General features: G+C 41.7%; 3 protein-coding genes, 1 long non-coding RNA gene and 1 pseudogene across 17 annotated transcripts; 3 read left to right on the top strand and 2 right to left on the bottom strand.

Moving 5' to 3' along the window:
* Positions 1-12,811: 12,811 nt before the first annotated feature.
* Positions 12,812-14,303, bottom strand: LOC309877339 (ciliary-associated calcium-binding coiled-coil protein 1-like; annotated as a pseudogene). Its single transcript has 2 exons — positions 14,179-14,303; positions 12,812-13,679 (listed from the first exon to the last, which is right to left on the bottom strand). The product of its transcript is annotated as a ciliary-associated calcium-binding coiled-coil protein 1-like (transcript).
* Positions 14,304-24,309: 10,006 nt separating this feature from the next.
* Positions 24,310-218,418, top strand: WDFY3 (WD repeat and FYVE domain containing 3). Of its 11 annotated transcripts, none has more exons than XM_082759314.1 (68): positions 24,310-24,609; positions 65,423-65,514; positions 80,644-80,854; positions 86,735-86,858; positions 97,889-97,998; positions 99,039-99,200; positions 100,818-101,010; positions 103,733-103,919; positions 106,882-107,048; positions 108,180-108,197; positions 112,912-113,379; positions 114,834-114,932; positions 121,335-121,528; positions 123,692-124,149; positions 125,805-125,888; positions 133,407-133,584; positions 134,622-134,836; positions 136,391-136,503; positions 138,827-139,058; positions 141,417-141,517; positions 147,417-147,635; positions 150,502-150,683; positions 152,152-152,383; positions 156,295-156,455; positions 157,038-157,149; positions 157,573-157,763; positions 159,196-159,348; positions 161,572-161,645; positions 161,751-161,912; positions 163,260-163,354; positions 165,342-165,462; positions 165,619-165,824; positions 167,888-168,123; positions 169,318-169,452; positions 171,223-171,414; positions 173,332-173,565; positions 175,098-175,197; positions 177,406-177,566; positions 178,204-178,433; positions 179,237-179,346; positions 180,195-180,377; positions 185,462-185,619; positions 187,013-187,090; positions 188,075-188,302; positions 189,151-189,204; positions 193,356-193,524; positions 193,724-193,887; positions 194,686-194,834; positions 195,099-195,219; positions 195,566-195,651; positions 196,045-196,125; positions 196,678-196,732; positions 197,050-197,169; positions 197,584-197,701; positions 198,914-199,020; positions 199,867-200,020; positions 202,512-202,603; positions 202,943-203,155; positions 204,491-204,638; positions 206,109-206,263; positions 206,716-206,874; positions 208,296-208,475; positions 209,569-209,751; positions 210,073-210,169; positions 211,222-211,551; positions 212,615-212,726; positions 212,953-213,150; positions 213,981-218,418. In XM_082759314.1, exons 3-68 carry the CDS (start codon positions 80,675-80,677, stop codon positions 214,099-214,101), a joined length of 10,602 nt encoding a protein of 3,533 aa, XP_082615440.1. In that variant the 5' UTR covers positions 24,310-24,609; positions 65,423-65,514; positions 80,644-80,674; the 3' UTR covers positions 214,102-218,418. The 11 variants fall into 11 exon arrangements, with proteins under 11 accessions (XP_082615440.1, XP_082615443.1, XP_082615439.1 ...); XM_082759317.1 differs by having other exon boundaries at positions 165,619-165,836; positions 167,888-168,078; XM_082759313.1 differs by having other exon boundaries at positions 165,619-165,836; positions 171,223-171,402.
* Positions 218,419-224,402: 5,984 nt separating this feature from the next.
* On the bottom strand, positions 224,403-243,713 carry PPM1K (protein phosphatase, Mg2+/Mn2+ dependent 1K). Of its 3 annotated transcripts, XR_014317365.1 has the most exons (9): positions 243,484-243,713; positions 240,596-241,100; positions 239,924-240,024; positions 234,573-234,611; positions 232,522-232,687; positions 231,860-232,004; positions 230,753-230,887; positions 229,846-230,119; positions 224,403-228,002 (listed from the first exon to the last, which is right to left on the bottom strand). XR_014317365.1 is itself a non-coding variant. In XM_082758802.1 (8 exons), the coding sequence occupies exons 2-8, from the start codon at positions 241,030-241,032 to the stop codon at positions 229,988-229,990; spliced, it is 1,155 nt and encodes a 384-aa protein (XP_082614928.1). In that variant the 5' UTR covers positions 241,033-241,100; positions 243,484-243,713; the 3' UTR covers positions 224,403-229,987. The 3 variants fall into 3 exon arrangements, 2 of the variants coding, with proteins under 2 accessions (XP_082614928.1, XP_082614929.1); XM_082758802.1 differs by having other exon boundaries at positions 224,403-230,119; XM_082758803.1 differs by lacking the exon at positions 234,573-234,611 and having other exon boundaries at positions 224,403-230,119; positions 243,484-243,704.
* On the top strand, positions 242,701-247,794 carry LOC309877472. The gene is made up of 3 exons (XR_014317366.1): positions 242,701-243,441; positions 243,957-244,033; positions 244,917-247,794. It is a non-coding gene; the product is annotated as an uncharacterized lncRNA (long non-coding RNA).
* A 9,970-nt stretch (positions 247,795-257,764) lies between these two features.
* LOC309877325 (very low-density lipoprotein receptor-like) lies at positions 257,765-260,157 on the top strand. Its single transcript, XM_082758596.1, has one exon. It carries the CDS (start codon positions 257,827-257,829, stop codon positions 259,825-259,827), a length of 2,001 nt encoding a protein of 666 aa, XP_082614722.1. The 5' UTR covers positions 257,765-257,826; the 3' UTR covers positions 259,828-260,157.
* Positions 260,158-261,127: the final 970 nt, after the last annotated feature.

Here is a 261,127-nt window from a genome sequence, read left to right as displayed (position 1 = left end):
ACCTTTCAAGAAAGTGGGTGTGTTCACAGAACAAAGCTGACTTGGCTCACAATGATGGCCAAGGTGGTTAGTACAGTTTTTTGAGTCATAGAATACCCTAAATTAGAAGGGCCCCACAAGGATTATCCATGTCCTGGAATCAATGAACTGAAATCAGTTCTGCCTGAGGCACTAGGTGTGTTCCACCAAAACAGTACTCAGTGCTGGTCTGCTCCTCGAGAGGACAAGGTTCAAGATGCTAAATGGACACTTGAAATTGTGCTACATGGAGGCAGATGAGAGGAGCTGCTTGCAGGGACAGCAGCACAGCAAAGCAGCCTGACAGAACAGGTAATCCTTTTTTGTGCATTTCTGGCAGAAGGAATTGTTTTTTTGTTTGTTTGTTTTCATTTTGACCTGTGTTGTCCTAACACAACAATAAGCCTTATTTCACACAGTCTCTTTACCCGGATTAAACAAGAACCTGCAAAAAGCATAATAAAGCATAATATACCTGCAAAAGGTATAATTGCTTTTTCTCAGTTATAAAATGGAAATTCAATTCCATGTTTTAGCCATTTCAAACTGTAAAAACTTAGATATAGTCCTGTAGCCAACAGGATTCCAGAAGCAGGCTGCAATGTTGGTGACACCCACAGAGGCGTGCTGCTGAACACCACAGGAACTACGATCTGTTTGCCACCCAGATTGCACCATGCATTCTGAACACTGATGCTTGTTAGGAAAAGTTCTGCAACACATCTTGTTCTCTACAGGAACAGGTGAGAAAATCTCCTAATATTAGAGTTTATTTAGGACTTTGAGAAGAACAGACATAGCCCTTGCGAGGGAATATGAAAAGGCAACATATTCTCATAGAGAAATAAAGCTGTGAAACATCAGCCCAGTTTAAGTACCAGCAATTTGCTTACATGTAATATTCTGCAGTCATCTGAAGGGAGAAAAAACAACAATAACGACCCTCGTGACTTGGTTTTATCTTGCCAACTTGCAGCTCTTTGCTGTGCAGTTCTCATAGCACCAAGACCCAAGCAGCCCAGAACTCCTGCGGGAGCCTGGCCACCCTCACTCCAACCACGAGACTCAGAGGATGCCCCTGCCAGCACAGGGACAGCTGCTCCCACACCCTTCTCCTCCACCCTGGTTCTCAAAGCAGGCAAGGCAGCCTGAAGCTGGGTACCCAGCTCCTCAGGGGCAAGAGCAGGGGGCCCAGACCTCACTGTCAAGGTCCACAGCTGCCACCACCATCTCTCATGTTTGTCCACTTGTTTGCTTTTCCCCTCCTAAGGCACACAAGGGAGAGATGTGGATCTGCTGCAGCAGTTCGCTGACTTCAATGGTCAATGCTGTCAGGGAAAGTGGCCAGGCCACCACTCAGAAGTGACCTTGTTTTGAACTAATCCCACCTGCAGCTCTTAGAATAAGAGGGCACATTTTTCTTTTCTGCTGTTAGGACTCTACTCTTTGATCACAGGAAACTGTGATATGTGGCAAGTGTTGAGCACACCTTTAAAGAAAACACAGTGAGAGCTCTAGTTGCCCAATCATGGCTTTTATTAACCACCTAACTATGGCTAATGACTGGGCCTTGTTTGTATTTGAAGGGTGTGTGTGACTTCATGCACTTTAACCTCATTCCTGGTGTGACAAACTGTCATACCGAGCAAATATATGATAGCACAACATACAGAGAAGCAATTGCCATCAGACTCTGTACCATGCGGTGTCCAGCTTCACTGAAACATGTTTCAGAGCCGGACTACAAAGTCAGAAAGAAACTGTAAAAAAAAAATAAAAAAAACGTAGTTGAGGTCCTCTCTTACTGCCAGTGACTAAGATGAAGGCAAGGCTCTGCTCAGTTGTCTCATATTTGTTTTGAAGACGAAAATCAAGATGAAATGCAGCGCATCTGCATTTAATCAGTGCCTAATTGTGCACTACCTGTTCTTTATGCAGCATCATTCAGGCTATCACACCCCTGCACAGCTTGAACTAACTTTAGTTTACCCCACCTACCAAGTTGCAATCTGAGTTACACCTGAGCCACATAGACAATTTGTCACATCCACATGGCTGAGGATGAGCTGAAAGCTATGGAAGGCTAGAAGAGCGCTCAGTGTTCCTTACGTACCTGCTCTGGTCATATGCTTTTGTTGCTGTTTGGCTACAATCACTTTTGGGCACATGACAGCTGAATCCTTGGTCAGCTTAAGTACAGCCACCTTTATAGCTTACTTTCCTTCCCCTGCCTAACTGTTCCTCATTTTTAGGCTCAGTTCATAACACTCAAACATCCACAGCAGGGGCAGATTAAATAAATGTCTGTCACTTCCAAGTGACTCTGCCTTGTGGACCTATCTGCACAACTTTGTGGTCACCACTCTGCAATATATGTACAGCTCTTTCATTAACTCTTGCTTATTTGTTTGTCTGTTTTAACAAAACAAACCATCCCATTGAAAAAAAAATATATTTTTTTTTTCTTTTTCTGTAAGCATTTTAGGCAGTATCTATGCAGAGCAGCTGGACCCAGAATCATGTTTGGGTTCTGTACAGCATTCTCAGTGGGACCATGTGTGTCAATAGCAATCCCTTGTTATTTGTAAGGCAACGTGCTGCTGGGTAGCCCACTGAGCTGCTCCCAGACCTCACCTGTGTAATGCCCCAGCAGATCATTTGCAGATCTTGCTTCAGTTTTCCAAGTAAAGAAGTTTCCAGTGAGGAAAATATCTGTGGTCAGGTACACTTACCAGGGACTTGGAGAGACCACACAGTTGAGTGTGCTAGTTTACAATGTGATGGCGAAGATGAGCAGATCACCGACCGTGCACATGCACAGTAGAGGGGAGCAACCTAAAAAGATGGAAAAGTTATTTAGGACAGGGAGCTGCACTGAAGCAGGGTGTAGGTGGCCTATAACTGTGTCTCTTGCTCTTTTCCTGAGGTACAGTGAGACTGCAAGTTAGCTGGGGGTAGTATTTGTAGTGGTACTGCTTTTTGCTTTGTTTCTTGTTTGCTTTAAAAAAATGACAGCTGTAGCAGAATGTCTGGTTTCTAGCTGCAGGAGTAGAATATACAGGGTGCACAAAATAATTCTTCTGCTTTACTCAACTTGCTAGTGGTGTCCAGTCTGCTTTGAAGCACAGTACTACAAGAGACATGCAGACTGTGTTCTTTATAGGGAATTAGAATGATGCGAGGAAGGTTTAAACCTGAAGTCTAGAGAAGCTTGTCAGAGAGCCTGGTAAGGTCTTAAGAGCCTGCCTGGAGAAGACAGGGCTTGACAGTGGGAACTGAAATAAGAGTTTTGTAAAGGGCTATTAAGAGGAGGGTATGAGATGAGCAGGGTTGTAATTAGTTACGACAGGAATGCCATGTCAGTTCAACAGTAAGTCACAGCTTGAGCAAACCCTCAGCTAGCCTAGAACATGATAGCAGCTGCAGCGTGGCAGCTGCAGGTGGGCAGGCAGTATGAGAGAGGCGCCTTGTGCTCCCAGCAGTTCCCTCGCAAATGGCACAGCAGGAGAGACCCGCCTCTTGTGTGGCACACCTCACCGCCAAGCCAGCAGCCTCCTTGTCACAGATATGGCATGAGTCATGCTGCTAGCAGGAAAGGTAGTGCAAACAGAGCAGCCAAAAAGATGCTTTATTGCACTGAGGCCACCTGTAGTGTCAGTAGCCAAGAACAAGAAGCTGTTCAGTGTCAGAGCATAGCATGGAAAATCCATGTTGAGGACTGGGAGCTCCAACGACTGAGACTCTGTGCCCCAGGGTGGCCTTAGCAAGATGGTGAAGCTGCCTGCTGATCTGTGCTGAAGACAGTTACAGCCTCTTCCCTCAGGCTGTCTTAGATTATGATAGTCCCAATGTATGTGAGGGGTGGGCTCTTAAAAATAGAGAGGCGGTAAGATTGAACCAGTCTGCAACAGAACTTCATGTCATCATTTTCTTTCTCTGAATTTGGGCTCTCATTTTCTTTGGGGCTTCAGGAGAAACATGAGAAAACAAGCTACGAGGAAACCATGCAGATTTCTAGAAACCCTTACTCGGTGACAGAAATTAATCCAGTAAAAGCCACTCAGCGGTTTTGAGCATTATGATCTTCTGCCCTGATCTGAAAAGAGGTGACACTGACAATCTGTGCATTAGCAGGTATCACAAGACTGACATTTCTGTCACTCTCTCTTCCTCGCCCCCTTCTCCATGGTATGTGCCTGAAACATTGACTGGCACAAGGACCCCAGCCCAATGTCTGCTATCAGTGCTGTGCCTGACCTGCTCATTGTGTGGCATGCTTTTGATCCAAAGGGGCTGGGGAGCCCAGGACTGTGAAGGGAGAGCAGTAAGGGCACACAGTTACAGTTCCTAGCTTTTTTTTTTTTTTTTTTTGACAGGAAAATATCATCTATTTCCTCCAAAAAAAAGCCCTTCAGAATGTTGGGTTTGTGCTTGTGACACTTGAAGCACATTGCTCCTTGTGGGCAAGCCTAATTAGGTTGCTCTGTGTGCTTGTGGTGGTTTATTTACAAGTCCTGTAGCATTGCAAAGCTTTACTGAGCATTGCTCTTGGTCATTTATATTTGAGTGAAGATGTTTTCAAAATTGGATTTGAATTGGATTTGAAATTGGATTTGAACAGTTGTTTCCTGGAGAGAAGACATACAAATGAAGTCAAGTAAGCAGCTAGGGCAGAGCATCTGGCAGGGAGGTGCTCCACCTCAGGCCTGTTGGTGTTTGTGAGGTCAGCAGGCACTTCTGCTCCACCCATGTGGGCAGCAGCAGGGGCCTGGGCTGGGCTGTGTTGCAGTGGAGGACCTCACCTGTGAGCAACAGCTGCTATGGAGGGGAAGAGCTTTGGGAGCTGCCAGATTGTCAAAACACTGGGGATGGTGGCATTTGGAGCTTTAAAACAAAAACAAAAGTCTCAGATTAATTTAGTGTACTTCCAGGAATGTGTTCAACATTCTCCCTTCAAAAGAAATGCTTTATAAACTTGCTGCTGGATCAAATACATGCTGTTACTTTTATTTCAAGACCTCATGTGGAAAATCTGCAAACATTATGTAAATTACATAATTATATACATTTCTTTTGTAACAATCAATGTCTTGAAAACAGATGCTAGAGCAGAGATAGAGGGGAAAAGAAGTCAAATTGATGGTGTAGGGTGTGTGCCTTTTTAACACTGGATCTTCTCTTCTTTGAACTACTGTTTATGCAGTTTCCCTATAAACTTTTTTTTACTTTTTTTTTTTTTTTTTCCAAACAAGAAGCACCTGGAAAGCTATTGCATTGCAATCAAGCTCAGGAAATCAGAGCAGATAAAATGAGGCTTCTCTAGGACACTGACTGGAGCAGAGCTGCAGGCCTCACAGGCATGGCAGTGGGCCTTCTAGCACAGGTGGCCTGCAGCACAGCACCTCTGTAGGAGCTATTGTGGGAGTGTGGCTCCTCCGCTGCTTGCTTCCTAAGAACAACCTTCCTATGCAAGGGTGGCTGAATGGTGGTGGGATACCTTGTTGAGGACCATCCAGCAGTGACGTGGATGATAGCCAGAAAGGACAGCTTCTCTCAGATGAAGTTGTGCTTTAGTGGGCTCTAACTTCCACTGGGGAGAAGCCCCTTGAGAGCAGAAATATCTTCAGGAATGCCAGGATTACCATCAGGTAAGTTCCAAAATACATGTAGGAACTAGTTGCTTGAGAAAGGGGAGCTGGCTAAGGCAGTTCCAGATAACTGTTCTCATTTTAGAGAAACCCTCCGTTTCTAGGCTCCTTACCTCAGGACAGAATGCAGTGGTTTTTGCCGCTCCAACTTACAAATCTGTTGTGGCACCTGCTGATGATGAGAGAGAAGACTCCTGTCTTTTTTGAGCCAAGCAGGGATCATTATTTTCTCAAGTCATGGGAGAGGGGCAGCAATGCAGCTATCACTTCCTTTTCACTCTGGCACACAGGGGTTAGAGCAGCAGGTCTCCTTACTGTTGGACAGGCTGCTTCTGTACTGTGTTGGGAGTGAGGCCCTCATCATTTTCCACAGGGGCTGTTTGTAATAGAAATCAGAGATGCAGGGAAAAGGAAATTGGACATCTAATTAGTCCACAAGCCAAGGCATTCAACTCCAAAGGTCTGGGTGTCGGTCTCAGCTCCCAGTGCCATTTCTGTGTAGGGAGTCCCTCCCAAAGAAAACAGGTTTTCCTCCTCACTTCTGGGAAAAGCTGGTATCAGCAGAGTGTGCGGCAGAACCTGTGCACCCAGGACCTCCAGAGGAGAGGATGTGCAGGGCCTGGTAGGCATGTTCGATGTGTTTGGGATGAGGGCAGAGCTGAAGGCTGATCCTCAGGCTGCTGGAGGACCCAGGTGTTGAGTGTTCCCAGACACAGAAGTTGATGATGCTGGGGAGCTTTAATGTGAAGGTCTGTAGGGATTTACCTACAAAAACCTTTGGGGTTAGTTTGAGGCCAAGTGGGAATCCTGGAGAACACAGATCTGAATTTATGCATTTAAAGCCCTGTCAACTTTTCTGCTTATCTGAGAAAAAGCAACTGGGAAGATACTTTGAGAACCTAGCTTTTCAAACATGCAACAGAGATTGCTAACTTGAGTTTGTATGTTAACTTAATCAGGCTTAATCTAAAACATCAAAACATCTAAAACACCAAGCCTTCAGCTGATCTTGATCGTGGTCAACCTGTCATCCACCAGGACCCCCAGGTCCTTCTCCTCAGAGCTCCTCTCCAGCCTGTACTGATACATGCGGTTGCTCCTTCCCAGGTGCAGGACTCTACACTTCCTTTTGCTGTTTACATACTTAAGAAGTTTTTTTTTTTATCTTTTATCTCTTTTGCAAGCCTCACCTCTAGTTGGGCTTTAGCCTTCCTTGTCGCATCCCTGCAGGCCCTGACAACACTTCTATACTCCTCCCAAGAGGATAGGCCCTTTTTCCACATTTCATAAACTTTCATCTTCCTTTCGATCTTATCAATGAGCTCTTTGCTCATCCACACAGGTTAAATACGGTACGTTTACAAACATTTTGTATCCCAAGACAAACGCGATTGAATTGTATAAAAGAAGCCAGGAATCTGACACTTGTAGGAGCTCTCAAGCCTAAGAATGTTGCTGGCTGGGACACAAGTCGCTGTTCCAGTCATAAAACCAGAAGATCATTGCTAGCACAAAAAAGTAGTGGTAGATAATCCTACCTCTGCTAGGGTGGCACTGACACCAGCACTAGGCTGTAGGTGTCAGCATATTTGACCTCACTTTAAAATGAGGATGATTCCCTCCAATGCTTTGGCTGGAAATGAACCTGTTATTGGTCTCCTATGTTCTTGTAAACAACTTGTCAGTGTCAAGGCTATCATGCTAAACTCATCTAATGTAGAGTGAATATAATCCTGCCCCCTTATGGCTTTTAAATAGAGACAGAAAGAGAACAGACAAAAAATATCTTGTAGTCCTATGCTGCTGCTTATGAGCGTTTTTCAGCGGAAACTTGCATATAGCTGTCCATCACAAGTGCCTGTTGATGCAGATGTAATTGCCTATAGCCACCAAATTAAAAACTGTAAATCTCTAGGATAAAGTTTTAAATGCTTTTTTATTTACAGTCTGTAGCAACTCACATGCTGCAGAAGTTCAGAGTAAAGCATTTGTCAGAATCAGACAAGTTCCTTTTGTGTACCTCATGTCTGCTTTTGAATTAGTATAGGTATTTGGCATGTTTCTAACACAAGGATGATTTATTCACAGTGGCACAATAACACTAACTTTGGACAAATTCTTCCAGTTTGTGCTTGTTTGGTTGGGTTTTGTGGCTGGAGCATCTGTATACCTCTAGTATGTGGAAGAGGTCCCGGCTGCCTGATAATTTGAATTCTCCTAGGCTAAAACTTTTGAAAGCTTCCTTTTATGAGAGATTTAATTGAGAGGGATCTTCTCCACACTTTGCCACTCCTGCCCCTTCTCCCTTTGGAAGGTCCAATTACAACTGAAAAATAAAAAAAGAATATTGGCCAAGAAATGCTTTTTCTAATTGTCTCACTTAAGAATTAGCTGTTTTTAACTGTGCTGTAGCCAGAAATTACTTTGAATGTATACACTTACTCCTATGCTTGAAGCCTTCACCAGGCAAGAGATGACGCTCTGTTGTAGCTCTGGTGCCCAAGTGCAACTGTTGACTGTAGACCCAGTCTGCACTAAGTTCCATTGTGACAGCGAAGAGAAAAAAAAAAAAAAAATTGCTACTGCCATTAACTTGTCGCTGTTACACTAGTAGCGTGCTCCAGCAAACAGTGATCATGAATCACCAGCATTGGGGTGAAAAACAGCAAAACTAAGTTGTTGCTACGTTCTCAGGTTTGAGGACTTGCAGTCACTGGGGATGTAAGTGTGACTAGCCATGAGCAAAACCAGAGGGAAGCTGCAGTGATTTTGTTTCTTCCATTGCCAGATGAAGGTATCTGGAATGTGCAAGTGTTAAAAGCCTAAGGAAAGCAAGTTTTAAGAGGTAGGAAGTCAGTGTAATTGAGCTGTATTTCTTTAACCATATAGTCCTTAACACACGCAGGCTAAGTCCATTACAGTGCAATGGTGTGGCAGCTTCACTGTAAGCAGCATCAAGTTGTGATTTGCTCTTGTTCTTTGGTGTCTGATGCACATCATCTCATCAGTACACCAAAAGAGAAATAGTTTAAACATAATTAACTTGAGCTAACACTGAAACTCCTGAGAACAGGATGCTATTAAATGTTCAGAGATTTTTAACTTGCATTTATCAGGGATATGATAGTACTGTTTGAGTTAAGGCTTCTTAACTAAACTTGACCTAGGTGATAGTACAGTTGGGTTATTAATACTGTTCACTTAAACTGTGGTTCTAATATACTTTGAGTGGAGACTGCCTAAACTATTGCTTTTCTAAGAGTTAATATAGCCACTTATTTTTGTAAATGCTGTGCAACTTTTCTATTGCTTGATCCTGATTCTCACATTCCTGTTCCAGTAATTCTTTTCTCTTTTTTAGAAAAATGCATTATAAATCAGGTATATTGGTATCTTTCATGTCTATCTAACAATTAGTATAAGGGTTATTTTATACTTGCATGCCTTTTACATATTGTTTGTGAGGATAGCTTTTTTTTTTTTTTTTTTTTTAATTAAATTTAAAAACACATAATGATGCAAAAATCCCTAAGATTCTCAGCAAGGTAAAGAAAACTGAGAAATGACACTTTAACCTGGATCATGAGACAGTAACAGATGTATAAAATATTTGAAGTGAGAATTCTTGCCTGGGTTAGCAAATTGGATACATTTTGATAGTTGAAATTAAACCTATTTTTGTTTGTGTGCCTGTTCTTCCTGCTCCTGCTGCCTTCAGAATAGGGCCTTTCCTTCAGAGACAAGAAGGGAGGAATGGATGGAGTTCGGTTGTGCAGCTACTTGCTGATTCAGAGCAGACATCCATGACCTCCTCTTATTTGTGGCCAGGTCCCCTCTAGAAAACTGTCTGTAACCTGCAGCCCTAACGCAGGATCTGCCTGTTCAGTTGTGAAACAGTGAAGAAATACTCATTGTGGTTCAAAGGGCATTTTAAAAAAGCCTCAAAATGGGAGCCTGTAGCAAGATGGTTTTATCTTACAATTTCTTTCTGGATGTTAGTTTCTGGAGGTGGTGCTCAGGGGTTGGAGCTGCTCTGAAGCAGCCCAGGACCCAGGGATAGTTTTGCAGAGTGCATGCACCTGGTGGCCCCCAAAAGATGTGCACCTGATCCAACACTCTGAGCCCTGCAGCAGCCTTTCCTGGCACCAGGACTGTTCTCTTTTGGGGTGGGGCGGGGCTAAGGGCAGGTGCTTGCAAGAAGGGAGACCCTTCAGAGCCACCAGAGGACTGCAGCCTCCCTGCATGTGTAATTGGAGATTACAGAAGACCAGGTGGAAAGGGGGAAAATCCATGTGCACTTGTCTGAGCTTCTCAGAAGCCTATTTGGGAAAGGATGCTTTTCCTATATTACAACCAGTGGAAGAAAAAAAGTTAAGTCCCAGAAAGAAAGCAGCAAGCTGGACAGCGTGCTTGGCCCTAGTTTGCTGTGCTGTCTTAAAAGATTAAGCCCTAAACTTGAAGCAACTCTGTGGTGCCTTGGTGGCATATAAGGTCCACAGAGTCTGTTCTCAGAAAAACGCTTAAGTATTAGGGGATGAAACAACACCCAAGTCCTTCTGAAGAAGCCAGCTAAGACTATTCAAGACATGAGAGTACAATATTTAAATTAGCTAGATTCACTACCTCATTACAAAATTCTAGAGGAGACCAGGATTTTACCATGCAGATGCTAAAAAGCATCAATATTATACCTTACACAGGAAAAACTATACTGTTTCTTCTATCCCTTTTCCCCTGGAACATCCTTGCCTATTTGGGAGAGAAGGCAGAATGTAACATCTTTCTTCTTTTCTACATCTGCCTGATTTAAATTGAGAGCTTTGTAGGGTGGAACTTGTTAAGAACTCGTTAAGTTAAGAACTGTGTTAAGTATGTATACTTTAAAGAACTCTGTCACATCAGTAGTGAAACAAAAAATCAAAAACCTTAACTGTAGGTCCCAGAAATGACAGTATAATTATTTGTAGAGAGAACTACAGCAGTAACTCAACATGACACGTGAGACTTTAAAAACAGCAAACCTGATTTAAACCAATGGAAAAGCCAGGAATACAGGCTGGAGACTGTTCTTAATGCACCATATTGCATCGGAACATTTTGTACCTACTCATCCATCCAAAACATGACGTTTTGCATTTCATATTAACATTCTGAAGACATTAAAGGATTCTTCAATTTGATGTTCACATGCTGTGTCAGAGCATGTACTCTGACTGCTTGAAGAGATGTCATGTTCACCTTTTGCTCATTTTCCTGCCTTCACTTTAGTCTCAACTATCCCTCATCCCATTTCCAAAAAAAAATATTTTTTATATATATATATAAATCCCTGAGGCTGTTTTTATTGGTAGTGTTATTTCAGCAGGAAGATAGCTACAAATATTATTAGTCAGCAGGAAGAGAGCTACAAGTACGGTTTGTAGGATTTGAACTCCATGTTGGATTTCTGCAGTACCTCAGCTGTTATGCGTATGTACTAAGAGCAACTGCTAACAAATTATTGCAGTAATACTTGATGTTCATATACAGCTTCTCATCTTCAAAGCACTTCAAAATTTCCCAGAAGTTCTACAAAATATGGGGGAGAGAGGAAGAGATATGGGCAAAAGCCTTTGTTTAGCATTGGTCCTAACATAAATCATCATGTTCCTTTTCTGCTTTGTCATGTAGCAAGAATGTTGTAGTCATCAGATTTGACTGAAGTGCTAAATTGACAGTAATGTTTTCAGCAAAAATTTTAAGAAATACTCTTCCCCTTCCATACAGACAGTTCTCTTCAGAAGTTATGTTCACGCCTTTGAGTTCAAAACCAGGGAAACTTGTGACATTAGCATAATGCTCTGGGAAATTAATTTATGTATCAAAATAAAGGTCCTTTTGACTTTAGAAAGTTATCATGACAAAAAAAAAGTCATATTTCAAAGCAATAAAACATTGCAGAACATAACCATGAATCTTAGAAATTTTAAAGGATTTTTTTTTTTTTTTTTTTTTTTTTAGGATAAACCAATAATTCCTCATGAGTTACCTCACAATTCAAATTGGAATAGTTAGCTTTTATAGAGGAAAGGAAGCTCTTATTAACTTGCTGGCACATGATGGATAGAAAAATGGAGAAAACTTTTAGTGACTTGCTATAGAGCTTACTTCTGATCATGTAACGGGAAGAATTTTTCTCAACACCTGAGACCAACTAAAATATTCTGCCTGCTTAACAGGGGTCCAGTGCCCACACATCTGACATGCACTTTAAAGAGTACTTCCAGGTTATTGGCACTCAAATGCAGCTACTGAATATTGTCTTTTAATTCTGGGAGCTCTTTCTGATGAACAACACGCAGCCAATGTCCCCTTCTGCCTGTACTCTCAGCTCTGAGCACAACCAGGGAGCACACCCATGCAAGGCCTTTTAGGCAAATTATTTCAGGTTACTGTCATTTTTGCCTGGATGAGTCAGGCTTGCGAATGTTTTCCATTATCACCATAAATATGTGGGTGAAGTGAAACAAAGCCTAACATTTTACTTAATGAGAAACAAATACAAAATTGTAATGAATAAAATATTCTGTTTCTTAAATATTCCCTTAAATATGCAATCCAGCCCTTGTACTTGAAAGCATGACTTGTTTTTAACATGCTTTCTATAGCAAAGAGTTCTGTAACATAGCAATTAGTATAGTTTACTATTTTGAAATACAGACATTAAACCAGTTCTTCTGCTGTCAATTATTATGTAGTTAGATTCCTCTTGTGTTTACAACATTTCTATAATGTCTGAAAAAAATATGGAACGATGTTAGCATACAGAGGAATAGGGAATACATTTTCAGATGAAACATTACATGTATTCCAGAAAAAAAATCCATGGAAATCAAAAAGAATTCTTTCTGGGAAGACTGTAAAAGTACATACTCTTCTTTTATGCAATTCTAGTATGGTGGAAATAAAGAAGTATAACATATGAAGCTAGTTTAAAAGCTTAGCAAAAAATGAAATTAAATAACATACATGTTATTAATGAATAACTATAGGAAAAAAGTGTATAATTACATGTTAATTAAATTCTCTCCTGTGTCTGCAATGCCTCAAAATTACATTTTCTTTCTATGTATTCTCCTTCCAGCAAAATATCCTTTCTTATCTGGTTATTTACGACTTTTTAATTTTTCTGTTCTCAAAGTATAAGTTTCTTCTTGCATTTACAGCTTTTCATTTATCTCTGCCTTAAGGTTGGCAATAATTTCACTTGGGATTCCATCCACTGCAGACTTCTGATCTTCAACAGTGAAAGCAGCCACAGCACCTGCCTCAAGGGACTCTGCCTCTGGACGGGGTTCTTCCAGGTGACCTTCTTGATCAGGTCCCTTGGGTTCCATCTCTGCAGCTATTGGCAATAGTATCAATGATGCACAGCTTTCTGAAGGCACACCTTCTTCCAGTAAAGGAGGGAAGGGGGTAACTGCAGGTGGGGCAAGTTCCATCACATACTTATTACTTATCACAAGTTCTTCTCTAGGACTGTGGAAGAGATATTCATACAATTTATAGGGTTTAAATTTGCTGATATTCAAGTAATCAATGATTGCTTTGGCTTGCTCAATGCTGAAGACATCCATGTCACCATGGATGTCGTCACTTCTTTCTGAATAGTTTCTCCTGTTCCAGCCATTGCTTTTCCAAGTTCTTTTATGTTATCTCCTAAGGTCATATGTTTGTCATGGAGGCTCTCCAACAGGAAGTTTAATAGATCCATGAATCCTGAGAGCTACACAAGACTGAAGTTCTCTTCTTTAGCCCACCAAAATCTGGCAATATAATAGTCTAGCAAAATAGCTTCCTTCAGAGATGTCTTTAACTGTTTAAAATTCAGAAATTCTTCCAGCTTTTTTTTTTTTTTTTTAATCTCCCTCTACATTTTGTCCTGACAAAGCAGTAATTGGGGAAAGAGAAAGAAATGTCTGATTAATAATCTTCTGTCCACCTACTACACCCTGATCCTGGTCTTCTCCTGCCCTGGTGGGTGGGGGCAGCCTCTGAATCTCCTACCGCATGGCCCCGGTGCCCATTCTTGCCCTGCCGGGCGTCCTGTAGTCATAACCTCAGCGGTGGTCACATCCCCGCTTGATGCTGCCTTCCACACTTTCTCCCCCGGGTTGTTCCCAAGTCTTTACATCGAATACAGCTGAGGCCGTCGAGGGTACCCCTTGTTTTTGCAAAAACTTCAATAGTAGCTTTACCTTAAATGGGTCATATTTTACACCCCTTTTTATTAATAGTTGCATTATTAATGCAACTATTTACTACATAATATATATAATAATGCAACTATTTACTATAGCCTCTTCTTCTGCAGAAAGATTTGCTCCCACTGTTAATGCCCAGCCGCTCACCTGTCCTTCAGGTGATGTCCCGGGATTGAAGCTGAAGTCCAGCTGCAAGCTTGATTCGTTCAGTTGGGTTCCCTTCAGATGCTCGTGCAGCGTTGCTGTAGTCCTAATCACACCGGGGTCACCATTTGAAGGGAATGACAACACAGACTCCAGGATAGTCAAGAACTGGAGACCCTTTATTTTTCCAGTGCAAGACATTATACAGCTTCAGAGCCATCTGCACATGCTGCAGGAGGCTAGCGGGCATAGTTACAGACTCTGATCGGTGTGTTCCTTTTGATCACGCACAGCTCTCTATAGGCCCGTCTGAGCCTAACAGCTCCTCCTTACTGGTTCCCACTTCCTCTTGCTCTAGCCAGGCTTCACTTTCTCATTTCTCTCCCCCATCCCAGAGAGGGAGGGGGGAGGATGAGCAAACAGCTGTGTGGTGTTTAGCTGCTGGCTGGGTTAAACCACAACACCTGGTTACCTTTAGTGCACCACCATATCAATCAGCTCTAGTTTATCACCAAATGGGTCACACATATTTTTCTAGTAGCATCTGGTTCAAGGTACTGGACCAATGCTTAAACCTGCTATCAGGTATGTTTGAGAAGGAGCTGTGATGCCCAGGTGAGAGGAAATTAGAAGATAAGCATCTATAACTAGCTAGTTTGGACAGCAGAGACCAACACATGTTACCCCGTGGTCCTTATTGCTGAGTGAAAATGATTCTTGAAAATGCTGGATAATTACTGCAACAGCTGTATCTGCACATGTTACTTATCTCTTCTGCTTTGATGAGAAGAGCTGAGTGGGTCAGACCTCTTTGCCTAAAGGGATGTTTTTTAGCGGGGGAAAAAATAATTTTGTTGCAGAACCTTTCTTTATCTGACATGGCAATAGCACAGCAAAAGCATTGTCCTTACAGGTCCACATCAGTAACCTTTAGAAGCAATTGGATATGATGTTAATTACTTTCCTTATAGATAACACTCCTTTACCTCCTGTGCCTCCTCAAAACTGTAACCTTTTTGACATGTGTTCTGAATACTTCCATTAGGCACCCAAGAGAGATTCGTTTTTAAGCTCTGTTGGCCACTTTGCTTCCCAGTTATCAAAACATAGAGCTTAGAGGAATTGCTCTTAGCTTGGTTTTGACAGTCAGCAATTTTTCCTGTTGATGACTTGACAAGAGTACGTTGCCATGCCTTTCTACTTGGTGCCTGAAAATGGAAATTAAGTTGCAGGGCTTGTGGTTTCCTCTCTTTGGAGAAAATAAGAGGAAATGATGAAGAAAGATCATTTGTTGAGAGTCAAGATTTACCCTTCAAAGGAGGCAACACCAGCAGGAGGAGCTTGTGGGAAGAAACTGTTTTTCAGGTTTAATTTGATCTTTTGAGAGAAAAAGGTTGGTTCATGCAGTAACAAGGAACATCTAATAAAACTCAGGACTATTTTCCTGTCAGAGGTCCCTCAAATTCTAAAGAGTTTTACAGTTGGTTTCTTGCTACTGATAATATACAAAATTATATGGTCTTTTGAGGAAGAAAGGATTAGAAGAGGAAAGGTAAACAGATGTGGTGATTGACATGGGAACCACTGTGTGCTTTTTGATCATTTGATGTAAAAAAAAGAGCATGGAAAATGTTGTCTTTCTAGATGAGTCTTATTATCAGAAATGTTATGAATTAGCAATAAATAAAGCTATGTGTTAGCTACAGAATAAAATCAGCAGTGCATGTACATCTGGCCAGGCAGCATTCAAACCCCACTCACTCATCAGAGTTGCATGGCTGTTCTGATCAGCCAAATGCATCAAGCCTTTTTTTTTTTTTTCTCTGCTTCTGAGTGTAGTATTGTAAACTTTGTGATTGAGATCATGTGTTTATTTTCAAATCCCTACATTTTACATAGGACTTTTGTGATCAGGTGTCTAGAAAAGAACTTATTGTTTTAGGTGGTATTTTTGTATAGAAAATACAAAGAATAAGCATTAGGAAGCTGAGACCCAAGCACTGATCTGGGGACAGTTATGCATGACACTAAGACATGCAATTGTGTGTGGTTTCTTCAAGAAGTGCTGGGTAAATATTGATTTCACTTACTAAAAAGCGTTTTACCCAAAAGCAAGTTGACCTGTTTGTCAGAATGGTGAAACTGTATCAAGCCAAGAGTGACTTGCTTTCTCTTGCAACTGAAGATAACATTTTTTGCATATTTAAAGGAATATATCCATCAACAATATCTGTCTTTATGTTAACATAATTATCAGTCTGCATAACTTAAATTATATGTGGAAACTGCAACATAAATTATCATTAAATCTGTTAGCCCTGCAATGGAGGCTGTGCGAGTATTCTGAGAGATGACTGCATACTGGTAGCTAGAATGTTCAGGGAAACTAATTGGGGTCGTAATGAAATCCCATGGAATTTTGGAAGCAGGGACCAGAGGATATCAAATAGAGCCATCTGAAAGGTACCAAGAAACCTGCGATTACAAATAGGACAGTGTTTTGTTGTTCATGAGACCACACAAATATACTGGTGACTGTAGCTTATATGTATTAAAATTTTGCCTTTCTAGACACTGGATGCTATCTACATTTAAACTTGGTATTTTTAGGAGTCTATAAAAGTGTTGAGAAAGTGGGAAGAGTATTTAAGTAGAGATGTGGATCTCTACAGTGGACTTAAGCCTTCTCATGAATTCTGTATGCACTCTACTCACTTTTCACATGGATTCCCTTAGCCACGTAGCCATCTACTACATAAAATGATCATCAACTGGTGCAATAATCAAAAGCTCAGATACTGAGGCAACCCTCTGGATCCCCTATCAAAGGTGATAACTTTTTTTCTACTTGGAGACTGAAAACATGTAGAAAATAACTTCTGTTTGAAAGGAAATGCTCTTTCAAGACTGCAACTTGAAGGGAGATTGACAATGCAGTTTGCAGTCAACGAGGCTGCCACAGGCATTGACAAGATTTTTCATTGTTGTCTAAAACTATCTTTATATGACACAGCTAATAATATTAGAAAAGCTTCAAGTTCTGTGATTTGTTCACGGACAGGGGACTGTCAAAGAAATTACTGCTTCTCTACAGGAAGCTATGTATGCATCTAAAAGATGCAGACTTTGTCTATGTATTCACAAGCAATTCTGATGGTGTTGACAGAAAGCAACCCCAAGTTCTTCCAATGCTGAGTTAGTAATATGAGGACCTAGCTCCATTTTTAATAAAAACTTAATTTTATAGGAACAAATGTCTATACAATGGCTGTAAATAACCTGTGGCTAGAAATTAAATTGGAAGTTTTGAAGCATGGAAAAAGTTTTGAAACAGCCTTAAGTAGTGACATCAACCTTCGCGTAGCTCCCCAAGAATCCTTTTATTTTGCATAGAATTTTGGTAATTCAGCTAAAGGGTTAACTTGGCTTGTTGTTTCCAAATGTTATAGTAAATAATATTGAGTAAAAAGTATTTTTTTCAAATAACATATTGTGGGAGTGTGGCCATAGGGATCGACAAGCCCCATGGTTGGTAATAACATCGGACTCTTAATGATGAGACCATGAAGAATGTAAAGAGTTTAGAAGGAACGAAGAAGGATGATTCAGGAATGCCTTGCTGTCTCAGACTGCTTGTTCTCCAGCCATTAAGGCATGGAAGTTGCTGGGTGTTTGCTGTTGCTGGGCAAAGTTGTTGACCAATGAATAGTTAGTGGAAAAGTACTGCTGTAGAGTGAATGGTATAAGAAGGGAGCCTATCTTCAACAGAAGAGTTGAAGTTACGTCATCAATAAAGGAGTAGCGGTTACTGATCCTAAGGAACCCTGGTCTCCATGTGGTCTTTTTGCATCAACATATTCCTGGTCACTTAGCTATCCACTCTTTACAAGCTTTAAAAGCAGTCACCGTGTGAGGTAGGAAATGAGCATGTTCTAAAAGTGTTCTGTCTCAGGATTTTCTGCACACTTAGCAAAATTCTGCTGAGTAGAACAGCCAGTGAGAAACAGCCTGAGATGGTCACACTGCAAACAATCAATTGCCCATAATAACAGGTAGGAGTCTGTATGGACTTCAACTAGTGGTCTGCAGTTAGGCATAACAAAAACTGTTGATGTCAGAAGTTGTTTGATTGCACCAATCCCTCACTTTAAGAGAAATGGTGTCCTGGTTTCAGTTAGAACAGAATTAATTTTCTTCCTAGTAGCTGGTGGAATGCTGTGTTTTGGCTTAGGATGAGAAGAGTGCTGATAACACCCCGATGTTTTAATTGTTGCAGAGCAGTGCTTATACCAAGCCAAGGACACCTCAGACTTTTGCTCTGTCCTGCCAACAGGCAGGCTGGGGGTGCAGTAAGAGCTGGGAGGGGACAGACCCAGGACAGGTGACCCAAACTAGCCAAAGGGGTATTCCATACCATCTGACGTCATGCTAAACAATATATAGGGGTGGCTAGCCGGGGGGAGGGGGCCGGACTGCTCGGGGTTAAGCTGGGCATCGGTCAGCGGGTGGTGAGCAATTGCATTGTGCATCACTTGTTTGTACATATTATTATTAGTAGTACTATTATCATCATTGTATTATTATTATTATTATTATTATTATTTTCCTGTCTTATTAAACTGTCTTTATCTCAACTCACGGGCTTCACTTTCCATTTCTCTCCCCCGTCCCAGAGAGGGAGGGGGGAGGGTGAGCGAATGGCTGCGTGGTGTTTAGCTGCCAGCCGGGTTAAACCACGACAAATGGTAAGCACTGAGTTCTGATAAACTGGATGCTTTAGCTGAAGTAGCAGAGCACATTTTAAGGCAGGCGTTACAAGAAAGACCCTTTAGATATAGTTTTAGAAATAGCTTTTCTTAGTTTGTAAATATTCCTTCTCTTTGTTATGCAAAGGTATATACTAAATGCTTTGGAAGACTCTTTGTCAGGCTGCAGGGCCTGTAGATTACTCAGTGCACTTGAAGTCATTCTAGCAGTAGAGCATCTTCCTGGGAAATAGATGATGGTGTGGGAGCTTGTTTATGGGGAAGAATGGATAGCATGCCTGTGGTTTTGTGACTGCTTTGTTCCAAAAATGACACATTTTTAAGAAATAAATTATGTAACTTACCTCACTTGGTTGTCTTCCAGTGGGAAGCTGACTTGCAGGCTTTGGAATTTTCCTGAGCCCTGTCAAGGGAGAAAAAAAAATCTAAGTTCACAGAAAGAGCATCTTTATCTCTGCTACTTCTAGAATTGAAAAGTGTATTTTGTATTTGATCAGTCACTTCAGTCTCCCTGAGCTGCCATTATGGCTTTCTGCGAAAGCCTACAAAACCAAAAATATCACAGATGAAAATAACACTCCCTCATCCTAAGTGTGGAATGTCTCAGCATGTATTTGGCACATCCTTTGAGGCTGTATAAACAACAGTCAGAAACAGGCTGGTGTAAGAGCCAAACCATAAAAATGAACAGTTTAGGTGCCTTGTCCTGTGTCTTCCAGGACCTCTGACATGTACTGACTGAAAGAGATTCCACAATGCTCATAAGGTAAAACAATTATTGCACAGCTTCTAGTACCTACTATCAAGGTCAAAGTCAGTTCTGCAAAACAAGCAAACTAAAACAAAAAAAAAAACACAAGAAATCATTGTTCTGTTGAAATTTGTCACAAAACCTGATAGTGAAGAGCAGATTTTTGGTTCTTTTTCAAATTTAATGTACTGGTTCTAAGTCTCTTCTCATGCACAGCAGTAAAAGATGTACAAAAGGCATTTGTGATATAAAAGAGCATCATACAATCTTTTGGTGAGAAAATGAATATCTAGCTGAAAACTGTGTATGTTCTTGGGCCCAAGGGATGTTGCCTCTGATTATTCTTGCTAAAATCTCCTGCCTTAAAGGCTACATTAATAAATAATGATATTTCTTTTTTGGTCAGACCATCATACAGTATACTTTTCAACCTCTATATTATGACATTTGGTGTATGGCTTCACAAGAAAGTCTATGCTATGCTGCACAGAATGGTAACATCTTTTAATAACAAAAAGAAAACCTGAGATCTGTAGGACCCACACAGCAGCATTTACAGGATTGCAAGTGATGCATACCATGAAGACAAACTTCATTTTTCCCCGAGGCACCAGATGGCAGCATTTTCCTTCATACAGTGTGATCTCATCCTCTCAGATTTCTCTCTGGGATCATCATGCTTTGAGGTTCTTGAAGCCACAAAGACCTCCACGGAACCAGACATTGTCTGTAATCACCTGCTTTCATTGTAGCTATGGGGTCCCATTGATGTGGCCTGAAAACAATACAGGCCTTTTGGCTGTACAGGCCTGACAGTCAATAGCAATCGGTAGCATACATGCACTTTAAAAATAACATACAGTAAATCTGTTTCCAAGCTCTACACTTTGCATATTCTCAGAATATTAAGTAGCTTTCATTTTGATTTCATTTTAGCTACCAGGTCTTTCCCATACGCATGCATGTACAATGTAACTCTTATGTTCTTTTCTATCAATGCTGTATTTTTCACATTTTCCAATAACGTTTTTATTGTACACTAGTTATGCATCACTAGGCTTGTAAATTCTGTAGCACGCTCTCCCCCCTCCCCCCCTCCCAGTAATCTGAGGCAGGAGTTGAGGAGGAATTGCTGTAGTTGAGAACTTTGCAACTTATGCTTGCTTCTACAGTTACAGACATGGAGTGAAGTTTTGTGGGCTGGGAATTCTTTAGTCACACAGTCCTTGGTTCTCCTTTTTCCCTTCATCCCCATGTTTTTGCTTATAAATCTAATGCTGCCTTTGCAGTGTGTTTTTGTCAGAGAAGAAAAATAATTAAGGTCAACTGTAACAAGTTGTATTCGTAAGTCACCACCCTTGAACTATGAACCTGCAGCACCATGGTACAAATGTGTATTCACTTAAGCTGTATGACTCTAAGCCTTCAACAGACAATAGAAAAGAAAGGCTCTTTATCCAAGAAGGGGATGGATTGTAGAGCCCCAGAGGTTAAGGGAGGAGTAGCCCTGTTTTTTTCATTAGTATGCTGTCACTCCTTGGGGTTGCTGGTGTATCTGCTGTGGTTAGTAAGTCTGCTAGTGCTTTACAAATGCTATGAGCTCATTGGTAGACTATTTGCAGATTATTTAATTTATGGACTTCTGACAAGCAGCCAATCATTTTTCTAAAAAAACATATGCAACAAGGGATTTTTTACTTTTCCAAATTTCAGCCAAATTCAGTATGAGTGTCATAGGACAGGGCCTGGATGGTAGACCATCTGCAACTCCACCCTTTCTCTTCTTATTTAATACTAAAATTATCTATAAACAGGAAGGAGGGAGGCAGGGAGAAGCATTTCTCAAAGCTAGTCATGAGAACCCTGTATGATGAACACATTAAGCCATGTAACCTGGAAATCAGTCCTAGTTTCTTCTGTTAAAATATTCTAACAAAAGGGCAAAATTCCCTCAATATTCGTGTATTTTTTTCATGCCAATTTCTTTCCAGTTCTGGATTTGCCTGTCCATTGGTTTCAGCTATTATATGCCAACAAGACAGATTTAACTTGGCTGCCCAAGATGTACAAAATAAATGCAATACAACTATGTTGGAATCTCACTTGAAAGCTGAGCAGAACTTCATCACTTAAAGACAGCTGTAGGTGTACACATATGACCTCTAATAAATATGAAAATGACCTTCTAATAAAGGAGAAAAATACCTCTCTACAGTTTATAATGATGAATGGAAACCCTTGCACACAGTTGCATTGCAAAATGGAAAAATAAATACTTTTTGTCTAATTATACCACTGTGATTACTAGCACCTTCTCAGAGAAGAGAAAGCAGTCAGCCAAGATGAGCTTTGTGAAAGGAGAGGAGATACTGAGAAGGTTTACAAAAAAAAAAGTCTGATATCACTCAGTATGGATTATTACAGTTTGCCATTATTTATTTTGGAACTGTGACAACTGACCAAAACATAAGGACAATAAATAGAAATGCAAGTAGCATTAAGTACACGAGAAGAAAAAAGCAATATAATTTGGCACGCAGCAAATCTTTTATCTGGCATACAGCTGTCTTTGCAATTCCCATTGCTCTTTTGGAATATTTTTTGTGACTTCCTACTAAGGTACCTCTGCTGGTAGAGACTTAGGAACAGCACCATCTTTGTGAGCTTTGTTTCTTACTCAGTGGAGCTGGCTAAGATAAATGGTGTTAATCCTTTACATACGAAAGATGCAAGTATCCTCCTACACATGCATTAGAGAGATGTGTTTATTTTGTGATGGGTAAGTGCTATATATTGTTCGTAGGCTCTATCTTGCATAGTAAATGAAATTACTGTCGAAACAAGCTGATTAAATCTGTGATTTCCCCTTGCTGCAGTGCAGAATGAAGATATACCCAAGGGGGGGGAAATTGTCTGGTGGTATGCATAGCATATTAGCTTAAAGATTTTCATGGCACACTAATGAAGGAGATCTCTTTTTTTAAGGCTTGTAAATGAAACATCCATGTTGCTTCCATGCACTGAGATACTGTCCTTGGAAGCATTGTAGTAGCAACACTGCCAACTTTCAGCTTGGCCTTCCCTCAAGGCAGTGAAAATGTTAAGTGGAATTGTATTTTTTATGTTACTTGTTAGAAAAGGAAGATAGGGTAAATGGTGTTTACTCAATCAGACCTCAGGTATAACAGAGTACCCAGTTCCACTTAAGTCATGATAGTGGAGTTAAGAGGCAATTTTCCTGCTTCCTTGTGATTGTTTACCCATAAACTACAAAGGTCTGTGGTAGTTGGCGTGTTATTTCTTACTGCTTTTAACCCTGGAGCCAGATTCACCAAGTACCTACTTAATCCCTTCTGTGAAGACTCCAAGATGAGGCCACTAAGATGATCAGAGGGCTGGAGCACCTCTCCTATGAAGAAAGGTTGAGGGAACTGGGCTTGTTTAGCTTGGAGAAGGCTCTGGGGAGACCTCATTGTGGCCTTCCAGTACTTGAAGGGAGTGTATAAATAGGAGGGGGAATGCCTGTTTACATGTGTTGATAGTGATAGGACAAGGGGGAATGGTTTTAAACTATGATGGGGAGATTTAGGTTAGAAATTAGGAGAAAGTTTTTCACTCAGAGGGTGGCGAGGCACTGGAACAGGTTGCCCAGAGAGGTGGATGCCCCATCCCTGGAGGCATTCAAAGCCAGGCTGGATGTGGCTCTGGGCAGCCTGCTCTAGTGGTTGGCAACCCTGCCCAGAGCAGGGGGTTTGAAACTAGATGATCTTTGAGGTCCTTTTCAACCCAGGTGATTCTGTGATTTTGTAAATGAAAAAAGTAAACGGCTAGGAGGTGAATGGCTGTTAATATCTGACATCTTGAAGGAAGTGAGGAGTTACTGGAACAAGGTAGAATGCTAAGTGGTCACACGTGGACATGTCTTTACCTTTCCCCATGAGGAATCTGAGTAGATTCTGGGTCCCAGGTGACACTGTAGTTGGTGTGTCTAGTTAAACTTTAAACGGACAATTTGTCTAGCTGGCACAAAGGAGTCCTTCAGCTCTAGGGATTTAACCAAACTTCTGGCTTAATTAAGAACAGATTAACATCTATGTTTAAACATCTGAGTCATATGGATAAAATATTTCCTCTCTTGCACAGCTCAAATGCACAATCCCCTTTGTGTACCACAGCAGGGACACTCGGTGCACGTACGACCAGACTAAGGGAAAGCGCCTCAGCCCCAAATAGAAGTGGACTTCTTTCTGTCTTATGTTTACCTGTTTACTTCTTTTCAGGTGACGTGCAGGCGCCTTTCCTCTGTACCTCAGGCTGCTGGGCGCCGGGGGTAGCGCTGAGGAGAGGGGCACAAGGGGCGGCGGGTGTCTGAGGAGGAGGGGGAGGCACGTAACTCGCCGCTTGACTCCACGGGCCCCCGAAGCTGCTAAAAATCGAGCTAATAGTCCGCAAATACACTGAAAAACAGCTACAGCCCAGAGAGAGTGGGGACAGCGCCGGGGCGGTGCGGTGCCGCCCGGCCGAGGTGGGCGCGGGCAGCCCCGTGGGGCGCCGCTCCCTCCGCCCGCCATTACCGAGCCCCTCTGCTGGGCCGGCCGGGCCAAACCAAACCCAAGCACGGGAGCGGCAGCGGCCGCAGCCAGCCAGGAGGAGGAGGAGGAGCGGAGGGCGGGAGGGAGGAGGCAGCGCTGGCAGCCGGGCGGGGAGGGGGCACTCGGTACCGCGGAGAAGGAGGAGGACTAAGATGGCCACCGGCCGCCACGGGGAGCGGCCCCGCTCCCTCCGCCCCGCCCCGCCTCGCCCGGCGCGGCCTTGATGGGGCCGCGACGACCCCGGCCGCAGCGCGCTGCAGCGGTGCCTCCCGCCGGAGCCCGCCCGGGCCTCAGCGGGGGAGCCGCCCTCTGGGCCCGGTCCGCGGCCCCCCGTGCCGCGCCGTGAGTGAGAGCAGCTGCGGAGACGAGAGGAGGGGCCGCCCGCCGTTCCCCCCCCCCGCCCCGGCGGGCAGGGCCGGGCCCCTCGGAGCTCCGTGCCGCCGCCCGGTGAGTGCCCGCCGCTGCCCGGGCCCCGCCGCTTTGTTGCTCCGCCGCCGGCCCCTACGTGGGCCCCCCGCCGCCTGCCGGCTCCTTCGGCCCGGCCGCAGGCCGTGGTGGCCGCCCGCTCCCCGGGGATGCCGGGGCGCAGGTGGCCTCGGCCCCCGATGGCTGCCGCTGCGCCCCCCGCTCCCAGCCCCCGGCCCCTTTCCCTTCGTTTTTGTCGCCGTGTTCCCTGCCCGCGGGGGTCTCCGGCCTGCGGGGCCCTGAAGGGAGCTCGGCGGCGGCGCCGGACCGCTCCGGCGGCCTTTGTTGTGCCGGGGGGCGGCGGGCCTTCCCCTCGCTTTATTCTGATTTATTGATCTGGAGGCCGTCTCCGAGCCCTGCGCCCCGCCGTGCGACAGTCGCAGTCCCCAGCGGCCGGCTGTGGGTGCCGGGGGGCCGAGCGGCCGTGGGGGGCCGGCTGCCCCCCGAGCGTGGCGTTTGTTCGCCCCTCGGGGAGAGCCGCGTCGCTGGCGATGTTTGCTCGGTAGCTGTGGGTGCCGAGTCCCCGCGTGGTGTTCACCTTGAAAGATTAGGGACGTGGTTTCCTGCTGTGGTTGTGGGTGACAGTGTAGAGAGAGGCAGGTGTAGATAAGAAACAGCGCAGAGAGCCAAATGTGTTTCTTTTGACCTGTAGTTTCATGAATGGCCCAAACGCAATGTTTTGGTTAATGAGAGCGACTCCCAAGGATTCTCTGAAGGATTCTGTTTGTTCTGGGCTTTTTTTTTTTTTTTTATTATTATTAATTGAGTTTTGGTTATTTGTCATTGTAAGATTCTGACAAGGTTTCTGCATACTAGAAGATTAATTTTCACATGGAAAATGGTAGGTTTCCTCTTAGGAGAAGTCAGTTTTGCACACTGCATTAAGTAGGAATGATTGGTTAACCTGTGAACTCTGCCAGAGCTGTTTCACTACATGCCCATGCATGTCCCTGTGCCCATCACAAGTGTGTGACAGGCCTCCCTAACGACAGTTTCCAAAAAGTGGTGGTTGGAGAGGGTTCATCACCTACACTGCCCGTGAGCAGCTGTACAGCTATGTGAGGTTTCTGCATTCATGGCCTCTTATGAATCTAGGCTGGTTCTACAGAAAGCCAACATGATGGCATCTGTGGCACTTCTTGGTGATGTGCCAGATAATGCAAGCAGTGGTACCTTGAGGTTGACTATGTGCGGAGACTACAGTTTGCATGAACTGGTGTTTCTGTAGTATTTCTCACATCCTATGTAATTCTGGTAGACTCGTAGCACTAGAAAATATGAAACGGGTTTATTGCTACCTGCATTGACAAATTGCCATAAGACGAGTAACTCCTTACTTATGTTTTTAGGCTACAGACAGGTATCTTTATAAAAGCAAATACTTCGTGGAATTCCTGGCTTTCATACTAGAAACGTACAACTGTGTTAATACAAAGTTTTGCTCGGTGTTCTTGATAAAGAAGTGCTGGTAATCTAATTTTGGGTGCAGATTTGGATCAGGAGCGGGAATCTGCACTCCTGTGCTGTGGGTCTGTTTAGTTCCGTTAGAGCCAGCTCTGCAGTGCTGAATAATGTTGATAGTAAAATATTTGGGGTAGAAGAATGCCAGAAATACCTAAGGTGCTAGAGCAGACTATCTGTCAGTGAATGGTGTTCCATAGTTTGGTATGTCTTGGCCAGAAGCTGGACCTGTTTGTTTGCTTTTCCCGTTCGCAACTTTTAGCTGATAAGCCTGGAGTAAAAGTGTTGTGTGGTTTGGGTTATATGGCTACAGTTAGTGCAGTTCTTAGCAAGCTGGTGATATACTCAACTCAAATTGAAGCAAGGTCAGCATAGTGGTGTGGTGATACTTAATATCTTCAGCAAGCGTTTAGAAATGTATTACAGTATTTCTAGCTCAAGGTTTAAGTGAGAGTTCATCTTTCTAGTAGACTGTTTACTCTTTCAAGATCAGCCACTCTATAGTATTGCGTTGTATCACTACTGTGGAGAGGAAGCACTCTTATCTCTTGCTTTGAGAACAGCAATGAGAAGGTACTAAGAAAAAAATCTTAATATTTTCAACCTGGAAATAACAAATGTAATTTAGGAAGCTGCATTGTGTTGTTTCATCTTGCTGCCTGTATCAGCTGAGAAAGTACCCTAACATCCTTCTGGGTAGGTATGAAAGCCTGTCTGTTTAGCTCTGGGTTACTGGAGGGCAACTGTCAGAAATAGCATACATGGCAAACTTGTCTTCAGGATGCACAGATGCGTGTTGTTATTAGAAGACTTTAGCAACTTATTTCACATCTGCAAGCCTTCCTTTAACTATTTCCTAGTTTTCTTCAAGGGTAAAAATTCTGGGATGCTTACTGTGCAGAGAACATGATGAGCGTGGGTTAGATGGTCTGCTTACTGTTTGAAATGCTTAGGACTGTCATGAGACTTAAGTAATTTTGGAGATCCAGCTGTGTTTCACCTCCCAAACATCAATGTTAAGTGTTTTGTAGGGTTGGGTTACGGGGTTTTACGTGGGTTTCTGAAGGTATGCTAAGCAGAGTTATGCAAGGAAAAGCCAGTAGTGTGTCCCTTGTAAAATTCCTGCAGGACTAATGTGCAGATGCTGATCAGCAGTTCTGTTCCTGTTCGTAAGTGATTTGAAGTTCCTATTGCAAAATACTGGAAATAATGGCTCAGGAGTGGCCTCTGACTTACAGGACATCCTGCTCTAAGGAAGTCTTAGATCATTTGTTCAAAATAAAAATATTTTCAAGAGGAGGAGGGGGGATTGCTGTTCGCTGTGAGAAACTGTCTATCTTGTTCTTAATGTACCTCCCAGTGCTCATCTTCCTGACAGTTAGAATTGTGGAAACCTCTTTTTATAATATTACCATAACAAAATTTGCATTTTGAAATGGTAAATTGAATGTGTTATTGGTCCATAGTACAGCTTCCATGTATGTGTGTAGGGAAGAAAATTGATTTCTGCATAGTTTTATAATAAAGCTTTTAATTTCACTAGTTTGCTCATTTTTTATTTATTTTCTTTCTTTTTTATTTTTTGGTGTTGTTGCTAACGGCAGTAATAAAGCATTTGAAATGTCCGGCTTGTGACAAATACTTACAGTGTTCATTGCTTCAAATTGTTGGCAATGCTGATTGTTTACAGAAAATACTTGCTTTCAGAAAATATATTCTGAAGGAGCTACAACGTTAGTCATAACTAAACCTTTGTACATCACACTCGTGTAGGCCTGGCACATCTTCTTGAAGAGGCTTCATTAACTTTGTGCTCTGTTTTGCAGTTTTCATCTTGAAATAAACATTTGCACTCTTGTATCGCTACTGTTGACTTCTTTTTGACATTTTATGTCCTGTTGCTTGGCCATTCACACCTTGTTCACTTGGATAATACGTGACATAATTATAAGGCTCCTATAAATACTTGTTTTAATCAGCTGCCCCACAGACAACATAGACGGTGTTGCTGTTTTCTGCATTCCTGTGTGACTGTGCAAAAGCATCCGGTGCTATACATGAAATCCTGCTAGCCACTTGTCTCTCTTTACCTGTAGTCATCGGTGTGGGCTTGAGAGCAGCATCTTGGCTCAGGTGGTAGTGCAGGGATGACCCCACAAACTTTGTGAGACTGAATACATTTTGTGTGGCCAGGTCTTCCAAGCATGTGTCTGGCAAAGACCCTATGTTTTGCTTTGCAGTACGTCACGCTTTTGCTTGTTGGCTGTATCCCCTGTTCTCCTGAGGTGTTACAGCTCAGTGTGTACACCACCTTTCTTGACGCTTGCAGATGATGGAGTACCTGCAGGCTGTCTGCGGTTGGGTCACCCATCAGATGAGGGGGACGATGATTTAAGCGAAGCTAGAAGATCTGTGGTGTAGTTGTTGCATATACATGTATTTCTTGATCTATAATCTAAATTATACTGTATCAGAGCTTTAGAGGTGAAGAATTGTTGTGTTTTAGAGGTGAAGAAGGTTGTGTTTCAGAGCCATGTAATAAAAAATAATTTTTGACGAGTGTTGAAGGGGAATGACCTTCATGTGCACATGGACTACGATTGGATTATCTAAAGCGTTAAACCATAGAACCATGAGCTGCAGGAGCTGGGCTTTTCTGCTTGGTCTTTGACTTAGCCAAGGGGTACTGGAGGGCTGTTGGACATTGCCCTCTCCCAGCTCAGTGTGCCTCCTATTCCTGAGGGCTCTGGTTAATCAGAAGCTTCCCTCTAGAAGTTGCTAGAAAAGTGGACTCAAAGACAGCAGCTGGTGGGGAGGCTGCACCTTCGCTCAGGTGTTGCTCTCCATCAGGGAAGGGGCTCACGCTGATGGGGCTCGTGGCCCGCACCATGGCTTGCAGAAGAGGGGCAAAGCTCAGCTTTGTCCGGTGCCTGCCAAGAAGGAAGAACAGGTCTCACTTCTTTTTCTATGGAATTTGCTCAATATTGTCTGGGAGATGTGGTTTAGTGTTTGTTGTTTTTCCTCAAGTCTTTTGTGACCGATGGTTTCATACACGTCTTGTTTTCTGCCACAAACTGCATTGGGGCAAAATTTCTTGATTTCTGTTCCGAGCAGGAATGTGCAATAGCTTTTTGTTTGTTTGTTTTAAGTTGTGCTGGCGTTCTTGGAGTCTTGATAACAGCAGGAACCTTTTTTAATTATTTTTTTCCCCAACATGTTGAGCAACACTGAGTGTGGAAGTAGGACTGTCCATATTGAGATTTGGAGGAGGAAAAAAAGCTTGGCATTTAGGTGAAAGTGGATTGCTCCTGTGCAAGCTAGACATCATCTTTTAGGTTCTTTTAAGGGAAATTAGCTTTGGTTGTTTTTTTTAGTTTTGGTGTTTCATTGGTGTCCTGTGCAGGATTTCTGCCTGTCTTAGGCATGTGACTACAAATGTTCTTGTCATATTGCAGAGTAGGAACAAATTGCAGAACTTACTGTCACGTGTAAAAAGGATCTTCCCGATGTTTTGAAAGCAATGGTGTGCTGTTGTGCTTGGAAAGAATAAATGCATACAGGAAATGAATGATGAGTTAATTCTGAGTGGTATGAAAGCACATTGCTTTAAATTTTGGGGTAAACATTAAGGAATATAGGAGCAAGGTATGACATGAATGCATCTCAGTTATAGCAACGAGACATGCATGTATAGTTCTTGTACTTCTGCAAATATTGTTATTTAAATGTCATGCATCTTACTACAACACAAGGAAAAAGCTCTGAGCAGAGTGGCTAACTTAGTGTGTAGACAATAATAAATTCAAAGACAAGTCAAAGAAGTGGATTTTCCAGATATTTTTATTTCATCTCTTTCTCACCTGCTCTAGAGAAACTACATACGACGCTAGAAGTATCTAAGAGTCCAACTCTTTCAGATTGGATGGGTATATAGCAGTTGTATGCCTAACTTAAAGTTCTTATTTCAATTGTTATACTAATTTAGAGAAGTCAGACCCTTTAGACCTTGCTTTTGCCTATTTTTTTCCAGCAACTTACTAGAATAATTCCGTAGCTGATGGGAAAAGTTGTTCCCTTTCTTGAATCATCCATTTCCTCTCAAATGGACATTGCAGCTTCTGTTTTGCATCTGTCTGAAGCTTTGTGTTGAAGGGTTTCATAGCAGGGGGAGAATTACCAACATCAGTGCTTAACTCAAAGCTGCTGTGACAAATTAGCCAATGCATAAAGGCAAAACCTTCAGCACTGATAATTTTGTAGGAAAGTCTTAGGTACATGTCTAGCAGTGGAATATATTTCTGCATTATTCTCTGATGTTTTTTTAGGGTTCTTCACTTTTGGGAAAGTGACTGGAGTAAGAAGGTGGATGAGGAGCTCTTGAGCAAAAGGTTTTTCTGGCTTCATCTTGCACTACAGGCAGTGGTATCACAATACATTGAGTATCAGAGGGTACAACTTATTTTTTATCCCTGGGTAGTTCTACCTGGATTGTCTTGCTGTTATATCTCTTCCAATATCGCTTTGCCAGATGGACTGTGGGTGCAAATGAATCACGATTTATGTTCTTAATTTTCCAGATGTATTATTTTTCCAGTGAAGCCGTTACAGATCTTTTTATAATTCAAAGCAGGTTGATTTGGTTTGTGTAAAGCAGTAGCTGGCGGTGTGTTTCTGCAGAAGGTGGGCTGAATTTGAATGCCACTGTGAGACATAGATGTTGCTTGCTGGCCATAACTCTTCCCAAGAACCAAAACGTAAGCTAACAGATGAACTGTATTAGAAAGGGAGGGAGTTGGTACAGCAGAAGCTTTCTGAAGTTCTGCTTGGTTACTTGGCACTGTAAGTGTATCCTTTACTCAAATAAGTTGACATTGTGGAAAGAGGAAGAGAATTTGCAGGGCTAAGAGAATGCTCAGGGTGCAGAAAGCACATGGTATTAAAAATTATAAAAAAAAAAAAAAAAAAAGTAAAAAACAAACAACAACAACAGAAAGCAAAACACATACCTAGAGACTGCACGTGCTTTTCAATCAAAAAGAAGACAAAATATCCATTTGTCTTAGTAGGAGAACTTTATAAGAAGAGATTTCAAGTGCTTGGATGATGGAAAATATCAAAAGGGAGAGGGACTGTTTAGAATACCTGAAGCGGGTACACCTAAGATAAATCAGGTAGAATCCATCTCTGTTCCGGTCTGAGATCTCATCCAAGATACATCAATGTGTATAAATACCTGAGGTGTGGGAGGCAGAGGGATTTGGCCAACCTCTTTTCAGTGGTTTGCAGGGACAGGACAAGGGGTAATGGCCACAAGATAGAGCACAGGAAGTTCCGCACCGACATGCGAAAGAACTTCACAGTGAGGGTGATGGAGCACTGGGACAGGCTGCCCAGGAAGGTTGTGGAGTCTCCTTCTCTGGAGGTATTCAAGGCCCGTCTGGATGCCTACCTGGGCAGCCTGCTCTGAGGAACCTGTGTTGGCAGGGGGGTTGGACCCGATGATCTTTGAGGTCCCTTCCAACCCCTTTGATTCTGTGATTTTAGACTGGTTTGCAGTACTACTGTTTGGGTTGTTCATAGCAGGTCTTCTGTACTGCACTGGTGGAAGCTCTTTTGGCTTTATTCAGAGAGTCTTTCAGTGGCCGTGCTGGTTTACACTGCTTCTGCACCCTGAGTGCAGAAAACTGGTGGGGGTGATTGTTACTGTGTCATGCTTAGAAGTTATCCTTATTTTTTGCAGAAATGAAACAAAGCAGATGTCTGAGGATAGCCAGGAGAGCAATGGGAATAAGGAGCTGGGAATTTTCAGTTCCCTCAGTCTGCATGCTGTAAGCCTGTTTATCTGTTCAAGTTGTCTTACTGTTGAACCAGGGCCTCACTGTTCTGACAGTAGAATAATCCTATAAGACCTTTCTTCTTCCCCTGTTTGTTTGTTTTAGTTCCAAAAGCTGTTGAAACTTGATGGAATGGGAGAGGGTGGGCTTTGATGTTCTGACTTGGGAACAGGAAAGAAGACGGCTTTCACTGCAGGCTGATAATAACAGAACAGCTGCTCTCTACTGTTTCTGCACCAAGACTCACCTCTGTACCATTCAGAGTGCCACTTGTGGTCTTAGGCCTCCTCTCTGCAACTGTGTTCTTGACAGGAGTTATTTATTTCTAATGGCATGTTATGGAGGTTCTCAGGTCTTCATTAGAGAGCCATGGATGAGATCAAGGCCCTGCTTTGTATTTGCATGAGTGCACGCAGTAAAGAATGTACCATGTGTTAGAATGACAAAGTAAGTGGAGTGAATTTCTTACTGTAAAAGTTTAGCCTTTTGATGTTCTCTGGATTGCTAACCTAAGAGTTGGTACGTCACAGTGCAGACCCTAAGTTGTGAGATTTGCCTAAGCAGTGGCTTTTAAAGCATCACAAACATGGAATAAGTTACTTTCCTTTTTGTCTTTTGAGTCTTCGCAAGTTTTCCCCACAACTCTGAGAGCTAGAACAGATTTGGTATATTCTCATGGCAAAATGCTAGGAGTTGGGCTGTGGCACTTATGAGATTTAGAAGGATATGGTCAGAGCTGGCAATGGTTTTGTTACCATTGGTTTCCCATCTGAGAAAGTAATGGAGAAGTGAAATTCATTTTATTGGGGAGTTTCTTTGGGTTTGCAGAAGAAAGGATGCATCTTTGAACAGACAAAAGTAAACAGTCTTTATAAGCAGTGACATGGAATAGGCATATAAATAATTTAAGTGATGTATCACAGTTCAAATGCTTGTACTTAAGTCAGTAGTTCTGTAGTGAGCAACAATAGAAATGTAAAAACCAAGTGGACATGATCTAAGAGGATGCTAATTTGCTTGTTAATTAGGTTTGCAAAAGGTTCTTTTCACAGCTCTGAGTGGTGAAGGAGGATAAGCTAGTGAAGAATGTTTAATTTAGGCTTTCAGTGGGTCATGAGGTAACCAGGGAGTCTCTTTTCTAGCTTTTCAGTGTTAGAGTTGAAAAGTAGAGCGGCAACGCTTGTTACTCTGACCATAGTAACTTTTGGAGACAGAAATATTTTGCTTTCAGTTTCTTACCAGGAATGTAACCGTGTTTCTAGCAGTGTTGGATCAGAGTTAAAAAAAATAAAAAAAATAAAAAAAAAAATTTCCTTGCTGTCTGTTAGAAATCTTTGCAATTTAACTGGGGGTATCTCCACACTTAAGGAGAAAGAAGTTTGGATATGCTTGTATTAGAACTGGCTTTCCTTGTTCTTTTGCCTAGGCCCTTGGTGTGAATTGGCAGAACCTAGTGGTCAGTTAAACCACCGGCAGCTATAACCCAATTTTACTTCAGTGAAACACGTGTATATGTATGTGCGTAAAATGCACACAATGATCTGATTTTTTTTTTTTTTATGAAAGCAGGGGAGGTGTATGTATTTACGAGTCACATCCTTGGAAGAACATTTTCAATCAAACTGTGTGTGTCTTTAAATTGTTTTTCTTTTTAAAATGAGATCTGGACAGCATCTCATCACAGTAGTTGATGTTTCTCTTTTGGCTTGGATTTGGCATACAACATACCAAGATGAGGCCTTACCTTCCTCTGGCACAGGCAGAACCAATTTGAAAGATGAAAGCTGTCCTCGTCTTTCCAGCCCATGCTTTCTTACATCAGCCTCATTCCTCCACTTTCCTAGGCAATGAACTTGCAGCCTGTGGGTTTCTATAAGGACAGACATTTCAAATTAAAAAGATGAAAGCCAGTAACAGCACAACACACAAGAATGAGCTTGTCTCAATTGTTTAAAAAAAAAAAAAAGTGTTGAAATCTTTAGTAGCTGTTCATGTTGAGAGGATTTCAGGTCAGGTCTGTCCCCTTGCTTCATGCTGAGGGTTGTGGTGGAGAAGTGGAAATCCTTAAGTGATTATCTGCTTGTGGTCTGCCTTTTGCAGCGGTCTGCTCTGAATGCTGCCTTTGAGTAGGAAGGAGGGGAAACTCCCGTGCCTCAGACAGTTCAGGGTCCCTGTTGATGGATGTGTTTTTTTGCTTTGGGTTCGTTTTCCCAGTAGCTCCATGTTAGGTTACCACAGAAGTTAACCTGCCTTTGAAACTGTTACGATAAAGGGCCCAAGGGTGTGTCCAAAACCAGAAAGTATCCCTTGTTCTTTAGTTCCCTGTAGTCTATGAGAGAAGGGACGTTGATTTTAGGAGCTTTATTGAAATAGTGTCTGCACAACTGTTTCTGTGCAAAGTAGTACTAAGTGGTATCAGATTCTGCTCCAGTTTGACACTGTTTCTTTGTGTGTGAAGAGAGAGAGAGGGATGTAGGCAGTATTGTTATTTCTCTTTCACAGGTGGCCTTTATAAAGGTGTCCTTACAAGTGTGTTTGCCTTTGTGAATTTAAGCAAATTAACTATAAACCAGGTGTCCTCTGAACCTTTTACTTTACTCAGGGTTCACACTCAAAGGGATGAGCATGTAGTTAATCAGTAAGGGGGTGGAGGCTCAATCAGGAACATCAGTCAGAATTAATACTTGCTTGTTGAAGCATTTGATTGCATTTGGCAAAATCAGTCTCTGAATAACCCAGGTTTCTAGAAGAGACGTATTGCTCAAGATTTATGGGTCTTGGTAGCTCAGAAGATAAAAAAGCACCATTGGTGCGCAGCAGCATTTCCATGTTCATATATGAAAAGTATTCTCCAGCAATTTCTGTAGCTTTATTTTCCTGGTCTACATGAATAGAAAATGGAGGCCTGAGAAAGACCTTTATTCTTTGTCTGTTATTTTCCCATTAATACAAGTATTGCTACCACTTACATATACTGGGGAAGAGGTGTTTGTGTGCAGATACACTGAAGAATTTTGTAAAATTGTTCTTTTTTGTCTTTCTCTTGTGTTAACGACTATTGACATGGCCACGACCAGTTTGCTGGTTAACAAGTAAAATCTGGCAATCAAAAGTAAAAATGGTAGAATAAACTCCTTCTCATGATGCCTCCCTCCCCCCCCTTCTATTTCTTTGGTTATTTACAATTAAGTATTTTTGTAGGAACTGAACAAAAATGCAGAGTGGCAAGCAAATGCTAGGGCTGTAGGATTCTCTTTTCATGTATGTCAGTTGACTGTAACTCTGAGCACTTGGTTAAAAATGCAGTTTACTGTTTCCCTCCAGCTTTTTCATCAAGTACTGTCAGAATAAAGCTTAGACAGACTGAACAGTGTCAATAGAGCTTTAGTGCTTAGAAGTACACTTTTCCAGGCTTTGCACATCAAGGAAATAATATAGTATGGTATGCTATTAGTCTGGCAGTGGCCACTAGCAAGTAGTTCACAGGATCAAGGAAGGACAGCTTTTGTGGCTGATAAGTGAAATTGTCCGCAGAAGAAGCTGCTGCCTAAGCAACCTGTCTCCTCAACATGTGAGGATTTATGGTTGTTTTTAAAGCTGTTGATTGGAGGTATGGCAGCATTCGTTGTGTCCAGTAAAAGAGTAATGCTTTTCCCTAATGATAGTAAACCCTGCAAAAGCAGTAGTGAGTTTCATTACATATGTTTATTCTGATTTATCCTTCCTGCATTCCATTTTCAGTGTCTCCCTCTTCTATTTATGAACTGGCAGTCTGTGGCAGGATACATCGGTACATGATTTTCTGTGTTGCGTTAATGCCACTTCATTCTGTCTCTTACAGAGACATCCTGGGTAGTCTCACCTTCCCTTGCCTTTTTTTTATTTCTATGCTCAAGTATTCTGATGTCAGTAAGATTCTCATTCTTCTCTATACTGTTCATAATGAATCTTCCTGAGACAGGATTCCCAAAATGTAACAGTATTTTAAACAGGGCTGGGAAGAAGATGGCTAAATTTCAGGGTTGGCTGCTGGCTCATGCTAAAAATGAAATGCTGTCTCAAAATATATCCCACTTACAACAGAGAATAAGAATAAGCTATTTTGTTGTGCAAGGCCTCAATCTACATGTCGAAGTCTTAGGTCTGCGTCTTGAAGAATAATTAGCTCAGCGTAAGTTACATGGTTTTCAATAAAATGACATGGAAAAGGGAGATGGGAAGGGACCAAGAACATGTTAAGTTCCAGAGAAGGAGGAAAAATGTGTATTGGAGCAGTATCATCGAAATATATGACATCTTTTCCTTCTGTGTATTGTCGTTTCCTAGTTAAAAACAACTGTCTTATGAAGGATCTGGCACTTCAGTGGGTTTGGGATCATTGTAATAGTTTTCATAGCAAGAAATCTTTCCACACAAACAGTAAGACATCGCTGCACTGCTTCCAACACCTTTCAGTGGAATCCAAGTGTCTTTTTTAAGATGTAATGCACTTATGAAAGTGCTAGGGAGAAGCCTTGAATGGCAAGTGATATGTGCCATGGCTGATCATCACTGTCCTAAGCTTCTTATTCCCAGGCTGACAGTGAGTTTGCTTACCATCCAGGTAAGTCAGCGTACTGCATGAGTTACTGTCTTCTGCTGGTTTATTGTTTGCATTAGCTTATTGACCTGGTGTGCCTTTCATGTGATTGAAGGGAAGCTGCTGAGCTGAAGATGGCAGTTTAATGATGCTGAGCAGGGCATACCAGCTTGAGTAGTCAATGAACACATCCGTGTTAGGAAACCAAGTTTGTCTCAAGCCAAACAATTTAATGATGTGGATGAAATAGCAAACAAAAATGTCTTCAAGAAAGAAGTCTGTAAAATGTAAGTTAAAACAGCTTGTCTAAGCAGTAATATTGTAGTCACCTACAACTTTGTCTCAACAAGGTTGATGTTTCCTAAGTTGCTACATGGCAGGCAAGTACTCCAGGTATTTGTTGGTGTTTGGAAATTTAAGCACGACAGGCAGTTGTGGAATATGAGGTCCCCTTAGTACTGAAACAAAGCATTTCTCTTACACTCTGCCTGTTGTGTTGTCACCAAGGCAGGGAGCTGGCAGTGGAAAAAGAGTGGTGCTATTTGTGCAGGAGCAGCTCTTGGAAGGCTGTTTACAGAGACTGTGCCAGTGCCCTGAGAGCCAAAGAAAATGGCGTTGCGATTTCATGCAATATTCTTTTTTATTTTCCCCACCCCATTTTACTCTAGAAAATAGTAGTAGTTGGCCTCATTTGGACTTGCACAGAGCTTTTGCCCCCTGACATTTCATCAGAGGAAAATGCTGTGGAATTGGGGAAGGGGATGTTTGTGTTACACCTCTGATGCTCCTCTGTTAACCCAAGTTATTGCTCCTGCTCTTGTTTCCTTTGTCCATCTCACTGGTCAGTGGTGTCCTGCCCCTTGTTCCCTTCTTCCCAGTCCTTCTTGGGCACATCTTGCTGTTTTGTAGAGTAACTGTTTTTTCTGATAGAGGTGCAGGTGCTGTCTAAACACACACTCTACTACATCAACGTTATTTTAAGCTGTTCAGCTGCTTCCAAGTGGTGTGCTGGCATGTCTGGACAGGAAGGGCAAAAGGGACTGTCTTAGCTTGCCAAGAGGAAGAGAACTCAACCTCTGCCTGTTAGTGTTTTTCTTGTGGCATGTGCCCCTCAAGTCTGCCATGTGTGGTACTGTTGGTCCTGGGAGTGCTTGAAATAAAACAAGTGTTTTTTTTTTTTTTTTACCTCCTTTTTTTGTTTTGTTCAGATATTCTGCTCATTCAAAAAGCTTAGGTCATGATAGAGGGATGAGGCAAGGGAGAGAATGTGTTTGTGTGCTTGTGTCTTGGTTTGTCAGGGAGTTCATTTGCCTTTCCTGCTGTTTTTGTTTGTTTGTTTGTTTTTGTCTTTGTCATAATCTCAATTATATGGCCTTCCTGATCTGCCCTTAAAAGAAATATTTTTTTCAAAACTTCTGTGGACTTTCTAGATGTCTGTTGGTGATACAGTACATTGGGCTTCAGTTTTAAAGCAAATGGACTACAGTAATGCCAAAATATTGGTTGGAACAAGATTGCTGTGGAGGTATTTCTTTGGTCTCCTCCTGGAAATGCTTCAGAGGAGGGGAGAAACTATGGACAACAGCATGGAGGTGACGGGCTGAGCCCCTGCTTAATGCTCTTTACCACTCCCGACCCCACCTTTTTAATATGGACATTTTGTTAATTATCACTATGCAGCAAAGTGAAAATACAGTGAGCGTTAGGTTCTTTTTGTTCTGAATTGTTTCTGATGGATTTGTGTTTATCCAACTGTGGGGTAGCATTGACATTACAAATAACGTATTTTTTTTTCTAAAACGGAACTCTTTTTGCCCTTAGATTTATTTCAGAGTATATACATGGACAAGTAAATTGTCATCAGTATAATAGTTACAGACAAAAAGAATTTGGATCGATTTCCTTTTGCCCATAGGTTGGATGATCAGTAAGTTCAAGAAGTTCACTTTTCTATATAGATAAGTAACCCAAGGAAACAAAATCAGGACTTGCTTAAATCATTGTCATGGGGATGATGTAAGAAAGACATCAAGGCCTTGAAGCATGCCCAGAGAAGGGCAACAAAACTGGTGAGGGGTCTGGAGCACAAGTTCTGTTAGGAGCGGCTGAGGGAGCTGGGGGTGTTTGGGCTGGAGGAGAGGAGGCTCAGGAAGGCCTCATTGCTCTCTGCAACTTCCAAAAGGGAGGTTGTGATGAGGAGGGGATCGGCCTCTTCTCCCAGATAACTAATGATAGGACTCAAGGAAGTGGCCACAAGTTGCACCTGTGAAGATTTAGATTAGGTATCAGGAAAAACTTTTTCTCTCAAAGAGTGGTCAGGTACTGGAATGGCCTGCCCAGGGAGGTGATGGTGCCATCGTCCCTCATAGTGTTCAGGAAGTGCCTGGACAAGGTGCTACAAGATATGATTTGGTAGCTTAGTGGGTCCTGTTGGTGACAGGAGGACGGTTGGACTACATGATTTTGTCGGTCCTTTCCAACCTCATGTTTCTATGATTCTATGAAAGTTTTAGGTTTGTTTATTTTGCTGGGCAGGGGAGTAATGGTTGAGCTTTGACAAGTTTAGTGGAAATAGTACATTCATGTTTGTGGTGTTCTTAGGCTAAAACAGAGTAAGCTTTGGGATTTCCTAGAGTATGCTACTGAGAAAGCTGGCAAAAGCCTTTCAGTGGTTTAAAGGGGAAAAAAAAAATCTTTATCTCTCCTTTATTGCTGTGTGCTAGTGCTGCTTTATTTTGGGGGACCTCTTTCTATGCTAAACTTCATGGTTATAAAGCAAGAATAATTGGAATTTAACAAGTGTATTTGAGCTTCTAGTGATTTAAGTAGATGAGTTTTCTGGACCTGTGCGTCCTCAAACTTGCAGTCTGTCTTCCAGATGTTTCTTCTTTTATTCTTCTGGATACATAACTTGCCATCTTAATCTTATCTTCCTTCCACATGATTGATAATGGCTGTGCTCACAATTACTCTACAATTTTTTCTCTCCTCTCTGGTTTGCTCCTTTCTATCCCCTTCACAGAAGGAGATTTTTAATTGACTTGGGAACCTTTCTAGGACACAGAACAGGTTTTGACTATATTTGTAAAGTCTAAAGACAAATTAACCTTATATTTAAAAAGCAATAACACCAGTGGCTTAGGAGGGGCTTTGTGATGAGTTTAAGTTAATCTTCTGCCCATTATTCATTTAAAAATGGTAGTTGAAGAGTTGTGGGATTTAATAGCTGATAGTAAGCTACTGAGTTTAAATAAACAGCTCATAAACTAAACCAGACAGGGCGCGCATCATCTCATCTAGCCTAGAGTACCTAGCTGTCCAAAATCAAAACAGATGTTGAGGATGGCCCTACAGTGCTGGGAAAGAAGTAATGGCATTCTGCACATACTCAAAACCAGCATCTAAGGGAATGGCAACCAAGATCGTACTTGCATAAAGCTGTTGAGATGGAAATTATCAACTACAGAACAACCCTTGACAGCTAAAAAGTGAGTCATTTAAGTTAATGGTCTTTCAGATGTGTACACTTATTAGTAAGCTGCGCATTTTCATGTAAACTATTTTCCTGTGGTTTAGGAAGTGGGTAACTCAACAATACTGAAAGCTTAGCTGTGAGATTTTTGACTGACTTGTTTTTTCATGTTCGGGTATCTGTCTCGTAAGTGAGTTTATGAAGTGTGTCAGCTTTTGAATGCTGGAGTCCTAGAGTACTACTGCTCTGGGCTTTTCTCCTTCCTTAGCAGCCAAAAAAAAAAAAAAAAAGAAAGAAAGGAAGAGGAGCAATAGAGGACAGAGCTTATCAGATCTTCCTGTTTTTGTCCATGTTTTATCATGCTTCAGATGTCACTAGCTGTTCCAGTGGCGCTAGTGTTAGTGCACAGAACTGTTTTAAGAGTGGGCTTGAGCTGCTTTGCTCCACATGTGTGGAACGGCTGCCCTGGCTGCTGCCTAAGTCCTGGAAGTGGGAAGTGTCTGAGGTGTTTGCCAGGAGGGGAGTGAGGGGGCTGCGGATCGTTGTTGGTGCAAGGGGCACTGGGTGCAGAACAGGTCTTTAACTGAAATTCCAAGTTGTTGGGGAAGCATTAGGGAAGATAAGTGGCTTATTTAATTCACAGTCAAGATATTGCAGGCAAACCTATGCTGCTTCGTAGTGTATTCATGATAAGGGGGTTTAAGGATTGGATTGTTACCAGCTGCAGCAATCCATTATATGAAGAAAAAGCCAAGTTCTAAGTGAGCTACTCCTTGCTATGGTGCTAGTTGCTGCTGAAATGTCACCAAGGCATGGTTACTGCCTCTGAAACTGTAGCTGGTCAGGACAGTCTGCACCAGGTGTAGCAGCAACAAGAGAGTTGTGTGGCAGAGAGGTGGCTTGCTTTTTACTGCTGTGTCCATTACATGCAGTTAGGAGACACTTTGGGAGGGAAGAGAACTTGCAGACTACTAGTTACCTTGTAATGGAATTATTTTGGTAGACACACTCAGCTTTGGTGTGCAGGCTATTGGGTTAGAGAAGGAGCTGCTGAGCTACCTCCTGTAAGCACAAATCCCCGTCTTCTCCAGCTCCTATTCGGAGCTGTTGCACAAGGTCAGGTTCCAAGCATGAGCGCCTTGCAGAGCACTCCCAGGAATGGAACCGAGCCCTTGCTGTGCTGTGAGCAGTGCAGTGAGACACTGGGAGAGCGGGGTGGAGGGAAGTGAGGGAGAACCTTTCCCTGAGGACTCGCTGAAGCAAAACAAGGGCAGTCCAGCCAAACAGACCATCGTACTACACCACTGTGACTCACCTCGAGCAAACAAGTTTAAGTTGATTTGTGTTCTGGAAGTGCAGAGAGGAAGATTTACAGGCATGGCTTGTAGTCGACAGCCATATGTTTAGAGAGGCCTTAGCTTAACTTCCATTTCTCCTTACTCGGTGATGAAGTGAAAGTGGAGTGAATGTGGAGATGGTTTGGCTGGAAGCAGGGTGTTCGCTGTAGTCAGCATAGTCTCTGGGCAGTTGGTGTGCTGGCAGTCCTTCCTTTCACGTGTCATCCTGTGTCTCCCACAGAGCCTGTCTGTGTCTGCTCTTCTGAGAGGAGCTTGAATAGCTTCTCTACCATTTTTCTGATGCCTGTGATTCTTGCTGGTAGTCATCCTTGCTGAACAGAGGCTGTTGCCTGGGGTAGTAGAGATGAGCAGGCTAGCAAATGATTGTCTCTTTGCACAATCAGAGAATTCTGCGATATTAGGGCATGAAGTAGAAAATAACAACAGGACATGAAATGGCAGAGACAACCTCCTCAGCATCTTTGTTGTGGGTTTTTACTTTTTCTGAAGTGCCGTGGGGTCTCTGAGTTGTGTCTGGATGGCTCTCAGGGTTTGGCAGCAATGACAGCTATTCTCATATCCAAAGAAGTTCAAAAATATCACTGCATCATGTCTTTGCTGACTCTGCAATGCAGCAGTGTTGGGCTGTGAGCCCATATCACAGCGGTAAGATGTAAACCTTCTGACCCAGAAGTAGGAAGAACCAAATGGACAAGACTGAGAGGAGAAGAGAGATGATCATAGAGAAATGCAGATTTTGGGAGATAAAACTTGTATTCTTTTGGTTCCAGTCCTTAACTAGAGAACAGTAATTAGGCCAGAATTATCTTAATTGATTCAGTGCTGCCAAGCTAAAAGTCTACTGCCTTTTAATCAGCATGCAGCATATTCAGGGTCTTTCACACTTGAGGCAAACCTCTCTTTCATTCTGTGTGCAGTGCCACAGTGTACAGGTCTGTACAACACACAATCACTTAGGAAAACCTCTGCACTGGTCATTTTTTGTCTGTGTGTGCTTCCTCTTAAACTGCTTCATCTCTGTTACAAATGTTTTGCTACATATTCAGGGTCTTTCACACTTGAGGCAAACCTCTCTTTCATTCTGTGTGCAGTGCCACAGTGTACAGGTCTGTACAACACACAATCACTTAGGAAAACCTCTGCACTGGTCATTTTTTGTCTGTGTGTGCTTCCTCTTAAACTGCTTCATCTCTGTTACAAATGTTTTGCTACTTGTGCTCTAAGTGTCTGCACAATATCCACCCATGGTGCAACAGGTGTGTTAATGTTTGGGATTTTTCAGTGCAAATGTCACAACAGGCACAGAATTCACAGAGTTCTGTGGTGACAGGACAGGTCTTGTTCCATGCAGCCTAGCCTTGTGTACAGCTTTCTGCAGCATGAACGTGTCTTGCAAGAGTAGGGCTTGAAAAGCCGGTGGTAAATTCTTGTGGCTTGGCAGTGGCATTAGGACATGTTTTTAGGGAAAAGAAGGTATTTTTAGTAAGGAGTAACATGGAATTTAATGGTTTATGCTCAACTAAGCTAAAAAGTAGCATTTGAAACTACAGAGGCCCCTGTCTTGAGTAGTATTTAACATGTGGTAATTGATTTATTTGGCACTGTGCACTGAAAGGATGTATTGGTTGCTTATTTGTTTCTGTGATGAGAAGAGGGGTGGACATTGTGTAACTTCTCAGGCTGCAGGGATTATGCAACTGATCCTGTTATTGTGGAGCCCAAGTCCTTCCTACTCCCTGGGCACCAGCTGCTTGTGTTCTGGCTGTGCCTTGTTGTTTTTTCTTTGCTTTAATCATCTTCTCCCCCCATAGCCTAGTGCTTTGGTGAACTCGTTATTTTCTTGCTTGTGTTGCTGTTTCCAGTTCTCCCCAGTGTCAGTGTCTCATTTGGGTTTATTCTTGAGTTCAGTATGCTGCAAAATGCAACTGCCCTTTTGTATTATTCAAACTACAAAATGTATAGAGAAATTTATTTTTTCATGAGACAGAATCACTTGATACTTTATAGAAATATTTAAATAAATAAAGGCATTTGCTTTGATCCAAGTCAAGTTTTACTGCAAACAGCCTTTGCCTAAGCAAAGGTCAAAAGTTACGACTTCCTGTCTTCATGAAATTAAAATGAAGTAAGTAGATGTGTTTTTTGTTGTTGTTTTTTAATCCTTCAGAGGATGGGTCTGGGAGATATTTTGATTTTCAACATCTCTCTCCTGCCCTGCTTCAGAGCACCAGACAATGTACAGTAGTACTGTGCATAAGATGTGGTAGTTGTAAATCTCATGCTTTTACAGATGGGTGATCTTCTTGCGGTGTAATAAAGGCAATGCAACCACTGCAGTACAATAACATGCTAAGTGAATTGGAAAAGTGCTGTAAATCTCACCCTATTTGCACTTGATTTTCAGCTCACAGTTTTATGTCATACTGCTTCTGTTTTGGGGTTACACAGAGTTGGAGTGCCCATGAGTGGGTCGTGTTGGGACATGTGGCCGTATGGTGTGGGCTGATGGGACTAGGGGCCCTTGTAACCCATCACACCAGACTCCACTTACAGACCAACAGAGCATGTGTGGTCCTGATAGGGGAGGAAAAATGGTGCATTTGTACAGCACTTGACTTGCTATATTTCTTATATTTCTATAGCAAATGTGATCCATATCAGTCATAAATCAGCTATAGCACTTAGTGCCCTATACCAGGGAGTAATTTGGGCATAAAGGCTTTAAAGACGTTTTTGAGATGGCAAGTGTTTTGCTAAGGAGTTGCATGGACTGCTCAGGGTGTGTTTTATTGCTCAGTGTCTGTACCATGGATGAGCATTTGAGTAGATGACAAGTTGTCTTAGGATTTGCACAAGTGCTACCACTCAGGAAATGGTGGTCCTCTTGGCTTGAGCTGTCTTGTTGGAATTACTGAAAGTATGATTCAGTTTGCTTTACAGAGACCCTATGTACAGAAGACATTCTCTTTTGAGACTACAAGACTCGGTGTGTGACGTCTGTTCAATCCTTTCCACTTGTACTTCCACCCCCAAATCTCTCATGGCAGAAACATCAGTTTTGGCTTTCTATCTTTTGCTTCTCGAGAAGGGTCTTGTTCTCAAGAAGTTATCAAGCTAAGTGAGTTCAATCAATTTTTTATGGCCACGTGTCACTTGAATATTCCATTATTTCTGCAGTTGGTGAAGACTGTGTTAGAACTCACACCTCAACCCCACAATTCTAGCACCGTAAGTCCAGTTGTATTATTGTTACAAAATTTATTTGATGCAGTAATTGAAGGAATTTTAAAATCAGTCTTTAACTTACTTGATGGCTCATAAAGACCTGCCACAAAGTGTGGTCTTATGGTCCTGTACAAAGCTTCTTTGTGGCAAATTTGTTCATACGGTGTTTACAGCTACCAAAACAAACTCCTGAAGGACAGTGAAATGGAATTTGGTATGTATGGTTTCATTTGGACTTGTGATGCATGTCAGATATACTTTGAAATAAAATTGCTGGTTCAGAAACTTGCATAAGAACTTCACTGAAAGAAAAAGTAATAGTTTTTCTTTCAAAATTTCAAGTTGAGTGACTTAAAAGGAGTCTCTGTCTACCTTGTCTGTGGCAAGAGAAAAAGATGATTATTTGAAAAAAGATGTTGTGATACGGTTTGTTTTGTGCTTCCATATGTCTGCTTTTACCTATGGTTCTTGGTAATGCTCCCCAGTAAGGATTTAACCACTATACAGCAGTTTTAATGAATACAACAAAGCATGCGTAATTTTGAGAGCAAAACTGTTTGATCATGGTGATCTACTTCATGAGGTCTGATATGGAATAGTAACTTATTTTTTTTGCTTTTTATACTGAGTCCAAAATAGTCAGCAGTTGAGGCAGAAATCTTAGAAGTTGAGCAATTCAGGAGGAAGTGGCTTCTTGGCTGCCTTGGAGAACGGATGTTTTAATTTTTGTTCTTCAAATCTGATGATTTATTTTCCAAGCTGTAATTGTCACAATCTTTGCTTTTTCTTGACCCTTAGTGTGCTGTTGAGTTTGGTTAGTAGAAATTTTATTTTCTGCTGAAGACAATTAAAGGGGTATTTGTATACAGCCTTCTGACAAGTTGCAGGTAAGGATTAGCACTGATTTTAGGGTGAAAGGGACATTGGAAATGAAGAACAGGGTATTCATACTCAATAGTCTTCATTGATCAGTCTGTTATGGAGCGTGGTTCAAATTTGTTACATAACTAACTACAAAGAACATATCCATAATGTTAATTATCTTAAAAGAGGGACTGAACAAATGTATTAGTCCATTGCATCTTCTCTCTTGTAAATCTCACTCATATTACCAGTTAAATAGATGTTAGAATAATTGTTTATCAGAGTAGTACTTGATCGTGCTACTTAAAGCTGGTTTCCACTTAATTATTTGATCAGGAACAAAACCAAAGTGGTGATTTTTCATTGTAGAAGAGACAGAGGATTTTTTTTTTTTTCATTTGTTAAATACTGCAGATGGGTAGTAGAGAAGGAAATTGTTAAAGAAGAGAAAGGATTGGGGTTCACAGATTAAGGAGGAACAGATTCTCCAAAATACATTTCATGGAAGTTGAGTAAGAATACATTCAGGGGAAGGAACTGTATCACCAAGTCAGCTGCTGCATTCCTCTGCTGAAGAATTAGTTGTCCCCTCTCCTTCCATCAGCAAAAAAAAAAAAAATAAAATAAAAAAAAATGCAGAGGGGAGCCCCCCAGCCAACCAAAGCAAAACTTCAGGCCCAAACTTGAAGTTCACACATACACAAACCCTATAACTGCAAATCCTTTAATGACTGATTAAGATGTGATTCTGTGTCTGTGTTAACAGGGAGAACTGTATAACAATGGAAATCTTGAGCTGTTGTTGAACAGTGGAAAGCTGAACTGTTCATCTGCTGGTACATTTCCCTTAACATTTCTCTTGGTGATGACCATGCAGACCTCTCAAGTAGTGAGGTTAGTGGATGTCAGAAGACAGATCGTAATTCCAGGTTGGAAGGTGATGTTTTCTTGACTTGGGTCATTCAGTGATGTTTTTTTTTTCTTTGTGTCAAAATGTACCCATTTGAAACCATTTGTGTCTGAAACGTACTTCTTGCTGAATCTCTTTTTAGAGATCTTGTGTTTTGAAGCAAAGATTTTAATTCACCCATATTTTGTTATGCCATACATGTCTGGAATCTTGGCAGAACATGTTTTCTTGGTATGGAATATATGCTTTAACAGAAATAAATATTGGAAACTAAATGTTATCTGCATTATCGTGCTTTGCACTTTTTAGGATTGCTGGGCAGTATATATTGAGTTACACAGAGAACAGGGGAATAAAAATGGATATTTTTTTTTTACTGGTCTGAGTCTGATCCAAGGTAATAATGATCAAAAATGTGCATTAGAACTTGGGCCAGGAATCTGTCTTTTATAACAGCTCAGAGGAAAGGGGAGGAGGCCGCTGGTGAATGAAATGAGGAACAAATGAGGCTTGTCAAGGGGAGGCAGTAAGGAAAGTAGGTTTGAAATTTGAATATGAATTTAACATCATGAGATCCACTGTGTGGAGACTCTTTTATAAACGCACATGGTTAAAAGTTAGTTGCAGTACCTGAACAAATCAAAGCCCAGCATCTCAGCTTTCTTTTGGTATGTCCCAATTGGGAAGTGAAGTACTTTTCAGAAAGTTAGACTACCACTTTCAAACTGCTGACTGCTACTTTGCATAAAAGAAGGAAGAAACACATTGTGCAGAAATTCTATAGAATCCTATAGAGTTTCTGTAGATGACTTTCAGAGCAACTCCACATAGGTTCTTACTTGGCTTTAGGCCTTGATAGGTGGCACCTTAGTTTCCTTCGGTTGAAGGAAAAGGCAAAATAAATACAAAATAAAGTGAGTGCCAGTAATGAGTAGCATGGTTAGATCTGACCCTCCCCAAAAGGCAGTAGGAGTCTTCAACTTGGGGGTTGCTAAATGAAAAGACAACCTTCTCCCTTGGACACTCCTCTGATTTTACACTTCAGGCTTAGGTGGTCATTGGAGTATTAGGTATTGCTTTAGTCTGGCGATGCTTGTTGGGAAACTGAAGCCTTGTGTAGCTGCACAAGTGCTTTTGAAATCAAAGCTGATGATTTCTGGTGTAGCACGTGGTAGAACAAGTAAGGAAACTTTTATTTTTAGGATTTGTGTGTATCATCACCCTCGGCTTGCTCAGTTGCAGCCATTTCTGCAGCCATTTCTACACCCAGTGCTGTGAAGCAACGTTGAACAGCAGCATATGCATGAACATTTACATACGTGATGATCAGTGGTCAGGCTGTTCATTGCCTTGACTCTGAGCTGGCAAAACTAGCAAAACAAGGTGTGACCTTCCAAGAAGAGTAGCATTTTATTTAGCAGCGAGGAAACAACTTCTTGGAATATATGCCCTTAAAAGCTTCTAGTCAAAAGTCACTGACCAGAAGGGCCTGTCTCGCAGACCAGCAACCCAGCTTCCTCTGCAAAGCTATTAATTCCCCCCAGCATCACCTGGGTAAGGGCTGTGTAGTACTGAACCAACTGCTCCATACTGTGACTGATGTGAAGCCTTGTTCTGGACTTTTGCGTGAGGGTGCTGATCACAGGATGCCTGTAGGTTAGTGCTGCTGGCCTGGAAGCACAGCTGCCTTTCCATTATCTATCGGGCAGTTGATCCCCATTGCAGATGGAATGCCTACTGGTAGAAAGATTGATTACCATTCCTCCTAAAATCTGACAGAATGCGTAGGAAGCTGAAGGATATTGATCACAGCTGGAATCACAGAATTTCTAGGTTGGAAGAGACCTCAAGATCATCGGGTCCAACCTCTGACCTAACACTAACAGTCCCCACTAAACCATATCGCTAAGCTCTACATCTGAATGTCTTTTAAAGACTTCCAGGGATGGTGACTCCACCACTTCCCTGGGCAGCCTGTTCCAATGCCTAACAACCCTTTCGGTAAAGAAGTTCTTCCTAACATCCAACCTAAAACTCCCCTAGCACAACTTAACCCCATTCCCCCTCATCCTGTCACCAGGCATGTGGGAGAACAGACTAACCCCCACCTCACTACAGCCTCCTTTGAAGTACCTGTAGAGAGCAATAAGGTCACCCCTGAGCCTCCTTTTTTTCCAGGCTGAACAAGCCCAGCTCCCTCAGCCGCTCCTCATAGGACTTGTTCTCCAGGCCCCTCACCAGCTTCGTTGCCCTTCTCTGGACTCGCTCAAGCACCTCCATGTCCTTCTTGTAGCGTTGGGCCCAAAACTGAACACAGTACTTGAGGTGAGGCCTCACCAGAGCCGAATACAGGGGGACGATCACTTCCCTAGCCCTGCTGGCTGCACTGCTTCTGATACAAGCCAAGATGCTGTTGGCCTTCCTGGCCACCTGAGCACACTGCTGGCTCATATTCAGCCGACTATCAGCCATCACTCCCAGGTCCTTCTCTGCCAGGCAGCTCTCCAACCACTCATCTCCCAGCCTGTAGCTCTGCTTGGGGTTATTGCATCCCAGGTGGAGGACCCGGCACTTGGCCTTGTTAAACTTCATGCAGTTGACCTCAGCCCATCGGTGCAGCCTATCCAGATCCTCCTGCAGAGCCTTCCTACCCTTGAGCAGATGCACCTCTCTCAGAGAGGGGTAAGGATCTTTGGTCAGGAGTTGGCAGGGCTGATAGATAGGGCTTTAAACTAGAGTCGAAGGGGGAAGGGGCTAAAACCAGGCATGCTGGTGAAGACCTAAGGGATGGTACGGTAGAATCAGAGGGGCTGTGTGCCAGTGAGGTCCTTTGGTCAGATCCACAAGGTGCTGAGTGTAAGGAGACGCACCTGAAGTGCTTCTACACGAACGCACGCAGTATGAGGAATAAAATGGATGAGCTAGAAGTCCTGGCTCAGTCCCGCAACTACGACATCATCGGCATAAGCGAAACCTGGTGGGATGAGTCCTGTGACTGGGGTGTTGCGATAGATGGTTACAGGCTCTTCAGGAGGGACAGGCAGGGTAGGCGAGGTGGTGGGGTGGCGATGTATGTGAAGCAGGGGCTGGACTGCGCCGAACTTCAGGTCGGCGATGGCAAAGTTGAGAGCCTCTGGGTAAGGATCAAGGGACGAACAAATAAAGGGGATGTCGTAGTGGGAGTCTATTACAGACCGCCTGGCCAGGACGATAGCGCTGATAAATTATTCTTTACAGAACTAAGAGAGGCCTCGAGATTAACTCCCCTTGTCCTTATGGGGGACTTCAACTTGCCAGATGTTAACTGGGAGTGCCACACGGCTGACACGAGCAAGTCCAGGAGGTTCATGAAGCACCTAGATGATAACTTCTTGGTGCAGGTGCTAACGGAGCCAACTAGGAAAGGTGCCCTCCTAGACCTGTTGAAAGAAAACAGAGAGGGTCTGGTGGGAGATGTGGTGATTGGTGGCCGCCTCGGTCATAGCGACCATGAAGTGGTTGAGTTCAAAATTTATGGTGACAGAAGGAAAAGTGCCACCAAAACCTCATCCCTAGATATGGGGAAAGTGGACTTCAGGCTGCTCAGGGAACTAGTCAGCAAGGTCCCCTGGGAAACTGCTCTTGAAGGCCTCGATGTCCACCAGTGCTGGTCACTCTTTAAGCGATGCCTCCTAGAAGCACAAGATCAGGCAATTCCAAAATATCGCAAGTCAGGCAGGCGGGGCAGGAGGCCGGCGTGGCTGACCAGGAACATTCTAATGGAGATTAGGCGGAAACAGAGAGTGTTTCACTACTGGAAGGAGGGCCAGGTGTCATGGAAAGAATACAGGGATGCTGTTCGTGTTTGTAGGGAGAAAGTTCGAGTGGCCAAAGCACACCTAGAGTTGAAGCTGGCTGTGTCTGTGAGAGAAAATAAAAAGGGTTTTTTTAGATATGTGAATGGAAAAAGGAGAACTAAAGAATACATAGGGCCGCTCCTTGATAGGGAAGGTCTCCTCACAGACAATGACATAGGCAAAGCAGAGACGCTTAACGCCTTCTTTGCCTCTGTCTTCAATGCCGAGGATGGGCTTCGGGACCCAGGGTGCCTTGAGCTGGAGGACCGGGACGGTGGGGATGACAAACTCCCAACCGACCCTGAACGTGTGCGGGATTTGCTACTCCACCTGGATCCCTACAAGTCCATGGGTCCGGATGGGATTCATCCCCGGGTGCTGAAAGAGCTGGCGGACGTCATCGCGGAACCTCTCTCAATTATTTTTCAACGATCCTGGGAATTTGGAGAGGTCCCGGTAGACTGGAAGCTGGCAAATGTTGTGCCGATTTTCAAGAAGGGTCAGAAAGAAGACCCTAGCAATTACAGGCCTGTCAGTCTCATGTCAGTGCCTGGTAAAATCATGGAGAAGATGGTTCTCGAACTTACTGAGGCGCACCTGGGGGACAAAGCAGTCATTGGTCCCAGCCAGCATGGGTTTGTGAAGGGTAGGTCCTGCCTAACTAACCTGATTTCCTTTTATGATAAGATCGCCCGTATGGTGAACCAAGGGAAACCAGCTGATGTGATCTTTTTGGACTTCAGCAAGGCTTTTGACACGGTTTCCCATAGAATCCTACTGGACAAAATGTCCACCATACAGCTAAATAAAAACATCATACGATGGGTGAGCAATTGGCTAACGGGCAGGGCCCAAAGGGTTATGGTAAATGGGGCTGTGTCAGGCTGGTGGGCGGTAACCAGTGGGGTCCCTCAAGGCTCCATTTTAGGGCCGGTACTTTTCAATATTTTATAAACAATCTGGATGTAGGAATAGAAGGTATTTTGAGCAAGTTTGCTGATGACACCAAACTTGGAGGAGTTGTGGACTCGAATGAGGGTGGAAAAGCCTTGCAGAGGGATCTGGATAGGTTGGAGAGCTGGGCGATCACCAACCGCATGAAGTTCAATAAGAGCAAGTGCCGGGTCCTGCACCTGGGACGGGGAAACCCTGGCTGCACGTACAGACTGGGCGATGAGATGCTGGAGAGCAGCCTAGAAGAGAGGGATCTGGGGGTCGTGGTAGACAGCAAGTTGAATATGAGCCAGCAGTGTGCCCTGGCAGCCAGGAGGGCCAACCGTGTCCTGGGGTGCATCAAGCACGGCATCACTAGTAGGTCAAGGGAGGTGATTGTCCCGCTCTACTCTGCGCTGGTGCGGCCTCACCTCGAGTACTGTGTGCAGTTCTGGGCACCACAGTATAAAAAGGACATGAAACTGTTGGAGAGTGTCCAGAGGAGGGCTACGAAGATGGTGAAAGGCCTTGAGGGGAAGACGTACGAGGAACGGCTGAGGTCACTGGGCCTGTTCAGCCTGGAGAAGAGGAGGCTGAGGGGAGACCTCATCACAGTCTACAACTTCCTCGTAAGGGGGAGTCGAGAGGCAGGAGATGTTTTCTCCATTAACACCAGTGACAGGACCCGTGGGAACACGGGGTTAAGCTGAGGCAGGGGAAATTTAGGCTTGACGTCAGGAGGGGGTTCTTCACAGAGAGGGTGGTTGCACACTGGAACAGGCTCCCCAGGGAAGTGGTCACTGCACCGAGCCTGTCTGAATTTAAGAAGAGATTGGACTGTGCACTTAGTCACATGGTCTGAACTTTTGGGTAGACCTGTGCGATGTCAAGAATTGGACTTGATGATCCTTATGGGTCCCTTTCAACTCGGGATATTCTGTGATTCTATGATTCTATGACACACACACCTAACTTGGTGTCATCTGCGAACTTACTGAGGGTGCACTCAATGCCCTCGTCCAGATCCTTGATGAAGATATTAAAGAGGACCGGCCTCAGCACCGAGCCCTGGGGAACGCCACTAGTGACTGGCCTCCAACTGGACTTGGCTCCATTCACCACGACTCTTTGGGCCCGGCTATCCAGCCAGTTTCTAACCCAACAAAGCGTGCACCAGTCCAAGCCAAGAGCAGCCAGTTTCTCGAGGAGAATGCTGTGGGAGATGGTGTCAAAAGCCTTGCTGAAGTCAAGGTAGACCACATCCACAGCCTTTCCCTCGTCCACCCAGCGCGTCACTTTGTCATAGAAGAAGATCAGGTTCGTCAAGCAGGACCTGCCTTTCATAAACCCATGCTGACTGGGCCTGATTGCCTGCTTGCCCTGCAAGTGCCGCATGATGACACTCAAGAGAATCTGCTCCATGAGCTTTCCTGGCACTGAGGTCAAACTGACAGGCCTGTAGTTCCCCAGGTCTACCCTCCGGCCCTTCTTGTAGATGGGCGTCAGGTTTGCTAGCCGCCAGTCAACTGGGACCTCCCCCGATAGCCAGGACTGCTGATAAATGATGGACAGTGGCTTGGCCAGCTCCTCTGTCAGTTCTCTCAGTAGCCTCGGGTGGATCCCATCTGGCCCCATCGACTTGCACACATTCAAGTGCCTTACCAGGTCACCAACCAGTTCTTCATGGATAGTGAGGGCCCCATCCTACCCCCCTCCCCTTCCACCAGCTCAGGGTACTGGGTATCCAGAGAACAACTGGTATTGCCGCTAAAGACTGAGGCGAAGAAGGCATTAAGCACCTCTGCCTTTTCCTCATCTCTTGTAACTAAGTTTCCCCCTGCATCCAGTAAAGGATGGAGATTCTCCCTAGTCCTCCTTTTTGTGTTGATGTATTTATAAAAACATTTTTTGTTTTCTTTAACGGCAGTAGCCAGATTGAGCTCCAGATGAGCTTTGGCCCTTTTAATTTTGTCCCCGCACAGCCTCACAACATCCTTATAATCCTTCTGAGTGGCCCGTCCTCTTTTCCAAAGATCATAAACCCTCTTTTTTTCTCCTAAGCTCAAGCCACAATTCTCTGTTCAGCCAGGCTGGTCTTCTTCCCCGCCAGCTCGTCTTTGGTCACGTGGGGACAGACCACTCCTGCGCCATTAAGATTTCCCTCTTGAAGAGCACCCAGCCTTCCTGGACCCCTCTGCCCTTCAGAACCGTCTCTCAAGGGACTCCACCAACTACTGTCCTGAACAGCTCAAAGTCAGCCCTCCGGAAGTCCAATACAGTGGTTTTACTGGTCCCCTTCCTGGCCTCGCCAAGAATAGTGAACTCCATCATTTCGTGGTCACTCTGCTCAAGACAGCTCCCGACAATCGCATCCTCTACCAGTCCTTCTCTGTTTGTGAAGAGAAGGTCTAGCGGGGTGCCACCCCTGGTAGGCTCACTAACCAGCTGCGTCAGGAAGCTATCTTCCACACTCTCCAGAAACCTCCTAGACTGCTTTCTCAGGGCTGTGTTGTGCTTCCAGGGTATGTCAGGGAAGTTGAAGTCCCCCACGAGAACAAGCGCTGAAGATTTCGCAACTTCTGTCAGCTGCCTGTAGAACTCCTCATCCGTCTCCTCATCCTGGTTCGGCGGTCTATAGCAGACCTCGACCAGGACGCTAGCCTTGTTGTCCCTGCTGATCCTAACCCAAAGGGACTCGACCTTGTCATTCCCAACCTCGAGTTCTACAACATCGAAAGACTCTCTAATATAGAGAGCCACACCGCCACCCCTTCTGTGCTGCCTGTCCCTTCTGAAGAGCTTATAGCCAGTCATTGCAGAAAGAAATTATGCATGGAAGAAATTATGAAACTGAGAGATTTCGAAAACAGGCCAGTAAGTCAAATGACTTTGCACCTTGAATTCCAGACTCAGGACATGAGACCCACTATCCCCACATAGCAGTGGGGAAGAGACAATCTCAAGATGGTTCAAGTGAACCAGCCTTGACAGGTCCATGGTCACAGCTCCTGCTTGTGGCTGGGCCAGCTGTGTGAGGGGACTGGGTTGTGCAGGGCATTGCAACCTCCAAGGCTGGAGACAGCACCGCTTTGCAGGGCTGCATCCTTGTGAAGAGAATTTCTCCTTACACTCAGTTTTAACCTCTTTTGTTTCAAATAGTGTCTGTTGTCTTGTCTTTCCACCATGTGGTGCTGTGAAAAGCGTAGCTCCATCTTTGGTTTGCCAGCAGCCTGGGTCTTTTTAATATAGGTCAGCCTTCAGTCCTGTTAGGAGATGGTAACTTTGTGATTAATTAAAGTAAATAAAAGCTAATATGAGTTTCCAGTGAATGGCTGGGATGATAGAGTGATATATTGATTACATTATGTAATATAACACCACCGAGTGTCACTATATTGAGCAAACTAGCGTGTTGACACTAATCAAAAGGGAAAATCTTTATTTATGTTTGTGTGTACTATTTGGAACAACTTAAACACTTATCACTAGAACAAAGAAAAACTTCACCACTCTGATCCAAGGCATTTTAATATAGCACTTAAAATTGAGTTACAACTGTTATCATCAAATTAGTTTCTGAAATCCAAAGGTCTGCCAGAGCATCTGTCCTCAGGGGACATATCTGACCTTAAGATTTCAGAAATGTAGATACCGGCAATTCAGATAATCAGGGTTTGTCTCTGTATCCAAAAGGTTTATGTATAAATTCCTGTAGTGAGCTAAGGGATTAGTAAGGCATTAGCTTTCTGAAATAAAGAGAGAATTCCTCCCTATTTCACTAGTTTGTTTCAGATTTGATGAAGGAAAATGTTAGCACATTGAAGATTTATCTTATTCTTTCATACGCAAAAGAATAACACAGACTTGCTATTTGAATGTATATTTAATTGATCTAATTAAGGGCCTGTCTGTAGATATCTGATCAGCTCCCAGTATGTATGTCACTAATCTTTATTTCAGAAGAGAGGACCACTGTAGAAAGCTTGACTGTCCTTAGCCTCTAGAAGAGGAACAGGGATAGGTGAGAGGCACTTGACCGAGGCTGCACCGAAGTAAATTATAACTAGGGCCAAACTGAACGGCGTGAGGGTAGTAAAACACTGGAGCATGCATCTCAGAGAGGTAATACATCTTAGGGATGCTCAGAACTCACCTGGACATGGCTCTGAGCACCCTGATCTAAGCTGATCTGTATGAGGGTTAAACCATATGACCTTCATAGATGCCTTCCAGCCTATATTGTTCTGTACTTAAGCGTAAAGAATATCCAATATTTCCGTAATATGAATCAGTGCTCTAACTTTAAGACCTAATTACTGAATTTGAAAACCTCTTCATAAAAAGATAATGCTTACTTAATGCATTGTAATTAATTTTATTTTAATGTTACAAGTGATGTGCAAGTCAGTTGAACATGTCTATATAGGGAGCATCTGGTGGTGATTTTTTAAATACTGACAGATTCTGCATTATTTATTCAAGAAGCACGTTTCTTGCTAATAAGCGCAGAAGACAGTTGATGAGTGATGGTGGATTAATGCATCCTTGGCAGAGTTTTGTAAACTGGGGATCGAACACAGTTCATGAAAATATTCTGAAGACAACTTTAAATTAACTTCAATAACTTATTTAAATGTACAAGTTTTTGATGGTTCATTTTGAGGGGAAATTAGCATTTATTTCCATTTGGAGCATCAGTTTGTAAAAGTAGATATTATCAAAGCATGTAAATTTAATTAGGAAGTAATTAAAGAGCAATGGAACTTAAAGTGTACACTAAAATTTTCTTGTTTCTTTTTCCAGTGTAATTTTGGCCTTGGCTTATCATAAATGCTCAACTTAAGAAGTGTTTCTTCTTTCCAGTGGCACAGAAATGAGGGACTGCATCAGATCTTCCTGACTCTTCCAAATGACTGTGCTAACACTGAAGCTAGACTCGAGGTCTCCAACAGAACTTGCTTATGTTGAACAAAACTGGGTTTGTTTCCATGACTGTAATCACTTTGCTTTAAAAACAATCTGAGTTGCTGGTGCTGAACTGCTTGTCAAGTGTACCTTGTGCCAAACTGCTCAAGTTGTTCTGTTGTTCTGCCTCTCTGTGTATAGGATGCTTCTAGAGGAGACATCAACACAGCTGCAATTTAGCAGTTTCTGTAAGGTGATGGCTCCGTTTAGTCAACTTGTTGGCACTTCACATGTATCTTCTCAGGGCTTTACAGTGTTGAGACAAATCTAGCTGAAGCAAAACCCATAGAAGGCTAGAATTTTTCTGGTAAGACATAATTGATGTTGCAAAGGTGTGGGAGGTCACAGTGCCTGTCTGGCTGCAAGAATACGATCTCGAGATTTCTGTATTTTAATGGCTTTTAGCTCTTGGGTGACTTCAATGGCAAGGAGCGATGCTTAGCAGTTGTATCTAGTAAGGTAGCTGTAATCATTGGTTGTTATGATTCCTTTTGTTGGAGTCCTCCCATCTGCATGGAGTTTGGAGGTGTCTATGTTTTGATTGTTGGCACTGGGTTTGGCATATTGATGCAGGGTGGAATATCTTGCTTTTTTCCCCCCTTCTGGAAACCACTAGTTGTTGGCAATGTAGTCATACAGCAGAGGCATTGGTGACGTAGATCACTACAGTTAAGATCTTCCCCTTACACACACAGAAAACAGTGTTTTAGGTGGTGGTGGTTAGCTGAGGGGTGTAGGGTTGTTGCCTGCCCCAGCTGGCATCATTTTTGTTGCATTCCCTGCTTTCTGTGTTATGCTTGCTTTTGGAAAGAGCAGGTGTAACACCAAGTTATGGAGGGTCATTTTCTCTTTTAAGTTGAAGATGAACAGAGTAATTTTGGGTAAGAAATGTTTAACCAGTCTGTGGTAACAAATGTCAATATAGTGTCAGTAAATTTCAATAGACTCCTGTGTCACTTTTGCTGTTTCCTGATGTGAACCTGTAGGCTGGATCTATGAGAAGTTGAACTGTTTGCCTTGATGCATTTTCCTCCTTCAGTGTGGAGGAGTTTCCTCACGCAGCTGTGAGCCTACCAGGGGAGGTGCCCCTCTGGACCTTCTGTTCACAGAGGAGGACTGGTGGGAGATGTGGTGGTCGGGAGCTGTCTTGGGCAGAGTGACCACGAAATGGTGGAGTTCCCTATTCTTGGCAAAGTCAGGAGGGGGACCAGTAAAACCGCTGTATTGGACTTCCGGAGGGCTGACTTTGAGCTGTTCAGGGCACTGGTTGGCAGAGTCCCTTGAAAGGCAGTCCTGAAGGGCAGAGGAGTCCAGGAAGGCTGAGCACTCTTCAAGAGGGAAATCTTAAAGGCTCAGGAGTGGTCTGTCCCCACGTGCCCAAAGATGAGCTGGCGGGGAAGAAGACCAGCCTGGCTGAACAGAGAATTGTGGCTTGAGCTTAGGAGAAAAAAAGAGGGTTTATGATCTTTGGAAAAGAGGACGGGCCACTCAGAAGGATTATAAGGATGTTGTGAGGCTGTGCGGGGACAAAATTAAAAGGGCCAAAGCTCATCTGGAGCTCAATCTGGCTACTGCCGTTAAAGAAAACAAAAAATGTTTTTATAAATACATCAACACAAAAAGGAGGACTAGGGAGAATCTCCATCCTTTACTGGATGCAGGGGGAAACTTAGTTACAAGAGATGAGGAAAAGGCAGAGGTGCTTAATGCCTTCTTCGCCTCAGTCTTTAGCGGCAATACCAGTTGTTCTCTGGATACCCAGTACCCTGAGCTGGTGGAAGGGGAGGGGGAGCAGGATGTGGCCCTCACTATCCATGAAGAACTGGTTGGTGACCTGGTACGGCACTTGAATGTGTGCAAGTCGATGGGGCCAGATGGGATCTACCCGAGGCTACTGAGAGAACTGACAGAGGAGCTGGCCAAGCCACTGTCCATCATTTATCAGCAGTCCTGGCTATCGGGGGAGGTCCCAGTTGACTGGCGGCTAGCAAACCTGACGCCCATCTACAAGAAGGGCCGGAGGGTAGACCTGGGGAACTACAGGCCTGTCAGTTTGACCTCAGTGCCAGGGAAGCTCATGGAGCAACCAGGAGATCAGGCCCAGTCAGTGGGCCTTGACTTCAGTAAGGCTTTTGACACTGTTTTCCACAGCATTCTCCTCAAGAAACTGGCTGCTCTTGGCTTGGGCTGGTGCATGCTTCATTGGGTTATAAACTGGCTGGGTAGCCAGGCCCAAAGAGTTGTGATAAATGGAGTCAAATCCAGCTGGAGACCGGTCACTAGTGGTGTTCCCCAGGGCTCAGTACTGGGGCCGGTCCTCTTTAATATCTTCATCGATGATCTGGGTGAGGGGATCGAGTGCACCCTCAGTAAGTTTGCAGATGACACCAAGTTAGGTGTGTGTGTCGATCTGCTCAAGGGTAGGAAGGCTCTGCAGGAGGATCTGGATAGGCTGCACCGATGGGCTGAGGTCAACTGCATGAAGTTTAACAAGGCCAAGTGCCGGGTCCTCCACCTGGGATGCAATAACCCCAAGCAGAGCTACAGGCTGGGAGATGAGTGGTTGGAGAGCTGCCTGGCAGAGAAGGACCTGGGAGTGATGGCTGATAGTCGGCTGAATATGAGCCAGCAGTGTGCTCAGGTGGCCAGGAAGGCCAACAGCATCTTGGCTTGTATCAGAAGCAGTGTGGCCAGCAGGGCTAGGGAAGTGATCGTCCCCCTGTATTCGGCTCTGGTGAGGCTGTACCTCGAGTACTGTGTTCAGTTTTGGGCCCCTCGCTACAAGAAGGACATGGAGGTGCTTGAGCGAGTCCAGAGAAGGGCAACGAAGCTGGTGAGGGGCCTGGAGAACAAGTCCTACGAGGAGCGGCTGAGGGAGCTGGGCTTGTTCAGCCTGGATAAAAGGAGGCTCAGGGGTGACTTTATTGCTCTCTACAGGTACTTCAAAGGAGGCTGTAGTGAGGTGGGGGTTGGCCTGTTCTCCCACATGCCTGGTGACAGAACGAGGGGGAATGGGCTTAAGTTGCACTGGGGAGTTTTAGGTTGGATGTTAGGAAGAACTTCTTTACCGAAAGGGTTGTTAGACATTGGAACATGCTGCCTAGGGAAGTGGTTGAGTCACCACCCCTGGAGGTCTTTAAAAGATGTTTAGATTTAGGACTAGGTGATCTTGGAGGTCTCTTCAACCTAGATGATTCTGTGATTCTATGATCTTTTTTTGAGCAAGGGAAGGTTAATGGAGTCTTAATTTGGAAGTATATATTCATTTGGAAGTATGGCTAGAGTGCAAACACTTGGGTTTAAAAACAAAAAGCCGAACACTGTAGCAATACCTAGGTACTTTATGTTCCTGACAGAGTTTGGTTTAGCAGCACTAGTGAATGAGAAAACGTTAAGAACGAGGGCTTTGGAGGTAGCCAGGGACTGAACTGCTCTGTTATTTACCTAACACAGCTGACCTTCTTATGGACTTTTAAGATCTATTCTTTCCCAGAGGGAAATCTCTGGAAAATAATTTCCCAGGTGGAAATAACTTTCAACTTAATCCTGCTATTAAAATAAACGGAGCTGGAGGTACATAGGGAAGGTGATGTTCACATTCACATCCCTTCTCTCAAATTCTGTGTACAGCACAAAAATATTGTTACCTTCATTAATGATAAGAAATAAATTATGTGAGAATTAGGATACCAGCTCTGGCTGGCAGCGCATGGTGCTGACCTCTCACCTCATCTGGCTGAAGATGCGCTTTGCATTGATGTCCCTGGTGGTGCATCTGAAAGTGTGCCAGTGGTTCACCATGTGAAGGAGCAAGTGCTTGAATGCACACCTCTGCTATAATTGGCAAAAGTTGGATTTACATCAGATGTGATGCTTGTCTTCCCTTTTGTTTCTTCCAGTAAGAAGCAGATCTTTCTCTCTCGAACAAGAAGTACCAGCACTCATGTGCTGTATTTAATTTCTATCAGCAGCTGATTTAGGCTTCAACATCAATGCCTTGTTAACCTCTTGCTGAAACACTTTGTTTATGTGTAATAAAACATTTCTCTGACATAACATGTACGTCATTTGTGTAACTTGGCAGAACATGGTAATAGGTAGAAAAAATGCTGTTGAGATCTGAATTGATTTCTCTTGAGTGCCTGTAGTGTGTAACAGAAGAAATTTGATGCTTTCTTAGTTTTATATTGTACGTTACGTAAGCACATATGTACCAGTATGGTACGTAACTACTTGATAAACTAAACGTACCTTTTCCACAGAGAAATATTCACAAAATATCTTAAGTGAGGGGAATGCAGCTAAGCTGGAAACCTTTGTGGTGTTTGTATTTATTTATTTATTTAAGAAGTGAGAGGGAAACATGAGTGGATTTTGTGGTGTTATTTGCTCAATTTACTTCTTTCCAGGAACCAAATGATTTGAGACTGCTGAGATTTTTTTATTCAGATCTTTTTGCAGGGTGTCTGGCAAGGGAAGCAAGCAAAGTGTATTTTATTTGTGAAACTTCAGAAATGCTGTCTAGAAAGCACTGAGATATTTAGTCTAAATAAAAATAGAAACACAGCTAAAACTCTGGGTAGAATATTTAGTGGGGTGCCAGAGCACAAATGTTTTGTGTCTTAGCAAGCCAAGTACTTAAATGAACAAGGGGAAGGAAGCAGTGGCTGCTTAGAGAAATTATCCAAATCAGAAATTGACTCTGTATCATGAAAAATGGGTTTATGCTTACTGCCATCAATTCTAAAGAACAATGTTGGGAAGTGCAGCAGTTCAAGTTCAATTTTCTATACACCTTGTTTTAACAAAAGGTAAGATGTTTATAACAAAAATTGTGTTTACTGTAATGCATGCTGACTCAATGTATTGCCTAGTTTAAATAAAGAAATAAATTTATTCCTCTGCTGCAGGTGGGGGGAATAATCCTGCATAATAATTGTAATCCTACATAATAATTCAGACTACATATATAAACTCTTCAAGGAATGCCCATAGGTCAGGACTCTTCTGAAAAAGAAAATACTTGTTAAATTTGGTGATAATTACTGTGAAGTGTCGGTTGAGGTTTTATCAGTTATGCTCAAGCTGGCCACCCTAATATTATGTTTTGGCAAGACAGTTGAAAATACGTTAACCCTTTAAACTTAAAAGAAGCACTTCAGTGCAGCAGGGAGCTCTATGTAAGGCTGGCGTGGGAGTGGAGGTGTTTTCAGTGACTCAAGCTTTTTTTTCTGAATGGTCTGGAAAACAATGGATGTGCTTGCTGCCAGGGTTCAGTGGTGGGTCATGAAAATGAAGTGGCTGAGAGTCAGGACGTGGTTATGGGGCTTCTTGGTTGTGCTGGTGTCTGCTGACTTGCACACTGTGTATGTGTACGTAAGTGCAGATGTGTTCTGGTGGCTGAGGCATCGTTAAGGTATTTGTTTTGCACTGCAGGTGGAGATGTGGTGGCATTTGGCAGTACCTGTTGCTCATCACTTAGTTTTTCATGATGTAATAGCTATTTATACAATTCTGAAATAGTTATGAGAAGGCACCTAGTGCCAAATGGCTACCTTGGTTCTTTGCTGTGCTTCTCTGCCCTTTTGGGTTTCAGCAACTTCTGGGACACCTGGGGTCTGAGCAGGCTGCTAGTGGGAAAGCGAGGAGCTGCCTGTATGCTCGCCGCCTGCCTGGAGCAGCCTGAGCTCCCGGGCCTGTCCTGTGCCCCGGCTGTGGAGGAGAGTGCATGGGACGGTTGGTGGGGCGAGCAACCGTGCTGCCCCTGGTGTGCTCACCATGTGGTCAGAGGAGGTGTGCTCCACATGTGGGGTCAGGAGGGTGTACACAGGCCTCTTGGCTGAGTGCCCTAACTATCTGGTAAGACAGGTCAGCTTGGGTCTTGATTGTTTGGAGAACACACATCTCTCAGAAACAAAGAGGATAGGTTTTCTTTTCTGCACTTTATGTGCCATTAGATTTCCCAGAGGTGTTTATCCTTTGCAGAGGAGGTTTCATCAAGTGGGAAGTAACCAAGATCGGCCATGCTATTGAGACTGGAAAGAAATGGTTCTAATTTCTCAGAGTTTGCAGTACGGTTCCTGTCCAAGCGTAGTACAGTTGAAGGACCCGTTCAGACTCTGCTCTCTATGTTGTGGGATGCTTCTGAGCCTGCCGCATCATTTTGGGGGGGAAGTGAGGAGCCTGATGTGGCTTGAACTCTGCTAGGCACTTGCAGAGCATCACTGTTTGTGACTAGGAGGCTGAAAAATGAGCTCTTCAGTTACTTGGCTTAGTTACCTTTCTTCTGCTGATGTCAGCATCCTGGAATACTCAAGGTTGAAAAGTTTCTGAGCTGCCTTGCTCCTTTTGTTGTTGTTGTAAAATACATGGGGTGTACCGTTGGGTTTGAACTCATTTTTGGTAATTCTGCTGATGACAACAGAGAGAATTTGAGCTTGGCCAGTGCTCAAAATGATTTGATGTAATTAAAGGAGGAGTGGTTTACTTCTGGCACCGAGGAAAGCATTTAGCTCTTGTCAACAACGTTTACACAGCCTCTCCTGCCCCATTCTAGTGAGTTTTGGGACTGCAGGTTAGAGCGGTCTCATTTTGTGATGAACTGTTTCTCAGGCCATTGTGGCCCTGATGAACTTATACTATGGAAGCAGGGTGAGTGTAGGGGAATCAAGATTTAAAGAGAGAAAATATTCCACGTGTATGAGGGCAATATTCATAAACTGGGCAGATTGGTTCTCACAGACCTGGTTAGAAGACTGGTTCCCTAGTGCTCTCACAAGATTTCTTCTTATTTCTGTTACACCAAGTAAGCAATGCATATGGAAGGGGGGAAGGGGGGTAGAAGCTGTCTCCATGCTTTCACTTCCTAACTGTGTTTTTTTCTTCTTCTTTTTTTTTTTTTTTTAATAAACTTAAGCTGGAGGAATTGCTGATACTGCCCTTTGATTTCTGCTCAAGTAAGCTTGCGGTTTTTGGGTACTAGTAGTGTAACTGGTCATTTGAGATTTGCTAATATAGTAAGTGTTAATTAAAGCTGGCATAATTGTAGTCTGGTCTGATTTGGAGCCAATACAGGAGATTTGCTATGTCTGTATTTTAAAATCTATGGTTTTGAACCTAAGAGGTTATTTGTGATACACTAAAGTTCATGAGAGTGAAATGCAGTTGAAGCTGTAATAGAAACTGCAGTGAAGTATCTGTGTTGAGATTTATTGCTGACCCAGTCCCAGTAACTGTTCCCATGACAGAAGGGACAACTGTTTATACCGCTAGTTTAAGTACTTACAGGCTCCTGTGGAGGTAAAAATAAAATTGCTCGTGTTATTTCTTGCATGCCAGAGTTTTGCAGTCCAATTTCTAGGTTCACACTTGATGTGCATGCAGTGTTTGGTGCAGGCTGTCAATTGATGTTTCTCCTACAAACAGTTGCAAGATGGTGGCATATAAGTGAGCGGTGGCATGACAGGTGGAATGAAAAGAGGGAGGCCTTCCCTCTTTTAACAAGGCCAGGATACTGTTGGGTGGTTCTGTGGATGTCCACTTCTCCCTGGGCCTGGTGTGAGCCTGGCCTTTGGCACTGGTGAAGAAGTGTCCAAGAGAACTGCATGAACTGGGAGCATGGATGTAGTGATGCACGCAAGACCAGGTTCTGCGGTATCTGCAGTATGCTGGCCTTAGTTTATCAGGAGAGTGCAGACATACACAGCTGGGTTGAAAGGATGGCATCTGCTTCGCATCTTCACGCCCTGCTTTTTGGGAGGCGCAAGCATTGCAGAGGCCAGTGGTTTGGAAAGCCACAGGGTACTTGCTTTGAGCTGGACCGTGTCGGAGAAATGTGGATAGTATTTAATGTAGTTCATAGTCCGTAGCAGAAAAAGGTTGTGTCAAACAGCAGCTGTTTTGCTGGAGCTGACCTCCTGAAATGGTAACTGTAAGTGGCTGCCCTGTGGCTGTGAAGGGGAGGTGCAGATGATCTGAAGCTGTGAGGATGCTGTTGAGCATGCTTGTTGGGTGAGCGCATGCAGTGCCTGAAATGCATCCCACTGGAAATTAAACTCATACACTTGGCTTCCTGTTCGGTGGGTGGATGCCACTATCTTTTTCTAGTCTGTTCTTCCACTTTCCTAGATTAAAGTACAAGTGCCCTTTTGAAAGCTAGGCTTTACTCAGCAAGCAAGGGCTTCAGGTCTTACCTGGAAATAAACACAGTTCAAAAACTCCCAAGAGTCCCAAGTGGTGCTCCCTTCCCATCCTAGGAGTAGCAGGGGTTTTATGGGGATGGAGGATTAAGTTAGAAGAGAACTGACTGGTTTGGCTGTTGATGCTGAAATCTTGGGGCTGCTAGCAAGTTAATTTAGTTTTGGATGCATACAAGTGTCGTAACAAAAACTTGTAGTTATTAAGCATTACAAGATTTCTCCAGGCAATGAGTCACATTAATGCCACCTCTTTTGCAAAGCCTTTCTAAGGTACAGTGATAGTGTGCTTGCTTCTTCTGACTGCTCTTTTTTTCCCCCTATGATCTTCCCTGTTATTTTTACTATACAAACTAAAATTAACGACATAGATTTTTTTTTTAATTATTATTAAGTTTTCCTTGTTCATTTAGGATATGTCTGTATTGTATATTATACCATAATGTAGAAACACCTGTGTTACTGATGCCAAACATAGCAGATTAGGAATCACGGGTGAAATAAGTCTGCTATCACATAGCTAGTTAACCAAGGCACAGTATATCACCAAGGTACCCAGCTATTTGCCAGGTGCAACAGCAAATTAAGCTATATTTGCTGCCTCTATCAACTGACTTGGGCTAGCTGGAACATCTCAATGTGATTGCTTGCTGGAGCCACACAGGGAGGAGCTGAGACTCTGTCTGTTGCTGGTTTGTGTGCATCCACTTGTGAAATCCTAGATGACCCAATAAGCATTTTATACCTCTGCAAAATGAGGCAGAAAAACTAGGAAAGGCAAGGGAAAGTCAGTTCAGTTCAGTAGTGTCACATTTGCTCAGTTTAGTTCCTGTTCCCTTCCTATAATGATGAGGAATCGCCTAGTTGCTCAGAAGGGTGCTCTTGCTGATCAGTGGCTGTTGCATTACTTACCAGCCTTGCAATTGACAGGAACTCTTTCAGCAGTTTGTGTGCTTTGAATGTCTTAAATGAAACTGGGATGATAATGCTAGTGTCAGTTTCGTGTTTGCTACAGTTCCTTTTCCAGGAGTTACTTAAACATTTCTTAACTTTGTGAAACTGCAATTGTTCTAGGAGCAACTAATCTTTGATTTCAAAATGGCAGAGCTCTGATTTCTTTGACATATTTGTATTCTAACCTGTTTTCATCTTACTTTCTCTAGCGAACAAAGAGCTTTGGTGTTGAAGAGAAACCTCAAAAAGGAATGGGCACTGTTCTGAAGCTGTTTGCCCTGATCCCAGGAATGCTGTAGAGGTTAGTGATGGCAATGCTTAAGTGCTTCCATGAAAATTGGCTTTAGATTTGTAATTTGTCACACTCTTTAACATATTCTGTATGAACCGATTTATTTGCCTGTCATAGAAAAAGAGGTAATATAGGCATACTTTGAATGCTGATGGTTTAAAGTTGCTCTACTCAACCAAAATTAAGGCTTTTGTTGATTTATGTAGAAGTCTTTGCATGTTTTTGGTTGACTTGAATCGCTTGATATTTATTTGTTGTAGCACAGTAAGTCAGGCACTGTCTGAAACCTAGGTATATTTAGCTGAGTGAGTTAGATGGCCTCTTTTTCCCATGTCCTTTTCTTTTATGGTACTTTGCTGTCCTTTAGTAATTACAGAAAGCATTGAAACCTACTATTGAATGGAGGTGGTGTCGTGTAGTGAGTTTATGTGGCAAGGTTTTGGTAGCAGGGAGCCATAGGGGTGGTTTCTGTGAGAAAGATCTAGAAGCTGCCCCACGTTTGGGAAGGGCCCCATTGTTTTCCAGATCTGAGCCAATAAGCGATGTTGTTTGCGCCTCTGTGAGAGCATATTTAAGACAGGGAAAAAAAAAACGCTGCGCCAGACAGCAGCCGGGAGTGAGAGAACAGCCTTGCAGGTGCCAAGGTCAGTGTAGAGGGAGGGGGAGAGGTGCTCCAGGCGCCGGAGCAGAAGTCCCCTGCGGCCTGTGGTGAGGACCATGGTGAAGCAGGATGTCCCCCTGCAGCCCATGGAGTACCACAGTGGAGCAGGGTTCCATGCTGCAGCCCGTGGAGGAGACCACGGTGGAGCAGGTGGCCCTGCACCGACGGAGGCTGCTGCCTGTGGAAGACCCCTGCCGGAGCAGATTCCGGGCCGGACCTGTAGCCCGTGGACAGGAGCCCACGCAGGAGCAGGTGACCCGGCAGGAGCTGCTGCCCGTAGGGGAGCCAGGTTGGAGCAGTTTGCTCCTGAGGGATGGACCCCGTGGTACAGACCCATATCTGGAGCAGTTCTGGAAGAGCTGCTGCCTGTGGGAAGCCCACGCTGGATCAGTTCATCAGGGACTGCATCCCGTGGGTGGGACCCCACAGCACAGGGGATGAGAGTGACCGAGAAGGAGCGGCAGAGAAGAAGTGCTGTAGACTGACCATAACCCCCATTCCCCCGTTCCCCTGCACCGCTCGGGGGGAGGAGGTGGAAGAGGGTGGATGGGGGGGAAGGTGCTTTTGGTTTGCTTTTTCCTTTGTTTTCTCACTTCTCTCGCTTGTTAGTAATAGGCAATAAATCTTACTATTTCCTTATGCCGAGTCTGTTTTGCCCGTTACAATAATTATTGCGTGATTTTCTCATCCTTATCTCAACCCTTGAGCCCCTTTTCACATATTTTCTCCCCATTCCTCTTTGAGGAGGGGGAGTGAGAGAGCGGCTGTGGTGGAGCTCGGCTGCCCACTCGAGCGGAACCACGACATGTCGTTAACTTTTTAAATGTTAACTTTTATGCATTTTAATTTGAGGATTCTGGAAATCACAGAGATGCACATGTGGAAGTCAAGGAATTTTCTTCTTGTGTCAGAGCAGAAGGCAGGCACCATGCAGTGGGCAGTTCTTCCTGCCTGCTTGCCAGGGCTGCCTCCCTCTATTTGTGTTGTGCAATACAGCTCAAGCAGTTTGTTTTGACTCCTGAAGCCGCGGGTGGGCTGCTGCTGCAGCCTTGCTTCTCCTTTTGCGTTTCTGCGTGCATGGTCCAGAACCCGGACTGCTGCCCAGCAGCTGCTGGAGGGTCATGAAGGGTGGAGCCAGGGGAGAGAAGAACTGCATGGGGTGCTCATGGTACATGTGTTTCTTTGTCTAGCTGAGGATGTATGTGTGAGGGAAAAAATGATTTAAGCATCCTTTTTGCTAGGTTGCTGTAGGAGTTGCCAGAGCTTCACTCAGCATCTTATGCCTTTTTGCCTATAGGACTTTGACCTAACGTTTATTGATTGGCAGTAGTTCACTTAGTCTGTCACAGAACAAAAATGTAACACCAGGGAGGAACGATTGTATTGTTACAGAGCTTTCATAGAATAAGATAGCAACCTCCACATTTTCTATATGGGATGGGTCTGGAGAAGTCTGGCGTGCTGCTTTGTCCTAACCTCCCAGTGATGGAAAGGGACGTTTGCATGCTGTGCTTCTGCATACACAGCACACATTGCACAGTTGTCAGTTTTTGCTGGAAGATGGATTTACTGACTGCCTTTGAGGTAAACAGCAATATTTCACATTGCATCAATAATTTTTGCTACTGATGGACTAATGCCTGAAAGACCGTCTGACGCATTCCTGTCTATTGGTGCTGCCATAATCTTTTACAGATGTGAAGTGCAGCGAGGGGATAATTATCTCTATTGAGGTTAATCTCATGGAGATGATGCTCTCTGATTCTGTAATCCCTGCTGCTGTTCTATTTGTCATTTTGGAATATGTCTCTCTCTCTCTGGTATCCTTGCAAAAGTTTTCTTGGCAAAACTGCAAATTAAGTTAGATAGACTGCAGACACCTTGTGCACCAGAGGGATAATTGGAAGAGTGAGGATGCTGTGCATGATCTGTGCCGCATCTTATGTCCCCAGTAGAAGGTATGGGAGGAGCTACTGTTGATAAGCAATAGTCTGTGCAGGGTGAGCTTTAGGCAGTACCTGGGTAAGTCTTTATGTCCAGTTAGTTAAAACAATTTGGAAGCACAGTGAACCTAGCTTGAGAGTTTTTGTGATTCCATTATAACACAAAAATCTGCCTGAAGAAATCTCTAAGGCATGTTGCTGTAGGTGCAGCAATAACTATTCCAAGTGCTAGGAGGCCAAACTCTGATGGGTAGCAATTTTTCCATGTGAAATAACAACAAAACATGATATAACATATCATTAGCATATATAGCATATCATAACACGATATTGCAGTTTTAGATTGAGAGTTTGTAAGAAATCATGTTAATTCTTTGGCATTGCTAAGAGGTCACCTGAAGGAGAAGGAAAAAGAAAAAGGAAAAAAACAAAAACACATCAACTCCACTGCTTGTATGATAGGTGACAGAAGTGCCAGCAAGAGACTGCAGCTCTCTGCTTTGTGCCATAGCCCTCTTCTGATCCATAATAATCCAAGTACCTCCTGTGGCACAGATGGATATCCAGTGACTGGAAGAGTGTTTTCAGGAAGCTGTGGCTTCTGCCCTAATTTACTTTCTGTACCTGAGGTTATTATTGGAGGAATGAGCAGGTAAAGTGGGGAGACATTACATGAGTAAACATATTGATATGTGCATTTCTCTGGGAAATGATAACACCTGAATTAATATTTTTTTTTATTAAAAAGCACAAAAATTGTCAGTGTTAGTCTAAATCAGCTGCTGCATAGTTATTGATGCTGTGCATACAAGTAGTATTGCAAGCTGGAATAGTAAGTGCATAAATAAATATAGAAAATTGAATTCAAAACAAGAAATTACACACCATCTTACTTGTTTTATTTTTTCCAAAATAAATCAGTTTATTTTAACTGCTATTTCAGTAACTTTCCTTTACTTGGGGATGAGGAAAAGGGGAGGCAATGCTGCCGTACAGATGGGCTTGCAAGCTGTGGTGCATGGTTCTCATCTGCGGCGTGTTTCCCGGCCAGGAGTGCTGTCCTTCTGCCCTTGTGCGGCTCCTGCTGCTGCTGCCTCTGCTCCCGAAGGTGGCCATGACAGGATGGAGGCGAGCGGAGGAAGCCTGTTTCTGCCCGTCCATGCAGCGCCCATTATGTGGTGGCAGAGCCCTGTGCTCGCAGGCAGGTGTCACCCAGCCATGAGCCAGGGGGCTCATGGGGGGCCCGCAGCAGAGCATCCTGTCCCCTGCACCTCATGCCTTTGGAGGAGAGGATCCCAAAGCTGAGATGCTTGTGCTCAGTGTGAAGAAGTCCAGGTAGGGAAAGACTGAACAAATACAAGCTACTGGCATTTGTTGGCATTAACACCCCCCACATACCCACCTCATCCCCAACTAACATGTAATTACATGAAGTGCTGCTGGTAAGCTTTATCTCTTGTTGCCAGTCTCTTCTGGAGTTGTCCATACTTGTATAAAGAGAAACTGAAATTAACTACAAGCTGAGATCCAGTCCAAGTACAGTGATGCATATTTAACTAGCTGTGCATAATTTTTAGCTGTTTAGGCTGTTGACTGTTAAGAAGTAAGTGAAAAACAGGTAAATTAGACCTAGTGTTCTATCTCAGAAAGAAAATACTGTCTTTAAGTTGGTCATGTGAAGAGTTTTCAAAATGCAGCCAATACAAGCTGCTGTTCTCAAGTGCAGTAGTCCTGCTGTGAGGATTTGTAATCAGCTTCTGTTGGACACTTCTTAGAAATGAAACAGTGTTGGAGAAAAACATCATATTACAATAGTAACTTGTCTATATCTGCTTGCAGTAGGCTTGCTTTTTTCTTTATTCAAAAGAATCTCACTCTTTTGGGATTCTTAGCTGTCCTATTTTATCTTGTGGCGTATTTCTTAAACTTTTCTCAAGAAAGCATTTATTTACTGTGAAATGCAACTCCAATTTTTGCACTATTGCTAACCAGGAGAAGAACATGGGGAAAGGAGAGGATAAGAAAAATAGTGTTGAAAGTAGTTATGGTAAATAGTATGTATACCAACTCATTAGTGCTGGCATAAAGGGCATAGAAGTACATGGAGGTGCTCAAGCGAGTCCAGAGAAGGGCAACGAAGCTGGTGAGGGGTCTGGAGAACAAGTCCTACGAGGAGCGGCTGAGGGAGCTGGGCTTGTTCAGCCTGGAAAAAAAGGAGGCTCAGGGGTGACCTTATTGCTCTCTACAGGTACCTCAAGGGAGGCTGTAGTGAGGTGGGGGTTGGCCTGTTCTCCCACATGCCTGGTGACAGGACGAGGGGGAATGGGCTTAAGTTGCGCTAGGGGAGTTTTAGGTTGGATGTTAGGAAGAACTTCTTTACTGAAAGGGTTGTTAGGCATTGGAACAGGCTGCCCAGGGAAGTGGTGGAGTCACCATCCCTGGAAGTCTTTAAAAGACGTTTAGATGTAGAGCTTAGTGACATGGTTTAGTGGAGGACTGTTAGTGTTAGGTCAGAGGTTGGACTCGATGATCTTGAGGTCTCTTTCAACCTAGAAATTCTGTGATTCTGTGATAAAGAAATTAGATAAGCAGGAATGTTTTGAGATTATGTTGCTGTTTTCTCTCTGTATGAGAGAGACCAACATTATTGCCCAAGAATATCTGTGTCCCCTTCTGCCATTTAGCCAGTCTGCAAGTGAATACCAGAAACCAATTTCAGCAGTGCTAAGTACTCAAATGAAGAACGGGGGAGAACCTGAAGAATGCATTTACTGAGCAATTAGTATTGCTTTACGGGTCTGCAGTTTTTAATCTGCATTGCAGATTATTTAATTACTTGTAGCTGTTTAATCGCTTAGGTGGCACTTGGACATATGGGGGACTGGAGTCTTGTGGCTCTGATGTGGTACACTAGCTCAGAAGAGCCGTGTCCTGCAATATGCCCATATTTTAAGAATCTTCATCATCATATATAAATTTCTGTATCATTCAGTGGTCATCTTTTTAAAGGAAGAACAATGTGGTCTTCAGATTACATTTTTTAAGGAACATGATATCATGGAACGATAAGACTTTGGATCACTTCATGCTTTATTAGAGTCCGGAGACTCTTGGGGAGGTTGTCATGAACAGAAGATGGCAAGGCATCTCACATGCCTTTCTATGTGAAAAGCCATCTGCAATTGTATTTTTCTTTTGGTTTGGTTTTGTTTAGGGGTAGGTTATTTTGGTTTGTCTTACTTTTGTGGTTTGGCATTTCCATTGTAATTTGCAAAGATAGAGAGATGGGTAATGTTAATATTATCCTGATGCTTATTCAGTGGAGAAAAGCTGATAGTTATAAGCAGATAGATGCCAGTAAAAGGTGCTTATCAGTTCTTCCTTTGTAAGTTCAGAGAATTTGCCAGTAATTGTAGACTGTTGCGGGGGGGAACTTGCAAATTTCTGCCAGGGGAGGTTTAGGTTGCATATTAGGAAAAGCTTCTTTACTGAAAGGGTTGTTAGGCATTGGAATGGGCTGGCCAGGGAAGTGGTTGAGTCACCATCCCTGGAGGTCTTTAAAAGACATTTAGATTTAGAGCTAAGCTCTAAATCTGGTTAGTGTTAGGTCAGAGGTTGGACTCGATGATCTTGGAGGTCTCTTCCAACCTAGATGATTCTGTGATTCCGTGATTTCCATCCCGGCACCGCTCTGTGAGCCTGGCATCCCTCCTACAGGCTCAGCCTGTCAGTCAGGGAGCAGCAGAGGCTCTGGCGAGTTTGTGAGGAGCCCGAGCTGCTTTCTGTAAGGAAAGACTTGCCACCTGTTGTTTGGTCTTTGCTCCTCACTCCACAAGAGGCTTCAGAAATGGGTCTGACCATGCAGCTTAAGAGAAGCTGTGGTCATTCACCTTTGTTTAGTTCCTCTCACTTCAGAAATAAGCAAGTGTTTGTGACCAGGATTTTAATGCTGATTTTGGGAGGGCTGAGGGTTTGTCTCCCCCTCCTTGATGCTTTGCTCTTTCTGATGCACTTTTTCTGACTATTGTAGTAGAGAGTTGAATCGTGTTGCACCAGTCATTCACATGCCAGTAGGATGACTTTATTGCATCTCTTTTCCAGGTTATTAGATGCAGGCAGCTTTATCAAGGCAGTTTTCACAGACAGCAAGCTTCCACTTGGTGTTCCTTCATGTGAAGATTTCCTAAAGGCAGAAAAAAAAATGTTCTTTTGGAATGTAAAATCCTGTTAGGATCCTAGAGATAGTTGATGCTTTAGGTTGCTCTTGGGGGGAAAGAAAACAGAATTTGCCCATTTTGTGTAATAGCCTCCTCTGCTTAAAACATCTGGTGGACTATTTAGTGAAATGTATCCGTCCTGTGGTTATATTCACTGTTGTGATTACTGAACAGGCTGTATGGGACCACCACGTTTAGAATATGGCCTCATTGCTTAGCTGTAACAGCCTGCCCTTTGCTCGCAGTTCACAGGTTTCCTTCCCCATCTCCCTCTGTTGCTTGCAAAGTGAAGTAGGCCAGAGTATTCATCCCTGTTCCTAATAACGGCTCTTTGTTGATTCTGGTAGAATAACTTTTCAGGGAAGGCTTTGCTACTTCACCCATTGTGGAGCATGGCTCTTGCATTAGCAGTAAACATTTTTCATTTGTGCCTTGGTTGATGTCTGGATGCTAACCAAGCACACAGGTTTCTCTTCAAATTCCAGGTTATTTTGCCCTCATGTTTTTTTTTTTTTTTTCACTGTTGCTGTTCTGTTCTCCCACTCTGCCACCCCTTCTCAAGGGCTTCTTAGCAGCATTTCATCTTCTGATCAACACACCTGAGTTATTGCCATGCGGTTCAGGTTGGCAAAGTAAAATTTCAGTTCTGCTCTATTCCTGACAGGCTGTAACTGGCATTCTGTTCATCCAATTAATGCTAATCAGTTTATTCATTGCTTTGGAAAACAAGACAGAAGAAACAAGTGTTCAAAGATGCTCAAGACATTTTACTATGGAATGTGGAGAGAGCTCATTAATTAAAACTTGCCCACCAAAAATACTGAGAAAACAAATAGTGCATTCAGTTTTAGTTTTTTTTTTTTTAGCAGTTGTTACTGATCATTATAATATACTGATTATTATAATATTTAGTACACTTTGCCTGACACTGCATAGCTTAAAGTTTATCACCACTGGTTATCTTCTTAACGGAAGCACTAATAGTATGCATTGTTAATTTAAGCAGTTTAGTAATTGTTTTATATGCTTTAGGTGTCATGTCCTGATACTGAACAATCTATTCATTCCTCCAGTTCAGATTTTTTTCTTTGCTGAAATGCCAGTGTTTCTGAGATATTTCAGTTCCCTGAGTATAGACTCACAACCAGAATGTTGTTTCAGTAGTTGCTTTTCCAGAGTTTCTCACCTGTAGGTGTTAATAGCAGTACCTCTAGAGGTTCGTAGCATAATTCGAGATTGTTTTTATTTTGTCTTGCCATCAAGCTGGTGTGGCTGGGAATCAACACTAATTGCTAACACCAATCTGATAAATTCTAGTTTCCAGAAGCTATCTGTATTAATCATCTGCCCATATGAGACTACTGAAAACATAAGTTTTTACTCTTTATCCTGAAACTTTACCTTATTTGGGATGATTTTAATATTAAATGAGTGTTCCATAAAAGAAGTGGCAGTAGAGAAACATCTCCTATTTTTGTCATTATCTTTTGTGCCTGTGCTCCTGCCAGCTTGCACTTGCTCTGCTTGCTGGTATTTTTGTGTTGTATAGGTTTCTGTTGCTTCAGTTACTAAGTTTCCCTATCAATGTCCTTTGCTCTCCTGGAAGGGCCTGAGGACTTCTGCACAGGGCACTAGTTCAGACTTGGTTGAACTAAGCCAGGGCTGGCTTTCCTTCCTGAGACTGTACTGTAACCCTAAGATCAGAGGAGCGGAAAAAATGCTGCAGGAGTGTCTTTGCACAAGCATGGGCAAGCTTCATTGAGCCTGGATGTCAGTGGGCCAACTGAACGTGCTAACACTGGTCTCTCCTGTAAGGATAATACCTGTACAGAGTCCATACTTTGATCTTTATTATAATCAATGACTAGTGTTGATGACTTTTTTTTTCTTGGAAAAAACATTCCTCACCTCCTAAAGCAGACAGGTTTCTCTTAGATGTGTAGAGTTTCATTTGGTCCTCTGCCCTGCAGTGGCAATTGTGTTTATTATTATTATTATTATTATTATTATTATTATTATTATTATTATTATTATTAATAATAATTAAAAAAAACATAAATGGTTTAATTTTTTTTTCCATTTTCTCCTTAGGAAATGCCCTAGAACAAGCAGCTGCTTGTGGCATGGAATTTCAGGCTTTCTTCATGGCTAGCAAATCCTAACTGATTATGGCGATCAAATGTGGTGTTACATGCAGATAAACTACTTAGATGTTTCACTCTGAAATTTGCAAATGAAGCTGTGTAGGACCTGGTAGTTACATGAGAATTTCAGGTAGTCTTAGAGCTCTGCTGTATTTTTTGGTCTTGGTTTGTGAAGAGATGAGGGACTGTGTGTGTCGAAAATGCCTTAAAGATGAGATTTTTCTGTACCTCTTTTTGCTTGTTGATGTACTATTTATTATGTGCCATTTGGCATCAGAAATGTGACAATTACTTGTGCTATGTTCCTGACCTTTTTCAAAAGCCAGTTTTAAACCAATGTTAGTTGTACCCATTCAAGTGTTCCCTATAGCTGATTAAGTTCCGTTTCTCTTGGAGTCAGTTGTTGTAGTTCAGGAGGAAGTGAAAAACGGTATTTCATTTGATGAAAAGGATGTAGAGTAAACAGTGCAAAGGAAGACATGCTAAGTGATGTGTTGTTAGTCTAAATAGCCTGTTTATGAACTTAGCAGCAGTTTGTTCAGTGGGCTTTTGCAATCCTTCAGCCTGATTATTAATTCATTACTGAGCAGAAAAACAGGCATCCTAAGTCTTGTTAAAAGCTTGTTGGAGAAGAAGCAGCACTAAGAATTGTGCCTATTCTGGTTACAGATCCAAGAGTAGGAAGTCAGCTGTAAGCGTATCAGCATCCAGCCCAAGCCAGGTTCCTTTTTTTAGGCTCACATTACAATTGTGCTCCTGTTAGGGAAGGAAAGCACACATGCTTATTTGCTCGTTCATGCTCTCTTCTTGCTCTGTGTAGGATGGCCTTGCATGCCCTTCCTCTTTTATTAAGCAAAAGTCATCCCCAGATGTCCATCAACATCCCATGTTTTCATTACATCCCTTGCCTCTGCATGTGCTTCACTCATCTCTCAGGTTAGGTAATGCTGGTCCAGCCCTCTTGCAATTCAAACCAAGTTGAAGAAGTTTCTGAAGTCACAGTGTTGAAATGGGTAGTGGGTCTGCACTACAGATCCTGACGTTTGTGTGGAGAAATAGCAGCAAAGACAACTGAGGCAATCAGAGCTGTGGTGTGGAGTCAGAACCATAGTGTTTTCAGCTGCGGTAGCATTTAATACTTTGCTTAATGAGGATTTATGTTTTGGGGTGGTGAACAAAAGTTTTGTAGCTTGGAAATAGTTTATTAAATTTCTGGAATTCATTTGGTGTTTGTATTTATTAATTGAGAACAAGAATACACAGTGATAATGTAGTCTTCCTGGGCATAAGCTTACACTTGTGTCTCATGGAAGAGGAGGAAAAAAATATGCTTTTTTTCTTCTGCTCTACGCAGGAGAGAAAAAAAAAAAAAAAGGAAAAAAGAAAAAAAAGAGTACTTGACTTTCTTATTAGAACAAAATGAGGTATAAAAACACAGCTAAATTTAATTTTAATTTAAAATAATGCTAGAACAAACAAGAAAGCAAAAAACATCGGACTAAAAACCATGCATTTTTATTCTTAGTGAGACAGCTTTCCCCCATCCCTGCAGGGTAGGTCAGAAGTATCACTGTTATTTAATTGTTGCCCTTCTCTTTCAGTGAACATAAAACATTAACCTTCAAGAGGGTACAAACCACAGGAAATATATTCTCTCAGCATTTGCTATAATGTATCATTATCATTAATAATTTGGGAAATGGACCTAGAAAGAGCATTGATAGTCTGTGTTTAGTATCTGTCTTTTTTACTGACCAGTTGTATCAAGTTCTACATGGTGTCTGTTGAAGTGCTGAGAATTTTTGTGTTCAGTGATGTCAAGGCATAAAGGCTGGACTGGCTATAAAAATAGTGTTTTTAATGTTGCAGGTAACAAAGGAATTCTATCTTTAAATACTAATCTGAGCTTTCTTCAGGGAACAGAAAACTGCATTGAATTCTCTAGTTTGGTCACTACCCCTGAACTGAAATGATCTCTTTCACCTGCAGAAAAAGAACAGTGTTTCCTCAGGTTGGATTCAGCACCTAATATGCTTTTTTACATAAATGTCAGCTTTCTCATGATAACATAATGTTGCAGGAGATACGTTTTAAAATACTTAGGTACAAAAGGGGAAAAAAAAAAAGAAACAACAATTCCTGAAATGATAGTGTGTTCTTGCAAATCCTTGCCTGAACAGTTTTTAATAATACTTTACAGTATAAAAAACTGGAGTGGGGTTTGAGGGTATTTTCCTTTTAGAAGGATTTCTCAATAAAAAAGTTGCTCTTGTAATCACATGACTAGTTGATTAACAAGAGAAGCTTAGTGAAGGAATGAGCATGTTTATTACTGGGTTGGCATGCTGGCTTTGTGCCAAGTCCTGTTCAGCAGGCATCAGGCAGTATTCCTGAGATGAATGCATGCCAGTCCAGGCTGCTTGGGGAGAGTTGATGGCCCCCTTATCAGCAACACAGTTTTCTTGTGCATCATTTTCCTTGTGGTGTCCTAACTTGGTTTGGGGGGGGGGCGGAGAAGGGGGAGGTAGTTCTGTTTCTCATTTCCCCTTTGCTAATGCTTTTTTTTATGCAAAGAAGATTTATTATTCCAATTCAGTTCCTATTGAAAGAATGTGTACCCAGCCTATAACACCTCTTCACTGTTTCTTTCAAAGGCCAAAAAAGGTCATTTTTAATAGTGTATGTAACAGTGTATGTATTCATCTTCAGAACGTTAATATCGACTGTGCTGGTAGGCAATCTTAAAATGAGGAAAGAAGTAGCAGGTGGAGTGTGGAGGGAAATAATAGGTATGGAAATGATAGATCATAATGGATTTCTGTGATGGTTGGCACCAAGACTTACCTTCAGCTTCTCCTCCTTGAGATAGATTGTGTGAATTTATGTGGGCCTCCCATAGTAATCTATAAAGAAATCAGTTGATTTCTGTTATGCTTTTAAGCTACTGATGTAATACCACTGTAAAGCTTGGAGAAATGTTTGTGACTGTAATAACAAAGCAGATAATTACCTAGCTGCTTATTTAAATAACACCCTTTTGGAACTAGATGCATAGCTGGGACCTCTAATAACTACTGTGAAAATAAGTCTGCGTTTCATGCAGCTTCTGTTTGTCTACTTTGTTCCTTCACAAATGTTTTGATAGCTCTAATAGTGGTACCTGTACATTATCATACCCGGGCTTGTGTTCATGATCCTGCATGTTTGTGTATACTGGTTTTCTTACAGTGTCAGTCTTCATGCTTTGGAAGTTGTTGATGACTTATGTAGCCTACTATTCAACTGCTTGTCCAACAGTTTCTGCTAACAGTAGAAAACACTGAAAAACTATTTTGAATGGTACAAGGTATCTCTTGCATTAACTCGAGTGAAGCTTCTTGAGACCCTCATGAGCTCATCTTGTATGATTCCCATGTACATTTACAAGAGAAAAGTGAAGAACATCACGAACGGGCCTACACGAGGGCTTCTCAGATGTGTCAGCCCTGCTTTGCTTGTATGAAAACATGCTGCTGTCTCACAGCCAATGGCAGAAACTGGACGGGTTGTTCAAGTATTCTCAGGCTGGGGTGTTACTGCACACTTGATTTCTCCTCATGGGAGAGTTTTCTCCTAGCACTGTGAGAAAACAGGTGGTTTACAAGAACAGTACTTTTATTGTTGTTTTTTCTGTGCATATTAGAAATCTACTGATCAGGTTTCTTATTTTGGCCCACAGAGAGCATGATGCTATGCACGTGCAATAGTCTTTTAGCTGGAGTGACAAAAGGTCTGTATAGTGGGTTGAACTGTTTCAAACCCTCCTGATTAAGCCATCTGCCCATCAATGTGATGCTGAGTGATGAAGCCTCTGCTTTTTTGGTTTGCTCTTTCAAAATTAGCTTCAACTTATTACTCATGTTAAGGAAGTCAAAGACTTTGACAGCCAGACTGTCAAACTCAATGGGTCTTTGCAAGCAGAGCATCTATTTGGGGAACTCGTTGGGGCCGTGTAGTGAAGAGTATGGCTGTACAGCAGCGGGCTTGCTGGAAGGCATCAGGATGGAGAGGGGAGGCTGTAGAGAGCTGCTGTTCCTGAGAACGAAATCCTCTCCTCCTGTTTGTGCTGTTACATCCAGGGTGTCCGGCTTTGGGGGGACAGAACCTGATGGGGAGAAGGATGTGAGCTGGTCTCTGAGGGACTCAACACAAACACCCTTTCAAACAAAGGGTTCGAACATCACAGGATTAGCCGCTCCCCGAGTTTCTTTTGACTAGGCAGCCTAATGATTAAGGCACCACCAATTTCAGCATAATGTATCCATTGACTGAAGAGTTTAGGAAAAGTTTTGGTTTCCTCATTTTTAATTGCATGAGTCTTCCTGACCTGAAGCATATTACTTGTACTATTTCTTAGGGATAATACAGTACAAGATGACAGCCAGCTCCATCTCATTTCTCTTGAAATGGGAAAAGTCAATGCATATTTCCAGCATGGGCTGTTGGTTGCTGGCTTGAATATTAGAGAAGTTTAACTTCTTTTTTGTGTTTCCTAAGCTGTATTTTGTGTTATGGTAAGATGTTTATCGTCAGTCCTTGATTTGTTTATTTTATGTTTTTCCTTTGAGTGAAACGCTGTTTTATGAACACATTGCAGAAGGGTATTTCATCTGGGCTTAAGGAAGTAAATTATTTCTTTTTGTTAATACTTCTTATCAGTGATTAATTATCTTGAGTATTAAAAGCACTATCTTTGTTTGTAATTGGTATTTTTTCCTGTTTTTTTTTTTTTTTTTTTTTTCCCAACTGCTGTCTCTTCCTATGACTTGATCTCTGAGTTTAATATTTCTTTAGTAATTGGTCTTTTCCCTCCACTACTCTAATCACAGTACCTCTGCTGTCATCACTTCTCCTTTTCATAATTGACCCTTCAAAGTAAACTCTTTTCAATAATTTCAGTAGATCAAGTTCTTGACATTTCTCACCATACGGCATTTTCTACCCTTGAATAATTTTTATAGCTCTTGCTGACCTTCTTCAGTTTCTGATGGTCTTTAACCATAGAGAGGTGGACATTATAATTCACAAGTGACTGCATCTTTGCTTATGTAAAGCCAGGCCTCCCAGGGCCCCGCGACTCTCTGCGGGTCTTTGGGGATTCTGATCCTGAAGCTCTGTCAACAGGGTTGAGAGGTAAGATTATATGGTTACGTGTGATGATACTAATCCATCTACTTCACCCATGGGACACGTTTGAGATTAAAAGTTCATACAGTACGTGCCCTTGCACTGTGATCTCTGGTGCTGTATGTATGATTAATCAAATATGCGAATCCACAGGCTGTGGATTGAGCCTTTCATTGTTGGTCTCCCTAATTTAATGTATGGACATGAAATTTTCTTCCTGTTCTCCTTTACTCCTTCCCTTGAATCTAAGTGCAACAATAGGCCCTTTTGCCGCAGTGTGCAGTCCATTTACCTGCTCTGAACCTCTCAATTCTTTTCTGAGTTCCTTGTTTGCGATCTTCCGCCTCACATTCCGAAGACTCAGTCTGTGTTCTTTTGAAGAACGGTACAGGGCTACATACAGATGCTACATTATATCAGTGTGATGTTTCAAAACAAGCTTCTTGTGCTTCAGGAGTAAGAAGACAGGAGTTTTCCTGCAGACCAGATAGCTGAGGTGTGAGATCAATGATAGCTCCATATGACAGCTGTGTCTATTTACTGTGCAGAAGCTAGGGCAAAAAATGAAGCATGTGTTTGTATTGATATGACTGATATCCAAGAGTGTTGGAATGTTTCGTTCTATTACAAGTATAGAAATGAAACTAATTTTTAGAGTTATTTTGAGTACTTTGCAATATCCACATAATGTTTCCATAAATGTTGTGGAATGAGCATCGAAGAATCACAGAAGTGATTCTAATAAACTGTACCAAAGCATTTTGCCATGTTTAAAGAGAAATCAATTGTGCTTTATGCTGAAGAGTCTTGGACGTTTTCCTGCTGGAATTTGTCAGCTTGAAATCTTCCAGGCACACACTAATCAATTTCCTAGCATATAGAATTACCTAATGGTGTTAACTGCAGCATGGTACTTCATACTGAGGGGATGCTATGTGTTTAAAGGTTTTGATGGAGCTGTGTCTGAATCTGCTGTGCTAAGCGAGTTTGTTTTCATTTCTGAACAGGATACGAGGGACTTTCTGCAAGTCAATCAAAATGAATATGGTGAAGAGGATCATGGGCCGGCCTCGGCAGGAGGAGTGTAGCCCCCAGGATAATGCGCTGGGGTTAATGCATCTGCGCCGCCTCTTTACAGAGCTTTGTCATCCTCCACGGCATATGACCCAGAAAGAACAGGAGGAAAAACTGTACATGATGTTGCCAGTGTTCAACAGGGTAAGCTAGAGAACCTGTGAGAGGTGTTTGCTTTATTGGAAATGACTGCTCTTATTTTGTATTCCCAAGACCTTCAGTTCTAGCATAGTAGAAGTTACATGTACTGTTGGCATCCTGTAACTTGTTTCACTCTTTCTTCATGTAGTGTTGTGCAAGTGGATGAACCCATCTAAGGATATTTCCTTTTATTTTCACTTTTCTGAGATGAAATCCACAGTAGGAAGTGGACTGCCAGAGAGCTTTTCTGCAGAGCTTGCAGTTTTGATAGTCATCTCTTGGCTGTGGAGAACAGAGTACCCCTTGTGACCTTTTTCAGGCTGAAGTTGTCTGCTGCTGTGGTCTTTTCTCCTCTTTTAACTGTGATTTCTATCCTGAAGTTACTTGTAGCAAGTTTATACCCATTTGTTTTTGTGCCAACACTGTGCTTGACTCTAAATAACTCTTGCAAGTCTATGCAAGCTGAACAATTTTTTATCTCCTCTCATGATAAATTCTCTCTTCTGATTGTCCTTGTAGCCTTTTCCCTACATGTGGAGTCAGATTTGCTCTACTTGAGCAAGGGCCTTTTTCAGGGGAGAAGTAATAGCTGCATGAACATTGACATTCATTTTTCACTACCCCCTAGTGCTCAGGCACTGAGAACTTGTTTGGAGACAGGGCTGTGGCCGCTGGCATTGGTATTAAGAGGAGCTAAATCCTCTTGACACATATCACTCATTTGTTCTGCCACTTCAGTGAGCATAACAACTTCAGTGGTGGTTTTAGGCTCTTGAAAGAGCAGTAAATGCATGAATGTAGGTTTCTTTTTTTTTTTTTTTTTTTTTTCCCTGCTGTGACCTGAACGCTTGCTTTTCAAGCTCCTCTTGAATGATGGCATTGTGGTTGTATATGCTACTGTGAAGAACTGGGATCATGGATAAAGGCAAAAACTTGCCTGGGAAGCCAATTCAGCTTTCTTTTCCAAGGTTTATGTTCTGTTGAACGTATGGCTTTTGGTGGTGTAGCACACTGAACCACTTTCATGTTGTGTAGAAAAAGCAATTCTAGTTAAGGCATAGTACTAATAGGATTTCCAGACTACTAGGCAGCATACTACAGTGAATAAATCCCCTAAATGTTATTCTGTTGCCCTAAGGTTTTATTGCTGGTTCTGCTAGTAATCTGTTGTGCATGTCAGGGTGAAAGAAGTAAGCTCGCTTCCTCTTTTTTTTTTTTTTTTTTTTTTTTTTTTTTTTACAAATTAGCACGGTGGAGTTCTCTTGGCTTGAGAACATGAATGCTACTTGGACGCTGTTATACTGGGAATTCTCCATCTGGTGGTTACAGGTGGCTGATAATTCTGAAGAGCATACCCACTGTATGCACTGCAGTGCTCTATGGTAATCTGCGGGTGCAGGTGGTGTTCTTTCCTTGCCCCAGTAGTAATTAGTTGCATTTTCTGTAGTGCTTTAGTTGTCGAAATCACAATGTGTGATAGAGCTGGGTTTGTGGGAAACTAATGCAGCAAGTCAGCACAAATACTGCAGAGCAATCTTTCTCTAGACGTTGATTAGACTTGAGATGAAAAACAGGTTTAGCTTTTAATTTGTTCTGTATTACTACACTTTTTTTCTACCCTTAATACCGGTTTCTGGGTTTGTTGAAATACTTTGTCCTTCTTCTTGACCCTGTTGAATCTTAATTACAGTTGTCTTATGTCTTTGTACTGTTTGTTCTTGCTCACTGTTGGTCATTCAGCTTTGTTATCAAACATTTTGGAGAAAAAAGAAATCATTACCTGCAAGTCTTATTTCTACTCAAAATCAGCTCTTGCCTAACTAGTTTCAGATGCTGTTTAGACTTCTTTGATGGCTTCTGCTGTTCTGATCTGTAGGAGGACATTTTGGCTAATCCGCAGGTCCCATTTTACACCTGTTTTTTCATACTTTTTCCTTCCCCAAATTACCTGTGCCTGTCCTCCACTGCCTACATCACCAAATTTTGTTGATGGGCTCTTAGTTCTCTAAATCCTTGACAGCCTGTTGTTCCCTTCTTGCCTCAGGCGAACTTCATGCTGAAGATGTGTTCCTCTGTAGGAATATGTTGCTTTTGGATCCTAGCTGTGGTTGTCTCTCTCCCTCTTCCTTCTTGTTTCCTCATTTGGCTTCAGCCTTTAACTTTGTCTTTAACTTGGCTTTAACTTAAACACCATCCTCAAACTCTATTTTTAATCTCTGATCTTCTAGGAGCTGTCCTTCTTGGCACAAATATAAGCTCATCAGACATTGTCACTTCATTTTCCAACTAATATAAATTTTGAATCCTAGTTTGGCATGATGATGGAAGCTCGTATATTTGTGCTCAATCATTCCCTTACTTTATAGTCACTGATAACCGTTACCAGTTGTGAACAGTTAGTGTAGCACAAACAAAAAATACTTCTCTTGGTCAGTCAAATTTCATCTGTCCCTATTATTTGGGTGTTTTTTCCTTGACTTTTGTACAAATGCTTAGTTGTTGTCTTGTGTTCAAGAGGCTGAGGAATTGCAATGTCATTGTGTATTTTGACTTCCACAGTTTCCAGGTTTCCTGTTTAGGTTCCTGGTTAATGCTACTTTCTTCTTTTGAGATTTACACACCAGATCTGTGGTGGCTTTCTTGGCTTACATAGCCTGATGTTTTCTGGAGTGTCAGCTGTCTGTGGTATGAATTGTGTTGGAATGATCGTGCTAGTCTAGCTACTCACAAGACACAGTAAGGCAAGCTCTGAAGTGGATTGGGAAAAAGAAGCAGAAGGGGAGAAATACTTCTTTCTCTCACAAGTCTTAGATAATAACATGTTTAGTGGAAAAGCTGATAAGTATTGATTCACACTAAATTCTGAGATTTAAATTCCTGTGAGACCCACTTGTGTTGAAAGGAAATGGTAAAATGTTGCCAGACATTGCTTTCATAAAACATTCTTGTTTTTCAAAGATATTGCTTAGCTGCAAACGTTTAAAGTTAACAGTTAATAAGTTGATTTGAATTTAGAGTTTGAATCCCTCAGTTACTTTGCGTAGTAGTGATGATTGCGTAGTAGATGATTTCTTCTAATAGGTTTAAGTGAGATGGAGTACTTCGTGTGTTACTACCTTAAGCCAAGTCTACAATGCTGATTTTTACTGAATGTAGTAGAGTGTTAGGGTGACCAAAGTTCGTGTGCTTCCCACAGGCATCCAAATGGCCAGCAGCAGGCAGCTAATTAAATATCCATATTGTCCTGGAGTTTTCAATGCTTTTTTTGCTTCCCATCTAAGCTTGCTCTGTCTGTCTGTGTATCTATCTACTTATTTATTTGGCAGAGAAGGCTGAAGGTTTGTGTAGAATACAGTTCTCTCTGATTATTATGAGGATTATTAATCAGTAAATCCAGAGGAGCTTGATCACTCTTCTGTTTATAGATACAGCATGTCTCAGACATGCTTGCTAGTTCTGTTTATGAATGGGTACATAGAGGGTTTGTTTCCTCATTGTTCAGGAAGGCTTGTGAGATGTTGAATCACCAAACAATGAAAAACTAAATGAATACATAATTCAGAAAATACTTGTCCTCTGTTGTCCTCTATTTGAGTATTCAGAAGACTCCTTTTGGAGGTCTGCACGCATGCGAACAATGTTCTCAGAAGCAGCTCGCAGTGTCATGCATTGTGGTGCCAGTGTCTTACTAAAGCTTTTGCAATATATGAAAAAAGTGAACAGAAGAATGGAGAGGCTATGTATTCTAATGTAGAATAAGTGGCCTATGAATAAGGTAAGCTGTTTAGTTTTTCTTGGAAGAACCATGCTTTTGGTGGTTAAAAAGATAACTCAATGGTAAAACGTTTCATATCCTATTCTGTGTTTTTACTGCCTTTAATCGAAGACTATACCAATGCACAATGCAGATGCTTCAGTGCAACTGTGAGCTCTGTGCATTTCCTGTTAACTGTTGACTACCTTGTGAAGCTTAGGACAGGTTGTGGGCCTATAAGCACCTGTTTTTGTGGTCTGAGTATGAGAGCTTGGAAGATAAACTAATAGCGGCCAATGTGTGCTCCAGTCTGGCTAGTCTTAGCTAGGTTATAGCGGTGAACAGGCATGCCTCGGAGCCTCTGCACTTCTCATAGCTTATACAAGCAAGTCTTGTGAAAGGTACAGGAGCTCTGTGGATTGCCTCCATGTGGAACGTTGCTTCCTCTTTAATTGCAGTGAGCAGTAGGTTTCTTGGCCTGAAACAGCCACCCACCTCTAGCCTCTGGGCTCCCATTGGCCTTTTTCATTGATAATGCCAATTGCATTTTCCTATGTGAGAAACACTTTGGTTTCTGGTGAAAACTATTTTTACAGTGAGGAAAGCGACTGTTTATTTTTGTGTTTCTGGCTCTGTTTCAACATGGCTTTGAAATGCAAGTAGGCAGGAAAAATATTTTTGTCTGCTCAATAATGTGCCAGAGCAACTGACACTAAGGAAGAGAGTAAGAAGTAAAACTTAGACAAAGGTCATTCTATCTTCTAAATTCTTACAATTTTTACTTTTTTTCAGTAATTTGGTGGTTCCAAAGTAATTCAGTGATGCAGTTACCTTGCATCCCTGTAGGCTCTAATGTTGTGTATGTTCCTGGAGTTCTTTAGACTAAGTGACCTCTGTCAAGTGTGTCAGAAGCACAATTGCAAAAGTAGCACACTGGGTGGTTCAGAGTAAGAGGAGAGGGTGAAGCAGTTTGAGTCCTAATCTACTGTTGTAGATTGCATTCCCTTTCTGAGAGGTATGAATAACGTATTAATAAAAAAAAGTTTATTTTAAAACAATTGTTAACCAGTACACATCCTGGCTTATCAGTGACCCTCTTGCAGGATATGCAATTAGCCACAAAGGGGAAAAAAAATTAGCAGACAGAGAAGTATTAAGATTATTCAGGTGCTCAGGAGGCTACTCTTCTTTTTCAGCAATGATACAAGTGTTGATAACTGAATTTGCATTTCATGTTTCTTTAAATAATTAATGTCTAACATCATGCTAATGTCTAACATCATTTACTGAGACCGTTTTAGTGAAAGGACTACCTCAGGTGAGCAGAGACTCCTTTTTGTGTGCTGTCTTGCATGAGAAGTGAATTACCTCAACAACTATACAATTCCTTTCAAGATCACATCACATGCTATAACTTAGCACAATACCGTAGAGGTAACTAATTTCTCAGAGTCATTTACTGAATCACAGAGTTAAATGTGATTCAGTAAATGATTAAGTCATCAAATCAATACTTAATGATAAAGAGTAAGTTAGTAGAATTGAGTGACAATCAAAAAAAAAATCAAGTAATTAACTTCTGCTGTTATGTTAAAGGAGAATCTCAGGAAAGGAGAATAGGGTCATGTGAAGGCTCTGACCTCTGAGGCTTCCTGGTATAGTCCATTTATCAAGGAAAACTTAACAGAGAAGTTCTGCTGCCTAGTTCCTTCTGGAATGTTTCATGCTCTGTACTTGGAGTTCACCCCATAGGATGTTTTGGTCCAGCAGATAGTAAAACATTTGCTTTTAAAAACAGAAGTCATGTGGGAGCATTTACTGTGCAATCTAGTCCTTAGTCCATTACGTGCAATCTCATTCTTTCCAACTCTTGAGGTTTTTTGTCGTGCAAGAAAATTCATGGCTCTCTTCCTCCTTCATTCATGTAAGTTGACATGATTTCCATTATAAATATATTTTTACATCATGCACTGTGGGAAGCAGTACCTGGATGAATAATGCAGCAGGAAAACAAGAATGTGATCTCAGTAGTGATTATCTGCAGGGGAGTGAGGTGGTGGTAGTAGCTTATATTGAACCACTTAAGTGGGACAATTTTTTTTAATTGATCTGTTTTCCTCTTGTTTTAGGTGTTTGGAAATGCTCCTCCAAGTACAATGACAGAAAAATTTTCTGATCTCCTGCAGTTTACTACTCAAGTGTCACGACTGATGGTGACTGAGATTCGACGGAGAGCATCAAATAAATCCACAGGTATTGCATGGGGCACAAGTTTGAGGTTTGTGTAATGTCCAGTGTGAATTGCACATTGGTCAGAATATCACAGAATCACAGAATTTCTAGGTTGAAAGAGACCTCAAGATCATCGAGTCCAACCTCTGACCTAACACTAACAGTCCCCACTAAACCATATCGCTAAGCTCTACATCTGAACGTCTTTTAAAGACTTCCAGGGATGGTGACTCCACCACTTCCCTGGGCAGCCTGTTCCAATGCCTAACAACCCTTTCGGTAAAGAAGTTCTTCCTAACATCCAACCTAAAACTCCCCTAGCGCAACTTAAGCCCATTCCCCCTCGTCCTGTCACCAGGCACGTGGGAGAACAGACCAACCCCCACCTCACTACAGCCTCCTTTAAGGTACCTGTAGAGAGCAATAAGGTCACCCCTGAGCCTCCTTTTTTTCCAGGCTGAACAAGCCCAGCTCCCTCAGCCGCTCCTTGTAGGACTTGTTCTCCAGGCCCCTCACCAGCTTCGTTGCCCTTCTCTGGATTCTCTCAAGCACCTCCATGTCCTTCTTGTAGCGAGGGGCCCAAAACTGAACACAGTACTCGAGGTGCGGCCTCACCAGAGCTGAGTACAGGGGGACGATCACTTCCCTAGCCCTGCTGGTCACACTGTTTCTTATGCAAGCCAGGATGCTGTTGGCCTTCCTGGCCACCTGAGCACACTGCTGGCTCATATTCAGCCGACTATCAGCCATCACTCCCAGGTCCTTCTCTGCCAGGCAGCTCTCCAACCACTCATCTCCCAGCCTGTAGCTCTGCTTGGGGTTATTGCATCCCAGGTGGAGGACCCGGCACTTGGCCTTGTTAAACTTCATGCAGTTGACCTCAGCCCATCGGTCCAGCCTATCCAGATCCTCCTGCAGAGCCTTCCTACCCTTGAGCAGATCGACACACGCACCTAACTTGGTGTCATCTGCAAACTTACTGAGGGTGCACTCGATCCCCTCACCCAGATCATCGATGAAGATATTAAAGAGGACCGGCCCCAGCACTGAGCCCTGGGGAACGCCACTAGTGACTGGCCTCCAACTGGACTTGACTCCATTTACCACGACTCTTTGGGCCTGGCTATCCAGCCAGTTTCTAACCCAACGAAGCGTGCGCCAGTCCAAGCCAAGAGCAGCCAGTTTCTTGAGGAGAATGCTGTGGGAGACGGTGTCAAAAGCCTTGCTGAAGTCAAGGTAGACCACATCCACAGCCTTTCCCTCATCCACCAAGTGCGTCACTTTGTCATAGAAGGAGATCAAGTTCGTCAAGCAGGACCTGCCTTTCATAAACCCATGCTGACTGGGCCTGATCACCTGCTTGCCCTGCAAGTGCTGCGTGATGACACTCAAGATAATCTGCTCCATGAGCTTCCCTGGCACTGAGGTCAAACTGACAGGCCTGTAGTTCCCCAGGTCTGCCCTCCGGCCCTTCTTGTAGATGGGCGTCAGGTTTGCTAGCCGCCAGTCAACTGGGACCTCCCCCGATAGCCAGGACTGCTGATAAATGATGGACAGTGGCTTGGCCAGCTCCTCTGTCAGTTCTCTCAGTAGCCTCGGGTGGATCCCATCTGGCCCCATCGACTTGCACACATTCAAGTGCCTTACCAGGTCACCAACCAGTTCTTCATGGATAGTGAGGGCCACATCCTGCTCCCCATCCCCTTCCACCAGCTCAGGGTACTGGGTATCCAGAGAACAACCGGTATTGCCGCTAAAGTCTGAGGCGAAGAAGGCATTAAGCACCTCCGCCTTTTCCTCATCTCTTGTAACTAAGTTTCCCCCTGCATCCAGTAAAGGATGGAGATTCTCCCTAGTCCTCCTTTTTGTGTTGATGTATTTATAAAAACATTTTTTGTTTTCTTTAACGGCAGTAGCCAGATTGAGCTCCAGATGAGCTTTGGCCCTTTTAATTTTGTCCCCGCACAACCTCACAACATCCTTATAATCCTTCTGAGTGGCCCGTCCTCTTTTCCAAAGATTATAAACCCTCTTTTTTTCTCCTAAGCTCAAGCCACAATTCTCTGTTGAGCCAGGCTGGTCTTCTTCCCCGCCAGCTCGTCTTTGGTCACGTGGGGACAGACCACTCCTGAGCCTTTAAGATTTCCCTCTTGAAGAGCACCCAGCCTTCCTGGACCCCTCTGCCCTTCAGAACCGCCTCCCAAGGGACTCCACCAACTACTGTCCTGAGCAGCTCAAAGTCAGCCCTCCGAAAGTCCAATACAGCGGTTTTACTGGTCCCCTTCCTGGCCTCGCCAAGAATAGTGAACTCCACCATTTCGTGGTCACTCTGCCCAAGACAGCTCCCGACAATCGCATCCTCCACCAGTCCTTCTCTTTTTGTGAAGAGAAGGTCTAGCGGGGTGCCACCCCTGGTAGGCTCACTAACCAGCTGCGTCAGGAAGCTATCTTCCATGCTTTCCGGAAACCTCCTAGACTGCTTTCTCCGGGAAATATGATGTGCTGCTATCCAGAAAAACTGTGAATACACTGAAATAGAGTTCTTCACAGGGACCATGCATTCTTTTGATTTGGGCTGAGAGAGAGAAGTAGACAGCTAGAATTTTCCTGCCCAGAGTTTGGAACATGAAGTTCCACAATAGGACAACACGCCAAAAACAAAGAGGAGTGAGCAAGGTTGAGTCCTGTAATAGTAGGAAACAGAAAAGCATGTGGACAGCTGCTGTATCTTGCATGAGGTGTCTCTTGATGCTGTGTTTCAGATATGTTAAGGTTCTAAAACAGTACATTTAACTGAGCTGTAGGCCTAGAAGAGAATAAAAAACTGTGGAAGTACGGTGAGCCACACATGAGCACCATCACCCCCAACACTAGGAAAATGTTTCTAAGCTTCTGTTTCACTCGGTTTATTAAAAGGCAGGGGTGGATTTGGTTCTGTGTTGAACCCTGACCACTTGCTGGGAGCTGTGTAAAAGAGGGCAATGAGGTGAGGAGGCATGTTGCCTTAGGCTTTCCTCTTTGTCTCTCTTTTTATTATTATTATTATCTCATTATTATTATGTGGAAAGAGGAGAGGTCTTTGGAGCAGTATAAAGTTTTTGCCTGCTAGGTGATTTTCAGTTCTCTACTGGCTTCACAGTGTGGATTTAGATAAGGAAACAGTGAGCTAGAAAAGGCTGTGCTAACTATTATGCTTGAAGTCAAGAGTCACAAATGGTTTTATTTCTATTTTTTTCCATTTTAAGTGGAGAGACTAACAGGGAAACATTCCAGATGGCTAACAGATTAAAGTAGATGAAACCTGTCCTTTATGGGGGAACAAGAGCACGCAGTTTTGGGGTATTTAGGGGAAATGAATGTCCAGCAGGCAGAATGGTGGTGTTGGTTTGAACTTCTGTTTTTCCTGGGGAACATCTGTTCCGCCTGCCAGTTGCATTCTGTTAAGAATGACCATTTTTGGATAGTACTTAAATCATATCTCTACCTAGTTTCTCCAAGGTAGCCCAATTTTAATCCTTGCAGTCTCAGATGTTGGAGGTAAATTTTCTTGTTGTTGTGTTTGAGGATTTTTTCTTTCTTCTTTTTTTAATTTTTCTTTTTTTTTTTTTTTTTTTACTTCCCCCACAAGGAAACTTAGCCACAGTGACTTAAAAAGATAGTTTGATACTTCTATAAGATTTCATACAATGAGTACCAATGGCTTTATTAGAAGGAAAGCAATAATTTTTCTTAGGTTATCAGGATTGCTATTACTTCAGTCAATAAAACTATTTTAGCTTTAGTGTTGCTCCATGTACTGAAGTTGTGCTGTGATTCTTAGCCAGACCAGGGAGTTGCATTTTGCTCTCTGTAAACATTGAGTTAACAGGCTGTTAACATTCATTGTTGGTGCACTTCCATGATAAACCGTTCAGATCTAGACAAATGTTCCCTACAGTATTCAGAAGCAGAAAACCTAGGGGTTTTAGAGTACTTTTTATGGTAGAGATGAAATAATTGTGCTTACCTATTGAGAATGCCCTTTTCCTACCAAACAAAATTATAGTGCATCTCAATAGCTAGGGTAGGTAATTACATCTCCTAGAAAGTTTTCATAAGTGAAAAAATTCACTAACAGCTCTATGCAGGAAATGTCTCTGTTGGTATCCAAGTGTAAATTCCTGATGGTGTCAAGTGCTGCGTTTTAAGTAAATGAAATTACCAAACCTGTTTTTAAGAGACAAGATTTCCCTGCAATCATTATTAAAAGTGACCTTCCCTTTTAGATAACAAAAAACAAGAAATATAAACGAGTTTGCTTTTTATCTCTGAAGAGGTAAATGCTATTGTCAGCACTTTATGGAGGGGAATGTGATATTATATATGTTACCTGTTTTTTTCTGACTGTTTGATAATAGTGCACAGCACAACTTTTTATCGGGACTTTTAATATTTATGCTAGCAGCTATGTGAATGTCTGCCATCATGGACACGTCTTAGTTGTTCCTGACAAACAGTAGTGGTTTTCTTAGAACAGCATGAGATGATTCAGCAGAAACTGTACCAGCACCCTATCTTAAACAGTCTCTTAATATTGCCATTGTAGTGTTCAACTACCGTTTCAACTGTACTGTTTCTCTAGTGCAAATGTAACCTTGCAGTAAGAAAAATGAAGAAATTAAAATTGATAGAGTATCTTCCACATTGAGGTGTTTGCTGTACAACAGTGATGGCTTGCAGGTGACTTGAGTAGTGTCCCTGTGAGGATACATGGATGGTTTCCTTTGCTTTGTCATACCGAGCCTGTTTTGTAAGATGGTAAGGTTATAATTAAGATAGTTGTCTCTATTTTGTTGAGAGTTTTAGCTGCCAGATTTTCAACAAGTACATGCTATTTCATGTTTAAATTAATCAAAAGATCATGATGGCACTGTGCTAGAATGGACAGTCAAACTCATCTGTTTCTAATTTAGTCTCTTCTGCAATAAGCCTTGGTTTTGGGATTGAGTACATCTGGCTCTCAGCTGAAAAAGACAGAGTGCTTAAACAAAGTGCAGAGACTGTTGCAATCTTGGTAGAATAAATGTGTCTGCTAATGGCAACTTTGGCTACTGATGCTGGCAAGGAAGCAACACTTTATTTTTTTTTTTTCATATTTTACAAAACACATACCTTGGATGGAAGTGGTTCCTCTTCGCCCCTACTGCAAGTTAAAATAAGTACAGAACTTGTGTATTGTATATATTTCAGCTGTGTGCCCTAGTGTATTTGACCTATCATAATTTATGACCAGGGCAAAAGTGAGCATATGGCAATGCAAATCGGCTGGGCCATCTCTCTGTTAGAGATGTCAGGACTTGGTGCAAGCTGGAGGTGTGCAGCAGCATTGGTGCTGGGTTCCCTCCATCCCCTGCATGGAGGTGGCTGTGCATGGGCTGGGCAGAGCTGCTCCCTGCAGCATGGGCTGAGTGGCCCGGCACTTCTCGGGTTCTTGTCTCAGTGGATGCCTGAACCTGCTACCCGAGAGATTCTAGATACTGATGCGTTTATCATGGCATAGAGCTGTCATCCCCAGCTCAAACTGTGAATCTGGGAAACATGGTGTGGTGTTCCTGACTGCCATCAGTTGTGGATGCTCAGACACACAGCATGAAATGGGGCAAGTATAAGAGTGTACCGTACTCTTTGACTGATAACAGCTGCTCATGTTTCAGCACTGGAAGGTGTGCAGACATGGGATTTGATACCTTGGAATGTTTTTTGCATGTTTTCTAAAACTGGTTTCTGAGTCAGTCCTACGTTGTCTGCATCTGAAATACACCAAAATACATACTGAGAACTCCTGTTATTTAACGTGTTCAGGGAATATAAATGTTTGGTTGTCACAGGATGGTTCCTGGACTGAAGAGAAATCTGGAGTCTGAGAAGTGCTTCCCCTGTCAGAATGTAAGTGGTTGTGGGGAAAACCTGTGAAACGTGCACAGAAGGGTGTAAAATAGAAGAATGAGAAAAGGGTTCATTGTAGGGCTGGAACACTTCAACCCTCTGTTAAGGACAATTTCAAAAGGTTTTTTTTTTTTTTTTAATGATTCGATATGCATGCTGCTCTGTGTACAACACTGTTTTAGGCAGCTTTTAAATTCAATTTTGTTTTGTCTTACTTTCTTCATATTAGTCAAGTTTCATTCTATATTTGGAATGCTCTATGTGAATCTGTCATGATATTTACTATGTCACGCTAAATCTGCTTATCTCACCATGCCTCTAGACTGTTCAAATAATCCTCCTTCCCTTCAGAAGTAACTTTTTCATGTATTATTTATACTGTGTGATTGTTATTTCCCCCCCCGCCATTTTAATTATACTGCGTAGCCAGTGAAAAATATTTTAACCTCTTTAGCCATTTCTCTAACAAATATGCTTAAAGACTACCATTATCTCAGTTAAAAAAACACATTGGGATGCCAATCTGATAATATTCATCATAATATTTAACCATTGCAGAAAAACACGTCAGTGGTTTATATTCAGCCTGTGACAATATCTGCCTTTATTTTTCATTTTTAAATTCCATTAATTTATCAACTATGCCTTTATTTTGTATTTTTATTGCAGTTAACCTCTATTCCTATCAGCAGAACTATTTTCATATTTATTTTAATTTGGCAAACGTTAGATTTATTTCTTTGTGTGTTGTGTCATTCGAGTGCATCTTGCATTTGGTAGAAGATAAACGTGGTAGTTTAAGAAAGCTCATCTTATACCAGTGGCCTTTCATGCTCCTCCCACATGGGAGTCTGAAGTTTTGTTGGTAGCATTGTTTGCAATGTTTGCCTCTCTTTGAAGAGTTGGGGATGTTTATCACTGAAGAACAGTGGAGCTGGGGGCTGCTTCCTGAATTTGTGGTATGTTAGGTAACTGTTTGTGTATGGAGAGGAGAGGAGGTTAGAAGTGATCTAGCCTGTTGTGGTCATGTTTATTTTCTTCACTGTTATTTCTTTTCCCTTGCGCTGTAGGTGACTTATCTTCACACAGCTTTCTATTTTGAATTTAGTGAAGTGGCTCCAAAGGGGAAGCAGAGTCTGATCAGTTAGCATTGAGGAGTGATTCTTGACCAATGGCTGCTGAATCTTGTTACTTTCTATTAACCTGGAATTAATCTTAGATGCTATTTATCAGACCTTATGTGAGGCAAGTGTAGTGCCATACAGTGCCTTTCCAAGACATCCTAGAAAGCTTGTTCTTTTATCAGCTGGTTTAGTGAGGCTAAATGCTGGCACAGTTGAGTTGTTTATCTTTTGCTCAGCATTCCTCCTGTTCTGTATCATGGCAAAGGCATCAGCCCCTTCGTATCTGCTGTTTGTGATGACAGCACTGCTCCTGATTAAACAAAGGCATCTTTCCATTTTGGTTTTGGTAGGTGTTCCTTTTACTAGCATGACAATTGAAACTATTATTTTCCTCTAACTCCAGGTATCTGTCTGTGTTTCCAGGTATTCTCCATGCACAGTAGTTGAGACTTCTTGGAGGCTTGTGTAGAGAAGGCTTGTGCCCCCTGCCCACACGCACACATGCTTTTTGGTGTATACACAGATATCTTTCCCATCAGTCTTACCTGGACTTTTGCCCATAATATCCTACTTAAGATAACAATACACTACAAAGAAGTACAATGACACAATTCTGTCTACTGTAGTAGAATATCTAACTAAATGCTGAATTTGTCCTTACTGCTATGTTTATAGGCAGTAACGTTGCCTGTAATGCAGTGCTGCTTTATGCTAATGATCTGAATAGGTTATATTCTGTAGCTTTCCATTTGCTGCTTTTCTGAAATCCAGGACACAAAGCATCTCTATCTCTTCTGTGTGAACAGCCTTCTGCTGTTGTGTTTCTACAAAGCCTCTCTTCCTTATTTAGATAATCAATGTTGAAAGATCTCAGTATGGCACTAGCCATGTTACACGTGCATGCTTGCAGACTTATTAAGATAGATGTATATAGATATTACCTTATAGTTCTTTGTCTCTTTGCTCGTTTGCTGTTTCTAATAGTTATCACATCCATAATGCTGGATTTCATCATTGCTTCTGCAGGAGGTGAAGGACTAAGGACATCTGGGCCAGTCACAGAGGATATTATATCGAAAGGATTTCTTGAGCACTTGAAAACAAGGAAAAATTCCAAAGAAACTAAATAAGGCTAGTGCTTACAAGAAAAATGAATGGTAGTGCTATCAAATTTGCTCAGAGCAGATGACAAGAGAATTCCTTCCTGTGCTCATAATGCCATCTGTGTTTTAGGCAGTGCTTAATTAAGTCCGACAGTTTTGAAGCACCTATTTATAGTGTTTGACTGCTATGCCATTGAGGATGTCAGTAGCATGACAACTCTTAAAGAAGCATATACTTAACCTCTCAGTCTCACTTTAAAAGATACCAAAGGAGCCCACAAGCCTTGGTGGTTTGTGAAAACCATGCCCTAAGGAGACTGTTTGTACCCTGTTTGCTTTATATCAGTCCCTAAGCAGAGACTGGTGGCCTAACTCTATAACTCTATCTGTATTCAGGTCAAAAGAGAACAGGTAGAAAAGGAATGGGTCTCTCACATCGTTCCTGGTCAGATGTGGTGGGGCACTGCCACTGCAGAAGCAGCATGTGCTTTGGGCACGGTTGACCCTGAGAATTTTGGAAAGTGGCTTTTGTCATTAATTCTGGCGTCTAAGGTAGACCTTAGATGTGGGAAATATAGCTGTGGCACCTCCAATGCGCTTTCTAAGTTTGTCTATTTGTACCCAACTATCCAGCCAATTTTGCGGACTGACTTTTAGAAAACAAACTGCTTCCCCAGGCAGTACTGCAGGTTGGCACGTTGGGCAGCTCGTACGCCTGCATTTCTGCGATACAGTTCTGAAGGCTGAAATAGCAAGATGGAGCAAATTCTAGGCTGTTTTTATTTATGTCAGTCTCATGCAGGGGATTTACTAGGTGCCTCCTCTTATTTTATACCAGACTTAGAAAACCCAGTGGTTTGTATAAAAAACAAAAGTAAGCCAGTAAGGTTGCAAAACAAACTTGGAAAATAGCCATTATAAACATGAAACAAGTGTTCATTTTTGCCTTCAATCATTCTTTCACTGTGTGTTCTTCTAGGAACATGATTATATGTTGTTTTTTTTTTTTTTCCAGATTTTAGGGAAAAATGCATGTTATTTGCACCAGAAGGAAATGAAACCGATGCCAGTACAGTTGATGTTAAATCCTTCTGAATGAGACATCATTTAGACTTTCTGCTGTAAAAGAGGAAATTGCAGAGGACCAAGGGTTGGAAAGAACCTTAGGGGTCTCTGGCCCCCTGCTGCTTGCAGCCAGGCCAGCTGTTAGAAGGGGCTGTGCTTGTGCAGGCCTCCATCTGGTCAGGCCTTGAAAACCTTCAAGGGCAGAGACAGCGCAGCCTTGCAGGGCCCTGTCCCAGTGCCAGGCTGTATGCAGCAGGGAAGAGGCTCCGTAGGGCAGCCTGAGTCTCTCCCAGTTTGGCTGAAGCCACGTGTCTCCTGCTGCGAAGGGCCTAGTTGCAGGTTTTCCATAGCTTCCCTGCTGGGTGATGCTGGGGCTGCCTCTTTTCCTGCTGAACTAGCCCCGGTTTCTCAGCCTCTTCTCACTGGGCCTGTGCTCCAGCTTCCACATCTTGGTGGCCCTCTGCTGAGCAAGCTCCTACTTGTCCTTGTCTTTCCCATGTTGGGTCCTGGTGAATGATCCAAGTGCTTCTGTTAATACAAGTGTTTCTTCACACACTGGTTTTCATTCCATCAATTCACTGATGGATGTAGGAGCTGATGGCTTTGATCCTGAAAGGTATTAGCCTCTTTTGTGTAACACTTCAGTTACAAATGTAAATCCAACAATAGTAGAAGCCTTTTAGGACCAGCTAGTTCATAGGCTTGCAAATGTGATTCTCCAGGAAATTATCTCTGTAGTGTTCCATGTTCAAAGTTTGATAAGTACTTTGCCATATAAAATGTATTTACATTAGAAGAAACTCGTGCACCAGTCTATTGTGGGAAATCTGCAGTGGACGAAGCAGACAAAATAAGAAGAAAAATGGGTGGTTCTTCAATTGCAGATTTATTTCTTGTTTTGTAATTCCATTATCACCACTCTTAAACAATATTATGTACCTTCTTTTTCTGTTGTGATTGACACAGGAAGCATTGAAGATGATTGATGTGGAGTTATTAATGAAAAATGATTTTAAATTTTCTTTAAGCATGATGGGCAGTCCTTATGGCGGGCATTACAGATATCTTAACGTGTATTTAGACAGCAATGTGTTAGGATTTCATTTTTTCTTCATTTTTATTCGTGTTTGTAGTTGTACATTTTTATTGGTGTTGATAATTTGTTTCATAGGCAGAACACTTATTTTTGTCTTTCATTGATATGGAAAGGCTGCTGATTCTGAAAGTGGTCCCATCTGCATAAAATCAGCCATAAGTTTTTAGCATTTTCATCTTAATTTAAAAAAAACAAAAAAGTAAGATGGGGATACGGTAATTGTTGGTCTTAGTCTTCTTTTTCGTTTTTGTTCCGTTTTTTATTCCTTCTGTTATTCTTCATCTTCCCTTCAATCCTTTTCTATTATCCTCCATACTGTTCTTTCAGTGTTGTTTTTTTTTCCATAAATTGAATATAAGATTTTCTCACCAACCCCCCCAAAGTGGTGCTGACTTAAGACGCTTGGAACAGAGTACATTGTGTTGGTAAAGCCAAAATACTTAAAGACAAGTTGCTGCGTGCTGTTGCACAACCTGTCTAGTGGTTTATGAGATGAAACCAAAAAATGTACTTTTAGCAGCCTTGTAACTTCAAAGACAAGTGCGTGTGGAAGAATGAAATGTGTGTCAGGAGGCTATAGGCCTGAACGTAGTCCTTTTATTTTTTATTTATTTATTTTTCCGTTCTCCAAGCAGTGCTGCAGAGCTGATTTCTTGCTTAGTATATGGACTGTTGACAAGATGTTTTGCATATTGCAGACGTTGAAATTGAATTTCTGTTTCTTTTTGCCCACTGCAGAGGCTGCAAGTCGTGCCATTGTCCAGTTTCTGGAGGTCAACCAAAGTGAAGAAGCAAGTAGAGGTTGGATGCTGCTCACCACAATTAATTTATTAGCTTCATCGGGACAGGTTAGTCTTAACAAGGCTTAAAAAAAGTTGTGGGGTCAAAGACGGAAGAACCACAGTCATAAACTCTGAGAACACACACTAAAATATGTTCTAACTACCTTTTGCTTTCTGTGCTAAGGCCCTGTTCTGTTACACTGCCACAGAACTTCTGCTTTAGCTCCTCGTGGTTTCAGTTGCCTAAAAATCATTCTTTTGGAACATGAATTTAGAATGTTCTTTTGAATTACACAGACAATTATTACTGTTCCCCAAATGCTTCTTGTGCATGCTGCTGCTTGGCCTCTGAGGTATGTCACACACAGCTCCTAAATCCCTCGGTCTCAATACTTGGGCTCCCCATTTGTGTAGGAGGCATTGCAGGAAAATGAAGACAATAGCAGTGACAAGCGGATGATATTATGAACATTTACTGCCTCTGTTTTTGGTTCCCCCCTGCCTGCATCAGAGAGCCGTTCTGTGGCAATGTACTGAACAGCTGTGTGGTTTATTCTTTCTGCTCTAATTTGCCATTATAATTCAGCACGTCATCTTATATGCATTTAGTATGTCACCAGCCTCCACTCCAATTTGCCTTTTCTTCCCACTGATGCTTTCATATTTTCTTCTGCTATGCTCCTTATACCTACTTGTACCTTCTTGCCATGCAAGTGCATGAATTGACGGACTGTCCTCCCACTCCCATTTCTACTGTTGCAAAGAATAGATGGTTAATGAGGGCTTGGCTGAAGGTTTTGTAATTAATTCGTAAGTTTCTATTGACAAGGACTGTCAGTTTTTGTTTCTGTCATGTGCAGTGACTGTTCTTAACTGTGGCTGCTAGATGCTATTGTCACATAAATATATGATGATGCTATCTTAAGATCACTATTTAGATATGCGTTCAGGAATAGATGGTGAATCTGTATTGACATGTGGACAGCTTGGAAAGGTATTAAAAAGAAAATGCCAGCATTTGAGTCAACTTGATTACAGGAGTGTGACTTTTTTAAATATAGTAATATGCTGAACTATGTTTTTTGCTATGTTTTCTTTCTCCCCAGAAAACTGTGGACTGCATGACTACAATGTCTGTGCCTTCCACACTCGTTAAATGTCTATATCTGTTTTTTGACCTTCCACATGTGCCTGAGGTAGTTGGAGGAGCACAGAATGAGCTACCTCTTGCAGAGCGCCGAGCACTACTACAGAAAGTCTTTGTACAGGTAAGCAAGGTAAAATTGAAAATACAACTTGCAGAAAGAGTGGAGGTGCTTCAAGTTGAGGCACCAACTTCTCCAGAAATCACTCTTCCTTGATTCTTCACAAACTGCTATCTTAGAGTAAGATGGATTTTCTTAAAAGCACAGTTGAAGTTGAATTCCCATTTCTCCTGTGTTTTTTTAGTTCTCAGCAAGAATCCACAAAAATGAATAGAACTCTTCCATGCATCTGCTTAAAATGAGCAACACGTTGGCTATTACTCTGCTTTAATCAAACTGGTGTTAGTGTTTGGTATCTTTGGCCATTATTGATAGAAATAGACATAGTAAAAATGATTAGTACTGTTAATAATCTGTGAATTATTGTAATGTGTAATTATTTCTGTTTAATTACGGAGTAAACCATACATTTTGAAATGAGTAATTTAAATGTGGGAATGAACCATCTTAGCTTGCATTTCCTCTTAGAGTTATCCCTCAGACTTTTTTCCAGATGTTTTCCCTCAATTTGCCAGGGAGACCAAGGACTCCTGCTTTCTGAAGCTTCCAGTAGAGTTCTTGTGAAGGAATTTCCATATGTTCTTGTGACTAAACTGTTAGAAGGAGCTGAGAGTTACTTTTAGAAAGGGGTCGACAGTCATGCTGCCAGTTTCCAAGTGCAAACTGGAAGTGTCTGTGTAGCAAACATCTGATGAAAGTTACCAGTTACAGTTCCCCACAATATGCTGCTTCTCTGCTCTTTTTTGTCCCTCATTGAGGGCCATCAGGTGGTGTTCTCAAATGAGTTAGCTGGAACAGGTGAGATTTCACATATCTCCTGGGCTCTGCTTTTACTTTGATTTAACGTATAAATGTCCTCTAGATGCAGGCAATTTTACGAAATATTCTTATGGTTTTCTGGGAGAGAGCCTCAGCTTCCCGCAGGAGATAGAAAATGGACTTTTGTGCTGGTTGGCCAAGGTGATATTTAAGGTGTCTTCCAACCGTAATGATTCTGTGACATCAAGTGTCTTCAGAACACACACAGAAGGGAGCACAGCGTAGCAGCTTTGGCTGCATAACTGCATTTTTTCCTAATTAAGGTAACTTGTCAGTTCAAATTCAGGTGACAGACATTCAGGTAGTGCTATAGCATTGCTGTAGCATTTTCTGCTATGTTTTTTTAGCTGTTTTCATTTGGCCGAGAAGGTATGGCTGTTTATCTGCCAATAACTCATCAATTAGCTTACCTGCAGGAGGAAGGAGTTTAACGTTTTTTTTCTCATAACCATTGCCCTGCTGCAGGATTTGAACATCTGAATCAGCGAAAAATAAGGTTCTGGAAGAAAGGAATATCCTGGTACCCAAACAAGCATGATGTGTCAGCCTGAGAGATTTATTTGAACTCTTCTGCTAATGCTTTTCTAGTCATTTTTAACAGAATCAAGACCTGAAATATCCATTTGTTAAATAAGCTTGTATGGAATTTAAAATTGAGAAACAATGTAGAGGGATATACATTGCTGCTCTTAACATGCATGCTAAATGGAAGAAAGTTTTGGGTTTTGCTAAGTTTAGTCAGAAACACTAATACCAATAGTAGAATTTTAATATTGGATGTTTAATGACTTCCTGTTTCAGATCTTGGTAAAACTGTGCAGTTATGTGTCCCCCGCGGAAGAACTGGCTCAAAAGGATGATCTGCAGCTTTTATTCAGTGCAATAACTTCATGGTGCCCTCCCTATAATCTGCCTTGGAGGAAGAGTGCAGGGGAAGTACTGATGACCATATCACGTCATGGCCTTAGTGTCAATGTAGTGAAATACATTCATGGTACGTTTCTTTATCCAGTATTAATTTATAATTTTTTTCTTTGATTATTCTTGTAGTTACAAAATAGGCATGAAAATAACAGATCAAGGAAAACTTACAGGCTCTTTGTTTGGCTATGTAAGTGTTTACATGCATGTAAGATTTCAAAACACTTGTATTTGCAGTTGAGTCTGCTTCATCCACATGTCAAATGAACACTGAACAACAGTGCTTCCCCTAATGTTTTGCTGTAGAGCTTACGATGACAAAAAAAGGATGTGCTTTCTGTCTAATTCTTGCTATTATTTGGGCATCTTCAGTAAATATTTGTATTGAAAAGCAGTCATTGGGCAGATGGATAGGTCTGTCATTTTTTGCTTCCCCCTTAAGGGGAAGATGTTTTTTCCTGTCTTGTTTGGATTAGCAGCAGCAGTCCCTTGCAGTGGCAAGGTAAGCTAGCAGTGCCTCATGTATGACTGCTTGTTTAGGTAATGCTCTGGCTGGCAATTCAAGTGTCGGGACATCTGAGGAAGCCACAGGAAGAGGAGCCAGCTCCATGCATTCTTCTGATGCATTTTGAGCTATCCAGAAGCCCACGTAGTAGGCTTCTGCAGTAGCCTTGTAGTAAATACTGGTGTGTTATGCTTACCAGGGAGAGCTAATCTGGAAGATTGCAGAGATAATGTTCTTTCTCACAGACATTTGCTTCTCCAGGAAGAGACCAGGTCAGATGGATACACAGTTAAAATATTCAACAAGAGCAAAACCTGGGTAATGCAGGTAGTAGCAAATGCTCAAGGGAGCTTGGTGTGTGGGCACAGCAGCACCTGAGCATGAGCCCCCACGTGCTTACTGATGGTGTATTGGAACAGCCTGCCTGTGCCCTGCCCCATGGTCCAGCCCAGCTTCCCTGTGGGGTTCCCAACCAAAGGCTGTTGTCCCTAGAGCCTTCTGCCTTGGATCAGCAGTGACCCAGTCCTTTGCCCAGCAGAAGTTGTCTCTAAGTACTGGTGCCACCAGTGCGACGGCCACCAATAGACTAAATCAGCCAGACTCATTCAGGTTCACTATTGAGACAAATATTATCCTGTCTGGAACATGGAAACTGAAGGTGGTGAGAGGTTTTGGAAGATAACTTAAGGAATGCTTTACTTACAATAGATCTTCACAAGGTTCTGTTTGTCATTTGTATAGGAAGGGCTACTGCCATGTGGGTTAGTAGTAAAGGATTTGTGAAAACAAAGCAAGATGACAACTGTTGTCAGAGAGGATAGTATCCATGGAAAGAGCTTTGTGAAGAAATATGTTATTGAAAATACTGTTGTTGCAGCTGTTTAAAGCTGTGTTGTGTGTTTAGGCATTTGGAATTTGACATGTGAAATTTGGTATAATATATTTCTGATGTATTTAGGACTTCCAGATTGTAGCACCATCTAAATGCATAAGTCCTTTTTAAAATGGAATGTTTATTTAAATGAGCTAACAGCCTTATTACAAATTTTAGGGGTACAGCATTATTGGTGACAAAAAAAAAAAAAAGAAAGAACCAAACCACTATTTCCCCACACCCTGGAAAGCAAGTTTTTACAAAGTTCCACAAAAACTTTTTGTCAGTTTATGAAATACGGCACCATGCCTCCACATATTAGGCAGAAAATTTTAGTTTGTGGATTTTCTTGCCCTAGCAGCATCTTTCTAATTCCAGTAAGAAAGAAGCGAATGTACAGTATCTCTTAAAAGCACAAAATAGGCATCAGTTAAATACTTTCAAATTGGATTTTAAAGGTGATGGTTATTTTACATATATCTGTAGCAGCCTTCTGATGACTTTATAATGAAGGTGTACATATATATTTGAAAGGTTATAAAGTACAACAAATAAAATAACCCAATCCTGACTCTGTCATTTAATGTATGGCAACTGCTACCATTGTTGCTTCCTATTGCTTTGGTCCACAAAGACATGGGGTGGCATATCAAAAGATACTCTAAATTCTTTATAATGTAAATAAGTGAAAATCTTAAAAAACACTCAGCATGACCCCTCACTTCTTGATAAAAATGAACCTGACTTAAGAGATGATAACATGTACAGGGAGGTTTGTTATGTACTCAAGAAAAAAATTAAGGCTTTTTATCCCATCAAAGGAACATCCTTTCATTATCTCATGTTTTGACATGATCTTCTGGGACCTTTTGTAATTGGCCTAGCTGGAGATACTTGCACTTCTCTGGCAAATGTTGGAAATTTATAAGAAGCCATTTAAGGGAGTGTCTTTGAAACAGGGTTGCATCCTGAAATATGAGTTCAGATTTGGGAAAGCTTTTCAGAATGTATTGGTGGACCATGGGAGAGATGCAGAATGAGACAAGTTGTCTCGTTTTCCTCAGCAAGCAAGTATGCCAGCCAAAGAATCGCTGACAAGAGCAGCCAAAGGAAATCATCATATCAAGTCTTCTGTGTTGAGTTTTACCTAACACCAGTACCATAGTACCATTCAGTGCTTTCTGTAACTTTGTTTTTCAGTATGGAATAGGATGCTTTAGAGTTACTATAGCAGTTCATATTTTTCTTTTTATTCTGCTGATTCTCCTGATTTAACTTTACTTCTATTATTATTTTTTTTTAATCTGGTTTTGCTTTCTCAGTCTCCTTCTTACCTGAGGTAAAGATTATCTAATGGAGAAAAAGAATCATTAATGTCAGTAAAATCCTAAATTTCTCAATCACATTTCTTTTCAGAAAAAGAATGTTTGTCCACATGTGTTCAGAATATGCAACAGTCTGATGACCTTTCTCCCCTTGAAATAGTTGAGATGTTTGCTGGGCTTTCCTGTTTTCTCAAAGATTCCAGTGATGTGTCTCAAACGCTATTGGATGATTTTAGGATATGGCAAGGATACAACTTCCTCTGTGATCTCCTCCTCAGGTATGCAAAAGTACTTGAAGGGATGTAGACAGATGATTGAGCTTTTTCCAAAAAGAGTTCCTATTAAAGAATGGGTCAATAGATTTGACTGAATAAATTATTAGAGATTGCTACGCAAGGAAGACATTAGGACCAAAACATAAAATGATGTGCTTCCCTCCTCTTATGAAATTACATTGTTTAGCTTCTTATTCATTGGTACTGTTTACTACTCAATCTTTTTGTATGTTGTAGGAAAGCAGGTGTTTAAAGCAACTGGTGCTACTTTTTTTAAGAATTCACAAAAATATTTTTTCACTGCAGCTGATGGGTTTGGTTTTGTTTCCTTTTTGTTTAAACAAATTGAAAGTACTGAAAAATCGTAAACGTTCGTCCATGCTACTTGGTGTTGAAGAGATCATTTTGTACATAAGCAGAAGAGACCATTTTGTCCATCACGGAGTGCTGGAGAGAACTCCCATGTTACTAGGGTATCAGTGTGGATACACATTTTTTTAATTTGAGTTCTTTTTATGGAAGGGACTGCTAACCTGCTAATACATGACAGAATATAGTGATGCCTGCCAAAAGTAAATGTTGAAGTACAACTCATGATTTTATTTTTTTTCATGAAGGACATGTCGCTTATTCTTTCACAGTGAGAAAATGAGTATGTTTGCTGTGTTACTTGTGCAAAATCTAAGATATGTCCTGATTTTTTTCTGAAGTTCTGAAGATGCATGCATTGCTGTTGATATACGCATGTGTGTTTTTCAAATGCAGGACACAGATGCCAGCTTTGAAGTGAAAGATGAGTGTGCATCTTATCATGTACTGGGGTCAAAGATGATGAGATGTAGTGCTGTAATAGCCATAACTGAGATGAGCTTCCATTGCTGACCGGTTTTCTGGCCATTCATTTTGGATGCTAGGTTGCTAGCTTTTGGTACCCAAGTATTAGAACTTAATGTTCTTTGAGATGTTATGTTTTTTTTTTGTTTGTTTGTTTTTTTTACGGTTGCCAGACATAGACATGGCATGTGAAATTCTTAATAACAGTTAAAATGATTCATAAATTACCTTCTGTGCCAAAATTGCTACAATACATGCTATATTATTTTTCTTCTAGTATAAATGGTTATTTTGAGTATGAATTATATTACTTGAAACACACCAGTACACATCATAAAATTGGTTGTCTTCCAGAAACTGACAGCAAGAGGTTAGGTAGAATTTGGGGAACATGCTATCATTAGCGATTTCATTGTCAAGTACAGCAGTGATCCTCTGTACATCACGTGTTTTAAGCAGACTTTCTTGTGAGCTTGCTTACCCTTTCAGCCAAAGAATGGGAATTCCCTGACAGTGGTATGAGAAGAGTAGGGGTGTGCGTCTCTGAAAAAGGAGAGCACAATCACACAGCACATCAGTTCGTCATTTGACATCATTACAGTGTTAAATCACAGAAATACCTTATCCTCACTTGTTTGAGAGCTGATTGCTAAGAACCTCACGGGAACACTTGGGAGAAGATGAACAAGGCACAGCAATTCGTGTTGTATTTGCTAGCAATCTGTATATTGTAGAGGAGATGGAAGACAGTTCAAAACACACATGCTGTTTAAGTTGTGATTCGAACATGAAATTCACTATAGTTTTGTTTCAAAAAAAGCAATCATCTCAGAGAAGCCTGGGCATTGTTCAGTGATCGTCAATAGTGCTGCATTCTCCCTGGATGTGTTGTGGCTCAGAACTAATGACAGAGACTTCTTCAGGTATGCAGTACGTTTGCAAGATGCTGCGAGTCCAGCCACAATGAAGAAAGGCTTGGGAGCTGGTAACACGGACTAACTTGTGAAGATGGTGACTTAATAAGAATCTGCTGGAGACCTGTGAAGAACAAAGAAGAGAGCATATGTTTTGAACTCAATGATGTGAAAGTGCAGGGTGTACAGAGGATTCATGGAATGGAAATAGATGAGCCACATGCTTCTGTAAGGTTCAACCATACGTCTCACTGTGGGGAAAAGGCACAGGATGCAGAATGCTTCGAAAGGCTCTCACTGTCATTGATCAAGGAAGAAAAACACATCTTGCATTGCGTGAGCAAATAGGAGATTGTGGTCTCTGGCTGTCTCCTGAGATCTGTAGAGACTAAGAGCTAGTATGCAATTAGATGTGTTTTAATGTGTTGTATAAAATTGGGCATTCTGTTCAGCTGGTTCCCAGCTGTGCTGTGCAGGCTGATGTGTTGGTGGAGAACAGCCTGCACCATTCCTGTCACTGGCCCCAGCTGCCACTTGCTGCCCTCCCCAGCCCAGGGACATGTGAACAGTTGATGTGGATGGAAGAGAATAATCTGGGTTTCTCTGGGTTGGGGTGGAGCACATGTTGGCTTGCCAAGAAAAGGAGGATAGTTTGTTTTACTAGCCTCTTTTAGGGTCTGTTGTGACTGACTTGCTAGCAGTGAATGCTGACAAGGATCAGACGTTACAGTTCCTATCCTCTTGCATTCAGAGAGGGGGGTCTGTATTTCTGAAGAAGATATTTTGTTGTGCTCTTCTAGGCTTTATGTTTCTATTCAGATACCACTTTGTTAACACAAAATATGAACTGTGAAAGTGGCACATGTAGTCTAGGAGGTTAAGTGCAGATTTATTTAATGGCAGACTATCTACGTATTTTCCTATAAGCTTTGTGTTTGTAAGAGGAATGTAAAGGTAATTTTTAATATCTGTGCTTCTTTTTAGCAGATTTTGGGGTTCACAGCAAGATTTATGAAGTTAATGTCTACAGGAAATAAGTACTAAGTCCTACTAAGGATTGACTTAATAGTAGGAAATGTTAATGGAGAACATGTAAAATATTGCCAGTACAGGGCAATAAAAGCATGTTCTCGAAGTTAATAAAGAAAAATGGAAGAGATGTGTGATTAAAGTCATTCAAGTGACTTTTGCTAACATAAGCTACTTGTTTTCTTTAGGTTAGAACAGGCAAAAGAGGCTGAATCTAAGGATGCTTTGAAGGACTTAGTTAATTTGATTACTTCCTTAACAACATATGGTGTTAATGAGTTGAAGCCAGCTGGTGTTACCACTGGAGTACCTTTCCTACTACCTGGATTTGCAGTGCCACAGCCTGTGGGCAAAGGTGAGTGTTCATTCTCTCCCTCCATGTATTTTTTAATTATAAGAGAAACTGTATACCACACAAACCATTCATAGTTGAGTATAGGTTCTTTTACTAAGGTTGCATATCAAATATGCTTGTCCTATATGTCCTTCTTCTTTGGAGTTGGTACTCACAGAAGCATGCGAACAAACTTTAACTTTGAGGACTGTAGGGCAAGTCAAACATCTCTACTGAGATGTTTGCAGAGCTCATAGCTTCTGTGTGGACATTTTAAAAAGAGTATCAGTGTGGAAAGATGCAGTGAATTGATTTATGGTGTTTTAGGCTGATCTTAAACAGATGTGGAAGGCTGATGCACTGCTTTGGTGGTGCTTCTTTTGTTTTTGTTTTCATTTTCCTTCACACAGATGGGCCTTCTGTGAGCTCTTATCAGCTCATGCAAGTGTATCTTATGAGTTGTAATATGTTTTTTGAGCAGCAGTGAATATACAGTGGTATAATCTGTGGTGTACTTGCAACCACAGTGAATTCTGATGAGGAGATAAGGTTGACTAAGTCTGAAGAGGAAAAGGTTTTTATAAAAACCAACTTAAGATTCTAGACACTTAAAATTCCATTTGATTTTGTAGGTAAATAAGTACTTTGGAATTGAGCAGGTGACTGTGTGGAGTGAGCTTGCTGCTTGGGCTTCTTTGGGGTTTTAATAACACTGGAGGCACTTGTGAAGTTTTTATGACAGAGTTAGCTTTATAGATTTATATTTAATGGATTTGTTTTCACTGTTTCTTTCACATATCACAGTTACTTGGACAATCACTTCCTTTCTCTGGTATTGAGAAAGTTCATTGTTTACGGGAACTGTTTTCTCCTTGTGCTAAACAGAGGAAGAAGATAATAGTTATAGAGTTGAATTTGTCCATGTTCTAACTTAATGATTTTTTCCTAAGCTAATCAGATTTCTGATACTGTAGCATGAGATAACCACCATCTCTTGATTTTCAAAATAAAATCTTTTTATTTCATTTGCTGGCATTTGTCCTGACATCGATCAGTTCCTTTTACTTGCTTTTTCATTCTATTGACAAGTTGTTTTTCTTTGGAGAACATATTAACACGTTTTCTTAATTGATTTTATTTAAATTTTTTTAGGTTTTGAACGCTGTAGAGGTGGTGAAGATTTGGTTTCTTCAGGGGTCCTTGTAACATTCAAAGATAATTCATTAACCTGCTTGATTGCCTGAAAGAACTGTTTATACTTAATTAGAACATACCTAGTTGTATCGGTCACTGCCTCTGTTCCTGTCATATTTGTTGAGCACTATATCTACTTTCCGACACGTTTCATTACTAAGAAAGCATGTAAAAAGCCTGCTTTTAGAAACAAATGAATGCGATCTGCAATTTAACATTAGTATTTTCCCAGTAAGTGAAATTTTTGCATGTAGTTCTTCAAGGAAGTTTCTTGTTGCTTTCTGGAGGAATACACCAGGGAAAGCAGTGAAGCTAGACACTGGAATAATTGAGTTTTCTTTTAAATTGAACAACTTAATTTATAAAAAAGGAATAAGGCAGTATTCCACAGAACATGTGCAACAAATTGGGATTCTTCTTTTACGAAAGGTTTTTGATTTATGCTAATTGTTTGATTTTAGCTTGATTGAAAATGAGGTTTAATTGTTAGAAGTTTTTTTTATAACTTTTTAAAGGGTGTTTGTCATGAGGTGTTTCTTGTATAATGGGATTGGTTTACTATGAGTTGTATTGTTCTTGCAAAAGTTGGAAAAGTTACCTTTGCAGCATCTTTCTAGTGGAATATATGCTCTGCTCACTGAAAAAATAGGGGAATCCAGGGAACATTCATAAGTGATGCCTTCTTGGGCTACGTGAATGAGATTTTATTGGTCTTAAGGATACTTAGGAGAAGTTTGATCCACTTTTAAAGATGTGAGGTCTTTATATTTTAATAATATGGCTGCTTTGTGCTTTACAACTTCTCCCATTTGTTTTAATTTCTGAATTGTTAACAGTACTTGACCTTGCCAAAGTTTGTTTTTTTTATTCCCAGGCCTGATTGCCACAGCCACCCTTACACCGTCACCTGATTCCAGTATGATTATTCACATAAAAATTTCTAATCCAGAACTGAGCAAGAGCATGCTCTCTCTTGAAGGAAGGCCTCTGCTGGCCTTGCAAAACCCTGTGAAGTTTCTTTGTAAGGAGCTCCCCTCCTTTTTCTCATACAAGACGTCCAATGAGCGGAAGAAACAGGATTGCTCAGAGGCTGTGCATGCTGTTTATAGAATCATAGAATCATAGAATATCCTGAGTTGGAAGGGACCCTTAAGGATCATCAAGTCCAACTCTCGACACTGCACGGGTCTACCCAAAAGTTCAGACCATGTGCCTAAGTTCACAGTCCAATCTCTTCTTAAATTCAGACAGGCTCAGTGCAGTGACCACTTCCCTGGGGAGCCTGTTCCAGTGTGCAACCACCCTCTCTGTGAAGAACCCCCTCCTGACGTCCAGCCTAAATTTCCCCTGCCTCAGCTTAACCCCGTTCCCGCGGGTCCTGTCACTAGTGTTAATGGAGAAAAGGTCTCCTGCCTCTTGACAACCCCTTACGAGGAAGTTGTAGACTGCGATGAGGTCTCCCCTCAGCCTCCTCTTCTCCAGGCTGAACAGGCCCAGTGACCTCAGCCGTTCCTCGTACGTCTTCCCCTCAAGGCCTTTCACCATCTTCGTAGCCCTCCTCTGGACACTTTCCAACAGTTTCATGTCCTTTTTATACTGTGGTGCCCAGAACTGCACACAGTACTCGAGGTGAGGCCGCACCAGCGCAGAGTAGAGCGGGACAATCACCTCCCTTGACCTACTAGTGATGCCGTGCTTGATGCACCCCAGGATACGATTGGCCCTCCTGGCTGCCAGGGCACACTGCTGGCTCATATTCAACTTGCTGTCTACCACGACCCCCAGATCCCTCTCTTCTAGGCTGCTCTCCAGCGTCTCATCGCCCAGTCTGTACATGCAGCCAGGGTTTCCCCGTCCCAGGTGCAGGACCCGGCACTTGCTCTTATTGAACTTCATGCGGTTGGTGATCGCCCAGCTCTCCAACCTGTCCAGATCCCTCTGCAAGGCCTTTACGCCCTCATTTGAGTCCACAACTCCTCCAAGTTTGGTGTCATCAGCAAACTTGCTCAAAATACCCTCTATTCCTACATCCAGATCATTTATAAAAATATTGAAAAGTACCGGTCCTAAAATGGAGCCTTGAGGGACCCCACTGGTGACCGCCCGCCAGCCTGACGCAGCTCCATTTACCATAACCCTTTGGGCCCTGCCCGTTAGCCAATTGCTCACCCATCGTATGATGTTTTTATTTAGCTGTATGGTGGACATTTTGTCCAGTAGGATCCTATGGGAAACCGTGTCAAAAGCCTTGCTGAAGTCCAAAAAAATCACATCAGCTGGTTTCCCTTGGTCTACCATACGGGTGATCTTATCATAAAAGGAAATCAGGTTAGTTAGGCAGGACCTACCCTTCACAAACCCATGCTGGCTGGGACCAATGACTGCTTTGTCCCCCAGGTGCGCCTCAATGAGTCCGAGAACCAACTTCTCCATGATTTTACCAGGCACTGACGTGAGACTGACAGGCCTGTAATTGCTAGGGTCTTCTTTCTGACCCTTCTTGAAAATTGGCACAACATTTGCCAGCTTCCAGTCTACAGGGACCTCTCCAAATTCCCAGGATCGTTGAAAAATAATTGATAGAGGTTCCGCGATGACATCCGCCAGCTCTTTCAGCACCCGGGGATGAATCCCATCCGGACCCATGGACTTGTAGGGATCCAGGTGGAGTAGCAAATCCCGCACACGTTCAGGGTCAGTTGGGAGTTTGTCATCCCCACCGTCCCGGTCCTCCAGCTCAGGGCACCCTGGGTCCCGAAGCCCGTCATCGGCATTGAAGACAGAGGCAAAGAAGGCGTTAAGCGTCTCTGCTTTGCCTACGTCATCGTCTGTGAGGAGACCTTCCCTATCAAGGAGCGGCCCTATGTATTCTTTAGTTCTCCTTTTTCCATTTACGTATCTAAAAAAACCCTTTTTATTTTCTCTCACAGACACAGCCAGCTTCAACTCTAGCTGTGCTTTGGCCACTCGAACTTTCTCCCTACAAACACGAACAGCATCCCTGTATTCTTTCCATGACGCCTGGCCCTCCTTCCAGTAGCGAAACACTCTCTGTTTCCGCCTAATCTCCATTAGAATGTTCCTGGTCAGCCACGCCGGCCTCCTGCCCCGCCTGCCTGACTTGCGATATTTTGGAATTGCCTTATCTTGTGCTTCTAGGAGGCATCGCTTAAAGAGTGACCAGCACTGGTGGACATCGAGGCCTTCAAGAGCAGTTTCCCAGGGGACCTTACTGACTAGTTCCCTGAGCAGCCTGAAGTCCACTTTCCCCATATCTAGGGATGAGGTTTTGGTGGCACTTTTCCTTCTGTCACCATAAATTTTGAACTCAACCACTTCATGGTCGCTATGACCGAGGCGGCCACCAATCACCACATCTCCCACCAGACCCTCTCTGTTTTCTAGCAACAGGTCTAGGAGGGCACCTTTCCTAGTTGGCTCCGTTAGCACCTGTACCAAGAAGTTATCATCTAGGTGCTTCATGAACCTCCTGGACTTGCTCGTGTCAGCCGTGTGGCACTCCCAGTTAACGTCCGGCAAGTTGAAGTCCCCCATAAGGACAAGGGGAGTTAATCTCGAGGCCTCTCTTAGTTCTGTAAAGAATAATTTATCGGCGCTATCATCCTGGCCAGGCGGTCTGTAATAGACTCCCACAACGACATCCCCTTTATTCGTTCGTCCCTTGATCCTTACCCAGAGGCTGTCAACTTTGCCATCGCCGACCTGAAGTTCCACACAGTCCAGCCCCTGCTTCACATACATCGCCACCCCACCACCTCGCCTACCCTGCCTGTCCCTCCTGAAGAGCCTGTAACCATCTATCGCAACACCCCAGTCACAGGACTCATCCCACCAGGTTTCGCTTATGCCGATGATGTCGTAGTTGCGGGACTGAGCCAGGACTTCTAGCTCATCTATTTTATTCCTCATACTGCGTGCGTTTGTGTAAAAGCACTTCAGGTGCGTCTCCTTACACTCAGCACCTTGTGGATCTGACCAAAGGACCCCACTGGCACACAGCCCCTCTGATTCTAGCGTACCATCCCTTAGGTCTTCACCGGCGCGCCTGGTTTTAGCCCCTTCCCCCTTCGACTCTAGTTTAAAGCCCTATCTATCAGCCCTGCCAACTCCTGACCTAAAGCTTTGGTCAGTTTAGCTTTGAACCCAGCTGATAAGACTGTGTTGTTGCTTATTGCTCTGCTTAATGAGGGTCATCAGATGCGTGTTCTTCGAAACGTAGCCTACCTAATACTTGTGAAGGGCATAGTGGCCTTCCGTATTATGAAATACAGAATGCTTGACTATTGCTGTAATGTGTTTTTCTTACGAACCATGTAGATGATGTGCAGGCTTTAATTTTTCTCTATGACTGTATCCTGTTGCACATACTAAAAATAGGTCAACTTTCTCATCCATTTGAAAGAATTGATCATTCATTTAGCTGCATGCGTAAACAGTTTCAGAGATGAAGATGTCATATCAGAAAGAATAGTAGATCATAGGATTTGCAATATAATTGCTTATGCAAATGCTTTTTTAAAGAGTCTGTTTTAATTTTTAAAAGATAACATTCTTAATCACGCTTATTAGAGCGCATGGATCATTATTAGTGACTGTGCTCATTGTTTATAACAATTCAGAACTTTCATTTTCCTTTCTTCTTCCCATCTCACTTTGTTTCCTAATTCAGGTCACAGTGTGAGGAATATCCAAGCATTTTCCGTCCTTCAGAATGCGTTTTTGAAAGCAAAAACTAGCTATCTAGCACAAATTATTCTCGATGCCATCATGAATATTTATATGGCTGACAATGCCAATTACTTCATTTTGGAATCACAGCACACATTGTCTCAGTTTGCAGAGAAAATTTCTAAGCTTCCAGAAGTACAGACCAAATACTTCGAGATGCTGGAATTTGTTGTCTTCAGCTTGAACTACATACCCTGTAAAGAACTGATCAGTGTGAGCATCCTTTTAAAATCCAGCACTTCTCATCACTGTAGCATCGTAGCCATGAAGACACTCCTGAAATTCACCCGTCATGACTACATCTTTAAAGATGTCTTCAGGGAGGTGGGACTTTTGGAGGTGATGGTAAATCTTCTTCATAAATATGCAGCGCTTCTGAAAGATCCCACTCAGGCTCTGAACGATCAAGGTAGAGTGTGCTCTTCCAATTTACTACTGCATGTCTCTTGGGGATGGTGGAAGCTAGTGATTAAGAGAAAAAAGCAATAAAGTTTGAATGTGTATCATAAGAGCAGAGTTCTACTTTGGACTGCTGTGCCATCCTGAAAACACACTGGGATTCCCTCTTTCTTTATGTCCTGCAAGAAGCTTGAGGTTGTGCAAATGCAAAATCATTTGAAGTTTATAATTCCCTTCTTAAATGATTTTTTAATGTATTTTTCCTAATATTTAAGTTATTTTTACATCAAAAGAAAAAATGAAGGAGCAATACATAGACTACCTGCTTCACTCCTGTGCACCAAGTTGTCTTTCTCAAAAAAATGTGATTAGGCATTTCAGAAATGCACCTAAAAGTGCTATCAAGCATGTATCTGTGCTCTTATTAGGAACTTGTTTCCAAGTTAAAAATAAAAAATAAAAAATATATATATAAATAAAACAACTTCTTTTTATACTTTGGGTCTACATTTTTGTAAGAGCATTACAAAAAAAAGGCACCAAAACCAACCACCACCAACAAAAAAATCTGGCGTTCTCATGTCCAGGATTTGACATCTGAGATAAGCCACGTAGTTGTTTAGTCTGCAAAGCAAGCACTGCCAAGTGCAAGCCATATGTGTGTAGGTATGCTTTTTTTCTATTCTTTACTCAAAAAGGAATAGAGTTAATGTGTGTCAGTGACATTTTTCTTAATTGTAGTTGTTGGCTGTTTCACCTGGGTTTATTGTTTGAAGCTTTGCTGTTGATTTGTAGCTGTTAATTAGAGGTAGAAAACTGTGCTGCCAGCAACTATGTTGGAAAACACACAGTTGCTCAAGTGCTTCTCAATAAATGGACCAAGATGTCATCTGGTTAAGGTGCTACCTGGGGTGGACATTGCCCTTGTGTTGTTGCTTGGTAGTTATTAGTATTTTATTTATTTATTTATTTATTTTCTGGACTGTTACAATGTGTTTAAAATACTGTGTGCCAACTTGGTTCATCTGTTATACCTGTCAAATCGTAAGCACATTTGAAGTAATTATGCAGACGTAGTTCTGTGTTGTTGTGTAGAATTTCTCTTTGCAGGTACTCAGTACAGAACAAGACAGATACTTTTAGTCTTCACTGATTGTAGCTTGAAGCAACAACAGTTGGGGATATGAAACTACACATATAGCTGCAGTGTCAGCAACTCAGCTCACACTGCTCAAAAGCTTTTGTTAAAATTATATTTTTTTTATAAAGGGCATTTTCAAACAATCTGTAATTAAGCTTTCCCTTGGATGCATGTGTAGACTAAACATTACTTGTTTTGAAATTTGGTTAGTCTGTGTTTTCTTTGGGGAAACAAAGAAAATGAAAGCATTTGTGGAAAAAAATGAAGCAACATCTTAGAAAAGAGTGATTTTTACTGTCTTTGGCTTATGAAATTATTTTTAGGGGATTCAAGAAACTGTTCATTTGAGGACCAAAAGCAGCTGGCTTTGTTGGTTATGGAGACCCTGATGATACTATTACAAGGATCAAACACTAATGCAGGTAAGTGGAGATGCTACTGGCAAGTCATGTATAAAAATGTTACTGAGAACTTTGCGTACAGGCAAGAGAGTCTTCATTTTCTATCTTCAGGCAGTTAATCACACTGAAATATTCTTTTTTTCTTGCAAAGTTCTTTCTATAAGAGAATCAGTAGAATAAGCTGGAATGCATAAAATAAAGGAGTTTCAGATGGTTAGTTGGTTGTTTTAAATTAAGATTCTTGGGAGTTCTTTACTTGAACCACACCTCCCCCCATTTTTCCCCAAACAATACTATAATAATTTGTGGTAGCTTGTATTTTTAACACAGTATTTTGAAAAATTTAAGCTCTTAATTAGGCATGTAATTTGCTGTTGACAATGTCATGTGGACTGAAATCAGATTAAAAATGTGTGCCATTGTTAATGGAAGATGGCTTTTCCTTTTTTAGAAGTATACATTTCATATAAAAAAAAACAGTGTATATATATATATATATAAAAATAGGGCTCACTTGCAAGCGTCCTTCTCTAAACGAGGTAGATTTATATTAGTTTATGCCTTATTTCATTATCCAACGCATGGTAACATTGACACAGACAATGTGTCTATCTCATATTAGTACAAGCTATCTCTTAGAACTTAAAAAAAAAAAAAAAAAAAAAAAAAGTTTTATATATATATATACATATATATATATATAAGTAATAGGTGTTCTTAAAACCTTTTACTCTATTGTATTAGAGGAAGAAGAAAAGGAGAAGGGGTAGGGAAGGGACACCACCCTGAGGAACCAGTTTCTGGCTTTGGAGGCCATGAGACATCCTTCTTTCATCAGTTTATTTCTTCTTTTTCTCAGTTCTGGCTGCTGCTTCCTACCCCTTGGTTTAGTCTGCTTCCTACCCCTTGGTTTTGTTTGCTTTCATTCAAGTAGGAGAGATGAGAATCCATGACAAGTGTTTAAGAACAAAATTGTGAAAGCTGTCCATCTCAGCTGACAACTTGCTGTTTAACGATAGCTCCTGGTCTAATAGCAGAAAGCTTTTAATTTTTTTCTTACTGCTTTTGCTTGGGAAAAATATTTTCTCTAAATATAGGCTCAGTGTTCAATAGCTGCTAGACAAGTAGGACTAGTTTGCTGAACAAACTTCTGTAACAAATGAGGTTTTGCTCTTATTTGTAAGCTTTTCTCCCACAATGTTCTTCCTCATACAGGTGAGTTAATTTATACTTGAGTGATTTTTCTGAATAACCACAGCTGGGAAAGCAGTCCAGTTGGTCATAATAGAGAACTGATGGGTGAACTAATATTTCTCAAGGTAAAGTAATATTTACAATAAGGTATTGCTTTAAAATGGAATACAAATTAAAAAGTAATAGGCAATCAGTAGGGAGTCGGTCCAACCATTGGGTCCATCTTTAAGCCTTAGTTGGTGTCTTTCACATTTTAAGAGATTCTGTGCTACCATGAGCCTTCTGACAGATTTTGGCTTCCTGCCTTTGGCAAGTTATGTGCATTGTGTCTGCTATGCTTTGTTTATTAAATCCAACAAGATGGTCATTGAAAGCATAGTGGCTTGCTAAAAAAAAAATAAATAAATAAATCCCATTGAGTTGATGGTTTGCTCTTTCTTAATTCAAGGGAGTGTTTGAGCAGGGAGATGTTCTCAAGTGCCTCAGAGCTTATGTGAAGGTATCAATCTGTACCTGTAATCCACAGACCAGATTTGATGTAAGGGACTTTAAAGAACCATCAAGAAAATGAGTCTCTTGCTATTAAGTCTAAGGTTGCTGAAGGATTCTGCAGCTCTAATAGACCAGTTGAGGGCTTTGCTCCAGATTAAGAAGGAAGTGCTAGGGAAGAGTCTTGTGTTTTAAGAAAAAGCAAGGGAGAATTGGCTTCATCTCTTCCTCTCCTTTTTTAGGGAAGTGTGAAAAGGTATTTGTGTTAATCTGAATCCTATGGTCTTTCTTCAGCAATGAAACAAGAAATCAAGTTAAAAGTTAAAATGTGCTTCTGTACAAAATAACATGCTAAAACGTACAATGACTTTACTGAGGAAACCATCCATGATTTGTTTATATCTCTGGCAAGCTAATCTAGAGTTCGTATCAGAATATAGCAGCTGTTATTTGTGACCTACAGGAGAAAAAAAAAGGTTTTCAGTTTTTCTCCTCCCATCTTTATTTATAATTTTCCTGTTTTATGGGAGAGTACATGTGCAATGAAAAGCTCTTTCTTCTAGCTTTTGACTAATGCAATTCCAGCAGATAATAGTTCTTTGTTTTAAGGGTAAAAATGCTTGCATACCTTAATTCTGTCTCATTATTCAAATCCTTCAGAGGAGTTGAAATCTTGCTAGGGTAGGATGAGAGTGACTGTTATCAGTGCAAGCAAGTGAAAAACATTTCCTCTGTCTGCTGCAGTCCAGGAACTGAGTGACAACATGTCCGATATGGTTAGTGGTTGAGATTCAGAGTAGAACAATAACTGCATGTTAGTGTACTCTGGAGGAGTGAAAATCCTGTCTGGGTATATTTTGAATGAGTTATCCAAGTGTAACAAAATTAGCAATATTGCTTTTGGAAAGGCATGAATTCATATAGTCTAGCTCTGTGCAGAGGCTGACCATCTGCGTGTAGGTCATTCTGAGCAGATCTTCGGAGTAGCTATTGAAAAACCTACCCAGAAGGTTTTTATACAGCGTTCCTACCTCAATGGTCCTAGTGATTTATCACTTGTCGATGTTCTTCCTCACAGACAATGCATTCTCTGTTTTGAGTTAAGCTGAAATCTTTGTCATCTATCCTATTGTTGATGCTCTTGGAGGGCAGCAGCAGATCATTAATATATTTAAAATGGTCACATGTAGGTTGGATGATTTATATTCTCTTGCTATGTCTCAGGTGCAATATGCACCCTTCTTAATATCCTGTGGTATTAATTTGCATTTTTCTTCCTGTGCAATATTTAGACTTAATTGTCTTGTAATATGTTTGCAATCCTCTGAAACCATGTCTAAGCCATTTCACTGCTGCACTTGTTTTCAAGTTCTGCCAAGCTTGTTGTTTGAGGTCACTTTTAGAGATGGCTTTGGCATTCTGTCCACCAAACATTTACGTCTGCAAGCTTGGCTTTGTCCACACACTTGATAAGTATGCTCTTTAATATGTCAGCAAAGGCATTTTTCACAACACTCAAGATAACCCCCAGTGGTTTGTCCTTTGTCAAATCAGAAAGGCATAGCAGAGAAGCAGGCATAACTCTGAGCTGATGTTTCAATTAGTTATTAGTCTGTCATGGTTGCATTTAGGCTATTTTGTTGGGTTGTTTGTAAGAATGCTGTGGATAACACTACTAGAAGCATTCCTAAAGCTGAGATACATTGCATAGGCTGCTTTCCTTTTACCCACTGAACTAGTTATCCTGTCAAGGGGGAGGAAAAAAAACCACAATACTGTTGTTTTAGTTTATAACTCTTTTCAATGGTGATTGAAGAAATGGGCTAATTAGGCTGAAATAATAAGGTTCCAGAGAGAAATTAGCATAGATGACAGGTGAATCATGTGAATCCATTATACACTTCTGCATTTATTGCTCAGCCTTGATTTTCCCATGACAGAAAAGGCAGAATCGGAAAACAATCAGAAAGGAGTGATGCAAAGGGAAGGTTACGTATGGGAGCTTCTACATAAGGAGAGTTTAAAACAAAAAAAAAAAAAGAGGATAGTTTAATTTCTAAAGATGAATGAGAGGAAGTGGTGTAAATATGTGATAACATCTTTGAAGGACTGAAACTGCCTTGTAATTCATAAGTGGCAGGTCTCTCTTTGCTGTTAAGCAGCCATCCTGACCTCACCAGGGAAGTTGGAAGCAAACATCAGTTCCTCTTTGCTACTTCTCAGTACTGAGTTCAACTCCAAGAGAAGTGAAAGAAAGTGCATGAAACACATCAGAGGTGTGGTATGGCACTACAGATGTTGTTTCTAAGTACCACAGAGTTCAAAAGCCACATTTTGATCAGGGGCTCCAAGTTCAGGAGTATGATAGAGCTGTACAGGAGAAAGAGGTAAGAAACCATTACTCAGAAAAGTTGTGTTTGTTGTTAGTGCAGTATGATGGGGACATGAGCACAGTGGTAACGTATCCAGAGGTTGGCAGAGGTTTTAGGTCAGCACACACAGTCACACAAACAGGCTTTATTGAGCCTTGTGCTGTTTCATCCCATACTCAAAGCCTCAAAGCTTAGTTTCTGGCTTTAAACTCTTGTGTCTCTTAAGGTTTCTTGAATATTCAGTAACTAATGAGAGAAATTCAAATGAGGAATTTAGGTGTCCCCAGACCCAGACAGATTCACAGGGTGGTCAGAAATCTATACTGAGAGCGGGGGAATTACAAAATGTTACCTCGCTATTTGTGAATCATAGATAGTCCTGGGTTGGAAGGGACCTCTAGGGGTCATCAAGTCCAACTCCTGGGGTCTCTTCAGAAGATAACTCCAGCAGGAGATGCTGCAGTTGCCCTATGGAGAGGTGCCACCAACTTCACTGCCTCGGGGTTTGAGGTCTCTACTTCTGCCATGTCCAAGTCTGTATCTCATCCAAAGAACATAAGAGAAAGCAAGAGGCAAAAACTTGAAAATGAATCATGCAAATTGGTATATATAAATTAGAGTGAATGTCTTGACTAGTTCATTAATAATTTTTGTAATTTAAACTGCCTTTGTAATTTACGGTTATGAAGAAAATGATCTCTTTTGATGCCATAATGTAGCATCGTTCCATTAGCTTACTCTGTTCTTACCTTAAGTAATTGCACAGGCCACTACTCTTGCTATTAATGCTGTGCTAAATACCTGTTATATGTTCTGTAAAAATTTCCATTTCTTGTTTATTATGTTTTCAGAATGGATTTTCAATTAATATTGCACGTGTTCTTCTGCATATCCAGTAAACTTGAGAATAATGATTTGTTTAAGCTCTATCACTCTTGAGATGGATCGTGGCAGAAGAAAACTTCTGCACTGTCCTGCAATCCTCATGGATCAAGTGAATTGGTGCTCAGTCAGTGCTTGAAGCTTGGCTGCTCTTTTTCAGAAGCCCAGTTATATTTGGGCAATGAACACAATGTAATACAAACACGATCCTTAAGCAAAATAGCCAACAGTCTTCCTTAAAGATACAGATTTTGTTGCATTTTTATGTTCTTTCTGTCTGTGAGTCTTCAAACTCTAGCACAAAAAGAATAATGTTTGTTGAAGTGATAGGATCGGTGAGGAGGTTATTAGAACAGGGATGGGTGGGCACCATGGTGGGCTTGGGGTTTGGTTGGGTGCTGAACCCCCTCCATGTTTTGGGCTGAGGCCAACTGTATGAAGTTCGACAAGACCAAGTGCCAGGTCCTGCATCTGGGGTGCAACAACCCCAAGCAGAGCTACAGGCTGGGAAATGAGTGGTTGGAAAGCTGCCTGGCGGAGAAGGACCTGGGAGTGATGGTTGATAGTCGGCTGAGTATGAGCCCACAGTGTGCTCAGGTGGCCGGGAAGGCCAACAGCATCCTGGCTTGCATAAGCAGTGTGGCCAGCAGGGGTGGGGAAGTGCCTTTCCCACTTTACTCGGCTCTGGTGAGGATGCAAGTCGAGTACTGTGTTCAGTTTTGGGCCCCTCGCTACAAGAAGGACATGGAGGTGCTCGAAAGAATCCAGAGAAGAGCAACAAAGCTGGTGAGGGGTCTGGAGAACAAGTCTTACGAGGAGGGGCTGAGGGAGCTGGGCTTGTTCGGCCTGGGGAAAAAAAAGGAGGCTCAGGGGTGACCTTATTGCTCTCTACAGGTACCTTAAAGGAGGCTGTAGCGAGGTGGGGGTTGGTCTGTTCTCCAATGTGCCTGGTGACAGGACGAGGGGGAATGGGTAAAGTTGCACTGGGGAGTTTTAGGTTGGATGTTAGGAAGAACTTCTTTACCGAAAGGGTTGTTAGGCATTGGAATGGGCTGCCCAGGGAAGTGGTGGAGTCACCATCCCTGGAGGTCTTTAAAAGATGTTTAGATGTACAACTTAGTGATATGGTTTAGTGGAGGCCTTGTTAGTGTTAGGTCATTGGTTGGACTAGATGATCTTGGAGGTCTCTTCCAACCTAGAAATTCTGTGATTCTGTAACTGTACCCTTGTTTTCAGCAGCCTTAGTGAAAAACACTGCAAGAAGAGTATCATTGCAGTTCTGTTTTGTTTAGCCTGAGAGAGGCAAACAGCAGTAAAAGTTGTTAAAAATCTGTATGACTAAAACCCTGTCAATCAATTTAAGAAGTAAAACTAAATGCTTTTCATGTTCTTTGTTGTTATTTGTTACTGACTGTATTTTTTGTTGTTGTTGTTGCTTATGCTCCTATCCTTACACCACTCCCATCCCCACCCCCAATCTGCATAGGTATTTTCAGGGAGTTTGGTGGTGCGAGATGTGTGCACAACATTGTGAAGTATCCCCAGTGTCGACAGCACGCACTGATGATCATTCAGCAGTTGGTGTTATCACCTAGTGGAGATGATGATATGGGCACTTTGTTGGGACTGATGCACTCTGCTCCACCTATGGAACTGCAGCTGAAAACGGACATCTTGAGGGTAAATGAAGTATTGCTTAGGACGTTTACTCCAAAGCCACTCATTCCCTTTTTTTATACTTGTTTTTAAAAAGAATACACTGAGAAGGGGATTTGGATGGATGATGTTGAACTACTGAAGTTATGGTGTTAAAATGAGTACATTTGATGCATTTTTTGGTTTCTATCCGTCCATTGCAGTTTTCAGAATCACAGATATTAAAGCTAGTGAATGAATTTGTGATTTTAGTGCTAATCACTTGTAATCAGCCTTAGGAAATGAGGTTCTCCGACTATGATGATCTTCTCTGGCAGGGTATTATTCAGTTAAATACATTGAGAATACATGGGGAAAAAAGTAAGCATGTAATACACAAGTGTTTTTTCAGCACTAGCTTGTGTTTTCTTGAGGCAGACTTGCTTTGTTATTAAACATTTAGAACTAATGTAATGTGGTATGAATCAATATAAATGTTAATCATGGTAACTGATAATTCATGGGGGTGGGGGGGAGAACAAAAACAAAACTAGCAAAACACTTTTAAGCAAAACAGTGGAAACGTTGGAAAGGAAGACTGGGAGTGGAGGAAGAGAAGACTGTTCTTTCTTACACGTTTTTTTTTGGTTGCTAATGTAGACCCACAATTTCTTCTCAAAATAGCTAATGCTATTTTTAAAATTAACATGATGATATTGTGTGAGGGTAGAAAAACTATGGCAAGTAGTAATAGGTAAATGAATTTTACTGGAAAGAACTCACACATTTAGGTTCGTCTCTGTTATAAGGAGCTGCAGTGTTGCTCTAGCTGAGGAGCAGCCTTATATTATTCTGCAAGAGAAAAAGGAAAGGTAATAAAATGAGTCATTTTACATTTTTTGTATATCAGTGTCTTCACTAATTTTTAAGTGTGTCTCATTCATGATACTTAAGGGCAGAGAAAAATTACTGCAGTTCCCATTGGATTTAAGGTAGTATGTCAAGGTTCCTGACTCTTTGTCTGACCTGTTGTTGTTTTTGCCTGCCGTCTGTCCTGTGTTCAGAAGCTTTGGTGATGGAACTGACAGCCCAAAAATGTGCAGTGATATGTCCCTAACTATTATCCAGGTTTGGCAGGGAAAATTAGATAATGCCCTCAAAGGAGTGAAAAACAGTCTGTTTCATTACTCCTCAAAACAGCATGACTCTGAAGAAATAAACACTGGGCCGTGGAAGACTTATTTTTTTCTAGCCTAGTTTGTTGTACCAGAGATGGCTTTCTACTGTCTGTGATCCTTTATAGAAAGGATTTTTTTGGTATTCATTATTCACATGTGGGTCAAACTTCCCATGACAACTGGCTTGTTTTGGTTGGGTGAGATTTGTACCTGCCCCCATTCACCCTGGTTTCACAGAGGTATTTATATTATCCTGTGATACCTTTATTATTATTATTCTACAATCACGCATACTGTGGCCTTGTGTTCATTCAGCCAGTAACATTTTCTACATATTTGTTTCCATTTCAGGCTATTTTTGATTGACTGCTCTTTTAAAGCTATGTTTCATTCAGTTCAAAGATTTATGGGTTTCATTGTAGAGAGAGGCTAAATCTAAGAATTTTTGTGCTTTTTTTTTTTTTTTTTTTTGCTAAATCTTTGCTGTTGTGTTGTGTTTGAGTGCCTGTAGTACCTAGCCAAGTGCTTATACTTCATATATTTTTACAGCCTATGTTAGTGTTCTCCAAGGTTTTAAGTGGTTTGATTTCTTGTAGCTACAGGCAGTAGTTTGCCCGCTCTTGTTTCAAATTGTTTGTGAAGTATGGTGGCAGAGCAGATGCCTCTCTAACAGCTGTAGTCTCTTAGTGGTAAGGCAGAGAATTATTTGGTGATTTTGGGTCCATTATAGATGTAGTCAAGCCTTTTTTGTTGGCTGGATCATTTACGTCCTTACTATCTAATTTCTAAATTAGGGATAATGCTTTGCTTCTTCCTCCAATCTTTGTCTTTTTGTTTTGTAACCTCTTGATTACATGGACTTTTACAAAGATCTCTGGAGACTTGATACATTACCAAATTCTGACAAATACTAATAATTTTGCTTGTATCTCAACAGAAAATATTCCTGTGTTTTTTTCAAGCTATTAGTAATGCTGCAGGGTTTTTTTTCTTCTTTGTTTTGATGTTTTTGTTTTTTTTTTGTCTGTAGGCCCTACTCTCTGTGCTAAGAGAGAGCCACCGCACAAGAACTGTTTTTAGAAAAGTTGGTGGATTTGTGTATGTCACGTCTCTGCTAGTTGCTATGGAAAAATCTTTGTGCTCACCACCAAAGAATGGCTGGGAGAAAGTAAACCAGAATCAAGTGTTTGAACTGCTCCACACTGTGTTCTGCACATTGACTGCAGCAATGCGCTACGAGCCAGCCAACTCTCATTTCTTCAAAACAGAGATCCAGTATGAAAAACTGGCAGATGCTGTTCGCTTGCTTGGCTGCTTCTCAGACTCAAGAAAAATAAGCCCATTGAATGTCTTTCCTTCAAATACACAACTATTTCAAAGACTATTGGAGGATGACCTAATACCCCTGGATTCTGTCTCACCTATGTTAAGACACTGCAGCAAACTTTTTATTTACCTCTACAAGGTAGCAACAGATTCTTTTGACAGGTATGACCTTTGCTGTTTTTTCCTTGGTATTCCCCTAAGTAGTTTCCTTCAAATGTCTTCATTGCAAGCTTTTATATACCCATGTTAATCTATTTCTTTGTTCCTTTACTCCAGTGAGAGGAATAAGGTGTCTGCATCTGACCAAATATTGACTTAGCTTGCTGGTGTTCTCAAGGGTATGCAATATTCCCTCTGATGTTGAATGTTTTTGTTATGGTAGCAATTAAAATACAGATGTCAGTTTGTGATTATATTTGCTGACTTCAAGCAGCCCGTTGGTTGATACGCAGACTACTTGGTTGCTTTGTCATATAAAACGACTGGAACTTTATGCATTTATTAAGCCAAATGAAAAATTGGTTGTCGAACGTGACACCTTAACTTTTTGTTTGCTTTAATATATGAGACTGGAAACTAAGTCACTGGATAATATGATGAATTTACTTTGTTTTAGATGGATAGGCATGTTCTACAAAGCTCTACCTAGCCTGAAATTGTTTTAAAAATGAGACAAGTCGTAGATTGTTTTAAAAATGAGACAGTCCTAGATTTAAGCAGGTAGAATTTAATGACACCTGACATGAGGAATGAAAAGTAATGCATGTCTTTTAGGTTGATTCAAAAATGACAACAAAGCATATTGAAGTATGTGTTTAAGATTTACTTGTCTGAAGGTAATTCTTACTTAAAATACAAGGTACTAAGAAGTAAAATATAGACATAGGCTTTATATGTAGGTTCTGCACCCCAGCTAATTAATGAACATAACTCTATTTTCTCAAAGATGTGCCATTGAATTTAGAATCAAACCAAGGATCTGATTTTCCAAGCGTGGCAGGTGTGAATGTGTATGGTGAAATCCTAATAAATCTGCAGGTTGGTCAGGCTTTCTTCAAGTAGGTGACTAGTAACATACCAAAATAATGGTTTTGTTTATGCAAAATTTGCTTCCAAAGTATCAAATTATCATCTGTAGTTTAAAAAAGACAAAACAACAGTGACAAAAACAAAACAAAGAAATCACCAACCAAGTAAAGAAATGAATTTCTTATTCTCATTTCGAAAGATCATTAAAACATTCAGATTGAGGGAGAAAAATGTGTATTAAGAATGCATTGCACATGCTTTAGTAAATTGTAATACTGGCTAACAGTAGAGTATGAGGATTCAATGGGGTAAGTAAATCCCATAGTGCTCGGGCATAAGCTACATCATTAATTTCCTTTTTTACTTTTGCTGTCATCTTCAGTGACTGCTTTTTCCCTTCTTCAATTTTCTGATGCTCAGTTCTTGTAAAGTTCATGTTGCTTTTACCTCTTAACCACATTGATCATACTCGCTCAGGCTTTACTTTCCTTCATTTCTGCTGTCTGATGTAAAAGTGTTCTGTTCTGTAAGCGTGATCATGTTGATAAACTCTGCGAATACTGACCAAGTGCTGCAGGGTCATGCCACACAGCAAGGATATGCTTTTGCAGGTCCGCGTGTTCACCTGGTGCATGTTGCTCAGTAGCGTCCTCTGTCGTCTGTGTTGTTTCTGAAGAACAGATCCTAGAAAAGACTTCATTGGTGATGGCTGTGGAAAACTAACAAGCTTTTGGCCTCTGGTTTCTTCTCTAACCTTTCTGTCCTACCCCTGTGTGTTTTGTCTGTAGTCGTGCAGAACAGATCCCTCCTTGCCTGACAAATGAGACTTCTCTCCCCTCTCCCTGGGGTACGCCAGCTTTGTCCAGGAAAAGGTACTGAACCTTTTAAGATCAGTTGATCTCAGTTCTGTTTTCTCACTGTTGTTTCTTCATTCTCATTTTTCTCTAAGTGGCTATTATTTATGAGGTGTATGTTTTTGCTTTTATATTTCCTGGGTAAAATAAACATAAAGGTATGTTTCATAGTAAATTGTAGGTAGTGATGCCAATACGTGACATCCAAATATCCAAATATCTCCATACACCTGAATCACTTGGAGCTAAGTTCCTGTTTGAAAATGAACAAGGTCTGCATAAGAAGTGGTCTAAGGGAGATATAAATTACATTATCAGGAGCAGCTTGAAAAAGTTCAGACAAGGCTAGTCTATCAAGTAATAGAGCAGGATTTCTTTTCCCCTAACTAATTTTTTTCAGGAAGAGGTACTTTCAGTCAGAAGGTTGATGGCTTGTTAGGGTGTTCATTCATAACAGTCAGATGGGCTTTTTACCTTGTCTACTGCTTCCTTTCCCTCCTTAGCGGGGTGATACGAGTAATGTATAAGCATGGGTAAATGAATTTTTTGCAGTTGGTGCTGACGTATTGGTAGATAACATTTGATCAACAGTTTGGCAGAATTTTGAGTTCTTTTCTCTGCCTAGGGAAATGCTTTTGAACTGTTTTCCCTGTTTTTATGAAAGTACTTCTTACATGGAAAACTACATAGGGAAGTTAGTGAATTTTAAAATGCTGTGCAAAACATACAATTAATGTTTGCTTTTAGGTTATACCTTTTGGCTATATTGCTCACAGAAAAACAAATTGTCTGGTTGTGATGGGTATCCCCTTTCCAGGTCATTGTATGCAGTGTTGAAGGGCAGGCAGTTTGACCATCTGCTTGTTTGTGAATCATAGGGAGTATCGACTTGGAGTTTAATTTGGATCTCCCTGTACTGCTGTATTATAATTTCCAAGTGTATTTAATGAGGTTGATGTGATAGTGATGGTTAGGACGTGTACAAGTAAAATTTATGCTTAAAAGTAGATGGAAGTTTGTTCTTACAGAGCATCTTGGAGTGGGGTTTCATTAGACTGAAGAACTTTGCTAAACACAAGCAGGTTTTTGAATTGTATCCTGTAAATTTTGTGTTGAGGCTCTCAAGGTGATGTTGTAAAGCAGCAACAGTTTTCTTGTTCAGATGTGGGTCGGAAGATTTTTGCTCAAGTACCGCTGCTAGGATGCATGAAAAAAAATGGCCCTTATTTCCATCTCAGCATTAAGAAGGTGAAAAGGGTTAAGGTGCTTACTGTGAGTAATAGAAGAGCAGAACAACTTGTCACTACTTAATCATGTTATAAATGAAGTCTCAACTCAATCTGAATTTTGTAATATTTATAAAACAAATATTTCTAAAAGGTATAAAAGGCAAGTAAACAGCACTTGCTGCACAGGGAGTCTACGTTCCACCAACATGCACACATGAACATCAAACATTCTAAATATACAGAACATGGCTTTACATACTAACCCTCAGTGTGCCTATACAATCAGAAAAGGCAACAAACAATCCTTTAAGTTTCATGACTTAACAGTCTCCATTTTCCATTCCTTTTGAGAGATATGACTTGCTTTAAGTTGTCAAGCAACTCGGCCTTCAGGCCTTATGTATCCCATTCTTCCTGGATCGAAGAAGAGCGTATTCATCTCCTTTTCAAGGCCAATAGGCCTGGGTCAGAAGGCACGTCCAGGTCACCAGGGGGTATAACAGCAAAAGCCTTCGATGCTTTCCAACCCCCATGGCCACACTCCCAAATCTCCCCCTTCTTTATTAATATCAACCATTTTCTTGACACGAATTACCACTCCATATACAACAATCACATTTAAGTTTCAAAGAGAAAACCACGACTACTTCTACCTACCTGGTATTTCAAGCACAAAGTTCATTTGAAACATTAGTGGAAGAGAGTTTGTAGAAATACTTGGGAAAATTGATTTGTACAGATAATTTTTTTTTCTTAAACCTGTTGCTATAAATTGTGAGAAACAGTCCGTAGCCAATAACTTAGGCTCAGGCAAGGATCTCAGTGGAGTAGTAATTTATTTGCGATTGCAGTGGCGGGCGCCCCACAAGCAGGAGAGAGCGCATCTACTAGTTCCAAAACACAGTTTATATACCTTTTGATGGCAGGACCCTCCCCTGTTTCCCCATTGAGTGGGTAATCCAGGTTCACAATCTATCTGATGCTTCACAAACAATGCATGGCCTTCAGTTGCCAGCTTGTTAAATTTCAAATTTCTTTTGCCATTTTTACTGTTTGAAGTGGTAATGTTTCTTCACTTATCTGACTTGACTTGACACCATGATTTTCACCTAATTGTCCTAAGGAGTCTGGTTGTCTGCATTTTACAAGGTCGCCTGCTAAGCTTTCTTATCACTGTAAGCATATCTTAGTACCACATTCCTTCCTTCTAAACAATGTAACTCTGCAAAAACAACATTTCTATTCCCACATTTCCTCCCTTTTCTTTTTTTTTTATAAACTGTTGATTTTTGCAAAACCTTTTTCTAAGGTGTAATTTGGTAGATTTCTTCTTCTTTGCTTTCTTTGCTTTCCATCTCCTCATTATCACCTTATCTGAGTAAGGTGGTAGCTCCATGGTCATTTGTTTCAATAGTGCGGTTTCAGTTAACCACTGTACTAGTCCTCTTACACAGGGGATAATACAGCAACCAATGGCTGTCAAAACTCCTACAACAACTACAATCAAGTATGTAAATATGCCTACTTTTTCTGCCAATTCACTGGCAAGGGTGGTAAGCCCTTGCAATGCTCTAGTTACTGAGCCATCTGGGACAGTATTGTTGGGTGTAAAGGTGCAACAATGGTTGCTCAGTATCACACACACACCTCCTTCCTCCGCGAGCATCATATCTAATGATATCCTGTTTTCCCAAGCCATTTTGCTGGTGGCATCTAGTTGTTCAGCAATTCGTCTCATTGCATCCCTTGTATATTTGATGAATCTCTGCTGATTATAATAGATATAATTAATCCAATCCACATTTTTATTGATTGTTACCCACCAAAACAGTGACTCAAACACTGCAGAAATTTGATTTCTGGTTTTATGTTCATCTGGAACTCCTCTAGGTACCCCAATAGAATCTATGTATACTCTATCATCAAATGATATTCCTAAGCCTCTTTTACTTCTTCTGGGTATTTGTGATGTTTCTCTTTCAAATGCCAGGGTGAAGGGTATAGCTAATTGAACAAGTGCACAAGTGCCTTCCCAATTAGATGGTAGGGTGGACCGTAAGATCTTCCCTCCACCGTACCACCAGAGATCTCCCCTGGGGATCTCAAGTCTTGAGCAGTTTCCCATCAAGTCCTTGGTAGCAGAAGGCAAATTCTCCCAGATGCCAGGTAGCACTCACACCCTGCCGTGAGAGGCAAGCTGTACGGTTACCTATAGCTGTGGAGGATACAGGGGGAACCATGATATTGTTATCATGCAAGAAACAGTAAAGAGAGACTTACAGGCCTCATTTCCCCAGGCAGTCTTTTCTTGGTACAATGCAGTCATACATCGCATCCCTTGGGAGTCTTTGGTCCACCCCCATGGGAAGGGCACTATCTGGGCAATCAGTCATCCCGAGGCACAAGCATAGCAGTAGCTACAGTTGAGACTCTGGACGGTATATTTGACCCATTCTATCCAGGCATTCACATCCCCATACCCTGTTTGAATCTCAAATGTTTGAACTGCCACATTTCAGAGGGCCTCCTGTTTTCTCTCCTGTTTTCTCCTTGAGTTTCTCCCTTTCTCTGATGGCAATAGAGGATTGTTTCCGTACATCTATTCTCAATCTGGCTGTTGGGTCTCTCCCAGTTATTTGTTCTCTCTGCTCAATTGTCGTTGGGCATTTAAATCTCCACAAGCTAACACCTCACAAGCATCAAACGTGACGGCTTGTGGTATATAACCCTCTGTCACAGTCACCCATATTTTGATGGGGCATCCCGTTTTTGCTATTATCTGGTCATGCCTTTTCCAAGTTGCCAATTGACCGAGGCCTTCTCTGAGGCCTAGAATCACTAAAAACAAAATTAGTAATCGATTTTTCCCTGTAAAGATTTTCAAACCTTAGGTTTCCAAATAATTATCTATACAAAGATATTTCCAAATATACATATACAAATAAATATACAAACATATTTCCAAATAATTATCTATACAAAGAATAAGATGTACACTACTACTGTAACAACCCCCCCTTGGGAGCACTGCAATTCGCTATAGGTCTGTCCTTTCTCTCAATCACAAGTCACAGTCGTTAGTTACCTGTGAAAATAAAAGGTTAGTTTACAATTGTAAGCTCTTATCCTGCTCAGAGTCCACTATGAGATTTTTCTCTTCAATTTCAACTTCCAACAAGTCTTTTGTAGGAACAGCTTCCCAGGTACTAGCGTCGATGGATGCCTTCACTCGAGTATAGTGAGTCCAACCTTTTTCCACAGTTCTTACGGCTGTTTCAGTGGTTAGTAATTGTCCTTCCCATTCAGGCCAGAGTTGACTAGTTCCAGGTCCGAATCAGGACCCGGTTTCCTGGGTGATGGTGGTGAATGGGGAATCCCAAAGGTGGGGTTTGAGCCAACAACCCACAGGTTCTGAGAGATGACAAAGAAGAGGACAACCCCAGAATACAGTTCTTAAGAAAACTCTCTTGTTTTGAATTGTGGTATCTCATCCCTTCTGCCCAAATAGGGCAATCTGAACAGCATCTCATGTGGTGAAATTCCTATATCCTTTCTTGATGCTGTTTGAGCCTGTAGGAGTAAGCATTTTACCCAAGGAAGTTGGGTTTCTAACACTAATTTAGTTATTTGCTTCTTTAATGTCTGGTTCATTCGCTCCACCTTCCCAGAAGAAGAGGGGTGCCAGGGGCTGTGAAAATCCCACTCAATCTCTAAGGCCTGCTTTAACCCTTGCAGTAAAGCTTACACCCATCCAGTCACATGGTCAATTAGGACAAACAAGTAACTCAGTAAAGTTTACCTGTATACTTTGGAAAGGTCAAAGCCCTGGCTCCCGTCCCCTTCTGGATGGGTTACAGAAGACTTTTTTTATTTACCTTTTGACGTATGGTACATCCTCTGCATATGTGCTTCACTACAGTGTATATGCCTACACAGACATACTTTCTTAGCACAACATCACACATTGCTTGCATCTCCCAATGACTCTTCTGATGTAAAACAGTTAATATTTGCCTCATTATCACTTTATTCAGCATTTCTCTCCCATCAGGGAGTATCCATTTTCCTTCAGACTTCATGACTCCTGATTCCTTAAAAAATCTTTCTTTTAAAACTTTTTAGTTCTTTCTTAATTTTCAACAATTCCCTGAATCCTCTCTGGATTTATTCTTCGTTTTCCCTCAGACATTAGATGCCTTAAATACCTGACTTCTCTTTCTCCATATTGTAATTTATTTTTCAATACTCCCAAGCCCTGCTTTCCCAGAAAGTTGAATAGCTTGTTAGTAGCTTCCTTTACAACTGTTTTCTCCTGTCCTGACAATAGAAAATGATCCACATATTTGTAACATTAATATCTCCTTGGGAGGTTGTAATTGCTCCAAAATCTTTTTTAGAACTTACCCAAATAGATAGGTGGCCCTGTAAACCCCTGAGGTAAAATTGTCCACCTATGTTGTTGCTTCCGCCCCCATTTCAGGGTCTTTCCAGTCAGAGGTGAATATACGGACTCATCCCCTAGCACTTTCTCATTCTGACCCCAAGTCTCTTATATAATTTCTGTGTTGCACACTATTATTATTCCAGCCAGGATTGGCAAGTGGGTATTTCTGCCGTGCCGGTATTACCCCTGGTCCTGGAGGATGAGCTCTTTCCCATTCTTGTATAGCAGCTCTCCTCCTGATCATTCCCATTTCTTTCCCTGTAAACAACATACTTACAGACATAATTCCCTCCCCCAAGAGTATAATATGTCAGGTCGTAGGAACTGGTCTAATTGTTCAGCTAGGCTGTTGGGGTCCTCAAATAAAGACTTCCTCTCCTTCTTAAAAGTCCTAACCTCTCTGCTGGTAAGGAGGAGGGGGTAGTTCATCTAAGAGGATACATAGTTAGTGTTAGTACTGTTAGTATCAGGGAAGGCAAAATTCTCAATATATCTTCTACCTTGTTCTAATTCTTGCCAGAGCCTAGAGTACGATCCTTCTTTAGGGACAGTGTTAATTACAGTCCATGTCTCCTTTCCTGGAGTGACTACTGCTGTCACAGGTACAATATTAGGATTATAGGGAGCATAACTTGGCTCCTTCTCTGAAAAAGGAATCTTATTGTTTACACATAAATTTAAAGCCTGAATTTTCATCAGACCTGTATTTTGGTCAAAATACTGCTGTTTCCTTAATTGGTTCTTTTGTCCATACTGATACACAATATTTAACCTTTTTTTAATTGTTTTTCTTTTACAATCCCTCTAATTTTGGGATTATGTTTCCAATTTCTTTTCATTCTTCAGGAAGAACTATTAGTAGGCACTCCCCCAGGGATATCTCCCTGTCCCCTGGAACTCATATTTCCCATTTTTCCTAGCCATCGCCAGTATGTTGCTACAGAAATTTCCCTTCTGCAGTGTACCACACACTAACGTTCTGAAAAATGGGGGTGTACCGCCAAGCACTTCCCCGTGCAAGCGTTACCGCGCACCTATGAGTTTACCAGATTCCCTGGTGTATTCCAAGCACTTCCCCGTGCAAGGATTACCGTACACCAGATTCCCCTGATGTAGTGCCAACACTTCCCCGTGCAAGGGCTTACCATACACCAGATCACCCGACCCCCAAGGCAATACTTAATATTTCCTACCTTGGTCTGTGCACAGAGTTACCGGATCAATTCTCAGTTAAACTGTTGCATAAGATGTATGTTTTCCTTCTTAGGAATAAGCATATACGATAAATACTTGGACTATGTATGCAATATAGAAGATTGATAGAAAACGAGATTGTTGTAACAGTTGTTGGAACGCTCTTAGCCTTCACATGGGCTGCTGGCGGGAGTGTGTACCCAGACAAACTTGGTTCCCGTAGGTTAGTTTGAGGCTGCCTACAATTGTTTGTTAGTGTCTTTTATAAGTATTTGTTAAAGAAAACGGGGATTACTATGTTGCAAGCTGAATCCCTTCCAGAGAACAGGAAGGGTGGTAGCTTCTGCATGCTGCCACTGCAAGTAGAGTGGAAACAAGGAAGAGATTAGGCAACTTTTATGTTCTTTAGGCTGTATAGCACCTAGGGAACAGATGACTCTCAAAGACACTTGATTGCAGTAAATTAAGAGTCCTCTGGGTTGTCTTTGGGGAAACACATCCAATAGGTTTGAGAAGAAGAAAGTGCTTGGGATGTTGCCCTGAGGGAAGGAGAAGGAGAGGCATGTCTGCGTACCAGTCTAACTTCACAGCAGCTGTTGAAGAATAAAATAAAATGCAAAGCTCGTAATACATGGGGTTGTAATGGTGATTTGTTTTTCTGTCCTGCAGGCACACATATCATTCTGTTTCGACGCCTCCTGTTTGCCCTCAGAAAAACATACCTGATGTGAAACTCCAGACAGGTTCCACGTCTGTGCAAAGCTCTGACGCAGTTGTTATCCACCCTGGTGCTATGCTTGCAATGCTGGATCTCCTGGCCTCTGTTGGATCAACTACACACCCAGAGGTAGATAAAAAATCTGCTGTCTTCAGCTTTGAGAGAAACTAGTTTAAAGGATGGCTACAGAAAGTAGAAAAGAGGTGGTGTAAACTTAATTCATGCCAAGAAGCTAATATGTTTCACAGAATTATCAAGTTATGTAGTTGATTATATAGGAAGAGGTCTGATAGAAATTTTCTTACGTTAGCTTGGATTCGCTTATTTCTTTCAAACGCCTGGCAAAGATATATAAGTTCAAAAATACTGTCTGAAATGGCTGTCAGATATGCTTCCAAGCATTGTGATGAGTGCCTGTTTGCCCTAATGTGTAGTATGCAGAGGACATGGGGTTGGACATTGCAGCTTGGTACATACGATCTGTTTGAAATAGCTGGAATAAGTTCTGTCTCTGAATGGTACTACCTGCTTTGTACAACTCCCAATCCCAAACCCCTACTGGTGGTTTGTATGTGAAGGATTTGTTGCAAGTTTTTAGCAAAAAACTTGCTTTAATGTTTTATATTTGAGATGACTTCCCTGAAGAACACTTTCTATTAAAAAAAAGTTCGAAAAGTTTACAAGAATTTACAAGGCCTTTTATGTTGTCCTCTACTGGTGATGAGCATGGAGATGTTGTGTATTCAGGGTTTTAATTTGGCTGTTATGTTGTGTATACCTTGTTTTCTACGGATAATAATGCTGATAGGTTAGTAAAAATAGCTTCTCTGTCAGAAAAATAATTTAGTGCACTTTAAGCAGAGCTTCTAAACTGACTCTCTTCTCTTGGGGAAAGTAGAGGTTAGAGTAACCATCAGTAACCATTTTTTTTTCTTCACAAGGGCCGTGGTAGTCCTTCATATCAATGATTTTTTTTTTTTTTTCCTCTTCCAAAAAATGATGGAAGTGTTCATCGCTCCTGCAAGATGCACATGCATCTGAGGACTGGATATTTTGTGTATCAATTGCTTAAGGGTAGTTTTCCTTTAGTTATGATGCATAAAGGCTTCCTTCTATTTGTCTTCTGTGTTTGTGTCCTCTCAAACACACTTTTTCCTTTTTTTCAGCATGCGCTGGACCTCCAGCTAGCAGTGGCCAATATCCTGCAATCTCTTGTACACACGGAGCGAAACCAGCAAGTCATGTGCGAAGCCGGGCTTCATGCACGACTTCTACAAAGATGCAGTGCTGCTCTGGCTGATGAGGACCATTCTCTGCATCCCCCACTTCAGAGGATGTTTGAAAGACTGGCTTCCCAGGCCCTGCAGCCAATGGTGCTGAGGTCAGAAAGATGCCGTTGAACTCCTGCAGAGCTGAGTCCTTGTGCCTTCATTGTGGCTGTCTGGCTGTAAATTGCTTGGATTGTTAGAAAGCATAAATGACCTTGTGTGGTAGTGATGGCACAGAATCCTGTTTTACATTTTCTTAAATAGACCATCTCACTTCTGTTAAGTGCTGTGTACCCCTGGAGATGTTGGGCACCAGGGGAAGGAGGAGTGTGGTGGGGGGAAATATGTTTATTTTTTTCCACAGAGGTTGCACTGAACTTCTGTAATTCTTTCCTTCCTGCAAATAATGAGTAGCTATCCAAAATGCTTTTCCTGGCCAGGTTGTAAGGAAGAGGAAACGTGATGAATGTAAAACGATACTGCCATAGAAGGGAATTGATTCCTAGATTCTGTGCAATGTTAAATATCTCAAATAACAAAAGTTTCAGGCTAGCTGTTTGATTTGGCCCTTTACTTTGTGTGAAGGGAACAAAGGATTGCTATAGAAGAAATGTCTGGAAAAATCAAGCCTTTGTAGCAAGAGTTGGGCTTGCTGCTCTCCTCTTCAACTTTGGTAGTGCTGTCTGGCCTTACTTGGGACAAACTCTGTTGTGAAGTAACATTTTCTGAGAACAGACAAAGGAATAAGTAAAAGAAGTGGCTTTAGGTTAAAAATTTGCATAAATTGTAATGATGTATAGTGATGCATAGCTTTGAAAAGTTCATCTTTTAAAAAATGTATAAACATTTTAAAAACATCCTGGATGTTTTTACATCCGTGCTGCTTCTAGAGAAGCACATTTGAAAAGTTTGTCGTGAGCGTATTTGGAAGCATTTGATAAGTACACACGCAGCATTATGATACTTTGAATTGCTTGCTGGATCTCAACTAGCATAAGGAAGGATTTAATTTTATAATCTCCTGGGGGCTGCTAAGTGGCTGACCTGTAGCCAGAACAACTTGTCTGTTCCCTTTAGTGGCATTTTGTGGTACTGCAGTGAGCATGCGTGTTGTTAATCTCATCACAGGGACTTCATCTTCCCCAAACCATAGATATGGATCATACAGATAACTGTAGATACAGACATTAGAGACATACATAAACACAGATGTTGGTAGCTGCGAAACTATCCTCTACCTAAAATGGGACAGATGGGTTAACCAATGCACAGGTTGCTTTCTCACATCAGCCTGTGGCCTGTACTTATAGGTGAGTTCAGCTTGCTGGGTATGCAACAGGGAACATCCTGATCCTCACCCCTAAGAATGCGGTAGCCTTATTGCCAAGAAATCGGGTGCTTTGTTCAACTATTGAAATAATGGTAACGAAATAATGATTGAAATAAGGGCAACTTTTGATAGTATGTCTTCAAAATTTGAGTTGTTCCAGATGGATCAAGTGTGTTTCTTGGAATTATTCATTACTTTATTCAGCTTCTTGGTTAAAAATCTATTTAATACAAGAGATTGTCATCTTCTTGTTTGAGTGGTGTTTTATTTGGTTTGTTGCCGTTCTGGGTTAAAATCTTTACGATACAATTTGTAATTTTTTAATCCTCTTTCCTAGGGAATTTTTATGCTTGGGAAATCCTTTAAATTGCGGAGCTTGGGACAAAAAGCTGTTGAAGCAGTACCGAGTGCACAAACCAAGTTCACTGAGTTTTGAACCGGAAATGAGAAGTAAGTGCTAAAGTACTGGAAATTTGTGTAATGATCAATGATATCCCTCTGTTGCATACTTACATATATTAAAAAAAAAAAAAAAAAAAAAGCATAGATAAACATGGAGAAGGACCTCACTTTGCCCCAGCCTTGTGTGAATGTGAAATCATCAGGACAGTTAGATTAGAATTAAACATGGAGGGACCATGGTAATTTATTTCATACACATACAGTGAGGTAATGATAATTTCTGATTTTATGAATGTTAACTATTAAATATGAAGCACTTGTTTACTGGGAAGGTGATGGAGCACTGGTACAAGTTAGGTTGCCCAGAGAGGTTGTGGAGTTCCACTCCTTCCAGATACTCAAAGGCTGCCTGGATGTGCTCCTGGGCTAAGTACTAGGTTGCCCTGCTTGAGCAGATTCTGTGATTCCATGGTAGTAGATTGCTTTTTAGGTCTTTAATAAATGCTGAAATTGTAGTTATTTAACAGTAAGAAGAAAAAATATTCTCAGATACTTTTATGTGCCCGTCATTTCATGACATCTGTGTAGCCTCTCTCACAGGTACAGCAAAGTGGCAAATAAAGTAACTGAAACTGCTACATGCAAGCACAACTGTGTTGATTTTAGCTACGCTCTAGAACTTGGGTCATCATTAGCATCACTAGTAATGAGTTTTAAACTCTCCGTATTTCTTTGTAACCCAACAAGAAAAACATGGCAGAATCTCAATTTCATAATGATTTCTCAAAAAGAGGTAGAAGTTGGATTGGGGGCATCCACTCTGAATTACTTAAAATTCAGCAATTCCCTTTTTTAACCATTCACTATTTTTTCGTAACAGATATTTATGTTTTCCCTCATTGCTTGTTTTCAATATGCTTACTTCCCTAATGTATTAAAACTTAGATATTTAATATTATGTGGTAACCATGTTACACTTTAAGGGAGTGGTAAAGATTTTAATGGAAAGCACAGTCACACCATCCTTGGGGAAAAAAAAAATCAGCTTTGGTTTTACTCATGTAATTAACTTTGAGAGAAGGTATTAACAATGTATTTTGACAGGATACTCAATAGGCATTGTTAGATCATAGATGCATATGCACTGTGAAAATGTTCATTATACCTTTGTGGGGTTTCCTGTCACTATCTGTCGTATAGAATTCCTCATACAGCAATGGCTCGTCAGCTACAATTATCGCACTAGAATAATTACATCTGTTTTCCAGATACTAAATGAATCAGCCTTGTAAGCTGTCCTGAATGTCTGTAATGGGCTGTTTGAGTTGAATATCAGTGGATTCTTCTGGCCTATCTGATCTCTTTCACACCCGCTCTTCCCTCTTATTATCTATCTGTTGTAAAGGTTGGGAGCAGCCACTCATGTAGTAGAGGAAAGACACAGTGGGTGGTAGTACTAGGAGAATATTGCTAAGTTTCCAAAGCATGTGATATTTATTTTGATAAATAAGACATTGTCTTGGTCATCATACAGCCAGTCGTAAAGCATTGTTAAAACTACTTTAATTGAAACGTTTGGATTATTTATAAGGAACTAGCATGTGTCCTGGATGGTGCTAAGCTAGAAGCACTCAGTACTTTCCCTCCACTGTGTATGCAACCCTGATACTTTCTTTTCTATCTCTGAGGTAGAAAAATGTGACTGAATTCCCTCCAGTGTGTGTGATGTCATCAGGTTAGGTATATATAGGAAAAGAGACGAGAGATTCAGATTGTCTCTATGTCAGCCCTGCATTTCTGTATTTATGTTTAGCAGGGTATTATGACAGTGCAGGGGAGGAGTAAATGGTGAAAACTGACAGTGTGATCTGGAAAAGTTACTAACCCGGGGAGGGAAGGCAAAGCTAGCTCTCTGGATATACCAGCAGTTACCGTATTAAATTACTAGGCACAGCTTTTTGAGTCTGCCTGCTTATTGTGAGCTCCGATACTTTGAGTTTAGAGCTGTTACATCTGATAAACACAAGGCAGAGATTTTCCTGTTGGTTAGGCCATGTAACAGGAATGCTTCCAAGGCTTGTGGAAGGAATGCTTTCTGGTGCGAGGTAATGAGGTGGGTTGTTGGCTCGGTTTCTGGCACTACCGCTGACTTGCTGTGCTGTCCATCATATGAGATGTTCCTCTCTTGGTGTCAGCTGAATTGTTTGATAACAAGATCAGTGCTTCCCAACTCCCAATCTCCTAACCAAGAGGCTCAACCTGACATTGATTGTTCAGCCGCTGCACTGGAAGCAGTTCCTGAACAGTCCCAATCAGTGGCCTGTGAATGCCTCCTTTTTGCAACATTTTGTTTCTTGGCTTCTTACTGTAGATAGCATGGTTACCTCGATGGAAGGTCTGGGTTCAGACAGCGTCTTTGGTTTGCATGAAGACAGCCACTATCGGATAAGCAAGAGTCTGCTCAAGCCAGCAGAAGGTAGCACTGTGCCCCTGACAAGAGTCAAGTGCCTGGTGTCCATGACAACACCACATGACATCAGGCTTCATGGATCATCCCTTACTCCTGCCTTCATCGAATTTGACACCTCTCTTGAGGGGTTCGGGTAAGGTAACACGTGCCTCTCGAGGAGCAGAGGGCACAGTGCCATGTTTCATTATCTTCTTCCTTCACGGTAATTTTTAAGGGACTATTCTCAACTATTCTCAAACTGGAAACAAAACAATTCTTTAAAGAAAAGACAGGAATACTTGATGCTTCATAAACTTCCATTCTGTCATTAATGACTTCAAGCCAGTACTTGCTTGCCATGTGTGCAAGTGTAAGCCCATACATATGTAAATGTTGATAGTACCCTCTTGGATCTAGATTTTGTGCGCCTTTTATAATGAAGGGATGATAATATACCCTTGCACACAGTAGCTGCTAGAATCTCCATCCAATGTCTTAATGGCCCAGGTGCTCTGAAACCTGCTTAAAATTGCTGAAGAACTTGGAAATGGGGAAGCAGGAAAAGCAGATAGATATGTCAAGCAGAAACTATGTTGAGTCCCAATAAGTGGAAAAATTGTTAATTAACTGGAGGTGTAATGTAAATGTAACACTTATTAACTCCTTTTATATTGTAGCACCTGGTGTCACTAATGTCTTGCTTTTTCTACCATGATTTAACTCAACTGTTCAGAAGATTAAAACATCACACCTTTGTCAGCATATATTTAAGCCAAATATTTTCCAAAATGGCATAGAAGAAAAAAATTAAAATCCTCATTTTGTCCCATGCTATGCACTAAATATCTCCAGACCTGCTGTCGAAATTCAGGCTGAGATTATGATAAGACAGGTATTCCTTAACTGCATGTGACCTGATCCATAGATGGGCAGAAAAGATTTGGAAAAACAGTATCTCAAAGAGTTCAGTGTTGTCAGGTGCACTCAAGTCAGATGATTGAGGATGAAATCCTGAATGATAAGTAATTGTTCTGAATTGTTCAGAAGCTTGATTAAAAGAGAAAACATCTTGACTAGAATATTTTAGTGAAAGGTGTTTTTAGTTGTACAAACAAACAATAATGGAAGATGGTGTGAAACCCAAAAGCATAACAAATTCTAATATGAGAAGAGCAGCTCCTCTTTTTCACTTTAGTCTGTTTTTATGATAATTCTGGGAAAGGCAGAAATCATCTGTTTTCCAGAGCTGTTCTACAGTTTCATAGAGCCAGCAGCAGCACCATCTGACAGAATTATTTCTCTTGTCATTTTCTTCCCAGATTTAGTATTTAGGTTACTCTTTTTCTTGTGTCTTTTTCTGTTCTGATATGGCCTTTGACAGAACCAGTTGCTTCCGAGTACTGAAGTTCCAGTTTATTAGGGATGACTGGTGTGAGAGCATAGGCTAGCCTGGGTAGTTTGGGACTCCAAAATCTCCAAGACAAATGTTGGTCAAAATTCTGCTCTATTTGCTCAAAAAGAGAGGAACTTTTTCTCCTAAGGACAAATTGAATTAGGCTTGCAAGATTAATTGCCACTGTGATTGCTCTGGGAGATTTGCATCTGCTGCTTACACACCCAGAAGTAACCCACATAAGGCACCTGTTACCGCTTGTAATTTCACTGGGTCACCTATGAAGGCTGCCCTAATCAATCAAAAGATGTAAACATATTTTGGTCTGTTTTCAAGTGCCCAGGGTGGTTCATGAGCCCAACAGAGTCAATAGTTTTTTGATGGACCCCTGCAATGCTTGTAATGCCAATGATGGTAGGGGACTTGCCCTGCAAATGACATTTTCAGGGATGAAGGAACAAGTGTATGATGAGAACTGTAATCAAGATGAGGATAGCTATGACCAGAACAATGGACTGAGGGTATATGGCAACAAAGTGATGATTCCCATGGGAGTTCACTTCACCACGGGTAGGCTGATCAGTGAAACCCTCTGGGCTCATAAAATCCTCTGGTATCTAGGGGAGGTACTCCTTATATCTGTTCCCATTGTGTCTGCAGCAGCGGTGGCTCTTGTAACGACCATACTTAGCTATAGTTCTGCAAAACATGGCCTCACTGTGAGAGTAAACATACTTACAATAAGGACACCATTCTAGACATCTCCCAAATCCTTTGAATCTTTAACTAACTGAGTTTTTCAGAGAGAGCAGAACATCTTGAAGGCTGCAAAGAGAGTTATGGTTGTTATGGTTCCGCAGGACGGAACATTTTATGCTGTGGAGCAGCATAAGCATAAGTCTTTGTGCCTTTGCACCAAAGACACATGCTGCCAAAAGTCTCTGTATTGAAGATAGTCTTACCTCACAAGGAGAAATCTTGAGGATTCATTTCCATATAAATTCAAGGAGAGTGATAATATGGTTATGGTATGTTTTTCTAGGCTGTATTTTGTTTGTATTAAACTCTGGTTATGCTGACTTTGATAAACTAGTTTGTTGCTCATCTTGTATTTAACAGCTGCCTGTTTTTGCCAAGTTTGGCTCCACATAATGCACCTACCAATAACGCTGTCACAACAGGACTTATTGATGGTGCAGTCGTCAGTGGTATTGGAACTGGTAAGTATTCAAGTCTTGTTACTGTTAGCAGTATTTTCTATCTGATAATGTTTAATTCTCTTTTATTTCTTCATAAGACAAGAAGTGATGTTATGGTGTTGGATGTTGCACATTAATAGTTGAGACCTTTGTGTATCTTGATGTTTCTGTTGCTGTCAATTTTTGCCCTTGAGTGAATGAAAAGCAATATAAAATACAAATGTATGATGGCTTGAAAATACAAGGCTTTGAGCAGAAGGTCATATTGTTAGAAAGAGGAGTATGTGGCCAGTTCTCCTTTGCTTTTTGTTCTTGTGTTTTCATGCGCTTGTGTGTAAAGAATCTGGATGTGTTAAAAACAAGTTGAGGTACCAGTGGTCAGAGCAAAAGAAACATGGGATGGGTTCTAATGCTGTCCTTGTGGCTTAGTTCTGCTGAACTCTATTGAATTTATTACAGATGTAGTTACATACATTATGGTATGCTGTGGTGCTAACTGAATGTGATCTGTTAATTGAAATAAGTGTTAAGTATTAAAAACAAAGCTAAAGTTTCACTGCAGTAAAGTGGAATTAGTGTTACACAGTGTGAGAAACACTCCGTAGCCAATAACTTAGGCTCAGGCAAGGATCTCAGTGAAGCAGCAATTTTATTTGCGATTGCAATGGCGGGTGCCCACAAGCAGGAGAGCGCGCCTACTAGTTCCAAAACACAGTTGATATACTTTTTGATGACAGGACCTTCCCCTGTCTCCCCACTGAGTGGGTAATCCAGGTTCACAATCTATCTGATGCTTCACAGACAATGCATGGCCTTCAGTAGCCGGCCTGTTAAATTTCAGTTCCCTTTTGCCATTTTTACTGTTTGAAGTGGTAATGTTTCTTCACTTATCTGACTTGACTTAACACTGTGATTTTCACCTAATTGTCCTAAGGAGTCTGGTTGTCTGCATTTTACAAGGTCGCCTGCTTAAGCTTTCTTACCACTGTAAGCATATCTCAGTACCACATTCCTTCCTTCTAAACAATGTAACTGTAAAAACAACATTTATATTCCTACAACAGTAATTGATCTCTGTGAGTTCTTTGTTGTTCTGTGGGAGCTCCCCTAGAAACAAAAAGGGGTCAGGTGCATGTGGGAGAGAGATGTTCATCAAGGAATGGTGGGTGGGTCTAACTGAGACACACCTATCTCATCATGATACTAACCCTCTCTTAGGGTCTGACCTATTTTCCCCCCTTTTTTTTTGGTCTAGGAAACTGAAACTTGGGTGTTCTGAGCTTTAGACTTGATTTTTGTCTTTAGAGTAGGTGTGAATAGTATACAATTCTTGATGTACTTCATTTTGAAAGAAACTTCTGCCGCTTGCCGAGGCGATTGGCTCCGGGGCAGATGTGTTCTGCAGCGGAGCGGGGGATCAGATAGGCAGGGCTAATTTTTCCGGCATCGAGCCCACTTGAGGGAGCCGCCAGGACCCGGCAGCCCTTGCGAGGGAGGTGAACGAGGCGTAGGCACAGCCAGCAGTGCCCCCTCCCTGGCCGTTCAAAAGCTGCCCCCAGGGCGCGTGTGGAGATCAGGGCAGGCAGACAGGGTGGGGCGTGGCAGTTCGCACAGGCAGGACGAGCAGGAAGGGCAGAGCGTTTCCCCCCCCCCAGCCCATAAGAACAAGTGGTCTACCGCTAGCTAAGCTGCAATGGTCTCCACCAGGCACAGTGCTCTCTCTAGGAAGTCTGTACACACCCAGACTGACTGCCCGCTCAAAAAATGCAGCAGTTCAGGTCTCTGGATGCAGGGAGTGCCTGAGCCTGTTGCTGCCATCTGTGGGAGGCAGAGAGACTGTGTGCGTGAGGTGCAAGCAGGTGGACGACCTGGTCTGCCTGGTGGCAGAACTCAAGGACGAGGTTGAGAGGTTGAGGGATATCAGGGAGTGTGAGTGGGAGATAGACTGGTGGAGCAACTCCCTGCAGGGCCTGAAGGTACCGGGGTGAGACACCCCAAATGGGGGTGGACCCCCTGCCCTGTCACCGTCGGGCAGAGGGAGGGGACCTGGGAGTTGAGGAGAAATGGAGACAGGTCCGTGATCGTCATCGCAGGTGATACCCCCCACACCAGCCCCACCTTCCCAGGTGCCCTTACACAACAGGTTTGAGGCCCTGGAGCTTGAGAGACTGGTAGCTGAGGATGAGATAGAAAGTGTACCCTGGAGGATGCCTAGGGCAAGGAAGTTGACTCCATGCTTCAGGACTGCCTCCACCAGGACAGAAAGAAGGGTGATTGTTGTGGGTGACTCCCTTCTCAGGGGAACAGAGGGCCTTATTTGTCGGCCTGACCCTACCCATAGGGAGGTCTGCTGCCTCCCTGGGGCCAGGGTCAGGGACATTGCCAGAAAGCTTCCCAACCTGGTTCACCCCTCTATTATCCCCTTTTGATAGTCCAGGCTGGCAGCAATGACATTGAAGAAAGAAGCCTGAAGGCTATCAAACGGGACTTTAGGGGACTGGGGTGGTTAGTGGATGGAGCGGGAGTACAGGTGGTGTTTTTGTCCATCCCCGTGGTGGCAGGGAGGGGTACAGAGAGGACATGGAAAGCCCACCTGATAAACACTTGGCTCAGAGGCTGGTGCCAACACAGAATTTTTGTTTGTTTGTTTGTTTTTTGACAATGGGGCGCTTTACTTGGCACCTGGCCTGATGGCTACAGACAGGTCCCTATCTCTAAGGGGAAAACGGATCCTAGGCCAGGAGCTGGTGGGGCTCATTGAGAGGCCTTTAAACTAGGTAAGAAGGGGGATGGGGCTGAAACAAGGCTTGTTGGAGCTGTGCCAGGTGGAACAATGGCAAGGCCAAGGGAGAAGGCAGTGCCCCAGCTGAAGCGCATCTACACTAATCTGTGATTCTGTAATGCACGCAGCGTGGGTAACAAACAGGAGGAGCTGGAAGCCATCATGCCGCAGGCAGGCTACGATTTGGTTGCCATCATGGAGATGTGGTGGGACCATTGTCATGACTGGAGTGCTGCAATATCTGGCTATAGGCTCTTCAGAAGGGACAGGCAGTGTGGAAGGGGTGGTGGTGTGGCTCTCTATATATCAGAGAGAGTTTTGATGTTGTGGAACTTGAGGCTGGGAATGATAAGGTCAAGTCCCTTTGGGTTAGGATCGGCGGGAAGGCTAACAAGGCAAGCATCCTGGCGGGGGTCTTTTATAGACTGCCGAACCAGGATGAGGAGACAGATGAGGAGTTCTACAGGCAGCTGACAGAAGTTGTGAAATCATCAGCGCTTGTTCTCATGGGGGACTTCCCAGACATATCCTGGAAGCACAACACAGCCCAGAGAAAGCAGTCTAGGAGGTTTCTGGAGAACGTGGAAGATAGCTTTCTGACGCAGCTGGTTAGTGAGCCTACCAAGGGAGGTGCCCCACTAGACCTTCTCTTCACAAACAGAGAAGGACTGGTGGAGGATGTGGTGGTTGGAAACTGTCTTGGGCAGAGTGACCATGAAATGATAGAGTATTCTTGGCGAAACCAGGAAGGGGACCAGTAAAACCGCTGTATTGGACTTCCGGAGGGCTGACTTTGAGCTGTTCAGGACACTGGTTGGCAGAGTCCCTTGGGAGGCAGTTCGGAAGGGCAGAGGAGTCCAGGAAGCACTCTTCAAGAGGGAAATCTTAAAGGCTTAGGAGCGGTCTGTCCCCACGTGCCCAAAGACAAGCTGGCATGGAAGAAGACCAGCCTGGCTGAACAGAGAATTGTGGCTTGAGCTTAGGAGAAAAAAGAGGGTTTACAATCTTTGGAAAAGAGGGTGGGCCACTCAGGAGGACGATAGGATGTTGTGAGGCAGTGCAAGGACAAAATTAGAAAAGCCAAAGCTCATCTGGAGCTCAGTCTGGCTACTGCCATTATAGACAACAAAAAATGTTTTTTACAAATACATCAACGCAAAGCAGAGGACTAAGGAGAATCTCCATCCTTTACTGGATGCGGGGGGAAACATATCGACAAGAGATGAGGAAAAGTCAGAGGTGCTTAATGCCTTTGCCTCAGTCTTCAGCGCAAAACCAGTTGTTCTCTGGATACCCAGTACCCTGAGCTGGTGGAAGGGGATGGGGAGCAGGATGCAGCCCTCACTATCCATGAGGAAATGGTTGGTGACCTGCTACAGCACTTGAATGTATGCACGTCGATGGGGCCAGATAGGATCCACCTGAGGGTACTGCGAGAACTGGGGGAAGAGTTGGCCAAGTCACTCTCCATCATTTATCAACAGTCCTGGCTATTGGGGGAGGTCCCAGTCGACTGGCGGCTAGCAAATGTGACGCCAATCTACAAGAAGGGCCGGAGGGTATACACAGGAAACTATAGGCCTGTCAGTTTGATATCAGTGCCAGGGAAGCTCATGGAGCAGATTATCTTGAGTGTCATCACGCAGCACTTGCAGGGCAACCAGGCAATCAGGCCCAGTCAGCATGGGTTTATGAAAGGCAGGTCCTGTTTGATGAACCTGATCTCCTTCTATGACAAAGTGACGCGCTTAGTGGATGTGGGAAAGGCTGTGGATGTGGTCTACCTTGACTTCAGTAAGGCTTTTGACACCGTTTTGCACAACATTCTCCTAAAGAAATTAGCTGCTTGTTGCTTGGACTGCCGTACGCTTCGTTGGGTTAGAAACTGGCTGGGTAGCCGGGCCCAAAGAGTTGTGGTGAATGGAGTCAAATCCAGTTGGAGACCGGTCACTAGTGGCATTCCCCAGGGCTCAGTACTGGGGCCAGTTCTTTTTAATATCTTTATTGATGATCTGGGTGAGGGGATCGAGTGCACCCTCAGTAAGATTGCAGATGACACCAAGTTAGGTGCGTGTGTCGATCTGCTCGAGGGTAGGAAGGCTCTGCAGGAGGATCTGGGTAGGCTGCACCGATGGGCTGAGGTCAGCTGTATGAAGTTCAACAAGGCCAAGTGCCGGGTCCTGCACCTGGGGCACAACAACCCCAAGCAGAGCTACAGGCTGGGAGATGAGTGGTTGGAGAGCTGCCTGGCAGAGAAGGACCTGGGAATATTGGTTGATAGGCAGCTGAATATGAGCCAGCAGTGTGCTCAGGTGGCCAGGAAGGCGAACAGCATCCTGGCTTGTATCAGAAGCAGTGTGGCCAGCAGGTCTAGGAAAGCAATTGTCCCCCTGTACTTGGCTCTGGTGAGGCCGCACCTCGAGTACTGTGTTCAGTTTTGGGCCCCTCGCTACAAGAAGGACATGGAGGTGTTTGAGCGAGTCCAGAGAAGGGCAACGAAGCTGGTGAGGGGTCTGGAGAACAAGTCTTACGAGGAGGGGCTGAGGGAGCTGGGGTTGTTCAGCCTGGTGAAGAGGAGGCTCAGGGGTGACCTTATTGCTCTCTACAGGTACCTTAAAGGAGGCTGTAGCGAGGTGGGGGTTGGTCTATTCTTCACGTGCCTGGTGATAGGAACAAGGGGGAATGGGCTGAAGTTGCACTGGGGAGTTTTAGGTTGAATATTAGGAAGAACTTCTTTACTGAGAGGGTCGGGATGGGCTGCCCAGGGAAGCGGTTCAGTCACCATTCCTGGATGTCTTTAAAAGACCTTTAGATGTAGAACTTAGTGATATGGTTTAGTGGAGGACTTGTTAGTGTTAAGTCATAGGTTGGACTCGATGATCTTGAGGTCTCTTCCAACATAGACAATTCCGTGATTCTGTGAAACCCCTCTGAGTGAGGTTGATGTGATTTTTTTGTCCAGGCTTCAGTCAGAAAAAGAAAGAAGTAACACTGAATTCCACAAAGCAAAAAACTTGAGAAGTTGTAACTGGTATCAACTGAGGGACTGAACTGTTGTGGACAAAAGGATTAGGAACATGTAGGTGTCCTTAGTAGTGCTTCTCCAACTAAATAATGAGTTTTTCTTTTTGTTCTCAGGTGAACGATTTTTCCCACCACCATCTGGTTTAAGCTACTCAACTTGGTTTTGCATTGAACATTTTAGTACGCCTCCTAATAACCATCCTGTCAGACTTCTTACTGTAGTGCGGCGTGCAAATTCCTCAGAGCAGCATTATGTGTGCCTTGCCATTGTCCTCTCAGCAAAAGACCGATCACTAATTGTTTCAACTAAAGAAGAATTACTTCAGAATTATGGTAAGAGTTGTATTGTGTCATCTGTTAATCCTGACAATATTAGGATTGTTTGATTTCTAGACTAAATGGAAGTCTAGTGTGTAGAAATTGTGTGTGATAGTACTTGCAGATTGACTAGCTTCGCTGGCCCGCTATTTGAAGGCAATCGGTCATTTGCTTTAAGTTTTAATGCTGTGATCAGTTTGCAGAAAGATTTGGTAGGTTCAATTGTCATCTGAGATGGACTGAAATTAAGTGAAGTGCTATGAAGAGCAAAGCAAAGCTGTTGAGGCCACTGAATTTGCTAGTGAGAGCTATCAAGTGTGATCAGGGGCTTCAGGTTCAGCCATCTCCTTTGTCCTGCCTTGTACTTCTTCAGAGCTCCCAAACCAAATGGTCAGTTTTGACGGGTCATGACTGTGGAGGAGCTGAGGGGAGAGGAGAAGCCGCCTGTGAGTTTTAGGCTTAACTCTTTACCAGACCAATACACTTCATCTGTTCTTTCCTTTTGAGTAATAGTTAATAATAAAGATTTTTCTTGACAACTGTAATTTGTCCAAAAACCTATGCAGGCTGTTATAGAATATTCCTGTCATGATCAATGGACATGGACATTATTTCTCCTTCTCTTCTAAGCAGAAGCTCCAAGTCATTGCTCAAAACCTTAAACTTGAGCTGAAGACCCATTTTACAAGGGAATAACTAAAACTATACATTAGCAAGATAGCTTTTCTTTCTCAGAAAAAAAATGAATTCTTAAAAGAAAGAATTAAATAGTTTTACATTAATATTAATTGCTTTAGCCTGCATTGGAGCAGTAAACTGTATGCTTTTAGTTTGTAAGCCCATACGCCTAACACTTGAAAGGAGATTGGGTTTGAAGGGCCTTTGTCATAGAAGATCTGAAGGCCTCTGACTACAGAGACTCCTTTTTAATTGAAAGGGGTACTATGTTGTGGTGGGCTGCTGCCCTGTCACGGTTACTAGTAGTTGGTGATATACTGTCAAGTCCTGAGATTGTCGGTACCTGAAGAACTGAGATAACAGGCCCGCCAGCATGTGGGATCAAAAGTGCTGACAGTCTGTTGTGAGAATAAAGAGAGCATTTTTAAGGATTCTTTTTGCGAACAACAATCGCACTTGAAGGTGTTTGGCTGAAGAAAAACAAATTGAGGAAAGATTATCTTTGTATCTGAAAGTTCTAAGTACTCTGCTCTTATCATTTTCCTTGTGCTATTTATAAAGAAACAAGTGTCCTCCTGGTATGTTCCATTACTGAAGTAAGAGGATTAGTGGATTCTTTTCCTTCAACATGAAAGAGTAAAGAGAGATCTGAAGATCCTGCTTTCTGTTTTTTGTTTTGTTTTGTTCTGTTTCTGTTGAAGTGTTCCCTAGTGTAGAAATTTCAAGCTTTGTCTTTTTTTTTGCTTTCGAGTAGAGTGTGGGTGATTCTGGTTTGTAATGGAGAAAATAACACACCTGAGTGCTGCAAATTAATCATGTCTTCTGGTGTGAAATCTAAGGATGTGTTTTAGAGAAATTTTAAAATTGTGTATGGAAAACTGAAGTGTGTTGAAATATTCAGAAGACGATAGTTCCGCAGCAATTAGTGAAGAAAGACATGGGAAATAGTGAAGAGTATAGGTAGGTGAATAATTAGTGATGGGTGGTCAGTAATGTGGGATGTGCAGTCCCTGCTGGGACACTGGGAATGGGTTCCTCTGGCTGAAAGGCAGGCATATCTCTCTGACCTGTCCTGCTGTTGGTGCACAGGTAGGTGATTGAGCTGACGGAGCGGTGGATGCACATCACCTTGCCCCACAGCAGGAGCTGCTCGCCTCAGATCAGCTGTGCTATGGCCCAGGCACCACTGATGGGACTGTTAAGCAAAGTCCAGGGGGTGGCCTCTGTGGGAAGAGGCCAAGGCTGCCCCATGCCAGCCATGTATGGTCACAGCTGCCTCCATGGTGTCCCCACTGCAGGACAGCTGATCAAATTAGCCAGGCTGATGGCACCTCCCAGAAAGCACTTTAAAAAAAAAAAAAGGCAAAAGACTGCATGGAGTGAGGGGTAAGGAAAAGTAATGGTGAGAAACTGCAAACATTAAAGTTGGAGCAGGAGGATGCTCCAGGGTCCAGAGCACAGGTTCCTCTGCAGTCCTTTTAGAGGAACACATGGAGGAAGCCATGGTGGAGCAGGGAAATATGTGAAGAGGTAGTACAAGAAGTATGGGTATCTTTCTCTCTACAGTGTGAGTTAGGTGAAAAATAGCTTTGAAGGTTTAGAGTGGCATGTTATTTCCCGCAAACTACTTCTGTAAATTTTTTCTCTAAAACATCTTTTTGTGACTTAAATGTGGTAGCATTAGAAAGTTAGTAAAAGCATAAGTAAAGGAATTACGTGTAGAATTTCAATTGGAAGGTAGAAGGGGAGAAGTAAAATATAATTGTCAAAAGTATAAAAGTATCCTGAGAATTTTATTGGATAAAATATAGGAGGAAAAAAAAAAAACAAACAAAACCAACGGAACCAGTAAAAACCATGCTGTTGATACCAGCAAAACTATACGTGTCAGCTTATATGCAAGTATTTGCAGAAGTTCAGCCTGTTGAACTGTGATAAGGTGCTCTGAATGGTTTTTCAAAAATTAGTTCTTGTATTTGAAATTTTAAAGGCAATATTTAAGAGATTATTCCTATCTTGTCAATTGTATCAATTCATATGATTTTAATTGTTTTTTTGTGACTTTGTTATGTATGTACTTTCTGAAATTTTGGCTTTAACATGTCACTGTAGATTTTTTTGAATTAAGTCTGATGACATAAAAACCTTAAAACAGGCTAATGACATTTCTGCTGTTGCTCACTAAGTAGTACTTTCCCTTTAGTTGATGACTTCAGTGAAGAATCATCATTTTACGAAATTCTTCCTTGTTGTGCCCGTTTTCGCTGCGGTGAGCTCATTGCAGAAGGCCAGTGGCATCACCTACTTCTGGTCATGAGTAAAGGCATGCTAAAGAACAGCACAGCTGCGCTCTACCTTGATGGACAGCTCGTTAACACTGTTAAGGTAAAATAAATCCTGACATGATCATTTTTACTTGTTGGAGTGATCTCGTCTCTGAGCATATATATTTGTGTGCAAAACAAGAGGAGCCTTGCAAAAAGAAATCTTTGCTCACTACACAGCTTTGACCCAGCCATAGTCGTGTTAACAGGGGAACATAATGAACACGATACTGAATGAGCAGTGCAGTGCTCAGGGGAAGCAGGCATGGTGCATTGCATGTGAAGCAAGTATGGCATGGCTATGCTGACGACTAGGTTAGAACAACAACAAAAAGCTAAAAAGGACACATTCCAGGACCACCTGGTAGATACATAGCTTTCAAATGAGGGGGAGATTACAAAGTAAGAGACATTTTAAAATTTCTCCTTGTTGTTCCTTTCCCAACCGTCTTGCAACCCCAGAGATAGCATGCCCTTGTCAATTGATTGCCACTGAGATGTTTAATGTTGTTACTAGTTGACTGTGGATGAAATACAGTTGTACAGGTCAGTATTTCATTATTAGCTGGAACAAACTAGGAGGCCACATCCACAAATCATGGAATAGCACTGGTCCTCTCCACCAGTTGCTCTGTATTCATGACCTGTAACTGATAACTACAAGAGTTTTTGGCACCTGGCCACTATGGAGGGAGTAAGCTAATCCTGTGATGGGGTGCAAATTAGGTAGTTTAGCGTGCTGCTATACATAGAATGATACTTTGCCGTGCAAATTTTGCTTTTTTGTATACCTCAATATAGCATTATATTAATTGCTTAATAGAGCATTATATTAAATGTTAGGCTACTTGCTATAATATACTAATTATATCTGGCTCTATGTGACTACATTCAATAGCTGGTAATAGAATTCTAACATGGTAGATAGAAAATGCCCATACAATTCTTGCTACCATTATATATATATATGCCAGCATCTTATCCATATGTACATTTTATCCATACATTTGTCTAAGTGTTGTCTGACAATCTTACTGATTTGAATTCATTGGGTATCCACTTGAGAACAAAACAGCATTAATTAATAGTCTGAGGCATATTTTCACAAGCTGAAGAAGGAGGGGGAAAGGACACCAGGTTTTGAGGTAGCAGTATTGATTTAAAAAAACAAACAACAACAAAAAAAAACACAACAGTGACAGTCAGAAAGGACCATGGTTTTAGAAGAATGAGGCAGCCTTATTGTTCAGTGTTTTTAAGCATAGAACTCGCACATTCTCGTCTGGTATTTCTATATACACCTTCATGTTTGAAAGCCACTTCTGATCTTTGCATTTACCTTCTGGATAGTGCTCTTCACTAACTTTTACCATATGGTGTCAGGCTACTATGCATTACATACCAATCATTTGTATGTCCCTGGTTTGCAAATTGCTTGCCTGAATTTCTAATCTATCTGCTTGCTTTTGATGGTACCCCGGCACTCTCAGTGACTTCACTAAGATTTTCTGAATTTTTATCCCTTACAGCTTCACTATATTCATAGTAGTCCTAGTGGCTCTGGTTCTGCTAATCCTCCTGTAGTCAGCACTGTCTATGCCTATATTGGCACACCACCTGCACAGCGCCAGCTCTCTTCGTTGGTGTGGCGTTTGGGCCCTACACATTTCCTGGAGGATGTTTTGCCTGCCCCAGGTGTTAGCACCATTTATGAGCTGGGACCAAATTATGTTGGAAGCTTTCAAGCAGTATACGTACCGTGTAAGTACAATGGTAACATGTAACTTGATCCAACTTAGTTAAGTCTTTTGCATGCATATTGACAGAAGAAGTGAGAAAAAAGAATACGCAATAGCAGAGAGGCAAAGCTGTTCATGTGAAGAAGATTAGCTGTTATTGAAGGGGATGATATAAATCCAAATTACCATTGTAACATACTTTTCTGGTGGTTCTGATACTGAGGTATGATAGAAGTGCTGGTATTCCTCACCTGGGTTTTAAACTAGTTAGAAAACTTAAACACTGTTATTATTCATGCTCTATATTGTATTTATCTGTAAAAAAGTGAAATTGGAAAGGCATTTGAACTTGTCAGTTTTTATTATAGCACTCATGCTTATTTACACATCTGCCAATTGTTCTGTGCTTTAAACACAGCTGTCTTGAAATAAATTGTTTGTAGGGCCTAGATCAGTCAACTGAGGGGTGAGGGGAAAAAGAAACAGGAGGGATTATAGTGCAGCAGATAATCTTAAATCATGTATTTGGAAAAATTCTGGTTGATTTCATTACAATTTGTAAGTATTCTTATTTGAAACTTAAGGTATTGTAATGCAAAAAGGTATGGAAATGTGCAACTGGGGCAATAGATTCTTGAATGACTCTGGTAAGATGAGCTGTCACAATCAAGATTTTCCTGTTCTGTAGTGTTCCCTGTCTTTCTGTGCAGTTGACATTTTTCTCCTCACCAATATCAGTATACATTCATTGCTTTATGTAGATATCACTAGACCTTTAATGGAGACACAGAAAAGGGGAACATATCAAGTTGTCTTGTTTTTGGGTTGTGTTTTCCTTTGAGCACCTTCATGCTTTCTAGCTCTTCCAGTGAGAAACCATCCCCAACTCAAGGAAGGAAGTGCAGAGTGCTAAGAAACAAAGTATGTCAAGAGAACACACAGTTGTAGCATTAATGGTGAATGTTTTCCTCAGAGTGGTGATGGAAAAAAATTGCAAGTATAGATAGTGTTGAGGCAGCGAAAGACCAAAGTATTCAGGACAAGTAGATGGTTCTCCTTGCATATCCTGAATCAGAAAGTGTGGGAATGGCATTAAGTTGTGTGCAGATTTGTGTTTGCGCTGGCTTTTTTGACAGATAGTCAAACCTACCAAGTAAGTCTGGGTTTACTTACCTGCTAGTCGTTTACTATTTCTCCCAGAATGCACATTGGATCTGTGCAAGTTGTAATTAGCAAACCACATCACTAAGCTCTACATCTAAACGTCTTTTAAAGACCTCCAGGAATGGTGACTGAACCGCTTCCCTGGGCAGCCCATCCCAATGCCTAACAACCCTCTCGGTAAAGAAGTTCTTCCTAATATCCAACCTAAATCTTCTGTAGCACAACTTTAGCCCATTCCCTCTTGTTCCTATCACTGGGCACGTGGGAGAACACACCAAAGGAGCCTCCTTTAAGGTACCTGTAGAGAGCAATAAGGTCACCCCTGAGCCTCCTCTTCACCAGGCTGAACAACCCCAGCTCCCTCAGCCCCTCCTCGTAAGACTTGTTCTCCAGACCCCTCACCAGCTTCGTTGCCCTTCTCTGGACTCGCTCAAACACCTCCATGTCCTTCTTGTAGCGAGGGGCCCAAAACTGAACACAGTACTCGAGGTGCGGCCTCACCAGAGCTGAGTACAGGTGGACAATTGCTTTCCTAGACCTGCTGGCCACACTGCTTCTGATACAAGCCAGGATGCTGTTGGCCTTCCTGGCCACCTGAGCACACTGCTGGCTCATATTCAGCCGACTATCAACCAATATTCCCAGGTCCTTCTCTGCCAGGCAGCTCTCCAACCACTCATCTCCCAGCCTGTAGCTCTGCTTGGGGTTGTTGTGCCCCAGGTGCAGGACCCGGCACTTGGCCTTGTTGAACTTCATACAGCTGACCTCAGCCCATCGGTGCAGCCTACCCAGATCCTCCTGCAGAGCCTTCCTACCCTCGAGCAGATCGACACATGCACCTAACTTGGTGTCATCTGCAATCTTACTGAGGGTGCACTCGATCCCCTCACCCAGATCATCAATAAAGATATTAAAAAGAACTGGCCCCAGTACTGAGCCCTGGGGAATGCCACTAGTGACCGGTCTCCAACTGGATTTGACTCCATTCACCACAACTCTTTGGGCCCGGCTACCCAGCCAGTTTCTAACCCAACGAAGCGTACGGCAGTCCAAGCAACAAGCAGCTAATTTCTTTAGGAGAATGTTGTGCAAAACGGTGTCAAAAGCCTTACTGAAGTCAAGGTAGACCACATCCACAGCCTTTCCCACATCCACTAAGCGCGTCACTTTGTCATAGAAGGAGATCAGGTTCATCAAACAGGACCTGCCTTTCATAAACCCATGCTGACTGGGCCTGATTGCCTGGTTGCCCTGCAAGTGCTGCGTGATGACACTCAAGATAATCTGCTCCATGAGCTTCCCTGGCACTGATATCAAACTGACAGGCCTATAGTTTCCTGTGTATACCCTCTGGCCCTTCTTGTAGATGGGCATCTCGTTTGCTAGCCGCCAGTCGACTGGGACCTCCCCCAATAGCCAGGACTGTTGATAAATGATGGAGAGTGGCTTGGCCAACTCTTCCCCCAGTTCTCGCAGTACCCTCAGGTGGATCCTATCCAGCCCCATCGACATGCATACATTCAAGTGCTGTAGCAGGTCACCAACCATTTCATCGTGGATTGAGAGCCACATTCTGCTCCCTGTCCACTTTCCAAGGAAATTATATCTGACTTCCTAGTTGCCTGTGCTGTACTTGTTTCAAAAGTTCTCTCCCCTATTTCAGTAAGCAAGATTGCCATCTTCTGAGAATTTCTTTTGTCTTTAAACTAAGAAGTTAAAAAGCCAATACTCGTCAGGCCTTGTAAAGAGCCTTCAAAGAGCAGTTAGTTCAGGAGAATAGATTACTTCATTTGTTTGCTGAAATGCGGCAGTGTTCTCAGGGCATCCCTGTGAACAGAAGATTTTATTAGGATTTCATTTTTTAGGAAACTGAGACATTTGGAATTCACTCAAGTGAGACTTAACAGAGATGCGAAAAGTATTGAAAAATTGTGTAGACCCCCATTTTTGTCACTTATTTTGGTGTTAGATGAGGAAACTTCACGCTTTTTCAATTTTATTAATATATTTCACTGGTGTTGGAGACACCTTTTGACTTGGAATGATGATGTAGAAGCAAGCAAATCTCTTTGTGAAGCTTTCTGGTGCTATGTCATATGCACTAAGTATTGTACACCACCGTCGCTTGTAGTATTTGCAGTGCCTCACAAGAAGCCTTCGGTCTGGGAGCAGTAGATTTAAAAAGAAAAAAAAAGATAGGGTTATACCTCTCTGCAATGCCTGATCCTTTTGATCTTTATTCACTCTTGTATCTCTTGTACCATTTTCTATATGCAGTTTGCTTAGCAAATCATTGTATAAAGCCTGTTGTCACACGCAAATGGACCAAATAATATCATGTTTATTGAGTAGTCCCTTTCACTTCCACCTGAAGAATGGCAAAGTAAGCAGCCCTTAGGCTGGACACTAATCTAGAATAGGAGTAATGTTGCCAAAAATTCAGATGAGGAAGAGTTGTGTCTTTTACTTCTTGGCCAAGCCACAAGCTGCCAGTTGCCATTATGTGTTAGTATAGAAGAACTTATTGAAAGGAGAAGGTTTTTTTATGTTGTCTTTTAACTTTAATAGTAGACATGTATGCCATCAGCAGACTTGAACGCCATCATGTTAGTTTTGCCTGTGGTGAACAAATACACAAAAGCAGTATCAAATCTCAGATGTCTATAAAAGCTCTCTTCTGTGCATGTTCTGAAATGTAACTTCCAAATTTTACTGTTAAAACTGAAAATAAGTTCCTTTTTTAAAATGAGTTTTTATTCTGTCTTTAAGGCAAAGATTCCAAATGTGAGGGAAACAACCCATCTCCAGTATCTTTAGTACCTGAAGAGAAGGTCTCTTTTGGTCTCTATGCTCTCTCGGTTTCTTCATTTACAGTTGCAAAAATAAGGAAAGTTTACAACAAGTTGGATAGTAAAGCCATTGCTAAACAGGTACGTTGGAAAATGAGTTGGTTGGTGTATGACTTTTCAAGTCAGTTTACTCATAGAAACTAGGAAAAGTGATGTACTTGTCAGAGTTGCCTACAATGACTTAAATCTTTAAAAAGAAGTGGGGGGCAGAGTGGTGAGATTGTAGATGTATTCTTGTTCTTCAAATTACTAGTAGTGATGTAGCTTGCCTTCTTTTGGAGGTGTTACGTCTTTTTAATGTAGATAGCAGGTACTAAGATGATATAGTTGAACAATACTTACTGAACTGCAGTTGCAGATGAACAAAACTGATAGCTTAGTCTTCCGACTGTGATTCAGTTTTGGAAATCTCTGTGTTGGTTTATGTTTTTCGTTTAAGTAAGGAACCATCTGGATTTTTTATTTTAATTAGATTAATCATCCTTAAACTTTGGAGAGTCCGGATTTCACTGTAGAGAATGTACTAATGACTACAGCATAGTTTAATTCTATTTTGTGTTACTCACTCTATCACAGGAAGAAAATAGGTTGAGTTCAGGCTCATACAGGAAAAAAATCTTTCCTTCATCCTCCTTTTTTTTTTTTTTTTCTTATTCATTAAAGCTGGCAATTTCTTCTCATGAAAATGCCACACCTGTGAAGCTGGTACATAACTCAGCAGGGCACTTGAATGGACCTGCACGCTCCATTGGTGCAGCTTTGATAGGATATTTGGGTGAGTTGAGTATCTGAGAATTATTAGGTTTAAACATCATTAAGTACTTGTCAATAAGAACTTAGTACCAGAAGATGAATCATGTAAATGATCAATGTGATTCTTCTGGTACATTGTTAAATTGATTTTACATTTTTATACTTTATTGACATACCGTTCATCTTTTTTCTTTTTACTGATATGGGATGCTTGTTTCTGTTTATGTAAGTACTGTTGTGGAAATGCACTTAATTGATTTTAGTTCATAAATTATTTTCCAATGTAAAATTTCCATCACCTCTCCTTCTGAGGTGTCATGATACAGTGATATTGTTTTAATAAATTAAGCGGGGTAGACTGCAAAGTATTTGCTTGAACTCCCAATTAATTTATACCAGAATAAGACTTGATTTTAATTAATATATTTCCACTGCCTGTGCTCAGGAGTAAGAACATTTGTCCCCAAGCCTGTTGCCACTATACTGCAGTACATTGGTGGAGCTGCTGCTATTTTAGGACTTGTAGCCATGGCTTCAGATGTAGAAGGATTGTATGCAGCTGTGAAGGCATTAGTCTGCGTGGTAAAAAGCAATCCACTAGCCAGCAAAGAAATGGAAAGAATCAGAGGTTATCAGGTATGTAAGAAATGTCTTTAAACAGACCAGGCTAATTGAATTTCATTGTCTGTGCTCTCAAGTCCCATTGGAATGTGTCATGGTAACCTGAGTTTCTGCTCTTAAGTTTGCTGAGGTCTCGGCTCAGAACATAGATGAGTTATTTAGGATAGCGTTCAAGGAACAGGGTGGAAAGTTTTTCTATGTATCTGTGTCTATTGAGCTGCTCTGCTGAATCTGACTCTTCATTAATAGCAAGGAAGAGCACAACTTAATGGTACTACCCTGTTAATGTGAGCCCGCAGCTCCAAGCCTTTGGAGCTTCTGTCTCAGTGGTCTACCAGCAAGAGAGAAGGATTTGGACACATCAAGGAAACCAAACAAGCAGACTCCTAGAATTGTTATTCTGAGGAGATTGCACAGACTTCATAATTAGTGGTGGTGTTCACTTGCCAACTTAACACCTGTTAAATCTCCATTGGGGTGAAGAAAGTACATTCAGTTATGCAAAAGAGTTATTCAACTGACTTGAAAAAGGTGTTCTCATGACCAGTGAACTTTGTTTCTCATGAAGATGACTTTATTGAAAGTGAAAATTTGTCGTGTGGTTTAGGCAGCATATTTACAAACTTTGTAATGCTAATGGCTACATATAGTTATGTTGAAACCTAATATTCTGTTTAGCCTGTTGTGGACCTTGACTTTGAACAAAAAAATCTAGACAATGTTTCTTGCATAGTAAATGATCTGTGGATCATCACAAAACTTATATTCTGCTTCTATTGACCTCAGCAAATAGCACAGTCTGGGGAAGAGTCATGGAAAATTGTATGTTTTTTACTTGTTGTTTTGAAGTGGATGGTGAAGTTGAGCAGAGCAAGCCAGCATTTAGCTCATGCCCTTGGCTTTTTTGACAAGTAGCAAGGATCTGAGTTTTGTTCTGTTTTGTTTTTCTAGTGTGTCGCTTAATGGGACAGAAAGTTGGGGTTATTCAGATCTATCTAGTGATGGATACTTTTCTTCAGTGACAGAGTACCTCTCATTTGTATTTATGGTGCTCCAGAGGTGCAGACTGGTCTATTGAAGACTGCCGTATCCGCATGTGTCTTGCTTTCCAGGAACACACATGTGAGCCTGTATCACATGCTGCCTTAAGCTGTGGGTAACTACCAGAGAGCTGATAGGTGCATGTGCCTAACTATCAGGGCCTAGATACCATCTGCAGTTTAGAACAGAAACTTTATCATGACCTGGAGGGGATCCTGGGTACACTCTTGTTCTAATCAACTGTAATGCCATTTTCAAGCTTTTTCACCAAAAATTTCAAGCATCAGAGGTAATTTATGGGCCTTCTCAAAAGAGATGCAGCCATTCCACCCATGCTTCATTATGCGTAGATTACGTGCTTGCAATTTAATAGGGTAATAGTTCCGTATCTGTTTATTTGTTCAAGTTGCTGGCGATGCTGTTAAAGAAGAAACGATCCCTTCTGAACAGTCACATACTTCATCTCACCTTTTCCTTGGTGGGAACTGTTGACAGTGGGCATGAGACCTCCATTATTCCAAATTCTATTGCCTTCCAGGATCTGCTCTGTGATTTTGAGGTATGTGAAGCTATGCAGAGAAGTCCTCATGATACTGGCTAATGAGTACTTGAGTAAACTGACAACATGCATTAAATACTGAGCAACAGCAGATGAGGTTGTTATCCTGCAAACTTACTATTCTGTATATTGTACAGAACAGAAGCTCAGCAGCAAGATTATTGGTAATTTTTCTTGCTGAAATGGCTTGAGTCATTCTACAAGCCATTAATGTGTACCAAGCATGTTCATGTTTTTTGTTGTTCTAGACGTTTTTTAGTTTTCTATTCCACAGTAATTTCCTTTAACTGTGTGTTCTACTGCAGTAAATACATTAAGGTGTGAAAGATGCACTGAAAGTAACAGTAGGAGGTAGATTTTTCAAAATAGCACATGGGAATCACTTCATCATGTGTCTCCTGCAATGTTAATAATAAGGTAGTTAAAAATCTGCTTGCACAGCCTATTGAAATATTGAAGTGTTCTTGTTTTAAACTGGGGAAAGTAGACAAGTTCAAAATGAAATGCTAGTGTAAAAGAGGCTGATTGACAGTGTTAATGCAGAGAACTCACCATTTGATGTTTGTCCCTTTTTTATTATCTGTATCTGACACAGACTGAGTGAAACTGTTGTGATTCTCATACACTTCAAATAAACAAAAGATACAACTACAAGATATTAATGACACGTGTCCATTTTTCACAAATGGCTCTAAAACGCGGGATTATTTATTTTACTGTTTTTATATATGCATTTAAGTATGTAAAAGCACTCCTGGAGTCTTTAAAGTGTCCTCCCTCTGAAAAAATGCCTGCCATCTAGTATAGCCTTCATATTAACAAAATCAAATGGCCTTGTTAACTTTGAGAGTTTAGAAGACTTGAACACAACTGAAAAAACTATTGCCAAGATTGGTAATACACTACAATTACAGCATAAAAATCAGGAAATGAAAACTGCTCAAGTTTCTTCTTTTTTTTGATAAAGAACATTGAAACTAGAAATAAGTTAATGCTGTTTAAACAATAATTCTTCAGTATTAAAAAAAAAAAAAACAAAAAACTATTCTTAAACAAATCTTTTAAATAACAATGGTTTCTTTGTGCTTGCTATTAATGAGCAGAAGTAAATGTACATCTAGTAGAAGTTCTTACATGTACCTGATGTAGTATTTGTGGTAGAGGTGTTAAGTTGGATGAACAGTTTAGGAGAGAGAACACACACACACACACGTTAAGGCAAGTCATATGTCTGTGATTCATTAGGAAGATTTTTTTGAGAAGCATCAGGAAGTCACACTTTCTGACTTGTGTTTTTATAATTCCCATTTTTCAATTTTATGTATTTAGAAAGCAGTGAACCAAACATTTCATTAAAATTGGATAAATTAGGTGTTCTTAATCTTATGCTAAGCATGGTAAAGGAAAGATTGTTTTGATCATTTTAGATAATATTTAAAGAACGGCAAAAGCAAGGAAACTTTCATTTCAGACTATCTTACACACCTGAACACAAATATTAATTATACTTTCTTCAATAGCAAGCCAATTTTAAGATTTTAAATTATAACTTGGCGTTTTCTGACTTGATGTATTTTATTACTACTTTTGAATAATAGTTTGGGGTGCTGTTTTTTTCTTTGTGTGTGTGTGTTGTTTTTTTTGTTTTTTTTTTTTTTTTGCTAGTAGATCTAAATTGTTGAAAATGCTGTGCAGAAATTTCTGGGTAAAGATTAAAATGGATGAAACAAAACACCACACAAAACAAAAATCAGGGAACGCCTTGAGTTCAGTGCTGGCAGAAGACAGTCAATTTCACAAAGAGAATCTTTGCTTCAGCCAAATCATCATATTGGTCCCATTCAGCATTTCACATCAGTGCTGTAAATCTCTAATAATTCCTTTGGAGCTAGTGGCATTGTACCACCTCTTTAAAGAAGAATTCCAGAAAGTGATAAACATTTTTGTCTATAACTCTAACATTCTACTGTAATAAATTTATGGAGACTATCAATGGGTACCGATGTGTGTTTCTTTAGTCTTTGCTAGTATGTTTAACAGACAAGTGAATTTGAAGAAGGAACAATTGAGAGGCTTGCAATCAGGCCAGGTAAATAGTAACATAGGCAACAAGTTTTACTCTATTCAAGCTTTTCATAACTTTCACTGTATGAAGCTCAAATGTCACCTCTGAATTTTGAACTGGATTTGTGTGCCAAACTTAATGTTGTTTATTTATTTCAGGTCTGGCTTCATGCACCCTATGAGCTTCATCTGTCATTATTTGAGCACTTCATCGAACTTCTCACAGAGTCCAGGTATAAGTTGATGCCGGTGTACTGGTGAGATTTCCAGGATTAGGTAATATTTAGAGGGAGCTCTAGTTTTCAAATGACACCTCCTTCCTTCCTTCCTTCCTTCAGTGAAGCAGCGAAGAATGCTAAGTTAATGAGGGAATTCCAACTTATCCCAAGACTGCTCTTGACTCTTCGAGATACGTCTCTGTCCCAGCCTACTATTGCTGCAATTAGTAATGTGCTGAGCTTTTTGCTTCAAGGCTTCCCCAGCAGCTACGACTTGCTCAGGTAGCCCACACCTATGTTAATTCTGGCTTATGTGTTCTTACTATGTTGCTGACCTTGGTTAAAAGTACTTAGCGACAATACTATTGTGGAGTACCTAATGTCAAATGTTTATGTACTGAATATTTTATTTTAAGTGACTGAGTGCATAGGTATAATAGTTTTGGTAATGCCTTGATTTCTCTATTAAATTCAGTTTATATCTCAACTAATACAACTGAATGATTAAACTGGCGTAGTGTTTTTCAGGCAGGTAGCATTAATGCTATCCATTGTTGGTGTGACATACTGAACACTTTTAAATACTGATTTTTATTTCAGGTGGAATATGAGAATACTTCAGTTAAAATGCAGTTTTGATTACTCTCTCTCACTAAAGGCTAATTTAAAGATGTTTTTTCTAAATTATGACTACAGAAAAATATTTAAGATTGTCAGTTATAGTACTATTAATTATGACTGAAAATTACATTAATAGTTGCAACTCATACACACAGGAGTATTTGAATTCCTTTTAAACAAGTTAAACTCATTGATAACTTAATTTTTTCATCTCCTGTTTGATTATAATGGAAATGAATAAAATATTGCCAGGCTTAGATACTCCTTGTGTATGAATGGGTCATAATTTCAGGTTCTTATGTTAAGTACAATTAAAGGTTTTTGAAAGCATCAGAGAGTAATTCAAGAATAAACAGTGTAGATGTTGTGCTTAAACTACGATGGAATAGATTCTACAATACAAATCTGAGTGTTCTGACATAACTTCTTTTGCTTCCTGGAAATAAAAATGAAACATATTTTACAACTTGAGATAAGTTACCGTAACTAAGGACGTGTTGAGGATTTTTCCAGAACAAAGAGGAATGTATTCAGTCTCCTTTCTTTTCATAGTATATCATCATCTTGTTCTTGAAAACCATGACCTTGTTATATCACCTGTAGCTGTAGACGTGAATGTTATACCAGATGAATGATTTTTTGGGATGTAATACTTGTTCGGCTGTAAAAGTTGAAGAACAATGTTTTGTTCTGTTCTTTAACTTGTGGTGTTCATTTTACTAGGACTTGGAGGTATCTCCACATTTGCTTTCTTGAATTTCAGAGTTGTCAAGTCCTGTAACTACAGACTTGTCTGCCAAGACTCTATTAATTACTGTACATTACTTCAGTTTTGGGCGAGTAACTTTAGACTGAGGCTATTTTTATCAGCTTTTAGGTGTTGGAAAGTTGATGTTTTTGGATAATGCCCTTTCACTAGTGTTGTGATTTTACATTAGATGGAAATTATTCATAGATATGAGTTCATCTGTCATATCAATGCATGATGTTATTTCTGTGTGTGTCAAGGTTTGGACAGTTCATCTCTTCCACTTTACCTACGTTTGCAGTCTGTGAGAAGTTTGTAGTCATGGAAATAAACAATGAAGAAAAGTTTGACAGCGGTAAGTCATTGCATGCCTTAGAAGCAGTAGAAGAGAAATAGTTTATGATCTCTTCTGTACTTAAATACTTAAAATGTACAACAGTATCATTAACAGCAATGCATTTTAGTTATAATATGGCTGCCAGGTTAACTGTGGAACTTGAGATTTGTGTATTGCATGCAAAGCGGTGCAAAACTAATGCGCTCTTATTTGTTTTCCTTCACTTAATACTGAATGTTGTCCTTCTGCTTCACCCACTTGTTCTTTCCTATCAGTTTTGCATCTCAGTTTTGTTATGGGGAGGGAAAAAAAGAAAAGAGAATGGTTTGGTAGGTGCATCTGGTAGGTGTGCCCTCCACATGTGGAGAAATGGGAAAAACAATTCACGCAGTGTAAGGTGTTTTTTTCCTCCTTAAATATATATATATATATAATATGTATGTATATATATCCGTACTTCAAGAGTATTTCTGTTTATTTTTTGAGAACATTTCTAACCTTTTTCTTTAAGGGAAAGAAGCTTTTACAGTTGTGGATTTGATTAGTCTCCCCTAGTCCAAATGATTTAACCCAGCAGTGGATTTGAACCAAATAACTCAAGTGGGTGCTCTAAGATGCTAAGTTTCTGCATCTCTTGCAATGCAGGTAGGCAGGGACCAGAGAGAAGAACAGGGTTTCTGTTGCACAGTTAGCTTGATTCATGTTGTTTCCTGAAGAACAAGGTTAGGTGATCTGCACATTTATCATTCACATGTCTCTCCTTTTTCTGAACACTTTCTGTCATTGCATTCTCAGAGATGATGAAATTCCAACAACTTCTTCAGTAAAAAACAATGTCTTGGGTATAGGAGAGAGATCCAAATTCATGTTCCCTCTACAGGCTGGCCATATTATTTTTTTTTTCTAAGCTAAGCAGAGCTTGTGCTGCTTTTTGTCTACCAGGGACACTAGAGAACCATGGGGAGAAAGGCACACTGTGTCAGGAGTGCTAAGGGAAGCTTGAGGCAAAGGACAGTAGATTTATAGGTTATTGGTCTTGATCAGTTATGCTGTATTGCTGCCTTTGAAGATGCTTTGTTTTCTTGTCTGTGACTTAGGCACAGATCTCTGGCCCAGTATGTGTCCATTTATCTGTCTTCCTTTTTTGCGTGTTTCCGCTTGAGTAGTAATTTTTTTTTTAACATTGTGGAAAACCTGCTCCTCCTTACATAAAGTAAGGTACTAGTAGAGGGATTTAAAGAATAGCAGTGAAGTTAACCTTGAGCTGTGTGTATTAGCACATTTTGGAAGAAGTGTGTTTGACTGATAAGGGGTTTCGGGTTCTGACTTGATTGAAAAGGAAATTAATTGTTCTTCCATTTCTTACATTTTGTATAAGCCAGAAAATGTTAGCTTTATTTTATTTTATTTTATTTTATTTTATTTTATTTATTTTTTATTTTTTTATTTATTTTTTATTTTATTTTATTTTATTTTATTTTATTTATTTTTTATTTTTTTATTTATATTTTATTTTATTTTATTTTATTTTATTTTATTATTTTATTTTATTTTATTTTATTTTATTTTATCCCAGATTGCATAATGTTTAGCCAACTGTTTGGAGTTTTTATGAATCCCCTTTTTTCCACACCCTTTCCTTTGTCAGTTTTTATGCATCTGCCTGCCAGGAACCAACTGGCTTAGCTAATGTGGACCGCCTCAGTTTAGATAACTGTCTGTGCTATCCTTCTGCCCATCTTTCAAATCGACCAAATGCTGTGTGACAACGATAATGGGGCACCAAACATTCCTTGGCAGTGTGCGCCAGGTCAAGCATAGCAAGCTGTCCACAATAGAGCATGGCTTTTTCTTGACCTGAGTAGGAACATATCGAGTTTACTTGTGTATGGAATTTATGAATAGCATTTAAATGGTTGGAGTTCTAAAAAAAAAATTTTTTGCTTAATTCTTTTTTTTTAATTCACATTAATTTTGCTTAACTTTTTTTGTACTTGATGTCTAGGAACAGAAGATGATTTTGGAGGACTTGTTTCAGCTAACCTTATTCTCCTGCGGAACAGGCTTTTAGATATACTCCTGAAACTTCTATATACATCTAAAGAGAAGACAGCTGTTAATTTGCAGTAAGTACAAAAAACTTTAGATCTAGAAACGATATTATGTTTTTAATTTCAAAGGAGAGAATTATACGGTCCACACTCTATTCACTAGTTAAATTGTGTAATTTCATAGGAACTGTTGAAGCATTTACACAGATTTTTTTTTTTCCCCTTTATTAGGGCTTGTGAAGAACTGGTCAAGACCCTGGGTTTTGATTGGATTATGATGTTCATGGAAGAACATCTGCATTCCACCACGGTCACAGCTGCCATGCGAATTCTTGTGGTCTTGTTGAGTAATCAGTCCATCCTTATTAAATTTAAGGAAGGTCTCAGTGGTGGAGGCTGGCTTGATCAGACGGATTCAGTCTTGACCAATAAGATTGGTACTGTGCTAGGTACAGTATGAAAACTCTCAGATGGATACATCCTTTCTGTTACTGTTGTTTCTGCTCTGATCAGATGATGTTGCCCTTCATTTTCCTTAGAATTAAGAGTTAGATTTGCTAAGCAAAAGAGAGCAACTGCCCTTCAGCTGACATTGCACAGATATTGTTACAGTTCAGTCTTAGCTTTTTGTCTGCACAAAGCCTGCATAGCTGAACTGCAATTGGTGTCATGTCACCATCAATGTATAGTTAAGTAAGCCCCATGGGCAGGCACATAACGACCTAAATGCTAAGGCAGCATAGCATCACACGTGTTGTTGCAAGGTGCTACACGCAAACTAATTAAGAAAAATGTAATTGTTACATTAGTCATAGTATCATGCAGTTTTAAATCTGTGCTGCTTTGTCTAGTGAATTCTGTGCCAGTAGATACACCAGTTGGGATTTGTTCTTCCTTGGGAATTTGTGTGTGCAAAGCATCATCTCAGTCCTTCATTTCCTCTGCCTAGCTTGCTCTCGTGATTTCCTGGGCTCATGTTGGCCCCCTTGGCCCTTATTAAGGATTTTCTTTGTGGATTCTTAGAGCATTATTATTAGGTTATTAGACCTTTGTAGGAAGTCAGTCTCTTTGCACTGGTTTTCCATAATATATCTCTCAGGGTATTAAGCAATATATCATGATTCTCTGCATCAATAATGAACTACAAAAGTTTCAGCAGAGTTTTTTATGAAACCATATTATGTGTGCAAAGATGTATTGTTAACATACTGTAGCAACTGTTGTTTAGCTACCGATTCAGGTCTTAAATCTTACAAATGCTTCTCAGTTTGCATGCACATGTCTTAAAATTTTAATCCCACTGATACTTTAGGACACTGACTTTTTTATTTTTTTATTTGAGATTTGTTTCAAATGTCCCATAACATAATTTTCTTCAGTCCACAGAATCTTTCTAAATTAGATGTGCAATCACAGTTGAAGAATGTGTGTAGTCGTCCTTTTTGGTTTTGTATTATAACATCAATTTAACTGATGCCAGGCTAGACTGTGATGAACAAGATAATTCTAAAACTGTATCTCATCAAATGCCAATGACTTATCTGATTACCTAATCTTTATGCTCTTTTTTTTTTTTTTTATTGCCTTGCAAAACATTGGCTCTGAGACTTCTCCTGAAACCATCTGAGAGCCATTTTTGTTTAAGCTTACTGATAGAGTTAAGTGTGGCTTTGTGGCAAGAATTTAATTCATATATATTCTTTTAAGTAGTCAGTTTCTGCTGAGAACCATCTCTGTATTAGAGCCTCACAAAAACAGCCTGACCAACCTTACCTCTGGCAACATCAGAAAAAAATATCTGGCGGTCTGCATTGACCCAGAGACTGTTATCTTCCTGCCTCTGTACTTACTGCAAAATGAGCACTTCTGCACTTTCTATGTGATGTTCAAAGGGGAAACGAAATGACTGAGTACAAAAGGGTCACAAAAGGTGTTTTGTGTTTCTGGCAACACTTAAGATAAAAATAAGAGCATTTGGTGCTTCATACTGGTTGATCAGTAACAAAGCAGCTAAAGCAAGATCCCTGTGAAGCGTGCATGGAAATCATTCAGCAGCCCATTTACTTAAATCAGCTGTGGGATTGCTGGTTGTTAACCTAAATGAACTACTCAATTCCAGAGATTAAGGTGTGATTTTCCTCTCAGCTAGTGAAATAACTTTTTTTTCAGAAGCTGAAGTATCTTAAAAATCTTGAGTTTCTGGTAGCGGTCAACAAATGAATCTGAGTGTGTCTGGAACAGAATTAAGCAGTCTTCATAGTGCAGGGTTATCTACGTGGTGTGGTACTGGAAGGCAATTTTTTCCTGTCGTAGTAATTAAATAATTAGATACCTGAAGTGAATTGCATAGTATATGTATGATAACCAGTATGCAAGTTTTCCATTGTTACAGTGTTAGATTTATGTGGAGGTACCCTCTTGAGCTCAATACTTGATTTAAGAATGAGCTTCGCAAGCATTTTTCTATTAACATTGTTGGCTCTTTGTCTTTTTATTTCAGGGTTCAATGTTGGCAGGAGCGCTGGTGGCAGATCAACAGTCCGGGAGATTAACCGGGATGCATGTCATTTCCCGGGCTTTCCTGTCCTGCAGTCCCTTCTCCCTAAGCATACTAATGTACCTGCACTCTACTTCCTCCTCATGGCCCTTTTCCTGCAGCAGCCAGTCACTGAACTGCCTGAAAACCTGCAGGTCAGTGCACCTGTCATCAGCAGCCAGTGTAATCAGGGGTCCCAGGTAGGGATTATCTAGTAAGATGTAAGTGTAATTCTGTCTGTCATCTAAGAAATTATGGATTAACAACCCCAGTCCCCAGCAGCTGACACAGAAGTCAGTACAACTTGTTTTGTGCTGCCCTGTGCAGGAGTGGGAGGACAAGATATGGTGGGAGTACGTGGAAGCCAGCCTGGTATGGCATAGATGAAGCTAGTTTCTTTCTGGTCTGATCTGGAGCCAGGGTGACATGGAAGGGAGCATTTATTTATTTATTAAGAGAAGGGAGTTACTGTATTAAGGAGTGTTCACAAGGTTACAGAAAAAAACAGGGTACTTATTACAGAAAGGTTTAAGGGAGACATCTTAGTTCTCAGTGGAAAAATAAAAGTGTATTAGCATTTTGTGTAGGTTGATTTTGAACTTGTTTTAATTGTATGTAAATAAATAGTCTTCAACAGAAACCTAGGAAGCCTTAGTGTAGTCTTTTATGGAGAAAAGCCACACTCCAGGTTTACAGTGTACCTGTTTAGAACAGATACTAACAGTGCTAACATCTGTTTTTTGGTGGTAAAGGGAAGGTGAAAACTATAGACCAGAAAGTATTCTGCCTGCTTATTTTCTCAAGAGGAACTAGACAGCACAGGCAACACTGTGCTGTGGGAAAGCAGAGTCATGAAGGTCATCTTCTGCTTATAGTGTTTGAAGTACAGCAATGCTAAATTGAAATCAAATGCAACTACCTAAAATATATAGCAGTTAATATATAGCTGTTAATGCTAGAGATTGGCAGTTTTTCCTTTTCTTACATCTAATGGCTTTTTGTTGTTGTTGTTTAATTACTGAAAAATACAGTGTAGTGTATTTGTTTCATTCATGTTTTTTCCTGTGGGACACCATGTGGGTTTTGTTAGTAGATGTGCCAAAGGCAAGTATTGATGGTGCAGCATTTGTGCTGACAGGTCGCTTCTTGTTTCAGAAGGCTTAAATACCTTGAGAAGGTGAGAGCTGCAGTTAAGTTTGTCCATGGTTGAAAGGAAGTTCTTCAGTGCCTCATGACACGTGATCTCTCCATAAAGTTGTAGGGGCTGAATTTTTTCACATCCTCTAACCTTTACTGTTTAGACACTGTCAAATGAATGTGTTATAGATGTAATAAAAAGCAGTATCAAATTGCACTACAGAAAGTGTTTGTCTTTTCTGTTTCATCCTTTACAGTTTGACTTAGACTCTATTTGGACATTTATATTTGGAGTTCCTGCCTCGTGTGGCACCATTACCTCTTCAGTACATAGTGTTTGCACAGAAGCTGCCTTCTTGTTATTGGGAATGCTGAGGAGCATGCTGAATTCTGTAAGAATAGAATTTTTGTACATATTTGTATATATGGAATTGCTTGGGTCTGCCATGTGGTCAGAAGCCAAATTAGAAATGTGAATTTTTTGTTACTATCATAACCAACCCATCTGGGAGTTACTCATAATACGTGTGTAAAAAGAAAACATTGTAATGAGGTTATTCTTATCTTATTTTGTTTTTCATTATCTGTGGAAATATTACTGACCATAAAATTAGCAGTGCTTTTCACAAAAAGGCTAAGCTTTACGTTTTGCTGCAAGTAAAGCAAGACAAGGCATCAGAAGGATAAAAATGCTTGGCAGAGATGACTGAATTACTTCCCTGATTAACATCACAGGGGAATGTTTTAGACTCACTGTCCCATCTGCTCAGAGCAATGCGAGATGCTGATTTTTTTGTGCTTGAGAAGTCCCCTGACTATTAATAGCCACATGCTGGAGGAAATGAACTAACTGCCAGAAAAATGTGTGTTCTTTTTGTTTTTTAAATCTAGTGTCAATGTAGTCAAAGTTAGTTTCTCAGTAGGAAAATTTTGTATTATGTGGGAACTAGAGCATTGATTTGCTGAAAAAGATCTCATGAAACATTTCCCAAGTAGTACCTGTTTAGATGTTACCTGCTTGGTCATCACATTTGTGAAACCCTCTGGGAAGCATTGACTACTTGCTGCTCATGTATTGTCATATCCAGGTGTGACCAGTACACACATGTAGAAAGCATATCTAATGATGTGCTGGGGGTACACATTGCTATTGACACTTGTTCTGTGTCCTGCTGGCAACCTGTTCTGTCCTTTTTGGTCCTCCACTTTGCAGATGCTCTTGACCTGCTCAGAGACATGCTGTCTCTTGCCCTGCTGTGTTGCTCTGTACCAGTTGATATATGTTTAGATGTGCTGTTGGGTTTTTGTTTGATACGATTCAGATCATGCTTAGCAACGTATTTTGAGTCATCACCCTAGAACACGTGTTCTTAGCCACATAGATGTGTTCAGTCTCCTCCTTGTGACATGCTTGAATACATGCTGAGGTAGAGGTTACTGTCAAGTGTTGGGCTGCCATGTGTTCCTGCCGTGTGTTTATCACATTTAGTCATGTTTGATTACATTTCTTCATGTGGTAGCAACCTGTTCTGGCCTGTTTCATTACATTTTTCTTGTCACATTTGTCATTCACTTCTGCTTCTTATGATTTCATGACACGGTGACATGTCTGACAGGCTTGGACATATGTTCTTGAAAAGCGGTTTGCATGGCTTCTGCAAGCTCATGTGTTAAAAACTGTATACGTATGCTTGGTCACATGTGGTCAGGTGTTTATCATACAGTGATGTGCCCAGACAAGTGTTTTGTCACAGTTAGCAACTCATTTGTCACATGTTGGTTAGATGCACAGGCATATAGTCTGTTCATGTTTGATCAGACATCACTTCAGGTGTCTGAACAGCATGTCTTCAGTCATGTCTTCTAGGCAGCTGTTTGGCCATGTGTTGTGACACATTCTCTGGTATGTTTGACATGTTCTGGTTTTGGACACTGACATGTGACTGAGCAGGCAACCAGACACATTTCTGCTCTCTTTGAACAAGCACTTGACCATGTTTGATCACATTTCATCCCATCTCTGATGATGTGTTTAACTGCATGTTTGACAATGTGTTTGGCATACTTGATCCTACCAGTCGTCCTCCCATGTCTCTCTTCTGAAATGAGTATTCTTCGATTAACGCCATCTATGTTAACGTGCTGTTTGTTTTTCAACCCAGCCTTGGCAGTCTGAGGAAGAAGGCTCTTGGCTTCGAGAATATCCTGTCACCTTGATGCAGTTCTTTCGCTATTTGTATCACAATGTGCCGGACCTCGTTTCCTTATGGATGAGCCCAGAGTTCCTGTGTGCATTGGCAGCAACTGTGTTTCCTTTCAACATAAGACCTTACTCTGAGATGGTAGGAAATGCAGTGAGTTGTGTTTTTTTTTTTTTCCCTTTCTTTTCCCTTGGATGCTATTTTTGAAGATAGACCAATTAATAGTCATGTGAAGATAAAGCTCTAGTTGCCATGCAGAAAAGGGTGGTCTTAAAGGCTGGGCTGGAAATTTTGTACTTGGGTTTTGAAACTGAGAGGGTGCATGCTCAACTGTTGTTGCACAATGATACCTGAAACTTCATTTTAGGGGGAATGTATACCATTTCTTTTTTTCTAGTAGGCCATTTTTTTCATATACAGGAATCAAATTAGCTCAGATTTACAGAAGGAAAATGACAGAGTCAGCTTGTCTTTCTCCTCTCTATTTTGGAAGATGCGATAAAATTGAAAAATGCTTTCTCCTCCTACTTCTGTTGGGGGCTTATCCAATAAAAATATTCCTATCTGACCTGTAACTGCTGAGTTCAAGCTAAAAGGGTGTGAGTTCATCTTTGATTGCATTGCCGCTTTAAGCAGAACTATTACAGGTTATTAATTTACATATACTTTAAGTGTTATTGAAAAGCGCTGCTATTTCTAGACCATGAAGGGGAAAGAAATAAACTGTTATTGTTAGCTGGCATCTAAAAGTAATCCATGCACTAAGAGCATCCATGCACTAAGACAGATAGCTGACTGGTTAGCAAATGCTATAACTAGGGAAGATAATGATAAAATACTGTAGAAAATATTTATTGCTGAAATACTGTCTTTTCTATTATGAATAGAAACAGATGATCAGTTTTTACAGATATATGTCGAAGAGTCTTATAAGATTATTGATTTTTGCACTTGAAGTAGATGATAGGAGTTCTTAGAGGAAAAAAAAAAAAAAAGAAAGGAAAGTGCCATTTTCAAGCTTGTAATGCTGACTTGGCATTGACCTGTGTAAAGAATTTAGAACAGTCTTGCATATCTCCAAGTAGTTTTTTAGTCCTTTCAGTACTAAGTGCACAGGTGAAACTTCGTCTGTCTGTCTGACAATTTGAACTCTACCATTTGAAGGCTTTCCTGACTCCAAATCTTTTTGCTTCTCCAGCATTTGTCTATCCAAATGAGGTAGACTATTCAATTCCATATGAAATAAATGCTAAGTATAGCAACAAAACACGTTAACCTAAGTTCAGCATTGAGAGAAAATTCTTGATTGATCTTCCAGCCTTTCTCAGATGTGCCATTAAATCCAGAAAGTCTACATCTTTGGGTTTTTCTTCATTTCTTGGGAATTTTCTCATTCTGAAGCAGACAAAAATTCAGAACATTTGGTTACTTTGTATGGAAGCTGGTGATGCAATAAGTCTTTTTCAGGGAAGTCATTGTCTCCTCTTGTATCTGGAGGAAGGCATTACATAAAAATACTTTCTCCTTTTAATTTCTTTTGGACATGATCATCTTCAGTACTGGGAAAGTAGCTTTTACTCATTATTGCACTCTGATGAAGGTACTGCATTAAAAAAAGGGTGAGTTTGCTTTTGCTACTCTATCACACAAACTTGATAGCCTTTTTCAGTCAGCTTCTATCGTGGTTTTTTGTTCACTGCTTTAGCTGCTAACTGTTTCAGAACTTCTGTCTTTTTGCTATGAGAATCTGTATTCTTGCGTAGAAATTAGAAATTGCTCCAGAAGTTCTTGTTGGTAAGCATCTCCCATGTGATATGTGATTTCTGGTTCAGGTAACTTGTGTGAGCCTTTACTGATTTATTTTTTCCTCGTCAATTAGAAACTAGAATTTGAATGTTTTGCATGTTGTATATTGGGCACCTGATACTGAACATAATCTTGCTGAAAAAGGTTTATTAGGAAACCAAATATGAAGTGAATGGCCATAGAAAGACATGTAAAGGATAGAAGAGCAAAAGCACTGCTGCTAATCTGTTGAGCTCTGGAGTTTTGACATACTGTTTTTCACAGGTGTCTGATCTTGATGATGAAGTTGGGTCCCCAGCTGAAGAGTTCAAAGCCTTTGCAACTGATTCTGGCATGAACAGGAGCCAGTCAGAATACTGCAATGTTGGCACCAAGACGTACCTAACTAACCATCCTGCCAAGAAGTTTGTGTTTGACTTCATGCGGGTACTGATCATTGATAACTTATGTCTCACACCAGCCAGCAAACAGACTCCACTGGTAGATCTTTTGCTAGAGGTAAATCTGATTTTTATGATTTGAACTTAGTGTAACCCTTTTTTCTCCTCAATATTTCTATTTATCTTCACCTTACCATTCAATGGAATCTTAAAAACAGTCATGAAGTAAGAGTTAGAAAATTGGAACGCTCTTGGCTCATAAATAAGTTTGCTTGCTGTTGTCAATACTTTGGAAAACCTAAGAAAGCAAACACCAGAGGTTTTTGTTTGTTTTTCTCAGCCTTGCTTTCAGAATGCTTTCTGGACTTTTTTTCTTCCTCCTGGCATTTGCATGTATTGGTGACAACCTGAAATGATTGAGCAGACAATTTTTTTTTTTTTTGAGCAGACATTTGTTGTTTTTTTTTTTTTTTTCTTTCTACGCTGTGTTCTTCCCTCCACATGAGTCCTACTATCAGTTATGTTTGTGGACTCCGTAGCTTTCATTTGGGTAGTCAAATGGCTCTGTTAGTTGCCACGCATGTAACTGAGTACGCTGTGTCAAGGTTTGGTTTATATTTTGTGCTCTTTTTGGAGCTATTGTTTTGTCATCTTAGTCACTAACTCCATTTGTCTGGAAATGCAGGAAGTGGGTTGCAACAGTCGATGTTCAACAGTGCAGCATGAAAAGTTGCAGCTTTCCTCAAGTTTTATTCTTGCAGAGTATGATTCATTTGTTTTACTTCCATTAGCCTGGGACAGCTGTATTAGTTTTGCTCAAAATATAAAATCCCTACCAATCCCTAAAGAAATATTAATGTCTCAGTTTTATTTGTGTTAGAGAAAAACAAGTGCCAGGACATCTGGTGTCATACGCTATAAAAATTCACGGAGTTACTACATAATCTTTCTGTTAAACTCTCTGTTAAATTTGGTGACGCGTGTGGAAAGCAGCATTCTCGTAATGCTTAGGCTGGCAATGAGGAGTTCAATTGCTGCTTAACTGCACTACTGTATCCACACCTTCTTCAGACTGTCTTTTGAAATGTTCAGTTCAGGAGTCCATGTTCTCCTATGACTTAGCTCTTTGTTATGCTTTGTTATGTGTCTCCCTGGCTTCTTCAATAGCTGCAGGAATTTTAGAGCATGCTTATACATAATCTTAAAAGTTCCTGAGTTAGCTAGGTGTCTCTTTGCTGTCATAAAGCTAAATAAATAAATAAATAAATAAACTTTCAAGAGATGCATTTATACATGGACATTGGGAAGCATATTTGAGACCATGGTCATTCTGTTTCAGTTGCTTTGCTGCTATTTTAATCTGTCACAGTTTTTCAATGTTAGTTACTGGTCTAGATGGGCAGAAAATAAATATACTGGGTAGAAATTGGAGTAACGCTCACTGTAAGACTGCATACAGCTGATGTATACCTGATGTCCATCCCTAAGTTTTTAGATAGAGCCAAGACTTACTGGAGATAAATTACTGTGGAAAAAATAAATGATAGTTCATGAGACTTAAGAAGAACAAAAATTCACCTATAACACCTCCTCTTCCTTTTTGCTCTCTCAGAGATGCTCATTATTTTTTCACTGTGTCTCTTGAATCAGGCTTCCCCTGAAAGATCAACACGAACACAGCAGAAGGAGTTTCAGACGTATGTTTTGGATAGCGTGATGGACCACTTACTTGCAGCTGATGTTTTATTGGGTAATATGGCAATGCTTAATTATCAGTCTGTCTGACTTGAGGGAAAGTTTTTTGATATATATATTAATTTTATTTTTTCTTTATTAATTACCTAATTTGTTAGAAATTTAATGCCTTCATATTTTTTTTCTGCCCTTTTTCTTTCCTTTGATGTGTAAATGGCACTGCTACAATTACATGTTCGCTCTGAGTCTCAATTGTGCCAAAGCTATAAAACAAGAGTTTCTAAAAAGAAATTGCATTAGGTGAATCTTTTGGATATGGAAACCTGACAAATTTGAGTCGTGTCAGAAAGAAATGCAACTGAGTCTTGTTATCTCAGAATTATCTCTCTTGTCCTTCTTGCCTTGGCAGATGATCTGGAGCTTTTGTCAATTTCTTATGGGTGGGACGTAGGTTTTTAAAAGTCACCTCAGTTTTCTTTTCTTCCTTTTGTAGAAGCAGCCCAGAAAAGTTGTCTGGGATTAGTACTTCATTGAACCACCTACCAAAGAAATGCTCAGGAAGAGTTTGAAAAGCTTTTAAGCTAGATGTCAGTAGGATGGGCTGACCCAGCAGAGCATGGGTATAGATGATTGTGAGGTGGCCTGTTGGAGTATCTCTGCTCAGGTGCCTGCTTTGATTTCATGGTGGCCTGCTGGACTTGCCAGGAGCTATCAGTCTGCTCTGTATTCATCATAGAAGTCCTTGTTAGTACTTTATGTACACTAGGAGCACAATTTTGGTTTCCCTTGGTGTTTCTTCTTCCAAGTTTTGTCTAGCTTCTTCCATGTATGATGCAATCAGCCACTTTGTGTGCAAGTAGTGCCAGAAATTAATAAATCTAAGTGAACCTCAGGCAAAATCAGTACCTGCTGCTTTTCTGTGAGAAATAATGTGGAGCAGACTTCTCTGGCATCCTTCTGTGAAAGCAGTAATCCAAGCGGTGAGTCTCAAGTTGTGAATTGAGTGTACTCGCACACAAAGTACAGTCTACCTTGAACAGTCTCAGGTGATGTTTAGTCCTCTGTCAGACATGAATCCAGAAAAGAAACATTTGAGAATGTTGATGGTTAATATACCTCTCCAAATGGTAAACAAGAGCCAGTAGCAATATCCACAGAGATTTTTATATTTCACCCTGGTTTGCACAAGATATTACTAGTTTCAGTAAGCAGGTTGGGTTTTAATTCTATGTCAAATATTTTCCTTTTAGATAGGTGCAAAAAGTTAGGTAAGTGTAAAGCTGCGCAATGTATTTTCTAGGGTGTTTGGTGTGTTACCTGTCCCTCTCGTTTTGGTCTTTTCACTGTCAATTTCCAGTGATTACTTACCATCAAAGATCAGCATAGGTAAGTGACAACCACGAATACAGGCTGTGCGGAGAATGGATTGAAAGCAGCCTTGAGGAGAAGGAGCTGGAAATGTTGGTTGACAAGAAGCTCAACATAACCCAGCAATGTGAGCTTGCAGCCCAGAGTCACCCATGCCCTGGGCTGCGCCAAAAGAAGCTTGGTCAGCAGGATGAGGGAGGTGATCGTTTCCCTCTGCCCTTCTCTTGTGAGACCCCCATCTGGAGTGGTACTATGGTCAGCTTTGGGGACCCAGCACAATAAGGATATGGATGTATTAAAACAAGTTCAGAGGAGGCCACAGAGATTATCAAGGGCCTAGAGTACCTTTCCTAGTAAAGACAGGCTGAGGGAACTGGGGTTGTTCACCCTGGAGAGGAGAAGGCTCGAGGGAGACCTTATAGCATCCTCCCAGTGTCTAAAGGGGACTACAGAAAACCTTTTGTAGTCTCCTTTCATCAGGGACTGTAGTGATAGGACAAGGTGTAACAGCTTTAAACTAAAAGAAGGTAGATTTAGATTGGATATAAGGAAGAAAATCTTTACTCTGAAGGTGGTGAGGCACTAAAAAAGGCTGTCCAGAGAAGTTGTGGGTGCCCCATCCCTCTAAGTGTTGAAGGCTGGGGTGGATGGGGTTTTGAGCACCCTGGTCTGGTGTAAGGTGTCCCTTCCTATTGCAGTGGGATTTGGAAGTAGATCATTTGAAAGGTCCCTTCCAGCCCAAACCATTCTATGATTCTATGACAAGGCTTTAGCTTTTTGACTAGGCTTTAGCTTGACTGTCTGACTCTTCTCTTTTACAGAAGTAGAAAGCATAGACTAATGCCAATATACTTATTTCTTTTTACTGAAGAAGCTTTATTTTGCTGTTACGTAGGTGAAGATGCATCTCTGCCTATAACAAGTGGAGGAAGCTACCACGTTCTGGTGAACAATGTGTTTTATTTTACACAGCGTGTGGTTGATAAGCTTTGGCAGGGCATGTTCAACAAAGAATCCAAACTTCTTGTGGAATTCATAATCCAACTCATTGCACAGGTAACAGTGTTCTCCTATTAGCCTACTTGAAAAAACATTTTCACTATTTATGATAAAATCCATGGAGTGATGTCACTTAGCAGCCTGTGTACTACTTGGATTCCGCCTTTTGCTAATTGTGCAGTCTGGGTAGCTAACACTCCAAGATTGTAATTGTTCACGTGCTGGTGGCCTGTCTTTGGTTAGCTCATAAGTATGCCTTTTTTTTTTTTTCTTCTCTTTCACTTTTTAATGAGCTTTCCTAGCATATCTTGTCAGTGTGGAATGCTTTATTATGGGACAGTTGAGTTAAAACTGCTTTTAGATGAAATTATTTTTCTAAAATCCTGGAAAGCTTCCTAAATTCACCTCAGGAGATTTTTGGAAAGCTTCTTTGTGGTCTTTTATTGGAGACTGTTGAAGACTTCTGCTGCTCGAAATGAGAGGGAATGAAAATAGGCTGATTATTATAGATGTTCAAATTTTAAGTGCATCAGCATCTATTAGTGTCAATTTGGCCCTTGAAATCCCTGGAATTGACACTACCTATTTTGAAAAAACAGCATGGATCAATTTGTGCAAAGATTATCTGCCTGTAAATTTTTTCAGCTGACATCTGATGATGCGTGGGCTTTTTGTTTGTTTTTTTTTCTATTAGTCAAAAAGAAGATCTCAGGGACTATCACTGGATGCTATTTATCACTGCCTGAACAGGACCATCTTGTATCAGTTCTCAAGAGCCCACAAAACTGTTCCTCAGCAAGTGGCTCTCCTTGATTCTCTGAGGGTCCTTACTGTGAACAGAAACTTAATTTTGGGACCTGGAAATCATGATCAAGAGTTCATCAGCTGTCTAGCTCACTGCTTGATTAACTTGCATGTGGGAAGGTAAGTCTCTCAGACAGAAGTTTGTTCCAGAATCAGGATAGTGACATAAAAATCACCTGTTCCCTCTCAGCTCTGACACCTTGTGAATAAGTCAGCAAATTCCTGACAACTGTTTATAACTTTCAAGTCAGTGAAATGGAAGCAAGCTGTAGTGATACATTTTGAAATAAAATGAGGTTTGAAGAGCCTCAGTTTAGAGAACAGTCTTACCTCCTGTTAAACAGGTATTTTACAGTACTAACACAAGTGCTGATCAACCATTATATTACTATGCTTTGACAGTGTGAAATATTTTTAAGTACAAGGAAGCTCTGGTGTGAAATAATTAATAGTTAAAGGGATCAGTCACTAGACCTAGGGTCTATTGAATATGTATTCGGTATCTTAGTAATTGGATGTATTCGAATAAGTCAAGAATTAAATTGGATGGACATGACAAATGCTGGTAACACCTGCTTGTCTGCATTGCTACAAAAGCCTGACTGGCATTTTCATTTTTCTTTCCAAAGAGTTTTAGGACTTGGGTTTTATCCCAAGACAGTTGGGAAACATGATCCACAAAAACTCTAGTGTTTGCCATTCATGGCTTTGGCCACACTGGTGTTTCCTGAAATATTTCTGCTTCCTCCAGCAACGTTAATGTCCATGTCATGTCCTTTTTTAAAAACCTTCAGTTTGACTTGTGACTGCAGATCATCAGAAATCAAGTGGACAGAAATGAATAGTTGCTGTAGCAGTACACGTTACTCTTTGTAGCGCTTTTATTTGTTTCTGGTGGTTGTTCGTTCATTGTGTATTTGTAGCAATGTTGATGGGTTTGGATTGGAAGCAGAAGCCAGGATGACTACTTGGCACATCATGATCCCCTCTGATATAGAGCCAGATGGAGTCTACAATCAAGATGTCAGTGAAGGTAATCTGAGTGATGAATCCACAGATGTCTGCTAATGATGCTGCTTTATTGTATTCAGTAGTCTTTTACCCTAGTTACACTTCGGGCAGGAGTGTATGTGTGTGTATAAACACTAAAAACAAACAAAACACTTGAAACGCCAAAACAGATACATTCAAAATAAGCTAGTGTTTTGTTAATACAGCAAGTGGACTTCATTTTTCTTACTGGACATGAACTAGAATTAGATTCCTTGATGTGTACTGAGTTGAATGCAATGTAAATGGATGCTTTTAAGTGTGTGCCATGCTTCTCTATCTGACAAATCTTACAGGAGCATAGTTAAGACGTAACTGTTATAAGATGTTGAATTATTACTTACTGGAACCATTAGGATCTTCCTCTTAAGAGAAACTTATGAACTAGCTGGTAGAAGAAAGGATCGTGGTTTTGCTCTTCTTATATGTATACATTTAATATTTACGTACGTGTCTATCAGTGTATACAGATATAAAAAATACATTTGTTATTTGTGTTTGGAATTGTATGTTTTTATATAGACTGTGTATATCTGTAAGATTTGTATTTATCTAGTGTAGTTAATGTACGCATGGGTATGGGAGAAGAATTGCAACTAATTAGAGCCAGTGTTTCAGATTCGCAGAGGAAAGAATTTTAAAATTCTAGATGTGTACGAATAGTGTACAAATGATAAAAAAGACAGGTTGTTAAAATGCATTTCACAAGTCCTACAAGAAGGGAAGAATGTGGAGTGTAATTGCTTGATCTATTCATTTTGCTACTATAAAAATACAAATTCAATAAGCAGCTTAGAAAACGTACTGTTTATGGTCTTGTACTTAACACAGGTCGCCAGCTTCTTTTAAAAGCTATAAACAGAGTATGGACAGAGTTGATTCACAGTAAGAAACAGGTGCTAGAAGAAGTTTTCAAAGTGATGCTACCTGTCAATGATCGTGGCCAAGTGGATATAACTGTTGCAAGACCTTTAATTGAGGAAGCAAGTTTAAAGTGTTGGCAAAATCATTTGGGTAAGTGCAACTGAGGATTTACCTGTCCCAGATGTTAGATTTTCCCAAAGGGAACCATGTGCATTGGATATTACAGTATGGACTTACCTCTTGAGTATGTGTAAATACTTTAACCTGTTATAGCTGAACATCTGTGAAATCGTACCGGGTATGGGATATATTTACTCTGCCATACAGAGGGCCTTTAGTCAACAGTTTTGCTGATCTCAGCAGCTTCCTGTGTTTGTGTGTCAGTGTGTACCAAATAGCATCCTGTGAATTACAGTGGCAGAGGACTGTTTTATTTAGCACCTTTTCATGAGCACTTGCCTTGTGGTGACCTCATTATCCATGAAGAACTGGTTGGTGACCTGCTACGGCACTTAGATGTGCACAAGTCGATGGGGCCGGATGGGATCCACCCAAGGGTACTGAGGGAACTGGCAGAGGAGCTGGCCAAGCCACTATCCATCATTTATCAGCAGTCCTGGCTATCGGGGGAGGTCCCAATCGACTGGCGGCTAGCAAACGTGACGCCCATATACAAGAAGGGCCGGAGGGCAGACCCGGGAAACTACAGGCCTGTCAGTTTGACCTCAGTGCCAGGAAAGCTCATGGAGCAGATCCTCCTGAGAGTCATCATGCAGCACTTGCAGGGGAAGCAGGCGATCAGGCCCAGTCAGCATGGGTTTATGAAAGGCAGGTCATGCCTGACGAACCTGATCTCCTTCTATGACAAAGTGACGCGCTGGGTGGACAAGGGAAAGGCTGTGGATGTGGTCTACCTTGACTTCAGCAAGGCTTTTGACACCGTCTCCCACAGCATTCTCCTCAAGAAACTGGCTGCTCTTGGCTTGGACTGGCGCACGCTTCGTTGGGTTAGAAACTGGCTGGATAGCCGGGCCCAAAGAGTCGTGGTGAATGGAGCCAAGTCCAGTTGGAGGCCAGTCACTAGTGGCGTCCCCCAGGGCTCAGTGTTGGGGCCGGTCCTCTTTAATATCTTCATCGATGATCTGGACGAGGGCATCGAGTGCACCCTCAGTAGGTTCGCAGATGACACCAAGTTTGGTGCGTGTGTCGATCTGCTTGAGGGTAGGAAAGCTCTGCAGGAGGATCTGGATAGGCTGGACCGATGTGCTGAGGTCAACTGCATGAAGTTCAACAAGGCCAAGTGCCGGGTCCTGCACCTGGGGCGCAATAACCCCAAGCAGAGCTACAGGCTGGGAGAGGAATGGTTGGAGAGCTGCCAGGCAGAGAAGGACCTGGGAGTGATGGTGGATAGTCGGCTGAATATGAGCCAGCAGTGTGCTCAGGTGGCCAAGAAGGCGAACAGCATCCTGGCTTGTATCAGGAACAGTGTGACCAGCAGGGTTAGGGAGGTGATCGTCCCCCTGTACTCAGCTCTGGTGAGGCCGCACCTCGAGTACTGTGTTCAGTTTTGGGCCCCTCGCTACAAGAAGGACATGGAGGTGTTTGAGCGGGTACAGAGAAGGGCGACGAAGCTGGTGAGGGGCCTGGAGAACAAGTCCTGTGAGGAGCGGCTGAGGGAGCTGGGCTTGTTCAGCCTGGAGAAGAGGAGGCTCAGGGGCGACCTTATCGCTCTCTATGGGTACCTCAAGGGAGGCTGTAGTGAGGTGGGGGTTGGCCTGTTCTCCCACGTGCCTGGTGACAGGACGAGGGGGAGTGGGCTAAAGTTGAGCCAGGGGAGTTTTAGGTTAGATGTTAGGAAGAACTTCTTCACTGAAAGAGTTGTGAGGCACTGGAACAGGCTGCCCAGGGAGGTGGTGGAGTCACCATCCCTGGAAGTCTTCAAAAGACGTTTAGATGTAGAGCTTAGGGAAATGGTTTAGTGGGGACTGTTAGTGTTAGGTCAGAGGTTGGACTCGATGATCTTGAGGTCTCTTCCAACCTAGAAAATTCTGTGATTCTGTGACCTATTAGACCTTACTGAGATTTGGATGTGCCAGGCAGGAAGGGAACCCATCTTGAACATGTCCGGGTGCAGCCTACAAACTATCCCCATGGTTGACGAAATTGGAAATGTGTTACCAAACATCACTTCTATGGCAGCAGCAATGCTCGGACTTTTCCTTGGCAGTGAAGTCAGTTCAACATTGGAAGCAGCTTTACAGGAAAAGGACCTGGTGGACAAGTTAAGCTCATTAGCTGTGTGCCTATATTAAAAGGCCAACTGTTGTTGGAATGATTAGTATGATTTCAGACAGCAGATACTCAAAGTTCATCTAAAATTGAGTGGACGTGTTCCTTTTACAATGGAATGGTTCTGAAGTAATTTGCTGGAATACAATACAGTTCAGAGAAAGCAGTCTAGGAGGTTCCTGGAGAGCATGGAAGATAGCTTCATGATGCAGCTGGTTAGTGAGCCTACCAGGGGAGGTGCCCCTCTGGACCTTCGGTTCACAAATGAGAGGACTAGTGGGAGATGTGGTGGTTGGGAGCTGTCTTGGGCAGAGTGACCACGAAATGGTAGAGTTCCCTATTCTTGGCAAAGTCAGGAGGGGGACCAGTAAAACTGCTGTCTTGGACTTCTGTAGGGCTGACTTTGAGCTGTTCAGGACACTGGTTGGCAGAGTCCCTTAAGAGGCAGTCCTGAAGGGCAGAGGAGTCCAGGAAGGCTGAGAACACCTCAAGAAGGAAATCTTAAAGGCTTAGGAGTGGTCTGTCCCCATGTGCCCAAAGACGAGCTGGCATGGAAGACGAAGGCCCAGTCAGCATGGGTTTATGAAAGGCAGGTCCTGTTTGATGAACCTGATCTCCTTCTATGACAAAGTGACGTGCTAAGTGGACATGGGAAAGACTGTGGATGTGGTCTACCTTGACTTCAGTAAGGCTTTTGACACTGTTTTGCACAACATTCTCCTAAAGAAACTGGCTGCTCGTGGCTTGGACTGCTGTACACTTCGTTGGCTTATAAACTGGCTGAGTAGCCAGGCCCAAAGAGTTGTGGTGAATGGAGTCAAACCCAGTTGGAGACCGGTCACTAGTGGCATTCCCCAGGGCTCAGTACTGGGGCCAGTTCTTTTTAATATCTTTATTGATGATCTGGGTGAGGGGATCGAGTGCACCCTCAGTAAGTTTGCAGATGACACCAAGTTAGGTGCATGTGTCAATCTGCTCGAGGGTAGGAAGGCTCTGCAGGAGGATCTGGATAGGCTGGACCGATGGGCTGAGGTCAGCTGTATGAAGTTCAACAAGGCCAAGTGCCGGGTCCTGCACCTGGGGCACAACAACCCCAAGCAGAGCTACAGGCTGGGAGATGAGTGGTTGGAGAGCTGCCTGGTGGAGAAGGACCTGGGAATATTGGTTGATAGGCAGCAGAATATATGAGCCAGCAGTGTGCTCAGGTGGCCAGGAAGGCCAACAGCATCCTGGCTTGTATCAGAAGCAGTGTGGCCAGCAGCTCTAGGGAAGTGTTCGTCCCCCTGTACTTGGCTCTGGTGAGGCCGCACCTTGGGTACTGTGTTCAGTTTTGGGCCCCTCACTACAAGAAGAACATGGAGGTGCTTGAGCGAGTCCAGAGAAGGGCAACGAAGCTGGTGAGGGGTCTGGAGAACAAGTCTTACGAGGAGCAGCTGAGGGAGCTGGGGTTGTTCAGCCTGGGGAAGAGGAGGCTCAGGGGTGACCTTATCGCTCTCTATAAGTACCTTAAAGGAGGCTGTAGCGAGGTGGGGGTTGGTCTGTTTTTCCACATGCCTGGTGATAGGAACAAGGGGGAATGGGCTAAAGTTGCACTGGGGAGTTTTAGGTTGGATATTAGGAAGAACTTCTTTACCGAACGGGTTGTTAGGCATTGGAACAGGCTGCCCAGGGAAGTGATGGAGTCACCGTTCCTGGAGGTCTTTAAAAGATGTTTAGATTTAGAGCTTGGTGATATGGTTCAGAGGAGGACTTGTTAGTGTTAGGTCATTGGTTGGACTAGGTGGTCTTGGAGGTCTCTTCCAACCTAAATGATTCTGTAATTGAGGTTAATCTGGATATACAGAAAGCATTGTTGGAAATATACAGCACTTGGTTTTGTGGTCCATGTATTTCTAGATATGCTTTGTCCCTGGCTGAATTTTGCTTGCATTTCCACTATCTAGCTAATAGTCAGTATTTAAAAAAAAATAAAATGTTTTTAGCAGAGTTGAGGATCTTTGGAGAATATATTGGTTTGAGAAAGTAGTAGTGGATTTAAAAGAAGAAAATAATGGAAGTATTTTTTTTTTCAATCAAATTTAACGGATATACAGTGAGTTCCATTAGATGAGTGTGGGGAGAACATGAAAATTCTGAGAGCCAAACTAATCTGTGATTTTTACTAAAGTTTTAAAGTAAACATGCTAGTGTTTCTGGACTTGACAATCAACTGGAATGGCTGTATGTTCACAAAAAGGTGCACTAGCCCACCTAACTTCCTCTCAAAATGGCATACTTATGCTGACAGACTAGATAGCAGTGTTATGATGCAGCCCCTTTTTGGGTGTAGGGAGGGGCGCAATGATGACATGCTCAACTGGGTTACTTTTCATTTGTGTCTGCCATTAATAACAAATAGTATAGATTTCTTTATTTTGTAACTGTTTTGAAAGAAACTGTTTCATCTGACATTGTCTTCCTTCTTTTGACTGCTCTCTTGGTCTTTAAGGGATGTAATTCAGCAACATGGAAATTGGTTGGGGTGTGGAGGGAAAGGGAGGTGACAACTTTGTTCTATGTACCAATTTTTCACTTATTCAGATGAGGACAGCACTCACAGCTCTTAGGCCCTGGTTTTGATAATCAGTGAAAGGAATCATAAATCTGCTCCTCATGTTTCCTTTCAAAATTAAAAACAAAACCAACCAAACAAACAAAAAAACTAAAACACGATTTTCTCTTGGGAATCTTTCCTTCAAAACCAAAACTGAAAAAAAAACCACCACGCACCAGAACCACAAGAAAAACAAGTAAACAAACAAACAAACAAAAACACACAAAAAAAAAAAGAAACAACAATAGAAAAGGTTACTCTGTTTAGTGAAATGGCAATGACAGTGAGAACAGAGAGAGAGAAAAAAAAAAAAAAAAAAGCCATCCCACAACATAAGATCTTTGTTTTTCAGCCCATGAGAAGAAGTGCATCAGTAGAGGGGAGGCCTTGGTTCCGACCACACAGTCCAAACTTTCACGAGTTAGCAGTGGGTTTGGCCTCTCTAAACTAACTGGTTCCAGGAGAAACCGGAAGGAGAGCGGGCTCAATAAACACAATCTTTCTACACAGGTAATGTCACTTAGTAAAATGCAATCTAAAATCCAGCATTGTATGTTCAGAGATTATGGTAAATATTGCAATATAAATGATCTTTCAGGGTGTTAGGTAAGATCTTGTGCTCGTTTCTTTTCATTGTTGAATACTGAGACTGAGCATTCTCACTTCTGCGTGTCCTAATCCAGCAAGCACAGCTGTCTATCTTTAACTTTAAAAGGAGAGTTAAGCTTTTATATATCTGTAATGCTTTACTGCTTTGCTAGTCTGTGTACTAATTCAATTTGCCACACCACTTTGTAGTGGAAGCCAAGATAGATGCTTTTCCTTTTTCAATGGAAGCCAAGATGATGTGCTTTTTTTTTTTTTTTTTGAAAGTCCTTATAAGTATATTTTATGTATCATGACTAAACAAATACTGCTTTTCCCTATTTTTATTGTACTACAGAAAAGAGCTCAGCAAAACATTATGTGATGGTGAAATTGTACATTTGCTTTTCAAACCTGCTTGCATTAAAAGAAAAAAGACTCTAGGGTTAAAGCTGTGTGATTTCTGTCAGAAAGTACTTAGTAGGGCATTGTGAGGAGTTAATATACAATACTTTAGGCATCGAAAACAAAGGAAAGACGGGTCTGAAAGTTTTTGTAGGATGGAGTTCTTACTGTAATTAGCACTTGGAACAGCAGGGAGACTTTAGGTCATGGACAGCAGGTGTATTCCTGACATAAAGACATGCTGTAACTGCTGTTGACTTCATCAAGAGTTATTGGTGTCCTGTGTAAGTTGAAAAATAGCTTGCCTTTTCACTTACTGGTCTGAAAGTCATGCAGTGGACTTCTTTACAATAAAGAATTCTTAGTGTTTTTGGTCTTTTTCCTGGCAAACACATGAAAATGAAAAGGAAGAAACCCAAAAACTGAGTTGACAGGAATGGTTGTTAGGCACATTGGCAAGGGAGCAGGGTGTGAAAACAGGTGTGTGTCAGTACAGAATGATGAGAGCTGTAAAGGTTTCCATCAAATTGGGCAGCATCCACAAAATATTACCTGGAAATGGAGAAAAGTAGTAATTTTTGTCATCTACTGTCTCTCTTTAGCTGTTTGGGAATTTTCTGATCCATTAGTCATGTGCTTTCAATATTTGCCAACTGTTTGCCAGTTTATCATAAATAACGTCCTTGTACGTGAGTTTGCTGCCTTAAAAACAACCAAACAAAATAAAACAAAAAGCATAAAACACCCTTAAAAATATTTTTGCATGGATTAGTTTGAAATTAATCCAGAACATATTTTAGGAAGCTAGTCTTTTTGAACAAGTTAGCAAGGTGATGCATGGGCTTTCAATTCAAACTAAATCTAAGCCTGATTTATAAAGTCTGGTTCTGTCTGTCTCCTTATCTCCTATTAGGAAATTTCCCAGTGGATGTTTACCCACATTGCAGTGGTTCGGGACCTGGTTGATATGCAGTATAAGGAATATCAGGAGGTATGGTTTAGAGGATTACCTGAAACTGATATTTTTGACATGTTAGGCTGTACAGATCCTGTTTCTCAGTATGTGGCGTATAAAATATTAGGAGGTTGGTGATTAAATGCTTAAATATATAGATACTATTGTTATTTAGGGGTGTTTCTTTAATGCAGTCAAATAAAGCTAATTTTGATTTAATTGCAGCAGTAGTACCTAAGTTAAATCTTAAGTTTTTCGCATGCTGTTTTAAACAGCCTGCATGCTCTAACATGTTTCAACCTTTTTCTTATTATTCTTATTATAAAAGAGTACTTAGGCTTCTTGAAAAAAAAAAAAAAAAAAAAAAGCAGAAGACATGGGAAAGCATTGTGTACAAATGCTACTTTTATAGTAGTACAAACAATTTTAAGGCACCTTTTTCACATCATTATGCAGCAATAGAAAAATGATGCTCTGTGTTTTATAGAACAAAATCATTGCACCCTGCATTTTCTTTCAAGCATCCCCACAGTCCTTTGGTTCAAAGTATTTGCTGAGGTGTGTTCTAAAAGTCTAAGAAATCAGCTTCCCAGAAGTTCAAGTTATTGAAAGTGACAGGTAAAAATCCACCAGATAAGCTTTGCTTTGTTCAGTTTCCCTCTTCTGTTTAAATGTAGGCAGAAAGAGCATCTGAAGTTATCTTTTTTCAATTCCTAAAATCCCCAGTATATTAATGTTACATTTTTTCATATTTACTGTTTACGAATGCATTCATTTATAGGTAAAAATCAAAAGCAGAGTTCATTTGTTGTTTTTTTCCTCTTATGCTTAGAGGAATACAATGTGAATCTTGCTTTTATAGTAGCTGAGACTGGAAAGTGCATTAGGGTGCATAATACAATGCTACTGTAATTTTCAATTGCAAGGTTTTCTGTAATGTAGTGAAAATGACTTTGCTTGTATCAGATGTAGGCTTAAAAACATCACTGTTAATGCATATGGAAATATCTTTGTATTCAGCGTCAGCAGAATGCATTAAAATATGTGACAGAAGAGTGGTCTCAAATTGAATATGAGTTACTACGAGAGCGAGGTTTGTGGGGTCCCCCCATTGGTTCCCATCTTGACAAGTGGATGTTGGAGATGACAGAGGGTCCCTGTAGAATGAGGAAGAAGATGGTTCGAAATGACATGTTTTATATTCAGTATCCCTACATGCCTGAAGCTGAGCAAGAAACAAACTTGCTGGTAAGTAATTCAGCATTTTGTTATGAGTAATTTCATGCCCAGTTGTAAAATCCACTTCTTTTTTTTTATATATAAAAAGTTTCTCTTAAGCCTATTTTACTCTGCTGGTTTACCAACATGCCTGTTAGCCCTAAATGCTTGGTAAGGTTCAGTTATTCTTTGTAGTATATTTAGGGGCGGGACTGACCTGCTCACCACTCAAAACAGTGAATTGGAAAGCTCTACCAGTTCCAGCATGAAACATGGTGTGTATGCATTAGCCAAGCAAGCATGCTGGTGAACACCAGAAGTGTCTTCATGAGCACCAAAAGGCTATGAAATGCCATACCTATGGATGGGAGGTTTCACTATGAGTTCTTGGCGTAGTGCTACATAACAACTGAAACAGATCTGAAAAAAAAAAAAAAAAAAAAAAAAAAAAAACAAATAGGCCTATAGGCCTTTGTTTGGATGTACTTCTTTCATTGATAATCTGTGAATATGAACATCGGCTAATTGGGCAGAAATGTATGTGGCCTTGGAAAGCTTGGCAGTTCGTTTCTCTTTGCTTTGGAACAGCATCTTGAGGAAATGGAGCAGTCTTTATTGTGTCTTTTAGGCATGCATGTATGTATGCGTGCAGGATTTTTTTCCTCAAATCAAGAATAAAAGCCATGGTACTTAAGAAGCACAAACAAAAAAAATACTGTACAGCTAATTTTACACCATTAGGTATATTTGTCTACTTGTTACCTGACACACAATAGTTTTAGCAACAGTTAAGTTCACAGAAAGCGGAGAACATATCATCATGCCTTCTTCTAAAAGTGTTCTTTTTCTGATGCGTATACTTAATGCCCTGTTTTCAGTATGACCTCTCAAGTAGACTTCCTGAGACATCTGATGATGGCATTCCTCAAAAGGTAAAGAAACACACACACTGAGAGAACGTAAAATAATCACAACTTTTACAGTTTCTCCTGCATGTTCGGCAACCTTAATCAATGCTTCTACATTTGGCTTTCAACTTGCTCTTTCAGTATTTCCAGGCCTGAAGGTGGTGTTTTCCGAATTCACATTAGAAGATGTTACTGTGCTCTCCTCAGCCTTCACCTAATATAACTTTCTGTAGATCTTCACTTCTTTGCTGCACACTAACAGGCTGTGTTGGGCTGTGCTGTCACTGTTCTCACTGTGTTCAGAGTTGTGGTTTGGGGTCTGAACTAATGGTCTACGGAACATGTTTAGTAATGGGCAACATGATCATTGGGAAGCACTGCTAGGAAAATGGATGTTGTTTGCAAAGGGGACCTGGTGAACAGGTGTTTTTCCCCTTTCTAATCGTAACGGTCTGAAAGAGGCCTATTTTTGTTAGCACCACATTTGTTAACCCAATTTTGTCATTCCTGATGGTCTTCATTTTTATTGTTAATGATACGTACGCAGTTGTTTCAAAATATGAATCCTACCTTAAAAGTACCAGATCTGTTAGGAACTGACTGTCCTGCAAGCATTTATCTCTTACGAGGCTTCTCTATGAAATTGCAGTTAGTCTTGCCCATCACTAAGTATAGTGCACAGTGCATTCACTGATTTTGAACTACATTCGGCAATGAACTAATACACATAAATGAAAGTAATTGCTATACAGAAAATGAAACATAATTTGTTACTGATTTCTTTATGTTAGCAGTGCTAGTTTGGATTTTTCTTTGTAGACTTTACGTTACTACAGAGGTGTTAAAGAGTGAAGACTTATTAGAGCCCAACTTGGCAAATCAGATCACAGTGCTGTACATCTTGGATTTCTGGGGCAGGCAATTTGACCTGAAATAAGGAATCTCCATGTTGCTGCTCTTAATTGCTTAGTCATCCCAAACATCTACTTGTAATAAAGCTGTTTTGTTTTTATGGGTCACTTAGTTTCCTGCTACATCATCAAACAGGTGGACAGCAACAAAAAAAGGAACATCACATGTTATGTGTTTGCAGTTACAACTGCAGAAGGGGAACAAGGAGAAATCTTAATTGAAACGGCAACTAATATTCTGCAGTTGCACATAATTTAAAGCATTTATCTGAATTTATGATATTCCGTTATTATCTCAATCTTATTTGAAGAATCATGGGGTATATTGCTACAAAGTAACAAATTATTTTTGTGATGGAGAGCTGAGCATGTTCACAAACTGAGCTTTCTAGAGTTAAGGTGTTGGCATTAAATAGTACTCAGAGAAGAAGATTTTTGACTGAAGTATAAAAACAATGAGTTTTCTTCTGTCCAGGTGCATCAGTTTGTTTTAATTTTGGAAAAGTTCTTGGCTGTGTAATAGCTCTTATCCCCATCTGCCTCTCCAGTGATGTTGCTGACTTTGTCCTCATTTAGTGGTTACTTTGATTTCTAATATTAACTCCATAATCAAAAGAGGAATGTAAGAATTAACCTGCTAAAAGAAAGCCAACAACACACCATCACCATAGTGAAACATACCATAATCCATTGTGATAACCCAAGGATATAAATGATGCTTGATGAATTACTTCACTTAAAATAATCCTCTTGTGCCAGTTGCCTGCCTGCAGGCCTTTAAAATCTGTATTTTTTTATTAAAAAAAAAAAAAAAAAAGAATTAAGAATTTTTGAGCCTTCAAATCAGGTCTCTGGCTGCTTCTAGTTCATATCAACCTCCACTTATTTTCATCTTGTCTTGAGGAAAATTTTTACTCAAACTACACCTAGCAATGAATTTGGCTGTCCAATGAATGAACTGTAGGGAGTGATGAAAGGTGGTAAAATGGCAATTTGATCTATCAATCTTAGAGCAAAAGTATCCCAGCAGTCTTTTGTGACAGTTGATAACATACTGACCACACTTAATACGTCTCCGTGTTGTAGGCTTAGCAGCAGGCATTTCTGCAAACCCATCGTTACTTCAGTGGTTCAAAAGCTCCCTTGCAAATTAGATGATTTACTGGATCTAGTGAAGAGTCTCTGTTTTTGTATGTTTTGCTGTATGTCTGCACACGCACTGTCCTGGTTTCACTTAGGACAGAGTTAATATTCCTCCTAGTATCTGGTAGGGTGCTATGTTTTGGATTAGGATGAGAAGAGTGCTGATAACACGCTGATGTTTTAATTGTTGCAGAGCAGTGATTACACCAAGCCAAGCACGTTTCAGCTTCTCATTCTGTCCTGCCAGTGGTGGCTGGGGGTGCAGCAAGAGCTGGGAGGGGACGGACCCAGGACAGCTGACCCAAACTGGCCAAAGGGATATTCCATGCCATCTGGGGTCATGCTAAACAATATATAGGGGTGGCTCGCCGGGATGGGGGGTGGAGCTGCTCAGAGATGGGCTGGGCTTTGGTCAAGGGAAGCTCATGGAGCTTCCAGGGAAGCTCAAGGAGCAGATTATCTTGAGTGTCATCATGCGGCACCCAGGTGATCAGGCTCAGTCAGCATGGGTTTATGAAAGGCAGGTCATGCCTGACGAACCTGATCTCCTTCTATGACAAAGTGACGCGCTGGGTGGACGAGGGAAAGGCTGTGGATGTGGTCTACCTTGACTTCAGTAAGGCTTTTGACACTGTCTCCCACAGCATTCTCCTCGAGAAACTGGCTGCTCTTGGCTTGGACTGGCGCACACTTCGTTGGGTTAGAAACTGGCTGGATAGCCGGGCCCAAAGAGTTGTGGTAAATGGAGCCAAGTCCAGCTGGAGGCCGGTCACTAGTGGCATTCCCCAGGGCTCAGTACTGGGGCCGGTCCTCTTTAATATCTTTATTGGTGATCTGGGTGAGGGGATCGAGTGCACCCTCAGTAAGATTGCAGATGACACCAAGTTAGGTGCATGTGTCAATCTGCTCGAGGGTAGGAAGGCTCTGCAGGAGGATCTGGATAGGCTGGACCGATGGGCTGAGGTCAGCTGTATGAAGTTCAACAAGGCCAAGTGCCGGGTCCTGCACCTGGGGCACAACAACCCCAAGCAGAGCTACAGGCTGGGAGATGAGTGGTTGGAGAGCTGCCTGGTGGAGAAGGACCTGGGAATATTGGTTGATAGGCAGCAGAATATATGAGCCAGCAGTGTGCTCAGGTGGCCAGGAAGGCCAACAGCATCCTGGCTTGTATCAGAAGCAGTGTGGCCAGCAGCTCTAGGGAAGTGTTCGTCCCCCTGTACTTGGCTCTGGTGAGGCCGCACCTTGGGTACTGTGTTCAGTTTTGGGCCCCTCACTACAAGAAGAACATGGAGGTGCTTGAGCGAGTCCAGAGAAGGGCAACGAAGCTGGTGAGGGGTCTGGAGAACAAGTCTTACGAGGAGCAGCTGAGGGAGCTGGGGTTGTTCAGCCTGGGGAAGAGGAGGCTCAGGGGTGACCTTATCGCTCTCTATAAGTACCTTAAAGGAGGCTGTAGTGAGGTGGGGGTTGGTCTGTTTTCCCACATGCCTGGTGATAGGAACAAGGGGGAATGGGCTAAAGTTGCACTGGGGAGTTTTAGGTTGGATATTAGGAAGAACTTCTTTACCGAACGGGTTGTTAGGCATTGGAACAGGCTGCCCAGGGAAGTGATGGAGTCACCGTTCCTGGAGGTCTTTAAAAGATGTTTAGATTTAGAGCTTGGTGATATGGTTCAGAGGAGGACTTGTTAGTGTTAGGTCATTGGTTGGACTAGGTGGTCTTGGAGGTTTCTTCCAACCTAGACAATTCTGTGATTCTGCGATTGGTCAGTGGGTGGTGAGCAATTGCATTGTGCATCACTTGTTTCGTACGCATTATTACTAGTAGTACTATTATCATCATTATTGTTGTTATTATTATTGTTGTTATTATTTTCGTGTCTTAATAAACTGTCTTTATCTCAACTCACAGGCTTCACTTTCCCATTTCTCTCCCCATCCCAGAGAGGGAGGGGGGAGGGTGAGCGAACGGCCGTGTGGTGTTTATCTGCCGGCTGGTTAAACCACAACATGCACAAAGCATTTCATGGGCATGCCCTGTGCTGCACACAGTGTTCCTGAAGCTTGTTTACTGAAGCAAGCAAGGAGTTGACTGACTAAGCGATTGTGTTCAATTATTTCTAAGAAACCTGCTCGCTACCGGAGGGCTATAAGTTATGACAGTAAGGAGTACTACATGCGCCTAGCTTCTGGAAACCCTGCAGTCTTCCAGGACACCATAGAAGAAAATACAGTGGGTGAAGCCACTCAGCAGGAGCCAGAACACGGAGAAGACACGATTGCAAGAGTCAGAGGTTAGATCATTTCTTTTGTCCCAAACTATTCTCTTTAAATATATCTGCCTTTATATCTTCTCTTGCATTCATGTTGGAATAAACATAAGGATCTTGTGGGACTCTATTTTCTGTCTTAGCATTGGATCAGCAGTTTTAGACTTCAAAAGGTTTTGCACAGCAATTTTTTTTTTTATTCATTTTTGTTCTTCTTTTCCAGGCCTAGTGAAGCCTCCCCTGAAACGATCTCGCTCTGCTCCTGATGGAGGAGATGATGAGAACCAGGAGCAATCACAAGATCAAGTTGTTGAGGGGAGTTCAATTGATGAAGAGGAGAAGACTGACAATACAACTTTGCTTCGACTTCTTGAAGAAGGAGAGAAGGTACTGTGTACTGCAAACAGACTAAGCACTTACTGTATTGGAATTTCTGCCCTGCATGTAGCAAGCACAAATCAACATCCTAAATAGCTTCCCTGATCTAAAGCTGCACCTGCTTAATATTCTATCAGCTTCTTCTTGCAGCATCCTTGAAACCAAATGTGTACTTGAGTTCAAAGAGGTCCTGAGCCCAAAACCCCTGTACTGGAAACGTTCTTGCTTTGCTTCTGCCTACTGTGGAGAATTCAACCTGTTGTAGAACTAAAGTTGCAAGCTATCCTGTGATTATTACAAGGATTATTACACCGTCAACCTAATGAGACCCCATAAAGGAAATATATGTTGAACATGTAAATACTGCACACAATAGACTTTAAGTAATTCTTGTAATCATTAAAACCAAAAAATTTTGACAGTGAATGTTTTATCCCCATGAACTGTGTTCAAAGGCTATTCTGGTTACTTAGTATTTCATACTGTCTGTCTGAAGTATACCACTAAATAGATTTGGGATCGAGGTTGAAAGGGCTCCAGGTTGCAAAATATGCCCAAGAAGCAAAGCGAGAGTGGAAAAGTCAGTAAACATAAAAATCTATTCTATATGATGGAGGCTTTATTTAAACTACCTTTAAAATCAATGATCACAAAGGTGACATACAACCTCAATTAACAGGAAAAATAGCAGAATTTTTGTTGTATCCACAAGTAATAAAGCACTGTTTAGGTCTTGTTCTGACAAAGCAATGGTCTGAGTCTGAGCTTGCTGACCTGCTTCTGCTCACTGCGTGTTTTTCATTTTAGATTCAGCATATGTACCGCTGTGCTCGAGTTCAGGGCCTTGACACTAGCGAAGGGCTTCTTCTCTTTGGGAAAGAGCACTTCTATGTGATTGATGGATTTACCATGACTGCCACCAGAGAAATACGGGATATTGAGACACTGCCTCCAAAGTGAGTGGTTTAATAAAGAGTTTCATGAGTCTTTAGAAGGTGAACAACAGGTGTTTAATGAATTTATTTTGAGTCAACTACAAAAACAGATTGTGGAAGATCTCAGGAGCAGTTTCTTCTGTTGCTCACAAAATGCAAAATGTGGTGTGTGGTGTATCATGAAATAAGTTTCTTTCAATAACTTGACTCTCACAAAGATGAAAAAAATAACTTTTATAATTCATGTTCTTTTTAATCACTTTCCTGTATATACCCCATCTACAGGATGCACGAGCCTATCATACCTAGGGGAGCAAGGCAAGGTCCAAGTCAACTCAAAAGAACGTGCAGCATTTTTGCCTATGAAGATATCAAGGAAGTACATAAAAGGAGATACCTTTTGCAGGTAACTTGGACACAGTATTCAAATTGAGATGCCAACTGTGGAATTTTAACAAGGTAAAATAGGTATCAGATGAGTATTTGGCAAGTGAAAACTGTTTGTTGTGTTGAAATTTAAGAGATTAAGCCTAGCATCTGATCTGAACCATGTTTGGCTTGCTGTAGTTTATTGTGTGAATTAGTGAATTGTAGCATTCTGAAAAGAGAACGGTTGGCCGCACTAAGCAGCGTGTGTTGCAATAAGTTTGAATCGTGTCACTTCGTATGACTAAACTGGCCTACTTCTGACCTTCAGGAGATGACAAGCAAAGGTGTTAGTGGTGACATATGTTTGTCTTGTTTGTTTTCAGCCAATTGCAATTGAAGTTTTCTCAGGGGATGGACGGAACTATCTTCTGGCTTTCCAGAAGGGGGTTAGAAATAAAGTTTATCAAAGGTATTGTAAAATAACTAAAGTTACAATATTTAATCTGAATTATTTGCCATTATCTGTTTTGAGCAATATTTGAACCTCCAGTAATCTGACAATGAGAAGTAGGTTGCAAGTGGTGTGAGACACTGCATAATCCTGTAGCGAAATCCTGTACCTTGCAGAGAAAAGCCACTAGGAAGCACTAATGACTTCACGCCAAACTTGCTGTACGTAATTAGTATGAGATATACGACTCAGTGAATGTGAGTTTAGAGCGAAAAGGTCTATTCCAATGTTTCTGAAGATGTTATGTAGCTGCTCAAAATTAGATCACTAATTGTACCAAGTGTGTTCTAAGTATGAGACAAACCTGGAACAGACACGCTAACCTTAAACTCCATTTAACTCTTGATGCAGGTTTTTGGCTGTGGTGCCATCTCTAACTGACAGTTCGGAGTCAGTGTCTGGACAGAGGCCAAATACCAGTGTAGAACAAGGGTAAGCAATACTATTCCTCACCAGCTTTTTAGCTTAATGGTTTCCAATAGATGATGTTTATGTTAGGGTCCAGTTACCCTGGGGAGTATTGCAACCTCTATTTAAAACTGGGCATTACCAAATAAATAAGAAAACAATGATTTTATGTTCAGCTACTTTAAATGTTTTAATATCGTTGGCAGCATTGGTATACCTTCCTACAAATAAATACATGTTACCAGGATTAATGTTGTTGGTGTACAGGTACATTCTGAAAGGAACTGGAGTACCAAAACCATTTGGCTTGTCCAAGTTTTTAAACATATTTTCCTCAACAGCAGCCCATCAGTTTTAGTTGTATATGCACTGAAATGCATGGATAATGTGCATTATTATGTCAGTCTGTGTTCAGAAACAAAATAAGTACTACTAATGCAAAAAGGAACTAAGTCTGATTTGTTTAAATGTAAAAATTTACAGGTTTTAATCTTTACACTTTGAATTGTCTTGTAAAGGTTTAACACAGGTCTTATTGGTAAGTTAGAAAATGTACTTAATTCTTCTTCCTGTTAGGTCTGGATTGCTTAGCACTTTAGTGGGAGAAAAATCTGTTACTCAAAGATGGGAGGTAAGTATAAATTCTTTTTATATTAAATTGCACATTTTGTAGCGATACATAATTAATGCATGTAAGTTGCATGCTCTTGCTAGAACAAGTGGAATATACTGCTTTAGAAAATGTATCTCTGTATTTTAATGGGTTATATTTCATGATATCATCATCAAATAGTAAATGGTTCTACCGTAGAAATGTAAGCTTAGAGTAGGCATTGTAACATTGAATTAAGTTTCATATATTTGGAGAGAGCTGAACATCTTGAAAGTCTGGTAGCTTAGTTGATTATTGCCAAGTGAACTGTTCAACACTGTTATGTATTCCTTCAGAGAGGAGAAATCAGTAACTTTCAGTACCTGATGCACTTAAACACTCTGGCGGGCAGATCATATAATGATCTTATGCAGTACCCTGTCTTCCCCTGGATCCTCGCAGACTATGATTCAGAGGTAAATAAAATATCTTGTCAACTTAGTAGTAAACTTTTATGCATTTGATGCTTGTAAATACTACAGCTGGCTTGCACTGCCTTGGTAAAATAGTCTTATCCTTATTTGCAGTCTTTAGATTTTATCTGTTTTACAATGTCCAGCCCACGCTATCAGTGAGTAGGATATTAGAGGTGCTTAGCTGTCCCATGAAGGCGGGTCCTTGCCCATCCTCATTTTACAGTTGCTATTGGGCTGTGCACAAGTGCATGGCATGTTCTAAGGCAATTGCTCCTCCTTCATGTAACAATGTACAAGACTGCAGCGATTTGTGTAAGTCTGCAGTAGTTTTCTGCACTACATCCTGAAGGATGTTATGCCTATGGAGAAAGCATTCATTTTTAAATAGAATTGATGTTCATTTTATTTTAAAAGGAACTGGACCTTACAAATCCCAGGACATTCAGAAACCTGGCCAAGCCCATGGGAGCTCAAACAGAAGACCGGTTAGCCCAGTACAAGAAACGATACAAAGACTGGGAAGATCCCAATGGTAAGTAACAACATATCCTGCAGGAAAAAGTGAGGGGCACGTGCCTGCCATGTGATGGGGAGGGAGTCATGGATTTTCATTATAAAGTCAAGAGTTCTGGATTTGGATATACAGAGCTCTACCATGTGGGTGGGTTGGTTTTTTTTTTTTTTTTTTTGTGACTTGGAAACAAGTATTAAATTGACGCAAAGGGGTGGTGATGATGATATGTATGTTGTTGTTCCATTGTTGTTTTTTAAAAATCTGAACGGCATGTTTTTATACACAAAATTGAAGAGAAAACAGTTGTATATTGAGAACTGTTAAACCTTGACTAATTGTTAGATATGGGCATGTACATACTAAGCATGCGGTCAGTTGTCTCTTTGACTAATGTTTGAATGCTGCTGTAAGACAATAAATTGTACAGAGGAATATGAATACTTTTGCGTTATCAGGGCAGTAGTTTTTTCATTTCTTGGTTTACTGCATATTTTTGTGTTAAGGAAGCATCTTTTTCTTTGCTACCCACCCCCCAAAAGAAATACATGTACTGTTATGTTCTTAAGTTTGTAATGCTTCCAAATGATAAGCAATTGAGTTGTGTATTCTCCATTTAGAGTTTCCTTATCTATTGAATCTATTGAAAATAAAACTTGTGAGTTGTCAAAACAGCTATAATACACGATAGTTATTTTTCTGTGCTTTTATATGCAGCACAAGCTTGTTTAACTACTGTAATGCTGTTCTGGGTCAAACAGCAGGTGGCTAAGACGGTCATTTTCAGAAATGAATCGTGTTCTATGTGTATTTATGAAGATTTTTTTTCCCAGGAAATTATGACAGTGAAAGCTCTACAAATTCTGTAGCCAACAATTCTGAGATGTATTTCTGACTGAGCCTTTAATTCCAGAGCAACCAAAAAAAAAAAAAATCACTGTTGGAACATTTGAAATATTTAAAATAAAAAATGAGTAACCATGCAGTCTTGCTGGACAGCTCATTGAATTAAAGCTACTGCACTGCAGCTAGAACTTAAGTGGTGGCCATGACAAAACACAATGTTTTCTATTTCCCAAGAATGAAAGTTACAAATGCCAATTTTAAATGTGTCTGAAGTGACAGAGTAAATACAATGCATCACTAGTTAGTACTGTCACCAGTAACTGTTGTCACCTACTGTTACTTAACTTCTTTATTTCTTCTATGTTGATGATTTTTAATTTTTGGCAGGTGAAACTCCAGCTTACCATTATGGGACCCACTATTCATCTGCCATGATAGTGGCTTCTTACCTTGTCCGGATGGAGCCTTTTACACAGATTTTTTTACGGCTACAGGTAAGAAGTACAAGACCTTATTTCCTGTTGCTTTCCTGCTGTACTTTTGAGACCTACGTGAAAAATGTGATCAGTCTGCTGATCTCATGAAATACGTTAGAAAAAATATCTTGAGTGATCGCAGGTGGGATAGGTCCAAAAACCTTTAGGATGTTTGATGTTTATTTGTAATAGATTTAATGAAATTCACATTTCGTCATGTTGTTCAAACATTTAGAAATATGTATGGAACAAAATAGCTCCAGACAAAAAACAAAGGTTTTATTATAAAGACAAATACACTTCTCATTGTGCTTTATTTGTTTGCCATTGCAAGAATCTTGTACCAGTTCTTCAGTTTACTATGGAGGTGTTGAAAGATGCTAAATTTGAAACCTATACTTCTATCCCAAGATGCAATTCAGTACTGAGTGTTAAAGTAAACCAAAATTTGCAGAGCCTGGCATCTTTTGGCAGTTTGACAGGTAACTGGGCTCAAAACATTGTTTCCAGTATTTTCCTGGACAGAAGCCACCAGGCAAAATATGTACATATATGTGTGTGTGTGTGTGTGTGTGTGTGTGTATAATTTTTTTCCTTTGGCACAGCGTTTCACCAGAAGAGACTAAACTTTGAAGTAGTAAACTTTGAAACTCCTTCAAATCTGGTAGATCTGTCTTCATACTTTGTGCACTATTATTGTGTTCCACAGCATAAAATAATGCAGCATTTAAAATTCTTTGTGTTACAGGAAGAAACATGCTATGTTTTATGATGTATTTATTAGGCAGAGTATGTTCTGGTTTGCCTTCTTGCAGCACAGCAAATCTGTCCAAGCTACTCCGATGATCTTGCTTTGTCCCACAGGGTGGTCACTTTGACCTGGCTGACCGAATGTTTCACAGTGTCCGGGAGGCCTGGTATTCAGCGTCAAAGCACAACATGGCAGACGTGAAGGAGCTCATCCCGGAATTTTTCTACCTCCCTGAGTTCCTGCTCAATTCCAACAATTTTGATCTAGGTAGGCCAAAACACTCCATGACAAAAGTCCCTCTCATTTTTCCTATGAGAAGATTATGTTAAAATCTTGATAATTTATTTTAAGATATACTTTACTTTCACATATGTAAAATAGACCAAACATGGTCTATTATTCACAGATTTCATCCATTAAAGAAAATAAGACTCAATAGCAGTTTGAAATAAGTGCTTGGAGTGTGGGTGACAGATAATAACAAGAATCTAAGAAACTAATTCTAAACCTCTGCTTTAACTAAGTGAAGCTTACAAAGCTGCAAAACAGATCAACGGTGTACAATGGTGTGAGCAATCACCAGTAAAGAATACATCTCTGCTAAGTGAATCTCTCAAGTCTTGCAGTGCATTATGATGGTAATGGAAATAATATAACTCTAGGTTTAAAAGCCTTAAGAAAAGGTTCAAAAATTAAGAAGTGCTAAACACAACTAAACACAACAAGAAGACATTTCTCAGTTTCACTAAAGATTTTTATTACCCCAAAAAATATTTATAACCTTTTTTTCAGGGTTTTGAAAGTTAGAGCATTGAGAAATGTACGCTGCCGTACTCTTAATTTTCTTTATGCCATTTTTAGTCTTTGGGAAATCTGTTTGATACTGTTCACTTCCTCTTAAAGATTTCCAAAGCTTTTATTGTAATGTGGCACTTGACTTCTGTGACAGTAATTATTTAACGAGTCAAGTTTCACAGACGTTGTCCATAGGAGATAAATGAGTTTATGTCACTCTTCTCAGCAGCTTTACGCTTCTCTCAGCTCTTTGCTGGGAATCTAATACCAACAAAAAAGATGAATTGGGTGGTGTGTTTCAATAGCCTCAAAATGTTGTTAGGGATTGGAAGTGCAAATGTACAAAACCAAAAGCAAAAAAAAAAAAAAGTAGGGAAAGACAAAACACATCTCCTGAGTATTCTTCAGGCAGAAGGGTGAGGCCATTACCATTAAATATTGAGGTCTTGTTCATTTAGTTCTGTATCTCCTAATTTTAGGTGGATATGTCTGATTACTACAAGTTCTATCAACATTTAGAACAACAGTAGGACAGGCTTTGTTCTGACCTACTGTAAAGCTAAAAACCTGCATGAGACTTCAGTTTGTGTTACTTCATAATTATCCCAGTCCCCTTCCAATCCCTTTCTCCCAAACAAGGAGATAGGAAAACATTCAAAGCCTGATTAGATTATGCAAGGAATGTCTGTTGGGCAAATGTACTACTTGTGCACCTGTGTAAATTTGGAAGCTTGCCCTGAGCAAGTACAAAACGTGGGATTGTCTCTCAGTGACAAATGACAACACATGAATATGAGTGGGAAGTTGTAAGGACTAAGGTTTCAGTAAATGAAACATGCCACCACTTAATATTCTGGGTGGGAAGGGATCTCTCTAGGATCGTGATGAATGTATGTGTCCAGGACATGCCAAGAGGAATGACCACCGTCCTTGGGTGTAAAGTTTGTGGCAGCTTGACAGGGTCAGTGCATGAGTACTGTACTGTCATAGTGTAGCCATTCCCATGGGTAAAACAACAATGTCATTGTTTAATGCAGATTGTTTCTATTGCAAAGAAGATAAACTTGGAGCCAAAGAGCTGCTCCACCAAGTCTTCCCAGTACAGTTTGCTGTTAAGCTGTCTCATTACAGGATTTATTTGCCTTTAAAATAAACCCAGTTGACTTGTTTGCTGCTGTATACACACAGATGCCAAGTACAGAATATTTTTCCTCACTAAAATTCAGTCTGTAGTGTTTATTCATGTCTACCTCATGAAACAATTTCTAACATGCAAGTCAAAAAAAAATGACCAGCATTGAGTTGTGGTGCAGTGATTGCTGTAGCCACCAGATGGACGTCTTCTTGAGCATCAACTTCCAGTAGGTGGACTGGCTGCTTTTGTGCAAGCTGAATTGGCAGTATGGGACTCAGATTGTGTAGTGGCCACAAAAGACCACAGGACTGGCTGTTTTCATGATCTTTTGCATGCTACAGTAGGTCTTTCCTATGGTAGGGAGAGGAAATAAGAAATGTACCTAACTAGAAATACTAAGACAAGAAGTTGTGTTCAAAGAGCACTTCATTGGGAAATGTAAAGGTTTTGAGTTCAGACTTCTATGTTGTGAAACTAAGAAAACTGAGTAATCTAATCAACTCCCCAAGCTAGAAAAATTGTTTGCTTTGAAGAGCATACTCTGAACTAGTATTGTCAACATCAAAAGCCATTGCAAGGAATATTTGAGTTCTTCATTTTCTACTCTTGCTGACTATCACACCTGAATAACCAAGTCAGAATTTTTCAGGTTTTACTGCCTGATGTTTAAAAATTAGACAGTATTTAAAATAAAAGTCTGAAAGGCCTTTCTTTATAAAGGAAAGGTGTTAAATTTTGTTGTTGTTAATTAACTGTTGCTATTGCTATGTGGTTTCACTGGTTGTCTCCAAATCTTTGTTTGTTTGTGTTTGTTTTTTTTTTTTACAGGTTGCAAACAAAATGGCACTAAACTTGGAGATGTAATACTTCCCCCGTGGGCAAAAGGAGACCCTCGTGAATTTATCAGAGTTCATCGGGAGGTAATTTGAGTTTTAATAATGGAAGTAGAAAATGTCATTTGTGACATTACACTGTGAATGAAGCCTGGCTTGATTCATGCCGTCACAGCTACCAGCCAGTCCATGTGTTCTGGGTTGATGGCTGTTTGTTACAAATGGCTGCAGAGCTGGTGTTTACTCCACTTCATTTTTGGCTAGAGAGTAAGCTGAGACAACAGGTGCTTCAGCTTTAACAAAAAAAAAAAAAAAAAAAAAAAAGAGAATATATCAATGTATTCTGCTTCTTTCTTTGTGGCAGGTGTAGTATACTTCACCAATGACTGACATGGCTACTTTTAATGTATGCACTTTGAATTTCAGGCTCTGGAATGCGACTTTGTGAGTGCACATCTGCATGAGTGGATTGACTTGATCTTTGGCTATAAACAGCAAGGTCCTGCAGCAGTTGAAGCTGTAAATGTCTTTCATCATCTCTTCTATGAGGGGCAAGTGGACATATACAACATCAATGATCCATTAAAAGAGACAGCTACTATAGGATTCATTAATAACTTCGGACAGATACCAAAGCAGGTACACCATTTGCAGAATTTCTATTTGCAAGATGATGCTTGAGTTGAAATATATTTAAGAGAAAAGGAGGAGCAAAACTTCCTGGAAGTGTATGTCCATAAATGTTCTTCCAGGGACGTTGAATCATTTGCATCTCCAAAACAGATACAATTAAGATAAATTTTGAGCTTTGCTCATGAGATGGAAATGTCTTTTTTCCATTTTGCACTCTCAAAATAAAGGTGAAATGAATTATGGTTCGATTTAAAAAAAAAAAAAAAAAAAAAAAAAGGACATGGGAAAAATGAGTACGTTGCTGCTGTGAAGCATACCGCTTAATGTCGAGGGGAAAAATGAAAACAACATTTTAAGGTAAAGTCTGGTATTTAGGTATATCGACGTATCCTGTAATAAAATAATTTCTATATGTACATTTTTTAAAGCAGCTCTAGGAGATACTGGGTTTGACCACGTCTTTTATTGAGAGAATTTGTTGGAAAAGCACTCAGTATTTCCTTTACAAGGATTGACACTTAAAGGTCCTGTAATACTCATGCATAGATTTATCTTTTATGTGCAGTTTTAAAGTTTTTGAGTACTCTTTAAGTGAGATTACACTAAATTAATATACTTAATGAAGTGGTACTTTGAATTCTTATTTTTTTGGGGAGGATTTTTTTTCCCTTGAATTAGATGTTGCTGTAGGATTTTTTGTTTATTTGTCTTTTATCGAATGATAAAAGTTAAATTTTTTTCATGTCATGAGTTAATTTTTCCAATCCTTGACCTGGTGGAAACTACAGATAAATTCAACAATTCACTGGGAACACAAATGCAGGTTTGGAGCTCTAGACTGTAGCAGAAGCACATGATTTCACAGGAGCCACAAGATATATCAGAACAGGCAATGTGGCAAAAATAAACAGTACAGTAGTGATAAGAGTGACAAGAGGGCAAATGTTAGGGTGTTAAATGAGAACCTGATTTTGACCAGTTCACTTGAAATTATTGGAGGAAACCTGCAACAGAATTCGACATCATCTTATGAATCACTTTTGGCATCCTTGCTTGCTTTACGTCATCTGCTTTTGCAGCTAGAGGTAGCTTTAAAAATAATTTGCTCATTATATCCTAGTTGTTTTTTGTATTATTTGGTGAAGTCTCATCAAAATGTTTACTATAATTTATTAATGAACACTGAATAGTGGTGAGTCCATGAACACTGAGGGCAGTTAAGTAGAATTTACTGATCTGTAGAATTTTAATAAGGTGAATGGGACACTACTGATCTTTTTAAGACGGTGCTCTTGCAAACCTGTAATTTGTGATCATAAGTAATTTTTTGATGAATTTCAGCTTTTTAAAAAACCACACCCTCCAAAGCGTGTTAGAAGCCGACTGAATGGAGAGGTTGTAGGAACCTCTGTACCCCCTGGTTCCACAAGTGACAAGATTTTTTTCCATCATTTAGACAACTTACGACCATCTCTTGCACCAGTGAAAGGTAAAACAAACCACAACACTTATTTCTGTTTCTTTCACAGAGCTTTCAGAGTTTCAATGAGAGAGTGTTTTTCAATATTTTGTTTAGTTTTAACTTTTATTCATAATGCTTGTAAATTTGAGAGAAAGAAATTTAAAATACCACAATGGTCTAAGGTTATTATTACTTAGCTTAAAGTATACTTGGAAAGTGCCAAATCTGTGCCATTTGGCAGTAACTTCTTAAAAGACACGGATAAAATGGGGCCTAAGCACCTTTTTCAAGTTTTAATGTGGAAAAAAGTGTTTGAAGCAAATTGCAAAGGTGTCTGAAGGATATTCAGAGTACTTTGTTTCTGGGCCAGCAGAGGCTTCACTGTTTATTTGCTATAGCAGAAGGATTGTTTTTCTCAGTGCCAACAAATACTGAGAATGTCGGCAGGAAAGGTTGGTTGCTGCAGTGAGACCAAAAAAGTGGGTTTTGACCTCATACGTGATATTGCAGTGAACAAAAGTTAATTGTCCATGAGGTAGGTAAATCCTATGCAGTGTTTTATGTCATAGATGTTTAAATGAATGTGTGTATTGTGTAAAAAGAAAAGGATGTACCATTACACAGAACGTAGCAGGGCTATACTTGAGGACAGGAAACAGGAAGCCTGTATTTGCAAAATTAGATAAATAAATAGGTAAGTAATTAGGAATGTAGACTGTGGGAATATTTGTCCAAGATCATGGAATCATCTAGGCTGGAAAAGACCTCTAAGATCATCTAGTCCAACCTCTAACCTAGCATTGTCAAGTCGCCCACTAAACCATGTTACTAAGTTCTACATCTACATGTCTCTCAAAGACCTCCCAGAATGGTGACTCAACCACTTCCCTGGGCAGCCTTTTCTAGTGCCATACAACCATTTTAGTAAGGAAATATCTCCTAATATCCAATGTAAACCACCCCTGGTGCAACCTGAGGCTATTTCCCCCTATCTTATCCCTTGGAGGTTGGGAGGAGAGCCCAATCCCCATCTCACTATGGCATCCTTTAAGGTAATGGTAAAGTACCATAAGGTCTTTCTTGAGCCTTCCTTTATCCAAGCTAATCAACCCCAGCTCCCTCAGCCACTCCTCATAAGGCTTACTTTCTAGTTCTAGACCCTTCACCATCCTCGTTACCCTTCTTGGGACACACTGCAGTGCCTCAATGTCTTTTTGTAGCGAGGGTCCCAAAATGATGTTGGCATCAATACCAAAAAAAAAAAAAAAAAAAAAAAGTAATATTTTAATTGTGCTGAAAATGGTGCAATCATTTCTAATGAGAAATGTCAAAGAGGTAATGTCTGTGCGATGTTAAGCTTGAAGGATACTTCATGCAGCATTGCAGGTGGGACCAGAGCAATTGTATAATCTCTGGCTTTTGTAGAGCATCAGGTATTTAATGGGATCAGATAGTTTCTGTCTTTGCATTCAATAAAAGATAACTCTTCTTTTCTAGAGCTCAAGGAGCCTGTGGGACAGATCGTGTGTACTGATAAAGGCATTCTGGCAGTAGAACAGAATAAGGTTCTCATCCCACCTACTTGGAATAAAACTTTTGCTTGGGGCTATGCAGACCTCAGCTGTAGACTGGGTACCTACGAGTCAGACAAGGTTTGTCATCTGAAATTGGTTTTAGTGCTGAAAGCAATCAACTATTCAATAGTGAAAGAAATCCAGGAATGGAAACTTAGTTTGCATGTCAATGAAATAATATTTGCTTGTACTGTGTATGTTTTATTGCCCCCATCTGGTTGTCTTCATGAGAACATGAGCAGAATGACATAAGCTAATTCATAATAATTTTTAACAAGCCTGAAAAACAAACAAACAAAAAATCAAATTAAAGAATGCCAGTAAAATTCACCAATTCACCTTTTGTGTTCTGTCAGGAGCCATTTTATGGCTGAAGCTGGAATTACTTCTGTTTGTGGGAAATGTAAAAGAGACAGCAACGATATCTTAGTTACTTAATGGTCCAGCATTCATTGGGTGGCACTCGGGCTTTTATTTTTTCCTACCAAGTTCCAATTCTGCGAGTAATTCTTTGTTTTCTTTACTTCCAGGCAGTAATTGTTTATGAATGTTTGTCAGAATGGGGTCAGATACTGTGTGCCATTTGTCCCAACCCCAAACTAGTTATCACTGGGGGAACAAGCACAGCTGTGTGTGTGTGGGAAATGGGCATCTCCAAAGAAAAAGCTAAAGCCCTCACACTAAAACAGGTAAAGTACAATGAAGTTGCGTATTAGGCAAACTATGTTCCAAGATCCAAGGAAGTATGAAAGGAGTATTGTGTGCTCAGTAAGCTTTGGAACAGTGAATCAAGTAGACGTTTGGAAATCTAAGTAGTCACGGTACTGATCTGCATTGAAAATTGGCAAACTGTGTCTTTAGAATTGCATTGGTTTGAGGATAGTTGACCACTATGAGCTTTTTGGAGATGCAGGGAATTGGGTAGCAATGTTAACAACAGTATAAAGATGTATTTTGTGTGAAATAATCTGTGTTATTGTAGTGCTGCCCCCATCTGAAAACTGTCAGGGATGGCAGTGAAGGAGACTGTCTCAACTGTTCATTTTCCTTTTTCTAAGTACTTCTGTCTTTTCTTTTGGAGTTGTTATGTTTAAATTACATTTTTGGTCAAAACTTTGCGCTTTCTGACAGTAATATGGTATTTGTTGAGCATAGTATACTTGTTCAGGATAACTTTATATTGTTGTTTCTTTGTTAATTCAAGACATTATCTTTTTATACAACAAACAAGTACCTGTGGTTTTGTCAGTTGCAGTTAGGTACAGAGGAAGTCTTGTGTGTCTATTAAAAAAAAACAAACAAAAAAAAACATCACCAACCCACCACCACCAAAAAAATAAATAAATCTCAAAGTATTCTAGGTGTGTGTGTCCTTGTTCTATGTAGTCAGATTATAAGAGCTATTGTTCCTGGTAGCATCTTAAAAATAGGATTTTTTTTTTTCCTAGTGGAAAGCTTCAGCTCAAACTAATCAGAAGAAATTTAGAGAATTTTTAACGAACTTCCCAACAGTAGTCTACAACAATGACTGTCCAAAGCTGTGTTTCCAAAGCTTTTTGCTTATGCAAGATAAAACATCATAACCTGAGTTTCAGGGTAGTGTAATTAAGTTGCTTTGCTTTCATCTTCTTGCAGCAGTGGGGTCAGAGTAAATGCAAGACTGGTCGCTGCAGCTTATCTGATGACTTGTAACTTGATAAATGCGAAAAATCCAACTGTATTCCAGACTCCTGTTTCAATGGTTAGTTGAGGCCTAAAATCTAAAAGATGAGTCTTCTCAAAGCAGCTGCTTGTAACTTTCTCCTCCTTGCAATTAACCTTGACTTTTTGATTATAATTTTGGCTTCTCTTCCTTCGTCTTCTCTCAAACATCAACAGATGTTTAAATAGGAGCCTTTTGATATTTACAGTGAAATCCTGTTTTCAGAAAATGACTCCTATTAATTTCAATTATGGAAGTAGTTGCAACTAAATACTTCCAGTCTCAGTCCAGTTGGATCTTCTGATAGGTTATTAATGTTTACTTTACCTGAATCTCTTCAGGTGTAATGTAGTCATTTTTGTGCTCTCTCCTGATTGCACTACATTCCTCCTTGGTTCTGTTTTGCAGGCATTACTGGGTCATACTGACACTGTCACATGCTTAACAGCATCGCTAGCTTATCACATAATTGTGAGTGGATCACGGGATCGCACCTGCATCATTTGGGATTTGAATAAACTCTCATTTCTAACGCAGCTTCGAGGTCACAGGGCTCCAGTTTCAGCACTCTGTATAAATGAATTAACGGTAAGAAACAAGCACCATTCACCCAAGTGTGGTGGGAGCAGTAGGCAAGAGTCAGAAATTATTAACATGAAGAAAAGCAGACTAGGCTATTCCGTTAATATGGGGAAACTTGATAATTCACGTTAAAATGAATGACCTGGTTTAGGGAATAATCTGCATCTTTTGTCCAGAGGAGCACATGGGTTTGTTCCATGCAGAGCGACTTAAGCTTGGCAGAGCTTATTAACAGTGCTGGCAGCAGTGTAACTAATGCAGTGTTCAGAGTGGTTTGTCAAACCTGTCATGGGAGCGAGGAGACTATTATATGTGACCTTGAGTGATTTCTGCTCTCTTAGGCTTAATTTAAAGGAAGCAGAAGGTGAATTAGATGAAGCTGTGGTGACAATTATAGCAGAAACAGACATATCCTAAGAGCTCCTCTCTCTGAAACTCCTATAAGTTGCATTTTGCCATTTATCCAGTGCCCATGAGCATCAAAACATTTGCCTGTGATGAAACCTTTCTTAGTTGGTCCATCTGATCTGGATGGACCATGCTTCATCTGGAACAATCTAATGGATGAAATCTAGATAAAATGGTGCTGAAATGCCAAGAGGGGGGTAGCAAGAGGTACAGTTTATTAGCTGCTCATCATTGCTGTAGTGTTGCCAGTATAGTAAACCACAGCTACCATATTCCTTTTGCACTAGTTGAAGTTGGGCCTTCTTTTGCTCTTCTTCCAATAGAGAAACAAATTAAATTAAAGGCAGTATGTATCAGTGAAAAAGAGTGAAGGCACCATGAGCTAGGTCATTTAATTGGGAATGGCAAGTACTTAAAATATACTGTTGGCTGCTTCTGCTATGAAAAATGGAGGAATTGGTCTATTCATTATATGCTGTAAATACAATGGCCTGGTTGTAACTAGGTCTGCTTTTGTACAAACAGTTTTCAAAAATGCATATTGTTCTCAAGGTTTTTTTAGGTGGTCAAACTCAGGAACTACTGAAAAGTTCCTGGTGAGATGCTTTAATAAATAAATTCAGCTTATATTTTTGCTTAATTAAAACCCAAGACTTGTATTGAAATATGAAGATGTTACTGGTCTTTTTAGGGGGATATCGTATCATGTGCTGGCACTTATATCCATGTATGGAGTATTAACGGCAGCCCTACCGCAAGTGTGAACACTTTCACTGGTCGAAGCCAGCAAATCATGTGTTGCTTTGTGTCAGAGATGAATGAGTGGGATACCCAGAATGTCATAGTGACGGGACATTCAGATGGAGTTGTCAGGGTAGGTACCAGGAATCACTGTTTGGAAAAATAAATTTATGCCTTTGTAATAGTAAATAGGTAAGTCACGTCTATCCAAGACAGGGTCTTGGCTAGTATCAAAAGTAGTCCTCCTATACTGGTATGCTCCACCTGTACAGTTCATGCACGTGCATAGATGTCTTCCTATACCCCCTTGAAAACAGGACTTAAAATGGTGATGTGACCTGCCTGTTGTGCTACCAGTGTTTGATTCTCATAATTCCTCTTAACTCTAGAAGTAGCTAGGAAGAACTCTTAAGAGTTCAGTATGTGTCAGTTGCCTTATCCTCTGTCCCTCCAGTTCTGGCGGATGGAGTTTTTGCAAGTACCAGAAACACCAGCTCCAGAGCCTGCAGAGGTGCTGGAAATGCAAGAGGATTGTCAGGAAGCACAGATAGGTACGTCTCCTACCCACAGTTTCGTATTTCCTTCTTAACTGATCACTTCTATATGTAGGTAAAATCCTATGTAGTGCAGAACAGATGATAGATGTTTTTCTCTCAGTGGAGAATATAAGTCCTTTAGGCATAACAGACAATCGGAGTTTTCATTCACCACCTTTCTTATGGTGGCTTCATATTGTAATGAGTAAGGAAAATCATGGCCATCATGCCCTTTATTTTATTTTCGGGGGGGGGGGGGGGGGGGGGGGTAAGGTCCTTTCTTGGATTATTTCTCTGTCAGCGAACCCAGTGGATGTATGTTGCCATCGTCTCAAAGCTATACATTTCTTTATCTTGAAATAAAACGATAGCACAACAGCAGAGTTAAGAACAACACAATGTTCTGTCAGTAGATCAGACAAATAATGCTGGCTTCTGTGAGCTTAAGAACTTGATCTGTGCTTTATGGACATTGGTTTAACTCATCTTTCTCTTTTCGTCTTCATGTTGAGGATATGATCTGGATGTGGATCCTATGATACTCATTAGTAATTGTTATATAAATAAAGCTCAGATGTTCAGTGTCACTGGGAATATCAGCATCTGGGACAGTTGCATTTTTACAAGCAAAGCTTGTTGTTAATATGTCTGCATGATGGTTTTCAGTCAACCCAAGTCTCTCTATTGATGTTTACTTGTGTAAAGTTTCCTTAGTAGCAGGAGGACCTTTTTTCCTAACTTAAGTAGTTTTGAAAGTTTTGCTCGTTGTTTCTTTCATAGCGTACTGCAGAAGAACTATTGTAGTAACTACCTACAGCTAAGGAATGCTGTATTCTGACAGACCAGTGCAAAAAAATGATGAACAGCATAGTGGTTCCTGCTGGTATTTACAGTGGTGGGAGACTGATCTCTTGCAAAGGCTATGAGATTTCAGCATGTGGTTTCCCTCTGGTCGTGCTGTAGTGGCACCTGTTGGGTTGTCTGTAGTGGAGCAGCAGAACAGGATAAAAGCTCACTTTATAAGCAGTCCTGCTAACAACATCGTCTCTACTGTTGCATGAATCCAGGGCAGGAAGCCCACGAAGAGGACAGCAGCGACTCCGACGCAGATGATCCGTGCATCGACCAGGATGTGAAAGCTCAAGAGAGCCAGAGTCAACCAGGCAGCACCAGCCACAGACCTAGGTCATCATCAAATAGAGTGGCAGCAGCATGGTCAGCAGACAGTGGCTCTGACGACTCCAGGCGTTGGTCAGACCAGCTCAGCTTGGATGAGAAAGATGGCTTTATCTTTGTGAATTATTCTGAGGGACAAGGAAAAATGCATCCCCATGCTCAGGTTAACCACCCGCACCCCAGCTATGCTGAAGCACGGCACTATAGCAAGCTTAAACCAGGTAAAACAAATTGGGCATGCTTCCTTGGTCAGAAAAATATGCTGTCAGCATTGACCTAAAAGGCAGTGTCTCTGCAGCTTTGAGCAGTGTTGGCTGATGAATTACAAAAGGATCAATGAAGAGAAAAGTTTATTTACTGAGGCTGCATTTTGTTTGATTTTTTTTTTCCCCTGCAAAACTTCGGTGGATTTGCCCTAGCTGGCAGCTAAGCTGCTCACTCACCATCCCTGCAGCAGGATGTGGGGACAGAATAGTAAGAGCAAAAGCAAAGAAATTCATGGGTCAAGCTATGGATAGTATAATAAGTAAAGTAAAGAGGAAGAAAAAACAGAACAAGTGGTACAAAGGCACTTGCCACCTCCCACAAGAAGACTGATGCCTGACCAGTCCCAGAGCAAATGGCTGCTTTACTAAAAAGTGCCCTCCGCTCAGTTCTATGGCTGAGCATGGTGTTACCTGACATGCAGTATCCCTTTGGTCCATTGGGGTCAGCTGCTGAGTGTTTGTTCCCTCCCAGCTTCTTGCATACCCCCAGACTATTGGTGGGAGTACACTATATGGTGGGAGGAGGAAGAATGGGGAAAAAAGAGAAAACCTTAGCACTGTGCAAGTACTGCTCAGCAGTAACCAAAACACTGGTGTTTCTTCAATGCTATTTTAGTCATATAACCAAAGCACAGCACGATATGGGCTGTTATGAAAAAAAATGAACCACAGGCAGAAATATTAATCTGGGCTATTGCAGGTAAAACACTCTGTCCTGTCAGGCTTTGTGTCTGGGTTTCACTGTATATGTCACCTTCTTTGCAACTACCAGCTGGACCTGGGGAAATGTGAAGCTGTTGGCTTTATGTTGTGTTCTCTACTTTTGTGCATGCATCAAGGAGCAGCTGTTTTCCCTGAGTGAAACTTGAGTCTCAGAGAGTTGTCAGTCTCTGGAGAGAGAAAGATTATTCCTTTCTCCAGAGTCACATGTCTGGTTATGTTGGGGAGGAAGGGGGTAACAAAAACGAGAATAAGCAAATTTGCTTTTTTTCACCTTCTACTTCCTGCTCACTTCTAGGATACAGATGGGAGCGTCAGCTAGTGTTTAGAAGCAAACTAACTATGCACACAGCATTTGATCGCAAAGACAATGCACATCCAGCGGAAATCACCGCACTCGGCATCTCTAAGTGAGTATCTCTCAAAAGATTACCTGACGCTTTTTTTGGCATTGTTGGGAGATGTAGTATGAAGCAGACAGCATTCTTGGCATAATGCTGTTCTATGGTTCTTTAGGTTAGAGCAGTAGTTGATATCTTGGTCATAAAATGTCATTTAATATTCTGACATCTAAAATCAACTGTTTATGTCTGTAAGCTCTAGTTGTTAAGGGAATGCTTTTCTTTTTTCTTGCAGGGATCACAGCAGAATTCTTATTGGTGATGGTCGTGGCAGAGTGTTCAGCTGGTCTGTGAGCGATCAGCCAGGCCGATCTGCAGCTGATCACTGGGTGAAGGACGAGGGGGGAGACAGCTGTTCCGGCTGCGCTGTCCGGTTTTCACTCACTGAGAGGCGTCACCACTGCAGAAACTGTGGACAGCTCTTCTGCCAAAAGTAAGTCAGCCACAAGTCTCTTGCAGACTCTTTTCCATATAGAATTTTAGACTGGTTAAAGTTATTGCATACCACCAAATTCTGCTAACAGACTGACATTTTCCACTCCCTTACCAAAACAGAACTGATGAATAAAAACCATCAGTGCTTTGAAATTTCCAGGCAGGAGATGGTAAAGGCAGATAAGCCCCCTTATAAAAAAAAAAAAAAAAAACAGTTAAGATTTCAGCTGACAATAAGTGTCAACTGAGAATGAAATCTGGTGCCAGTTTTGAAAGTTCCCTGTCGCCCATCTAGGGAGACAAAGTCTTGAACTCTAGGCATAGTATCTTAGCAAAGGAAAAAAAAAAAAACAAACAAAAAGCTTTTTCGGCAAATAGCTCATCTTGTCAGTCTAGAAGCAACACAGTCAAAATGCAAACAGTGCACAGGACTGTAAGGATGCTGATTTCAGTAACATGCAGCCTCAGACAGCAAAGCATGTAACACAGGATATACATGAGCTCCCCCTAGCCAGGAGCAAAGGTGGGAGTCTCTTTTCTTGTCCAGGGGGTTGGAGACAGTACTTTCATCTATGCAGCCACACTTAGAGTCAAAAATAGTAAGGATGATTCTTTGGAAGCTACCTCACGTGCAGAGTCATATTATTGATGCTGTGGTGACCGTACAAGTTAAATCCTTATTCTGCCAGGCTGCGTTCTATTTCTACATCAGAATTTGTTTGAATGGTGTTCTGGTATTTGAAGTCATGATAATTTTTTTTTCAACTGGGAAAAAAAATGGTCTGTCTGGGAGAGGACCAGAGATCACAGCAGTGTTTTCCTCTACAGGTGCAGTCGGTTTCAGTCTGAAATCAAGCGTCTGAAGATTTCATCTCCAGTCAGAGTCTGCCAGAACTGTTTCTACAACTTGCAGCACGAGCGGGGTTTGGAGGAGGGGCCCAGGAATTGATAGGGTATCGGCAAACGAAGAGCCCATCCAGCCCCAAAGTCACTACAAGAGTTCATGAGAGTACTGTGCTGTGATCAGAAGGGATTAGAATATTGTCTGTTTACACTTAAGATTATACTGCTTTTTAAGCACTGAAAGTATAAGGGATCACTGAATTGATTTGTGTTGATGGAAGGTGAATGATGAGGTTAACGGCATATTTAAGTGAGAGCAAGGCCCAGTAAGACATAGTTGATAACTTCAAATATAATAGAATTGTCAACCTCTAACTCTGTTGACATGGTATAAAGAAAATCCTCACTTATCCTAAACATCAGTTCTTGTCTTGTTTTTGTAGAGCTAGTTACCTTTACCGGGGCGAGAGGGGAGGGGAAGGCTTTTTAGAAGATAGTTGTAAATCTGCCTTCTTCGCAAGCAACTGTGTAGTTAGATACACAGTTATATTATATGTAAATAGATATAATGGCCTTTTTATCTAAATATGAACTTAACTGCCTGTTACACGGGATTTCAGATTAACCGCTATACTTTGTGTGGCATCTTTATCTCATCTATCAACTTAAATATGAATGTTTAAATAACAACAACAAAAAAAGAAAACTCAAAGGCATTATGTGTATTTCAGTTAAAAATCCAGTCTGTGCATGTTTGTTCTTTCTGTTGCCCACAATATCTTTATTTAAAAAAAAAAAAGGCTATTCATGGGATTACATGTTGTTTTTTTCAAAAGAAAAAAAAATTTTGAAAATAGTACTTGGAATATTTTATTCTAGCTGTAAGATAACCAGGAACTAAAATTGTACACTTCGGTTGCATTTTATACCAAATTGTTTACCACTTCGTGTTGTTCATATTTAACAAGGCCTCTTTTATACATATGTCAGAGCTAAAGTTTTGTTAATGACTTAATGTTCATTAGCAGCTGATTCATGCAGTGCAAGAACCAGCTTTTACCTTATTTAAATGAATAGCAATTGGCTTGCATACAGGTACAGAATTAATTTCTTGTGCATATAATTTAACCTCCTGTCCCGTAGCTTATTTGCAAAAAAATGTTTGGAACAACATAGTTGTTGCTCTGAAACAGGTTAGTGCTGGTCCTGGCAGAAATGCTTCTCAGAGCTATCTTCACATGTCAGCAAATGGCATGAACTCGAGGACAGCCGTAGATTTCCATTACCATTTTTAAAGTTTTAATATGAATTAAATTGCAGGTTTTGTTTGTTTGTTTGTTTTTTACTACTCTCACTTGTTTTGCACTACATGTGGGATAAAGTAGAGACACGGACATCCACTGAGATTGGAACACATGCATCAGATAGGCCCATGGACTACTCTCCAAAGGAGGTCTTGACAGTGTTTTTTTTTGTTTGTTTGTTTGTTTGTTTTGTTTCTTTAATGTATATGTATGTATTTTGTAAATGAGTGATAAACTGATATAGATCTAGGTACGTTGGCAGTGGGTTCTTCTAAATAACAGTAAGGATATGACCCAAGCCAACAGAAGACAAGTGGCTCCGCTAGAATGTCATTGAGTGTCTTTGCTCCAGATGGTGAGATTGTTCTTCGCTGGAGTGAATTGGGTGGACTCTGGTCCCTGGACTGCAGGTGGTTAATGCTATTGTTGGAATTGCAGCATGGAAAATATGGGATCCTCTGTGGTAGCATGAGCAACTTCCAGAGGGTTGCCAATGCCAAGGGGGCACACTGTCTTCTCTTGACTGGGGCTTCTAGGGGAGAATAATTTGTTAGTCCTGACCACTTACTCTTTAACCTGGTATCACATGTTTATGCACTGAAGGTTAAATATGTATTTTGATACAAGTTTGTTTATTATGTATGTGCTGGTCTGTAAAATGAGATAAATTACTGTTTTGGTATGTATACTAGGTCCCTAAATGAACAGAAAGACTACTCAGCAGTGTGCAAGGGCTCTAGAGTAAAAACAGGTTTGATTAAATGAGCTGACCCAAATAGATCCTTCTGGATCCGGACTGTGATGATGATGAAGTAGCTACATTGCATGGCTCCCTTGGCAGATTTATTGTTAAAACCAGAGGGGGGAAGTCCTCAAATGTGTGTGGAGTGTTTGAATGTCTGTATCCAGATGTTCTCTCTAACATTGCCTTGACCCTTCACAAAATGATGCAAAACCAGCATAGTTCAGAAGATAGGCTGGTAGCCTACACTTTTTCTGTTGGAAGAAAAGGCTATTTTAACAACTACTAAATGCCTTTGAGTACTCAGAGATTCCCTCTCCCTGCCTCCAGTTTTCAAATCAAAACCAAATTTAAGGAAGAATTAATTTCCACAGACTAGAGCTTTTACACCCACATTATTAAACCCTAATAAAAACAGGGCTACTGTGACAGTAACTCTGATATACTCTAAACATGGAAAGAAAAATCTGACAGATAGTATTAGTGCAGGCTCATGAAGATCATGGGCTGTGGGTGGTGATATGGTTGATGATGTTTGACCACATAGGCATGTTGTATGGTTGTTGATCTGGGTGTTTTACTTTTGTCAGCGTGCTAAAATCAAGGTTGTTATGCCTTGCAAAGTCTGTAACATAGAGTTTAGTTCAAATTTGCATTTTGCAAACTGATAACCACGGCTTTCTGACTTAATTCTTTGGTTGAGCTGTTCCAAATACACATTCTCACAAGTAAGAGGTGTGGAAGGGAAAAAAAAAAAAAAAAACACAAAACAAAACACCTGCTGGTATTCCCTCTGGCAACTGGTGCTGTGGGCAACCGCTTTGTTCACTTGGGAGTGGTTTTTCTTTTCAAGGTTCTAATGCAAATACTTTGTTTTCCATGTAAAAATTTGTTGCGCAAAAATATACTCATGTACACTAACATCAGTAGACTGTAATCTCTGCAAGTACCTCACACATCTTCACCTGCCTTGTTCTTTGTAGGATATTTACTCATGTACTCTTAACATTCATATGTAGTGTGCAACTGTAATGTCACGCTTATGAGAGGAGTTGGCTGCCTCCAGCCTACAGTCATCAATTCAATAGCAAAACACTTTAGATAAGTTATTTTGCACTTTCTTATGTATAAAATTGGTAGATACTTATATTTGCTCTGTATCATTTAAAGACTTCTTTTGTTTCAGTAAATGAACTGTGTATAAAATATTTATGCAGTTACAACTGTTTTTAGAAAGTATTTTTAATTTCAGCAAGTTTGGTTACTTGTTGCATGACTATTAACAGAGCTGACTTTTTGTGTCAGTACAATGTATATTTTTTTTGTCCTGTTATTAACTTGTAAGCCCTAGTTAAATGACCATTTATTTGTACAGCATCAGGAGTAAATTGAAGATAACTGGCTAAGACTGGAGTGTGGAATTTTGTACTATATTGTAGAATCTAATATCTGTTTTTTGGTGGTTATGTAAAAGGCCTGACGATTTACTATCTAGTGTGCAATCTGTGATATCTGAATGTTCATTGTATATTTGTCTCCAATGCAAAAAGGTAGAGTAACACAATTACAATACATGATTAAATGCAATAGTTCAGGTACTTAAGTATTTTTTTTCATTTCAAATAAATAACTGCTATTTACCACCAAAAAGCTGTTTTGCATTTGTTGGAAAGAAGCAACATTTGCAGCTGAATAAACATTTTTAAAATGGGAGTGGTAATTGATGAGTACCATGTTTCTTTATCCTCAGAAAGAGTAAATTGCTACCATTTGATACAGTTTTGTTTTCTGAACACCAGTACATTCATCCACAGTGATGCAGTGTTGATATTGTGAATCTCTGTATAATTGGTTTTGGTTTATGAGTGTCATTTTAGTTTGTGAAGCCAGCAGAATTTGACAGTGTTTATAAGAGTAGGCCGTATAGATCCAGGGAAGGCAGACAGTAAAGAATGATTAAAGTCAAACTCCATGATGACGTGGCAAGAGGAGGAAGTATTAAAAACTTAAATCATCTTCCTCACGGAGAGGACAACTGCTAAAGCAGAACTTGACCTTATCTGGTGAGATACAGATTAAGATCCCCAAATATATATGTTTACTAATTCTTCAACCATTTTTAAACTATTTTCTGACTTGGTAATGCTAAAGAAGGTGGGTTTTCACTGTGGTAGTTACTTACATAGCAATGCTGGCTGCTAACATTTTTTCTCTACTTAAAAACCAGGCTTTGATGAAGTTGGATCTACCATGTTCCTTGGCTGATTAACACTAGAACTCATGCTGCATTCTTGGTATTTATCAGTAAGTGTATTATTTGGCTGTAAAAGTCATTTCTACTGATGATTCTAACTGTCTGTGCTTACTGCATTAAATGTGAACTCATTTCATGAAGGCTTGGTGGTGTGTGTGTGGGGGGGGGGGTGTTCAGAGTGTATTTAAGTGTGCTCTTGGGTACTGGTTCTTTTGGGGTCACTGCCCTCTCCGTGGAGGGTGAGATGCCCTCCTACCCTTAGTTCCAGGATGGTCTGTGTGGCAGAACCTCTCGCTGTATGATATTTAAACCTTTTTTTCTCACTGGCAAAAATGAGTTAGCTCTCTTCATAGATTGGTTAAAACTTGTGCTTGATTTCATTTTGACTGATGCAAAGAACTTGTGGTTAGTTGCGTAAAAAAAATTTAGAGCTTTTCTTCTGTCTTCAAGACGTATGTTCCTATGAACTCAGTCTAGTCTCTTATGGGTTCTTTTGGGGATAGTCTCTGTTTTGTTTGTTGCTGGTGGAGATGAATTCTTTTGAAAGCTTTTACTGATGGCTGTGTGATAACTTGGTGAAACCCTGCTCATAAGATGAGGCTTTGGGTGCTGAAAGTCTTCATCTTGAACCTGGCTGGCTTGAGTGTCTGGTGGAGTAAGCGGTGGTAGGAGTGAGAGATAATACTGGAGCACAGCCACACAGCTGTCTAATTTGTAGTCTTCTCTGTGTGAATATTGTTATTTGAACTGGCTACATAATCTGATTTCAAAGTAAATTAAATAAGAAGAAAGGCTTGAGAAAGGTTCAGTGCATTATAATAGATACTTTTTTCTAGCTGTGGGAAAGAAGTGTTGTGTGAAATCTGTTGTAAACTTCTTTTTTGACCTTAAATTGAAACTGATAAGATGCACCGGACTGAAAAGTTAGTGAAAAAATCAAGCTCCTCTGATCAAAATTCAGTAGATACTTCTGCAGTTTGCCTAAAAAAGGGCCCTCGTAACCGTAACTTCAGTGGTAGGGCTGAGCAACATGCAAGGATAAATGAAGGTGAGCTAACACCTGCTTTGGAAGGTCCTTATTAGTGTAAGGAAATGCAGCAGGCCTTCCTCTGTGACCAGGGGGATTAGCATTCCTTTGCACTTGCCTGCAGTCAGCTGGAAGGGGTTAGTCTGAGCCGTGCCCATTCGATTAATAACTGAATTTCTATTTCCCTTGGCACTTCAGCTCATTGTGGTGGACAGTCTGCTAGCGTATGCTGAACAGCCAGCTGGTAGGGGACTGAACCAGGCGGTGTCCTTCCATTGGGATGCGGATTTGCATTACTGCTGGGATTGAGGCATGATGAGTTGCAGTCCTGCTGATGCTGGGCAGCCCATAAAATCCTCATGAGGACAACCACTAGTCTGATCATCCATCAGCAGATGCCTTTAAGGCTACTTGCGTAGGACATAAACCCAAAGGGAGTTCAAATGCAGTCTCTTGGTCTTCCAAGAAGTTGTGTCAAGCCAGAAGTGGAGTTTGGCTGTTTATTTACAGTGAGCACTTTGTCTTTCACAGAACCTACAGAAAATACACATTACTATGTGCTTGTGGGATCTTTTTTTCCTTTTAGCCAAAAAATGACAGAGGCAATGTGGGTGGTCACTTGTGTTTGCTGGGGAGTGCACTGGGCATTATTTCTGGAGGGTTAGGGTCCCAGCCCTGTCTTTGCCTGTGCTGGGTGGCCTCAGGGTGTGTGGCTTGGGCAAGAGCAGCTCTGATGCTCACACCCACCAACCCACAGACCTTGGGAAGACTTCACCGTACGGCTTGCCACGCTCCCTAGCTTCTGTTGGGGACCTCCAGTGGCTTTCATGGAAAGCAAGCACGTAGCTATGTGTAACAGGCTTTTTTTTTTTTTTTTTTCTTCAAGAAAAAAGAAAGTGAAAAACGTTTTTCAAAGGGAATCAAGATTTGCAATGGACAACATCCACTGTCCTAATAGTTGAAAACTTTGCATTTCTCTGATAAAGAGTCAAAGTCCTGTTGAGGCATAGTCTGAAGAGAGGGAAAGCATGTGCAGGTTGTGTTTAATTTCTTCCCTATCTCAGTTTAGACAGTGATGGTGCTCCCCACCTTGCTGAAGGGTCCCTCTTCTCAGTTTTCAGGTCAGCCTCCCGCTGCTAGGGCTGCACTATCTCCTGCTGGTCCCAGGCTGTGTGTAACGCCACCAAAGGTGGAGTGGGAAAGCAGGGCTTTGAACTACCGGGCTCCTGTTGCATGAAGCTCACAGGAAGTTCAGTCTGCAAATGCTGTGGGCTTTGAATGTATTGGTTTTTTTCTCCTGACTGCAGTGAAATTCATCTCAGGTTGCTCTGGTCAGCTTACGGTAAAGAGCAGAGAAAGGTCTGCAAGTGGTAAAAGCAAACTGAGTTTGAGCATGAGCCAGAACACTGGCCAGGTAGCTGTTAGTTCAGCCCGCTTTCTGTCTTCCAGGGCCACCCGGTCCTGTCAAAAAATGGCTGTAGTCATGTGTTGGTGACCAGGGAGAGGAAGTGAAGGATGCTGATATTGACTGCTACTGTGCACGGAGAAGGGTTTGGCAAAGCCAGCCCCCGTCTGGTTTCAAAGTGAGTGGGAATCATAGAATATCCCAAGTTGTGTTACATATGGAGTGGTAAGTCGTGTTGAGAAAATGGTTGATATTAATAAAAAAGGGGGAGATTTGGGAATGTGGCCATGGGGGTTGGAAAGCCCTGTGGTTAATGATAACATCAGACTCTTAACAATGAGGCCATCAGGAATGTGAAGAGTTTAGAGGGAACAAAGAAGGGTGATTCAGGAGACTCCATGCCGTCTGGGGTTGCTTGTTCTCCAGCCATTAAGGCATGGAAGTTTCTGGGTGTTTGCTGTTGCTGTTTTATGCAAAGTTGTTTGACCAATGAAAAGTTGTTTTGAAAAGAACTGCTGTGGAGAGAAGGGTATAAGAGAGGAGCCTGTCCTCAAGACAAAAAAAAAAAAAAAAAAGGCAACGCGATGTAATGAAGCTATGTCGTCAATGGGGAGGCAGAAAGAAGGAATGAAAAGGAACAGGCTAGCGGAACGGAGACCAGGATGGGAACAGGCACATTGATCACCTCATGAAGATCGGTTTGGCCAAACTCGGCAAACTGCTCAGAGAAGCTCGTACTGAAAGTTGCTGGAAATGGGCGCAGCGGAGCTGGGAAGAAGCTCACGCTGAGAGAAGTGGAGCCATGCACACAACTGCCCCTCGCTGGTAAGCAGCTGCGCATTATGGGGAATCATACGTCCTTAGAAACAAAGACTGTCCTGGTAACCTTACAGTTTATTCTCCTTATTAACAATCAGACAGCTTATGATCCTGAAATATGGGACCAAAATAATGTCAAGGTGTGGGACTCTGCAACTAAAACCGACAAGGTTGCAATGGAATTGCTCGGCACCTGGCGAGCAGTCTCTGAGGCCTTAAAGAGCCGTGTGAGGCCACAATCACAAACGTGTGGTTTGCCAGACAGTGAGGGAGCTGCGGGCTCCTTTACTGATCTGACTGCTACACCATCACCCCCCCCCCACCGCTACTGCCATCGCAGGCCTTTGCTGTTACACCCCCTGGTGACCTGGACGTGCCTTTTGACCCAGGCCTCGATGGCCTTGAAAAGGAGATGGATACGCTTTTCTTCGATCTGGGAAGAACGGGATACGTAAGGCCTGAAGGCTGAGTTGCTTGACAACTTAAAGCAAGACATACTGCTCAAAAGGAATGGAAAATGGAGACTGTTAAGTCATGGAACTTAAAGGATTGTTTGTTACCTTTCCTGGTTGTATGTATGTATAGGCATACTCAGGTTTAGTATGTAAAACAATGTTCTGTATATTTAGAATGTTTGATGTTTGTGTGTGCGTGTTGGTGGAGTGTAGACTCCCCGCACACTCCGCGCTGTTTACTTGCCTTCTATACCTTTTATAAGTATAAATATTACAAAATTCAGATTGAGTTGAGACTTCATTTATAACAGTTGGAAGGGACCCATAAGGATCATCAAGTCTAACTCCTGGCACCGCACAGGTCTATCCAAAAAGCTTTAGTCTGGGATTCAGCAATGTAAGTTCACGATGGGATGGAGGAGATGGCTTAAGTTGGATTTTTCATTGTATCAGGCAGGTTTCAGTATAACCAAATACCGCTCTTAGGCTGCAGAAAGAAATGGATGCTACTCTTTTCAGAAAATGTTGTGTTATTAATTATTGCCCTTACAGCTAGAGTAGTATTAAAAGTGATTGTGACTGTATAGTGCAGAGAGGTGACAAGTAGCTGTTTTGGCAAGAGGGGTACTGTCTGGGTGAGAAGGATAGCTGCTGGGACAGGAATAGATGTGGCAAGTTGTCTTGGAGCCGAGTGATTCTCTTAGAGCCTCATCTTTCATTCCTGGGGGGGTTTGGGGGAGAGAGGGAAGGCACTGAAACCTATTTTGCTTAAATCAGTTCTCTTCTGGGATGCAAGGGCAGAAGGGTGGAAGGAGCCTTATCCATCCAAGCAGCACATCCATGTGGGGAGCAGTGATGTGGTTCCTGCTGTGTTTGGGGGCTTGAGGGGTACTGGGAGTTGGGGGTAGGGGGGCGGGCTGAGAGAGACTGGCTTGTGGCATGGGTCGAGCAGACCTACAAGGCAACATCCTGTGTGGCACAGGGGGCAGCTCTGGGGCTGTGGTGTACAAAAGCCCTGCTAAGGATGCAATAGCAAAGCCACAGCCTTCTGTGAACTCTCCACTGTAAACCTGGGTCCGTGAGAATAGTGTCTTGCAAGATTGAGGGCAGCTCAAATGCTGGTGTTGGAGCCATAAAATCCTCAACAGGCATCCAGCATCCAGTTCTCCAGCACAAGATCACAGTTGGTGAGAGACATGACAGCTCGCTGCAATCATGCCTGCCTTGGGCTCCATTGCAGCTCTGTGGGGCAGAGGGACCTCCCAGGGGCAGGGATTCAGTTCAAGGGAGAGCTGCAGAGAGGTTAAAGTGCTGCATGACAGGTAACATCTTCTGGGGGAGCATAGGTTACGAATGCAAATATTGATGTATGTCTGTGCTTGCACACAGAGCAAGGCTCTTGCCCAACAGCAGTGAGGAAACCCATGTGTCATCAGCCACGACCCCTTGTGCAGGTGGGCTATGGAGAGTACGTTGATGCAGGCTGCCCTCTGCTCCTGTGAAAAGCTTCCAGCCCTTCCCAGCGGCCCAGCTTCTCTGAATGTGCCATGCCAGAGCAAGCACTGCTTTTTTGCTCTCCCACTACTATCTTGGTGAGGTTGGGCAGGGAACTGCCATGGTGCTGCTGGAACACAGCCACCTCCTTCCTCTCCAGATGGTGTAAATTAACCAGCAGGTCACAGGGACACTCATTATGGGACAAATGCTCTGATTACAGACTAACCTGGCAGCCATTTCGCAACTACTTCAAAAGGGCAGGTATGAGGAAAGGGCAAAACTGTCCACCAGGTTTCTCAACACCCTGTCTCCAAAATTTACTTGAAGCAGTGATTACAAGACCCTTACTACTGTTATATATGGAGTGGTAATTCGTGTCGAGAAAATGGTTGATATTAATAAAAAAAGGGGGAGATTTTGGGAATGTGGCCATGGGGGTTGGAAAGCCCCGTGGTTGAGATAACATTAGACTCTTAACGATGAGGCCATCAGGAATGTGAAGAGTTTAGAGGGAACAAAGAAGGGTGATTCAGGAGACTCCATGCCGTCTGGGGTTGCTTGTTCTCCAGCCATTAAGGCATGGAAGTTTCTGGGTGTTTGCTGTTGCTGTTATATGCAAAGTTGTTTGACCAATGAAAAGTTGTTTTGAAAAGGACTGGCCCTGACAAAATAAAGCCGGCAGAGGATGCTGACAGCACAGAGATGTTTTGCACGGCCTTTGCACGGGCTGTTGCTGGCTGAATGCCTTTGTAGGCATAGCTTTGCTTATCAAAAGCTTTTTATGGCAGAGGTTAAGGCTTGGGGTTATCATGACAGTCACAACAGAGCTTGAAAAACAAAACAAATAGTTGGCAGTGTATGGTGGGGAAAAGAATATTACATTTGTGGTGATACAACTCTGGAAGCAAATTCTTTATTTAAAGATCTTTTTCAAGCATTCCAGTACAGCCTTTCTGTCCCACTGTACATTTGAGTATATGAGTTACAAATTTGAAGACAGATGTTGTTTAAAAAAAAATCAAATAATGAGGGAGGTGGGGGAAGGGAAATTATTATTTCAATAAAATGAAGTAGATTAATCATGGACAATGATTACACCAAACATAAACATCAAACCTCAGGAATTACAGACAGTCCTAAGGCAAACTGTGAAATGAACATATGCAATTCTACTTGTCTGTAGAAAGTTATGACACACGCCACTGCCCAAGCATTTGATGTGCTGGGTAAAGGGGGAACTCCAGTGGGTATTTGTGCATTAAAAACAGCAGCTTCAGAACCAAGCTGGGGAGTTGCTACAATGTATGTTCATCTGGTTCGGTACGTGATCAATGGACCTATAAGTGCATAAGTGATCTTCCTTAACAGAAATGACTATTATACCAGTTTAACTACTGTTTTGTGCAACTGCCTTAGCTAGAAACCCTGATGCCTTTGACAACAGCACATATGCCTGCTGAGACAGAAAAGGTCATCTGATACCCCAATTCGTGTAGAATCCTGTGGTGATTCTCAGCTCCTCAGAATTTTCATTTCCCCAAATACATAAAAGGCAGTAATGTCTAATTTCTCTCTCATCCCCACTCTCAACCACAAACAGTGCTACATGGTTATTCACCAACCCTGAACTTTTCAAACAAAACAGGACTAGTTGTTAAAGAGGGCAGTGCATTAAATAAGCTGTTACAGCTCACCCTCATTTCTATTTCTTGCACTACCATCACCTTCCAGACAGACCTGCTTTCCTCTATCATGGCTGCAAATGAGGTTCTACTGTAGAGAGTTCCCTCTATGAAGCATGAAACCCCACTTTCTGGGTGGTAGAGAGACCAGGCTGCAACTCCAGTTGCAGTCTGAACAGCTCTCCTAGTAAATTCTCCACCAACAGGCCTCCTGTGCCTTCCAAGTCTTCACAATAAAAACAAGTAACAAGCTGGACAACATTTTTTGCTTTTCCATACCTGCAGACCACCCTCCTGCAGTACCTGTATGTTAGAGAAGTAGCACTGTTCCAGGAGGAGTGTTCAGGCAAGAAAATAATGCTTACTAGATAGATCTCACAGAGTTCAGAATCCAGCTCAAAAAAGGCAGGAAAAAATAAAAAAAAAAAAACTTGCTGTGGTTTGTTCAGTAGGTAACCTTTAATGTTCAGTTGAGCTTACAATTTAAGAAAAAAAAATCATTCTTTTAATTGATACAACAGTTGAAAGAGAGCTAGAGAGCAAATTGAGATTCTGTTGAATTTCATTCATAATTTAAGATACAAGTAGATCCTGCAATAATAAACCCTTTTGATAGGCAACTATTGTTGTAGACAGTAGATAATTAGCTTTTTTGTTGTAGACAATTAGCTTTTATTCCCTCAGGTTAAAAGAAACCCTCTACTAGGCAAGATAATTTTGCATGTTTTTGTGGCTTCAATCTGATAATTTGTAGAGCTGCTGTAAGTAGCAGGAGGCCTGCTGACTAGGGAGGAAAAAAAAATACAAGCACACCTTCATTAGAGCAGATCAGTACGTATTTCTGGTGGGGGACCAGGTGCTGAGAGGTTCCTTTGCTGGGTATTATCCAGGGTGCTGCTAATTTGATCCCCTGGTGCCACGACGACAAGACAGTTGTGTTTACCATGACATAACTTGATTCTTCCAACTTTCATAGTCCATGCAAAAGATTTTCAGTGCCATACACTGAGTCCCACTGAAGGCGTTGGCGAAGCCCACTCTGTTTATGTGCTATTGGTGCCCAAATAGCCCCAAAACTAAAATGGAAATGCTGGGACTATTTGAATGACTCTTCAGTAAGAAGTGTCAAATGACTGAAGAACCCATCACTGAGGACACTGCAGGTTTTGCCTGATTTCCTTGAAAAAAACAAAGTTTGGCACAGTTGCCATTTAAATCCCAAGGGAGTTTACTGTCATGGTTGCAGGAAAAGGCAAGGATGTTGTTGAGGAGAAAGATCCTGGTAGTGGCGTGTCTGTACAAAATGATGATTCTGACTGGCACTTAAGAGTCTGGCAGTGCAAAAAATGAAGTCAGAAATCCCCACAAACCAGTGTGAAGGTGCCTCTGTGCTTAATGGAGAGAGGACTGGGCAGAATACTGTGCCACTTGGCAAGGAATTTTGTCTTAATTGGTAGTTTGTTTACTTTAGAATGAGATGCAGAAAACTAGAGCGAACAGGCAGGGAACAACCTGTGCATAAGAAATGCATCTTTGTAGTCTTTTGTCAGTTGCTCATTAACTTTTGCATAGAGCAAAACAACTAGTATCTGTTAGATACATGTGCTAATTGATTTGTGAAATTCACTGGTAGCTATACAAAGTGCCTGTTTTTCACCTACTGGTAATCTTTCAACTTCAATGTGTTTTAGTGGTTCAACAGGCAGGTTGCACTGCATGCTAAAATCTTTATTCCCATCCACTTTCAGTCACTACGTTTCAGTGTCGGGAGATGCCCCTTTGCAGCAGGATATAACTCTGAAATTAGCTCTGCTTTGAGCAGGAGGCTGCACTAGATAACACTGAACTAGATAAACTTTGTAGCCAAAGTTTTCCTGTGATTGTATAAAGGCAGTAATATCTAATCACCTCGTATTTTGGAAAGCTTTGTCTTATCCCTTCCTTTCTATAATACAGAAGCAGTTATGGATGGATCTTTCCTCTGAGATGACAACCAGTCTGTTAGAGGAAATAAAAGTGCCCAACAACTTCGTTATCTATGAAATTTTCTAACAGACAGGGAAAAAACAAAAATTGCCCCCAAATCTCCAGTTAGTATAAAAATGATTTCATTTTACATATAGGTCAATGCTTGGAAGTTATTTTAACTGCCAGGCTATTCCTCAGAGCACCTGCTCTTTATTTGCAGTGTTACTCATTACCAGCCTGCATTTCATACTACACATTCAGCTTGGCAAGTATCCAGTACTGCTCAAAAAACCAAACACGTACTTGTCACAAACACCCCCGGCGCCCTTGACATCTTCTGTCTGGATACTGGCGTTTGCCACCGAATGTGTTGATGGGTCTTGTCCAAATCCCTATGCTGCTGCTCATGCCTGTCTGACACTTGACACCAAAACTGCCTCCACAGCAACTCCCTCTGCAGAACTGACTCTAACCCTTCCTCTGCCCAGAGTAAGATGGCTACATGCTGTGGCTAACCCTCAGCTGAGAGCTATAGCACTTGCTATTTCAGCAGGTTAGCTCCTCAGTGGGAGTCACCAGTTCAGGTTGCAGTGCAAATGGGTCAAAACCACATTGCCAGCACAGCTCTCCAAACCTCTGTTAGGTGTTTCCTCTCTGCAAGTGCTCAGGATCAGGAGAGGCTGTCTCTTGCTGGTTTTACTACAAACAGGCTGTGGCGATTTTCAAACCTACCACAGGCTGGGAACTAGAAGTTCTCAATCAAAAGTGACCTTTTGCCTCACGCAAACAAGGCTGAGCCCAGGATGAAACATGTTGATCTCAGGTGAAGACTGAACCCCAGTGCTGGGGCAATTCTGGGGAGAGAGAAGGGATTATAATTGTAAACCAATGACACACTCATTCAAGATGCCTGGGCAACAGCAACAAATACAACAGAGATTTACAAATACTGATTCATGAGTTTTTTATACTTATGAACCGAATATTGACACTATACATACCATACAATACACCAAGCAATGGGACAAAATGAGCATACTCTTTAAACACAGAGAATTAATGCTGTCGGTACAACGCTGAGCTCTGCAGGGTGCTCCTAGGCCTGCAGCCAGAGGCGAGGAAGAACATGTGGAATGACTATCTGTGTTGTAACCCTGGACCTGCAAAGGGCTAAAAATAATGAAGATGCCTATGTCACACTCAAAAATGAGAATCAGACCAGGCATCTCAGAAATATTTTTCCTTGTTGTAAGGTGGTTTAGTATCAGGCAATTTTGCTCACTTCTGTTCATTTTGTTTGGCTGGTTTGTTTGGTATGTAAAATGGCATGGTTGGAAACAGCTAAAATCTACTGTTGCAAATGTGGGAAGAGCCTGATTTTTCCTCTGCCCTTATTTCCTTACAGCAGGGTGATTCAGATGCCACAGGAATTGCATGCCTGATTTTGAGCAGAGGAAGAATGAGGTCTGACAGAGCCATGCTGGGACAGCTCTTCGCCTGCTGCCAACACACTGACACGTCACCTGCAGTCTTGTCACAGTGGCGAGCTGAGCTGGCTCAGAGCTCTGGCCTTGCTGGACACAGACTCCCAACAGAAAGGGAAGCAGATACATTTCCTTTAAGTACAAAACTACCTTTTGGTGTCCCAATATCTGACACCCACTAGAAACAAATCCCCCAAACTTACAAAGATTACTGTACGTTATTAAAATGCTCACTCATTTCTCTAGCTTTCTTGCTTTGAGCATTTTACACCTCTCTGTATACCACGAGGAGACCCAGGACATCCTGACTAACTGAAAAAAAACTTCAGCAGAGGGCAGGAAAATGCTCATATATTTATGAAGAAATAATAAACAAACTCATTTCTTAGACATCTAAGGAATCTTGAATAGAAAACTCTTTGAAATGTTTCTTTTTTTCTTAGGGGGAAAAAAGGAGAACAGAAAAAAAAAAAAAAAGGGACATTGAAATTGATGGGAGTCTCAGCAATTCAAAAAATGTGCTGCTTTTTCCCTCCTACACGCTTCTGTTAAGCCACTGGCACACCAAAGACAATGCGGTGCAAGGGGTTGCTGCATGGTCCACAGAGATGGTACAGGCTTTAGACCCAATTGAGAGACTTTCCTCTCTGTCCAACAGCACATGGCTGTAGCCTGCTCTGTCTCTTGGGAGCTGAAGGATGGCAGATAACATCAGTGAGAGCCTAAAGCCCTGCAAAGCAGCACTGTCTTAGGATGTTGTTCAGGAACACTGAATGCCACTGGCACCAGAATATAACCACAGACTAATTGCTTCTGAAACCTCCCCCTTGTGTTTCACCTCCTTCTGGAAACACGGGGAGTTCTGGGTGGCTGTACGGCAGAGGAAAACAACAAAACCTCTTTTTGTCTCGCTAGGAAAACTGTGTGCTTGTTCCCCTGTGGATTAATGTACAAAGAAGATGGTGCATGGCTCAGTCTCAGACTTTCACAGCTGCCAGGTAACTAAGAGTCCTAGGTAATACAGGTTGGTGTGCAACAAATGTGCAATAGCTCCAGCCTCAGGTGGAGGCCTAGAGACTTGTCTATGTGAACCAAGAGGTGTGAAGAGCTGCTGGGACTAGAAACCCAAAGAAATAGCTGCCTCAATGCCAATCTGAATAAACAAGCACAGTAAAATGCAATCAACTGCAAGCAGTAATGTGACATTACGCACCGAGGGAGCGGTGGCATCTTTCGTAACACTGAAGACAGGAGAGATGAACAAGACATTCAGCCAGTTTATGAACAGATGGATGTGCTCTCTTGTAGCACACTGTGTCCAGATTATTGCAGGAAAGGATAGCTGTGGCAGGACTTCATGCCCACCTCCCACTGGAGGCAAAACTGCGGCTGAAGGAGAAGTTGATCTCGCCGTTTTTATACTTTCCCCATGCTCCAAAAGGCACTATGACAACCGTGCTGTTGTCCTCAGTGCCAAATTGCATTGCCTGAGAGAAGAAACAAGTTGTTAGCATCATCATCTTGCTTAGAAAGGGAAACTAGTATCTGACACATGGGACAGCATGCTCTCAGACCTGACACTTCCTTGCTTCTTCCCATCTCTAATGCTGCAGGTTCTTGTATACCTCAGAGCTTTCCATGGGATATGCCACCATTCAGAACCTTAGTGAGAAACTGACCATTTCTGTCTGTGCTGATGACATTCAGCACTGCAGTAAACTGCAGTTACTGTCCAGCACAGTTCTGTGGCTCATGAACTAAGTGCATCAATTGAAATGTCTGTATGTTTCTGGCAAGAATATGGCAAGACTCTGGGAAGGAAAGGCCAGACAACTAGACTACTGGCCATGTAAACCAGAATAGTTCAATTCACTACTGAATGCATGGTTGTGTTTTTTTTCTCTTTGAAATACAAAAAGAAAAAAAAAAAAAAAAAAAAAAAAAAACAAGTGCACCAAGAGCAAACAACCATTTCTTCATAGCTTAGTTTTCTGCTTTTGTCTTTGCCATGTGCTGAAAAGGACCCAACGGAGCACACTGAGCACCTGCAGTCTGTGTCATCAGTCAGCTGCATTACCTTTGCAGCAGAGCTTTGGTGCTTCGAGAAACCCTGGCATTACCTGCTCAGTAACAACATGGGCAGCTTCAGCAGGATCATGGCACTGGTTAATGAAGTCACAGATCTCCTGACTGTTCACCATGAAGTTAATACCATCTGTAGTAAGGACCAGGAAGCTGTCATCTGCATGATGTAACTGAAATAAAGGCACAAAGTATGCACAACAGTAGAGAGAGTGCTGCAAGGTAAAACCGTTGCCTTGATTTTTTTCGGTTGATTTTGGTTGGTTGTTTTTTTTGCGTTTGTTTTGTTTTTTACCTTCTGTTGCAAAGCAATTTTTCTGGGAGTTCTGCCTGTTCTTTGTGCATGAGAACTAACTGTTCTAAGAAGCAGCCCTCCCAATACACTGAGGCCAAAAGTCCAATGCTATATACATTGCTCAGTAAACAAAATGCTTCCTTAAACTAAGGATTTCAGTAAAGACACATTAAGTGCTGCGGTCATCTCCTAAGCCCCTCAAGCCACTGCTTTGTGTTGGACTGAGAGCAAATGAACACAAAGTTCCTCATGCCCCAGGATGGGCATTGGGGAAAAATATGAAAAAGAATATGACCTAAGATGAGAGCCTTGTTTTTTTCTTCATGCAAACATGAATGCAGCTGTGCTGAATACCTAGTTGTTAACCTGTTTTCTGGACAATTGTAGAGCTATGTTAAGACGCACGTAACTGCCCTTCCCTCTTCCTTTCCTCCCAGGTGTATGACCCTTTACATATTGCACTGTTCTCAGTGATGACTTTGTATCAGTATTATCCTCAAAATTAGGTATCTGACCGCAAGCTCCAAACCATTTGACACCTTGGTATTTCAGTAATGGATATCACACATGGTCTTTCTTCACTTATCCTATATTATATTGTGATAATTGGGATTTAGAAGTTAACCTGGTTCCTGGTTGAATTTACTACTAGGTCCAAATTGTCTTCTGCCTTTAAGTGTTAATCTGAAATAACTTAATTAGAATGAGTCTTGCATTACTTTACCACTAAAAAAAAATCAAAGATTGGTTCCACCTGTGTACACTGAGTGGTTACCACTACATGCTTTAAATATCTATGTTGCCCCTTAATCCAAATGTTGCTGTCCCTGTTAACCAGGCCTTCTTTTACCTGAACCCTTTTTGTTTCTGGCTGGGCTATCACACCACTGTTCTTAAGATCCAAATCTCCTATGCTCCGCGTCATTGCAAGTCTACCATTCACGTGTGGTTGTCCCAAACTGTTCCAGGCAACGAAACCACCAGACTTCCTGATCCTGTCCAGAGGCACAAAAGAGAAAGCAAATGTGAGTTACTGATTCAGACTGAGTTACTGATTCCCCCGTCTGTTAGCTGCAGTTTCTGCCACTCTCTGCTAATGCAGGATGGGGTACTGAGGACCTGAGTGGAAAGACTGAGATTTGTTTTCTTCTGTTTGAAGGGTTCCACAGAAGGAATGAGAAGGCTTTGTCCTGACCTGAGAACCACAGTATGTTCTTCAGGTCTTGGCTTTCACTTGGCACTCTTGCACAAGTCTTTGAACTGTGTGGTCATGGCTCGGTACCCAGTCCTAGCCATGCTGATCTTACTGCTGTGACAGTTTTTGTTCGCATAGGACTTTACAAATACCCAGTCCCCTAAATGGAAGCAAATGACGTAACAGAGGCTGTGCCACTTTCTCTTTAGCTTGGAGTGTTATGTTCATCTCCAGTCTTTTTCCCAGGTCCAACCTGGCAGCAGCACAGACTGACTGAAGCCCTTCCCCAAGAAGCCACAATATCATCCACCAGGTACCTTTCCTTCTCCTCCTTCCTTTCTGGCGTATGGTCAATAGTGAGTTTCATAGCCTTTCCTTTTCGACACAGCAGGGCACGGCTGTCTCCCACACTTGCCACAACCAATTGAATACCATCCTGGAGCAGGGCCACTGTTGCAGTGGTCCCAGAGTTCATCAGAGTTGCTACAAACATCAGAGAGAGAGAGGTTTTAACACTGCCTTAAAGCATGGGAGCATTTACAAGACAGTAACAGTGCCAATTGGTTAAACCAAAGACTTGTGCTCTACGTTACCAGTAAGTAACTGCTTTTAACTAAAGCTATATATCTATTAAAAATACAGTGAGTAAACATGCATATAGGATTTAGGTAGGGGAGAGAGAGAGGAAGTGGAAAAGATAAGTATTTCTGTGCAACAACATGGCTCCATGTAAAGAGGGCTAGTGGAGTAAAAGCAGTATAAGGTGCAGTGGCTTCTTTTCAGCCTGTAGCAAATAGGTTTTACTTTCCACTGGTTCTTCTCCAGATACAGGATTATTGTCTTTATCCCTGGACACAGTGACTGCATGGATAGCCCACCATAAAGCTGACAGTTCTTTCCTTCTGTTAGGTGGTAAAGTGGGCAACTGAGTAATTGTGATTGTAGCTGCATGTTGTTCACCAGAAGAGAACCTCCAGATCATTCCCTACTGCAGTCTGTAGGGTTCTCCAGTTGCTGTCAGAATTATTAATAATCTACTTCTAGTTACCCCAGGTTTGACAGGAGACAAAGGGTTCAGCCAGCAGGCACTGGCTTTTTTGAGAAAGGGACTCAGCTCTCTTCAGACCACACAGATTTGTCGGAGGTCACAGTACTAAGCCAGAGCTGCATTCTGCTTTCTTTACATTGCAAACAAGTGTGGTCGCCTGGCAGTGGTGATTGCCTCTGGGCAATCTGCCCTCAGCACAGGTGGGATCACTTGGATTTTTGCTGCCTAGAGGGCAAGCCAGAGCTCTAGCTGCTGTCTTCCTCTTCTGACAGGGCAAGGAAGTGATCTTATCTGTGTTCAGCGACCAGGTTGGATTAACTGTTGAATGCAAACTTTCTTGTTGCAATTTCTTACAAGGGGTGAGGATGTGGGGGAAGAACATGCTTAAACTAGAAAATACCAGTCTGCCTAATTTCAGAATAGATGTGAGGTTTTATCTGCGGTGAATGAAATGCCAGAAGAACTGCCTAGCTCTCATTTTGGACTTCAATGTTTTTTGAAGGGAAGTGCACTTTTGCAGCTAGTATCACATGCAACGCTGGCTAGGGAGAGCTGGCTGGAGAACACGAAGTCCTGCTGACTTGAGCTCTGTAAGTAAAACACCTGGCTGGGAACAGCAATTGCCACAAATTCACAATGCAAATCCCTTTGGAAAGCCCTCTGTAAGCCTCTTGTAGTCTGGCGTTTTCTAGAAATTGGTTTTAAAAGCTAGCCCATTGCACAGAGAATTTTTGTGTTAATTTAGGAATGAAAATCCCTGGTTTATATTCCTACTTTCACATGAGTAATGGTTGAAGGTGTTCCCACCACTGCTTCTGTAGAACTCGGCTGCAACCATGTGCGCTCCTCCTGCCCCTGGCCCTGCAGCACTGGCCCCCAGGGTGGTGGCATGAACCTGAGATAGGACCATACAAGGCCCTGAGAGATGCATGGAGCCTTGTTGTAAGGTGAAAGCAGAGAGCTCATGAAACAAAACAACCTCTCAAAACCATATAAACTAAGCTTGTGTTATTACTTAAAACAGGTATTATTACTGCTGCGATGGCTTGGTTAACCAACTTAAGCAACAAGTTGATGGTAAACATCCACCATGGTGGCATAGAACACATCTTGGACTACGTTATAGTTGCGATGCAGACTACTGTATTCAAAACCATGCAAATGGCCGTAGCATCTGAGTATTCAGGTCAGCACTGACATCTTGCTTCTAATTGGAAGCAAGGACTAGTCTGGTACAGGCTCACTTTGAGGCATATTATGAAAATAAGGTAATAACAAGTAGCAGTGTAATCAGAAATTTTTGTAGATACAGTAAAATACCTGTTTTAGCCAACAGCAAAAAGAAGCGACATGAAGAACCTACATAAAACGACCTTGTTTATTTCAAAGAAAATAGATTTTATATAGACATCAAAATTAATGCTGCTAGTCTCCCATCTCATTACTTATTTTGGAAGTATGCTGACAAACACATATGGTTTCAGAAATGGTTACCATCCATAGTCGTTCATTCATGATTGACTGCAAATATTTGGTCATTCAGGTGAATCTGCATCTTTACAGTGCCAACTATCAAAGCCAAAAGAGCTGCTATGAGGAAGCAGAGGGATGGTACTTGAGAGCAATCGAAGATACCATACAGAATTGCAGTAATGGTCATAGCGACTCATTCCTTAGAAATGTGTACGAGCTAAATGGCTCTTTGAGAAAAATAAATGCCACTCCTGCTCACTTCTCTGGGACCAATTCACGATCTGAGTAAGGTTGAAGAACATGGATCTAATTAGACTAAAGGGATTATGTGATCTCTTGCACAGTTCCAAAACAAAGGAGTGAGGATGGGGTAACGTTTCTAATGCTTTACTATGACTGCTGCAAGGTTATTTAATAACACAAAAATATATTGCATCAGCACGTCTACCATTTTTTAAAATTAAAGGGTTTATCTTGTTTACCTAACAGTATCACTATAAAACTAAGATCTTTCAATAGGTTTTTAACACTCACTGGACATTTTTTACTGCAAGTCATCTCAACTAATGTGACAAATAGGATGTGTGAACCTTCCAGTAGTCCAGGCTAGGAACCGCCAGACTCCTTCACCTGGGACAAAATTCAGCAGATCTCTCTTTCCACTGAAGCCCAGCATATAGTGTCCAGGGCCTCCAGTTCTAGAGCTGCTGACCAGGTACAGTGTCTGCCACAAATAACACGTACACAGAGGCAAATAGGAAATTGACCCAGGGACTTTGTTCAAACAAAATAAACCTGCAACACTGGAGATGAAAGAATAAGGGCTGCAAAACAGGGGAGGGTAGTGACTTTGGGTTTACCCACGCGGTCTTTTGCAGGGTATACAGGAAGTCCTGATGAGCTGTGTGAAGTCCAGTTTGGCCATATTTGAGACTTACACATGCATTTTGCCCAGGGATGGGAATTGCTGCCACTCTTGCTTTGTCACTAAAACTGTGTGTCAAAACCAGTTGTTCTTCAGTCCAAAACAAAGCTTTTTTTTTTTTTTTTTTTTTTTTTTTTTTTTTTTTTTTGGCGGGGGGGGATGTTGGTAAGTAACCAATTGCTAAGTCAACCAAACAAATACATTGGTGTAAGATGTAGCTGTCTCATGTATGGTAACAGCAGCCACTGTACAGAAAATTTTCAGAACAAAATACAGCCCAATCTGTTTTCTCAAGGTAGTTTTCTAATAAAAATAAATATCAAACAAAAATGGAGAGTTCAGACCAGTACCAACTAAAATGGAGCCATTTTAATGAAGGGTGCTGAATGACTTATTCTGACCTTTGGCCAAAATGCAAAGAAACACCCCTGTAATATTGTAATTTGCATCTTCTACCTCGATTAGATAAGAGTTTTAACCCTTGGCTAAAAAAGCTGTCTTTGTGTTGTTGATGTTATGCAATACTTAAGCAAAATTTCTGCAGCTCTCCCTTTTCCTCAGTGTTGCAGGTTAACATATTAAAAGAAAGAATAATCACGTGCTTGAATTATAAAACAAAAAACTACTTTTTAAATTTAATTCTTTTTTAAGACTTTCGCTGTTTACTCAGCACGCTGTTTACTCAGTAAGTTGCAGGAGTGCCTTTCAAATATAGAATCATCAGAAAATACCTGACTAAGTTTTATTAAGATGGCTATTCCAGAAGTGACTAGCAATGTGATTAGAGTTGGGTGCACTGAATGTGGAGGGCGATGGAAAGCATGCTGGCCTGTTGTTTTCTTTGCATGGGGGATTGTGCCTGCAGTCAACAGAAGCAGTTGCAGTACCTTAAAGGACCGTATTAGGCTGGGACAGGGTTTGTTTCCTGTTTCTCCAGAATGATGTTCTAACTGCCTCGAGCACATGGTTCACTTGTTTATTTCTGTCCCTGCTCAGGAAAGCTATTCAGCTTTTACGTTTTTTTTTTTTTTTTTTTTTTTTTACTACCAGTCAAAAGTAACAGAAAACTCTGTCCATCTCTGTTAGTGGTTGTCACATGGATAATGATATGGTTGTTCATTGTGAACTCTCTTTACTGTATACTGTATGTTAAATAAGCTGGGATTTACCAGTGACTGGATATATTTGAATGTGTGGAAGTGAAATAAAGGGAGTTTCCAATAAGATATCAAACACTGTGCTTCAAGGCTCAGGCATATCTCTGAGCTCTTAATTATGAGAAATGATTTATGTGGGGGACAGCTTATCCCTGATATGCCAGAGGAAGTTCCTTATGCTTTTGTCTAAAACTGTCAGAGGGGATACTGGAACGGTCTGCAGGTCAGTATAGCAGTCCAGCTGCACGAGTTAACCTGCATGCCAAGCACAGCAGCAATATTGGAACGCATACGTACACCTGTATTTTTTATTGAAAGCTCAAAGAAAGTATTACTGTACATATTTTCCAATTATAATTGCAAATAACTTCAAGCAGCAGTGTTCTTGAACACAGAGCTAAATTTTCTGACAACACATGTCTCTAGTCCTATTACATGTGTGCCAAATGTTCTCCCCCCCCCCCCAAAATATTATTATAAACGTTGTGCTAGCCAAAATCCATGCAATTTTGGCTCTAGAGGTTTGTCCTGGGAATCATGGTCCTTGTAACAGCCAGGCACATGTTAGATGTTTTCAAAGCAGAGTAAAGATCATGACCAAGTGCTGTATCTTTCACAGATGCAGTGAAAAGGAGCGTACAAACTCTGGCAGGCATATCAGTGGAAACAAGACTAAGCTATTTTTTGCACTTGATGAGCTCTGGCAGAGATTCATAAAGAGGTTGGTCTTGATGAGCATCCAGCGTATCCCAGATACCTGGTGTTATGCAACCAACCACCATTTTCAAAAAACTTGGGCAACTCTCTTGAACATCACTTCTAGAATAGCCACGGTTATTCGGATTTTTTGCCAGGAAACTAAATCAGTTTGGAATTAGTCTTCTAACAAGGATATATGCAAAGCATTGAATCTTATGTAACTTTAAAAACAGAAGCAGCAACAAAAACATAACCACCAAATAGTCATCAGAGTATTGAACTTTTTATGAAGATAAACAAAAAGCATGCCTTGTTCATAAATCTGCACTTGTCTGTGCACAGTGCTGCTCCACTCTTTCCCTTATAGCTTGATTTCCAGCTGGGCAACCGTCCGAGAGCACTGGGCACTTCCAGATCCTGCTGGCTCCTGTGAGAGCATGCAGGCATTCAGTCTACCTAAGAAACGCTGAGTACTTTGCAGAACACGGCCACAGCAGATGTTAAATGATCGTTTTTCCCCTTCATGTTTTTGAACCTCGAACTTTTTTTAATAAAGAGGGTTTGTTTGATGTCTTGATAGCTGTTATATAAATTTGCTGGCATTTGCGTTGTTTCAGTAAGGGGCCCTACTTAGCGAGTTAAATGGTATGATAAAATGCAACAAGTAGTTCCAAAATGCTCAGCTTGCTGCACAACTTGTATGTCAAATATTTTCTTTGTTCATTTCTTCAAGTCTCAACTACAAAATGCTATAATCAGAAACTGTGTTCAGAACAACAAAGTATAGTATACTCAGTATGGTTGCCAAACATCCTTGTCAAGGAGTTGCTCTGAAACTTGACAATGGTCACAGGAATGAGGAAAACCAAGAGCTGTCTTAATAACGAAGGGCTGGGGTGGAGTACAAATAAAACTAATTACCATGTTACTAAAAACAGAAAGGTCCCAATCCAGTGAAGCACATAAGCTTGTATTCAGATGTTTTCTTGAAAATGGGCTTCCAATATAATGTGGAAGGAAACTCTTGGATGCAAAAGCTTATTGGCTCTACTGATAAGCCTCGCATTAGCTCTGCAGAAACTGACTTGATAGGTCAAAAATCATTTGGGATTCTTTACCACATTTTTTTAATAATAGAGATTGTCTTGACTATAAAATATAATATAATGGAGAAAATAACTTGACAGATAAAATTCCACCCTTTTTAAGGGCTGCATTTCAGAACCTGGGACTTCTTTTCCTGGTACGTTAGTTTGCATCAGGTAAGAGGAAGGATGTACTTCCCTCATAGTGCTGCAACAGCCACGCTTCCTGCCCTGCCAGTAGATGTTTAAGTCTAAGTAGGTTTGTGTAGAACTTTAAGTGCAGGAAACCACTCCAATAATAGATTATTTTCACTTGCTTAAAGAAGTAGCCCAAAAACATGGTATAACTTTAGTTCCTAAAGGACTTGTTGGTTTTATGTCTTTCTTGGACAGAAAGCTTTTCCCATTTATGCTCTTATAGAACCACCTGCTGTATCACTAGCATCTGCAGCAGCTCTCTGCGACACTTTGTTGTTGGTGGTGGTTTTTGTTTTTTGGTTGGTTGTTTGGATTTTTGTTTGTTTTGTTGTGGTGTTGTTTTTTTTTTTTTTTTTTTTACATAGTGGGTGAACTAACTCTTGAAGTAGTATCGTATTGCAGAGGAAACTCTTGTGACAGAAATGGGACAAGGACCTTCCCAAATTACTCCTGATAAGCCCCAGGAGCTTTAACTGGAACTTCAGACGTGTGTAGTCTCTAGACATATACAGGAGAACTTGATGAACAGCCAGGACTAAGAAATCTAAAAGTGCTAGTGCTGGCTTTACCACAGCCAACCTTGTTTTCCTCTTGACTGCTGTTTTCCCTTTCATACTCAGCTACTCTGTTGATTCTCTCTGTGCAGAAGCAGTACTGGTTGTATTAATTGTGGCTTACATTCCTCCTTGACTGCAACGGCCAAGTCAGAAAGGGGAACTTTTGACAGTGTTCCTTTCAGCTCAAGGGAATAACAGCTCTTCAACAGGGACAAAAAATATATGAAAAAATTATCACCCAGGAAAGTTATGCTGCTTGCTAATTTAAATCACTGCTTGCTAACTTGAGAAATGCTTTTCTGGACAGAATCATAGTAACAAAAAATCAGTTAAGATTATACCGAAACTCAGATTAATAACTTCCCCAGTAAATTTGACCTAGACTTCTTACAGCTTTTTCATTTTTAGGCAGGTAAAGCATAATTGTTTCGTTTGCAGTAAGTGAATAGAGAAAAAAGATATGTTAAATAAAACTGTTTTCAAGAGGTTTTTAGGATGTCTTAGTTCAAAACTATTGAGCAGGTAAGAAAATAGTCTTACCCCACACCTCTAAGAGAACAGAGTATTTTTTACCTACCGTCAGCAGACAGATGAGCATGCCTTTCATATGCATTGTTTATTTCTAGAAAAGCATTGTTCAAAACGTTTTCCAAGTTTTCCTCCTGAGCAAGAAATTCTCTGGAAACAAACAAAAGAATTACTGTTTTTTTATGAGAAATATTCACCTTAACCGATCTCTTCTGTAGACTTCTTTCCTCCCTGATTAATGCTGGATTACACTGAAAAGGTAATACTGTTTTATTAACAACTTGCACTGGAAGCACCATCTTGTAATTTTGTAAATAGATCAAGTGCTTCTTCCAACACCCACGCATGTGACATGGAGCTCCAGAGGAGCATCAACAAGCTGTGCAGGTCAGCAATTGCAGTGCCCCCCACCTGACAAGGGACAATTCACATGCTCTGTGTTTCCAGCCCTTTCCTGGAAGGTGGATACAATCACATTCTCTTTTCTCATTTTTGCAGGTTTGTTCCATGGGGCAGGGAGTACACAGAGAAGTACTCGATGCCATGTCTGTTGTTAAGGGAAGTGTTCACCATCTGGTGTTTCTGCTGCCCCTTTCGGACTAAGTGGCTGTATAACAGAGGATGACTAGCAGCAGCGTGTCATCCACAGTTCGTTTTTGGCCCTAAAGAAGGAAGCTCTACGGTAAGTCATTTGCCACATGTTCACTCAACCCACGCTTACTTGATATATTTTTCCATGTTCTTAGCACAGAAGTCTGCTGCCGCCACCCCGCCATGTCCATCATAAACTGCAAAGTACAGGACATCCTCTGTCAGCTGAGCATAATCAAAGCGGTCTTCGTTTTCCTTCCGCTTGCCAATATGACTAGCACAGCCCACATTGCTCAGGCTGACTTTGGGAATTGGCGTCCCATACTTTATGCTTGGTGGGAGGAGAATAGGTTCGTCAATGCGATTGTCCCAGATGCCAAATGTGTCCCATGTGGCAGGTCGCCCACTCCCATCTGGATCGAAGCGGGATGCACGACGTTCAGAGGTGGAACTGTAGCACTCAACCGTTGGACGCTTCTCGTCTTGCAAGAGGCGGGACGTCAGAAGGGCTCTCCGTACTTGATACCCTCCGTTTCTTACCAAATGGATTAAAGCAGCTGTTGACATAACTTGTCTTCACAGAGAATCGTAGGAACGAACAAACGTTCAGCAATAAAAGACAGTGGCTGGAATGTCTAAGAACAAAGAGAGAATCCATCAAGAAAGAAGCAGCACAGGAAGGGGGATTTTCAGTTATATCATTCAGGAAACAATTTCACAGTCAGAGGTTGCTAATCATGCATGGCACAGCACTGCCTAGAAGAGACTACAGAACGATCTGCATGACTCATCGAGAAACAATCCTACACAGATCAGCTGACATCTACAGTTCTAATAAGGAATGCTGCAGATAAATCGAAGTAAGGAATCCTCCATCAGGATAGCCTGTATTTTCAGAGGTAGCTAAGGTTGTGATGGAGCTAGTGAGAGTGATAATGACTTTGTTCCAAGAGCTGACTTCCTGCATAAGAGACATGACATTACGTTCTGTTTCATTTCATTAGTACTTGCATTTTACTTGTCAAAACAGACTCGGGAAGTGAATTGTGATTTTTATTTTTTTTCAGGCCAGGAACCACTAAGAGTGTATCCATAGACATGTACAATTACTCACTTGAACTTCACAAAATGGAGCCCATGCAGCTCTGAGCTTTCTGTCTGGCCTGATGTTCTCTACTCAGACCCAACCCTGAAATGGGATCCCTTGGGAAACAAGGAGACCAAGTTCTTCCACTGACTTTTATTTGGATGTCTTTTCTGGTCCAGATGCATTAAACGCACCAGCTGGCTTAGCACAGCTAGAAACTGATTAATGCTTATTCATCTAGGATGCTGAAAAATACAGAGATCATCTTATTTAACCATTTGCAGAATAATGCTTAACATGATGAAAGTCAAACAAGCTGGGGTGCCTTGGGTAATAAGTCCACATTGTTGCACCAGATAAGTTTGAACTGGACCACCAGATCCCTGAAACTAAGCTTGCTAGGTTTTCAGCCAGGAATTGCTCTTGTTATTGCTAGATGTTTGTGGGTGTGTTGGGTAGTTATCGAGGGCAGAATTACAAGTGAAAGATGTTCTATACTGTAATGAAGGGATTAAAAATAAACAGGCTTGTGATGAACGCTAATGCATCAAATGGCACAAATACCTGATGTAATCCAGCGGCAAAGAGCAAGCAATACATGTACTCCTGAAACACAGTTATTCAGGGCTGGAGCAGCCTGCTGTTGTATTCCAGACAGCAATTGCAGCTGTGGTTTTGAAATACTGGTTTAAACTATTTTTTTTTAAATCCTGCACAAAATCTGTGCTTGCAGAAATTTTCAGTCAAAGGTAGGTTTGTAAGCAGTTGCTTTATTAGAAGATGGCTGTGACATGAGCTTTCTGCAGGCCTACAGTAAACCTGTCATTCACAGCTCAAAGCATATAGTTCTAGATGCCTCTTGGCTTATCTTGAATACACTTCCTTATGTGAGGAAATATATGTATTTATTTATCATTTACAGCGTAACAGTTCACTCAATAAATATCAGACAAGCTGGGAATCAATATTGTAACAGATGAAATTGGCCTTGGCTACCAGCTGAGTGCAACTGACCAATGTCAATTTCAAGTGATCTTCCATTTTATTCCTGGATGTCTGCAATATCTCACCCTTATTTCACTATACTCACGGGTGCTTAATAACTCATTTACTTTCTTGACTGTTTATTTTCTGTTGCCCTTGACTCACAGCAACAGTATGGTGAAGCACAGCATGACAAAATTCAAAGCCTGCCAACTTAGGAAACCCGCACTCAGATTCACTTCCGTCAGCTTGAAAGAACATGAAAAACTAGCTATATTTAAACTTCCCAGTATCCACAGCATGATTTGGAAGATTAATCCAAAATAATTAATTAATGTGTTTATTCCCACCAAACAGATCTCTCAAAAGTCCTTTTTCTCCAGGCAAGTACAAACAGCAATGGCTGGCTTTTCTCTGCAAGCAAGGAATAGGAAATGGAGCTGTAACTGCCGTGATGTAAATAGTTAGGCTTTCAGCTGGCTGGAGCACAGGCTGTACTTTCCTAGCGGATACGTTGCCAAACCCTGAGCAAGTCTATCGGGGACAAACAAGATGAAGGCATTGTAAAAGGCAGTGCTGGTGCTACAGCCCAAGTGCATGCAGCAAGGCTGTAGATGCTCCATCTGATCCTGATAGTCTGCACCTATTTAACCTACAAAAAATAGTTTTTCTAGATAGCCTAGAACATGCAGTAATTGCGGTTAATGATTAAGCCATAGTTCAAGCTGTATGGTGCCCCTTTGGCAGGGTGGCAGCTTCACGGCAGATGGAAAGTCTCCATACCGAGATGAAAGAAAAAAGGAAAACAACACCGCAACCCAAGAAGAAAGAATGCATGCCTGGCGCCCCACTGAGCTGAATACTTGCAAACCGGGACGCGAACCCCTCAGCACGCCCTGAATAAGGTGAGCTTCCCCTGCCGCCCCCCGCCGCGCCTCACCGCTCACCTCCTCCTCCCGTGCCCGGCAGCCGGCGGCGACGAACGACGCCTCCCCCAGCCTGATCCGAACACAGGGCGCTGCTCCCGACCGCCTTCCCCGAGGCCGCCGAGCCCAGCAGCCCGGCCCCCCTCAGCCCGGCCCCTCGCCGGCCCAATGGCGGCGGCGGCGGCGGCCGAGCCCCCCCCGCCGCCCACACCCTGCCTGTGTCAGCGCCGGGCGCCCGGCCCAGGCGGGGCTGTGAGCAGCTGAAGGAGATCCGAACAGAAAAAGGACGGGAAGGGAGAAACCGTTTTGGTGTCCTTTGAGTGCCTGGTTCTCAGGCTGGTACGCTGTGTTCCTGCAGGGGGTGTGGCATCCCTAGCGTGCTGCTAATGCAGAACGAAGGCGTGCTGGGCCGGGGTGGCGGTGGTACGGCTTCAGCAGACGCCCAGGCTGCGGTCTGTTCCCAGTGCTGCCTCTGACACGGTTTTCCTTCCTAGGAGAAGACGCGTCAACTGTGCATCAGCCACCGTAGGACTCGCCTCCGTCCATCTTGGACAGCTTGGTTCTGTTACTGGTAAAGCTTAGAAATAAAATCCTGCGTCTAAACACCGTATAGATTCTGGGAAGGTCAGATAAAAAACACGATTTAGACAGCCGTTTATTAAAGCAAAGGTCATGTTTCTGTACATAGCAATCCCATCTTTTCTGAAAAGATCACTAGTAACCAAATGCTTGTTTTACATGCTTGAAACTTTAAATGGCTTTTGATTTTTCAGGCAGTTTATTGGGAAACAGAAGTAGATTATTGCTGTGCTTTTATGCCCTATTCTTACCTACAGGATAAAGGAAGTTAGGATAGGATGCTCCTAGCTGCTTGCATTCTGCCTTTGGCATTCTCCATTCATAGAGTGTGAGTGGTACAAGCTGAATTTGCCCTGCAACTTGTTACATTGTGAAGCCCCGGTTAGGGGCTGCAGTGCTTGAAAATAGTGCTGTATGTGGATCAGTTGCATGGCATGAGGCATGCACGTTGAAAAGCCACACTGCTTGGCTTGCACACAGTGCCTTGCTGTCCTGCAGCTGTGGGTGTGTGGGAAGCGTGCTGCTGCCTGCCATGCTCACCACTGCAGGGGGGTGCAGGGCTTTTTTCTTCCTCAGACTCCCATGTACCCCTGCTCAAAGGGAAAGAAAGTGATTGTGAATGGCAGTTGCTTTTATAGAGCTGTTAAGTGCAGCTCTTAACTGAGCACAGCTTGTATTCCTTTCTGGTCATTGACCTGTGGCATCTGGGGCGTTGGATATCCTATCCTTCAGTCTCCTACTGAATATTTAGGATCAGCAGGAATATAAAGTTCTGAGTGGGGTTACTGGTGGAGAATCATTTGCAGAGTCATTAATGTAAAGAAGCACCACTTCAGCCCTTCTCCGCTGCTTTACAGTTATTTATTTTTTTTTAGATTTTAGATTGCTTTTCCTGTTTGGAATGGACATCTGGGATTCAAGTCCACTTCAGCAGAACTGACTTGAGGATCTTAAAAGGAACATTATTCAGGTGAAAAACACTTCACAGCGAGGGCATTCCCCTAGCATTTGACACCATCTGGCTGTGAGCCTGACTGGATACCCAGGTCATGCTGGCATCCTGGGGTTAGACTGCTCCCTCTCTGCTCCTGGCTGCAAGGAACAAGCAGCAGCTTGTTCTTGCTGCTGCAGACACAGGAGTAACTTTCTCCTGACAATACCTCTCTGTTACCTGACCATTTAATTGCTGTAAAGCTTCTGTGTGAGGCTTCTTTCTTAAAGCATTGAGAGGCAGGCCCAGCAAAATTTGTGAAAGCTGCCTGCCATGGCCTCTGAAAGTATGGTGCTCATCATGGGGACTTCCTTCACTCTGCCCTGGCTTGCAGGAGGTCTGGCTTTCTGCATCGTTTCTGCATGTCCTACCAGTAGATGCCTAAAGAAAATAAAATCAGAGGGATAGGCAGCTTCTCTGGCTTCTGGCCTGAGCTAAAATTGGATCAAGTATTCAAGAGGGGAGAAGAGGAAATGCAAGCACCCATGTCTCTGAGAGTTGCTGTGACTGAAATAGCCCACATGTGTTGACCTTCAGAGCTGGGCTGAAGCACCACTCAGCCATTTGCTCTGGCCACCTGCTGGGTTAAGCTGGAACAAGAACGCAGATGCGAAAGAGTAGAACGCGCACCTCCTCATTTGGCTTTCGAAAGAAAATGGACTAACAAGTTACTCTAGCGAACAGTTTGGGGTTGATTGGGCAAGTTCTCCTGATTCTGGGAACTTGTCAGGACTACCTGTCTTCTCTTTCTAATGTTATTTTTCATAATACTCACCGCAAACCGTTGCCAAATCTGAAAAAGTTACAGGGAGGTCGCCTGTGATGTCTTTGCATCACTCTGGAAAGGGGGATGCGTTGCACAGAGGTGCGACTCTTTTTCTGTAGTCTCTCATCAAAACTTTCCGGGTAAATGGATCCTTCAGCCCGTTGGATATGGATGACCTGCAGGGTTGTCTGCCATTCACATGATAGGGATAGCTGCAGAGCAGGTACTGAGTGGGAAGGAGATCCAAGCAACAGCTAATGTTGCTGTCAAGAGTACCGTGGTATGGGAGCAGCTGGTGACAGGATGCAGGAGGAGAACTCGATGAGAAGGAGCTGCTCTGCAAGGTGGAGGCAGGCAATGACCCAAGAGCAGCAAAATCAGCAGGGGAAGGTGGGATCGGGGCGGGGGGTGGTGGGTTGTTAGGAATGTTAAGAGAAGAGGAGCAGCTGACAGGACGACATTTCCTTTTCCTACGGAGGGAGATAATGATGGAAAACTGGCCCCAAGGAAACGCTTGCCATTTGCCATTCAGTCTGTAAAGCTGCACGCGTGTCTTCCTGAGAACAGCTGCACGTGTGTGGCGTCGCAGTCCGTGAGCTGCTTGGGCAGGGATCTCTCCATGCGGGGTGGCGAGTCCCCAGGAAAGCCATCATCTGGCAGAAGAAAGCCCAGGGGGTCTTCTCAGAGGTAAGAAGCCTTCAAACATACAGGGACCCCAAACTTGTACATGTATTCCAAAGGTACAAGACAAACATCCGTGGCACGATCAAGGATGGCTTCTCAGAGGTAAGCAGCATTCCCTTTGTTTCCCTGTCCTCTCAGGAGCCCTCCTTATGCTCTTTGGGCATGGTTGAGGCCCTTAACACTCATTTTCTCCTCTACTTAGCATTCATAGTCCCTGCTGTGGGCAATAATTGCCTTGGGTGACCTGAAAATTAAACTGATATTAATGTTTTAAAGAAAAGGTACCGAGAGAGGGAGTTAGGAGAATCTTATCAAGTAGAGATAGAGCACTGACAGCATTAAACTAGGATGCTACTCAGTGTCTTTGCTAACTATGGTGCATTGTGCAAATTAACTAAAGCAAGAAGCCCCTTACCAAGGTCAGTCTCCTAATAAGAGTATGAACCTGTCTTAAGAAACTGGTCCTGCGGATGGACAAGAGCCAAGGAACAACTGAGTCTGCGCAAAGACAAGAGGTCAACTAGTGGTGATGAGGAAGAGTCATCAATCTTCATCCCCATGACTCCCCACGGCCACCACCAGAATACACTGCGCAAGCGCAGATGGGAGGAGTTTATGGAAACGACTCCTTGGAACTAATTTTAATATGAAGTGGGGACAGGTTATGAATATGTATACATGTATTGTGAAAAGTCATGCATATGTAACTCTTACCAAGGCAAATTGCTGTGTCAGGTGTGCATGACTACCCCCTGTGCTGCCCAGTGCTGAATAAACATACCTACTTTACAATCTTATTGATTGTGTAGTCCATTTTCCACAAGTCAGTATAGCGCTGAAGAAGCTTCCAGGGTGAAGTGTAGTTGCACTACACAAAAGACCTCAAGGTCTCCAATCTTAGATGTTGATCACACCGGGGAACCTGGCATGCTGACTCCAAGAGGAACAGCAGTATGGAGTGCAGAGCAGAGTGGAGGTGCTGTGGCTAGGCTCTGTGACGAGATGGGAACTTGGTTGTTCTTGTACATAACTGAGACTGATTTCCAGTGGAATAACAGTGCTATGGGGTGCACTCAGACCCTGAGAGCAATGATACACTCATTTTGGAAAGACTCTGAAATGGGGTGGAAGGAACAACAGAGATGGACAGTTTTACCTCAGGGCCACCGAATTTATTTGGGCAAGTTCCAGAACAAATTTTTGAGCAATTCCAGCCTCCGGAGGAGGTGTTCCTGTTCCTCTTGCAATATGCAATGAGGACCAAGCATACCCGGACCTTCTTAATAATTAAAAAAAAAAAAAAAAAAAAAAACACAAAAAGTTTTTTTAAAAAAAAGGCAACACAGGGGCAACCTCTGCCCTAAGTTGTGTAAGCGCATAAAACTGTGAGTGGAGGTTTGTTTTTTGTTTTTTTTTAGCTCGCACATCAGCGCTGCTCCGGGAAGCCGTGCCTGCCGCTCTGCTTCCACCCATGCACGGAGCCGGATGGCGCGACGGCGCCTGGTGCCACCTGGCGGCCGAACAGCGAGCGGTGTTGTAGGCGAAGAGGCGCTGCACGGCTCGTCGCTCTCTGCTGCCACCTGCTGGCGAGAGGGAGTCACTGCAGGCGGAGAGGATGCGCATGCGCTGTAGCAATTGCCATGATTCGTGCCCCCGCAGCATGCCGGGAGTTGTGGTATTTGGGCTCCGGTTCTTCAAGTTCTTCGTCAGTTGCAGGGTTCTTTAGGCAGGCTGGAGTCTATGGATTTCTGGATTTTAAGTGCTGGGAATTCATTTAACAGAGGGATATTTAGTAGAGGTTGCTGACTCACTGTTTTTTGGGATAGCAGCAGTGGGCATGTAAGGGGTAGTCTGTTTCAGGTTTAGGGACAGTTTGTTATATTTCTGGAGCTTTTGCCTGTGGTTTTGCTGTCTGTCGAGTCTTTAGACCCTGCAGCCTTCTAGTCTTTATGTCCTTGAATTTACATATCAGAAGTATGATTATGAGGGGTTGCCAGGTACGTTGTTTTGGGGAAATAATGGGGTAAAGTTCCTTGACTGCATAAGTGCAGTACTGCGAAGAGAGTGATCAGGGTCACCTTCTTCATCTCTAAAGAATAAGTCTGTTCACATTTTAGCACGGCGCCGCCCAGGCACATTTCTCAGGTAAAGCTAGTGAGCAGCTGAGGTAAAGGAGCTGGGAACAGAGAGGTATTGCACAAAGGTATGTTGCATCAGTAGTAGTCAGCGTTGTGGAGGAGGTGAGTGTCAGGGCTGGCATGCTAGTGAATGCTGGTTCTCTGTTTCTGCAGGTGATAATGAACCTGTTTGAGCTAATTCTATTTGAAAAAGTTCCAGTTACTTGCCAGGTCGTATTGTCCTTTCAGCATTAAAAGCTGCAGCAAAAGCATCGCGATTGTTGCTTCTAGAAACTCCCCAGGTGTCTTGTCTGCTCTGTGCATGTTGTTCCAGTAAAGCAGATTTAAAAAGAAAAAAAGAAAGAAATAAACCAAAACAAAACAAAACAAAAAACAGCTGGTCCTGCTCTCTTCCTACTTTCATGTGCTTTGCCCCTCCCCTTTCCCAGGTGATTGGGTTTGGGTGCTGGGCGGGGCCAAGTGGTATATGAGCCCCAGGCATGCCATCAGAGAGCTCTTTCTGCCTGGGCTGCTCTTTGGGGTAAGTGTTTTGTTTTTCCTTCAGTCAGTTGCAGGGTTCTTTAGGCAGGCTGGAGTCTATGGATTTCTGGATTTCTTTTTTTTTTTTTTTTTTGCCTCCTCCTCAACCACCTCTAACTCTTTTTTCTTTTTTTATGTTTTTAGGTCTCCTCCTCCACCACCTCTTCCAGACATTTTTTTTTGTTGTTTTTTTTGGCCGCCTCCCGCAGCACCCCTTCCTTTATTTTTTTATTTTCTAAGGCCTCCCCTCTACCAACTCCTCCTCTTTTTTTCTTCATTTTTTTAGCCCTCCTCCTCTACAACCTCCTTAAAAATTAGGACAGTCCAAACCCGATCCCAAAAGCTTAGGATGGTCCAAACGCAATCCTGAAAGCTTAGGACTGTCCAAACCCTATCCCGAAAACCTAGAACGCACCAAACCCTATCCCGAAAACGTAGGACTGCTCGAAACCTTATCCCGAAAACGTAGGACGCACCAAACCCTATCCCGAAAACGTAGGACGCACCAAACCCTATCCCGAAAACGTAGGACTGCTCGAAACCTTATCCCGAAAACGTAGGACGCACCAAACCCTATCCCGAAAACGTAGGACGCACCAAACCCTATCCCGAAAGCGTAGGCCTTTCCAAACCCTCTTCCGAAAGCGTAGGCCAGTCCAAGCCCTCTCCCGAGATACTAGGCCGCGCCAAGCCCAAACCCCCAAAATTAGGATACTCTAACCCTGGAGAACCCTAGCCCTGGAGAACCTAACCTGAAAAGAAAAATTAAGATCTTAAAACCCTAACTGTAAATATCTGACCAAAAATAAAGCCCTAAGACCCTAACCCTAAAAAATGTATCAACACTGCAACCCCAAAAATTCTAAAACCCTAACACGATAACCCTGAAACCCTTAAAACTCTAACCCCCAAATCCTCAAAATGCTATCCGTTAAAACTCCAACCCTAAAAACCTTAAAATCCTAAACATAAACCCTGAAAAACCTTACCCTGAAACCCAACCCTAGTGCCCAATCCCTGAAACCTTAAAACCCTGAATCAATCTTTGGAAAATAACATAGGCTGAGTCGAGGATCTCAGTACAGTAGCATTTTTATTCGATATTACAATGGCAGGCATCCCGCAAGCAGGAGGGTGCCTACTAATTCCATATACAGTTTATATACACTTTTTTTTCTGCTAAGGACCGGGACCCTCCCCTGTTTCCCCATTAACTGTGCTATTCAAGGTTCATAATTGATCTGGTGCTTCACAGAAAATACACAGCTGCTGGCCTGTTACAAGTCACATTTGAGGTTTTTACTCTTTGAGGGTGTGATAAATTAGTGGGGGGTTTGTTCATTGTCTTTGAGGAATTTGAAGAATCTGCTGAGGAGATAAGGTTGTACAATTGAATGGCCTCGATAAAGGGGGACGATTAAGCAGATACCAGTGTGATAAACTAGTGGGGGAATTTGGAGAATCTGCTGAGGAGATAAGGTTGTACAATTGAATGGCCTCGATAAAGGGGGACGATTAAGCAGATACCAGGAGGGGGTGTTGGGTGAGCATCCTTGAGTAAAACCAGACTCTGTAAAACTCCTTACCACAAGACATCCTTTTTGCCGCCTCACTTCCCCCACCTGAACACGAAGCAGAGGAACAACGACCCCCCTCTCAACAATAGACTGCGCAGCCTCAGCCAGTTCAACAAGTCCTGATAAGCTGGAATTCAACTGCTATAAAACAGCAACACTGAAAAGGGAAGGTGTGTGCTGTTGCGGAGCGGAGACTCCCCAGCCGCCCAGCGCTGTTTTGCTTGTGTCTGCTTACTTGATTAATAAAATAATTTCAATAGACCAGTAAATTGTGTGGTCTAATTTATAACAATTTGGTGCCGTGACTCGGATAAAGGCATCAGACTGAGGCGCATTTCAGGGGAGGCGCCCCACCGAGTTCGGCGGCCTCTGAGAACGCAGGCCTCACTCGGGACCTTTTACCGACGAACCCTAAATTAGACACAAGCAAATAAAACCGGTAAACCTCAGGCAACCTTTGTGCACGAAGACCGAACGAAGACTCAGAGGAGGAGTGAGTAAAAAACGATAGGCCGGTATTCCGTTCGGTTGGGGTTGGGTTTCCCAGAGTGTGACAACTGAGACGTCCAATTGCGGACGAAGCAAGAGCGGACCCCTCGGTAGTGCGGTTCCCACATCCCGCGAGGGACTGGGCCACGAAAAGGGGGAGCGTGTGTGTGTGTGTGTGTGAGGGCACTCTGGAAGATGGGCCAGAAAAAGAGTAAGCTTTCTGGTTCCATGGGTGGGGGAAATAGTGGTAAGGATATGTCCTCCATTCCCCCCAATAGTCCTCTGGGAATAATGATTAAAAATTGGAATGATTCCCCTTCTAGGCGGGGAAAGAGTAAAATTAAAATGATTCATTATTGTGTGGAAGTGTGGGGCAATAAACCCATTAAAGGGGACAGTGTCTTCTGGCCCCCGTTTGGCTCCTTCGAAGATTGGATATGCCAGGCCCTAAATATTTATGTAAACTCGAAGGAACCTTACAGCTCAGAGGAAAGTGAATATGCGCACCTCTGGATAAACACAGATACGAGGACGCGCTTATATCCTCTAAAGGAAAAAGAGGGGCGCAAAAAGAGGAGAGAAGATCTGGAAACTCCGATAATACCTCCGCCCTATAGTCCTCCCCCCGAGCCCACGGCTCCCGCTCTGAATGTACATAGTGATTCAGAGTCAGACTCTGATCAGGAGCCACGGGGACCTACAACTAGGAGCCGAGCTAGAAACCGAGAACTGGCTCCTCGACAGGGATTATACCCTTTGCGAGAAATAGCAATGGGAGGTCCTCAGCCAGGAATGGGATACGTGGTAGTTCCCATTAATTCGGGAGATGTAAGAGATTTTTAAAAGGAAATGGGAAGTCTATTAGAAGACCCATTAGGGGTGGCAGAGCGAGTAGACCAATTCCTGGGACCAAATATATATACGTGGGAAGAACTACAGTCAATCCTGGGAATACTTTTTACATCAGAAGAAAGAGGTATGATCAGGAGATCGGGAATGCGGATTTGGGATCAGCAACATCAACAAGGGCCGGCTGCTGATATTAAATGGCCAATGCAGCCGCCAAATTGGAATAATCAGGACCCAGTACACCGGGGTCATATGCAAGACTTAAGAACTATTATCATTCATGGTATTTGAGAATCCGTCCCCAGGGGGCAGAATATAAATAAGGCCTTTAATGAACAACAAAAAAAAGATGAAACTCCAACAGAGTGGTTGGAAAGACTGCGAAAAAGTCTGCAGTTATATAGTGGTCTGAACCCCTGTAGGGGAGGCCTTGCTTAAAACACAATTTGTGGCAAAATCCTGGACAGATATTAGGAAGAAGTTGGAAAAGATAGAGGATTGGCAGGACAGAGGACTAGATGAGCTGTTAAGAGAAGCTCAGAAAGTGTATGTGAGAAGGGAAGATGAAAGGGAGAGAAAACAGGTACGAATTATGGTAGCTGCAGTGCAAGAGGGATTAAGAGTAAAGGAACAAAGGTGGAAATCAGGAAGAGATAGAGAAGAGAGAAATAATGATCAGAGGAAAAGAGATGTGACCTGTTTTTACTGTAACAGAAAGGGTCACCTGAGAGCGACTTGTCGACAGAGAAAGGAGGACGAGAGAATGTTTAAAAATGAATAGGGGTGTCAGGGGCTCTATCTGCTGGGGACCCGAAGAAATAACGAGCCCTTGATAAAGTTAAGAGTGGGTCCTCAGCGCGAGGAAATGGAGTTCCTCATTGATACAGGTGCCGAGAGATCTACAGTCCAGACCTTGCCGTCGGGTTGTCAGACCTCAGGGGATAAGGTACAAGTAATTGGTGCAAAGGGGGAACCTTTTGGGGTTCCTGTCATAAAAGAGGTAGTTATTGAAATGGGTCCTAAGAGAGTCATCGGACACTTACTATTGGTACCCGAAGCCGAATACAACTTATTGGGCAGAGATTTGATAATAGAATTAGGCATTAGTTTAGAAATAGTTGAGGAAAAATTAACAATCAAATTATGCCCTCTTCGGGTAGAAGATGAGGAGAAAATAAATCCTGAAGTCTGGTACGCCCCGAACAGTGTAGGAAAATTAAACATTAAACTTTTTGAAATAACAATCAAATACCCGGAGACACCCATAAGAATTAAACAATATCCTTTGTCTGAGGAAGGTCGACGGGGACTAAAGCCCGAAATTCAAAGATTATTACAGCAAGGCTTATTGGAGCCCTGCATGTCCCCTTTTAATACTCCCATTCTGCCAGTACGGAAAAAGGATGGCAAATATCGATTAGTACATGACCTTAGAGAAATCAATAAGAGAACTGTGACCTTCCCTGTAGTAGCGAACCCACATACTCTTTTAAGCCAGCTCCATCCCGAAGATAGATGGTATAGTGTGATAGATTTAAAAGATGCATTCTGGGCATGTCCCCTAGATGAAAATAGCCGGGACTATTTTGCTTTCGAGTGGGAAGACCCTGATACACATAGGAAACAGCAATTGAGGTGGACGGTCCTGCCTCAGGGATTCACAGAATCCCCCAATTTGTTTGGACAAGCTCTGGAGAAAATTTTGCAGGACTATGACAAAGTGCCCGAAACTACAATGATACAGTATGTAGATGACTTATTGATAGCAGGAAGGGATGAGCAGGTTGTAAGACAAGCAAGTATCCAATTGTTAAATTTTCTCAGTTTACAAGGATTAAAGGTTTCAAAGCCTAAATTACAGTTTGTAGAAGAGGAAGTGAAATATTTGGGTCATTTGTTGAATAAAGGAACTAAAAAGTTAGATCCGGAAAGAGTCCGAGGGATTTTAGAATTAAAACCCCCAACCACAAAGAGACGGGTCCGGCAATTATTGGGGCTAACCGGATACTGCAGACAATGGATAGAGGATTACAGTGGAAAGGTCAAATTCTTATACAATAAACTAAATAGGGATGGGCTCCTCAAATGGACAAAAGATGATGAGGAGCAGCTGCAGAAATTGAAAGAAGAACTTATAAATCCTCCAGTCCTCAGTTTTCCCGAATTAAAGAAACCCATTTTCTTGTTTGTAGATAGCTCAGAAGGCACTGCCTATGGAGTGCTTGCACAGGAATGGGCAGGCAGCAAAAAACCTGTGGCATACTTATCGAAATTATTAGACCCCGTTAGTAGGGGATGGCCTAGCTGCTTGCAAGCAATAGTAGCAGCTGCCTTACTAGTAGAGGAGGCTCAGAAGATAACTTTTGGAGGAGAAATTAAAGTGATCTCCCCTCATAACATACGTGGGGTCCTACAGCAAAAAGCCGAAAAATGGATTACGGACGCTAGGTTGTTAAAATATGAAGGAATCTTGATTTCTTCTCCAAAACTGACTTTAGAAACAACATCAGTGCAAAATCCGGCTCAGTTCCTTTACGGAAACTCAGAGGAACCCTTAGCCCACGATTGTCTCAGACATATAGAAGAACAGGTAAAATTGAGACCTGACTTGGAGGATGAAGAATTGGCTTTTGGAAAGCGAATATATGTAGATGGTTCCTCTCGAGTAGTGGAAGGGAAGAGGAGGTCGGGGTATGCATTGGTGGATGGAAATACTTTCAAGGTAATAGAATCTGGCCCTCTAAGTCCCAGCTGGTCGGCACAAGCTTGCGAGCTGTATGCTTTGCTACGAGCCTTAAGATTACTAGAAGGCAAGAGCGGTACAGTGTATACGGATTCAAAATATGCTTATGGGGTTGTGCACACATTTGGGAAAATATGGGAAGAGAGAGGCCTTATTAATTCCCAAGGGAAGGGATTAGTGCATCAGGGGTTAATTGTGGAAGTTTTGCAGGCTATCCGGAAACCAAAAGAAATTGCAGTAGTGCATGTGAAGGGACATCAGCGGGGTCTGACTCCCCAGATCAGGGGGAATAATGTGGCTGACCAAGAGGCAAAAAGGGTGGCTCTTATGTGTATATACGAAATGACAAAAAGAGCGGATTGCCCAAGTTGTGGCAAAGATTTAAAAGAGATGCCCTGTTATGCTTGTTGGAAAAGATGGGGGGTAGATGGGGTGGAATGTAATTGCTCAGAGGAAGAGGAGCCGCCCTATAAGAACTGCTTCAAGTGTGGACCACAGAAAACCATAATTGGTGGGCGTTTTCCTCTCTTGTGTTTTACTACTAGTGAGAAGGAGAAGCTGACACAAATGGGAGTACAGGAAAATAAAGAAGGTCGGTGGGTTATACCCGATGGGAGGGAGGTGCTACCAAAATCATTGGCTATGAGGGTGCTACGGAGGTATCACGAACAAACACATTGGGGTACTCAGGCATTAGTAGATCAATTTGCAGCCAAATATATGTGTATGGGCATATACAATATAGCCAAAGAAATTGTGAATGGATGCATAACTTGCCGGAGGGTGAATGCCAAAAATATGAGAAAGAGGGTCTTAGGCGGGCGTGAACTGGCCCACAGACCCTTTGCGAAAATTCAATTGGATTTTACCGAACTTCCCAAAGTAGGAAGATACAAATATTTGCTAGTAATTGTTGATCATCTCACAAACTTTGTAGAAGCATTCCCTACGGCAAGGGCAACGGCTAATACAGTGATAAAGACATTACTCGAGAACATTATTCCTCGCTATGGGGTCATAGAGACTATAGATTCTGATAGGGGACCGCATTTTGTGTCAAAGATTTTAAAGGAAATAATGCAAAGCCTGGGAATTAAATGGGAATATCATACTCCTTGGCATCCTCAAAGCTCAGGAAAAGTAGAACGAATGAATGGGGAAATTAAAAAGCAGCTTACAAAATTAATGTTGGAAACTAAAACTTCCTGGATAAGGTGTTTGCCACTTGCCTTAATGAATATACGTACGAAGCCCCGAGCTGACATAGGAATATCACCTTTCGAAATGCTTTATGGTATGCCCTATGATATAGGGATTCCTGTTGAGGGATTTCTTGAAACAGCAAAAATCCCATGGCTTGCTGTAGCTGAGCAAACCAAGCTACCAGGGCAACTATGAGAAGTTCCCATGACAGTGTTCCCACATCGCCCAATTGAGGAATTCAGGAAAATATTGTTACCAGTAGCTGGCCTCAAGGACAAGGTCTATGTGACTGCTAATCACAAGGGGGTTGTTTTCTTGCAGGTGGGGTTGTTTTCTTGTAGCTGTTTGTCTGAGTGCTTTTGACCAATAATCTTGTGTGAAACACTGTCCACCCCTGTTAAGTTCTCTATAAAAGTTAGGCTATTCGGGCAATAAAATGGAGCATGATCTGACTCTACTGTGTGTCTGTCGTGCTTTCGACCGTGCTTCCTGCAACATATGGCGCCCGAACAGGCTGAGACCTGAACAGGACCCGAACGGAACATCGCAGCTTCGCCGGGACAAACATCGCAGCGCAGCGGGACACCAGCGGCGCCGGCACATCCGAACGCAGGTAGACCAGGAGACCAGCGGCGCCGGGACCAGCGGCGCCGCGACCTCGCCGCGCCGTCGGGACTTCGGAGCGCCCATCCGACCGGCGCTTGAGCGGACCGGACACCGGCCCAGAAACACGGTACACAGGACTCACGGTGAGGCGTGGTATTCCCGCTGAGACACGCGGAAAACCGCGGGGAACGGGGTTTTGCGGCGGGACGTGGAATTGCGGAGGGCCGCGGGAAACGGAGTTGCGGCGGGACGTGGAATTTGCGGAGGGCCGCGGGAAACGGAGTTGCGGCGGGACGTGGAATTTGCGGAGGGCCGCGGGAATTAGAGTTGCGGCGGGACGTGGAATTTGCGGAGGGCCGCGGGAAACGGAGTTGCGGCGGGACGTGGAATTTGCGGAGGGCCGCGGGAATTAGAGTTGCGGCGGGACGTGGAATTTGCGGAGGGCCGCGGGAATTAGAGTTGCGGCGGGACGTGGAATTTGCGGAGGGCCGCGGGAAACGGAGTTGCGGCGGGACGTGGAATCGCGGAGAGACGCGGAAAAAGGAATCGCGGAGAGACGCGGAATCGCGGTGAGACGCGGAATCGCGGAGAGACGCGGAAAAGGGAATTGCGGTGAGACGCGGAATCGCGGAGAGACGCGGAATCGCGGTGCGATACGGGCCATCCGAGATCGAGTTGCTACGGCAGACCAGAGGCGTCAGTGGACAATGGCGGCCGACCCTCACCGTGTGGCGAGTCGGCACAGAGCAGAGGGGCGGAGATCAGGACTCTGCAGCCTGTCTGACGTAACCATGGAGGCAGCGGCAGCAGCGGCTGTGCTGCTTCTCTCTGGCATTCTTTTTATAAGAAGTTATCTTGCAATGCAAAAAAAGACTATTCGTCCCCAGATCGGTGTTATAACTATGTTTCTGGATAACATTCCGTGGGGTTGCCACATTCTACAGACTATTAATGACGATTTAGCTCTATTGCAGGGCAGGAGAGCAGAGACGCAGATTACACCGCCAAATGACCACCGTCAGGCTCGTTCACAAACAGCTTCTAGGGTTGCAGCTGGCACGGCCTGCAGCCGTATAGCAGACGTTACACTCTCTTTCCTAACTAGTAATCATGTGTCTCATCCATTTGTGGTGAATGGTCAGTGGCAAAAAGAAAAGGGGGAGAGTAAGGGGCGACAAAGACGGAAACGGTGCCAGGAGGATGCCACTGACACTAACAGCATGGGTAATAGGAGTAGTATAAGTGACACAGGTGACGGTGCGGGGCGGCGGCAGGCGCTGCCGCGCTGCGGGGCACTCTGCCTGCTGCTCGCCCTCGCCGGCCTGTGCACTGCTGCCGACGGTGCTAGAGCAAAATGTGAAGACTGCTCAGATGGCAGTGATGAGAGTGCTTGTGTGAAGAAGACGTGTGCTGAATCTGACTTTGTGTGCAACAGTGGTCAGTGTGTGCCAAATAGATGGCAGTGTGATGGGGATCCGGACTGTGAAAATGGGTCTGATGAGAGTGCTGAGCTGTGTCATACGAGAACATGCCGGGTAAATGAAATCAGGTGTGGTCCTCAGTCAACCCAGTGTATCCCAGTGTCCTGGAAATGTGATGGTGAAAAGGACTGCGACAGTGGAGAAGATGAAGAGAGTTGTGGCATTGTGACTTGTAGTGCAGCAGAATTCACATGCAGTAGTGGGCAATGTATTTCCAAAAGCTTTGTCTGCAATGTTCAAGATGACTGCAGTGATGGTAGCGATGAGTTGGAGTGTGCACCTCCTACCTGTGGTGTTCATGAGTTTCAGTGCAAGAGTTCTACCTGCATCCCTATCAGCTGGGTGTGTGATGATGATGCTGACTGCTCCAACCACTCGGATGAATCTTTGGAGCAGTGTGGCCGCCAGCCTGCACCTCCAGTGAAGTGTGCTACGAGTGAGGTGCAGTGCGGCTCAGGTGAATGTATCCACAAGAAGTGGCGATGTGATGGAGATCCTGATTGCAAGGATGGAAGTGATGAAATTAACTGCCCTTCTCGGACCTGCAGGCCAGACCATTTCAGATGTGAAGATGGGAACTGTGTCCATGGGAGTAGGCAGTGCAGTGGTGTGAGAGACTGTCTGTATGGCACTGATGAAGCAAACTGTAACAATGTTATTCAGTGTTCTGGACCTGGCAAATTCAAGTGCAGAAGTGGAGAATGCATAGATATCAATAAAGTGTGTAACCAGCAGAGAGACTGCAAGGACTGGGGTGATGAGCCCCTGAAGGAATGCATCATAAATGAATGTGACTGTCCAGCTGGGTTTGAGTTTATAGACAAGAGAAACTGTGGAGACATTGATGAATGTCAAAACCTTGGTATCTGTAGTCAAATGTGTATCAACCTGAAAGGTGGCTACAAAAGTGAACGTAGCCGTGGATATCAGATGATTCCTGCTACAGGAACCTGGAAAAGGTCATACTGGTACAAAGACACAAATAACACCTGTGATTGCAATGACGCTGCTAAGCAGGGTTTAGGGGTTTGTAGCATGGAGACAAGGGGTAACAACTACAGTGTTTGGAACAATTGTACAGCTTTGGCCTTACCTCCTGATGTGCTTCTGATTTGTGGGGATGGGGCCTGGCAAGGTATCCCTGCAAATGCTATCAGATGTCCATGTTACATAGATAAACTCATTGTATTTGCTCCTAGCTTGTTACAGTTGCGTGAGATCACCAGACATAAATGGACATTGCTTGCATTGGATTGCAATGATAATGTTGAATTGTGTGGGGTTGCAGCTAGAGCGGCATTAGCAATTTCAGTGCCTGGAGTGGCATCTGCGGCCGCATGTAACAACTTAGAAAAATTGGTATGCTGGGCCGAGAGGCAAGCCTATGCCACGACAGAGATACTTGAGGAGATGTTACCAGATCAAAATAGTCTGCAACATCTGCTTTTACAGGATCAAGCTGCTATTGACATCTTGCTTTTGGCTCAAAGGAATGGGTGTGAGGACTTTAAGGGAATGTACTGTTTAAACCTTTTTGATCATAATGTGTCAATTCACAAATCCATTACTTTCCTGAAAGAGCACATGAGAAAGATTCAATATGGTATCAATCCTTTCAATCAATGGTTCACTGACTTGTTTGAAACAAAGTGTAGATGGTTGCTGGGTTTAATCACAAGGGGATTAAGGATTTGGTTTATGGTGGTGGTAATCATCGTTGTGTGTTGTAAGTATAGCTAAAGAGTTACTTGTAAAACTGCTGTGTCAGGCTTGGTTTGCTCAAAAGAAGAAGGGGGAATTGTTGAGGGATTTCTTGAAACAGCAAAAATCCCATGGCTTGCTGTAGCTGAGCAAACCAAGCTACCAGGGCAACTATGAGAAGTTCCCATGACAGTGTTCCCACATCGCCCAATTGAGGAATTCAGGAAAATATTGTTACCAGTAGCTGGCCTCAAGGACAAGGTCTATGTGACTGCTAATCACAAGGGGGTTGTTTTCTTGCAGGTGGGGTTGTTTTCTTGTAGCTGTTTGTCTGAGTGCTTTTGACCAATAATCTTGTGTGAAACACTGTCCACCCCTGTTAAGTTCTCTATAAAAGTTAGGCTATTCGGGCAATAAAATGGAGCATGATCTGACTCTACTGTGTGTCTGTCGTGCTTTCGACCGTGCTTCCTGCAACAGATTCCCTCTGATCACCCACAATTACAGGATATACAGCTGAATTCGTACTTAGTGCAACTGATGAACCGACGAAAAGAGATGCAGAAGAGGGGCTTAGTGGTACAGCGACCTCCCTTAGATATGGCAATACATAGTATAAAACCCGGAGACAAAGTGTTAATCAGAACTTGGAAGGATCGTGTACTAACCCCTCATTGGGAAGGACCCTATGTTGTTTTACTCACCACAGAAACAGCTGTCCGGACCGCAGAAAAGGGGTGGACACATGCCAGCCGCATCAAAGGGCCTATCCACGACGAGAAGTGGGAAATCGCACCGGGAAACGCAGAACTGAAACTTACCCTACGGCAAACTCGATAAGTACCTTGGGTCTGGGTAAAAGGTCCCCCCCCGAAGAGCATTACTGCTGCCGAGAAGAACTAACAACCTCGTAGTTGGCTGCAATCCAACTGACGAGCGAGGCAGAGTAGTGAAATGGTGGGGAGAGATATGGGCCTGGATCAGCCCCATAGGTACTTGTGGGTTCTCATAATAGCCTCGTTCTGCATCGCGACTCAACATCATCCTCATCAGCCTTTCCAATGGAGTCTGATGAGATGGGAGGATACCACCATAGTACAGCAAATTACCACGGCTGGTGCCCCTAACTTTAAGACTGATCTTTGTAGTCTAACAATTGTGGGAAGGAGTTGTAACAATCGATCAGACTTTTATATGTGTCCAGCCTCAAACCCGGGGAGGGGCTACTGCAACTACCCTAATGATTATTACTGTCCATATTGGGGATGTGAGACCATCGCTTCAGCATGGAATCCAGGGGCAGGCAGGGACAAGCATCTTGCCGTACAGTTTGGGCCTG

This window comes from Aythya marila (genome assembly GCF_965140915.1).
Source record: "Aythya marila genome assembly, chromosome: 4".
Classification (NCBI taxonomy): Eukaryota; Metazoa; Chordata; class Aves; order Anseriformes; family Anatidae; genus Aythya; species Aythya marila.
Note: the sequence above shows the minus strand (reverse complement) of the source record. Positions and strands in the feature narration are given on the sequence as shown.

Coding starts and splice junctions, on each gene's coding strand:
- WDFY3 (XM_082759312.1), top strand. CDS start 80,675: ATGAATATGGTGAAGAGGATCATGGGCCGGCCTCGGCAGGAGGAGTGT. Junction 101,011..103,732: donor TGTAGTGAAATACATTCATG/GTACGTTTCTTT, acceptor ATTTCTTTTCAG/AAAAAGAATGTTTGTCCACA. Junction 161,913..163,259: donor AGCAGCTACGACTTGCTCAG/GTAGCCCACACC, acceptor GTGTGTGTCAAG/GTTTGGACAGTTCATCTCTT.
- PPM1K (XM_082758802.1), bottom strand. CDS start 241,032: ATGTCAACAGCTGCTTTAATCCATTTGGTAAGAAACGGAGGGTATCAA. Junction 230,888..231,859: donor CAGAAACAAAAAGGGTTCAG/GTAAAAGAAGGC, acceptor CCTTTATTTCAG/TTACATCATGCAGATGACAG. Junction 230,120..230,752: donor CCCATGTTGTTACTGAGCAG/GTAATGCCAGGG, acceptor TTCTTCTCTCAG/GCAATGCAATTTGGCACTGA.
- LOC309877325 (XM_082758596.1), top strand. CDS start 257,827: ATGGGTAATAGGAGTAGTATAAGTGACACAGGTGACGGTGCGGGGCGG.